The sequence below is a fragment of the Eschrichtius robustus genome, chromosome 16 (genome assembly GCF_028021215.1).
Source record: "Eschrichtius robustus isolate mEscRob2 chromosome 16, mEscRob2.pri, whole genome shotgun sequence".
Lineage (NCBI taxonomy): Eukaryota > Metazoa > Chordata > Mammalia > Artiodactyla > Eschrichtiidae > Eschrichtius > Eschrichtius robustus.
In genome coordinates, this window is record NC_090839.1 from 36,509,918 (window position 1) to 36,798,275 (window position 288,358).

The following is a 288,358-nucleotide window of genomic DNA, read 5'->3' on the forward strand; positions in this document are numbered from 1 at the left end:
GCATGAGTTGCCTGTATATTTTGGAGATTAATCCTTTGTCAGTTGTTTCATTTGCAAATATTTTCTCCCATTTTGAGGGTTGTCTTTTCATCTTGTTTATGTTTTCCTTTGCTGTGCAAAAGCTTTTAAGTTTCATTAGGTCCCATTTGTTTATTTTTGTTTTTATTTCCATTCTCTAGGAGGTGGATCAAAAAGGATCTTGCTATGATGTATGTCATAGAGTGTTCTGCCTATGTTTTCCTCTAAGAGTTTGATAGTGTCTGGCCTTACATTTATGTCTTTAATCCATTTTGAGCTTATTTTTGTGTATGGTGTTAGGGCATCTTCTAATTTCATTCTTTTATGTGTAGCTGTCCAGTTTTCCCAGCACCACTTATTGAAGAGGCTGTCTTTTCTCCATTGTATATTCTTGCCTCCTTTATTAAAGATAAGGTGACCGTATGTTTGTGGGTTTATTTCTCAGCTTTCTCTCTTGTTCCATTGATCTATATTTCTGTTTTTGTGCCAGTACCATACTCTCTTGATTACTGTCGCTTTGTAGTATAGTCTGAAGTCAGGGAGCCTGATTCCTCCAGCTCTGTTTTTCTTTCTCAAGACTGCTTTGGCTATTCGGGGTCTTTTGTGTTTTCATACAAATTGTGAAATTTTTTGTTCTAGTTCTGTGAAAAATGCCATTGGTATTTTGATAGGGATTGCATTGAATCTGTAGATTGCTTTGGGTAGTATAGTCATTTTCACAATGTTGATTCTTCTAATCCAAGAACATGGTATATCTCTCCATCTGTTTCTATCATCTTTAATTTCTTTCCTCAGTGTCTTATAGTTTTCTGCATACAGGTCTTTTTTCTCCTTAGTTAGGTTTATTCCTAGGTATTTTTTTCTTTTTGTTGCAATGGTAAATGGGAGGGTTTTCTTAATTTCTCTTTCAGATTTTTCGTCATTAGTGTATAGGAATGCAAGAGATTTCTGTGCATTAATTTTATATCCAGCTGCTTTACCAAATTCATTGATTACCTCTAGTAGTTTTCTGGTACCATATTTGGTATTCTCTATATATAGTATCATGTCATCTGCAAACAGTGACAGCTTTACTTCTTGTTTTCCTATTTGGCTTCCTTTTATTTCTTTTTCTTCTCTGATCACTGTGGCTAAAACTTCCCAAACTATGTTGAATAATAGTGGTGAGGGTGGGCAACCTTGTCTTGTTCCTGATCTTAGTGGAAATGTTTTCAGTTTTTCACCATTGAGAACGATGTTGGCTGTTAGATTGTCATATGTGGCCTTTATTATGTTGAGGTAAGTTCCCTCTATGCCTACTTTCTGGAGGCTTTTTATCTTAAATCAGTGTTGAATTTTGTAAAAAGCTTTTTCTGCATCTATTGAAATGATCATATGGCTTTTCTCCTTCAATTTGTTTATATGGTTTATCACATTGATTGATTTGCATATATTGAAGAATCCTTGCATTCCTGGGATAAACCTCACTTGATCATTGTGTATGATCCTTTTAATGTGCTGTTGTATTCTGTTTACTAGTATTTTGTTGAGGATTTTTGCATCTATGTTCATCAGTGATATTGGCCTGTAGATTTCTTTCTTTGTGACATCTTTGTCTGGTTTTGGTATCAGGTTAATGGCGACTTAGTAGAATGAGCTGGGGAGTGTTCCTCCCTCTGCTATATTTTGGAAGACTGTGAGAAGGCTAGGTGTTAGCTCTTCTCTAAATGTTTGATAGAATTTGCCTGTGAAGCCATCTGGTCCTGGGCTTTTTGTTGTTGGAAAATTTTTAATCACAGTTTCAATTTCAGTGCTTGTGATTGGTCTGTTTATATTTTCTATTTCTTCCAGTTCAGTCTCATGAGGTTGTGCTTGTCTAAGAATTTGTCCATTTCTTCCAGGTTGTCCATTTTATTTGCATAGAGTTGCTTGTAGTAATCTCTCATGATCCTTTGTATTTCTGCAGTGTCCATTGGTACTTCTCCTTTTTCATTTCCAATTCTATTGATCTGAGTGTTCTTTTTTTTCTTGATGAGTCTGGCTAATGGTTTATCAATTTTGTTTATCTTCTCAAGGAACCAGCTTTTTGTTTTATCGATCTTAGCTACTGTTTCCTTCATTTCTTTTTCATTTATTTCTGATCTGAGCTTTATGATTTCTGTCCTTCTCCTAACTTTGGGGTTTTTTTGTTCTTCTTTCTCTAATTGCTTTAGGTGAAAGGTTAGGTTGTTTATTTGAGATGTTTCCTGTTTCTTGAGGTAGGATTGTACTGCTATAAACTTCCCTCTTAGAACTGCTTTTGCTGCATCCCATAGGTTTTGGGTTGTCGTGTTTTCTTTGTCATTTGTTTCTGGGTATTTTTTGATTTCCTCTTTGCTTTCTTCAGTGATCTCTTGGTTATTAAGTAGTGTGTTGTTTAGTCTCCATGTGTTTGTGTTTCTTACAGATTATTTCCTGCAATTGATATCTAGTCTCATAGCGTTGTGGTCGGAAAAGATACTTGATACAATTTCAATTTTCTTAAATTTACCAAGGCTTGATTTGTGACCCAAGATATGATCTATCCCGGAGAACGTTCCATGAGCACTTGAGAAGAAAGTGTATTCTGTTGTTTTTGGATGGAATGTCCTATAAGTATCAATTAAGTTCATCTTGTTTAATGTATCATTTAAAGCTTGTGTTTCCTTATTTATTTTCATTTTGTATGATCTGTCCATTGGTGAAAGTAGGGTGTTAAAGTCCCCTACAATGATTGTGTTGCTGTCAATTTCCCCTTTTATGGCTGTTAGTATTTGCCTTATGTATTAAGGTGCTTCTATGTTGGGTGCATAAATATTTACAATTGTTATATCTTCTTCTTGGATTGATCTCTTGATCATTATGTAGTGTCCTTCTTTTTCTTTTGTAAAAGTCTTTATTTTAAAGTTTGTTTTGTCTGATATGAGAAATGTTACTCCAGCTTTATTTTGATTTCCATTTGCATACAATATCTTTTTCCATCCCCTCACTTTCAGTCTGTATGTGTCCCTAGGTCTGAAGTGGGTCTCTTAAAGACAGCATATATACGGGTCTTGTTTTCTTATCCATTCAACCAGTCTATGTCTTTTGGTTGGAACATTTAATCCATTTACATTTAAGGTAGTTATCAACATCTGTGTTCCTATTACCATTTTCTTAATTGTTTTGGGTTTGTTATTGTAGATCTTTTTCTTCTCTTGTGTTTCCTGCCTAAAGAATTTCCTTTAACATTTGTTGTAAAGCTGGTTTGCTGGTGTTGGATTCTCTTAGATTTTGCTTGTCTGTAAATGTTTTAATTTCTCTGTCGAATGTGAATTAGAACCTTCCTGGGTATAGTAATCATGGTTGTAGGTTTTTCTCTTCCATCACTTTAAATATGTCCTGCCACACCCTTCTGGCTTGCAGAGTTTCTGCTGAAAGATCAGCTGTTAACCTTATGGGGATTCCCTTGTATGTTATTTGTTTCGTTTCCCTTGCTGCTTTTAATATTTTTTCTTTATATTTAATTTTTGATAGTTTGATTAATATGTGTCTTGGCGTGTTTCTCCTTGGATTTCTCCTGTATGGGAGTCTCTGTGTTTCCTGGAATTGATTGACTATTTCTTTTCCCATATTAGGGAAATTTTCAACTATAATCTCTTCAAATATTTTCTCAGTCCCTTTCTTTTTCTCTTCTTCTTCTGGGACCCTTATATTTTGAAATTTGGGGCATTTTATTTTGTCCCAGAGGTCTCTGAGAGTGTCCTCAATTCTTTTCATTCTTTTTCCTTTATTCTGCTCTGCAGTAGTTATTTCCACTATTTTATCTTCCAGGTCACTTATCTGTTCTTCTGCCTCAGCTATTCTGCTATTGATTCCTTCCAGAGCATTTTCAGTTTCATTTATTGTGTTGTTCATCATTGTTTGTTTGCTCTTTAGTTCTTCTAGGTCCTTGTTAAACGTTTCTTGTATTTTCTCCGTTCTATAATCAAGATTTTGGATCTCTTTACTATCAGTACTCTGAAATCTTTTTCAGGTAGACTGCCTATTTCCTCTTCATTTTTTTGTTCTCGTGGGTTTTTACCTTGCTTGCTCTTTCATCTGCTGTGTATTTCTCTGTCTTCTCATTTTGCTTAACTTACTGTGTTTGGGGTCTCCTTTCTGCAGGCTGCAGGTTCATACTTCCCATTTTTTTTGATGTCTGCCCCCAGTGGGTAAGGTTGGTTCAGTGGGTTTTGTAGGTTTCCTGGTGGAGGGGACTGGTGCTTGTGTTCTGGTGGATGAGGCTGGATCTTGTCTTTCTGGTGAGCAGGACTGCATCCTGTGGTGTGTTTTGGGGTGTCTGTGACCGTATTATGATTTTAGGCAGCCTCTCTGCCAATGGATGGGGTTGTGTTTCTGTCTTGCTAGTTGTTTGGCATAGGGTCTAGCTTGCTGGTCGTTGAGCGGAGCTGGATGTTGTCGTTGAGATGGAGATCTCTGAGAGAGCCTTCACCGTTTGATATTATGTGGGTCCAGGAGGTCTCTGGTGGACCAATGTCCTGAACTCAGCTGTCCCACCTCAGAGACTCAGGCCTAATATCCAGCTGGAGCACCAAGACTCTGTCAGCAACCCGGCTTTTAGGAAGTCTATGGTCTTCTGCCAGCATTCAGTAGTTGTTCTGTAGGAGCTGTTCCACATGTAGATGTATTTTTGATGTATTTTTGTGGAGGAAGTTGATCTCCACGTCTTACTCCTCCACCATCTTGCAGCTATCTAATCAGATGCTTATTCTTAGTCATCAACCAGGTTTCTGTTCCCAGGAAAGAATCTATAAATGGTTGATTCTTGACCGTATTTTAAATCTTGATGGTAGAAAGAGGTAAGTGAAAGTTTCAGTGGTCATTAATCCAAAGCATTGTCAGTACATTTTCAGGTGGCTGATGCTCAAAGTACCAGCTTTCAAATCCCAGGTACTGTTAAGAGGTGGTGCCTTTCCTAGAGATTATGACTTCTGTTATTCATTTCTCTGAGAAGAATCTGCCTGAGGTTCAGGGGAGAATAAAAGACATTTTTCTAATGAGTAAACCACTATCTAAGAGACAAGAAGCACTCCAACTCCTGTATGGAATCACAGGACCCCTGCTTGTACTCACAGTGTGCCATATGACCCTAACAGAACCTCTGAAGGGGGCAGTTTTTCTTCTGATGTTCCCAACTTAGTGCAATCTCAAACTTTTACATGGAAAGTATTTTCCCCTAAAAACACAAGAAAAAAAAATCTTTGCTGATATTCGGCATTTCCATGGCAAATTCCTTCCAGAATTACCTGCTTTCCTCATTTTTTAGACCTCTACTGGTTTGATCTCTTAAATAATTTTTCTTCTACTGTCTTTATGACATGTATATTACAAAGATACATCACTTCACTGTGTTAAATGATGTTGTGATGTATATTTTTGGGAATGCATTTTTGAACTTGTGGAAATTTTTCTCTAGTTTGGGCAGCCAGGAGCGAAATCAACAGATCACAGAGCTTGCACATTGTTTTTCTTAATTTAATAATGCTAAAGATTTCATCAACTTATAGACACACCACCATTGTATAATGCTTCTGATTTCCCCAGGCAATTGTCAAAAATATGCAAAAAAATTATTATGCAGTTGAACAATTTTTCATATGCATATTAGCCATTTATAGTTCTTCTGTAAATTGCTTGAAGCCTAGGCCATTGGAGAATAGGAGTGTTATTACCAGCATTGGAGAGTAAACATGAGCATGAGGGTGACATTTGTGTTTCACTTTATATGCTGTAGTTATTGCTTCTGTATTTTATTTTTCAGAAGTGGAAAATGGGAATTGGAGAAGTCATCCCTTGCCCAAGGGTGCCCAGTAAAAATAGTCAGAGTCAGGACACAAGCCCATCGCTCTGATCCCATATTCTATGTCCTTTCCACTGCCCCATGCACCTTGGAAGAGGAAAAAAGTGGTACTGATTTGGAGACAAATCTAAGGATTTCAATTTAGAAATGATGAGTTTGAAGTGAGAAAACAATGAACATAAAAGCCACTAACATTTTCTCTAAAATACTTAAAGAATGTATCATTTAAAAAATAAATTTGGAGGAAACTCATGTAGGTTGATTCAATTACTAAAGAAAAACTATTTTAATACAAATAATCATCCTCCAATTTATCTGCTTGAGGATGATCATAGATTAGCCCTGAGGACATCTGCATTTTATTATGTTACAGTCCCACCGTTATACCTCTTAAAATAAAAAGTAATTAATATAATGCTATCTTATCTCATAGAGTTCCACCTCTTACACTACATTACTTTCCAAAAATATCCTGAAAATATTGTCATGTATATATTTTATGTCTTGAGTTCTACCAATAATATCTCAGTCTGGACAAGTCTAGGCAGATGGAAGAGACTTCATTTACTCTCTGAAAGGAGATCTAGTTTATCTTACTTAAGTATAATGAAAAGTGTCCAAATGAGTGACTCAGGTTTGAAGCTGGAGAGGTGCTCAGGTCAATGGAATATAGATCTAAGTAGCAAACAAAAAAAAAGACTTTTCTATCAACTTTAGAACTGTCCCAAGAGATTGGGTGGTATGCAGTGCATCTCACTGAAATTGGTGAAAGTTCAGACAGGAACATTTAATTATACTCAAGAAATATGGTGGTAGAACTCTTGGTTAGAGAAGGTGACTCTCAACACTGTTCTATAAAAATTAATAAGAATTATTTGTATAAATTATATTTAGTTAATCTTTATTGTCATTAACAATATATTTCAGAGCCAGATAATTCCACCAAAAACATGCAAAGTTAGAGAAGTTTGGGATGCTTGTGTATATTATAGTAGGAGACAAGGCAAAGTGAAACTTTTAAAGGGGGTCACACATATCCTTTTATTAAGGGAGGGCAAATTTGACCATAATTGGGATTTGTCATTTGTCTTGAACTATTTATCAACTGCCTTCAAGTTGGCAAACCCAAAACCTAGTTTGGTTGAGTGTTTTTCCCTCAATTTTTAAACCTAAGTTATTTCTAGGGAAATTTAATCCATATGATTTAGAATCGTTTACACTTAACTCATCAAAATGTTTGGTAAGGGCTATTTGATATGCAAGATGTCTTTTAAAGCCATTTTTACTAGAAACAGGAAATTGTTCTTTGTTTTGTTTCTTTTCTAAGAGTATACAATCTAAGAACACAGAAAGTTGGTTTTGAGACTGACTTCAGAATTTTTAACAATTGGAATTAAGCAGATCCTATACATACAGAATAGCACATTCTTAAAAATATAGTTTTAGTGTCACCTACTTATTTAGGGTGCTGGTACACAGGATTCCTATTAGCTGATTAACACCAAATAAGTGCTCAATGATTTTTTTCTGGGAAAATATAAAAGGCAAAGCTGTCTTTAGGAGACATAGAATGTATTGATACATTAATAACCATACAAAGAATTAAAATATAATCAATTATTATTTACTAATAAAGACATCATGCCTTATTAGTTTTGTAGAAGAGTTCTAGTAAACTCTAAATAATAAATGAGCAAAATACAGAAGGTTCAGAACAAATGAACAAGTGCATATGTCTTCAGGGCTAGTCTATGGTCATCCTCAAGCAGATAAATTGGAGGGTGATTATTTGTACTTAAATAGTTTTGCTTTAGTAATTGAATCAACCTACGTGAGTTTCCTCCAAATTTATTTTATAAATGATACATTTCTTAAGTGTTTTAGAGAAAATGCTGATGGCTTTTATGTTCATTGTTTTCTCACTTCAAACTCATCATTTCTAAAATGAAATCACTATATTTGCCTTCACATCAGTACTACTTCTTTCCTTCCAAATCATTTTCTTCTTCTAAGGTGCATGGGGTAGTGGAAAGGATATAGAATTTGGGGTCAGAGCAATGGGCTTTTGTCCTGACTGACCATTTTTACTGGGCACGCTTGGGCAAGGTATGACTTCTCTGACTCTCATTTTCCACTTCTGAAAAATAAAATACAGAAGCAATAACTACAGTCTAAAAAGTGAAACACAAATGTCATCCTCCTGCTGATTGATGTTTATTCTCCAATATTTCTATTGGCCAGTGACTTAGACTTCAATCATTAACTTCTTTTTTGAAGTTACATCCTCCCCTTCCTTCAGGCTATAGTGGGTTACCATGGTTACTTTTTCTTTATTCATCCTGCATACCACATCAAGATATATCTTTCTGAAGCACAGGCTTGAAGGAGGATGATATCTACTATAAACCTTTCTTTCTTGATTCCCTGTGATTTCAAATTTTATAGCCTGATAATATTAACCAGAGATGGGATGAAAGTTGTGAATTTCTGGGATACGGAAAAATACTAAAGCTTCTGAACTGCTAAAAATTGAACCAGAGATTTACTAAGTTCATATACATATACATATATATACATATATGTGTAAAAATGTGTATGTGAATGCGTGTGTATGTGTATATATATACATACACATGCATTCACATACAAGTGTGTATATATATATGTATACATGTATATATATGTATACACACACACACGCATATATATACTTATTCATAAAATAAGAATAAGGGTTTCTTAAATGCTCTCCAAAGAATAAAGTAATGGAAACTTAGAGTTATGGCAATTGCTTGAACTGCTTAGACATCTTTACCAATCATCAAAACAACCAATATTTATGAAGCAACTATATGTGCCAAGTATTATTTTAAATTCTGGGGATAAATTAGTAAGCATTGCTTCCATAGAGCTGACAGTGTAGAAGACTGAAAAACGTTAATCCCACAATCACACATCAATGCAAATTACAATTGAGATAAGTAACATCAATACATGAAAGACATTCATAGGGAAATTTGATGTAGTCAGGGAGATCAGATAAATCTCAGAACAAGTAATAACTAGGGTGAGTTATATAACAATAGCAAACTTAAACAATATTTTGGGTTTGGAATGGGAGGTGAGAATAAAAAAAGTATTACAGACAGAGGGAAGAGCAAGCACAAAGGCCTTATTGTAGTCAAAATGAGAAGTTTGAGGAACTATAAGAAGTCAAATACAGTTGGAACACAAAGAGTGAGGTAGACTGTGACATTAAAAAGCTAGAGAAGAAATTAAGGGCTTATATCAATGAAGATGCAGTTACTGCATCTAGCTAGTTTAAAGAAAAGACACTTATTAGTTGCCAGAATTTCCAGAAGTCAGGGAGTTGAGATTGAATGTCCCACAGGTAAGAGAAATCCAGGCAGGGGAAATTTCAGGAAAAAAAATCTCTTGGTTTCCATCGCCAGTTGCTTAACATTCACTCAGCCCGAGGCTGAATATCAGGATCTCCATTATAGCTGGTCCATCACCTTGTTTAACAAAAGAACTGCACAACCTTGCTCTATTCCCACACACCTCCCAATACTAGGAGAGAGGATCTGCTTGGAGGGAGCCAACCACACATCTATATAAACTAGCAGCATGGAGATATGGGAAATTTCGGTTTGGAATTCTACCTTAGGAAGGCAGGATTGACAAAAGGAAGAATAATTATAATGGAAAGGGGAAGAGGTGTCCACAGGTTTAGGACATTAAAAAATGACAGACACCACAGAGATAAAGTCTGACTGGAGATACATATTTGTGAATTTTTGAAGTTGTTACTGTAATTGAAGCTGAGGACCTGGATAAGGATATATGGCGAGATCATAAGTGTGAGATGGTAGAATATTCTCTCTATATTCATTTGACAAGCACTGTGTTAGCACTATGAGTAAATAGTTGATAGTCAAGTTGGAAAAATAGCTTCCAAGCAGGTAATTATGATATAATACAACAAAGCTACAGTAATATTGTAGAAGAATAGAGAGCATTGCTCAGGCAGAGAGCACTCACACAACAAAGGAAACTCAAGAAAATCTATCTTTGTATCCTTCTTATTCATTCTTCCAACTGCCAGCTAGAGAGCAACACTTGGGTATTTCATCCACACTTCACTCTCAACATTTCCAAAATTATACTTACTATTTTTCTCCCTCCATTGCATCTATTTGTTCCTTTTTATGCATTTACCATCACAACCAACTCCCAAGTCATTGTGCAAGTTGAAATCTGGAAATCACACTTAGCCTCCTTTCCTCACTCCCCACATTCAACCAATCAACAGGGATTTTATATTCCATTACACAACTACCTCCCAAATCTGGCACCTCCCCTCAATCCTTACACTAGAGCCTCATGTCAACAGCTATTGCAGAAGCTGAGATTTGGTATCTCAGCAACAAAATCACTCTAGTGCAGGAGTCAACAAACTTTTCTCTCTAAAGGGTCAAATAGTAAATATTTTTGCCTTTGTGAGCCAGAAGGTCTCTGTCATAAGAACTCAGCTCTGCTGCATATTGAGAGAGAGGAACAAAGCCTTAAATCGTAGAAAGAAATCTGTAGTGTTGCAAATTCTAACACAGCAGACAAGATAATTTTGCAGAGAGAGGTCCATCTCACACTTTCCTTGAAATCATGTTAAGCAGATAATTCTGAGTGAGCTACACTTGGTTATGTCTTTGTGAAGAATTATGTGAGGCATCGTTTTATGCCCACCTTCTGCAGTATACCACAAACCCTAACCTGGTTTTAGATGAAGGAGCACTGATAATTTAAGAGAACACATGCTATAAGCCAGAACAATTTAATGTTCTGTAGCAGTAAGTACATTTGTTTGTAATGTGGGTCATCTCCTTAAGTCTTGGGACAACTCCTTCTATGTGTCCTGGGTCTGACATCAGGTTAGGTCATTGCACAGTTGTCAGTGCTGGGGAAATACTCAGAAAGAAGACAGACTAGGAGAAACTGAATTTAACACTTACTATATGATCAAATGGTAACATCTGTACTATTCTAATCAAATGCCTCTGGGCTTGGGCAATGAGCGCAAAGTTTCTCTCAATGGATTTGTTTTTGGACTGCCATTTCTCTCCTTTGAAATACAGTGAGTCATTGAAGTCGGTGTGATTGGTGTCCTGCCCTGGTATCCCTATCCCACCCAGATACTCTTCTCTTTTTTTTTATTTTTAATTTTTTTGGAATATAGTTGATTTACAATGTTGTGTTAGTTTCAGGTGTACAGCATAGTGATTCAGTTATCCATGTACATATATTCATTCTTTTTCAGATTCTTTTTCCATATAAGTTATTACAGAATATTGAGTAGAGTTCCCAGTGTTATACAGTAGGTCCTTGTTTGTTATCTATTTTATATATAGTAGTGTGTGTATGTTAATCCCAAGCTCCTAACTTATCCCTCTTCCCCACATTTCCCCTTTGGTAACCTAAAGTTTGTTTTCAAAATCTGTGAGTCTGTTTCTCTTCTGTAAATAAGTCCATTTATATAATTTTTTAAAAAATTACTCTCCACATACGAGTGATATCATGTGATGTTTTTCTCTGTCTGACCACCCAGATACTCTTTAGAGGTCCTCCTGCACCCTTCCTCCAGAGGCTGTCTAATCAGCTGCTAAAGGCTCATAGCTCCCCTGTTCTCAGTAGAAGCACTCTCAACTGAGCAGGAGCCACTTTGCTGGGGATACTTGATCATGCCTGTTCCACTCCCTTGTCTTACAGTAGGACAAATGCAGTGGTACAGTTGACACTGAAGGGCTCCCTGTGGTACTGGGCTGAGGCTAGACTGCACATTAGACCTTCTCTTGTTCAGCTCCCTTTCCTGACCCATCCTGCTTCCCTCCTTCCCTTTCCTCTGAGGATGTCTTTTAATAAATCACAGGAATTTTAGTCTCAATCTCAGGTTCCTCCTCTTCTAAAACTCAGACTTAGGACAGTTGTGGACAAAGTGAAGAATCCTAAGAGAGAAGCTGGAAGAGCAGGAATCATAAAAAGAACTTAGTCAACTGGAAATTCATGAGAAAATAGGGGTATCATGGTAAGAAATGAAATCATTTATATTTATAAACTCATTCATCAATATTAAACGCTATTCAATGCTCATTAATCTTTGGACTTAAAACTGAATATTGTATTTCTAAAATTAAATTCAAATAATTATATAAAGATATACCACATATGCATAATAAAAAAAACATGAGGATTTTGAATATTTTGTAACTCTTTCTCCTTTTCTTTTTTTCTCTTTTATTTTGAAAACTTTTAATAGCTAGAACACTGGCTACTCCTATAAGGCTAACCCTGGTGTTGGCAGATGAAGCAGAATGTCCTCAACATAATTTTGCCTTCTAACAATTTTAAAACAGCCAATTACCTGGTTTCTTATTTCTTCTAAAATCTTGTAGTTATGAAATAATTTTCAAAGTTGGTTTATCTCTTTGCATTGAAAGAATCCCTTTAAGTAAAGAGAGGAAACAATCCTGTCAAAACTCTGGGTCCACTCAGGACTAATGGAGTTTCTTTGTTTCTCAGCAAAACCTTTCACTCTCAAACCAGCTGCTAAAGTTGAATACCATGGATGATACTTTCAAAGTGATTCTGAAAAGCGATTTTGATTCCATATGCTGGAATCCAAATTTCTTCAACTTTACACACAAGATCAGAGCTCCACTTCTTAATAGCCATATAACTCTATAAAGAATTACCCTTGATTTCTCTGATAGATCATCACTGCAGAAGGAACTAAAAAAGGTTTCATGAAAGCATTCCACCTGTATTGCTGGCAGATGACTTATAAATGTCGCACAGACACAGGCCTACTACTGGCTCACAGAAGAAGTTAAATAAATGGCTGAACATCTGCTGGTAAATACACAGCAAACAAAAAATGCAATCCAGTGCCAAACATGTGCATGGGGTGGGCCTCATCTCTGCTCATAAACCAAGCAATGTGCTCTGCTAATCGTTAGCGAAGTTATTGATTTTAGATGTGTATCACACAGCTATAATTTTGTCAGAGAGTAGACCACATAAGTTGTTCTTTTTCTGGTTGTTTCATTTTGTCTTCTTCCAAAAGTCCGTAAATTGACGACCAGGACAAAAATTATAATTGACATCGTCTGTGGGAAATATTTCATAAAACAACAGGCCCAGATGTAGGATTAAAGCCATGTGGTAGTAAAATACCCCACTGAAAAAGGGCCAGGTTCCATGATTTCTTACGAAAACAGATGTGCTCTCACTCCCCTCTCCTTGTTTTTCAATGCCTTTTTTTTTTTTTTACTCCAAATAATTCCTCCTCCCAACTTTTTTTTTCTCTCTCTCTTCACAATTGCACTAGAGCGAGGTCATAAATGGATTACAGATGCAGGCTTGTACTTCAAAATCCTAACTGTCACAGTCTCTGAAATAAAATAAGTGAAACATTTGGGGAAATTACATTGAACTATGGTAAAGGTAATGAGAATTATGCAAACATGTCTGCTTGTCATTTGTCTAGCATCTTGGGGCATGAACCGATGATCTCCCGGACAAGGCAAACTGTAGACCAGGGAGTAGGAAGTCTGTCCAAGGTGCAGCAAGAGGGCTGACTCTCTCTGAAAGCCTCTTGCTCTATCAGGAAAGTTTTTACCTTTGGGGTTTAGATGACTTTGTGCAAGGTCTCACATGTACTATCTTACTTGAGGTGAGATTTTTGGATAGAGACAGGGTGCAGAAAAATAATAGCCCTTTGTATCTCAGCCTCTATTAGTTCAAGTTCCTTTTAGGTGCATTATTGCTCTAAAATCCCCCCTTTGGAAATATTGGGAACCATGAGAGTGGGATTCTAGGGCACAGCACAAATAAGCTACGTTGTTTGATAATTAATCTAAAAGGGCTGTGAAAACCTTGCACACAACCAAGATTCTGCCAGCAATCTTGGTGTCATATGGAATCCATTGCAATATAACTGATTATAATTAATTAATTCAGCATTTATACTGCATCTCAGCCTCAACCTCCACTAATGTGCCAAGATGGCACATTAGTATTAGAAGGCTGTAGTACAGTGTAAAAAGTCTAAGTTCCCATCATGTGTCACTGCTAAGATTTCAACAGAATATCTACACTCTCCAACCATCCCCTTTCAGCCCCTCATATACTAAAGCAAACAGTACTTAATTTTGTTTAAAAACAAGAGGGACCTAACTCCACTTTCCTTGCATTATTTTTTAAAAATCTCTCTTCTTAGGGTTGAATGAAGACTAGAACTCAAGTACTAGCTGAACTCCAGGAGACCGGAGCTGAGTAATAACTCAAGAAGATCATTTTGACGCTCCCGCTTTAGCATCCTCCTTTCTGCCAGTTCCTCAGATGCCCAGCTCAGGGCCAAACATCTTTGTTTGTGTTCTGTGGGAATCCATTACAGGAGAAATGAAAAGGGCTAGGTGTACAGCATGAGGCGAGAGTGAGGAGCAAGGGGAAAGGCAGGTCTATGATTCTTCTCCCGGCACCAAAGACAAATCAGAACATTTTTCTCTGAACCTTTATGATTTTTTTCTCTTATTACTACAGAGATGAAATGAGAAGTAAGAACACTGTAGGAAAACTGCAAAAATAAATGATTGATCCATCTCAAAGAAAGTTTAGTGTATTGCCTAAGGGGTGATGAGTAGAGAGAAAATAAATGGAGAAGCCAAATCGAGTGCGTTATAAATGCAATTCATTGACCACTTATCACATAATTGACACCAGGGTTAATGGATTTACATTTCTAGCATACTGGCTCCTCAAAGCCCCATGGAGGAGATATTATTATGGACTTCACAAATGATGAAACTGAAGCTTAACTTCAGTTAAGCTTCTTGTCCAAAATCATGCAGCAAATAGATAAAAGAGTCAGTTCCATGGACGTTCCAACCCTATCCTGATCTGTTTGGCTCCACATCCACATTCTTACTATTCTGACTTTCTACACTACACTGCTTCTCAGTTTTGGCTTCAGATGTTTCTATTAGTGCAGTTTGTCATGAGTCTAAATTATCTAGAAACTTCAACCTTGCTCTCTCTATATAGTATATTTGTATATCGTAGTGCTTGGGTTCTAACTTTTTTGGTTGAAATGCTGCAGGACACATCTGAGTGTGTGCCAAGAATGCATTTTTTTAAATTTTTAAATTTTATTGTAATAAAATACGTGTAACATAAAAGCCAGTTTTATGCCATTTTAACTATTTTAAGTATGCAATTCAATGGCATTAATTACATTCACAATGTTATACAACTATCATTACTCTTTCTAAAATTTTTCCACCATCCCAAACAGAAACTCTGTACCCATTAAACAATAACTCCCCATTTCCCCCTCCTTCCAACACTTAGTAACTTCTAAACTACTTTCTGTCTCTGTGAATTTGGCTATTCTATATATTTCATATCAGTGAAATGATTTTTTTTTTTTTTTGGTCTTGTTTATTTCACTTAGCATAACTCACCCAAGTTGCACCATGGATCACAATTTCATTCCTTCTTATGTCTGAATAATATTCAATTGTATGGATATACCACATTTTGTTTATCCATTAATCTACTGATGGACAATTAGGCGTTTCACTTTTTGGCTACATTATTCAAATGCAGTAGTGAAAATTAGCCCAGATATTTCTTTCAGTCACTGTTTTCAATTCTCGTGGATATATACCTAGGAATAGAATTGCTGGGGTTTATGGCAATTCTACATTTAACTTTTTGAGAAACTGCCAAACTGTTTTCCACTGCAGCTGTACCATTTTACCTTCCCACCATCAATGTACAATGTATTTCCCTTTTAAAAAATTATCATAACCTTCCTAGTAAGTGTGAAGTGATATCTCACTGAGGTTTTGACTTGCATTTCTCTGATGACTAATGATGTTGAGTATCTTCTCATATGCTTGTTGGGCATTTGTTTACCCTCTTGGAGAAACGTCTATTCAAAGCCCTTTCTCCATTTAAAAAAATTGAGTTGCTTGTCTTTTGGATGAGTTGTAGGGTATATATATATATATATATATATATATATATATATATATATATATTCTGGGTATTAAACCTTTCTCAAATAAATGATTTGCAAATATTTTCTCCTTTTCTTTATATACTCTTTTTTCTTGATAATATCTTTTAATGCACAGTTCTTTAAAATTTTGATGAAGTCCAATCTATTTTTCTTTTTTGTGCTTTTAGGATCATATGTAAGAATCCATTGTCAAATTCAAGGTCATGAAGACTTATGCCTATGTTTTCTTCTAATAGTTTTATGATTTGGGCTCATATAGATAGTTGCTGATCCATTTTGAATTAATTTTTGTATATGACATGAGGTAAGAGTCCAATGTCATTATTTGCAAGTGGATATCCAGTTGTCCCAGCACTATTTGTTGATGAGAGTGCATTTTGATTCAGATACCAAATCAGGGTCTGAGGACTGAAATTAAGGGATCAAGAATTAAAGCTGTTATGTCTCTAAGGAGTACTTTATTCACCAAGGGGGTCATATTGACAGACATTTAATACAATAACTATATAATTCAATAACCATTCTAGTCAAACACCCAATTTTTTTCTGGTTTTCCCCCGAAAGATCACTGGAAAGCTTTGAAATTATAAACCACAAACACAAAGTGTTTCTGTGATCACAAATGCTTGATTAGGGTGTTAGAAAATGAGAAAAAAAATCTACAAGGAGGAGAGAAAATGACCTCAGTAGCAGAACAGGAGATATGAAAAAGAAATTCTAATGGGGACCTTTGGAAGGGGAAGCCCTCCCTGTTGTCAATGGGCTCTAATTCTTATGTTACAGGAAGAGCATATAAAATTGGTCTTGACTTGGACTGGTGAAAATTTGACCTGGTTAGTAGGGAAGGTTTTCTGAAGTGAGCAGATATCTGAACAGATAATCCACTGAATTCCTAATAATCAATCAACTTAGTAAGACAATTACAGCCTTGGGTGGAACAATGAAGAAAGGACTCTCACCCTACTCAAGAGGGAGATGAAGAGTAAGGACACATATCAGTGAATTTGCTCATACCATGTCTGTATTTCTAGTGTAGCATGGAAGCATCAAATTGAGAAATTGTGTCAAGAACCAACACACAGGTTGGAAAAATGGTATCCTGGGATCATTTCACACTGCGAGCTATCAGATCTGGAACAGCAAAACTCACCTAGACCATGTCTGGTGATAGGGATTGTGTCTTCCCTGCAATTGGCTCAGAGTCAGTAGTCTTGAGTCTGAACACAAAGGGAAGTAGATCAGACAGCCACGCTGGGCTGACATAGCAGAAGCAAACAGAAGAGGGTACAGCCCTGTTGGAAAGAAGGCCAGAAATACCTTGCTTCCTGCAGCCATAGCAACTCCTTAGCCTATCTCTCTGTGAAAATGGAAATCAGGTAAAACCTTTTATTTTTGAAGTCAGTCCTACATTACATTTTTAACTTCTGTTTTCCCAGAGCTAGGGATTTCAAAATCACATACAAGGAGTGTAAAAACAGGACTAAGAGTTGAATTACCACAAAATTTGGTGACGATTTATTTCAAGAAACAGTGGCAATAGAAAGGACAATTTCAAATTCTGTCAGTGGTTCATGGTCATCACACATGGTCATCTATTTATGTCACTTATAGCAAAAAAAAAACAGTATGAAGGAACAGAGAATCAAGAAATACCACGTTGTGACTCTCTTAGATATAGTTGATGAGTCTGAGGCCCTAGGGTTAATGTTCCTCCAATCCACTCTGTGTCTGAATCAAGGCAGCAGCTGTTATGGGGGGGGGGGGAAGCGTTAGAAATACAAAGAGTTGATAAAGTTGTCAGAAAGGGAAAGACTTTCAGGACACGAAGTGGCAAAACTAAAAAGTTTGCATCATACCTTAATGTTCCATTGCTGATATTTATATATTTATATGGCTGATTAGAGTTTCCTAGTCAGCTTCAGATTTTCACCAAGTCCTTGCAACACTTGGGGAGCTACACTTAGTGAGACAATCTGTTGAAATATACTGATGTTTAATTGAACATCCACAGAAACAAATTTTCTTAAATGTCAATACTTTTTTGTGTGTTAGTGGGGCTTCATTTCTCATTTAAAAAAAAATGGCCCTCATTTGAAAACCAAATATCAAGGAAAAATAAACTCATGAAAGAGGCAGGGATACTTTGGTATTGGCTATTTCAAAACGTGATGAGAAGTGACCTGAGAGGAAATATTTTTATTTTCTCTTCACCAATAGTTAAAACAGTAAGTAAGGCTGGAAGAACTGTTGAGCTCTGAGTCTTAGCTCTTTTGCACCAGGCTTTCCTTGTTCACACCCAGCCAAGTAAAACAAGATTAACTTTCTTGAAACACTGTTTTCATCTCATTACTTCCCAATTCAAAACTCTTAATTTCTTCTCTATTGGTCATTAGAGAATGTCATTAATAATACATTTTTAGTACCAAAAGAGATCTAAATATATATTTAATCCAATCATCTGTCCCTTTGACAAAAAGGAGAAACAAATTCCCAGAGAAACTAAGTGAATTATTCAGGTCACACAGTTAGTTATTGAGGGATCCAGCCCAGGAACTTGTTCTGACTTCCATTCATGGGCTTTCTTTGGAATTTCATCACCTCAGGGTATGCAGAACCCCACAGCAAGACTCAGTGTTCCTTTTCAGCTTTATAGTCAGTGCTTATCTCCTCTAAATTGCCCTCCTTACAGTTCTTCAAATACCCCCAGGCCTGAAATATCTTCCCTTATTTTCTTTCTCTATTCAAATGTCTTCCCATGTTAAAATAAGGCTGTAGCCTTATTTCCTAGGAATTCTTCCTGAGCAACTCCAGTCTCAGGAACAATTAATATTAGTTACACTCATTTGCCATGTTTCCCACTTACTTTTATGTATATTTAAAAGCTTATGACAAACAAGGCTGTAAACTTTCAGAAATAACGTTTTTTCTTATATAACTCTATATCCATAATCACTCTATCACATTATTTAAATATTTAGAATACATTTATATTTGCCAACTGACATAAATGAATGGATAATATTGTGGATTCCTTCTGTTGTATGTATATAAGAAGTCTCAAAATTCCCTAAAATGCAAAGTTGTAATATAAACAACATCACTCTATCTTTTGGGCTAAAATTAGGATGATTATACATTTGCTGTTGGAATTTTTCTTTATAGAAAGTTGAGATGGGTATAAGTAACGAGTGCTTTTAAGAGAAAGGATCTAAGATTAAAAGATTAAGAGACTTAACCAAAATCAAGTTTGTTTCTAACTAAAGTAGAAATCCAAGGCTCTTAGGTCTTTCTGTCTGTTCTCCCCAACCTTTCAAACTTACTTTCATAAGTTCTTCTTTTACAGAATTAGACTCACAGTATCCTTTTGAAACCCAGTGGTTATGTGGCAACCAGCTCATTCTCACTATGTGTCAGTTGGTACCTCACCAATGTCCTCTATTTGAACTGAGGTTATGCACACAGACAGATTCCAAATGAATGGAGATATCACTAGTTCTGCTGTTTTGGCCAAAGTTCTTAGCACCAGTCTTGTACTTTAATCTGCCACTATGGTTTAGTTCCCATAGTTACCAAAGATGAAAATCTCATTGTTACTTAAGATGAAAATCAGCTGGACACATAGTGCATATTTTCAGCAGACCATTTATATGAACAAAGGCCAAAAATCTGTTAAAAAACAAAATTCAACTGGGTAAAGTTAAAGACCTAATTGGCTTTATTCAGTGATTCATAAATTGGGCAGCATCCCATCTAGCAAATAGAAAGGCACTTGGAGGAGCTGTACAAAATGGAATACTTTTATAGGCAGAAATAGGAGAGGTATAAGGAAAGAGCAGATTGTTTCCGGCAAAGTCATCTTCTTTTAGGGGCAAAAGGGGTCTATCAGGTAGGTCACTAGTGCTGATCAGGAAGTGCCAAACTGACCAGTTAAGATTACATTCCTGGAGGAGGTTGAAACTGCAATTAAGTTAGGTATTGTCTCCATTTCATGATGTGGACTTAGCACAAGTGACTCTGTTTTGGGCCTGTTGTCTTCTTTTTAACAGTACATGTTAAAATCTCCTTATAAGTTGCCCATCACCTTATTCAGAAAAGCAGCTTCATTTCTGGTAATAAAAGGGAATAGACTTGACAGAAGAATTGGAAATGTTGATGATCAAATGAATTCTACAGAAGAGAGAACTAGGAAAATGACAAATCTATAAATGGTTTTGAAAGTCAATCTTATCAAGGGAAGAACCAATCTTATCAAGGGAAGGACCAATTTTCTTCATCAGGAAAATGGAAGAATGGATAGAGAAATTTTTTGAAATATGTGGAGAGTTTAGACAAAAGGAAAAATTCAGCTTTTTAATAGATAATAAATATGTTTATTTATATATATCTACATCATTCTGTATTGGTAACTCTGTATTTGTCTTTCTACTTATCAAAACTAAGGCAGTTTCAACAAGGTTAATTTAAGTAAGGCTTCTCCAAGGTTTAACTGGGAATGGTTTACTAATATTTCTCCCATGATCCATGTGATCTTCACATGATTGAGTTAGTCAATGATCACATGAGAACCAGCTGAACCTCGAAAAAGAGGCTGACACTTGTTATATAGTGACAGATTATTAGGTGATATTAAATAATATGCTTTTCCTCACTTCCTATTTGCATGTAATCAACACCAACTTGAGCTGTGGGACATTATGTCCTATTACCCCAAAGAGAGGCAGAGTTAAAAAAAAAAAAAAATTAACTTCAATCAGATTCCCGGCAGGAAACAAATATTTGAAGAAGAGAGTTTTATGAAGGAAGTACAGATGACCCTTGAACAACACTGGTTTGAACTGTGTGGTTTCACTTATCATGAATTTTTTCAGTAAATACATACTACAGTTTTACACAGTCTGTACTTAGTTGAATCTTTGAATGTGGTTACCACGCTATGGAGGGTCGACAGGAAAGTTATACACAGATTTTCAACTGCAGGGCTGGAGTGGTGGTGTTGTTGGGTGTCAGTGCTCCTAACCCCCACATTTTTTAAGGGTCAATTGTGAGTACACAGGTCAGTGTTGGGTTGAGGAAACCAACAAAAGATGTGAAAGCACCAGAAACAACATTGAGGAGATCTTGTGAGCCGTAGGCTCGTTACTCCCCCAGCAAGAGCAGTGCAAGGGGTTACTGTGACCATGCCTAGAGGAATGGAGTCACTGCTAGGACTATGGCCTGGCAGGGAGTGAGGAAAGAAAATAATTACCCTAACATCTTTCTCCTGGTTCTTTCTAAGGAACTTCCAGTCTTTTATAGATGTATTGCATGGCTAAACCCAGTAGGAAGCCAGAGGGCATGAAAACACAAATGTTGCAATTCGTAGAGGATAGCTTTCTGGGGTAAAGATTAGTACAGAAAAAAAATTTAAGAGGGGCAAAAAGAGAATAAACAGCACACCTGGATTTTAAGTTCTACAACTTTTTCCTAAAAATATAATTTGGACTGCAGATTCCGGGAAAATAGAGTAGACATACTTTTCCCCATTCCCCCAAGTATAATTTTAAAGTCTGGACACATTACTTTCTCTCTCTCTTTCACACACACACACACACACACACACACACACCTGAAAGCTGCAGAAAAGAAGGTAAATTAGGGAACTCAGGACACAAGAAACTACATGATGATGAGTTCCCTGTTTTCTTTTTACTTCATATATCCCAAATTTGGAGCTGATGAAGCTGCCCAGAAAGGTCAATCATTGCAGAAAAAAGAATCACAACAAAACTCTTCTCTTTCTAGCCAAAGAAAGGGGCAGCCTAGCAAGACCAAAAAAAAAAAAAAAAATCTTTAAGTTAATGACAGGTCTACTCTACCACATTAAAAAACAAAACCTGTTATGCCACCCCAACCCATACTGGCAAAGACTGAGTGGTGAGCTGAGATATCCAAACTCACTGTCTGTAACAAGGCATGTCAAAACTCTTCTTGGGTTTTAGTCAGAGGAGACTAAGTAGTAGGCAAAATATTCATCCTTCTCAATGATAACAAGCTTCCTCTTCCCCCAAAATGGCTGTGAAGGACAATTGGGGAGCCAGGACTTCCATCCCCACCAGCACTAACAAAGTGCCTCACCTGTCCCTGCTGGGGTGATGGGAGAAGGAGATCCAGTAGAGAGTCAGGACTTTCACTGCCATCAAAAATATACCTACCCCTCTACTATGGTGTCTGTGAGGCCACATGGAGAGCAGTAGTGATGCATTCACTACTCCCTCCAGCCAGGGACATATCAGTAGAGGCCAAATAGGAAGTCAAAATTCCTACCCCACCAAGCAGCAATGAGGGATGGAGTTATCAGTGGAGACCCAGACTTCATTACTTCCACCTGGCTGTAATGAAGTGGTGCCTCTTCTTCCTATATCAAAGTTGTGTCAGAAGAAGCCAACTAAAATGAAAAGTTTAAATAATATTCAGTCTCATAACATAAAGTCAAGATTTCAGTTGAAAATTATTCATCACACCAAGAACAAAGAAGATCTTCAAACTGGATGGAAAGACAATTGACACAAGATGACAGAGATATTATAATTATCTAAATAGATTTTAAAGTAGCCATGATAAAAAAAAATGCTTCAAAGAGCAATTATAAGACACTTGAGACAAATGAAAAAAAATTAGAAGTCTCAGATATGAAATAGAAGTATAAAGAAGAGCCAAATGGAAACTGAACAAAATAAAAAACAAAGAAAAGAAGCTCCGTGAGTAAGCTCAACAGTAAAATGGAGGGAACACTAAAACTAAAAGTCAGGCTGTCAGAATGGATTAAAAAAACATGACCTAATTATATGCTGTGTAAAAGAAACTCACTTTGAATATAATATTATATAGAGATTGAAAGTAAAAGGATAGAAACAGGTATATCAAGAAAGCACCAATTAAAAGAAAGCATGAGAGATTATATTAATATTGGATAAATTAGACTTTAGAGTGGAGAAAATTATCAGAGATAAGGAGGGATTTATATAATAATACAAAGGCCAATCTTCCAAGAAAACTTATCAATCCTAAATACGTATGCACCAACAACATAACATAATTATAAAATAGGTGAAGCAAAAGCCAATAGAACTGAAAAGATAAGTAGACAAATCCATATTTAGAGTTAGAATGTTCAATACCCCTTTCTCAAAAATTAATTTAAAAAACTACACAGAAAATCAGAAAGGATATAGAAAAACTCAACAACATCATCAATCAACAGTGTCTAATAGATATTATATTTATAGAACACCCCACTCAACAACAGTAGAATACACTTTCTTGTCAAGTGCTCACAGACATATACCAAGATAAACCATTTCTTTGATCATAAAACAAACTTCAAAAGTTTAATAAATCTGAAATAATATAGAGTGTGTTCTCTAACCACAGTGGAACCAAATGAGAAGTTGATATCAAAAAGATAACACAAAAATTTACAAACACTTGGAAACTAAATCAAAACTACAAATTATCCCATTAGTCAAATAGGACGTCTCAGGAGAATTTTTAAAAATACATCAAACTAAATGAAAATCAAAACACAACATGTCAAAATATAGAATATCAAAATCAAAAAGCTAAAGCAGTACTGAGAGGGAAATTTGTTGCACCATATTCATGCATTAGAAAAGAGAAAAAGACTCAAAATAGTAATTTAAGCTCCCATCTCAGGGAACAAAAAGGAACAAACTAAACCCAAAGCATAAAGAAGAAAAGAAATAAGAAAATCAAATTGAAAACAGAAAAACAATACAGAAAAATCAATGAAGCAAAGTTCTTTTCTTTGGAAAATTTGATGAAATTGACAAAAATATAGCAAGAATAACAGAGGAAAAGAGAGAAGACACAAATACCAATATCAGGAATGAAGCAGGAGATAGCACTACAGATCCTGTAGACATTAAAGGGATAATAAGAGAATACTAGGAACATCTATACACAAATAAATTTGACAATTTAGACAAGGTAGACTAATTCCTTGAAAGCTAAAACCCACCCAATATGAAATAGATACCTTGAATTCTCTATAGCTATTAAGAAAATTGAATTTGTAATTTAAACTCTCAAAAAAAGAAATCTCTAGGCCCATATGATCTCACTGGATAAATCTACCAAACATTTCAAGAACTAACACAGATTTTACACAATCTCTTCTGGAATATAGAAGAGGAAAAAACACTTTTAATTCATTTTGTGATGTTAGTATTTTCCTGATATCAAAACCAGACAAAGACAGTACAAAATAAAAAATAAACAAATAAAAATATAGACCAATGTCCTCCATGAATATAGATGGATATATATTCATTTGTCCTTAACAAAATAGAAGTCAAAAGAACTAAGCGATATATGAAAAAATTATACATCATGACAAAATTAAGTTCACTTCAGGGCTGAAAGGCTGGCTCAGTATTCAAAACTCAATCAGTGTAATCCATCATATTAATGAACTAATAAAGAAGGCCATATGATTATATCAATTGCTAAATAAAAATAATTTGAAAAAATTCAACAACCATTCATGATAAAAAGTATCAGAAAATATAAGAATAGAGGGGAATCCTCTATTTGGGAAAAAGTCAAGGGTATCTGCTGTCATGACTCTTACTCAACATAGTGCTGGAGGTCTTAGCCAGTGAAATAGAACAGAATCCATCAATATCTTGGGTTCACTGTTAGTCTTTACTCCTGATTTTTTTTTTTCAATTCTATGGATTTGTTCCATTTTGAATATTTCTAATCTGTAATTTCAATGGGATTTGGAGATATTAGCAAGCATTCTGAACTATCTTGAACCATCCTAACGTTTTCAGATTTCATGACAGAGAATTTATAAATTCTGCCCCAATGTCTTTATTCTGAACAACTCTAATCTCTGGACACTAAATCCAAAATTTTTTTAGTTACAGAAAAAATATGCAGAATTCAATACTCAAATTCCTGTTAGGTGTGGGAAGATTAACTTCTAAAAATTGTACCTAATTACAGCAAGTTATTTTCTTATGATTTCTGTTTTCCAGCTCATTTTAGATTGGTGCTCATCATCCTTTCCCCAATGCTCATTACCACTTGGTGCCACTGAAAAATGAGAAAAATAAAAATACATTGTCATCAATGTGGCATAGTCCTCATAATGGAGTAAATATTCATATAACATCACAAAATTTCAATTTCATATAATATCTTAAGATCATATTCCTATGTTAATTTTAATGCTTTTTCTGTGAAGTAGTAAATTGGAATTTGTCAAAGTCCTCATTTTGGTGAAGGAAGAGACATAATATATTCATACAAACAAGAGACCAAAACAAAGGTTTCATCTAGCAGAGAGGGTTGAAGTGGAATCCGGAGGGTCATGAATTTCCAATGGTATTGCGTTTTCAGTTCATGATTTAGATGTGAATCTCCTGGACTAGCCTAGGAGGGAAAACTTGATCAAGGGCTTTGCAATTTGTTGCTGAATTAATTTGGTCTTACAAAGGATCAGACCTTCAAACAAATATTTGAGTGCAAATCAATTAATTCTGAGGTCCAGTGACACATGGTTAGGAAAGTAGGGAAGTGATACAAGAAGACAGCTAGTAAAAGATGTATTAAGTCACCCATTAGAGTGGTGACTCAAGATTAAATCACAAGGAAACTGTCTCTCTTTTCAATAAGAAGTGAGGGAAATGGGGTGTTTATGTGTCAACTTTTAGTCATTGATTCTTTACTCACATGGATGTTAATTTTTTTGGCACTTTTATTCTGCCACTCACACAAGTGGAACAGCATTTACAGTTCCTGAAGAGGAAAACAATTACACACAGAGAGATGCAGATGCTGGCAGCTGGAAACCAGTGGAAGCTCACTGAAAGATCTAAGGGACACCAACTGGTCACTGACAACGATGAAAATGTCTCTAGAGTTACCAAGTTTTCTTACAAGGTTAAACCCTGTTTGAAAAATCAAAGACATACCCCAAATCCTGAACCCTAAGTACTGTTATAAATTATTTGACCTATTCCTAAACTCTTATGGACTCCTAGAATTAAAATTCTTGCTTAGGCCCTACCCTGCAAAAGCAATTACGTTTTGAAAAATATTCTAAAACTCTCATTGAAGATACATGGGGCCTAAAGACTGTTTGAGAGCTGTCTACACTCACAAAGCATAGACTTGAAATATACTGTGGGTTGATTTGATCTGCTCTTTTAGCAAATCAACTAAGTGCCTGTTAAATGTCAGACACTGGAGAATGCTGGGGTACAACAATTAGTAAGACAAATTGACAGACACAAGTATGAACACATTATGAAGGGAACGTTTGAGGAATCGTGGAAGAAGAGTCCACTTTAGTTTTATTTGCATGTAACTTTAATAAAAATATACAGGCTGAGTAAAGTTAGGAATGGTAGTTACTGGAATTTTCTAATTGAAAAATATAAAGTGTGAAATTACAGGACTCATTTTCATCACACCAAAATTCTACTAATTCAAGAATTTCTTCTAAATTCAGACAGTTTCTATAGACTTCAGAAGTCCAAACTTCTGAGTCTGACTCCCAATATCTTTGGCAATATAACCTCAGTTAAACTTTATGATGCATTTCTAGCCATTTCCTAAATTAACCATTTGTTTTTATCACGCTGGTGCACCATGGCTACCAAGCACCCATTTTACATCTGTCTCTAGAATATGCCTCCCATATTCTTTAAGTCTAGTGAATTGCTTCAATTTTCAGTGTTCACCTGTGACCTCTTTCAAGCAGGACTGTCTCTCTCTCCTTCAAATGTTTCTAAAAGCATTATTGTATCCCTCACATGGTATAGTAAGTATTATGTGTGTACATGTATTATGCATGCATTATTATACATGGCATGTATTCATACCATACACATGAACATACACCTACTTGGCAGAAATTAAATCCTACATTTCTTAAGAATCCTATTGTTCTTGGTACCAAATACGTGATAGATACTAAAGATTAATTATTGTTATTATTTTTATTATTTGCTAATTGACTGAAATAAAAAGAACCACTGAATAACAATCTAGAGTAGATGTCAAGGCTAGATGCTTTGTGGATGTGGATAACTCTTAAGCAACTATTAGACCGCACGTGTTTTCAAGTGAGTCTTTTGGAATATTTTTCAAAACATGCTGTTTGTTATAAACTATCTTGACAAAATTCCATTAAAATTGATTCAGGTTATTGGCAGAAGGAGAGTTCTTTTAAATTCTGTTTGCAGCTTAAGAAATAAGAATATTTTGGTATCTGAAGACACAAGGTTTTGCTCATTCCATTACCTAACTTTAAATATTCTGTTGAGATGCTACCCCAAAGTAAGACCTCTTCTCAGTTTGCTGCAATGTTCACTCTGGCTCCAGATCCCTCAGAAAGCCAAAACCTATGAAATTATCCACAACAATTTCTTTTTCCCCTAAGGGAAAAAAAGTCCCTCACTTTACATGGAATAATAAGTGGTCTTCATTTGCAATGAACCTTTGATTGGCATCTCTGGACCACGTTGAGATCTCTGAGGCAATTTCTTCAAAAGCAGCAGCTGCTTCAAAATTTCTCAGGGATTTCTGTTCCCCTCGGATTTGCTGCATAATGGCTGCTTTTTTTGGATTAGATCCCAGAGGCACTGTTTCAGTTATCAAAAGATGTGCCTCCATTAGGAAAAAAGAAATGCTCTAATTTAACTACGTATCTTGCATTGACAATAGCTGAAGCAGAGCTTCTTTCTGCATTCAAAATGAAGTCCTCTAGTTACTCATTTCAACTTGACTTGAGGCTTTTCAAATATGTATTTTAATTTGAAACACATTTCTGAATGTTACTGGTATCTCGTTCATGTTCTGAATTCTATGAGAGGTTTTGAAACCTTAAAACTGTTGTGAAGCATTGCTTCTTTTGAGGTACATATCTGAAATGCTGGCAGGGGTCAGAGGAATAGATTTTGTGGGTTCTCATCTGCAGGATTTCAAGGGAGATTCCTCTCTCAAATATCTGAAAAGTTAGAGGGTCTTTTAGCCAGAATGAAATGAACACACATGACATAAAATGGTAGTCAAAGTTTCTATAATATCCTGGTGGGCAAAATATGACATAGTCTTATTTTTTAATTCTTTATAGAAATCACATTACAGAAAGGTTTTGTTATATGTCTTATGTTATGCATAATAATGGAATTTTTGATAGAATTCTCAAAGTCCTGGGCAATAGTTCTCCTGAATATGCCACCGACTTTGCAAACTCAAGTTTGAAACAGAATTAAAAATCCCCACCTCTACTCAATATTCTGTAATGACCTATATGGGAAAATAATCTAAAAAAGAGAGGTTATATATATATGTATAACTGATTTGCTTTGCTGCATAGCAGAAACTAACACAACATTGTAAATCAACTATACTCCAATAAAATTTTTTTAAAAATCCTCACCACAAACATATTATTCATCACTTCTAAAAATAAATAAAATAGCATGTGTGTGTCTATATGTGTATTTAAGATGCCAACATCTTTCAATTACTCAGGCTAAGAATGCTAAAGTTATTTTTTACTTCTTTATTTTCTTGGTCCTCAGTCCAATCTTGGGACCTCATAATCCCAAAATTCTAGTCTGTATTAACATGCACAATATTTTTCTCTATTTTGTTTTCTCTGCCACTGCTATAATTTAGGCATTCATTATCTCCTAAAAATTAATATAATAATAATATTGATTATTGTAATCGGATTGGGAAAATAATGCATATGCTTTGCATATGCTTCCTAGAACATGTGGAAAACACAGAAAAGAGGCAAAAAAAAGAAAAAAAAGAAAAAAACCTTATTCATTCTCCAGAACCAAGAAACAAAACACAGACTATATTATATTTTCTTTTAGTCTTATGTATGTGCATTCATATTTTTAATGACTGCACAGTATTACATACTAAAGGTGTGTCAAAATTTATTTAATCATTCTCTTATTGCAAGATTTAAGCTGTTTCCAATTATCCCCAATTGCCTATGTTGCCCATAGACAATATTATACATAAAATTTTTTCCATATCCCTGTTTATGTCTTGTATCTAGATTCCTTGAAGTGGAATGATTTGGTAAGAGTACAAACTATTTTACTTTATTCTATTTTTATATTCTTCTCCTTTGTTTTTTTCAAAGAAAATATTCAGACATTTAGAATTTACTATGGTTTATATTTTGAGGGCTTTTTAAAAAAAATTTTTAACATCTTTACTGGAATATAATTGTTTTACAATGGTGTGTTAGTTTCTGCTGTATAACAAAGTGAATCAGATATACATATACATATATCCCCATATCTCCTCCCTCTTGCGTCTCCCTCCCACCCTCCCTATCCCACCCCTCTAGGTGGTCACAAAGCACCAAACTGATCTCCCTGTGCTATGCAGCTGCTTCCCACTAGTTATCTATTTTACATTTGGTAGTATATATAAGTCCATGTCACTCTCTCACTTCGTCCCAGCTTTCCCTTCCCCCTCCCTGTGTCCTCAAGTCCATTCTCTACGTCTGCGTCTTTATTCCTGTCCTGCCCCTCGGTTCTTCAGAACATTTTTTTTAGATTCCATATATATGTGTTAGCATACGGTATTTGTTTTTCTCTTTCTGACTTACTTCACCCTGTATGACAGACTCTAGGTCCATCCACCTCACTACAAATAACTCAATTTCATTTCTTTTTATGTCTGAGTAATATTCCATTGTATAAATGTACCACATCTTCCTTATCCATTCACCTGTCAATGGACACTTAGGTTGCCTCCATGCCCTGGCTATTGTAAATAGAGCTGCAATGAACATTGTGGTACATGACCCTTTTTGAATTATGGTTTTCTCATGGTGTATGCCCAGTAGTGGGATTGCTGGGTCGTATGGTAGTTCTATTTTTAGTTTTCTAAAGAACCTCCATACTGTTCTCCAAAGGAGGCAAGAATATACAGTGGAGAAAAGACAGCCTCTTCAATAAGTGGTGCTGAGGAAACTGGACAGCTACATGTAAAAGAATGAAATTAGAACACGCCCTAACACCATACACAAAAATAAACTCAAAATGGATTAAAGACATAAATGTAAGGCCAGACACTATAAAACTCTTAGAGGAAAACATAGGCAGAACACTCTATGACATACATCACAGCAAGATCCTTTTTGACCCACATCCTAGAGAAATGAAAATAAAAACAAAAATAAACAAATGGGACCTAATGAAACTTAAAAGCTTTTGCACAGCAAAGGAAAACATAAACAAGGTGAAAAGACAACCCTCAGAAAGGGAGAAAATATTTGCAAATGAAGCAAGTGACAAAGGATTAATCTCCAAGATTTACAAGCAGCTCATGCAGCTCAATATCAAAAAAAACAAACAACCCAATCCAAAAATGGGCAGAAGACCTAAATAGACATTTCTCCAAGGAAGATATACAGATGGCCAACAAACACATGAAAGGATGCTCAATATCACTAATCATTAGAGAAATGCAAATCAAAACTACAATGAAGTATCACCTCACACCAGTCAGAATGACCATCATCAAAAAATCTACAAAGAATAAATGCTGGAGAGGGTGTGGAGAAAAGAGAACCCTCTTGTACTGTTGGTGGGAATGTAAATTGAGGGCTTTTTAAAAGAGTGAAGTTTTTCTTTCATTATTTATTGATTAATATATTAATTTGTGACCTGTCCTTGGTGACATTTTATGTGCTATGCATGTGTGTATTACAGGTCTTTTTTTATGAGTGTGCATTTGACTTTGTTGATCTGACTGTCCATTATTACACAAGTACATCATCATTTTGTTAGCATTTACTAAGAGTGTGTTTTAGTGTTTGGTAGGGAAAGGTTTTTTTAAAAATTAATGAATATTAATTTTTTTTCTTATATTCTCACTTTTTTGCTCTTCCAGATTATTTTGGAATCATTACATCAAGTTTCTATATGTTAGGAACTGATTTTTTTTTTAATAGACAAAAAAAAAGAGCAGTTTGAGAGAGAAGTTTTAGGTTAACATCAAAACTGAGCAGAAAGTACAGAGAGTTTCCATATACTTTCTGCTGACCTCATATATGCATAATCTCCCCCGTTATCAGTACTCCCTGCTAGAGTAGTATATTTGTTATAATTGATAAACTTACATTGATACATCGTTATTGCCCATATTCCATAGTTTACATACGGTTCACTCTTGGTGTTGAACACTCTATGGTTTTTGAAAAATATGTAATGATGTTGAGCCACCATTATATTTTCATAAAGATTATTTTTACTGCCATAAAAACCTCATACTCTGTGTATTCATCTCTCCCTTCCCTCAATCCCTGGCAACCACTGATCTTTTTACTGTCTATAGTTTTGTCATTTTCAGAATGTCATACCGGAATCAATTGGAATCAATTGTCTTTTTTCACTTAGTAATATGCATTTAAGTTTCCTTCATGTCTTTTCATTGCTTGATAGCTCATTTCTTTTTAGTGCTAAATAATATTCCATTGTACAGACGTAGTAGAGTTTATTTATCTGTTCACCTACTGAAGGACATGGTTGCTTCCAATTTTTGGAGGCTTTATAAGTGAAGCTGCTATAAATTTCCATGTGCAAGTTTTATGGAGGTAAATTTACAACTCACTTGAATAAATAACAAAGAGCACCATTGCTAGATCATATGGTAAGACTTCCTAAAAACTTGTCAAATTGTCTTTCAAAATGGCTGTAGCATTTTGCATTCTCAGTAGAAATGAATGAGAGTTCCTGTTGTCCACATGCTTGCTGGTATTTGGTGTTATTAGTTTTTTTGGTTTTTAGGTGTATAGTAATATCTTATTGTTTTTTTAATTTGCAATGCTCTAATGACATATGATATTGATCATCTTTTCATATGTTATTTGCTATCTGTATATATTCTTTGGTGAGTTTTTCATTCATATCTTTTGTACCTTTTTAAAATTGGGTTGTTTGTTTTCTTAGAGTTGAGTTTTAAAAGTTCTTTGTATATTATGGATACAAGTCCTTTATCAGGTATATGTTTCACAAACATTGCCTCCCAGTCTGTGGTGTGTCTTTTCATTCTCACAATGGTATATTTTACAGAGCAAAAGGATCTTGTTGTTTTTTTTTAACTTTTCTGATGTCCAACGTATCGATTTTTTCTTTCATGTATCATGCTATTGGTGTTGTATCTAAAACACAACATCAAACCCAAGGTCACACAAATTTTATCTTATGCTATCTTTCAGATGTTTTACAGTTAAGCATTTTACACTTAGGTCTAAGATCCACTTTCAGTTAATGTAAAGGTGTAAAGCCTATGTCTAGTTTATTTTTTTCCAAGTGTGGATGATGTTCAGTTATTCCAGTACATGTGTTAAAAAGACTATTCTTTCTCCATTGAATCACCTTTTGTCAAATGTCAAATGTTAGTTGACTGTATTAGTGGAGTCTATTTCTGTAGTCTGTATTCTGTTCCGTTTATCTAATTGTGTCTTCTTTGACCAACACTACTGTCAGTATTATATCTTTATAGTAAGTCTTGAAGCTGGGTAGTGACAGTCCTCTGACTTTGATCTTTGCCATTATTTTGTTTGCTATTCTAGGCTTTTTACCTTCCAGTAAACCTTAGAATAAGTCTGTCATCTGAAATAGAATATATATATAACTGAATCACTTTACTGTATACCTGAAATAAACACAACATTGCAAATCAACTATACTTCAATTTAAAAATCACAAACAAACAAAAAAGCCAATACAGTGGACTGGGGGAAAAAGAAGAATAAGTTTGTCAATATTCATAAAGTAATTTCTGAGATTTTGATTGAGATATATTAAATCCTTAGATCAAGTTGGGAAGAACTGATAGATAGATAGATAGATAGATAGATAGATAGATAGATAGATAGACAAATACTTTCCTAATCTACTTTAATAAGTTAAACAGTTAATATGCTAGTCTCATCCAGAACACCTTCAGAAATAGTTTTTAATCTGGGCTCCCCAGGTCCAGTCCAGTTGACACATGAAATTAACCATCATAGATATAAAGGTACCAGTTTCTCCTCAGTAAGTATGATGTTAGCTGTAGGCTTTTTATCAAGGTACAGGGGTTCCTTCCTATTCCTAGTTTGTTAAGAGCTTTATTATGAATATGTGTTGGATTTTGTCAAATACTTTGTATATATCTATTGATGTGATTATAGATTTTCCTTCTTTGCCTTGCAGATGCAATGGATTACATTAATCTTCTAATGTTGAAGCAGTCTTGCATAACTGAGATAAATCTCACTTGGTTATGGCATATAATTATTTTTTATCCATTGTTGGATTCAATTTGCCAATATTTCTTGATAATTTTGATGTCTATGTTCATGATAGACATTAGTATATTTTTCTTTACTTATAATGTCTTTATCTGGTATTAGGTCAATGCTGGCCTCATAGTATGAGTTAGGAAGTATTCATTCTTCTTTTATTTTCTGGAAGAGACTGTAGAAAATTGGTGTAATTTCTTACTTGAATGTCTGGTAGAATTCACCAGTGAGCTCATCTGGGCCTGGCACTTTCTGTTCTAGAAGGTTATTAATTATTGATTGAAATTTTAAAATAGAAATAGATCTATTCAGATTATCATTTTGTGTGAGTTTGGCAGATTGTGTTTTTCAGAGAATTGGTGCATTTTGTCTAGGTTATCGAATTTGTGAGCATAAGGGTGTTCATAGTATTTCTTTATTATTCTTTTTATATCCATGGGATCAGTAGTGATGACCCTTCTTTCATTTCAGATATTAGAAAATTTTGTCTTTTCTATTTTTTTCTTGGTTAGCCTGGCTAACAGTTTATTACTTTTATTGATCTTTTCAAATAACAAGTCTTTGATTTTGTTAATTTTCTTATTTTCTCATTTTCAATTTAATTTACTTATGCTCCAAATTTTTTTTGTTATCTTTTTGCTTTATATTTATATTGCTTTTCTTTCTTTCTTTTAGTTTCTTAAACTGGAAACTTAGATTATTGATTTCAGATCTTTCTTTTCTAATAAATTTTCCCAATACTATAAAATTTCCTCTTAGCAATGCTTTCACTGTATTCCCAAATTTGATCTGTTGCATTTTCATTTTTACTTAGTTACAAATATTTTTTTGGATTTCTTGAGACTTTTTCTTTGACCTATGTGTTATTTGGAAGTGTGTTATGTAATCTCTAGGTACTTTAGGATTTTCTAGCTATCTTTCTCTTATTGATTTCTAGTTTAATTCTGCTGTGGTCTGAAAGCATATTTTATTTGATATCTATTCTTTTAAATTTCTTGAGGTGTGTCTTACGGACCAGAATGCGGTCTACCTTAGAGAATGTTCCATGTGAGCTTGAGAAGAATCTGATGTATATTATGCTGTTGGCAGATGAAATATTCTATAAATGCCTATTAGATATACACACAGACATATGTAGTAGAAAACAATAGAAGATATAATATGCCAATAAATAGTATGTTTATAATCTGTTACAATATACAGAAGCTGATAATGAAGACTATAATATACCATTAAAAGTAATTTAGGGCAAGAAGGAAGATTTATGGATCTCATCATCTATTTGAGGACAGTACTAAGAAATAAGGCAATTATATTTCTGTGTGAAAAATATTTTGCTAGATGTATTATGAAAACACAAAGAATATAAACTTTATAGACCTAAATGACAATCAAAATAAGACTTAAAATATAAATAGTCAATAGCCAAGAAAGGAGGGTGTGAAGGGTGTTTCAGTCTAAGAGAAGAGAATCTGGGAAAAGTCTAAAGCAATAGCAAACATCGTAAAGTTAAGAAGCTGAAAGGAGATCCCTGGTGTGGTAGTGGATAGAGACAAACCTGGAGAAAAGATCTGGAACTGAGTCATTCTAGGTGTAATGAGAAGATATTTATGGGCTTTAAGTGTGAGAGTGACATGTTCAGTGTTTAACGTCAACAGAATTCTGGCTGTTGATGAAAAAGTGGATTAAAGGTGAGGATAGACTGAAGTCAAGGAAACTAAACAATTGCTTCAATAGTTCAAGTAAAACATGGTGGAAATCTGGACAAGAATAATGACAGCAGTGAAAATAGACCTCTTAGTTGAGATCCTATTGCTCTGAAACATTTCTTTACGTCCTTTGTGGCAGTTTATCTTTTCCACAGATGGCTGTGGCCATATGTCCCATGCTTCGTGTTCTTCCACAATGGGGTCTTCTTCCCTCATCAAGAGGCAAAGTCTCTTTTCCCTCCAGCTGAATCAGGGCTGACTTTACTGACTTACTTGATCAACAGAATATGACAGAAGTGGCTTCATGGTCTTCAAGATTAGGTCATAAGAATGTTTGTGGCTTCTGCCTGAGCCTTTTGGAATGCTTGTTCTTAACACATTCCCTCTCAGAGCCCACACCTTACTGTCAGAATCCCAATCCCCATGGACATGTCTCCTTGGCACCCTTCGTGACAGTCTCAGCTGAAATCCTGAATGACAGTTGACAACAACTGCCAGCCATCCTAAATGCTTTGTCCAGTTGAGCCTTCAGATGAATGCAGTCCCTGCTGACACCTGATTACACTACATGAGAGACCCTGTGATAGAACTGCCCAGGTGAACTCAGGTAACCACAGAAATTTAAAAGATAAATATCAATTATTATTTTGTCACCAAGACCTTAGATGTTGTGTTCCACAGCAACAAAAAGTGCCTTCAACGCTTGCCATAAGCAAGTCCTACCCTTCCTACCCAAATGTATTTCCCACACCTCCTTGCTCTACCTCCTCAATCTGTTGCTGATCAACTAGAATTGCCTTCATTTGGTCAAATGATTCCTCTCCTTGAAGTTTCAGTAGCAAAGCACCAAAGTCTGTGGATCTTCCAAGGAAATATTTTTTTCTACCCACTAGAGAGTAGAAAAAAAAATTACTTCTGAGAAAACACTATTGAAAGGAGCAAATTTACTAATTATGTGTTCCTGTTGTAAATCTTTTATTCTCGGAGTAAGGTATTTGATTACTTTATCTTGAATTTCTTGCTCATTTTCAGGCAAGGGTCGGCTAAATTAGAGACACAAAGATAAGTAAAGGCACTCTCACCAGTGATAAACCAAATTAAAATAAAAACATCTTTGAAGCTTAATATTCTACACGTTTAGGTCAGTTTCTTTATTTACTTAATTTTCCATTTAATATTCCAATTTGAGAGAAATGTTGAACTGTGTCCAATATGGATTACATATTCTTCATCTAATTATAACTTGGTATCTAACATGATTGTCGAAATTCAATGCTAGGGGATTTTTTTTTTTTTTTTTGGTTAAATTAAAAACACAGAAACTGTGATATTCTGAAGATGACAGTATGTTACAAAATGAAAGCCAAATTTGCAAAATTAATCGTGTTCATGCACACAATAATTAGCCCACACTGTTTATTCTCATGCATTTCTACTGTCTAGGCAGAGCTTAAAACTTTCTTGACTTCTAAAAAATTGGAATTAGATGAGAAAGAAGATTAAAATACAGGCGTACCTGGCTTTATTGTGCTTTGCCTTATTGCACTTCACAAACGAACATGTTTTGTTTTTTACAAATTGAAGTTTTGTGGCTACTCTGCATGAAGCAGGTCGATCAGCACCACTTTTCCAATAGCATTTGCTCACTTCTGTCCTCTGTGTTACATTTTGGTAATTCTCACAATATTTCAAACTTTTTCATTATTATTATATTCTTTATGGTGATCTGTGATCAGTGATCTTCGATGTTACTATTGTAATGGTTTGGGGGAACTGCAAACTGTGACCACATAAGATGGAGAACATAATCAATAAATGTGTATGTTCTGACTGTTCCACTAACCTTTCTGCTGTCTCTCTACCTCTCCTCAGGGATCCTTATTTGCTGAAATAAAACAATATTTAAATTAAGCCAATTAATAACCCTACAATGGCCTCTAAGTATTCGAGTGAAAGAAAGAGTTGCACATCTTTCACTTAAAATCATAAATCAGGTGGAGAATAACAAATATTGTATGATTTTACTCATGTGAAGTATCAAAAACAAGCAAACAAACAAAAATAAAATAAATGAACAAACTAAACAAAAGCAAATATAAATCCAGAGAACAGAGTGGTGGTTACCATAGGGGAAGAGGCAGGGGGGAGGGCAAAATGGGCAAAGGGGATCAATTATATGGTGCCAGATGGAAACTAAATTTTTGGTGTGAACATGCTGTATGGTATACAGAAGTAGAAATATAATGGTGCACATATTAAACATATAATGTCATAAAACAATGTTATCTCAATAAAAAATAAATCTAAAATGTTTAAAATGCATTTGAAAAAAGCTAGAAATGATTAACCTTAGTGAGGAAGTCATGTTGAAAGCTGAGATAGGCCAAAAATTAGACCTCTTGTGCCAAACAGTTAGCCAACTTGTGAATGCAAAGGAAAAGTTCTTGAAGGAAATTAAATGTGATACTCCAGTGAACACACAAATGATAAGAAAGTGAAACGTCTTTATGGCTGACATAGAGAAAGCTTTAGTGGCCTGGATATAAGATCAAACAAGCCACAACATTTCCTTATGCCAAAACCTAATCCAGAGGGAAGCCCTAACTCTCTTCAATTCTATGAAGGCTGAAAGCAGTGAGGAAGCTTCAGAAGAAAAGTCTGAAGCTAGCAGAAATTGGTTCATGAGGTTAAAGAAAAGAAGCTGTCTCCATAACATAAAAGTGCAAGGTGAAGCTGCAAGGGCTTATGTAGAACCTGAAGCAAGTTATCTAGAAAATCTAGCTAAGATAATTAATGAAGGTGGCTACACAACAGATTGTCAATGTAGACAAAACAGCATTCTATTGGAAGAAGATGCCATCTAAGATATTCATAGCTAGAGAGAAGAAGTCAATGTCTGGCTTCAAATCTTCAGAAGACAGACTGTCTCTTGTTAGGGACTACTGCAACTGGTGACTTCAAGTTGAAGCTAATGCTCATTTACCATTCTGAAAATCATAGTGCCCTTAAGAATGATGATAAATCTAATCTGCTTTTGCTCTATACACGGGACAACAAATGATAGCACGGTTGTTTACAACATAGTTGACTGAATATTTTAAGTCCATTGTTGAGAACTACTGCTCAGAAAAAAAAAAGAAAAAGATTCTTTTCAAAATATTACTATTCATTGACAATGGAGATACACAATGGCATTCATGTTGTTTTCATGATGCTAACACAACATCCATTCTGGAGCCCATGGATCAGGAGTAATTTCAACCTTCAAGGCTTATCATTTAAGAAATACATTTTATAAGGCTATAGCTGTCATAGATAGTGATTCCTCTGATGGATCCAGGCAAAGTCAATTGTAAACCTTCTGGAAAGGATTCATCAATCTAGATGTCATTAAGAACATTCAGAATTCATGGGAAGAGGTCAAAATATCAACATTAGCAGGAATTTGGAAGAAGTTGATTCCAACCCTCACTGATGACTTTGGGGGGTTTGACACTTTAGTGGAGGAAGTCACTGCAGATGTGGATAAAGCAAAAGAAATAGAATTAGAAATGGAGCCTGAAGATGTGACTGAGTTGGTGTAATCTCATGATAAAACTTGAACGGATGAGAAGTTAATTCTTATAAGCTCATCTATAGATGGTCAAAGAACATGATTTTTTGATAAGAAACCTAATCCTGATGAAGATGCTGTGAAGACTGTTGAAATGACAACAAAGGTTTTGGAATATTCCACAAACTTAGTTGATAAAGCAGTGGCAGGGTTTGAGAGGACTGACTCCAATTTTGAAAGAAGTTCTACTGTGGGTAAAATGCTATCAAACAGCATTGCATACAGAGAGAAATTTTTCATGAAAGGAAGAGTCAATCAATGCAGCAAACTTCACTGTTGGCTTAATTTAAGAAGCTGCCACAGCCACTTCAACCTTCAGCAACCACTACCTTGATCAGTCAGCAGCCATTAACAGTGAGGGAAGACCATCCACCAGCAAAAAGATTAACAACTTGCTGAAAACTCAGGTGATGGTTAGCATTTTTTAGCAATAAAATATTTTAATGTATATGCATTGTTTTTTTAGACATAATGCTATTGCATACTTAGACTACAGTATAGTAAAAACATAACTTATGTGCACTGGGGAACCAAAAAAATTGTGTGACTTGCTTTATTGCAATTATTAGCATATTATCACTATGCTTGAAAAACGTCTGGTCTAGGATGGGAGAGAGACATACTAGCAATAATTTACTATAGCAAAGAGAAATACTAAGCTAAGCTCAAAGGTTAAGGGGAACATAGAGAAGAAAATAATCAGCTCTACGTTGGGAAGAGATGGGGGATGGGTGGAGCATAAGCTACATTTTATGAAGTGTAGCAAAGGAAGAAAAGGCATTCCAGGGAAGGGAGCTACCCAGGCAAAGGCAAGGTGTTGTGAATGTGAATATGGTGTTAGAACCAATCTGAGAAGTAAGGTTCACCTGGAACTTGAATTGTGTGGAGTCATGGGAACTGTCAGAGATGAGTTTTTAAGGTAGGTTTGAGGCAGATTATAGGACACTGTTTCACATGCAATGGAGTTTGAGTTTTATCCTGTCCTTAACTATAGATAATCAGGATCCAAAAAACACTTCCCTAGGATAAAAGTGGCATAATCTGATTGTTGTTTTACAATCACAATTCTAGCACTATTAAGGGAACAGAGATCAGTACCAGAAGTACATGTGAGTGAACAGTATACTGAGTTCTTTTCCAGCTCCAGTCATTCTCATTCCCTAGATGATGATTTCATACCTTCTTTTTTCTCCTTTAATTTCTAATACTGATCTACACTCTTAGGTGGTAATTTTGCTTGTTACTAAACAGAGAAAATAAGCATTTTGAATCAAACTTCCCCAAGACCTATTCCCTCCCTGCACGTGCACTCATACTCTCTGCCTTCTCTTCCATTTCCATGGACACACTATCCACACTCCTGACAAAGTCCAAGCCTTCTGCTCATGCACTAGATTCCATCTTCTCTGCCTCAATCTAATGCTTCTTTCTCTCTCCTTTAAGCATAAATTATTCTCTCTAATAGATTTTTTTTCCATCCATACAAAATGCTGTCATTTCTCCCATTTTAAGATACAAACATCCTTTGAGCTCACATCCTCATTTCCCTTCTCCTTACAACAAAGTTTCTCAAAAGAAATGTCTCCAATTTCTCTCCTTTCTTTTATGAATTCATTCAGTCAGATTTTCTACCATTTCACTTAAACAAAACTCTCTTAGCTACATCATTTCTTACCTTCAGCCTATCCTCATTTTAGTTTTCAGCATAATATCAGTTGATTGTTCACTGATACTTGAGTCACTCTTTTAACTTGAATTCCAAGACTCCACTCTCTCCTAAGTGTCACTCAGTGGCAGATCCTTCTTAGTCTCATTATTAGGTTTTCTTCATCTGCCTGGTCTTTGAAATTTGTAATCCTTTGTGAGTAAGTCCTTGAACATTTCTCTTTTTTATTTATAATCACTCTCTTGGTGTTATCACTCAGTCTCATGGCAATAAATATTATCTATATACCAATGACACCCAAGTTCCTATCTCTCCAGGACAACCAAACCATAAATCCAACAACCTACTCAATAACTCCATCTAGATATCTAACAAAAATCTCAAACTGAATGGTTTTGATCTTGATCTTTGCCTCAATACCCACTCTAATCATAGTCTTCCCCATTTCACTTAATGGTAACTCTATCCAGTTTCTCAGGCCCCAAACCAAACCAAAAACTATTAATAACCTAAACTTCTCATTTACTCTCATATGCCACATCCAATTCAACTTCAAATATTGACTTTATCTTCAAAATACACACATAACCTGACTACTGTCACCATCTCCACTGCTAACACATTGGTGGTATTCACCATCCATTGGTCCAATTCACTCTTATCTCATGCTGGAATTATTGCAGTTTTCTAACTGCCCTCCTTGCTTCAGGTCTTGACTCCCTAAGTGCTATTTTCAAAAGAGCATACCAGAGTTTTACAGCTGAAGTGTAGTCAGATCACATCTTCTGCTTAAAAATCTCCAAAGTCATCCTCATTTCATTCAGTTCTTAGAATGACCAACAATGCCCTACATATTGACGTCTCCCTGCAACCTATTACACCTCAGGCCTCATATTCTATTAGATTCTTCCTTATAAATCTGTTCATCCTCCACTGGATATTTACCTGTTCTTCCAGGTGTGTTTTTTCCTCACTTGCTGTTTCTTCTACCTTGAAGTCTGCTTCTGCAGGTACATACAAGGGTCAGTTCCCCACCTTGTTTAGAACTTTAATCTAAGATCACAGTCTCTAAGAAACCGTTTTGGGTAATTTATTATAAAATTGCAACTCCTACCTGCTGATGCTTTTTCAACCCTTTTCCTGCTGTCATGTTAATAAGACTAATAACCATCCAATATTCTACTTATATTACTTATTTTACAGCATTTATTATTAGTCTACACATCCTTCCCCATAACTGCAAAGTAAACTCCATGAAGGCAGTAATTTTTATCTGTTTTAATTATCGTTTTGTTTCCAATCTTTGAATGGGTTAGACAAATAGTGGGAATCAAATAAATATCTCCTTAATGAATGAATAAATGTGCAATTGCAAAAATTATATAAACAAATACAGACGACAGACAGAAAAATATATAAATGATGGGGAAGAGATTATTCTCACTATTATTGAAGAGATCCTGCAAATCTCTAAGGCAAAGACCAATATACAAATAGGAAATAAACACGTGTAGTCTGAAAATAGAAAAAAAATTAAATTATCAGTAATTAAACGTACAAAGTCAAACAATAATTACACACAATATTTACATTGTCAAGATTCGAAAGAAATGCATACATAAAATAGTCAAAACTAAGGATTGAGCAGTATCTTTAACTGAGAGGAGAAATATAAATAGTAGGTTAAAGTAGGTATACATGGAAATATGCATAAAAATCTTTAAAAGGAGTAGGCCATTCAATGCAGAAAACCTCTTCTTAAAATTAATTTTTTATTCATTCATTCAGATGCAATGTGGCAGAATGGAGAGGAAAAACAAGAAGTTCCCTTCCCCTACAAGTTTAATGTTTGAGTGGTCAAGAGTTAATCATTAGTCATAGAAAATAATGTAAAATTATGTCTGGAAAATAGAAAAGAGAAATACATTCATACATGGTACTATGAGTCTATAATCAGGGGTTTGATCTACCTTAGATGTCAGGAAAGACCTTCAAAAATAAATTATTTTTAACTTCAAATCATGTGATAGATAGCCTTAGAAGTCCAAGCAAGAGATGGCAGTGACTAGATCTACTTTTTTGACGACCTATTAAGTGTCAGGCACTATGTCAAGCACCAGGCCTAAGATGATAAATAAGGCAGTTATGGCCTTGACCCTAATGGTTTCCACATCTATTGCGGAGTGATTTTGGTTTGGGTAGGAGATGACTATTGAGATGAAAACCAGTGTGTAGATTTGAAATATATTTTGAAGCATAATACAATGAGCTTAACAATGGATTCAATGGTGTGAATAAAGAAAAAGTAGGAATCCTAGATAACTTTATGATTTCAACTTACAACTAGGTGAATGGTAGGCAATTTACTGAATAGAAAGACAGGTGTTAGTGGAAAAACGAATATCAAAGGTTCTTTTTTAGATATGTCAATTTTGTACTGTCTCTGAGACACTTAATACAAGTTGACAAATACTAATATATCTAAGAGTGTAAAGCTAAGAAGTAAAAACTAGGTTGGTTTTATAAATCTGATCTATGCTAACATAGATATAGTGTTTGAAATCATAACACTAAGAAAACCTAAGGAAAATATAAAGATAGAAAAGTGAAGGGAAATTTTGAGAAGCAAAAAGAAGCAAAACAAAGAGAAGAACAGTGAGCATGAGAGACAGTGAGAGAAGGAAAAGTGTAGAGAAGAAAAGGAGAACAGAAGAGAAAATTAGAGAGTAAGTGTTTAAGCCCCAGGAGGAACTAATACATTTGGAGTTTGGCCAGCAGAAATAGTCAGCAAAGGAAAGAGAGACAATTAGTAGCCAGAAGAGAGATGGAGTAATGAGATCCAAAGTCCTATTGCCAGAGTCGACCTTAAATGGAGAAATGGAAGAAATTGGGAGGAAGGGGGACAAAGGTAACTTATTTATTTTCAGAGAAGCAAAGGAAGATAGACCAGGTGTGCCTCTGTGAGTGTGTGTGTGTGAGAGTGTGTGTGTGTGTAATTTTTTGCTTGGCAGTGGAAATCACTTTGAGAGAATTACTTTCTAACAGTTACTATATTCTCTATAAATTCTAAGGATTAGTCATCTCCTGAGAGTCTGGGGAGAGATGGGAAAGATTTGGTGGCTCAAGGAGGTGAGGTTTTAAAATAATCAATGTGTAGAGTGGAGAAATGTTGCCAAACAGAAAAGCTTAATAGTCTATGTGATGTAGTTGATCATGAATATTTTGTGAGGCAATTTTCCTGTAGTGATTTTTTTCACTAGCACACTTCATCTACAATCAAGAAGGAGCAGAAATAAGATAATAGTTGGGTTAAGCATGATGGATTTCTGGCACTTGAGTGTGCTAAAGAATACAGAGGTCTATAAATGTAACAACGGACACTATATAACTCTTAGAGGAAAACATAGGAAGAACACTCTGACATAAATCACAGCAAGATCTTTTTTGATCCATCTCCTAAAGTAATGGAAATAAAAACAAAAATAAACAAATGGGACCTAATGAAACTTCAAAGCTTTTGCTCAGCAAAGGAAACCATAAACAAGACGAAAAGACAACCCTCAGAATGGGAGAGGATATTTGCAAACGAATCAACGGACAAAGGATTAATCTCCAAAATATATAAACAACTCATGCAGCTCAATATTAAAGAAACAAACACCCCAATCCAAAAATGGGCAGAAGACCTAAATAGACATTTCTCCAAAGAAGACATACAGATGGCCACGAAGCACATGAAAAGCTGCTCAACATCACTAATTATTAGAGACATGCAAATCAAAACTACGATGAGGTATCACCTGACACCAGTTAGAATGGACATCATCAGAAAATCTACAAACAGCAAATGCTGGAGAGGGTGTGGAGAAAAGGGAACCCTCTTGCACTGTTGGTGGGAATGTAAATTGATACAGCCACTATGGAGAACAGTATGGAGGTTCCTTAAAAAACAAAAAATAGAACTACCATATGACCTAGCAATCCCACTACTGGGCATACACCCTGAGAAAACCATAATTCAAAAAGACACATGCACCCCAATGTTCACTGTAGCACTATTTACAATAGCCAAGTCATGGAAGCAACCTAAATGCCCATCGACAGACAAATGGATAAAGAAGAAGTGGTACATATATACAATGGAATATTACTCAGCCGTAAAAAGGAACGAAATTGAATCATTTGTTGAGACGTGTATGGATCTAGAGACTGTCATACAGAGTGAAGTATGTCAGAAAGAGAAAAACAAATATCGTATATTAATGCATGTATGTGGAACCTAGAAAAATGGTACAGATGAACCGATTTGCAGGGCAGACATAGAGACACAGATGTAGAGAACAAACATATGGACACCAAGGGGGGAAAACCACAGGGGGGTGGGGATGGTGGTGTGCTGAATTGGGCGATTGGGACTGACATGTATACACTGATGTGTATAAAATTAATGACTAATAAGAACCTGCTGTATAAAAAAATAAATAAAATAAAATTCAAAAATTAAATTAATTAATTAATTAATTAATTAAAAAAAAGAATACAGCGGTCCAAACAAAATGATTTACTTTGTTGGCAAGAATTACATTGAATTATGGACTATGTACACAGAGGATTATTTAATCATTTTTGTAAATAAAATTAAAAATTAAAATCTGTAGAAATATTCATCAACAAGAATTGATTATTTAGATACACAGTACAAAAGATTATTACACAGCACTATGTAATGATGACAATCTCTTTATTTATTGATGTGAAAAGATGTCCAAGATATATGGTTAAGCAGGAAATGCAGGCTAGAAAGTATATATGGAGAACTATTTTATTTTATTTAAGAACAATTCTTTAATATCAAGTGTTGGCAAAGAGAGAGAGCAACTAGGACTCTCATATATTGCCAGTGAAAAAGTAAATTATTATAGTCATTTGAAAATCTTTGCCAGTGTTTGTTAAAAACAAAAAAACAAACAAAAACCTTAATAGATGCATACTGCTAGGAACTAATGAGAAATTTTGTTCCTAGGTATAGACTAAACAGAAACATGTCTATAAGTTCCCCCATAAGGCATGACCTAGAACTTCATAGTCCCAAACTTGAAACAATCCAATGGCAAAATGGTTAAATAAAATGTGCTCCATATATATTATGTTATATACATCAATGAGAATAAGCAAATTACAATGACAAGTTATAATATGAATATATCTTAGAAACAAATGTTGTACAAATTAAGCCACCATAAAAGAGTATATAAATAAATACAGAAACAGGAAAAACTTGTCAATGATATTAAGAGATGGGGAAGTTTACTCTTGGTAGAGATGGGTGTTGATGAGAGAATTTCTGGGGTTTCATAAATGTTCTGACTCTAGAATAGTTATTATTTGTTCACTTTCTGTATGATATTATGCTTAAATAATAATTACTCAAAGATAATAATTTTGTATGGAAAAAGCATCTGCAAAGAAATATATCAAGATGTTAATAGTTGATCTATAAATTTATTGGTAATTTCTATCCTTTTTATAATTTTGATTCATGTTGATTTTATATTAAAAGTATATTACTTTTATATACAGAAAAACAATGAAGCTCTTTGCTTTTTTTTTAAAAAGCGCTAAATGTGGTTTGAAGAATAACCACTCTAAAACTATATAATTTACTTTTCACCTTTGGAGAAAAACACTTTACCTCTTCAAACACTTCTGAAAAAATTAATTTCAATTCTTCTTATTAAGAATATTTTTAGGGAGGATTAACCAAGATGGCGGAGTAAAAGGACATGCTCTCACTCCCTCTTGCGAGAGCACCAGAATCACAACTGGCTGCTGGACAATCATTGACAGGAAGACCCTGGACTTCACCAAGGAGGATACCCCACGTCCAAGGACAGAGGAGAAGCCACAGTGAGACGGTAGGAGGGGCGCAATCAGAGTAAAATCAAATCCCATAACTGCTGGGTGGGTGGCTCACAGACTGGCGAACACTTATACCACGGAAGTCCACCCACTGGAGTGAAGGTTCTGAGCCCCACGTCAGGCTTCCCAACCTGGGGGTCCGGCTACGGGAGGAGGAATTCCTAGAGAATCAGACTTTGAAGCCTAGTGGGAATTGATTGCAGGACTTTGACAGGACTGGGGGAAACAGAGACCTCACTCTTGGAGGGCACACACAAAGTAATGTGTGCATCGGGACCCAGGGGAAGGAGCAGTGACCCTGGGAGAGACTGAACCAGACCTACCTGCTGGTGTTGGGGGGTCTCCTGCAGAGGCAAGTGGTGGCTCTGTTTCACCGTGGGGATAAGGACACTGGCAGCAGAGGTTCTGGGAAGTTCTCCTTGGCGTGAGCCCTCCCAGAGTCTGCCAATAACCCCACCAAAGAGCACGGGTAGTCTCCAGTGTTGGGTTGCCTCAGGCAAAACAACCAACAGGGAGGGAACCCAGCCCCACCCATCAACAGTCAAGTGGATTAAGGTTTTACTGAGCTCTGACCACCACAGCAACAGAGAGGGAACCCAGCCCCACCCATCAACAGTCAAGTGGATTAAGGTTTTACTGAGCTCTGACTGCCACAGCAACAGTCAGCTCTACCCACCACCAGAGCCTCCCATCAAGCCTCTTAGATAGCCTCAACCACCAGAGGGCAGACAACAGAAGCAAGAAAAACTACAATCCTGCAGCCTGTGGACCAAAAACCACAGTTACAGAAAGATAGAGAAGATGAAAAGGCAGAGGGCTATGTACCAGATGAAGGAACAAGAAAAAAACCCCAGAAAAACAACTAAATGAAGTGGAGATAGGCAACCTTCCAGAAAAAGAATTCAGAATAATGATAGTGAAGATGATCCAGGACCTCGGAATAAGAATGGAGGCAAAGATTGAGAAGATGCAAGAAATGATTAACAAAGACCTAGAAGAATTAAAGAACAAACAAACAGAGATGACCAATACAATAACTGAAATGAAAACTACACTAGAAGGAATCAATAGCAGAATAACTGAGGCAGAAGGACGGATAAGTGACCTGGAAGACAAAATGGTGGAATTCACTGCTGCGGAACAGACTAAAGAAAAAAGAATGAAAAGAAATGAAGACAGCCTAAGAGACCTCTGGGACAACATTAAATGCAACAACATTTGCATTATAGGGGTCCCAGAAGGAGAAGAGAGAGAGAAAGCACCAGAGAAAATATTTGAAGAGATTATAGTCGAAAACTTCCCTAACATGGGAAAGGAAATAGCCACCCAAGTCCAGGAAGCGCAGAGAGTCCCATACAGAAAAAACCCAAGGAGAAACACGCCGAGACACATAGTAATCAAAGTGGCAAAAATTAAAGACAAAGAAAAATTATTGAAAGCAGCAAGGGAAAAACGACAAATAACATACAAGGGAACTCCCATAAGGTTAACAGCTGATTTCTCAGCAGAAACTCTGCAAGCCAGAAGGGAGTGGCATGATATACTTAAAGTGATGAAAGGGAAGAACCTACAACCAAGATTACTCTACCCGGCAAGGATCTCATTTAGATTTGATGGAGAAATCAAAAGCTTTACAGACAAGCAAAAGCTAAGAGAATTCAGCACCACCAAACCAGCTCTACAACAAATGCTAAAGGAACTTCTCTAAGTAGGAAACACAAGAGAAGAAAAGGACCTACAAAAACAAACCCAAAACAATTAAGAAAATGGTCATAGGAACATACATAACGATAATTACCTTAAACGTGAATGGATTAAATGCCCTAACCAAAAGACATAGACTGGCTGAATGGATACAAAAACAAGACCCATATATATGCTGTCTACAAGAGACCCACTTTAGACCTAGGGACACATACAGACTGAAAGTGAGGGGATGGAAAAAGATATTCCATGCAAATGGAAATCAAAAGAAAGCTGGAGTAGCTATACTCATATCAGATAAAATAGACTTTAAAATAAAGAATGTTACAAGAGACAAGGAAGGACACTACATAATGATCCAGGGATCAATCCAAGAAGAAGATATAACAATTATAAATATATATGCACCCAACATAGGAGCACCTCAATACATAAGGCAACTGCTAACAGCTATAAAAGAGGAAATCGACAGTAACACAATAATACTGGGGGACTTTAACACTTCACTTACACCAATGGACAGATCATCCAAAATGAAAATAAATAAGGAAACAGAAGCTTTAAATGACACAATAGACCAGATAGATTTAATTGATATATATAGGACATTCCATCCAAAAACAGCAGATTACACGTTCTTCTCAAATGCGCTCGGAACATTCTCCAGGATAGATCACATCTTGGGTCACAAATCAAGCCTCAGTAAATTTAACAAAATTGAAATCATATCAAGCATCTTTTCTGACCACAACGCTATGAGATTAGAAATGAATTACAGGGAAAAAAACGTAAAAAAGACAAACACATGGAGGCTAAACAATACGTTACTAAATAACCAAGAGATCACTGAAGAAATCAAAGAGGAAATAAAAAAATACCTAGAGACAAATGACAATGAAAACACGACGACCCAAAACCTATGGGATGCAGCAAAAGCGGTTCTAAGAGGGAAGTTTATAGCTATACAAGCCTACCTAAAGAAACAAGAAAAATCTCAAGTAAACAATCTAACCTTACACCTAAAGAAACTAGAGAAAGAAGAACAAACAAAACCCAAAGTTAGCAGAAGGAAAGAAATCATAAAGATCAGAGCAGAAATAAATGAAATAGAAACAAAGAAAACAATAGCAAAGATCAATAAAACTAAAAGCTGGTTCTTTGAGAAGATAAACAAAATTGATAAGCCATTAGCCAGACTCATCAAGAAAAAGAGGGAGAGGACTCAAATCAATAAAATCAGAAATGAAAAAGGAGAAGTTACAACAGACACCGCAGAAATACAAAGCATCCTAAGAGACTACTACAAGCAACTTTATGCGAATAAAATGGACAACCTGGAAGAAATGGACAAATTCTTAGAAAGGTATAACCTTCCAAGACTGAATCAGGAAGAAACAGAAAATATGAACAGACCAATCACAAGTAATGAAATTGAAGCTGTGATTAAAAATCTTCCAACAAACAAAAGTCCAGGACCAGATGGCTTCACAGGTGAATTCTATCAAACATTTAGAGAAGAGCTAACACCCATCCTTCTCAAACTCTTCCAAAAAATTTCAGAGGAAGGAACACTCCCAAACTCATTCTATGAGGCCACCATCACCCTGATACCAAAACCAGACAAAGACACTACAAAAAAAGAAAATTACAGACCAATATCACTGATGAATATAGATGCAAAAATCCTCAACAAAATACTAGCAAACAGAATCCAACAACACATTAAAAGGATCATACACCACGATCAAGTGGGATTTATCCCAGGGATGCAAGGATTCTTCAATATACGCAAATCAATCAATGTGATACACCATATTAACAAATTGAAGAATAAAAACCATATTATCATCTCAATAGATGCAGAAAAAGCTTTTGACAAAATTCAACACCCATTTCTGATAAAAACTCTCCAGAAAGTGGGCATAGAGGGAACCTACCTCAACATAATAAAGGCCATATATGACAAATCCACAGCAAACATCATTCTCAATGGTGAAAAACTGAAAGCATTTCCTCTAAGATCAGGAACGAGACAAGGAGGTCCACTCTCACCACTATTATTCAACATAGTTCTGGAAGTCCTAGCCACGGCAATCAGAGAAGAAAAAGAAATAAAAGGAATACAAATTGGAAAAGAAGAAGTAAAACTGTCACTGTTTGCGGATGACATGATACTATACATAGAGAATCCTAAAACTGCCACCAGAAAACTGCTAGAGCTAATTAATGACTATGGTAAAATTGCAGGATACAAAATTAATGCACAGAAATCTCTTGCATTCCTATACACTAATGATGAAAAATCTGAAAGAGAAATTATGGAAACACTTCCATTTACCATTGCAACAAAAAGAATAAAATACCTAGGAATAAACCTACCTAGGGAGACAAAAGACCTGTATGCAGAAAACTATAAGACACTGATGAAAGAAATTAAAGATGATACCAACAGATGGAGAGATATACCATGTTCTTGGATTGGAAGAATCAACATTGTGAAAATGAGTATACTACCCAAAGCAATCTACAGATTCAATGCAATCCCTATCAAATTACCAATGGCATTTTTTACGGAGCTAGAACAAATCATCTTAAAATTTGTATGGAGACACAAAAGACCCCGAATAGCCAAAGCAGTCTTGAGGCAAAAAAATGGAGCTGGAGGAATCAGACTCCCTGACTTCAGACTCTACTACAAAGCTACAGTAATCAAGACAATATGGTACTGGCACAAAAACAGAAACATAGATCAATGGAACAAGATAGAAAGCCCAGAGATTAACCCACACACCTATGGTCAACTAATCTATGACAAAGGAGGCAAAGATATACAATGGAGAAAAGACAGTCTCTTCAATAAGTCGTGCTGGGAAAACTGGACAGCTACATGTAAAAGAATGAAATTAGAATACTCCCTAACACCATACACAAAAATAAACTCAAAATGAATTAGAGACCTAAATATAAGACTGGACACTATAAAACTCTTAGAGGAAATCATAGGAAGAACACTCTTTGACATAAATCACAGCAAGATCTTTTTTGATCCACCTCCTAGAGTAATGGAAATAAAAACAAAAATAAACAAGTGGGACCTAATGAAACTTCAAAGCTTTTGCACAGCAAAGGAAACCATAAACAAGACGAAAAGACAACCCTCAGAATGGGAGAAAATATTTGCAAATGAATCAACGGACAAAGGATTAATCTCCAAAATATATAAACAGCTCATTCAGCTCAATATCAAAGAAACAAACACCCCAATCCAAAAATGGGCAGAAGACCTAAATAGACATTTCTCCAAAGAAGACATACAGGCTGCCACGAAGCACATGAAAAGATGCTCAACATCACTAATTATTAGAGAAATGCAAATCAAAACTACAATGAGGTATCACCTCACTCCTGTTAGAATGGGCATCATCAGAAAATCTACAAACAACAAATGCTGGAGAGGGTGTGGAGAAAAGGGAACCCTCTTGCACTGTTGGTGGGAATGTAAATTGATACAGCCACTATGGAGAACAATATGGAGGTTCCTTAAAAAACTAAAAATAGAATTACCATATGACCTAGCAATCCCACTACTGGGCATATACCCAGAGAAAACCGTAATTCAAAAAGACACATGCACCCGAATGTTCATTGCAGCACTATTTACAATAGCCAGGTCATGGAAGCAACCTAAATGCCCTTCAGCAGACGAATGGATAAAGAAGTTGTGGTACATATATACAATGGAATATTACTCAGCCATAAAAAGGAACGAAACTGAGTCATTTGTTGAGACGTGGATGGATCTAGAGACAGTCATACAGAGTGAAGTAAGTCAGAAAGAGAAAAACAAATATCGTATATTAATGCATGTATGTGGAACCTAGAAAAATGGTACAGATGAGCCAGTTTGCAGGGCAGAAGTTGAGACACAGATGTAGAGAATGGACATATGGACACCAAGGGGGGAAAACTGCGGTGAGGTGGGGATGGTGGTGTGCTGAATTGGGCGATTGGGATTGACACGTATACACTGATGTGTATAAAATTGATGCCTAATAAGTACCTGCAGTATTAAAAAACAAACAAAACAACTAATACTAAACTTTTATTGGGTTATTTGTATGGAAATATGTTAATATAAATGTTTCAGACATTACATGAAATTTCTAAAAATCTTATATTTGTATTTGTATGGAAATATGTATGGAAATATGTTAATATAAATGTTTCAGACATTACATGAAATTTCTAAAAATCTTATATGTTCTGGTATAATGTTATATGTAATAATCCTAGTTATTACTTTAAAATGTATATCTCGGAAATAACTAATTTTCTTGTCAACTGCATTATTATGAACTTTCATCAAATCTTTAACTGTGGTCATTTTTAAGTCTTTTGTCATTTACAGACAGTTCTGGGTGTACTCTGATGATTTTGCAAATATGTTCCTATAAAAGCGTTTCATCTTCAAAAAATTCATGGAAAAGACTCTGACAAGTACAGGTTTCTGGTAACTGACTGTACTGCTGAACTGAATGAATAAGCATTTTCAGAACTCTAATGAAAAACTGATGAACTCATAAAAGTGCTAACAAAAGATCAAGATGAAAAAAAAAATTAATTACATGGGACTGAGTGAACTGATGAGGATGAGTATAATTTTTTTGACTTTCTGTCTGAATTTAAAAAAAAAAAAAAAAATCCCACAAGGACTCAGAGGCAAAGAATATACAAATCAATTTTCACTGCAAAGTAAAGGAGCTGTTACAGTGGAGGATTACTGGACTGAATGTCAATATTATGACATAGTATGAGTGTGTTTCATGTTTGGTAATTGCAATCATTGTTGCTTTTGTTGTGGTCATCCATCTACAATGCTTGGTGTCAGTCTATTTATCTCTTGTAAAAATAAAATACAGTGTGTGTGTGTGAAAAAAAAAAAGAATATTTTTAGTTAATGTCAATTCTTATTATTTCAGTCATCAGCATTTAACCTTAATAATTTAATTTCTAATATATTTAAAATTTAGCCTAATACTAACACAAATCGTTTGCCCATTTCTGGCATATTCTTAAATAGGGCAGGGATCATCTATTAAAACTGAGCTAATCTCCTTAATTTCTTTATTGTGAACTCATTTTTTAAAACACCTACTTATATTTCACCACTAATGGAATGGGAGAGGATCCTGTAGAAAATACTCAATTACTGTTAATCCCCTTCTTTCCCATGCAAGTCACATCAGTCTTGTTAAGTTTTTTCCCCCCTCTTCACAGTGCAAGAGTCTATTTAACAAAATGCATGTGGTTAAGTTTGTTGCTCTAATAAAGCTCAAGAGGATGGAATTAAATTAGTTTAGGGTAATTGCTTAGATATTCTTAATGGAAACTGAATAAGCCCTAAGTTATTCTAAAAACTTGCTTGCTTAAATATGCTACTTTACTGACAACTCTCCTCTTCCCCTCTCCACGTGGAAACAACTGCTTTCCAGTTCTCAGGGCAGAATTCCATTTGCTTAGAAAATACTCTAAGGCACATTCAGAGAAAGTTTGTAAACATTTATTTGTCATTAAACTAAAGGAGAGCTAACTAAAATCTGGAAATTTAGATTATGCAAAGATAACTATCCCTTAAGCTTTCAAAAGAAGGGTGGAAAAAAGTCAACATGACAGTAAATGTGACTTTAAAAGGGCAATGACGTGGGAGAGGAAAGTAGAGAACATACACTCTCTAAGGATCAAGTGTGATTATCTATTGTCTATTCAGTTAGACACCTGCTTTTGAGAGGCTCTTGAAAACTCATCAGATGTCTGTCCATATTTGTTGCTAGGCAGAAAAACTACCGGCCCCCCCGCAAACACCCCACACCCAACCCCCGCCGGCCACAGGTAATGGCCAGCTCCATGAAGGCACCTTGTGAACACCAGAGCTCTACAAGCAATGTTGTATTGAGAGGGCCATGCCAAGGGGACCACATCTGTTTTGAATCAGGGATGTCTTCACACCAAAGAGGTGGAAGGGATAGCCAAAGACACAAGCAGCCAGCACTCCTATAAAATCACCAGGACTTCAATTTTTATCTTTCTCTCATCAAAACAGCAGAGGAGTTAACTTATCCAAACGACAGATGTGTAAAATGCTAGTGCAAGAAGAAGCCTGGTATGTTTTATGAAACTCCGTGGTAAAAGAATGTTTTCATCTCTACCATGAGAAAAATTTAAGGCTAAATGATTTCCACATGGGGGATTTGGTGTTACTCCATGTGAGACCCTGGCTTTTGTCTTTTACATGCTGTTGCTCTCTAAATTAAATTTGTTCATTTGGTTAAACTCTGTGAATTCCAAATTATAGGTTCCTCTTTGCCCCAATACAATAATGAAACTTTTGATCAGATAACTCAAACTCAGAGAGGAAAAAGTAAGTTTCATAAGAATAGAACATCCAGGGATTCTGATTTGACCTGACAAATTCTGACCCTGCAATTGTTTATAGCTTAAAATATCTGTATGACGTTAGGGAAAAGGAATATGATAGAGAGACAAAAAAGAGATACTAGATAATTACCATGATGTAGCAATGTATATTCTTTGGGCCATGGTTAATTTTATTTTTGGCTTAATACATAGATTGAGTTTATGGTGTATCCACTGTCTCTTAAGGAAAAATCAAACTATAAATCAGATTCCAATGTCTTTAAATCACACATAAATAAATAATAAAAATTAGTGAGTGAATTGAAGGAAGTGTGAAACCATCATTCTAGCATTAATTGAACTCAAGGTATATGTACTTTCTTTAGCTACAAAATAGATATTAACTTCTCCCCTTTTCAGAGAAGATCACTAGCTAGGACTTTAAATATTTTTTCCAAGACTATACAGATAAGTGATAGAGGACATTTCAAATTATGATCTCATTTGAAGCCCATGTTCTTATCCTACACCATCACCAGAGACACCTGGATCCTGTGGTCACAATGCATCATGCTTTTAAAATATGCCCAAAATGAACAGAAGACCTGAAGACATCTTTCCAAAGAGGACATGCAGATGGTCAATAGGTGCATGAAAAGATGCTCAACATCATTAGTCATCAGAGAAATGCAGCTCAAAACCACAATGAGATATCACCTCACACCTGTCAAAATGGCTATCATCAAAAAGAACACAAATAACAAATGTTGGTGAGGATGTGGAGAAAAGGAAACACTTGTGCACTGTTGGTGGGAATGTAAATTGATGAAGCCATTGTGGAAAACAATATAGAGGTTTCTCAAAAAACTGAAGATACAACTACCATATGACCCAGCAATTCCACTCCTGGGTATATATCCAGAAAACCTTACTTATTCAAAAACATATATACACCTCAATGCTCACAGCATCGTTATTTAGAATAGCCAAGACATGGAAGCAACCTAAGTCTTCATCAACAGATGAATAAAGAAGATGTGATATACATATAAAATAGAATAATACTCAGCCATAAAAAAGAATGAAATCTTGCCATTTGCAACAACATGGGCAGACTTAGAGGTTACTGCGTTAAGTGAATAAGTCAGACCCTGATATTACCATGTTGGAAAGGTGCTCTGGTTGACAGTCTAGCTGAGCTTCAAGCCAATAGCCATAATCAACAGTCAGTCATGTCACTGAGCTACTTCGGGTGTCCAATCCATTTTAGTGATCAGATGACTGCAGCCTTAGGAGATAGCTAACCGCAACCACACGAGAGATCCCATGAAACAGTAGGCTAGTCAAGGCTTTTCTGAATTCCTGAACCATAAGATCATGAGCAAAATAAAGTAGTTGCTATGTTATGCTACTGAATTTTAAATTATTATTATACAGCAAAATAATTAAAACACAAGACAAGACTCAGAAACAATCAGGCAGTGAAACATCAGCAAGAGGTAAAGAGGAGTGGGATTTCTCTGAGTCTTTATTCATCTTCACTAGTCTGTAAGCACAACTCAAGTGTAACAAAGGAGATATGAGAATGGACATTAGTGTCAGGCAAACCTAGGTGCAAACACCAACAGGGCCACTTACTAGCTCTAGTGTGACTTAATGTACTTACATTTTCTGAGACTCATCTCTATAATGAAGGAATAATAATGTATTAGTCAGAGAATTAGTCTGGTTCTCTGTTCCAGAGAAACAGAACCAATAGGAAAGATAGATAAATAGATGATAGATAGATAGGGATATAGATATAATCTATTTATACAACTATATAACTATATATATTTATATTTACTGTATGTTTTATATTATATTTAGATTTTAAAAATCAGGAATAGATTTATTATAAGAAATTGGTTCATACAGTTATGTAACTGAGAAGTCCTAAGATTGCATTTGTCAATCTAGAGACCCAGGAGTTCTGATAGTATAGTTCCAGTCCAAGTCCAAAGGTCTGAGAACAAGAGAACCAATGGTATAAGTTCCAGTATAAAAACTGAGAGTCTCAATACCAAAGAAGAGCTGTTGTTTCAGTTCCAGTTTGAAAGCAGGAAAAAAATATCCTACCTCAAAAGTTAAACAGGAAGACTTTCATTGAATTCCTGGTTGTGCCAACCTTTTTTAAAAATTTTTCTATTCAGGCCTACAACTGATTGGATGAAGGCCATCCACATTAGGGAGAGCAACCTGCATTACTTAGTCTATAGGTCCAAATGTTAATCTCATCCAGTATACCCTCACAGGGATAGAAAAAGATATTCCATGGTAATGGAAACAAAAAGAAAGCTGGAGTATCAGTACTTATATCCAACGAAGACTGTAAAACAAAGGCTATAATAAAAGCCAAAGAAAGGAATTATATAATGATAAAGGTATCAACACAAGTAGCAGATATAACATTCATAAACATACATGTATGGGTGCACTTAAATATGTAAAGCAAATATTAACAGACATAAAGGGAGGAACTGATAGTAATACAATAGTAGTGGACTTCAACAACCCACTACATCAAAGGACAGATTATCCAGACTGAAAATCAACAAGGAAACCGTGTTGTTAGATGATACATTAGACCAGTTGCACTTAATAAATATTTATATACTGAATGTTCCATTCAAAAACAACAGAATACACATTGTTTTCAAGTGCACAAGGTATGTTCTACAGGATATAGCACACATTAGGCCACAAAACTGGTCTCAACAAATTTAAGAGGCTAGAAATTATATCAAGCATCTTTTCCTATCACAATGGTATGAAACTATAAATCAATTGCAGGAAGAAAAATGGGAAAAACACACACATGGAGACTGAACAACATGCTACTACAAGAAATGGGTCAATAAAGAAATCAAAGAGGAAATCAGAAAATACTTTGAGACAAATGAAAATAAAAACACAACTTTCCAAAATCTGAGACACAGCAAAAGTTTATAGCTATGTAGGCCTACCTCAAGTAGGTTGTACACACATATAATACAACAGCTGCAACTGTAGTCACTACCTGTTTAAGCATATGATAACTCATTGTCATTCTCCAAAATCTACCTCTCTTCTGCATAGATCAAAAGGTGAATTGAATAGGCATGTGGTGGAATCACCACCCCTGTATCATCATGCCCTTACAGTGACAATAATCTCTTCATTCCTTCTAGAAATGCAGTATTGTTTTTGGTTTCCTATTTTCCTCAATAGAGATAGTTCCAGGGGCTTTCACTTGGTCTTTCCCATCATAGTAGCTCTCACTCTACAGGTCAGGGAACCAATGTGTAGATTCTGCCAGCAACTAAGTGTGTCTATTCCAATTATGCATTACAGAAGTGGGGAAATAACCACAGGATGGATTCTGGGCCCATTGTGAGACAAACCTGAGTTGAAATTCCATTGATCACCTGACCTCTGTAAGCCCCTACTCTGACTGGTGTGTGGACCACAGTGATGTTTTGGGTGTCCTGAAATTAGTTCAGAGCCGGTGTTTAGCAGTCTCTGAAAATTCTGATATTTCCTTTTTCCAAATGCACAGTTACCCTGGTAAAAGACCATAGATACCTTTAGTGGAGTCTGGGAGAAAGACTAACAGTATAAATTTTGGCAGTGTACTGGGGTCCTTCCTCAAGGGGACATGGTCTCCCCTTCATTCAAGAAGTTCTGGGTCTGTAAACTGGCTCAACTCTGGTAATTGATTGAGGAGCCATGATTCTCAGTTTTTATTATTCAAGTTAGACTTTTGTTCACTTTACCTGAAAAAATTCTGCTTATACAGATTAAGTAAGAATTTGGTAGGCTTCCAAAATATTTGCACTTCTAGGAATACCATGATTAACTAGCCAGCACCACAGGTCTGCACAAGTCAGAGTATTCTGATTGCTGCTTTGACTCTGTTGTCCATTATGGTAAGCCCTTCCACCTTGTCTTTGGCGGTTGAGTGCTGCTATACGGTCCCTACTACCCTGGGATCCAATTATCTCCATTGCATTTAGGTTCCCAGATTTAGTGATTGTAGTTTCCTCTGTAAGATCTTTTCTACAAATAAAAGTTAGCACAGAGCTCTTCAAAGATGCCCAGGTATAGATTGAAATGAGAATCCATTCAAAATTTTAAACCTGAATCACATAACCTGATTTAGTTTTTCAATATGGTTAATGTAAACTTATTTGTGCATTCTCCTAGCGAAAATGACATCATGGATTTGGTAGTGAAATGCATGTACTAATTGATAGATTTCCAAGCATGGCTGGTAAACAGTGATAGAGGGAGGTCAAAATGGCAGAGTGAGGACATGGAGCTCCCCTCCCTTCATGAACACATCAACAATACATCTACATGTGGAACAAATCCCATGGAAAACTAACTGGAAACTAGCAGAAGGACTCCTATACAACCAAGGTTGTAAGAAAGATAGACATGTAATCAGGTAGGATGGGAAGAAAAGCATTGGGTCAGGACCTGTGCCTCTGGGAGGGGACTAAGAGGAAGAGGGAGATCACACAGGCAGACACTCACCCTGGAGAGTGAGAAGGCCAAGCCACAGACTTGGCATCCCAGTCCTGGGGTCCTACATGTAGGAGACAAGATCCCTTGGCTGCTTGGAGAACTGATGGGACAGATAGAAAGGCTGGAAAAGCCTAGACTTCACTCATGAAGACTGTGTGGGTGCTGGCTTGCCCCCACACAAAGCAAAGAGAGGTCTGCCCTAGTGGCTACCACCTTTCCATGCACCTGAGTCCAAGCTGAGCAAATATCCTGGCTAGCTCACTCCATGCCACAGCTTGGCAGTAGATCTAGGGTGACAAGTACCTGGGAAAGACTTGATATAAGGATGCAGATGTGACCTGGGGGCCTGGAGTATAGCCCAAATAGGACAGCAGCAGTTTCTGGTGTTTACTCAAGTGACACCCAGAATCAGCCCAGGCTTCTGACAGCACTGCAGCTGCTGGAATTCCCATAACTTCCTTACTGTGCACCCCAGCCCAAGCCTAGAAAACACTCCAACTCCACCCATTCCATGCAACAGCCTAGCACTAGATCTGGGGCAGCCAATATACGAGAAAAGATGCAACAATGAGCTGTATCTAAGTGGAGCCACTGATGCCTACACAGGCAGAACAACTGTAAGTGCACAAACCCCACTTGCTTCGGCACTCCCTCCTTTGGGGCAAAGGTCCCAGTGCCAGTACAGGGAGAAGAAAAAAGACACACTTAAAGGGAACAGAGCCTGAGCAAACCCGATCCTCAGGGCTTCTGTTTTAGCAACTTGGGAGCAGACCCTGCCCCTGACATGGCAGTGATGACCACTGAGCAGAGAAGAAGTCCTACTTCACATCCTGCACAGGTTCTAGCTCCTCCATCATCAGCCACACACCCTACCAAGGTGATAGCAGTCAGTACACCTTGAGGAAAGGCATGACTTCCATCCACATCAAATCCAGCCCTCCCACCAAAGGCATTGGGCACATGCAGTCTGCCTAGGGGTGCTCCCTCATGAGAACACTTCTTCAGGACCAGAATAGGTAATTGTTTTACTTAAATTCATAAAGACAGAGAAAGTTAAGTAAAATAAAAAAGCAGAAGAACTATTCTCAATTGAAAGAGCAAGTTAAAACCCCTAAAAAAATAAACAATGAAAGAGAAATAAACAACCAACCAGACAGAGAATTCAAAACTTTGGTAATAAAAATGCTAACTGAATTAGAAAAGAGAATTGATTTAAACACAGATCATTTTAACAAGGAACTAGAAAATATAAAGAAGACCCTATCAAAAATAGATAATTCAATATCTGAGATACAGTGTACTCTAGAAGAAATGACACAGAAGAATGAAAAAGTGATCTGAAAGACAGAATAATGGAAATCACCCAATCAGAACAGCAGACAGAAAGACCAGTTTAAAAATTGGTGCAACCTACAAAATCTCTGGGTTAACATCAAAAGTGCAAACATTTGCATTATAGGGGTTCCAGAAGGAGAAGAGAAAGAGAAGTGTATCAAAAATATATTAGAAGAAATTATAGCTGAAAACTTCTCAAACCTAAAGAAAGAAGTAGATATCCAGGTACAGGAAGCACAGTGGTCCCAAACAAGTTGAACCCAAAGAGACCCACACCAAAACTTATCATAATTAAAATGGCAAAAGTTAAAAATAAAGAGAGAATTCTAAAGGTAGAAGGTGAAAAACAAAGAGTCATACACAAGGGAATGTCCATAAGACTATCAGCTGATTTCTGTCCAGAATCTTTGCAGACCAGAAGGGAATGGCATGATATATTCAAAGTCCTGAAAGGGAAAAACCCTGCAACTTAGGATACTCTACCCAGGAAGATTATCATTTAGAATAGAAGGGTAGATAAAAAACTTCTCAGACAAGCAAAAAGTAAAAGAATTCAGCAATACTAAACCTACCCTAAAAGAAATGTTGAAGGGGTTTTTTTTCTAAATGGAAAAGAAGTAAGAATATATAAGAAAGGAAAAAGTCCCAATAGAAAAGGCAAATATATAATAAAGATTAAAGATCACTTAAATAATCCAGTACATAGATTAAAAGACAAAAAATTATAGAACTATAACTACAATAAACAGTAAAGGGATAAGCATGAAGATGTAAAATATGACATCAAAAACACAAAATGTGGGGGAGAGGAGTAAAAAATGTAGATATGTTAGATTGTGTTTGAACTTAAATGACTATAAGTTTAAATCAAATAGCTATAATTATGGGTCAACATACATGAACCCCTTGGTAAGCACAAATCAAAATCCTACAATAAATACATGAAAACCATAAAGAAAGGTACCCAAGGCCACTGTAAAAGAAAATCATCAAACTACAATGTGAGAAACCAAAAGAAGAAATGAACAGAGAAGGACTACAAAAAAAAAAAAAAAAAAAGAAAGAAAACAAGTAATGAAATGACAGTAAGTACATACCTATCAATAATCACTTTAAATGTCAATAGACTAAATGCTCTGAACAAAAAAACACAAGAAGGCTGATTGGATTAAAAAAACAAGGAGGACATTATATAATGATAAAGGAATTAATACAAGAAGAGGATATTATGCTCATTAATATATAAGCACCCAATACAGGAACATCTAAGTATATAAAGCAATACTAACAGACATAAAGTGAGGAGTTAACAATACAATGATAGTAGGGAAGTTTAACACCCCACTGACACCAATGGACAGATCATCCAGACAGAAAATCAATAAGGCAACAGTGGTCTTAAATGACACATTAGATCAGTTGGACTTAATTGATACCTACAGGGTATTATTTCCCAAAACAGCAGAATACAAATACTTTTCAAGTGCACTTGGAATGTTCGTCAGGATAGATCACATACTAGGTCACAAAACAAGCCTCAACAAATTTAGGAGGATGTAAGTTATCAAGTATTTTTTTCCAACCACAACTGTATGAAACTAGAAATCAATGACAGAAGGAAAAACAGGAAAAGAACAAACACATGGAGTCTGAACAACATGCTACTAAAAAACCAATGGGTCAATGATGAAATCAAAGAGGAAATAAGAAAATACCCCAAGACAAATAAAAATGGGACACAACTTTCCAAAATCTATAGGATACAGCAAAAGCAGTTCTTAGAGGAAAGTTCATAGCAATACAGGCCTTCCTCAAGAAATAAGAAAAGTCTCAAATAAACAACCTAACCTACAACCTAAAATAATTAGAAAAAGTCAGCAGAAGGAAGGAAATAATAAAGATCAGAGAGGATATAAAGTAGATATTAAAAAATAGAAAAGATCAATAAAACAAGACATGGTCTTTTGAGAGGATAAAAAAAATTGATAAACCTTTAGCCAGGGTAATCAAGAAGAAAAGAGAGAGGACCCAAATAAACAAAATAAGAAATGAAAGAGGAGAAATAACAACTGACACCACAGAGATACAAAAAAATCATAAGAGAATACTGCAAATAGGTATATGCCAACAAATTGGACAACCTAGAAGAAATGGACAAATTTCTTGAAACGTACAGCCTGCCAAGACTGAGTCAAGAAGAAACAGACATTTTGAACAGACTGGAAGTGAAATTGAAGTTGTAATTTAAAAAACTACCATCAAACAAAATTCCAGACTAGATGCCTTCACAGGGAAATTCTACAAAATATATAAAGAACACCTAATACTGATCCTTCTCAAACTATCTCAAAAAACTTGAAGAAGAGTGAACACTCCCAAATTCATTCTACAAAGTCACCATGACCCTGATATCAAAACCAAAGAAACTACAAAAAAAAAAAAAATACTGGTCAATATCTTTGATGACTATAGATACAAAGATCCTCAACAACATATTAGCAAACCAAATCCAACAATACATAAAAAGGACCAGACACCATGATTAAATAGGATTTATTCCAGGGTCACAGGGATGGTTCAACATTAGCAACTCAATCAATATGATATACCACTTTAACAAAATGAAGGATAAAATCACATAACCATTGCAATAGACGCAGAAAAAGAATTTGACAAAATTTAAAATTCATTCATGATTTAAAAAACTCTCATCAAAATGGGTATAGAGGGAATATAATAAATGCCTTTTATGACAAACCCACAGCCAACATCATACTCAATAGTGAAAAACTGAAAATGCTCCTGCTAAAATCATAAATAAGTTAAGAATGTCAACTCCTGCCACTTCTATTCAACATAGCTACAGCAATAGGAAAAGAAAGAGAAGTAAAAGATATGCAAATTGGAAGAGAAGAGGTAAAACTGTCACAAGATACTTCATATAGAGAAACCTAAAATCTCCACCCAAAAACTGTTAGAACTAATAAATTAATTCAGCAAGTTTGCATAATACCAGGTCAATATACAGAAATCTGTTGTTTCTATACACTAATAATGAAATGTCAGAAAAAGGAAGTAAAAAAAATCCCTAGGGTGTTTGGACAGGCACATGTCCTCTAATTTCCAATCAGGAAGAGGACTTCCCCTAAGGCTCAGGTTGCCCCAGTAACCAGATTGGGGCTTGAAGCAATCCTGCCGTCTTGTGGTTGGTTCCCAAAACAACACCTTGAAAACCTGTGCTCAAGGACACTGAAATTCACAAGGCCTGCAGGGTTGTAAATGACACCTGCCTTCAAAAAATGTTTTGGGGTAAGTAATCAAAAAGGACTTGAAAACAAGGCAGAATTGCAGGAACTGGATTTCAAGAGGTAGATTTGACTCATACTGCTTAAAAAAAAAAAAGCACATGAAAAGCTGCTCAACATTGCCAATGATTGGGTTGGCCAAAAATGTCATTTGGGTTTTTCCATAATATCCTGTTGGAAGAATTAATATTGTTAAAATGGTCATACTACCCAAAGTAATCTTCAGATTTAATGCAATCCCTATTAAAATGCCGACATTTTTCACAGAACTAGAACAAATAATCATAAAATTCATATGGAACCACAAAAGACTCTGAATTACCAAAGCAATCTTGAGAAAAAGAACAAAGCTGGAGACAGCACATTCCCTCACTTTAGACAGTGCTACAAAGCTACAATAATCAAAACAGTGTGGTATTGGCACAAAAACAGACACATAGATCAATGGAACAGAATAAATAGCCCAGAAATAAACGCACACATTTGTGGTCAACTAATCTACGACAAAGGAGGCAATGATATACAATGGAAAAAAGATCTTCTCTTCAACAAGTGGTGCTGGGAAAACTGGACAGCCACATGTAGAACAATGAGGTTATAACATCCCCTCATACCATGTACAAAAACAAACTCAAAACGGTTTAAATACCTAAGTGTAAGAATGGAAACCATAAAACTCCTAGAAGAGTACATAGGCAGAACATTCTTTGACATAAATTGTAACAATGTTTTCTTGGATCAGTCTCCTAAGGCAAAGGAAATAAAAGCAAAAATAAACAAATAGGACCTAATTAAACTTAAATGAGTTCACACATCAAAGAAGGCCATTGACAAAACCAAAAGGCAACATATGGAGTGGGAGAAAATATTTTCAAATAATGTGACCAATAAGGGTTTAATATCAAAAATATACAAACAGCTAATACAACTCAACATCAAAAAACCAAACAACCTAATCAAAATATGAGCAGAAGACCTGAATAGACATTTTTCTAAAGAAGACATACAGATGACTAATAGGCACATGAATTGATGTTCAGCATTACAAATTATTAGAGAAATGCAAATCATAGTGAGATATCACCTCATACCTGTCAGAATGGCTATTATCAAAAACTCTACAAATAACAAATGATGGAGAGGATTTGGAGAAAAGGGAACCCTAGTACATTGTTGGTGGGAATGTAAATTGGTACAGTCACTATGGAAAACAATATGAAGTTTCCTCAAAAAATTAAAAATATCAGGAGACCTCCCATATGATCCAGCAATTCCACTCCTGGGTATAAATCCAGAAAAAAAAAAGAAAACAGTCATTTGAAAAGATACATGCATCCCAATGTTCATAGCAGTACTATTTAAAATAGCCAAGACATGGAAGCAACCCAGGTGCCCATCAATAGACAATTAGATTAAGAAGATATGACATATATATACACAATGGATATTACTCATCAAAAAGAATGAAATTCTTCCATTTGCAGCAAAGTGAATGGACCTAGAGAATATTATGCTTAGTGAAATGTCAGACAGAGAAAGACAAATATTTCTATGTGGAAGCTAAAAAATAATGCAAATGAATGTATGTGCAAAATAGAAACAGATTCACAGATATAGGAAACAAACTTTTGGTTACCAAAGGGGTGAAGGGGGAGAGACAAATTAGGGGTATGAGATTAACAGATATAAGCTGTTACCTTGTAAAATAGGTAAGCAACAAGGATATACAATATAGCACAGCCATTATCTTGTAATAATCTATAATGGAATATAATATGCAAAAATACTGAATCACTATGCTGTATAGCTCAAACTAACACAGTTTTGTAAATCAACTATACTACAATAAAAAAAAATTAACACTGATTGCATTTACTGGAACATATCCATAGACATCCTTGATTACAACTTTTAGCACCTTCATCTTAAAGCTTTGTCCCCAGCATATATGAACACAGGTTGTTCTATGTTGTCATAGCTTTGCTCATGTGATTATTTTTTTTAGTTTTACATTGTGCACTGATTTAGTCATCTCAGGCTGCTACAAAAGTACCATTGACTATATGGCTTATAAACAACAAAAATTTATTTCTCACATTTCTGGAACCTGCAAGTTTGAGATAAGGGTGCCTGAATGGTCAGGTTCTGGTGAGGGCCCTCTTCCAGATTGCAGACTGCTCACTTCTCCTTGTATGTTCACATGATGGAAAAAGGAGGCGAGAGCTCTCTGGGTCCCTTTCATAAGGGCACTAATCTCATTCATGAGGGCTGCATCCTCATGAAGAAATATTTCCCCATAGTGCTACCCCTTAATATCAACATATTGTCAACATAAAATTTGAGGGAACACAAACATTTGGTCCATAACGTGCACTATATTTACAAGTGCACATATCATGAGTGTACAGGCCATTTAATCTTAGAAACAGAACACAATCCGGTAACCAGCAGCCAGATCTGGAAATGCTCTTAATAGAGGCGCTTAAACACTGGAATGAAAGCAAACAGCCATTATATGTTAAAGAGTGCAGGATCTAGGTGTGATTATTAGGGTTCAACTCCCAGCTTCACCACTGGCTAACTCTTCTGTGCCTGACTTTTCTCATCTCTAATATTAGCATAATAATATACCCACCTCATAGGTATATTAAACGAGTTAATACATGTAAAGAGCTTAGAAAGTGTCTGTCCCGTAATAAGCTCTCAATAAAGGTAAGCCATTTTTATTACTTGGTTCATTTCCCCTGTACTACCTGTTACCAGATGGTCCTGAAGTGAAGTGCTTACTGAATGAATAGTAAGGAAAAATAGGAGGCATTTACCTAACAGAATATAATGTTTCAGTGAAATTACACCATGCAGAGAAAGCAATTCGTCCTGTTTATATGGAAGACAAACAGGGAACCGGACTTTGACTCGGAGCTGTGTGATAGAAGATGGCATTGCTTCCATGACCCACATTCACATTCAATAGCAAGGCCAGAGAGAAACAGCTTTTAGGAGCCCAACAGGAATTGTCATCTAAGACTTGCTGTTTGACGAAACAGCCACTCCATTCTTTACTTCCACACAGCTGTTCTTTACACATTTCAACTGTTTGGCAACACGACTCTCCTGAGATTGAGAAACAGTGTGTCAGATTCCACTGATCCCTAACATAACAGAGGAGTGGTGGCCAAAGTATACCAGAAAGGATTCTTTCATTGATCTGGCACACTCTGTTTCCATCACAGGGAAGAATCTTTTCACAACAAAAGTGCTAGAGTACTCAATGGCCAAGTAAAACCTTGGGCTAGGTGGAGTCACCCACATACCCAGGAAGTCTTAATTTAGTGAAAGAATCAAGTTTACAAAAGACCATCACTAAAACTTAGCCAGAAAGAGTACCAACTTTTCTGTTGCATTTGTAAAGTGTTTACAAAACACTCCATGCTAATCCTCTCATTGATTTAAACAAATATGAACAACTTCTTCTCTTCCAAATAGAGAAATCTGTAATTTATTGACTTATTTATAAATAGAAATGTTCCCTTTTAAAATTGCTGGAGTTAGGACTCCTACAGGCAAGAGTTTTTAAGCAAGGATCATGTGAATCTTGAAGTATATGCCAAGGATAATTTGCTGATGTGTTGACATCTTGGGAGTACTGTACTCAGCCAGAAGTCTTTCTGCAGTCCTTTGTTATTATTTAAAGATTATTCAAGAATTACTCTTCTCATATATAAATTAGGTGGGTAGGCACTTAAGAAATACTGTAATTTCTTCATTTTCATGCTCCATTAAGTTACCAAGCTGTTTCAGAAAAACAAGCAAACAAAACATTCAATAGGCTAGTTTTCTAATTGTCTCACTAAACAGGTGTTCATTCTGTGAGATCATAAAATTGAAATCATAAGATATATTACATCATTATTTAGCATTGAATTCTGGCCAGAGGGCATTACAGAGATTCATAGTTACTGGTGGACATGTGATATAGATTACCTGTCATGCCGCTAGAGAATTGAAATGTAAAGAAAGAATAAGAAAAATCTTAGAATTGAGTGCAAATGCTCTTGAAATTTAACCATTGTTAGTTACCGCTTCTTTTATATTGGTCCTCAGCATCTCTTTGAGGCTTAGACACTGCTGTGTTTTTGTTTACTGAACTCAGTTCATTTGCCACATTTCAACGGTCCCCAATCCCCTCAATGGCAAAGTACCTCATTTTCTGGCCGAAAGCAGAGCACAAGAATTGAAGCAATAGACTTTACATAAAGTACACTCTGTACTTCCTCCCCAGAGTAAGAGTAGTTTCCATCCCAGACACATTCCAAAACCTTTCATGATTTTGATGACAGTAGCAGTAAAAAATTATTTCACATGTACCAAAATGGGTAACCATAAATCTCAAGTTTCTTTTCATAGCTTTGACAATCTTAATTTACCAATTGAGAAATTTACTTAGTGGGAATGTTTGGGAACTAGGAAGGTACACTTGGATATGCCTTCATTCTGCCAGACTGGATTCATTTCTAGAAATGCCACTGAATTATGTGGGATAGTAGGTGAAAAAGAGTACTGGCAACAGGACTTTCTTGAATTTAAAAGATGTCTGTGTGTGTGTATGTGTGTATGATGTAAGTTTATAGGAAATGGAGTTAGTTTGGATTTATACACTTTTTCACCCTCACTTGCATACATGACAACCTAAGAGTCTAGAAAGAAAAAAAAAAAAAGATTAAATAAGCAATTGATATGGAGATTTTCACAATAAAAGAGATGATAATATAGATGGGGAAAAAGCCAATTATGTGCCATACTCATTCATTTGCATTTATTTTATTTAATTTAGAACAAACTGCAATCTAAGAACCAGGAAACTGAGGTTGGCATCAGTTAAGTGACTAAGACGTACAGCTCACTTATATAGTGATTAAGTGGATGTGAAAGTGTGACATACACATTTATAGATTTGGGTTCCATAGTCTGAACTGGGAAAAGAACAGAAGAGGTGTAAACACTGACATGGCAGCCATGACAGAGTGACTCCAAGTTAACTACACCCTCACAGAGAGGTACACTCAGAGGAGCCAAGGCTTACCTATAGAGAACTCAGCTGGCTTTGTCCTAGCATGGGGAGATCTATGCTGGGATGTCAACCTGCAGGATTGGGGAGTAGGAAGTGGCCTGCTGATGTCTATATCCCTATTAACATAGAAGATACCATAGGTGAAGAGGAGGTTAAAAATGATCCTTCATTTTAATACCTCCCAGTTTCACACATTTACAAATTTCTGATTTCTCTTCAAACTTAAATTACCCCTCTTATATCAACCACACCAGTCATGAGGAAAAACCAGGGCAGATTCCCAGGATTCCCTGTATTTGTACTTCTCTTGATTTTGAAGTCTAGATTAAAGTGGGAGTGGGTCAACGCCTCATTCCCTCTCTGTTTTTGGAATCTCTAGTACAGGAGGGCTTCATATAGGTGAGCTTGAAAGCAGAAAGGGGAAGAAGAGCTTTCCTCTCTTTCTACCAGTATATTATCCAAAAAAGCTTAAGGAATTCTGTTATAGGTAAAGTTTAACTATAAGACAGATCTGCCATATATTAACATATTTCTCCTTGATGTTCTTTTTAGAATTCCTGTTTTATTCAGCTTGGTCTGTTAATTTGAAGATAATCTTGAATTTAGATTTTTCCCTTGAACATAAAAGCCCTCTGTAGTTGAGGTGAATATCTTAAGGCCTCTTTTTGACTACCATGTTGCCAGTAATCAAGTGTTAATTTTGTGTCCAATTACTTGAAATAAAAGAATGAATCTCTTAGCTTCACCCAGGCCATCCTATTGGTCACATCTTTGGAGAGAGACACTTGTCAAATGTCCTCTGAAACCTCTGCCTCATCTCAACCAACTCAGTAATATTGACAATTCAACCTTTTATTATAGAAACTTAACAAATGAAATGATCTCTTAACAGTGGTATGAAATATATATATATATAAATAAAAAATGTTTAATGATTCCATACATTTTACACACCAGGAACTATGGTAAATTCTAACGGTGCCAATTGAATCTAAAATTGTTCTGAAAAAAATATATATATAAACAGAAAAATTACAAAATAAGATTCTAAAAATATTTATCTATTTATTTAGTATTTATTGGGCCTATACTATATTCTATTGGGATATAGCAGAAAACAGTGGACAAAGTCCCTCCCTGCATGCAATTTACATTATAATGGGGAAAGAAAGACTGTAAACAAAGGAATAAAGCACAATATAATATAATGAGCTATAAGGAAATATTTAATAAATGAGGACAAGGGGATAGAGATGGACAGGAGGGTCTCTTTTAGAGCTTACATCGAAGTCCTCACTACAATGTTAACTTCAGTGAAAATTTTAAATTTAAATTAAATTTATTTTCATAGAGATCTGAATGAAGTACTATGAACAAAGATGTCTCAAACTTGTCCTGGGAGGGATCTAAGAGACTCCCTTGAAGAGAGATATTTAATCATAGTATCCAGAGAATAGAGAAGTTGAACCAACAGAGAATGAGTAAGCCAACACTTAGTACAGTAAAAAGATCTTTTTACTTTATTTTCCTTAAATCCAAAGATGCATCAAATACAGTTTTGATAAAACTTTAGAGAATGACAAATCAGCTTGTTAGGAAGAAATGAGAGATTGGTCAACACCGTAAGTTAGGCATCTTTCATTGAAGAAGTTGATGTCACAAAGGCACAATATGAAATAGGTGATTGGTGGGATTTTGCAGTGGGTTTTTTACTTCTTTCCAAGGAAAGCTGAGTCCTCAGGACAATGTCTCTCCAGGGCTTATTTCCATGGGAGAAAGTCTAGTGGGAGAAGTCTCCTCTATTGCTCTTAGGAATTGCAATTGCATCATTTAGAATTTGAAATTAGGGTTCTTCAGTGTGTATAGGTAAATGATCTGTATCAGCATTGCCTCAGTTTCTCATGAAAATGCACATTTCTGTGCTTCACCTCAGACTAATGAATCGAGAACATGGAAGTCTTAATTTTCAACAGACCTGAGGATGAGGAAAAACCAGTCTTAAGAAGAAGAAGAGAGATCTTTCCAGGTACAATGGACAAGAGATACAAAAGTTCCAAGACTGACAGCTTATGATGAACAGAAAGGTCATTTTGGCTAAAGTATAGTTACGAAAAAAGGAGAGTTGTGGAAGATAAAGTCAAGAAATAGGCTGAACAAATCAAACATCTTCTCCTAGATCATGGCATAGAATTTGGGTTTTTGTTTTTGTTTTTGTTTTTGAAAGGTAATGGAAAGTAATTGGTGGATTCTAAATACAAACGGGCCGTATTCAAAGACACCAACTGAGTTTTGAAAGGGCAAGATTTTAAGAGACCACCAAAGAAATCTTACGTCTTCGCTTATTACTTCTTCATGTTCCTGTTCGTGGAGGATAAAGATAAGCAACATTGAACTCATGGCCTCATTTTGGCTAAAACAAAACAAATTTATTTTTGATGACATCTCTTTATTATTGTACATCTCAACCAAAAATACAAAACTGTCATGTTTTTACAGCAAAATAGAAGAAATGTCTTAGATTCTATCAAGAGTATCAGTTGATCCTCCATCAGAGTCATGAAGTTTGATGTGCTACCAACTGTGGCTTTATGCATGCAAAAGTGTGCAGGCTCTAAAAGAGCCCTTGATATACCTTGTAAAGTAGGAGAGAGGTAATCTTTTAAGCAGGTCCTTACTGTGAATGTCATCTGGTCTTTTTCTTAACCACATCATTCGTTTTCCTGGATATCCTCTATATAAACAATTGAGTATAGACAATGCATAAAATAATTTCATAGATATCCTCATTGCCTGCTTTGAATACTCTTACTGCCGAGTAGGTTCAGTTCTCAGCTAGAACTAAAAGAGTTTCACAGGGAAAGTAGATGGAGAGGGTCTTGTTGGGATATAGAAAGTGAAATATTTTGTAGCTTGAAAAAAATAAAAAAAATAAAAACTATGTTCCCACAATATAGCAAGTGCTAGAAAAGAAAATTGTTTTGTTAATCTAAATAAATTAGCTGCTAGACCAGACATTCTTAACCAGGGAATATTTACAATGTCAGCAGACATTTTTATCATGACTAAGGCCATGCTACTGGCATTTAGTGAGTAGAGGCCAAGGGTGCTGCTAAATATCCTACCATGCCCAGAAGAGCCCCTGCCCTCCACCACACATACTACAAGGCATTACCCAGCTCCAAATTTCAAGAGTGCCCAGATAAAGAAACCCTAGGCTAGAAATTTAACTTTGATAGGGATCCTTACTTAACAAATGATAAACCTGAGTCCCTCAGAATGCTCATATGTTTGTCAAAGAAGGTATTGCAGGTGATGGTCAGAGAGAAGGATTTAGATATAACTTGCCATATAAAATTGTGTCCCATTAGATGAAGTCCCCAGAGGGTGTAGGAGTTTGGATCTAATTTGTCATAAAATATACTCTAGACCATTGTGTTTCCAAGAGGAATACCAGGAGGGAAGAATGGACTGGGAATCAGAAGTATTGATTCATTTTTCCACTCTGACTCTAGCTAATTATAATTCTTGAACAAGACACAACCTCCCTGAGTTACAATTTCCTCCTCTGTAGCTTGGGAAGATTAGGATAATTGGCTCTAGTATCTTTTCCAATTCTTATGACTCCATAAGTGTGGTATTTTGCACTGTGTCAACCTAACTAAGCAGGAACTTCATCTCCCAGAATGCCCTGTCGTAGATAGTTGCAAGTCAGGATTGGCCATAAGAGAAATTTACATGAGACTTGAAAGGTCAGCTTAGGCAATAGGGATAGCTGTAGCTAGTGTGAGACAGCAGTTCCTCCAGCTCTCACTCGATCTACTATTTCAGGTCTCAAGTTCTGAATCTAAAATTGTGCAGCTCTGTGACAAACGATACCAGCTTCTTCACTGTCAAGGTTGGATGCCTTGATGGACAGACATTGGCTCCCATTTGTCCTTTTGTTTGGACAAACTTCTGGTTTGAACCCTCTGGCTCAATTTGTCTTCACTCTTCCCTATTTCATGTCCAGGTTTCTTTCCCACTAGCCCTGACCTATAGCAACTTCAGACCAACACTATATTCAAAACTTGTGAGCGATCTAATGACTATAATAAATTCTTTATCCCATATCATTCAGAAGGGTTCTGCTACCCTTATCTAACTCTTCTGATATGAACGAATCAGTGCTAATGACTAAGTGAAGAACTGGAGATTAAATCCTATTAGAAATTATAAAGAAACTGAAAGAGGAAAATTTGAAAATGAAAAAAAAGAAAAAAGGGAAAAGAAAAGGAAAGAAAAAGTAGGCAGGTAAAGAATCAGCAAGTATTTTAAAAATACTCCTAATGCCTGTATAACAATGGTCATTCATCATTTTTTTAAGCGTTATGTAGATATGTAAACCCTCAAGAAATTTACCTTAGGTGAGAAGTTGAGATTACAATTCAGGAAATAATCAAATTAAGCAAGAGTAGCATGTTACAAAAAGTGTTCCACTAACCAATAGTTCTGGTTTCACTTTTTAAAATGTACTATCTAATAATAATCTTGGGAAATATTATATATTCTAGTCTTTCTTTGAAAATAAATTATACATTAAGAAAATTTTCCAAAGAGTATTAGAGTTGAGCAACATTTTAAACTATATTTAATACAGTACTTCTAAGCTTACTTAATCATCTGTATTTTTTCCCTCCTAGATAGGTATATTAAAATAAAAAAAGGAATTTAGAAAATTGTACTAGGTGGCATGATGAAGTACTGACAATAAACACTCCAAGAGTTTAGAAAAATCGGATGTCATTATGAGATCCAGTAACCTTGGAGGACTCCACAAAGGAAGTGCAATTTGTACTGGGATATAGGATGAGAAGTATTTAGATGGGTGGATGGAGAAGGAATAACATTTTGGAAGTTACGGATGGTATAATTAAGAGGAGGAAGCCAAATTTTGGTGAGGAATTATCTGGGGTCATATTTCAGAGGGTTCTGAGAGCCAGACTAAGGTATTTAGATGTTTATTGATAGACTTAGGAAGACTTAAAGATGTTTGAATCATTAAGTGTTATGAAAAATATTAAATATTTTTTCCAGCATCACTCTGCTAGTAAATGACAGAGTCAGGGTTCAAACCCAGGAACTCTGGCTCTAAAACTTGTCATTTTAGCCTCTAATATCAGATTTCCCAGAAAGTCCACTGAATTGTAAATCGATTTGGGCAGAAATAGATTAATAAATAATCTGAGGATATGAATGATAGGTTTCTCACAGTGGCTTACACCTGGGGGAACATGGAAGCTTGAACATGGATATTTTGGAAGCAATGCACCAAGCAAGTTAAAAACCTGTGTGCTGGTCATATTTGAGGGAGCTCCATGAGCTCACTGAGGTCATAGACCTGACATGGAAGGAATTCATCCAGTTGAAATAAAAAACAGAAGTTACAAAATTAGCACCAAAAGACAGAAACGTAACCAAGCCCGGAGATTTCCTGGCAACAATAAAAGGCTGTGGAAAACTCATCTCCTGCTTGTCTGGTTTAGTAAAACCTGACTGAATTATTAGAGAAAGGTAAAAAATTAAAATAAAAAGATCCATTTGCAGGAATCCTACCAGGGGAACGTTTTTGGATTGGACCAAAAAGCAGAGAATTGAGGTACAGCTGATTCCAAAACAGTAGACAAGTTATGAAACCACTTGAATAATTATGGCTTGCTACTGCAGTTCCATCTGGATCATAAACTGAAGTCTATCTCTGCTAACTGCACAGAGAGTTCTCTAGTTTGTCAGAGCATGCTCACATGTCTGCTGAAGTGATTGGAGACCAAACATGAACCAAGAGCCTCAGTAATAGTATAAAATTTGGTTAGTTTGCTAATTCTTTCTTTCTTTTTGGAAAAATAAACTTTTTTTTGCCCAAAGAAATAGGGCAGGGTGAGGTTTTAACAAAGGGTCCAGGCTGTCCACATTGGTCAATACCAATCTCAATGTACTTGTAAAACAAGTACATAGGAGAAAGGGAGAGAGACTGAGAACCACTATTCTGAGACTCATAGCTTATTTTGAACACATTTTATTTTTCTCTTTGTATTTCAGTAAACTGTATTTGTTAAAGGACAGATGAGTCAAAAATGTTTCCAATAACTTGGTGTCAAGAATTGTGGAGTGAGCACTTTTGTTTGCTTCTTCTATGTTTGAAATTCTCACTAAAAAAAAAGATTGGATTATTTAGAAATAATGTATGTGTTAAAATCCTTGGGGGAAAAAAAAAAAGGTACCATCAGCAGATCAGTAATTCTTAACAATTTCTGATTTCATTTCACTCCCTGCATATTCAGATTGACTGGCATCAATCTCTTACTCTTGATTAAACTCCCAACTACTATATCCTTTAAAAATGCAAGATCTACCTGGGAAGGTCTCCCAGCTTGAGTTTTGAGTCTTGGTAGAGAAGTCAATAAGAGCCTAAATGAATGTTATAAAAGAGAATAAATAAAATAAGAATATTGGAGGGAATTTAAAAATTGTTAGTGCCTTTAGTCAAAAGCCTGAATAATATAATGAACAACATCAGAAGGTAATTAGTAATTTAGAAAAATAAGTCAATTAAGTCCCAAAAAATGAAAGGCAACAAGATGAATCACTGGCAAATAGGAGAGATGACTTCTAGAATTGAAAGATATGTGTACCAAATACAGTATCCATCTAATAGGAATTTAAGAAGAAAACAAAATATCAGAAAAAAAAAATAGAGGGCAATGACAAAAACTGTGAACCTTGGATTTTACCCTACCTTCAAGCTAAGAAGTTAGCAGGCCATAGTTTTATTGAGATTGGCAGAAGACATAAGACTCTGGGTCAGAGATAAAACACTTTGATACTCATAGAACAGAAAGGACCATGAGTATCAGAATATTTGCATCAGTTCCACTTCCCCCAAATTTTGCAGGGTGACATGATGGCTCCAAATGGTTGCCTGTTCATGCAGTAGGTGGCATTATAGAAGAAAAACCTGAAGTTAAGTAACTCAAAACATTTATAATGGGAATAAGCATGCAGGTCTTTTATACTGGAGAAAGACACTATCCTTGCCTTTCCAAGATGTATGCAACCTTGCTCTTTGCTCCAAATGGAGACACTATCTTTATATTCCAAGGATGTTTGTTATATAATAATACTTGTCAAAGATATTATGGAACAAAGGACAGTCAGTGTTTCTGCTCACAAAATATGCAGAAAAGTGAGAGACTCATCAAAAATATTTTTACAACAGGAATGAAATCACCACAGGTACATTAGAAAAAGATTTCCATAAGATGTAAAACACATAAAAACTTCAACCAAGAAGGACCACAAAGAAACTAATGGGGTAATTAAAAGACATGCACTGATAACATTTCTGAATTCCCAGGATACAAAGATAATCCTGAACACCCCTCATTTGTGTTGGGACTTTGTGCTGGAATATTCTATTATAAACTTGGTTAAGGGGGAAACTTTATATTTTAGAATATTATTCCCTGTATGATACTTCTTGGAATTGGCCAAAAGAGGAATTTGCAGAAGATTAGGGAGATGGAAGTAAAGCATTTACCATTGCTCTGTGAACATTATCATGATTAGATGGGGTGAGATGCAGATATGTTTGAAAGTTTCAGCTTATCCTCAATCTCTGCTGCTCAATGTTCAGTTCTTCTTCATTACTACAATTCTTACTAATTAACAACTATTCTAAGCCTATGATTAAACTCTTGCCTTCAGATTACTAAAAGCAAGAGTTTCTTGTAGACATCATAACCAGCTTCCCTTTTATGATATCACTTGGTGTCTGGGTTACTTGGCTTAATCAGATGGAATGGCTGGTGATTCTGTGATCTTCCAACTATTCCTTTCAGCCTTTCAATTCTTCAGCTCCTCCTACAAGTACAAAATATTGAATTTCTTTTCTTTTTTTTTTTAATTAATTAATTAATTAATTTATTTATGGCTGTGTTGGGTCTTTGTTTCTATGCAAGGGCTTTCTCCAGTTGTGGCAAGCGGGGGCCACTCTTCATCGCGGTATGCAGGCCTCTCACTATCGCGGCCTCTCCCGTTGTGGAGCACAGGCTCCAGACGCACAGGCTCAGTATTTGTGGCTCACGGACCCAGTTGCTCTGCGGCATGTGGGATCCTCCCAGACCAGGGCTCGAACCTGTGTCCCCTGCATTGGCAGGCAGATTCTCAACCACTGAGCCACCAGGGAAGCCCTGAATTTCTTATCCCATGACTCACAGTAGTTTTCCTTTCCTGATTGAGCCCATACTGATACAAACTTCAAGGACTTGGAACTTGAGTCTAGAGTTAATAAGTCCTCATAATGGCAGCACCTCAGTTTCAAATAATATTAGTGTCTGAAATTTGATTAAGATAATCCTTGAGAGTAATGCCCTTAGAGACCTAATAGGAAATCAACAACAACAACAAAAAAACAAAACCCAACTTAAATTCTTTCTGAAGGGAACTAACATAGTCTATCATCTGAAGCTTTATTATCTTGCAAACAAAAGACCTCCCCCAAATAAAAAGTTAGTCACTTGAAGACATAAGCCCACATGGAAGAAAGATAATTAACAGACAAACAAAAAAGACCCACTGGGGCTTCAGATTTTGCAGTTATCAAGCATAGGCTTTAAAAGAGCTATGCTTATTATGCTGAATGATATAAAAAAAAGATTAAAATTTCAAGTATGAATTTGAACTTTAAGTAAAACTAAATAAAATGTCTAGAATTTAAAAACACAGTAACCATAAAGAAGAGCTAAATAAGTAAATAACAGTTAGATCAAACATGAAGACAGAAATAATGAAATGTATAATAGGTCAGAAAAAAATATCCAGAAAAAAATCACCGAGAGATAAAAAAGATATAAAATACAGAAGATTAAAAGATATAGAGAACACCATAAGAAAAGCTAACTACGTAGAATTGGAGTCCTATGATGGTGAAAAATAAAAGAGTAGAAACGTTGCATGGAGAGAAAATGGCTGAGAATTTTGTAGTACTGTTGAAGGATATTAAGTCACAGATCCAACAGTCACAATGAACTCCAAGCAGAATAAATAAGAAGGAATTTATGTAGGCCCAGCAAAGTAAAACTGACAATTAAAAGATAATTAGTAAATATCAAAATAAGCTAGAGAAAAAGTTACCTTCAAAAGAATAACAATTAGATGGAAAGCTGTCTTCTGAATAGAAAAATGGAAAGCAGGCAAAAATAGAATGACATATTAAATGTGTTGAAATAAGATAACTACCATCCTAAAATTCTGTTCCCAGAAAATATCCTTTAATAATGAAAGTCAAATAAAAACATTTTTTTTACTCAAACTAAATGAAAGAAACGTCACCAGCAGATTCCCCTAAAGGAAATAATAAATGATACTCTTCAGCCAGAAGAAAAATGATACCAGGTGAGAGTTTTACAAATATAAGTCATTATGATAGACAATGAAAAATATAAAAATTTGAATAAATATAATATTAATAATATTTAAAAATAATAAAAGTTTATAAAATATACAGAAAGTTAAAATATATGAAAACGTTGCATATATTTTCATATATATCAGAAGAGGGATAAATGGACTATAAGGATTTAAGGTCCTTGCATAACTCTGGAAAAGGGTATAATTAATAATTAATAACAGATTTGATAAGGAAAGAATGCCTCATAATCAGTGAAAGAATAATAAAAGAATATATAACTAGTAAGCTAATATCAGAAGTACAATAATAAAAATAATTAACAGTGCAAAAGGGGACAAAAAGTAAGTAAAATAGTGTAACGAGCATGAGTGATAAAGCAAAAGCACTTAATAAGATCATAGAGTTAAAACAAAATACAAAAATTAAAAGGTAACTGGTTTTACACTGGATAAAATGAAAATGGAACTATGTGTTGTTTATAAGCACATATAAAACATAGGAATACAGGCATACCTGGAAGATATAGCAGGTCCTGTTCCAGACCATTGCAATAAAGCAAACATCACAGTAAAGTGAGTCACACAATTTTTTTGGTTTCTCAGTGCATATAAAAGTTATGTTTGCACTATACTGTAGTCTATCAAGTGTGCAATAGCATTGTCTAAACAAAAGTACATATCTTAATTTTAAATATGTTATTGCTAGAAAATGCTAACCATCATCTGAGCCTTCAGTAAATTATAATCTTTTTTCTGGTGGAAGCTCTCTCTTTGATGTTGATGGCTGTTGAATGATCAGGGTGGTGTTTGCTGAAGGTTGGAGTGGCTGTAGCAATTTTTAAAAATAAGACAAAAGTGGAGTTTGCCACATTGATTGATTCTTCCTTTCACAATTTCTTTGTAGCATGCAATGAGGTTTGACTTTACCCACAGTAGAACTTCTTTCAAAATTGAAGTCAATCTACTCGAAGCCTGCCACTGCTTTACCAACCAAGTTTATGTAATATTATAAATCCTTTGTTGTCACTTCAACAATCTCCACAGCATCTTCACCAGGAGTAGTTTCCGTCCCAAGAAACCACTTTCTTTACTCATCCATAAGAAGCAACTCCTTGTCTATTCAAGATTTATCAGGAGATTGCAGCTATTCAGTCACATCTTCAGGCTCCACTTCTAATTATATTTCTCTTGCTATTTCTGCTGTGATTTCCTCCACTGAAGTCATCCATGAGGGTTGGAATCAACTTCTTCCAAACTCCTGTTAATGTTGACATTTGGACCGCTTCCCATGAATCACAAAAAGACATTCTTAAAATGGCATCTAGAATGGTGAATCCTCTCCAGAAGATTTACAATCAATTTTTCCTCAGATCCATCAGAGGAATCACTATCTATGGTAGTTATAGCTTTATGAAATGTGTTTCTTAAGTAATAAGGCTTGAAAGTAAAAATTACTCCTTGATCCAAGTGCTCCAGAATGGATGTTGTGTTAGCAGGCATGAAAACAACTGAACCTCATTGTACATCTTCATCAGAGCTCTTGGGTGACCAGGTGCATTGTCAATGAGCAGTAATATTTTGAAAGGAATTTTTTTTCTAAGCAGTAGTTCTCAGCAGTAGGTTTAAAATATTCTGTAACAACCATGTAACAACCATGTTAACAACCGTGTTGTTAACAGATGTGCTATCATCCAGGATTTGTTGTCCCATTTATAGAGCATAGGCAGAATAGATTTAGCATCATGGCCCTAGGACTTTCAGAATGTTAAATGAGCATTGGCTTCAACTTCAAGTCACCAGCTGCATTAACCCCTATCAAGAGTGTCAGCCAGTCTTTTGAAGGTTTGAAGGCAGGTATTGACTTCTTCTCTCTAGCTATGTAAGTCCTAAATGGCATCTTCTTCCACTAGCAGGCTGTTTTGTCTACATTGACAATCTGTTGTTTAGTGTAGCCAGCTTCATTAATTATCTTAGCTAGATCTTCTGGGTAACTTGCTGCAGCTTCTGCATCAGCCCTTGCTGCTTTGCCTTGAACTTTTGTGTTATGGAGAGAGCTTCTTTCCTTAAATCTTATGAACCAATCTCTGCTAGCTTCAGACTTTTCTTCTAAAGATTCCTCACTTCTCTTACCCTTCATAGAATTGAAGAGAGTTAGGGCTTTGCTCTTGATTAGGCTTTGGCATATGGGAATGTTGTGGCTGGTTTGATCTTCTATCCAGACTACTGAAACTTTCTTCATATAAGCAGTAAGGGTCTTCCACTTTCTTATCATTTTTGTGTTCATTGGAGCAGCAGTTTTAATTTCCTTCAAGAGCTTTTCCTTTGTATTCACAAGTTGGCTAACTGTTTGGTATAAGAGGCCTAGCTTTTGACCCATATAGGTCTTCAACATGTCTTCCTCACTAAGTTTAATAATTTCTAGCTTTTGATTTAAAGTGAGAGACATGTGACTCTTCCTTTCATTTGAATACTTAGAGGCCATTGCAGCATTGTTAATTGGCCTAATTTCAACATTGTTTTGTTTCAGTAATTAGGGAGGCCTGAGGAGAGGGGGAGTGATAGGGGAATGGCTGATTGGTGGAGCAGTCAGAACACACACAACATTTATCAATTAAGTTTGCCATCTTATATGGGCACTGTTCGTGGTACCCCCAAACAATTACAATAGTAACATCAAAGATCACTGGTCACAGATCATCATAACAAATATAATAATAATGAATTTGAAATATTGTGAGAATTACCAAAATGTGACGCAGAGACATGAAGTGACCATTTGGAAGAATGGCACTGACAGACTTGCTTGATGCAGGGTGCCACAAACCTTCAATTGGTAAAAAACACAGTATCTACAAATCTCAGTAAAGTAAAGGTAAATAAAACAGGTATGCCTGTATGGCAAAGGCTAAAAGTTAAAGGATAGAAAAAGCTGGTATAGCTATATTATCAGAAATGAAGAATGTCATTAATTGAAAAGCATTGCTATAGTTTTAGAGGATGCATCATGATGATAAAAGTTTGAAATCACAAGGAAAATATAAAAAATAAAATTTTGTACATCTAATAACATAGCTTCAAATATATAAAACAAAAAATCTAAAGGACTTCAAGGAGGAAAAATAAAGTCACAATTATAGCTCGATTGAAACATACTTTCTCCATAAATAATAGGAGACCAAAAATTTGTTTAAAAAACCTTCACCATTAGTCTTCCATTTCTCCTTATTCCCTAAACACCCACTCTAAGTTATGTGAGCCCTTGGATGTATATAAAAATATATGGTTTTCTTTGTGTGTGCAGCTATTATTATATTTATATTATTTAATAAAGAATTATGTGGATTTCCACTTCCAGAATTATAGTAGGCTAGGTTATTCAGACCACTCTTCCTACAAGTCAACTAAAATTTGGGATAAAATAGCACTGATAGTTTAGTAGACTTGCAGTCCAAGATCTAGTTAAATGTCAGAAATATAAGAGCATTCTGCGGGTTTTGCCCAAATGTATAAACCAAATCTGGGTAACTTGAGGTTTTTTTCCCAATACCTAATGGGGACCACAGAACAAGAGTGAAAACCCAAAGGAAAGGACTCTCATGGGAGCTTTGCTCTCATAAATATGGGAACTGAAAAAGCTATACCTTTAGGGTAAGAGGAGACGGAAATAAATCTACCTCAGGATCAGCTTCATCCCTACACATGTCAGAAATCCACAGTTACTCTGAGTGGAGCAGAAGGGGAAATACACCTGAGGAGTTCCTGTCTCTGTGCTCAGTGGCTTTGCAAACCTAAATTTACATCCTCTGGGTGATCCATAATACATCAGCCCATAACTAATTTAAATTGGCCCCAGACAGCAGACACCTGGCAGAAGTAAATGTTGGTTCTCTTGAAGAAATGCACTCTCATCCTAGGTCTCAAAGAATTCCCAGCAAGAATTTTCCAAGGAGAATAAGCAGCTCACAATAACACAATAACCAAGCTCATGAGGAAAAAGTCATCCATGGAATCCACAGGGAACAAATAACTACTAAAAATTGCATTTTTCTCTGAAATTATTTGCAAGAACACAAAAAAATTTCAGATGGCTGGATTTAGATTTGTGAAGAGTCAAAGAGGAGTAACAAATGTGGAAATGTTCACCTAGTATACTCCGTTTGCAATCAGCATTGTCCCTTCTGCACCGGTTGGGAGAGAATCTGCTATGAGAATCAGTGCAAATTACCTGAAATGACAGGCATCCTTCAATTTCCTTTAAGCAAGTTGTTGATTCTTAAAATTTTTGTCATCATATATAGGTCACTTTTCAGACATGAGTGAAATATTTATTTAATAAAGGCATGGAAATCTGTAGTGAGGATGTTAAGAATAATTATAAAATCAAAACTAATCATGATCGAGTGAAATAAAAAATAATAGGAATATATCACTTTCCTTTGCAAATCCATCTTATTAGCATTTCAAGGTTTCTAGCTCTTGTTCTATGCTGAAATGTCCCCTGGGTCATTATTGATAGAATGCTCTGATACTGACATAAATGGTTATTTTTACATTGTTTGTAAGAACATTGGCTATGTTAAATTCCACGTGTCAGAAAAGAAGACTCAGCCAAAAAGACATTTTCTTCCTCATTTTCTTCTTCCTTTTATCCTTCCTAGTTCAGTTTAGTCCAATAAACTCAAATTGAAAGCCTATCATATACCAATCAGTATAGCACAAGTTATATGTGAACTTTTCTTGTTCTTTGCCAGCTAACGGTCAGGTAGAAAATTTTTAAATTATTTATTATATTGTCAAATTAAATTTGTAATTTTTTCCTTCATATAAGTGGTGGCTTTGTGCCTGGTTGTCACAATTGCCTTGGAGAAAACTTGTCTCTCTGTACACATAAGTTATCATTGTCTTCTTATTTATATATCCATTGCTATCGGCCAATGTAAATATCTACATGAGAAAGGAAGCTTGGAATGATTCTGATTAATTGTCAGGTAATTTTCTGTGTCGATTGGTTTCTCTTTCTAGCCATTTTGAAAACACAGCTATGTCAAGGAGATCTGAAATAGAAGTGTATTTGAGGAATCAACACACAGTACTTCTTATGATTTGACTATGAGAATTTTAACCACTTGTTATAGTGTATGCCCACAGGTACACCCAACACCATCAAGAACAACTCAGGTTTGCTCTTTGAAGGACAATGGTTTGCAACTGGGAGCAGCACCCAGACATGGATGGGTCTTTGCATCAGAGTATGTATGCGTCATCCAGGTTCAGGACTGGGCAAAGAGGTGTACCACTTTTTTCTCTATGCCTTCCCCCACTCCTGTCTTAGAGAGGGTGTCCACCAATTCCTGAGCATGTATCCTTTTTATATCACTTTTCAAAGATCTTGCTTTCTTCAAGCTGTCAACTAGGGGTGATGAAGTACTAAATGTGCTAGTCCTCCCTGACTTGTTTATGCTTAAGTTAGTGGGTCAGAGATACTGAAAAGCATTTGGACCATTGAGAGAGATACTCTTCTGTAAGCAGCAATACCTAATGCTTCTTGTCCCTTTAGCAACTTCTGGCTATTCAGTCCAAGTTTGCTTCCATTTCACTATTCATCCAGAAAGAAGAAAAACAAAGATATAGAATTTAGGCAGAATATAGTTTTAAAAAAAAGAAAGAAAAAGAAAATAAAATAAATAAAAATTATGTAAATTTAAGGTGTACAACATGATGATATATAGTCAAGCTAATTAACACATTTTCTCCTCACTTAACCATGTTTTTGTGTACATGATGAGAGTACATGAAATCTTCTTAGCAAGTTTCCAGCTTTCAATACAGTATTATTAACTGGAGTCATCAGGCTGTGCATTTGATCTCTAGATGTATTCATCCTATATAATTACAACGTTGTACCTTTTGACCAACACTGCCCCATTTCTCCAACTGCCCCACCCCTGGTGAGTATTGTTCTACTCTCTGCTTCTATGTTTTTGACTTATTTAGATTTCATTTGTAAGTGAGACATACAGTGTTTTTTTCTTTCTGGATCTGGCTTATTTCAGGAAGCATAATGTCCTTCAGTCTCATCTAGGTTTGCCACAAATGGCAGAATCTCCTTTTTTAAGGCTGAATAATATTCTATCATATATATATACAGATGAATATATTGTGATATATATATATATCACAATTTATTCATTCTTTCATCCATCCTGCAGCAAACAAACAAACAAAAAAAACAAGCTGATTTTCAAAATGGGCAAAGGACATCAATAGACATTTTTCCTGGTCCTGTTCTTAGTGTTTTCACATATACCATTTCACATTAGCCTCTAAACCTTTGCCATTAGAGTGTAATCAGATTCATTGAATTTGAATTTATAAGAGCTCCAGGTGCTTCATGTGCAGTAAAGTTTAAGAACCACTGCTCCTAACAACCTTTTGAGGTGGGAATTTTCATGTGTTACTAATGCTAAAACAACAGACACAGATGCACTGCCTTGTCCAATAATAAGTCAAGATTTCAAACCCATGTCCTTTTTAGATAAAGGTCATATTTTTTCAACACCCTAATATTCTATTTCAATAATCCAACAGGAGGTACTTATTAACCACCAGCTTTGTGCAAAATACTGTGCCTGGGAATGTACCTACTATAACCATAATTTCATTTGCAAATACAATCCATATTCCTCTCTTCAGAAGAAAAGAATAAAAAGAAACAAACGTGTCAGATATTAGTGTCTCCATCTGATCAATTTAAAAGATGTCTTTATTTGGAAAGTACTGTGATGGCTCAGCCACTGAACATGAGATTATGATTTACCTTTGAGTTTGTTGTTGTTGTGTTTGTTTGTTTCAGAGTCAATGGCTACCAGAAGGGAAAATATTCAGCTAAATTTTTTGAGACAAAAAATGTTGGTATGAAAACAAGCTTAGTTATTTGGTATGAAAGCAAGCTTAGTTATTTTGTCTCATTTTCTTGGTCTGAAGAACATGAGGGTCCTTTGCTTCTGCTTGATCTTTAGCAGTGCTGAGGTCAAGGAATATACTGCCCTGGCCTTAAGAAAGGACTTACATCATCTATCTTGTCTGACAACTTCTAAATCATCTTTTTCTTCCAGCACCACCCCATGGGACCCTGGGAAACTGAGCAAAATAAAACATATTGATGTTCATTTGATGTCTTACTTTGCCACCTGCATTCTGGAGAAAATGAATGCTGTGTTAAAAGATATTAAATGCTGAGTTGGATAAGACCCATAGATGAAAAAATCATGTATTCTTGCCAGGTTTTGTCATCCTGGGGAACTCTGGGTGTGTTTTATAACCTTTCTATCTTGTTCTCTCATTATGGTACCTGATAAAGTAATCCTTCTCCAAAAGAAGGGCAAATTTAAGTATGGGCTGTTCTGAAAGTCATTGGCAAACAGAATGGACAAGGATTTCCAATACTAACTACACGATGCTGCTCATTTCTTGAAATATTCTAGAAAATTTCTGTCCACTGTCTCTATCATGGACAGAAGTGGGAGGAAGCTTTGTCTATTGAGCAGACAGAAAACATAAGCAGAGCATTTGAGATTATTCTAAGTTCAGAGACTGAACTGTTACATTTTCTTTTTCAGTCTTTAGAGTTTGTAAGACTTAGTTGCCTCATATTCAAAGGAAATAATATGAATATAATTGTCTTCTTTTGATTTATTGAATAAATAGGATATTTTTCAGATAAATCTTTTATTGTACATATTATACAAGAAATCACATATTTATCAGTATTCAGAGAATAGTAGATATCATTTTTTAAAACCCTACTCTATGCCACACAGTGTTTTAGGTGCTTAACATGTTATCTTTATCTAAATGGCAAAACTAATTAAATAGGTATTATTTTTCCCCATCTTCTAGATGAGAAAACTGAAACTCAGAGAGGCTAAGTTACTCTTTTGAGGTCATACAGCTAACAATATTGTGATCCTGACTCCAAAACATATATACTTGCTTTGATGGGACATTCTACCTTCCTCTCAATACAGAGGATAGTTGCCACTTTGAAAACATTTATACGATATAAAAATATCATAATTACTCTATTCATGTACACATTCTAATGTAGTTAATGAATAAATGGACTTACAAGTTTAGAAATATCTTTCGGCTTACATCTAGAGTAAATTGCAAACAACATATACCCCCATGTGCAGGGGTCCCTCATTATTAGGGGTACATTATATTTGTACCAATATGCACAAATTATAAATCCTAAATTTTTATACTGACACTTAAGAAAAGCCTAAGACAGCTGCTCTGTTCTCTTATGTCTGTAATAAGAATGCAACGGCAAAATGATTATACCATTATTACTATTCTTTATTACTAAATTGCATTCAAGTTAATAATTAACAAACTATGTCTAATCTAATACAAATAGTGCATGATAATAGTAAACACCATATGACTACACAACGACAAAACTATTTGGGAATTGTTGTGATCATAATTGTTGATCAAGAATTGATTGTACTAAATTGATGTGTTATTTAGTCCAAGCTCGTAATGCTCACTGCACGACAGGCCAGTGATTTGAGAGATGAGGTGTTGAGGCAAGGAATAGCGACTTTATTTGGAAAGCCAGCACAGCAAGGAGATGGCAGTCTAGTGTCCCAAAGAACCATCTTCCCCGAGTTAGAATTCAGGCTTCTTTTATACTAAAAAGGGGAGGGGGTGTGGCTGGTTGTTGCAAACTTTTTGGTGCTGGCCAGATTTTGGAGGGGATAATCCTTTATTCTTGCAGCTGTCACAATGTTCCTGTAAACCTCCAGTAAGACAAATGTTATTCTTGTTCTGTAACTTTTTAGCTCTGTATGAATGAAAGGTGTTATATCAAGATTTTATTTTTTGATGTGGACCATTTTTTAAAGTCTTTATTTAAGTTGTTACAATATTTTTTCTGTTTTGTGTTTTAGTTTTTTGGCCACAAGACATGTGGAATCTTAGCTCTCTGACCAGGGATCGAACCTGCACCCCCTGCATTAGAAGGGGAAGTCTTAACAATTGGACCACCAGGAAAGTCCCGAAAAGTGCTATATCTTTAAAGGTAAAGCCTGAAAGGCAGAGCCTTGAGAATGAGCTATCATGTACATTTCAGGCTATAGGTAAAATTCTTTTACCAAGTTTCAGAGCCAGCATGACTAACCACAGGCAACAGAGAACAAAGTTAAAGCTAAAAGAATAGAGCCAAAATGGAGTTAGGTTTGTTCTCCTCTGTTACAAAGGTACTAACTGTACTAATTGTTGTACTAAATTGATGGCACAATTTTCTGAAACTGGGCCAGTCTTTTGTGGCCAGAATCATACTGCCATGCAATCATGTGCAGAATTGTCTATCTGTCTCAACCCCTCTCTATAGTATTAAAGTATACTGAATATTGTAAGGCACTATGCTGATTTGTACCAAGTATTAATCCAAAGTAGGAAGGATTAGTTCCAATTCTGCTACAGTAAATAATTAGTTATGGGGATTTTGACAAATCTTTTCACTTCCCTAGTCCTCCTTTTCTGAATTTTAAAAACAGAGGAATGGGCTTCCCTGGTGGTGCAGTGGTTGAGAATCTGCCTGCCAATGCAGGGGACACGGGTTCGAGCCCTGGTCTGGGAAGATCCCATGTGCCGCGGAGCAGCTGGGCCCGTGAGCCACAATTACTGAGCCTGTGCGTCTGGAGCCTGTACTCCGCAACAAGACAGGCCGCGATAGTGAGAGGCCCGTGCACCACGATGAAGAGTGGTCCCCACTTGCCACAACTAGAGAAAGCCCTCGCACAGAAACGAAGACCCAACACAGCCATAAATAAATAAATAAACAAATACTTAAAAAAAACAAAAAACAAAAAACAGTGGAATGGATTTCTATCAGCTGAGAATCTTTCTATCAAAAGGGAGGGAAAACTCTCAAACTCAATCGCAACAGAAAATTTATTAGCCTAAATAACTAAAACATGTAGGAGTAAATTGGTTGCAATCAACTGGTTGATCAGAACTTCATTCAGCAAATCTGATCTCTCATGTCTTTTCCTTTTCTTCAATCCTCCCCTATGTAGTAGAAAAAACGGATGAAAAAACAGTAAGACATTATTCTTTGTACCCATAGTCTCTGAAGGAAAAAAAGAAAAAGTCCTTCCCCAAGAGATACATCAAAAGCCATGAATTCTATGTGGATTGACCCAACTTGCACCATATGTCTTTCTTTGCCTATCACTCTATGGCTCTCATTGATCAGGCCTGGGTCACATGCCCACTCCAGAAATGAGCAGTAAACGGAGTCCTATATGAATCACATAAACAGAAGGGGAAAGAGGAGTGATTCCCCTAAAGGAAGAGACTGGCCCTGCTTTCAGAAGAAGAGAGGTTGGCAGTGAAAGCTAATCAATATTTACACAAATTTTAATCTAGTTCATCTCTTATGGACTCTTCAGCTACCAAGATTTAATATTATGTGTAATACCTGGAAAAGATGTGTAATAGGGAACAACAAATCTGACTCCATATGAGACCTGTTCCTTTTATTTTAAACTTTGTGCTCTGTTGCCTGTGCTTAGACATGCTGGCTCTGCGCCTTTTGTAAAAAAAAAAAAAAAAAAGGAAAAAAAAATGTTGCCTCTAGCCTGAAATATACAGGGTAGCCTATTCTCGGGGCTCTGACCTTTATATAGAGATAAAAAGTTGCAGACAGAGAACAGTATTTGTCTTGTTGGAATTTTATAGGAACATCGTGACCTGACCTGTGTGGACAGCTTCAAGAACAAAAGAATCTGACACCAAGAAGTTTGCAACAACTAACCATGTCCCTCTCCCACCTTGTCTTTCAAAGTGCTTTGCTGAAAACCTTCGAGGAGTTCAGGGCTTTTTAGGCATGAGCCACCCATCTCCTTGCCTGGCCCTGCAATAAACCATTCTCTTCTCCAAACTCCAACATTTTGGTTTGCCCTCACTGTACACTGGGCACACCAACTTGTGTTTGGTAACAGATGCAGTAAAGAAATGAATGGTCCATTTGAGAAACATGCTTAACACTTGAATTATTAAATCAGCTCTTGTTTTATATCAACTAATTTATTCCTATCTTTATCACATTGACTTATCTAAACAGGAAAGATGACTTTCTCTAACTAGTCAGAAATTCTACTTTGAGAAATATGTGCTGGAGACAGCCATCAGTCAAAAAAGCAGAGTAACCTCTTAAACTTTCTGCAGAGCTATCCTAGGTGGGGAAAAAAGAAAAACAAGCAAACAACACCCTTACATTTTTTGCAAGTAAACAGTAAGAATAATTGTATATACAAGAAGAAACTGAAGGGAAACTTGCCAGACCACAATCTATTTAGGCATGGAGACCCTAATATCACACAATTACATTTGTATAACATGGTCACATTTTGCATTTCAGGAGGCTATCATTAAAAGAAGAAAATAAGACTTTGCTTCTAGACTCCTGTGTATAGTTTCCTCCAGTTTTTTTTTTTTTTCCTACTTTGTGCTCTGGCCATGGTGCTGAAGACTGAAGGGCCACACCTTGGTCAGCCCAGGGCTGACTTAAAACTTACAGGTTCAAACTGTGGATTCAAAGCCACTAAGTATACTTACTTTTTGAAGGAAAGGGGTATTATATTATCTGACTTTTTTGAGAAAGAGGAGGAGTTGTGACGTGAGATAAGGCAGAGACCTTGGTCAGAAGGAATGTTGTGTTATTGACTCTAAATCAGAAAAGAACACTTATCATCCCCTTCTTGTACTATTAAAACTATGGTTAATATTTCTGATTCAGTACCACCCAGATTCATTAATTAGTTTGGAGAACAGGTTAATTATAGAAGCGACTTACATTAGTAAGAAAAAAGACTCTCTCACTACCTCAATGAGTCAAAAAAAAAAACAAAACAATACACTTTCTTTACTAAGATGTAAACGCCATGCATGCAATGTTTTGTTTGTTTTGTATGCCACTTATGCATCCCTAGTCATCAAACTGCACCTCACACACAGAAAGCACTAAACAATTTTTTGTTTTTGTTTTTGTTTTGCTTAAAGAGATTTTTCTTCAACTTTCTGTCTCTGATATTGAACAACTCACTATCCTGTCTCATTTATTTTGTATATAAGATGTTCCTGGATCATAGGGTCATGTGATACTTAAGTCAGTGAAAACATATGAAATATGTTAAAGTCCCATGTAATGTCACTAAATTATTCAGTAAAACAGAAAAGAGAAGGTACTCAAATATGAAATACATTCTCATGATCAATGTTTTTCAAAATGAAAATGTCTTTCTTAATACTTAGAGTTTTGAATTCATATTAGAGACTCTAAAAATTCCAAAAAATGAAAACATCAATGCAGGGTATCTTGAATGTCATGAAATTGACTGCTAAGCCCATTTACTCAACCTTACTTTAAAGGTATTGAGAAAAAGAAAAACATCAAGTTTTATAGGTGCATTCACTATAACCTTCTATATGTGGCAGTGTGAATGTGAACAATAAACAATACCTTAGAGGAAATTTAAAAATAAACTTTGAGAGTTGCCAACTAAGATAAAAATACTGAAAATAATTCAACTAGACATTTAAAGGTGTAGAAATCATGGAAGGATAATAAAAAAAAAGGAAATGAGGAAATTGGTAGTATTGAAGCAAAATTAAATATGTTAATTAAAAATCATATTTAGGGGTAGGCAAGGCAGAGCCTGGCCGGCTGGGATGGGGTGCACCACAGACAGCACAGGGCTGTGGTGGCTGTGATGGAGGCACTGGAACTGGTGGATTTCTGTAAGTTCCAGGAGCTGGCCCGGTGACACACACACACACACACACACATCATTTTCTGGGAATAATGTTAGTAACAAAGATATTTGATATATTCAACACATATCTATCCGTTCCTGAGTGACCACATCCTAACATAATTTTGTCAACATGTTTTATATAATACAAAAATTACATATGTTTTATACTGTGACAGTTTTTTTTTAAAATTTAATTACTGCTTAAATGAAAATTCCATCTATAATGTTACCATATTATTCAGCAGTTCCAGATTTAGTGTATTTTAGTTCACTTTGAAATACTTTTTTTTGTTTGTTTTTTTTTGTTTTGTTTTCTTTTGTTTTGTTTTCTTTGTTTTTTGAAATACTTTTGTCAAATTTTTTCTATTGCAAGAAATATTTAATTTGTAAGCTCTTTGTTTTAATGTAATTATAGAGTAACAGGAAGTTTTATACACAAACATACACACACGGAGGCCCTGAGCACCCTAAAACACATAATTACACTCAAAAACTTGTACATTAATGTTGATATCAGCCTTAATCATATTAGCCAAAAAGTAGAAACAATCAAAATATCCATTGTTAACTGATGAATGGATAAACAAAAGCAGCATATTCATACAGTGGACTAGTATTCAGCAATAAAAAGAAATGTATTAATAACATGCTACAACATGGATGAACCTTGAAAACATTATGTATGTGAAAAAAGTCAGCTACAGAAGGCTGCACTCTGTAAAATTATTTTTATATCAAATATACAGAAGAGGCCAGTCTATAGAGACAGAAAGTAGATTAATGGTTACCTGTGACCAAGGGAGAAGATAGGGAGTGATTGCCAAAGGGTAGAGGATTTCTTTTTTGAGGTCATGAAAATCTTTTACAATTGATGGTGGTAATGGCTGCACAGCTCTGAAATATACTAAAAAACATTGAAGTTTAAATTGGTGAATTGTATGACATGTGAATTATATCTCAATAAAGATTCTTAAAAATTAAGTACTTTGGAAAAAATCTATTTTGTGTAGTTTATACACAAAATGTACACAGAAAATTACAAAACACTGACAAAATTGCTCAAAGAGGATCAAAATTAATGGCAACATGATTTGCAAGACCTGATGTTATTAAGATTTCAATTCTTCCTACCTTAATTTATAAAATTAATGCAAATCCCATTCAAAACCCAAGAACACTTTTTTGTGAATATTGACAAACTGATCTCAAAATTTACATGCAAAGTCAAATAGTCTGAACTATCCAACACAATAATGAAGAACAAAGTTGGAGGATTCACATTACCTGATATTAAGACAGTATAAAGCTACTCTAATCAAGGCAATGTGGTATTGGCAAAAGAATAGATATACTGATGAATGGAAAAGAATACAGAGACAAGAAACAGACCTGAACAAACACAGTCAACTAATTTTTGACAAATTTGCAAAGACAAACTAATGAATAAATAATACCCTTTCCAAAAAATTGTACTAGAGAAACTGGACAGCCATTTGTAAAAAGTAAAATAAAATAAAATAAAATAAAATAAAATAAAATAAAATAAAATAAAATAAAATAAAATAAAATAAAAATAAAAAATAAAATAAACCTAGACTCAGACCTCACCCTTTACCCAGAAACAAATTAAAAATGAGTTAAAGACCTAAACGTAAAATGCAAAATGATAAAACTTGTAGAAGAAAATATAGGAGAGAATCTGTGTGATCTTGGGTTTGGTGATAAGTTTTTATCTGCAACAACAAAACATGGTCCATGAAAGAATAAATTGATAAGCTAGTTTTTATTAAAGATAAACCTCTTGCTCAGTGAAAGACACTGTTAAAAGATTGAAAAGACAAGCCTCAGTTTGTGAGAAAATATTTGCAAAATACTTATCTGAAAAAGGAGTTGTTCCATATTATACAGAGAACACTAAAACTCAGCAATAAGAAAGTAAACAAATCCATTTAAAAATGGTCAAAAGGCCTGAACAGATACATCATCAAAAAAGAAATTCAGATAGCAAGTAACATATGAAAGATTCTTAACATCATGTCATTAGGGAAATGCAGATTAAAACAATGAGATACCATCACACACCTAGTTTAATCTTAGAATGGTTAATATTGAGGAGGAATGATTGACAAAACCAAACATTGGTAAGCAATTGAAGTAACAGGAATTCTCATTCTTTGGGGGACAGAATGCAAAATGGAACAAGCTCTTTGGAAGATAGTTTGGCAGCTCCCATAAAGCTAAACAAAATCTTACCACACAATCCAGCAATTGTACACTTAGGTATTATCCAACTTCTTTAGAATCTTATGTCCATGCAAAAACCTGCACACAAATGCTTATAGAAACATATAACCATTGTAATGTTAACAGTAGAGGAAACTGGGTGCAGGGTAGATGGGAGTTCTGTAATATCCTTGAACTTTTCTGTAAATCTACAACTATTCTAAAAGTTTAAATGTTTATTGAATGTAAAAGAAATAAAAACAAGGTAAAATTATTAAATTATAAGAAATATTCATCTTTATAGTTCTTAAATCTTGGCACCAGGAAGGCACTGTGGGGTTTGAGACGTGGAGAAAAAGTTCAGGGTTGAAACTGAACAGGACCCTGTGGGGCTCCTGGGCATGGAAGCCTTTCCATGTCCCCCATTCCTTGTTTGTAAGGAACAGACTCCAGCCTCCCTGATCTTTCCTGAGTTCCAAAGGGCAGATTTAAACAGTTGCTAATCAGGGAAGGGAGGGGATGCAGAGACAAGGGAGGAGCAGCCAAGAAACAATAATGCAGCCTTGGGGCAGGGTCCTGGTTCCTCCCCAAGTGATACACAGAGGAGAAACTAAAACCCAACAAATGGAAGATGTCAGTATTCTTCATTTCAGAGAAGACCAACTGAAGCCAGATTAAAGGAACCAGAGAAGCTCTTCAAGAAGACCACCTGAAGGCCAGATTAAAGAAACCACAAAAACTCATCAGATTATCTGAGTGAGCTCAGATTAAAGGAGTGCAAACCTTGCACACATCCTAAACTATCAGCAGCCCCACCCTTGAACTATTGCTATAAAACTCCTTACCCAATCCTCCCTGGTTGGGACACACAATTTTGAGGGGAATGAGCCTGCTGTGTCCCCTTTTGCCTGGCAAAGCTATAAAGCTATTCTTTTTTTACTTCACCCAATACTCTGTCTCCGAGATTCGATTCAGCACCTGTGCAGAGAGGCCGAGTTTTCAGCATCAGGGTCAGTTCACTAATAATAAGCCTATGTTTTTCGTTGATACAAGCATCTCTTCCAATGTGTCATTTGTGGTTGTTCAAGTCATCTGCCAGTGAAAGATTTGTTTTACTGTTGTTTGGTAATAATTACCACCACAAATCTGGTCATTGGGAGTGATTTGTTGTTTATAACTTATTTTTGCATAACATCTTAGGTCAACCTGGCATTGCACCAACAAGTCTGAGAGGTTCCAGACTCACAATTATGAATATGGTTCCAGTTCAAGAGAAATTAGGTGCTGTAAAATGTGAAAATTTATTTATGTAATAAGCACTTATAAAGTGATTACTATCTGCCAGAAATTCTTAAACACTTTACATATACTAAATTATTAAGATCATTATAAAATCTTTCTAGGGTAGGTGCTAGTATAATGTATATATTAATGTGAATATTAACTACATATTAGTATCTTGATATCTATTTAAGTACTATCTATGTTTTTATTAAAGATACATGGATACAAAAAGAATTCTTTTTACTTGTCCAAGCCCAGAAGGTCTGCTTTCAGAGTCCCTTCTCCTTATCAGGATGCTGTGATACTCGTTAACTTGAGGTGACTCTTTGGAAACTCTTAACCATATGCTTTGCTCTTTGAGTACTTTTTCTGGTGTTTTATGACTTTTAGTGCCAGTAAATTTAAACCCCTTAAAACTAAGTTAATAAGTATTGATATATTCATTAGAAACTGAACACACGTTGTCAAACACAAGTTTGTGTGTCTGACTCAGTGAGGCCAAACAAACCTAAATATCGGAGTTTGGAGCAGAGAAAAATTAATTACAAGGGCCATACAAGGAGATAGATTGGCTTGTGCTCAAAAGACCTGAACTCTCAGATGGGTTTCAGGGAAGAGTTTTTAAAGGCAAAATTTGGGATGAGGGCTGGAGGGTGTGTGACTGTCTTCTGATTGTTTGGTGGTGAGGTAACAGGGTGGTGTTCCAGGAATCTTGTGCTCTGCCCAAAGTTACTATCCTCCACCTGGGTGGTGGGTCTTAGTTCCTGAAGAAGACCTCAAAGGTATATTGTTTTACAGACAGTTCTGGGTGTACTCTGATGCTTTTGCAAAAATGTTCCTCTAAAAGTGTTTCATCTTCAAGGAATTCATAGAAAAGACTCTGACAAGTACGGGTTTCTGGTAACTGACTATACTGCTGAACTGAATGAATAAGCATTTTCAGAACTCTAATGGAAAACTGATGAATTCATAAAAGTGCTAACAAATGATCAAGATGAAAAAAAAATTAATTACATGAGACTGAGTGAATTGATGAGGATGATTATAATTTTTGTGACTTTCTGTTTGAATAAAAAAAAAATCCCACAAGGACTCAGAGGCAAAAAATATACAAATCAATTATCACTGCAAAGTAAAGGAGCTGTTACAGTGGAGGATTACTGGACTGAATGTCAATATTATGACATAGTATGAGTGTGTTTCATGTTTGGTAATTGCAATCATTGTTGCTTTTATTGTGGTCATCCATTTACAATGCTTGGTGTCAGTTTATTTATCTCTTGTAAAAATAAAATACAGTGTGTATGTGTGAAAAAAAAAAACCAAAACACCAACACTAAAAAAAAAAAAAGATATATTGTTATGTATATTCCTTGAGCAGGAATCAGGACCCTGCTTTATCACTGCACTATTGGTTCTTGTCTGCTCCTCCTTTGTTTCTGCATTTCCTTACTTCCCTAATTAGAAATGGAATCTGCCCTTTGGAACTTAGGGAAGGTCCAGGAAGCTGAAGCCTTTTTCCTACAAACAAGAGACAGGGGATACTGAAAGGCTTTTGTACCCACCTGAGAGGGTACCATAGGGTCCTGTTTGATTTCAAAACCACATTATTAGAATTCAAAATCTCAAAGAAACATAAATGGATCTGAATAAGTTTTCAAGAGACAGAGTAGCTGAAACAACCTAAAAATTAAGAATTATGTTATTATGGAGCATTCACTCACCAAGTCAGAGTTACATGGGATTCTGAGAACAGCAGACCTCTAAACAATATTCAGTTTGTAAATAGCTAGATGACCCCACTGAGATACTGAAAATGATATTATAAATAGTATACCATTAAAGGATTAAGATTAAGGTGTGACTGTCTCATTACCACTTTGTGACTACATAAGCTATTTTTTATTATTTTATGTATCTAACTTTTGTGTATTGGGGAAGTTAGGAGAGCAAGAGAGCAATAAATCAATTAAAAGATCTGCTGTGACACTGTTACTGAACTCAGGTTTTGGTTGCTCACCATTCAAAAGCCAATACTTGAGAGACAAGTGTTGGTTGGAAAGAAAAGCTTGCTTTATTCAGGAGGCCAGCAACCTGAGGAGAAGGCAGACTCATATCCAAGAACCACCTCTGAAGATTCTGCTTGGCTATAAAAGTTTTTAAAGGGAGAAAGAGGAGGTCAATCACAGTTAATCATTTGGGAAGGGAGTCAGAGTCTTCGTTTTCTTCCACGGTGTGAAGATTTTCTTCTAACTGGTTGGTGGTGAGGTAACAGGACTGCTGTGTTCCTGTCCTGTTACCTGGAACTATGTTGTTCCAGGACTCTTGTGCTCAGCCTGAAGTTATCATTCTCCACCTGGGAGGGGATCTTAGTTCCTGCAGAATAACTCAAAAATATATTGTTATGTATATTCCTTGAGGAGGACCCTGCACTATTGTTTCTTGACTGCTCCTCCTTTGTTTTTGCATTCCCAACCTTCCTTGCTAAGCAACTGTTTGAAACTGCCCTTTGGTACTCAAGGAAGGTCAAGGAGACTGAATGAAGCCTTTTTCCCACAAACAAGAAATGGAGGACACGGAAAGGATTTGTACCTCTAGGGCCCCAAAATGTTCTGCTCGGTTTCAATACTGGGATTTATAATAAGAAATGGTTTTTTGTTTGGTTTTTGTCCCTGTTTCTGGCACAGAGCTTCTAATACCCTTGGAATTTCCTAAGTGATGAGAGCAATAAAGTTCTCTTATTATGTTAATGTGGTGACTTTTGGACTCTATCTAAGAGATGGGGGATAGTTGCCAGGTGACCCAACCAGGTGACTGGAGGGTTGGAACTTTCAGTCTCACATCCACCTCCAGGGAGAGGAGAGGCACTAGAGGTTGAGTTCAGTCACTGATGGCCAATGATTTAATCAATCCTGTCTATTGTAATGAAGCCTCCATAAAAACCCAAAAGATCTGCCTTTATCAAAACATTGTAATTAATATGTTTTAATGATTTTTAGATAATGTTTTCCCATTTCATTTGCTCAAAGATCTTCCTTTTAAAATTATACTAAAATCTAATTGTTTTATATAATTTATCTACTGCAATATGTGGAAATATGTGAAGTCTTAAAATAATTTGAAAATTATGACAGAATAGTTAGTGCTGAAACATATTTTACATATTTTTCACTTTATTTTTAGAATAACCTTATTAATATGCATTTGAAATATACACTGGGAGCATATAACAGATACCTTTGTACACAAAATCTAGATTTAAAACATGGTAATATTTTGCCAGATACGCTTCAGATTTTTTTTCCTTTTTTAAGAATTCAAATCACCTTTCTTGTCATTTCATCCTCAGAGCTTACCACTATCTTGAAAATAGTGTATATTATTCCCTGCATGCTTTTATGCTATTGTTATATACATGTACTCATGAACAGTGGAAATTGCTGTTTTGTAAAATTTAAAATTGTGCACATATGGTTTTGCACATTTTTATCATTTAATACTTTATATTAATGTAATTCACGTTTTCAAATGTATCTACACTGATAACATTTAATTTTAAGATTTATTTTAACTACACTATAATGTTCCATTGTATAAATAAACCACTGTTCACATTTCCATTCCTCAACAAAGAGAAAATTATGTTGTTTTCTATTTATCAAAATTATAAAAATTATTGAAAGGAATATTTTTAAAAAAATCTTTGTAAGTGATCCTCTGAACATGTGTATAAGATTTTCCTAGGTTATTTATTTAAGTTGAATTGTGGCTTATAAAGGTATGTGTAATGAAAATTTTACTAAAATGCACAAGTATTTTGTGGCAAGAGATTATGCATATCTATCAAGTCCCATTTTCTTTTCCTCCTGAGCATAAAGCTTGATTCCATTTCCTGGCTTTTCTCGTAGTTAGATGTTTCTGAAGACCTGAATGCTGGTGACATGTGACTAGAAGAGGTGAGTGGTCCTTTAAAGCTTCCATGACCAAGAAGTGAGACTTCCCCATGGTCTCCTTCCTCATCATCCAGCTGCAAGGAGAGTTCTCTAAGGACTTTGAACAGAGTTGAGTTACAAGATGAGAGGGACTGGGCTTTCTGAATGACTTCATCAGAGGCTGTATGACCAGGAACATGTCCCCTGGACTGGGACATGAACAATGAATGAACTTCCTTTGTATTAAGCCACTGAGATTATGAGTTTCTGTTTCAAATGAGATTGCTACATGTTACCTTCAACTGATGTGTTGCATGTACATTTCTTTCCATCTTCACCTCCTTTTGAAGTTGTCAGACTTAAAATATTTTTATCTATTTTAATTTTATGAGACAAATGGCTAAAAGAATCTCAGTATGGGGCCAATTTGTATTTATCTATACTAGTGAGGTTAAGTAATATTTTCTGTGTTTATTGGCACTTGGTTTTCTCCTTCTTAAAACTTGCCTATTCATCTCTTGCCCATTTTCAACCCATTTTTTAATCAGGTTGTTTATTTTTTTCCCATTGTTTTGGAGGAGTGCCTTATGTATTTTGGCTACTAAGCCTTCCATGACTATGTTCATTGTTAATATCTTCTGACTGTCTGTGGTGTAGATCTCAACTTTGTTCATGGTGTTATTTTGTTTCCATGGATTGTATTCATTTTAATGTGGCCAGTTTGTCATTCATTTCCTTTGCGGTTTGTGCATTTTTGTCTTGTTTATGAAATTCTAATTTACTTTGTGGCCATCAAGGGATTCTTTTATAGGCTCCCTTAAAAGTTTTAAATTTTGTGCTAGTCACATTTAGAATTTTACTCTGTAGGGAATTTATTTTTATGTATTATGTGGGGTAGTAATATAATTTTATTTTTTACACATACATAGCTCATTCTGTTCACAATGACTTGTAATGCCACTTCTGTCATAAAGCAAATATTCATATATGTACATGTGGGTCTGTTTCTAAGGTCCATTCTGTCATTGTATTCCTGGTGAATTTGAGGTTTTTTATGTCTCATCACAGAAAGAATTCAGTGAGAGACAAAGATATAGGTAAGAAATGGATTTATTTAGAGAGAAACACACTCCACCGACAGAATGTGGGCCGTCTCAGAAGGTGAGAGAGAGCCCTGCAATATGGCGTGGTTAGTTTTTATGGGCTGGGTAATTTCATAGGCTAATGAGTGGGAGGATTATTCTAATTATTTTGGGGAAGGGGTGGGGATTTCCAGGAATTGGGTCACTGCCCACTTTTTGACCTTTTATGGTTGGCCTCAGAACTGTCATGGTGTTGGTGGGTGTGTCATTTAGTGTGTTGATGTATTACACTGAGCATATAATGAGGCTCAAGGTCTACTGGAAGACAAATCTTCTGCCATCTTGGACACAATTGGTTCTAACCAGTCATTGTCATGTCCTATGGCTATATCATTCTCTTAAAGGTTGTGCCCTGCTCCCTTCCCTCCTGTTTCAAACAGCCTAGTGTGTACATCAGCACTACATTTATCTATTGTCTATACTAATAGCTCACTGCCTTAATAACTATAACATTATCACTAGTGTTCATATCTGGTAAAAAAAGAATGCCTTTTTGTTATTCTTTTTCAAATTGATTTTATGCATCTTATTATATAAGAGTTTAACAATCTATTTGGCAAGGTCCATGAAAAAGAATTCCAAATTTCTAAAAGGTTTTAATAATGAATAATTTTAAAATTAATAATTTTGTGGTTTTAATTAGAAATATATCTATAGATTATTTTACAGAAATTAACATTGTCTTTCTATCCATGAACATATCTCCTTCAAAACGATGAGGTTTTCTTTTATGACTTAAAATAAATTTTAATACTTTTCATCATAAATGTGTTTTTATTCCTTTTGCTCTGAGATACCTTCTGGTTTTTCCTTCTATGGTGAATGCAATCATTGTAAAATATATTAAAATTTATAGTTGGTTTCAGCTGGTATATAGAAATGCTATTGATTTTTGTATGTTAATTTTTATCCTCAAAAGAAACCCCTCTTAATATTTGATTTTTCTGCAGGCTTCAATAATGTCTTTTTTAAAAAATTGATTTCTTCCTTTATGACAGTTATTTCCAAATACCTATTGAACATATTTTTTCACTGTTTCCTGGTCTATAGTATACCTTGCTATTGATATAAATGTCATTCCTTCATAGAAAATCTGCTCTTTCTTTCTGATTCTTATGAGATTCTTTTCTTTGTCCTCCATGTTCTGCAGTTTCACTATGTGTCTAATCATCGTATAGTTAACTGTTCACATAACCATCCCTCATGGTGGGTGGTTTCTTTGCATCATTTGTAAATTTTTACTAACAGCTCATCTTTATCTCAGATTGGTTATTTAATGTTTTCTGTGGGACTCTTGTGTACTCTTTGCTCTGGAATGGTTGCTACAAAGCACCTCGTGTGTCTTCATGTCTTTCATTTACAGACCCTAATTTGGGGATTCTCCCACCAAATTCATATTATAAATTAGACTCCAAACCCCCAGAAGGGATAGTCCTTGGACTTGCATTTCTCATGTGCGATTTTTGTTCCATATAGAGATCGAGGCAAAGAGAAGCTCTTATTTTTCCCTTCTGTGGACTAGTGTATAAAGTTAATTTCTTCTTCTTTTTACCAAAGGAAAAGCTCTTCCAGGATGCTAGTTTAATGTAAAGTTATCTGTTCCAAGGATATGTCTTATTACTAGCACAAGGACAGATTACCTCTCCTTACATTGAATGCGAGGATTCTGGTTCTTTGTTAAAAACCTATGTGTGACTTTTCAGGCCCAAACATAGACAATGACAAAGGCTTTACCTGTCAAGCTTCACAGGGAAACAGTGCACCAGCCTGGGTGGAAGCTTCAAGGGGAGTTGCCGTCAAGGTCTCAGACCCCTTCTGCTGCCCACACTCTTTCACATATTTGCATTCCTAGCTCAGACCCTTCATTCCTAGGTCTCTTTATCTGAGGCCCTGGGCAGAGAGAGGTCTTCTTCAGGCACCTCTGCTGAGCTTTCTTATGGGGGCTGGAGGGGAAGACTTTGAAGACACTTCCCCCAACTCAGTTCTGGACACTTTCCCACTGTTAGCCACACACCCTCCCAGCATCCCCCTCCCCACCAGGTGTTCAGAGCTCCTGCAACAATTAAGAAACTCCCACCCATGTCTGTGCTGACCCACCCAACAGGAGACAACCAGCCCGTTCTCTGATTTTAGACTTTTGCTTATACCATCACAGAGATAAAGGCTTAAATTTTTCATTTTTGGCTTGTTGCTTTAATTGCCTATTTGACACCTAGCAGCTCATTCTGTCTTCCAGCTCAGTGGAGCTCCTGACAGCTTTAAAATGCTACCCTGAAATCTTAACATATATTGGACCCATAACCATCCCAGGCTACCAGATTATTTGCCATCCTAACTTTAGTTTCCCTCTTTATTTCTAGAACTTTTTTTTTTTTTAACCATTCCTGTGCAGATATTAGCATATCTTATCCAGAATATCTAGCTGTTTGTAACCAGAGGTTGGTCCAACAGAGCTTTGTCCCTAAGTTAGAGGAATGGGAATCCTCATTTCATTTCCGCCCCCAAAAAAGAAAGTAAGAAAATGAATTCTGATAAAGTAAAGGAACATTATAACTCATTAATTTCTCAGCTCTACACAGGGTGGGAGAGGAAGGAAATTTACACTGGATAGCAAGCATTTGCATTAGGTAAAAATGAATAGTTTTCTAGTTGTTAGGATCATTGGCCACTAAATGAGTTACTGATTAAAGTTATAAATGTTTTCTCAGAATGTGTAAAAAAGGAAAGACACCTAATTCTTAGATATATATTGAGACTTGGGTGTAAGGAATCTCTGGGTTTCCTTCCTAACTTGCATATTTATGATGCCTACTTTTGAAAGGCTTCCAATCTTATAGATTATTTTGTAGCTCAGAAATTTTAAAACATCTATTTCCACATACAACATATTACTATAGGAATTTAATTTCTCTTTGCAGGAAATTAAATAGATTTGTTTAAATATCCAGAGTATACTGGCTTCAGAGCACTGTGTAAGAAGTAACTTCATTTATACCTTTGTATGTCATATACAATCTCTTCCTCTTTGCTGAACTCTCTCCCTCTACATGGAATTTTGTCAGCCTCCTATGAATCCCTGATGGCTCTCAATGGGTGTTTGTGGGTTATGTTCCCTAGAAGCAGAGCCTGATATATTTGTGTGTGAGTGTGTATGCATGAAAATGATTTACTGAAGGAATGCACTCAGGAGAAAACTATAAGGGGATGAGGAAAACAGAAGAAAGAGGAAGAAAATATACAGACAGGTGGTTCAGCTGAAGTCCAGCCTCAGTTTGATCCCATAGGGAGCTCTGGAATGTGAATAGTACCGCTAGCTTGGTTATACCTTGAGGCGAGATGGAAGGGCTTTTGTACCCTTTCATCATTTGGTCATTGACTACCAGCCATCTTCTCCAGTGGATGTAATTTCCCCTGCACCTCTGGGTGGGATGGCTGCCATTTGCCAAGGGGAAGTTTTGAGGAGAGATGGCGGCTCTGAACGATGAGCAACAAACTCTCAGAGCAGCTGGGAGATGGGTGTACTAAGAAGGTAAATGGAATCTTGATATGGCACTAACAGTATCTACTACAGTACAATAATCCTTGTGTTACTGTAAGACAGTAAGAATCAAGATAAAATGGAGCTGTTTGATTCCTTTCTTCGGGCTTTTCACCAAGTCGAATATTCAGTATTACCATTACTTAGATTCATTATTTTAAATGTATTTTAAAGATACATGTTTATTTAATCTTGCATCTCCATTTCTTTGGCTTTTACTGTATTTGATGTCCTGGATATATCTGAGACTATAGCTGTGAAGGTAGGAAGGGCTCATGTAGCAACTATAGAAGCAGCTACTACCTGGCCTCCTGCTAAGTCAAGGCAGGCCATATTGCAAGACCCAGCCTCAACTCAGGACTTTCCAGACTGATCTCAGAATCACTCTCAGAAAAAAGTCTGAGTCTTAGTTTTTGAGCTTTCACAAGTGACAAAATTTCTCTTCTGCATAAAGAAGAGACACACTGATGTACAGAAGTCTGGAGTCAGAGTTCCATACGAATTTGTTTCCATTAGATCTCAGCTGTGTGGCTTGAGGCATTAGAAGTTACCAGCTGAGTGAACTGCAAGAAAGGGTTCTAACTGCTATTCTTTTCTCCAAACTTTTTGAAGCTGGATTCCAAAATAAGTGTTCATCAGATAAGCCTTTTGAGAACTATCTTCTCTTTAAGAGATCACTAAATACAGCTTTATTTTCTTCTTTTCAGCAAGATAATCAACTCTGAGCATTCTCCCATCTGCCTCTGACTACAAAGTAAAGAGTTTTTAATGATAAAAAAGGCTATGAGAATAATAAAATGCTGAGTCTATACCTTCACACTCAGAGAGAAAAACAAAAACTATAAAGAAGGGCCACATGGTCACTCATTTCCTTACTGAAAATATATTATTCATAGCCTCCTGAAATTCCATCATGGTAGGTTTTCTTTGCAAAGCAATAATTTCTAAGAGTTTCCACATTCCAAAGACAATGAGGGCAAGAAGCCAATATTCCAACGCACAAGTTTTGTGACATGAAATAATGTACGGAAATTACTACCATTGCTAATTAACACTAATGAAGTGCCAAAAGCATTTTAATTTTCAGATACTTCTATTTCTGGGTTACATTTTGTTCACTCCACATTGTGAAGCAAAGTGCAAAGGTATCCACTTTGGATTCATAATTTACACATTGCTGAAAATTCTTCCATGTACTTAAGTATGATACACACAATTTAGAGGAAAAAGTAAATAATAAAGGCAAAAACTATAATTTTTATTCAGTCTGTTTCATCTTAACTCTTTTGGCTTGTCATTTCATATCAAGATTCTTAAATATCAGTTTAATGTACTCATGGCCAGATGAACTGGATAAAAGTGTTTTCAGGCTACCACCAGGGATCAGACTTACGAGCTTCTATTTTAAGGAAACTTTACATGGAGTAGGAGAAATGAGTGAGGCACAATTTATTGAGGATACAAAGCTATAGCATCACATTTATGAGCAAGAATCCAGATACAAACTTCCTAGATTCAAATTCCCACTCCGCCACCTTAGGAACATATGCAGTCTTAGTACTTAGTACTTAGTACTTAGTCTCTCTGTGCCTAATCTCTGGTTTGAAAATAGGATTAATCATAGCATCTAACTCATTAAGCTATCATGAGGATTAATAAATGTGAAGCACTTAGAATGGTGCCTGAAAAAATTAATACTGAGTAAATGTTCTTTCCACATTATTACCTTTGTTGGATACATCTCAGGCTCATCTAAATTTGTTTTGTGACATCTTCCTTATGAGAAATCATCAAAACCACTTTGAGATGAAGGGAGATCAGGTTAATATAATTTTGCCATTTCCTCATTCCTCTACTCAGCTCATGGGCCAAAGTATGCTCCCTTCTTTTTGTACTTCCATTAGTAGCTGCATTCCTCTAAGGATCACTAATCTGTTCTCCATTTCTATAATTCTGTCATTTCAATATTGTTATATAAATGGAATCATATAGTACATGTAACCTTTTGAGATTAGCTTTCCCATTCAGCATAATTCACTGAGCATCTATCCAAGCTGTTGTGTGGATAAAGGGTTTGTTCCTTTTTATTTCTGAGTAGTATTCCATGCTATGTATGCATAACAGTTTGTTCAACTATTCAGCAATTGAAGAACATGTGTGCTGTCTCCACTTTGTGCTGTTATGAATAAAGCTACTATGAATATTTGTATATAGGTCTTTGTGTCAATGGTGTCTTAATTTCTCTGAGATAAAAGCCCAAGTGTGTAATTTCTGGATCATATAATAAGTACCTGTGTAGCTTTGTAAGCAATAGCCATACTCTTTTCAAGAGTAGCCATACAATTTTATATTTCTACCAGCAATATATGAGTGATCCAGTTTCTCTGCATCCTTACTAGCATTTGGGGTTATCATTATTTTTTATTCTAACCTTTCTAGTAGGTATGTAGTAATATCTCATTGTGGTTTCAATTTGCAAGTCTCAAATTGCTAATGATGTTGAACATGTTTTCATGTGCTTATTTGCCATCTATATATGCTCTTTGCATAAATGTCTGTTCAGGATTTTTTTTTAAAGTTGCTATTTGAGGGTCCTTTATATATTCTAGATACTAGTACTTTGTTAAATATGTGGTTTGCAAATACATTAAGTCCGCTACATATGAACCTTCAAGTTGAGAACTTTCAAAGATGTGCAAGTGCATTCACATGTCCAATCACATAAGTTAGTTCACGTGTCTGGCGTACATTGTCATGTGCACGCATCTTCTACAAGTGGTTGCCCTTTTGTGTACTTTACTGTACAGTACTGTATAGAGTACAGTGGAACAGGATCTTTATTTCAAGCCCAGGATGTCTGGAAGCAAGCATAAAGACAGCAGTGATGTAACTGGTACTACTGTACTTTTCAAGGTACTGTACTGTAAGATTAAAAATGTTTCTATATTTTTGTTTGTTTTTTATGTATTATTTGTGTGAAAAGTATTATAAACCTATTACAGTACAGTACTATATAGCCGATTGTGTTAGTTGGGTACCTAGGCTAACTTTGTTAGACTTACAAACAAATTGGATGTGCTCTCAGAATGGAACTCATTCATATGTAGGGGACTTACTGTATTTTCACCCAGTTTCTAGTTTGTTTCTCAGTTCTCTTAAGAGGATCTTTCACAGAGGGAAATTTTAAATATGATGAGATCCAATTTATCTATTTCTAATATATCAGAAAAGTCAAGGCAACAATAAATAAAAATTGGGAGAAATAAAGTCCAATCATACATATTTTATCAAAAAATACACAAAAATATGGAGGTCAAATAAATTCAATTTATGTAAACACAGTTTAAGAAGCAGAAATTGAGTTCAGTTTTGTTCATCTACTTTTAATTAAATTGTGCTTAATACTTCCTACTGTTATAACAACAGTTAGGATCCTTGATAACTCTTTATAGAAGAGAGGCTGGTGAGTTGATTGAGGAACACCCAACTTTATCAGACAGCTAACTGCATATGTAGCAGCCATGTCATAACACTTAGGTTTGAAAGGGAAACTATTTTCCATGCATCTCAAACTCAGAACAAGCAGGCGATGAGGGCAGCAAACTGGAGGTAAGACTAGGAAAGGAGTCACTCTAAGATGTCTTAGCAACATGTAAAACAAAAAACTCAGAGACTCACTGAAGTTGGAGAGTCCCCCACTTACCTCGGTCAGAAATCTTCAAGCTTGCTCTGTGCTCAACCATGAAATAGAACCTCCAGGAATAATTACCTTGCATCTTCCGTACCACATTTCTACACTGTGCTGGCTTTTCCATTTACTTTTGGACATAAACTATTTCTTCTTGCCCCTCATCAGATGAGAGGCAGAAGCATAGTATCCAGATTATGGGAGCAAAATATAGTTTTGTAACCAAGCAGGACCTTATGGGGCCTTCCTGGAACAGACCCCTTTCCATATACCCTCTGCTTAACTCCTCTCTGAAGTACCTATGTAATAGTATCTGATGCACATTTCCTGAGTTGTTTTATAGATGCTAAAAGTCTCACCAAATGGAAGAAATTAACTACTTGATGACCATAAGCACATAGTCCCCAGACCTATTGGTGCCTTAGGATTGATAATGTTAACCCTTGTGACACCACCCTGTTACTTTACCATCACCCAATCTGAGAATTGTGCACAAGCTGATCATATACCCTGCAACTCCCTTCCTTCACTTGGCCTTTAAAAATACTTTCCTGAAACCCATTGGGAAGTTTGGGTGTTTTGAGACTAGTTGCCCTGGACTCCTTGTTTTGTGCCCTGGAATAAAGACTGCACTTTCCTTCATCACAACCCAGTGTCAGTAGATTGGTGAGTGGACCCAAGTTTGGTTCAAGCAAAGGATTTGTTAAGAGCAAAGGATTAATGTCAAGAAGATCCATTTCTGAAGCCTAGTTCTGCCAGTCACTTGTTCTGTGATTATACAGAAAATATTAACATATCTAAGATTTTCATCTGTGAAATGGAGATAATTGTATTTGCACAATAATGATGTTTTGACCCTTAAATGTTTTGACCCTTAAATGAGATAATGCATGTATAGGGCCTGGCATATTTTAAGAATTTGTGAAAAGCCAGTTATTTTATTATAGCCAAGTACGTATGCCCCATCAACAGGTGATAAGCAGTACATCACCTGTTGGCTTACCTAAAGAATGAGCCAAGTTTTGAGGGTGCCAAGATTCTTTGCCTGCCTTCGAAATTTGGGTACTCTTCTAGAAACAGGCTAGTCCTACAAACTTGCAAGCTGAACTTTCATGAGAACTTAGCTTGAAATACTTGCATAAATGGAAAATGGAAGAGAGATGCTCAAGTAGTAAATATGATAGAAAGTAGATAGATTATAATTCCATTTCTGGCTAACTTGAAAAGGTCAAATATATTATTTTTATTTAGAGTTGTTCATAACAGCAGTTGCCACCGACAGTTTATGAAAAATAGTCCTACATAAGTCCAAAGTGTTATTTCTATTTCTAAATAAATAGCCCAAGAAAATATTCAAGAATAAAGTTTTTACTTAGAACTAATTTGAGGTTAGTGATCCCATACAATGGCCCCCATTAGACTAGTATCTCCATGAAACAATCAGCTACATTAAATTAGCTTCAGGGTTTAAGAGCATGGGCATTGTTTTAGGTTGGGTTCTACAAAAGCAGGGCCTAAGGCAGAGATTCAGATGCTCTCAGAAAAAGGGGAATGAGGGAAGCAGAATGGGGCAGAAGAATGAACTGAACAAGGATGTGGTCTCAGCTGGAGTTGAGCTTTAGCCTGATCCCACAGAGATCTCTGAAGTGTGAATGCACCATAAACTTGGTGTTTTCTTTAAGCAGGAGGGCAGGCCTTTGGTACTCTGGGTCAGTGGTCATTAGACGTGGGCTGTTCTCATCCTGTGAGCAAAACTTCAGTTAGATGCACAATAATTCTCGGCAGAAGGGGCAGTCCTAAATTGATAGCTGACAATACTCATGGCAGCTAGGAATTGGTTGCACCTGCCTCTAAAGAGGATCTGGATGAATGAGGGAAGTGAGTATTCCTATTTGTAATAAAAAAAAATCCTATCCCTTATTAAGAATCTATTGGCTTCATAGGAAGGCAAATTAAAAGGCAATATAATAAAAGTGTCCAAATCATGCCAAAGAGAATCTATACTTGTAGTCCTTAAATTTGGGTGAATGGAGGTTACAAAAATCTGAAAGGTTGTGATATATGTTAGACACCTGCTTTTAAGAAACTGCACAAGTGTGTATATACATAATATTTGCATAGAATTTCAGGGGTTCTCAGATCCCTTGATGAAGCTCATTTACAGATTGTTTGAATTAGAAATTTCTGTTTTGGACCATGTGAACTTGTACTGGCCTTGACAGCAGTATTGGAATGGTAACCAGAGTCTAGAGAAATGATGAAAATCAGTGGAGAAGCAAGATATAGATCTGGGCTACCAGTACAATGGAGAAACAACAGTTAAAATAAATCAGTCATAATCCATAATGAGAAATCCACCAGGTTAGTTATCTCAAGGGACACTCGAGCAGGGGGTAAAGGCTTCTAGGAGCAATGAAAAAAAAGAGTTTCTAGATTTTATCTCCTATAATGTGTTTTTGTACATCTGTCCACATCTTGCCCACACATAATGGAGGCATTCCTGCCCTTCTAGCATAAGTTATAATAGCGGTTGTTAACAGTGCCACAAGCAGCCACAGCCAGCAATCACAATATGTAATTACTTTCATATTCATTACACTTGGAGTTGTCTCTTTCATCATCCTCTGACTCTTCAATAAATGAGAACAATGAAGTCTAACAAGTCCCGTGACCCATGTTTCTTCCTTGACCCATTTTTCCCAACAGATCTTGCCAGAATTCTATGAATGGACACTATCCAGAGGACACCCCAAAACCAAATTTGGGGGAAAAATGTTGAGGGTCACAAGTGGGGAGTAGTTGTTGAGTTGAGTGGGATATGAAATGGACCATTTCTTTGAATTTTTAGGGACAACTTTCTGTAGTTGTTCCAAATAAATAGGTAACAGATTTTTGTTTATTCTTACAGATATATAACATGTATATACATAAAGATGTACATATTATAATCCTAATGAATTTTCTCTAACTGAGAATACTTGTGTAACAGCTCCCAGGTCAAGAAATATAATTTCACTTGCATCTAAAAGCTACCCTGAAGCCCGTTTTGTGGTCACAGTTATATCTGATAACTTTTTTGAAGCAGGGCACAACTGACCTGGAATTAATTCTACAGAAGGTATTCCTTTTTTGTAGCTAATTCATTCTAACTATATTCGTTCTAACTCCAGCCCATTATCTCTGAATGCTTTTCCTGATAGTAATCCTTCAATTTAAGTGATGCTTGAGTCTTGCAATGATATCTCATGATAAGAAGTTTCTCACCTTCTCTTCCAAAGAATTCCCTTTGTTATTTTAGTTTCTCAGGATCTGGAACTCTAGTCATTAAAATGTCCTTCATGAGAAATAACAACAGCACCTTTTCATCCTGACCTATATTTTAAGGATCAGTTAAGAGGATAGGAAGCAATATACCTACAAACAGGATGGGAAGTGCTGATCACAGATATTCACACACTTGGATAGGTGAAGTGCAAATCTGGGAAATATTACAGTGACTTGGGTAAGAAGACAAGCTGAGATATTCATTGGATCTTCTCCACTGATTTAGAACCTAAGAGGGAACATTCTTTCATTGCTGTGAAATGTAATGACAGGCAGGGCTTCAGATAACCATCCCCAAATCCGGATGCTTATCTAAACCAAACCTGCCTGCCTGGAATCCCTTTGACTTTCAAAAATAGAGCCTGGACTCATGGGGAACCCTGCTTCCCAGACAATTTGGGACAGTTCCTGTGTTTAGTAAGGAATATTTTAAAAGAAAAGACATCATTTCCTCCCCCCGCTTTCCCCCAGGTTAAACTGAGACCGTGAAGACAAATGTAGGGCAAAGTTTAACAAACAATAAATATTATATAAGCAATAGTGTTGCAAAAGGGAAAAATTATAAAATCTAGGATTTCATTTGTCATTGCTCTATTTTTTTTTTGTAACTGCCCTATTTTTATCTTAACTTATTTACCAATATCCACAAACTTCCTCTAATTTCTTTTTTCTTTCTGTCTTTCTTTTTTAAAATGATCTGAGATATTTCCATTAGCTGCTGAATAGAAAGTATTTTTATACAGCAGGACTGGTCTCAGCATATCTGTAAAAAGATAGAAATTTAGGCTCAGAACCTTCTCACTTCCTCTCTCAGAGACCCTCTCCTCTTCCCCCCAATACTCATATGTCTCTTTTAATTCATTCCTTCATTACCTTCATTTGTTTCTTCATTTGTTCATTTAAAGATTAATCAAACACTTAATTTGCATCATATCCTGATTTTCTTTATTTCCTTTAGCACATCCATTAAGGAATTTGGGAAATCTTTGAAAAACTCATTCTCCCAAGACAAAAGATCCCAGTGTCACAAAGGGTTTCACCAGAAGCCAATCCTTAAGTTCAAAAATGCTCTTTGACAGAAGATGATTAGAGCCCAGCATTGTTAGTATTGGGAGCTGAATTGTATGTCCCAGTTTCTCAGAATCCCTTAAATTTAACCCACTAAGGAGTAGATTCCCTATCGCTCTACTTATAAGCTTAATCCTGCTTAAGAAAGAATTTGAACACACAAATTGAGACTGGAAATTTGCTTTCATCTAATTGACTTTCTATACTGCAGCCAAAATGCCATCAATGTGGGTTTTGCCATAAAAATCTAATCATGACAGTCACTACTTAAAACCTTCCCTTGAGAGTGTTAAAAGAGAAACTGAGGTATATTAACATTTTGAAGAATTTATTTGAGCAAAAATCAATTCCAATAGAGCAGCGCCAGACCAGAAGTGTTGGGGTCCTGGACTGACAGGAACTGGGGAGAGACTGACATTGGAAGCAAGGAAAAAACATGATTTGATTGGCTATAGTCTAGTTGGCTGTTGGTGATTGGTTGTCCCTAGTGTCTCAATTTCTTAACCTTGAGGCATTTACAGGCTTAGACTTTATTTTGCCCCAGCATTAGAGTACCCTCAGTGTAATAGTCTCCTTGCTTAATTAATTTAACAAAAGAAAGCTCAAAATTTTCAGAGGACCTTAAGAGCCTACAGGATTCAGCTACTACCCACTTCTTGATTCTTCTTACTCCGAATCTCTTTGCTCCAGGATTCTGATTTGATTGATGTGGAAACCAGGAGGCTTCAGTGAGAGGTCACAGATATTAAAAGGTGTCAGAACTAGGATAAAGATAAAGGGGGTTAAAGGTCCAGTTTCTCCTTCAAATCAGAATTTTGAAGAAATAAAAATATTAACTCCTAATGAATTCAGTTTGAGGAGGCCATGTAATTGTTTACTATTGATTGATTGATTGATTGATTTAGGCTGTGCTGGGTCTTAGTTGCATCATGTTAGCTCTTAGTTGTGACATGCATGTGGCATCTAGTTCCCTGACCAGGGATAGAACCCGGGCCCCCTGCATTGGGAGTGTGGAGTCCTAGCCACTGGATCACCAGGGAAGTCCCATAATTGTTTACTATTTATCCAGAAGTAATACTCAAACTTTTGTTTAGTTATTTCTCAATAAAAAGGTAATCAATATATTTGTTAAAAACTTCAAGGACTAACAAAAATATACAACAACACTGATTTTCATTAATCCTAAGATTGTTCATATTTTGATATTTCTGAAGTAAAATAAATGAATCATTATTAATAATTATAATAATATCAAAATCCATGGTGTGTCATAATTTAATTGGCAAGGTTATTTCCTTTTAGTATTACAGCGTACTGATATATCTTATAATAGATGGTGATTAGATTTGATGTAATCTGATAGCTAGGTCTTTCTGCCACCCCAGGTCTTTAGTCCCCACTCCAATGATAACCATTTCTTGTGTGCACTTCTCAAAATTTTTATGTATATACAGTTAAATAAACAAAATGAGACCATATATGATGTATAGTTCAATACCTCATATTACATTTATTATTATGCTTGCAGAAAATTTCTGACTAATGGTGTAGTTAGTGGACATTTTTACCTTTATTAGGCAATCCTGTTTAGAGTTTTACTATTCTTTTAAAGTGCTTCTAGATTTTATTTGCTAATAGTGTAGTAATATGTCAGCATTCATATCTGTCCATAGTTCCCATAATTTCTTTATTGTGATGTTGTTAGCTTTTTCTATGTTATATTGATGTCATAATAGTAATTTGGAAGTTTTCTTTCTCTAAGGTCTAAAGCAGTTTAACTGATTTTGAAGTTCTCTGTTTCTCAATGGTTTGAGAGAATTTTTATGTCCACAGTGCTAAATTAATTAAGCAAGGAGGCCATCAGACTTACTGCGTTAGTATCATATGCAAACAAACCAAAACCTAAGCCTGTAAATGCCTCAAGGTTAAGAAATCGAAACCTAAAGACAACCCATCACAAACAGCCAACTAGACTCTTCAAACTAAGGCAACCCCTTATGCTACAGCCAATCAAATAATTTCCTTGCTTTGCTTTACTCTTTTCTCTATAAGTGTCTCACCTGAGCTCCTGTCAGTGGAATTCTCAGAACCACATCCAGTTTGGCGATGTCCCATTCTAATCCATTTTTGCTCAAATAAACTTAAACATTTTAATATACTTCAGTTTATCTTTCAACAATAAGTAAAATCACATAATCTAGTACTTTTGAGGGAGAGATAGGGGGAGGTGGGGAGTAACTTGTTGTCAACTGCAGTGATTTATTCCATAGAAACTGATCTGTCTCTTCTGGAGTCATTCTTCTCTTTTCCCTAGCAAATCATGCATTTCATTCAGGTATTCAAATGTATTTGCATAAAATTGAAAAAAGCAGTCTCCAGAGTAATTGAGGTTTTTCTCTTTATCCATGATTATTTCTCAATTCTTTTTTTTATAATTTCAGATACCTTTTTTTCCTGATATTTTTAGTTAATTGATTTTATATTTTATTAGCAGTTTCAAAGAATCGTTCTGAGATTTTTTTCATGTTTGTAAATTTGTATTAATTGTTTTCATTTGGGTTAATTGTTATTTTTTCATGTTTGTAAATTTGTATTAATTGCTTTCAAATGGTTTTCTTGGGTTGGATACTGAGGGGTTTTTTTGCTTTTTTTTTTTTTTTTCATTGTTTTTGGTTTAGTGTGCTAGGTAATTAAGGCTAAGGATTTTCCTCTGAGGACTGCTTTAACAATACTCTTAGTTTTGATGCATGGATTTTTTTAACTATTCCTATTTTTCTAGGTGTATTGTAATTTTTAATTTCTGATATTATATTTGAACTAAAAGTCAACAAGAAAGTTACTTTAACATATTGGTGGTAAAGTTGATTTCTCTTTTGTTATAAATTTCTAGGCTTATTATGTAATTATGAATGCAGAATGACCTTGAGATTTTTTGTGGCCTAATATAAGGTATAATTTTGTAAATAACTCATGGGCACATGAAAGAAGAGATGTTTGACTTCCTGATTATATAATTTGATATACTTTACTTATCATGTTACTTATATACTTAGACTGTAAATATCTACTATTTTTGCACAGTAAGTATGTTTTGCTCTGAATGAAGCAGATTAAAGTCCCCAGCCACTACTTTATTATTTATTTTTTTCTTTCCCTTATACTTTGGTTTGTTTTGCCTTCGGCTTTGAGACTATGCTACTTTGTTAAAACTTTGTAATGCACCGTCATTGTGATTGATGCAACCTTCATTTTTGAATGACCATTCTTATCACTTGAATTCAACATTGTTGGATATTACAATCCCTGCTTTTACTTTTTCTTTGCCTTTTTCTCCTGTGTCTTTGTCCATTATTTACTTTTGATCTATTTGTGTCATTTTAAATGCACTTCATTTAAAGAGTTTAATAAGGTTCTTTTTAAAAATCTAATTTAAGAATTGTTTTTCTTTTAACAAGTATCTTTATTTTATTTGTATTTATTGCAGAGGAGAATGTATTTTCTTAGTTTCATCATCAGATTTTATGCTCTACTTTCTGTTTTTAATGCTTCATTTGTGTTTTAATCTTTCTCTATGATTTGTAGATTTCTTTGTTTTGTAGCCTGAATATTTTCTTTCTAATAGTTTGAAGTGTTCATGATCTTCAATTTTCTGGTTCTTCTCCTTATTTGCAGATGTTTTCAGAGAACAGAACAACACAGAGAGGTTTTCATTCTGCCATATATACTTAAAGTACCCATTGATTTAAAGTATTGATATTGTCTCACATGTCTCTCTATTTTTTCTTCCTTTTTCTTCCAGTTTTATCAGGATATAATTGACAAAAAAAAATGTATACATTACATCGTACAACTTGATGTTTTGATATGCACATACATTGTGAAGTAACCACAATCAAGTTATTTAACACATACATTATTTACCACATACAGTTTTCTTTTGCTTTTGTGTGTGTGAGTATGTGTGTATGACAAGAACACTTAAGATCTACCCTTTCAGCAAATTTCAAGTGTACAATATAGTTTTATTAAGTATAGTAACATTACATTAGATTTCCAGAACTTATTCATCTTCCATAACTGAAACTTTGAACTCTTTAATCGATTTTTTCACATCTCTTTCTTATAAGCTACTGCAGGGTCTTCATCCTAAATGTTACGAAGGTTGGGTTTCTTTGGATTCCACAGAATGTGACCGAAAGTACTGATTGTCACCCAATACCCCTAAACAACTCAACCCCACATCTCTGTATTCATTGGTTTTGTATATTTGTCTATGAAAGATTCTACTTAACAGAGTGTATAACTAAAATAAGTCTGAAAATCTATGATATGAGTAACCTCAACTGCTATTTTCTGTTCAAAAATGGACACATGTAATATCATTTTTAAAAAGTAAATGTAACTCTGTTTCTTTCATTATCTGAAACGAGCAATAACATTCTGATTCCTAGTCCTTATTTCTAGGAAATAATAAAATAAATCACTCCTGATTTCTCAAGTTCAACAATTTCAATTCCCTCTGAGTGTCTCAAATTATATTTGCCATTGAAGTCCACTCCAGGTCAGTTACTTAGAAGGAAGAAGAGAAAAACATCAACTATTCTATGCTGAGTCTATCTTTTGCCCAGGTATTTTCCATCCTTCACACAGGGCTGAAGATCCTGGTAAATCATCCTTTTCTCAAGAAAAACAGTTCTATTTTCTCTATGATTAATACAATAACCTCAGTGCTTACCCATTCATTCATTCATTCAAAGTTACTGAATACTTACTATGTGCCAGTCACAGAGAAATGGAAAGAAACGGTGAACAAAAGGAAGATGTTGTCAAGGAGATTGTTTGCTAGTGTTCTAGTGGGAGAAATAAGGACTGATGATGAGAACTGAAAAGTGCCTGCTAGATGTAGACACAAGCAGATCATTGTTGGGAGACAAAAATTGGAAGCTTTATAAATCCCTACCACCTAGCCCAGTATCCAACATACAGTAAGCACTAAATAAGTGTATGTTGAAGGAAGAGAGTCTGGGAGAGATGGAGGGAGGGAAGCTTTGAGTTAAGAATCACAAATAATTTCCTTAAAGGGGAGGTAAGATCTTATGACAGTTTAAGGAATCCATGTAAAAGGGCAACTACAAAATGCTTAAAAAAAAACACATTTAATAGTAGGTCCAAGTAGAGACATGTTAGGAAACATGACAAGGCTAGAAATGAGTCAGATAGGAGAAGTCCTTGAGTACCAGTTCAGGGTTACATTGTAGATAGCTGTGATTTGTTGATCAGGTATACAGTATGATTGAAGCCATGGTATTGTGCCAGTGGCATTTCCTGATCAGACATCAAAGTCCCCAAAACCACTTGGGGAAGTCATAGCTGTATTATGAGCTCTGTTCTGCAACTCTGAAATGGACTCAGTGCTGCAAGGTACCTTACCTATCCCATAAAGATTCAGTATGAGAATCATTCATGGAAAAAAGCATCACCCATATTGTTTTAAATCTCTGTAAATGGCAGGATAATAAAACAAAAATATTGACATTAAAAGAGGGACAATAAAGACAATATATATTTATGAAGGAGTTAATCAAGTCAATTTAATAAATTTAAATAAATTATATAAGAAGCAAACATGAAACTAAACTGTATTTATTTCTAGTGCCATTTTTTGAGAAATTAACTTCCTAGTGACATTCCGCTTCTACTTTGACGTTTTCTCCAATACCCTCCCCTAAACTTCCCCACCTCACCCACTACTACAGCAGACAAAGCTGCCTGGGTTCCAACCTCATTTGTCCGTACTATGCTTTTAGAATTTATCTAATTACATATTTATTTCTCCCCTGGTTTATGAACTCCTCAAGAGCAGTAACCTTGTCATTTTATTTTTGTCTCCATATTGACATGTACAGTTTGTGGTAGAGGGTAAAGATGGAAAAATTGTAGACCATCCTTCATGTAAAAAGCTTATACACCAATCCAATTTCATTAGAGTGTAAGCTTCAGCACTAGGAATCTTCTTTCTGATTAAGCTTTCTTTGTCTAGTGGTTTGTTACTGGAACTTTCACCCAGCAAATTCACAATCTTCACCTCTCTGGTTTTATAGAACTGACCACATCATGGCATGTCTCTATTTGCTTCCTAAGACTGCTATAACAAATTACCACAAACTTGGTGGCCTAAAAGTCAACAGAGATTTATTCACTTGCAATTCTAGAGGCCAAAAATCCAAAATCAAGGTGTCGGCATAGTTGCACTCCCTTTGGAGGTTCTAGGGAAAATTCTGCTTCTTGTCTCTTCCAGCTTCTGGTGGCTGCTGACTTTCCTTATAGTTGCATCACTCCAGTCTCTGCTTTCGCAGTCACATTACCTCCTCCCCTTCTATCTTTTCATTTCTGTTTCTTATGAGGACAATTGTCATTGGACTTAGGATGATCTCATCTTGAGATCTTTAACTTATTTACATTTTTTAAAAAATAAGGTAACACATTCACAAGTTCCAGATTTAGACATATCTTTTTGGGGGGAGGCACAATTCAAAACATTACAATGGCCATCTTATATTTCTGATCATTTTTTCATTAATCATTTCAACAGCAATAGGGATTGCTGAGTCGAACTTCATATCACGCAACTTAGTTATATACAGAATTTACCAAATTTTGTATGTCGTACATGGCATTATGCTAGTTGTTGTAGAGTGTATATATATGGAAATTTATTTATATAGCATGGTACCTTTCCTCAAAGAATTTTCCTTTTCTAATTGGTCAAACAAATCCATCTGAAGCTACAGTGATCATCTTAGACTCCTAAAGATGAAAAACAATGATTTTTGTTTGTTTATCAGAAGTCCAAAAGGCCTACTGGGGAAACTTATGAACATATATTCATGAGAAAAGTTTCCTCCACTTGTGTTTCTCTCTTTTTGAAAGTTAGGCATTAACTGATAAAAGAATGATGGTTATTTTTCAAATATTTCTGGTACTGAAGTTAGGTTTATGGCTAGAGTTAGGGGTAGGATTAGGATTAAGATTAGGACTGTGGTTAGGGACTAGGACTATGATTACTTTAGAAGTAAGATTAAGATTGTTGTTAGAGTTAAGAGGACTAGGATAGGAGCTAGAGTTAGGGTTAGGGTTAGAGTTAGGTTAAGGCTAGATTAGAGCTAAGCCTAGAGCTAAGGCTAGGTTTAGGGTTAGGTTTAGGGTTAAGGCTAAAACTTGGGCTAAGTGTGGGCTAGACCTAGAGTTAAGACAGAATTAGATTTAAGCCTATTGTCATAATTCAAGCTTGGGTTTAGGATCAGTGTTAAGACTAGGGTAAGGATTCGATTTAGAGTGTGAACTTGATAGATAGCTTCCTCTTGTGTGAAATGATAACAGCATTTACCTGATAATGCTTCCATGTGGAAACAGTATTCTACTCCGTAGGAAAGTTCTTAGCAAAATATAGTGGAAAATGACATGATATTTTCAGTATTATTGCATCCAAAGATCAAAACTCTATTTGTCCAGAATAAAGCTAAATTTGATAAGTTTGATTAATGTGATGTTCTTTTTTTAAAATAAATATTCTATTTATAGTCAATTCTAATTCATTCCAAAATAAGAATTTACCAAACTCTGTATGCTGTATATGGCATTAGGCTGGTTGTTTTAGGGTATATATAGGGGCATTTATTTCTATAGTATGGTCCCTTTCCTCAAATAATTTTCCTTCTCTAATTAGTCAAACAAATTCATCTGAAACTACAGTGACCATCTAAAGGCAATGTGTGGTGTGCATGTGCACCTGTGAGTGTGTATAATGTGTTTGACTGAGATTATCACTGATGAAATAATTAGCACAGAAGCACATAACTGAGGACTAGCATTGCCACAGCTGAATTCTTAGAGCACTGAGTTTTATCTGGACCTTAGAAAGTGGCATGGATTTAGAAAAGCAATGAGAGATGACATTTTGTTGCAAGAAAAGCAGGTTATAGGCTGTTGAACAGAAATGACCATGTTGTGTCCAGTTGTTAAACAAACAGACTGCAGTAATGGTGTGTGTGGTGTGTATTAGAAGATAATGGAAATAAAGTTCACAGTATTGTGGTGGAAGCAAACAACAAAGAGCTTTGAAAGCCAGGCCGAGAATGTTGAACTAGGTGTTGTACAAAATATGAGGTGACAGTTTCTCAGTAGAGCGTTATCATGTTCAAAATCAGTGGTTTAAACGCCATTATTATGATCTGAGAACCGAGTAAAAGATTTGGAGGTTGGAAAATAAGGAAGGAATCCCCAGCAGAATGCTGTGGAAGAGGGTTGAGGTTATGTGTCTGAATGAATCATTTGGTGGTGACTGAAATGGAATGAGGACTGGCCACTGAAACATTTGGAAGAAAAAGGTACAAAAAACCCCTAAATGAATGGGAGAGATGTTAGTAGGAAAGAATCAAAGATTGCCTTTTGATTTAAGCTGGGTGTGAGGGGCATGATAAGACCATTGACAGAGATAGAGGAGACAGCTTGGATTTCTCAGACATATTCACCAGGATTAATCAATTTTCAGCTTCCAGAACATGATAAATTAGTCCTAGAACTCAAATTATAGTAAAAGTAAACCCAGATCTTCTTTAGTGTTTCAGAAAACTCTCCAAAGCCATGGATACACAATCTTTTCACTCACAGTTCACAGTACAATTACACAACCTTTTGGAGGAAGGACAGTTTTTTCAATTATCATATATATTCCTCCTTTACCTTGCATGTGTGATGCCGAATAATATTATATGTACCTGTGTAATTGTCACACAGTCTTACATGTACTTCTTAGTGTTCATCCATGGCTTGTATGTATGTGCATGGTGCATGTGTGTGTGTAAAGAGGGATTGAACAAATAGTGCACCCACTGATGAAAAGAAGATTATACTCTTATACCTTTGTGTATTAAAATGAATAGCAGTTACGGAAAATGAACTTTTCTTTATTCTGAGTCCAAATTAAAAGTTATTTGGGCCTTTCTCATCAAGCTACAACTTAAGAACCTCACCCTGTCCTGGATTTTGAGGTGTGGCATAGCCAACATGAGTTTAAACCTCCTCCCCTCACTCTTAAGATTCTCAATACAAGGAAAACGCTTGAGGTTGGAACAATATTGCACAGTCAACACCCTCTCAAACCCTGGTGATGATGAAAGGGTCCACAGCTCCTTTTCATTCTTTGTGACAGTTAAGCCCTGTTTTGCTTTTATTTAATACAGATTTATCCTAGGGCCTGTTCTTTTTCAGTGTGATCCACTTGGCCGCACCCACTTGGAAGAGCCTGTTACTATGGTCAGTGTTGGTTTGGCTTGCTGTGAGCTCATTGCTACATTCTTTTTTTGGAGCCTGCCAAATGTGGGCCAATGGGTGTGTCTTGTTGACATCCTGTGGTTCATCAGATATGTAGGATCACTCTTCAGAGCAACCTCTTTAGAAGCCTGCAGCTGTGCTGGGAGGCCCAGGTCAGCATGTCTAAGAGGAAGCCCAAACTCTGATTCACATTTAACCAAAATGCTTATGGGGAATGGGAACACAGGCATGCCTTGCTTTATGAAATACATGGGCCCCTCCCCAAACCTAGATTAGTGATTTATGGTTGCAAATATTTACCTATGTCTCCAAAACCATAATTTATCCCAAAGAAATGACTATGTCACTTACACATTTAGATATAAGAACCACACACAAAATGGATTTCCTGGGTCAGTTCTGATTTTCAAAGTCCATGCCCCAGTTTTTATTTGCCACATGCAGACCACAGAGCCACTTTCAAGGATAAGTTAGGGATACAGGAAACATTAGTGTGTAGTTAAAATGCATATGGCAGGGAAAGACCAGAGGACATAATTTTGGACTGGCAAGGATCAGCAGAAATTTGCTACTCAAATATATTGTCAAACATACCCAATCTATATCCCCAGTTACAGGTTTAAGTGGATTAACCACCTCATTTTATTAAGTGCAAATGCTCCCTCAGGTGGTTAGACTTCATTCACACTTTACTATGAAATACTTCAATAAGGTTTTTCAGTCCTTTCTCTCTGAGTGCCTGGAACTCCTGGGAGATGGGAGATGGGGGAGGTAGGATGGTGTGTTTCACTTCATTACCAAATCTATTGCTGGCACTATCATTAACTTAAATGAATAAAAATATAACCAAAGTTTATGTATGACTAGCATTCACTGAATATTTTTAACAGGAAAAATGGGCTCAGGGAGAGTTAAATCAAATGTGGTGAAAGTTTAAAAATTGGTAAATCTCAGTGCAAAGTATAGGGATGCATTTTACCACTTTTGTGACTTTTCTGTAGGTTAATTTTTTTAAAAATAAATATTTGGTTCTAAATAACGAACTATACCTGAAGAGTTTAGTTTGAAATCATTGATGCAGTCAAATAATAGTTGATACACATCAATGCTTATATTTTTTAAGAGCAAAAAGAATGGGAGCAGTACTTACAGACAAGTCTTAAAAAGAACCAGAGGTAAAATAAGAAGTTGTATCTGAGAGCTGGAAATGAGGTGAGTGGTGGGAGAGGAGATTTAAAATATGAGATATGAGATATGAGATAGAGGAAAAGAAAGCATGTCCATACTGTTGCAATTTTGCCGAGATTCCTGTCTGTGAAATTTTCTGCCATGGGTTAAGGTTGTCTGAAGCCCAAGTTAATAAATTAGCTCTTGATTTTGAAGTTGGATTTCTCAACTTTCTTTGTTTATATTATCTCCCAAGTCCAGTTCCTCCAGGACAGGTGGTTTTTTCCTCTGTTCAGCACTTTTTCCCTCAATTATTCCAATATGCATTTCTGAGGCTGCCATATTTTAATACTATTGTTGATGATGATGAGGAGGAGGAGGAGGAGGAGAAGGAGAGACACTACCTTTTCTAAGCACTTATTATGGGCAGGTTTCTAGGCCAGGCATTTTTCACACAATTAATTTAAATTTCACAAATGAGACAACTGAGGGTCAGAGAAGTCAGGTAATTGATCCAAGGTCGTATATATTAAACTTTGGAGCTGCAATCACAATCCATAGCTGCACTTTTCCACAGCTCTTTGCCTTGTAAACACTGCTTGTGGAGGAACATTTTAAAATGAAAGAAAGGGCTGTAAACATGTATAATCTGCTTCATTGTAAAGAAAATTTAAAATTTCTATTACCTTCCATGATAAATTTAATGGCAATAACTTGACAGAAATGAAAAAAGTAATCTTAGGAGTTCAGTAAAGCAAAGGTTTAAAATGATTTCCATAGCTTTCTCCATGTTTATTTTTGTTGAAATGATGGAGTAACTGATCAGTAACTGATGGTGGCAAAAGGGAGAGGAGTCACACACACTTATGACCCAACCCTGAGCTCTAAACCTGCTCTGACCTGGGGAAAATCTCTTTTAACTCTCTCAACCTAGATTTTCCCCTTTGTAAAGTGGGTTTAACAACCCCTACTCTCCCCTCCTCTGGAGCTGCAGTGAGCATTCAGACAATGACTCTAAGACCTCTTCAGAATCTTTTTTAAACAGAGTATCATACAGTTATTGTTGCTATTATTATTACCTGTGAAAAGAATAGAAGTGGGAAGCATTTGGCACCATTTTCATGATACTCAAATATGTTGTTACTTTTATAGCATAAAAATCTCAAAATCATTAGAATTTCTCCTATGATTGTGGTTTCTTAATTCCATAATTTTAAAATCTGAATTTAACTCTAGTGCTTCTTGTTCAGTACAAGTATTTCCAAAACACAGGTGAAAACAGGAATTATTTATATATTAATCAATTTCCTAAGTGCCAATCTTTTTTTTCTTACTACAGAACATAAAAATTAAAGAGAAAAATTGTACCTGATTTTTTAACAGACCTTATCATTAGTCAACATTGGGCAGAATATCCTAGAATTTGAGATTTCATGGACTACTACTATTTTAAAAATAAATTGTGTGTGTGTGTGTGTGTGTGTGTATGTTTTGCCAACTAAGGATATTACACACACACACACACACGAACACACACACAAGCTCTCCATTAACTATCAAAGCCATTTTCTAAAAAGGAAAGAGCAATTTAACCTATAAAATATCAGAATAAAGAAACGAACTTAAATTGGAATAAACGTTTTATGAAAGACCACTTAATCTTTTTTTTCTTTTTCCCAATTTCACTATGATCCATTGGAAACCTTCCTTCTATAGACACAGGGACCATAGATGGCCTTTTGGAAGTCATTGAACTTGTGGATACATTAAGAGTGAACCTCCCCTCCTATGGGAGGTATTTGACTGACACTCTACCCAAGGTTCCAGGCCCTTCAATAAACTGCCTCCTTAAAACAAACAAACAAACAAACAAACAAACAAACAAAAACTGCCTTCTTTGAGCCTCCCTTGCTTTTTTTTCTTTTTTTTAACATCTTTATTGGAGTATAATTGCTTTACAATGTTGTGTTAGTTTCTGCTGTATAACAAAGTAAATCAGCTATATGTGTGCATACATCCCCATATCCCCTCCCTCTTGCGCATCCCTCCCACCCTCCCTATCCCACCCCTCTAGGTGGTCACAAAACACTGAGCTGATCTCCCTGTGCTATGCAGCTGCTTCCCACTATCTATTTTACATTTGGTAGTGTTCTTAAAGAGGTTCATTTGTATCTCAATGCCACTGTTTCCTGTCACAGAAAATTTTGCTTAACCAGTTTAGGTTCTGTCATGGGCTGTACAACCAGTTAGTAAGTAAATTCATGTCTTTGTTTGGCTGCTGTTGTCCAGAAAAAGGAAGGAAACACAGGACTTTCAGGGCTTTCTTTTGTGTTTGCTTTTGTGATGTCTTCCTTTTTCTTTAATAAAACTGAGAGAAGGTAATACTGATTCCTTTACAGCAAAGACAATTCATGGAAGAAGAATCTTTAAAGTACTGTGTCTTTTATTTCTCCTATTTGAAAAGAGAAGATGAAAATACCTCTCCTTATTTTGTCTTTCCCCTTAATACTTACTCATATATTTGGGGAACATGGTCTCTGAGAACTATTATGTAAAACATCCTTGATATAAAAATTGTCCACCTAGCTGTGCGAGTCAAAACTTGAAAATTCAAAAGAAAAAGAAAAGAATAGTTTAATCTGGGGGGAGAATTCAGCCTTCACTTAGGGAAACAATTTAAAGAGGAAATTAAGTGTCTTTGGAAACTGAATGAAATCATGGACCGAAAACGTCCTTCAGTAAATGTAAGGTGTTAAAAATGCAAGAAAATGCGAGAATAGTTCTAAAAATAGAATCACTCTCCCCTTCCACCCATCACCTCAATCCCACTAAGTAGCTTCTTTCTGTTTTTCTGAGCATGTTCAGAGGGATTCCACACTCGGCATTTCTTATCACACACATACAGTTCCCAAGGTCACGCCCTGTAGTCATTCTTCTCTGCCTCTAAAGTAATTTGCAGAACTGGGTGTAGTCCATGTCTGGTGGTTCTTCATTATTCTCTATCCCAAAAGGTCAAAGCATAACATGGAACGTCTTGAACTTAAAAGAGATACTCAACCTAGATAACCAGCTGTGCTCAAATTAAAACATCCCAAAATAGCATTTCTTCTCCCAACAGCAAGGACTGTAGGTACATCCCCCAAAAGGGCTTTCAAATTGCACTAAGTCAGTCACTCAAATTTCATAAGTTTCAACAAGATTCCTTAATTCCAACAAGAATTAAAAGAGAAATGACTGCTCTTTTCTACAACTTCAGCATCTGGAAAGAGAGAAGTTCTTCCGCCCAAGTATAAATCTTCAGAGAATTCCTGACAATTTAACTAAACAGACTGGCCAGTCAGAGAACTGAATGTTTTTCCTTGGAAAATTTACCATAAGCCATTTTCACCACATTTTACTTCTTATGAACAAGAATTTCCTCGGTTCCTGTGAAGGTGAGATAAAACAAGGGCGTACTGGGCAATTGAGAAATGTTAGAAGGTATCATTGATATTTTGTTCAATATGAGGAAACTGGTCCATTTTTTACAGAGGCCTGCAAATTGTTGAGTGGTAGCCTGGGCTCTACTCCAGGGCACAATGTTAATTACAGTTCCTCCACGCCCATAGCTTAAGGACTCTCACTTCAGATAAACAAACAATACGAATGGAGTGTTTCTGAAGTAGGATCTACTTCTTCTATGAATTTTCTTATATAAAAAAATAATAATAACAATGTAAAAGTCCGCCAGTCTTCACAGTGCTTCTGAGTGAAATATATGATGGCTTTTTTGGCTTGATTACCAAAGTTATCTTGCATTTCTATCACCTAATAGACCAAAGTCGATGGACCTGGACATTGGTTTTAAATGTATCTTATCATTTTCCTTATTTGAACAGGACTTGTTCGTATGAATACAAAGATATCCTCATCAACATAATAAACCTCAATATGTAAACAGCAGCAGGTTAACAAAATCCACAAATAACAGACCACAATATGCAATGCCAACAAATCACTTGAACCCACTATTTCCATCTTGAACACACCTCACAAGAATCCCATCTAAGGTCAGATATTATATTTCATTTATCTTGCACATCTAGCTGCATGCCCAATATACAGCAGAACCTCCATAAGTGCCGAACTATAAGCTTTATGAAGATGAGTCTAACATATGGACCATCATAGCAGACAGCCTAGAACACAATGGGATTAATTAAATATGTATGACATAAATGGATTATTGGGTGCATGAATGAATGACTGGATGGTTTGAATTGACTAATTAGTGAACAAAAGCAAAGTTGTTCCAGGTAGAGATGATGTCATGGAGGCAGTGGTTAGTGGGTTGAGTATAAAACATGGTAGGTATGTGGACAGTTACTGTCCATAGGAAGCCATTAAATATTCTTGAGGGAAAAGCTGGTTGTTGAAACTGTTATTTGAGAAATATTGTAGTGTTTTTACGTGATGGATTGGAGCAAGGAGTCAAGGTAGAAAGAGTCAAATATATCTACAAGCTTTAATACAAAAGAAGTAGGTGGAGAATATTAACTTCCAAGTGGTTCTCATTTTTCTACTTCTCACTCTCCTTAAGACTGTTTAAATATCTTCTTAGTTAGGTTCTTTCTCCTTCAGTTTATTTTATACTTTCCCACTAGATTTATCTTCCTAAATTCCAATTATTTTTCTCCCACTCATCTAATCAGAAACCTTCAACTCTTCTTCACTTCCTAATACACCACGTTAAAACCTTGAGTCCTGTGTTGAAGGCTGTCAATATGGTGCAGTGAAAAAAGTTCTACACTGATGTCAGGAAACAGAAGTTCAAGTCCATTAGGATCAACCACTTTCTAACTAGTTTCCTCAACCAAATGTCAAGGTAGACAGCTCCTAAGGACCTTCCTGACTTGGCATTTTATATTTTTTTGATCTTATCTTTGAGGACACTCTATATGCATCCTAAACCAGTGTTTCTCAAACTTCACTTTAATGTATGAATGACCTGGAATCTTGTTAAAATGCATATTCTTATTTGGTGAGACTGTAGTAAGGCTGGAAGTTCTGCATTTCTCAAAAGCTCCCAGATTACTGTGATGCTTCTGGTCCACAGACCACACACTCTGAGTAGCAACGCACTAACATACAGCTATGTTGTATAACTTCATGTTGGCAAAGGACATCTATTCTTTCCTTCCAAACTTTGCCAAATCTATTGGTCTACTTGGAATGTCCTCTCATCCACATTCACCTGTCAGAAACTGTCTCATTTTTCATAATCAATCTCATTCCAGCTAAAACAGTCATCTCAATAAAGCTCTTCTTAATCCAATCCCTTACCCTTACCTTCACGAAAAGCCATCTTGTTTTATATGATTTCCTCTAGCTTTTTGTGTATCTATTATAGCAACATGAAAACCTTATATTTGTAGTTATTTGTGTCTGTTTTGCCTCTCCCCTCTAGGTTGTAAGCCTCCTTACAATTCAAATGATAACTGCCACTTCTGACTAAGGAGTAGGAGGAAGAGAATTTTGAATGGGGGAACATGGTCACTCTAGTAGGTGTCAGGGAAATTCAAACCTAATACATCTGACCCCAACACATTCCCTTCTATTACACCTGGCAGGCACTGTAATATGTACCCGAATACAACACCTGACACATTGTTGGATTTCAATCACTGTTTGCGTTTGACAATGAAGACAGAGCGAAATGACATACTCCTGTTTTTTGCATGCTTAACTTTCAGGTGTTGGCAAACAGCCCAGTAAAGAAGTTCTTCTTGCATCTGGAAGTTGAGAGGTTAGGAGGCTGATTCAGATCAGTAGAGCTGATAGTGGTCCATCTGGGGAATAAGCTGCCTTATTCTATCTACAGAGTAAAATTAATGTATTCACCCTCATTGGCTCAGAACTTTTTTATCTCTTGAGACAAAAGTACAGTAATGCAATACATAAAAATGCCCTTTTAAATCACTGGGTCCTAGACTCTTTAGATTTGGAGTATTATACAAAGACAAGAGTCCATTTAATGTATTTTTTAGCCTGAGGCCAGTTACATTTAAAACACTAAAACATTAGGGCAACACGATGTTATACAAATCATGAAACAAAAATGTATTGCATTTGTAACTTGTCTTTATTCCAGTATCTATTTCTCTTGCAATACATTTTATTGCTTGGGATTTATAGGTTCATTTCTCTGTGTGGCTTATGCAACAACACACATCAATGTATCTGCCTTCAATCATCAAAGGACAAACATTCAGGTCAGACATCAGTCGTTTGTTCAATTCATCTGGATTAATGAAGGCCTAGAGCTTGCATTCAGCATATGTGAAGCATGTCTATAAGTCATGTCAACTGACTCTTGAACTTGTAATGCCCAGATTTATGTCTGCCATGTTCTTAAATCAAAACATTATTGACTACTGCAATAAAAAGATATTTCCCCACTTGCAGCTGTTGTTCCAGATATAGCCCTGTTATTTTTCACAGAATAATTAAGCAATAAACTTCTTCATATATCTTACTCATTATTTTCAGGTTTGGGTCTGAGGTGGGGCTTTTGGGGGCAACTTTGAATAGTGTAAACATACTTTTAAGTAGAAGTGAATCTTACTGTCTCTGTTGGTTCCATCCTGAGCACATGGCCTTAGAATATGAAAGCTGTCGAAAGCCTGCAGAGGGAACTGTCCAGTGAAGTAAAATCACTGTCTGGAAAGATTTTCTCCCAAAGAACATAGTTTAGAACATTTAATTCTCACAATTACCTTGTGAAATCAGCAGAGTGGGTGACGCTATGTTCAACCAACATGTGTGCAAACTGAGTCCCTGCGATTTGCCCAACGTTCAAAAAGATTAGAAACAACAAAGCAAAGGTCATGCAGGTTTCCCTTATGATAGATTGGTGCTTTCTCCATACTATGATTTCTTTAAGATAATAATAGACCAAGAAGAAGTCAATGAAAGGGTAACAAAATTTCAGAATAAGGTAAAAAATTTCAGAACAGATTAAATTCTTGGGAAGGAATAGAATTTTCTTAGTTGTAAAATGATTGTGGTAATGAGTTAGTGAATGAGCATTTACTGAATCCTTAGTGAAGACAAAAAAGAAGAAATGATCAGCATCATCAAGTCCTATGGTGGGTACCTAAAAATGCAAATCAACTGTTCAGCTTTATTCATCATCTCAGAAGCTTCTAATAAGGGGCTTGAGATGACAAAATACCCCAAATTGGTAGTTACTGAAAATATATTCAGATCAGGCTGCTCCCCAAGTAAATCATCCAATAAATGTTTCCTCAAGCGATGACTACATTGGTACCTTAAAAACAAAAGTGACATACAAGAAGTGATATATCAATGAGCAAAGGAGTGTAAATTTGTAGAACTGCTTCTTGGAAAGGTATGTCAACTCTCTAGGCATAAAATTTCTGATCTGTAAAATGGGTTGATATGACTTTAAAAAAAATTCATGTACAACATAACTCTTGTGTTTTGTCTGGCAGATCGTCAGTGCTCAATGTGTGTTAACCTGCAGCTTTACTTAGACCTCTGACTTTCTTCTACATGCCCCAAGAACTGAATCAATGCTATCTATCCTAGGATACAATACCAAAAGAAGAGAATCAGAGTTCAGTGAGTACTTTCCCTTCTGCATTGTTAGAGAACTGTCAGATAAGCAGCAATAAAGATTGAACAAAAGCACCTTTGTATGGCTTTTCTCCAGAAGAAATCAGAAACTGTCCTAGGGTAATTAGCAATGTAAACAAAGCCTTGAATTGTCCCCAAGGAAGGAAGGGCATCTGTCATAACTATTAATTATAAATAGTAGTGTCTTTAAAAAAGGAAGAAGGGGAGAGAGAGAGACTGAGAAAGAGTAAATTTTAAAGTTGTGTAGATTTTTATTGCCTCTTCCTGGACAAGAGCAATGACTTTTCCAAGAGGAGTTAAGAAAAAGCCAGAAATCAAAAACAAAACAAAGCAAACCACGGATTTCAAAGGGAAAATGTATTTATAACATATTAGTCTTTCAAACTTATTTTGTCATTTCTTTTCCACTGACTCTAATAAAGTAAGTGGCAAGAAAAGGAGGCAACACTCTAGGGACAACTATTCTCTCCTATGATGTGATCAAGGCTTTTGGCCACCAAAAGACCCTGTGACCACAAGAGAAGTTAGCAATAATGTTGGCAGATAAGGTTCATCTCATCTTGGGGTGCAGTATGGGAAATGCTTGAGCTCCTTGCTCACAATATGGAATTTCATTCTTGAATGACTGGTTTGGGGATTCAGCTGTAGGCTTTTTGAATGATGTGTGCACAGTTTGCTCTTCCTTTAGAGACTTGACTCTTTGACATGTTTTTGAAAACATCTCATGCCATTACAGAGTAAAAAGAGGAAAATGGAAATTAGAGCTAGATCCAGGAAAAATTCACCTTAGAAAACCAGGAGATTTTGATTATTTGAGATGTGCTCCTTGAGCAAAGAGTGATTTTATTTAAGAAGTTTGAAAAACTTGGGATCCTCTTCTTAATGTCCTTTTGTTTCGGTTTTCATGGGAAGGATGCTCTAGCAGGTGCTTAGGTTTTCTTAGCCAAGATATGGGCACTACAGCAGAATCTTTTCTAGGGTTTGGAAAGTTAAAATAATTCCTCTATGCTCTATAAATCAGGGTTCTTCAGTAGTAATAATAATGATGAGGATAGTGATGATGAAATAGCATTTACTAACTCCTTATTTTGAATGAAGTATCATTTTTAGAGCTTTGCATGCAGTATCTCATTTACCCACCATGAAAACCCAATGACATGGTGTTACTGACTTCATTGGATAGATGGGGAAAGTGAGCAAGGAATCATGATGCAAAACATGCTGCAGGTACTAACAGAAGGATACAGAAAAAATAGTCCATCATGTAATACTCCATAGCTAAACACTCAAAGGTGTTTTGGGAGTGATATGAAGACTGAGAATACATCAGCAAAAATTGTGGTTATACTGGATTCAAACATAAAAAAAAAAAAAAAATTGTAGTTATCAATGACTCTGGTTAGCATACTTGAAGATACACCACCCATGACCATAGCAGCTTCTTTGCTAGCTGCCAAACAATCACTATAATGACAATAACAAAAATGGTAAAGCAAGACTTACTATAACCTAACTGCTTACAATACTTTCCCTCTCTCTTATCTCTCTTATGATCCTTTTATTTTCCCTTTTTACATTGATGACCATCTATTAGCTATTTTCCCTTATGAGTATATTTGCATGTAGACAGTTAATTATTTCTATTTTTTTAGTTAATGACTATATTCCCCACACTGTACATTTCATACTCATGACTCATTTATTTTGCAGCTGGAAGTTTGTACCTCTTAATCTCCCTTACCTATTTCTTTACTTCTCCATCCCTCACAGCTATGGCAACAATTTGTTCTCTGTATCTATGAATCTGTTTCTGTTTTATGTTTTCTTTATCTGTTTTGTTTTTTAGATTCCACATATAAATGAAATCATACAGTATTAGTCTTTCTCTGTTTGACTTTTTTCACTTAGCATAATACCAAGTCCATCGATGTTGGTGCAAATGGCAAATTTTCATTTTTTTTTACAGAATACACATCTTTGTTATCTATTCATCTATTGATGGGCACTTGGGTTGTTTCCATATCTTGACTATTGTAAATAATGCTTCAATGAACATAGGGATGCATATATCTTTTCTAATTAGTGTTTTGGTTTTCTTGAGATAAATACCCCAGAGTGGAATTGCTGGATCATATGGTAGTTCTAGTTTTAATTTTTCAGGAATCTCCATACTGTTTTCCATAACGACTTTATCAACCTACATTCCCATCAACAGTGCATGATTCTTCCCTTTTCTCCACATCCTCCCCAATACTTGTTATTTGTTGTCTTTTTGAAAATAGAGTTTCTGACGGGTGTGAGGTGATATCACATTGTGATTTTGTTTTGCATTTCCCTGATTATTAGTGATGTTGAGCATCTTTACTGTGCCTATTGGCCTATCTGTATGTCTTTGGAAAAAATGTCTATTCAGATCCTCTGACCATTTTTTAATCAGGTTGTTTGATTTTTTAATTTGAGTTGTTTGAGTTCCTTGTATATTTTGGATAGTAACTCTTTGTCAGATATATCATTTGCAAATACCTTATCCGACCCACTAGGTAGCCTTTTCATTTTGTTGATAGTATCCTTCACTGTGAAAAACATTTTTAGTTTGATATAGTTCCATTTATTTATTTTTGCTTTTGTTTCCCTTGCCTGAGAAGACAGATCATAAAAAAAATATTAATAAGATCAGTGTTAAAGAGCATACGCCTATGTTTTCTTCCAGAATTTTTATGATTTCAGGTCTTACATTTAAGTTTTTAACCCATTTTGAATATATTTTTGTGCATGGTGTGCAAGAGTAGCCCAGTTTGATTCTTTTGCATATAGCTGTCCAGTTTTTCCAACACCCTTTATTGAAGAGTCTTTTTTCCCCATTGTATGTTAGTGGTGACTTTGTCATAGATTAATTGCTCATGTAAGTGTGGGTTCTCTTCTGGGCTCTCTAGTCTGTTCCATTGATCTATGTATCTGTTTTTGTGCCAATACCATAATGTTTTGATTACTGTAGCTTTGTAATATAGTTTAAAATCAGGAGCATAATACCTCCAGATATGTTCTTCTTTCTCAAGATTGCTTTGGCTATTCAGGGTATCCTGTGTCTCCATACAAATTTTAGAACTATTTCTTCTAGTTCTGTGAAAAATGCCCTTAATATTTTGATAAGGATTATTTTGAATCTGTAGATTGCTTTGGGTAATATGGTCATTTCAACAAGATTAATTCTTCCAGTACATGAACACAGTATAATTTCCATCTGTTTGTAACTTCTTCAATTTCTTTCATTAGTGTCTTACAGTTTTCTGAGTACAGGTCTTTTACCTCCTTAGTTAGATTTATTTGTAGGTATTTTATTCTTTTTGATGCAATTATAAATGGGATTGTTTCCTAAATTTCTCTTTCTGATTTTTTCATTGTTAGTGTATACCAATGCAACAGATTTCTGTATTTTAATTTTGTATCCTGCAACTTAACAGAATTTGTTGATGAGCTCCAGTAGCTTTCTGGTGATGTCTTGAGGATTTTTTATGTCATGCATGTTTATCATGTCATCTGCAAACAGTGACAGTTTTACTTCTTCCTTTTCCAGTTTGGATTCCTTTTATTTCTTTTTCTTCTTGGATTGCTGTGGCTAGGACTTCAATACTATGTTGAGTAACAGTGGTGAGAGTGGGCATCATTGTCATGTTCCTGATCTTAGAGGAAATGCTTTCAGTTTTCACTGTTGATATGATGTTAGCTGTGGGCTTATCATATATGACCTTTATTATGTTGAGGTATGTTTCCTCTATACCCACTTTGCTGACTTTTTTATCATAAATGGATATTGAATTTTGTCAAAAGCTTTTTCTGCATCTATTGTGATGATCATATGATTTTTATTTTTCTATTTCTTAATGTGGTGTATCACATAGATTGATTTGTAGATATTGAACCGTCCTTGCATCCCAGACAATTAATTAAAAATTTCTGTGTTTTTCTTTGACATCAGTCTTAGAGAAGTATGTTTCCCAAGGCCACCACCTAATAAGTAAGGGAACATGTATTTGAATGCTGGTTGTCTTATTTGCACTAGATAATCTCCTTCAGAAAAGAGCTAAAATTTAGACTGTAAAAAGAGTTCCAAGTGGGAAAAATGGTGGCAAGCATTGGCTCCAAAACTGCAAAATTATTCCCTCTCTCTCTCTCTCTCACACACACACACACCTCTCTTACACACAAACATCTTAGGCGTCATGATGTGACACCCCTTTTGTGATTCTTACTCCATTTCAAGAATTTCTTTGATACACATTATAGCAAGATTCTAGAAAGACAAAGATTTTCATGAAAATGAGAGTGCACTTATAGTAGTACAGGATTGCAATGATTATAGTGCATAGGAGTGACCCCAGGGGAGGAGAAAGAGCATCAGTGAGAGAAGCTGAGGCAATATAGGTCATGTAGATGTCCAACAGAGAGGAACTGCCAGGCTGCTTTGCAGTCTAAGATACCTTGCTCATTATATCCACCCTTCCCCAATGGTTCACCACACTCTTCTCCCCAGTCATCTCCAAAGGCTTTTATATCCATCATGCAGCCCCTCTAGCCTCTTGTAAAATCTCTAACTTTACAATCACCAAAGTACTTGCAGCCATCTTGACTGAACTTGGGACATGCTGCTTCCGCTTCCCCTTCTGGTTTCAGAACTTCAAGGGCAACGCCAGTGTCTCATACTATAGCTACATTCTTCACTCAGCCTTACGTATGGCATGTGCTTGATAAATATTTATAGATAATAGAAATCTGAAGCCTATGCCCAATGGTCTTCTAGCTAATTTAGTAACTCTTCCCATATTTCCTTAAACATAAACAAAGACAAGTCAGCAGGAACCAACCAGAAGTATGTGACTGAATCTATTTGATGGCAGAAGCTGATCCTTCCAAATGGAAAATAGTCTTGAATTTCTGCTAGTTATCTTTTCCATTCTCCATATGTGCCAATTATTCTTTCCACTCGCATACATATTCTTTGTGACCTCTAAATGGATGTCAGGAAACAATCCACAAAATAAAGAACTGCCAAGATACTCAGGTGCTTCAGTAGTGAGAAGGAGCATTGTCTTAAAACATAGAAGTTAGCATAAGTGTTGCCTTGATCTTTATTCACAAGGCGGGACAAAAAGAGTAAAATACTTATCCAGGTAATGATTAATGACTGGCACAAGACAGAACAAATTTTTTGCACTGATCCTAGATTTTGCAATTAAACATTCTTCTAGAGAAACCTAGTCTCACTCCTTATATAACTCATCCTTAGAGATATTCTTTGATCAAAAGAACATCCCCTTTAAATGTAATTTGATAAGGGTCTAAGCAGATGTGGCAGCGTACTCAAGATCTTCTAAAAAGTGTGATTCAGAACTTTCCTTTATTTAAAATTAAGGATCAATAATCCAATTAATTAATGGCAGCACTAGAAATGGAATTTAGGTCCTCAGAATCTACTACTCAGGACAGCTCTCTAGACTTCCCTGGTGGTCCAGTGGTTAAGACTCTGAACTTCCACTGCATGGGGTGCCAGTTCGATCCCTGGAGGGGGAACTAAGTTCCCACAATCAGTGTGGTGCGGCCAAAAAATAAAAAATAAAAAAAAGACAGCTCTCTTTTTGACTCCATTACGGTATCTCAGCCTCCTGAACACAGCGCTGATGTTTGATCGGCCCAGGTTCTGGGAAACTCCACCTGGTGGATCCTTCCAGTGCTCAGTTCTGTTCATAAGTTTATTTGTGTCTTCTTCTGAACTGAGATGTCTTTTGGCTCTGGGAAGCCTAGATGGTCCTCACCAAGTAAATCTTTGGTAGTTTGTGTGACCATATCCTTTTGCGTATCAAACATATTTATTTTCATCTTCTAGATTAACACAAGTAATTATAAATTTACTTGTTGGTAAACAGCACCCTGAATTACCACACTAAGGTCTTTAGAATTTTATTGTACCTACAGAAACAGAAAAATTCTGAAGTCTAGGATATCAAGGTTTCAAGAAAAATAGTTTTTAAAAACTCTGTTTTTTTTAAAAAAAAAGTACTACTAATTGTAAATACTAATATAAACATGAGTTCCATTAAAATAAATATTTCTTTTCTTTAAAAAGATAACTAACTGGAGTCTTACTGAGAAACAACTCAGTCTATTATGCACTAAATGTGCTGCAACTATTGGCCTCCCCAATCAACTCTTAATCAATCAGGGGCTTGTGAGTGAGACATAAAGACCATGAAGAGCTTTTAAAATACACTCATATAATCTCAATCTGGATGCCTGAAAGTCAAATTAAGCAACAAAAATTACGGAAAATTACACACACACCACACAGAATCAGATATCAGGTTTCTTCTTTAAAAAACCTGGCAACACTGGGTTCACAGTCCCACAAAATCTACCAATTTTGTAGAACTGACATATTTTGGTAATATCTGCCTTTTGAATATGTCCAGGCTATGCCATTCCCAACTGTCTTAAACGCACTGGTTTGTGTAAACTGCCTAAGCCCCAAAAGCACTTTAGCATGGGACCCTATCACTGTTTATATATGTGTAAAATGCACATATGTATATATATTTATATATACGTATTTTCTTTTGAACATGAAACTGATCTTCACCATTTTTTATTTTCATGCCTAGACAGTATAACTAACCCTCCTTTGTAGTCAAAATACTGCACTTTTTTTGCTTTGTGCTAAACCTGGAAAACAGAAAAATAAATATGTGAAGGAGTAAGCATGAAAGGGTCAGTTGCATTTGAAGCAGCCCACGACTGTTTACCCTGGCATGATCCCGCCCTGAAGATTTTTCCTACTACTTTCTGGAAGCATTCTAACGCAAGGCATTTTTCTGGTTTTCAGATTCAAACACATTATAGTGTAACCACCTGTGTATGTAATTGATTTGGTTTTAACTTTGAGCTTCATCCCTGACCAGACCTGGCACCTGCAGAAGAAAATACTGGGGGCTAAAATAGAGCAAGTGGGGCCACAAAATAGTGTAATATCCTCCCACTGTGGTTCAAGGGGATGCTGTTTCGGGGTGTGCATTTCATCTCATGAAACTCCAGACAACAGAAGAGCTAGACAAAAGGAAAACATGTGATGGTGCAGTATTTATATTGCAATCTTTCCAACATTTCAGAAGGGAATGGTTTACAGATGTATACCCCCCAATGACATTTACACATCTATTGTTTTCTTAACCTCCTTCCCCATCCTATTACAAGATTCTTTTCTTGAAAAAGATTACAAACTTCCCTGTGTTTTTCTGTGATAAAAAACACATTTCCTCCTGATTACAAGGGAAGGACATAATGAACTATATGATAGGCCAAGTGTTAATGTAAAATTAGCTTCAGAAAACGGAATACTTTTATGATTACTTAAGCATTTGTATTTCATGCCATAAATTCTTCCCTGTCTGAAACAGACCACTTAACCCAGTCTTAGAACATCAAGCTGCTAATTTGCACAGTATTCTGACAGGAAACCCTCTACAGCAATGAATGCACGGTAGGGGATTTTAACAGAAGCCCATCTGGACTTTTAGCTATTGAAGGCAATTTCTTCTTAATAATCTATTAAAGAGAGATGCCATAAAGAGGAGTTGCCAATGCTTGCTCATAAATTTCAGAAGAGGTTTTATACCAGGCCTCTTATTTTTTCAACCTTTTTCAGCCATTTTCAGTGACTTAATTCATCAACATTTAACTTAGTGTGTTGCTGCCTTAATACGACTCTCAAGGAGTTTAAAGTGTTCTTAAGGTCGAAGTTGTTGCCTTTGGGAAAGGGTATCTATCTTGAACACGTGCTTTCTATTAATTTAAACCTCTGGATTCCTTTATGATGAAGTATGCCTTCTTCGAAAAATCGGATTTAAGAGGCTTTTCTTTCAAGATTTTTTCCAAAATAATCTTTTTCTGACTGGCCAATACTCAAATAATAAAAATGAAAGTTTGATTATTTGGCAAATTTGAAAGTTTTGATATTGACCGGAATTATTTTAAATAACTCAAAAATATGAGCATCTGAAGACTTCTTTCTGTCCCCTAGCTCTTCCCTACTTCACGTCCTTCAAGTGTTTCTTCAAATCACCTTCTCAGAGAGGCCTTCTTGATATATCCTGTTTTATATTATAAACTTGCCCCACCCCAGCTCTATTGAGTCCCCTTCCCCACCTCAATTCATTCTGACATACAGTGTAATTGTTCATTTCTCTTACTTTCTTTCTCTACCTATTAGAATGTGAGCTCCTTGAGAACAGGGGTTTTTCATTGGTTCTCCCACTTCTGTGTCCCTAGAGCCTAGAATGGTTCATGGCACATGGTGGGTGTTGAAAACATTTGTTGAATAAGTGGATAGACAAGAGGAGATGATTAATTTTGTGAATAAAGAAAAAATAAAATCATCATGACAGATTTAGAACCAATAATGGTGCAAGCCACATAGTAGGTGCTCAAATATATTTTTGTTAAGATTGACAGATTGATACAAGAATAATAAAAATTTAGAAAAAAAAACTCACAACAATTAAAGTAAAGGTGAATGAGGTGTATTATTATATTTCCAATATTTGAAAATAATTTATTTGAGACAAGATGGGGTTATGAACACTGGGTTTTCTTTTCGGAACCAATTTGCTAAGGAAGAAAAGAAGAAAACAAATTCAAATGGAAGATGCATTTTCATGTTAAAACAGTGTTTCAAATCTGCTTAAAAATATTTTACAGTATGATTGTCAAAAAAGTCTACTCATTAAAAATTATTAAGGCTAGACATAAAGGTTCCCTAAAAGACTGAAAATAGTGCTACCCTATGATCTAGCAATTTGACTCCTAGGTATATATCTGGAAAAAAATGAAAACACTAATTTGAAAAGATACATTCACACCAATGTTCCTAGCAGCACTACTTACAATTGCCAAGACATGGAAACAACCTGAATATCCATCAGCAGATGAATGGATAAAGAAGATGTGGTATGTATATATATACACAAAGGAATATTACTCAGCCATAAAAAAGAGTAAAATTCTGCCATTTGCAGCAATGTGGATGGACTAGAGAATATTATGCTTAGTGAAATGTCAAAGACAAATACTATATCATATCACTTACATGTGGAATCCAAAAATAATTCAAACAAGTGTATAGAGCAAAAGAGAAACAGACTCACAGGTATAGAAAAAAAATACTAGCAGTTGCCAGAGAGGAGAGGAAAGAGGGAGGAGCAAGTAGAGATATGGGATTAAGAGATACAAACTGCTATGTATAAAATACATAAGCAACAAGGATATAGTAAATCACAGGGAATTATAGCCATTATCGTGTAATAACTTTTAATGGAGTGTAATCTGTAAAAACACTGAATCACTTGCTGTACACCTGAAACTAATATAATATTGTAAATCAACTATACTTCAATAAAAAGAAACTATATATAAAGGGCAAAGAAGGAAATAAAATCACCTATAGTCACATCCTTTAAATTCCAGTTCTATAAATATTTGCATATACTAAATATACTTCTAATATTTTTCTATGAAGTTTACATAAAATTACAAATTTTAATAAATAGGCAGCAAAATTTCATATGCTGTAATGGGTAACTTTATGTGTTGACTGGACTGGGCATGCCCAGATAGCTGGTAAAATATTATTTTGGGGTGTGTCTGTGAAGGTGTTCCGGAAGACATTAGCTTTTGAATCAGTAGACTGAATAATGAAAATCACTCTCATCAATGAGAGTGGGTATCATGCAACACATTGAGGTACTGGCAAGAACAAAAAGGCGGATGAAAGGCAAAACCTCTGTCTCTCTCTGGGAGAGATGAGACATCAATTTTCTCTTGCTCTCAGACATTAGTGTTCCTGATTCTCAGTCTTTAGGAGTCAGACTGAGACTTACACAATTGGCCCTCCAATTCTTAGACCTTCAGACTCTGACTGAATTACTCCCTGGCTTTCCTGGTTCTCCAGCCTGTAGATAGCAGATAGTGGGACTTCTTGGACTCCATAACCATGTGAGCTAATCCCTGTAATGTCTCCTCTTCAATATTTATACCTGAATCTGTATCTATATCTACATCTATTTCTATACCTATATCTATCTATAGCTATCTTATTAGTTCCAGTTCTCTGAAGAACCCTAATACATATGCTTACTGATGTGCATTTTTTCTTACAAGACAATATATTATGGTCATTAAATAGTCTTCTGTGCATCCTGCCAACTAACTTCTTAGTTTTCCTTTTTTCATAGATGCATCATAATTTTTCTAAGTTCCTTGTTGTTAAATACTTAGATTATTGCAAATGTTTGACTCTTCTAAATTAGGTTTTGACAATTCTTCTAGATAATTCTTTGCCTATATCTGTGATAATTTTCTTAAAGTAAAAAGAATATGTAAATTTTTGAAACAGATTGCTATACTTCAACCCAAAATATCAGACTGATTTGAACTTCCATTAACAATGCTTGAGAATGCCTATTTCCTTGAGATTTCTTAACTATGATTTAAAAAAATTAACACTTGCCATTTTAATAGATGAAAAATAAAATGGAAATTTGGTTATAGCAAGGCAGTAGAGAAATGGCTATTCAGCGAGACCAAACAACATAATTTGGGTTGAAATTCCATAACAGTACATTTAATTTACATTTCTATTTGGTTATTTTACATCTTAAATAGACCATCAATATTAGCAGCCCCTCTAGACTGATTTGTAATCATAAACCATGTTTGCTCTACTATCAGTGCCTTATATATAGATTTTATGTAATAAACATTCCTCTACTTTTCTACAAATCATCTGGGCAATTTATAAACATTAACTGAGTCTCATGCTACCCTGTTTTTATAACCTCTCTGCAGAAGAGCAGAGGGTATGCAAGAGTATAAGCATGCTAGGCAGGAAGACAGTAAAAATGTAATAGATCTATATTCTGAATTTAACCTAATCTCCAATCTCTAACAGCAAACTGAAGCTGAAAACAAGGTAGATATATTTTTTAGTATGACATGATAAGCCTTGATATTTAAGGAATGTGCCAAGTTCAATGAGCATATTAACTTGCAATGCTATAATGATTACTGGTAATGACCAATTCAGTGTGGTAAAATCTGACTCATGATAATCATTTATTTATCTGCTGGTGAGTTATTTTTTCTCCAAGAGTAAAAGGTATCTCTCTTTGAATTAAATATACCCTTTTCTTCAAGTTTAGAATCCTCTAAGCCCACACTTTTCAATGTGGACCAGTAGCATCAGTAACAATTGGAAATATTAGAAGTATAGACTATCAGAAACTATCCCAGGCCCACAAATCAGAATCTGCCTTTTCAGCAGATCCCCAGGTGATGAATTTACATGTTGAATTTTGAGAAACATGGAGCATTAGTTTGTATTGAGAATGAAGTGCAAACATGGTCAAACTACCATAAGCTCTAGACTATCTATTCCTTGCTCTATAAGGCGTTTTATGCTTAGATGCCAATGGAGTCCACCTTCAGTCCAAGGTAAAGAACAGGAAAAGATAGAAATTTGCATAAAGATCTCATAAGCATGTACATTTAAAAAAATTACCAGGCAAAAAATTATCCGAAAATTAAAATAGCTCTGGTTTAGAGGGTCCATAAAAAAACTTACTATTAATTTTTTTTTCTAAACTTTGGATAAAAATATTAATTAGAAATTAAACCCAGAAGTTATACCTCCAAGTCAGTAATAGGAGAAGTGATCATCGATTATTTTTCCCAGGCTTTCCAGAAATTATGAGGCTATTGCCTTGAAGTTTTTTTTTTTTTTTTTCCACTTATATGTTGCTGGGTAACAAATCACCCCAAAACAGAATGACTTAAAACTACAATTCACTATTTCATAGCTCTCTGTGTTGATAGGGCTCAGCCAGGAAATTGTTATTTGAGGCGTCCCAGGGAGATGTGTTCAGATGGCAGGTGTGGCTCAAGTCACCTGAAGGAGCTCCTGGTTAGCTATCTAAGATGACTGACCCTCATGGCTGAGAGTTGGTGTGGGCTGGGGTTGACAGCTGGGTAGTCTGATTAGAGCACCTATTCATGGGTTGCCTGTGTGGTTCTGTCTTCTCAAAGCATGGCCACTGTGTTTGGAGAGGGAGGATCTCAAGAGCAAATATTCCAAGAGACTCAGGTGAAAGCTCCAAGCTTTCTTACTTCTGAGCCTCAGAAGTCCCAAACATAATTCTGCAATGTTCTATTGGTCCAGTAAGTCACTAAGTCCAGCACAAATTCAAGAGGGAGGGGGAATCAACACCACCTCACAATAGGAGAAAAGTAAGTTTTTAAAATCGTCTTTAATATACCACATGATTTTTAAAATTTAAAATAACTTTCCCCACCGGTCCCATTTTCTGCCTGCCATACCATACCCAGATCCACCACACATGTATTCTACACTGACATGTGTACAGTATGAAATGGAATCATAGCCTACATGGTGCATTTACAGAAATATCAAAAGCTCCTCTATCCTATGTTAGGTGAAGTAAGACGCTGTGTATATATTGACATTTGAGAACTCAGAAGTATTCTTTAATTTAAAAGAGTTTTTCTAATATGGTGGCTATCCTCGATGTCACTCTTCCCCAACATCTCTTCGCTACGCTCCTCTCATCAAGTTCTTTTTTGGCCTGACAGCTACAGATTTTAGCATCTGAGCTTCTTTTCTCTTGGTCTCCCCACTGGGTTTGACCAATGGCAGGCACTCACCTTCTTCCTCTACCTTCAATAATGCCCTGCTAGCAGTGGCTGCGTCTCCACTTCTGCCTCTCAGCACTTTCTATACAGTTCCACTTCCCACTTGAAGTGTTAACTCTTTCATTTCCCTTCCCCTCAGCTCTGGGGGCAATAATGACTTTCTAATGTTACTATATTCTGAATGTTCCACCACCCAGATTTCAGAACATATTTAAAAATTTTTTTTTCTCAAAAAAATACTTTTCTGGTCAGCTAATAGTCAAATATTAAAAAATAACATGTGATTAATCTGGAAATTTTGTGCTGGGAGAAAAATAATAATTTTGTGTTTTATTTGAAACATAGAAAATACCAACATATAGAAAAATACCACCCATCAAGAGAGGAGACCAGAAAAATCATTGGAGACTTCCTTTACTTATGTGCCTGACAGGCTCTTAGTTTTACTATAAGACATCTAAACAGAAGCATTTCCTTTCTGAAAACTGTAACAGGCTGGTTAACAGCTCTCAAAGGCCAAACACTGCTGTGAGTAGCAAATTGGTACATACGTCTTGAGTCAGAATTATGTTGCTAGATGATTTAGCTAGAAGGGAATGTTTAATACTCTATTTTCCAGACTACCTCACAGATAGATGGTCATGTAATAAAATGAATACTGCGGAGTGACATTAGCAAGACGGTGGAAGAAGAGGTCCCCCATTCTTTTCCATCTCAACGATGGTAATCTGGCAGCCATCCATGGACAAAAGTGCCTTTGTGGTGGCTTTGGGATCCAGGTAAGAGGTTGTGAAACCCTGGTGGAGCCCATGACCAAGGAGGGCCATTTGAGAAGGCAGGCCCATGCCAAGGTGGAGGACTCACTGACTGTGATCTCACCTACAGGCCCGGAAACAGTTCTATCCCTCTGTGGACTTGGCTATATCTTCAATTCATTCTTTGTATCTTCAGATCCAGTATTTCTGTTTGGTTCTTTTTTATGATTTCTATCTCTTTGTTAAGCTTCTCATTTTGATTATGGATTTTGTTGTCTGATTTTGCTGAACTGTCTTTCTGTGTTTTCTTGTAGTTCATTGAACTTCCTTCAAATAGCTATTTTGAATTCTTTATCAAGTAAATCCCAGATCTCCATGTCTTTGGGGTCCATTGCTAGGAGATTATTGTTATCCCTTTGTTGTGTCATATTTCCTTTATTTTCCATGTTCCTTAACATCTTGCATCACTGTCTTTGTATTTGAAGTGCAGTTACCTCCTCTAGTCTTTCCTGACTGACTTTGGGAGAAGAATCCATTCGGATGGCCCTGATCAAGGTTCTGAGGCTTTCTCAGACCTTCAGTGGATATATCTGCTCCATGTTACTTGCTCCCTTTGTGGCAGAAATCTTCAGCTTGTGTGCCTTCTCTTGATCCTTCAAGACACTAGATTGGGTGCTCACAGCCTCCTTTTTCTTTCCCAAGAACTGCACTAAAGCTGAAGCTTGTGGTCTCTCCTTGACCTGCTCATGTAGGCAGGCTTTCTACATATGCTCAACAGCCGTCTGCTGAGGTTCACTCTTGCTGCCATTGGGATCACACAAAGGGCACCACCACAGGCCAGCGAGGGGAGGGGGGGCAGGGGGGATGTATATCAGTGAGGCATACAGAATGCTGAAGGAGCCTGTGGCCAGCTGGGGGGATCCATGGGCAAGGTGACCCCAGAGGGCTTCTTGATGGAGTCCTTGACCTGGCTAGTAGGATCCATGTCCTGTTAATACCCTCTAAGAGCACTATTTGCTTCTCTCCCAGCCTTTTTCCACCCTTCAGTCAGGCAGTTCACTACTCCATGCTCTGGATGAGGCTAGAGAGAAATAAGTCTCTTTGGCAGCATCCTCCACAGCTGGGGAAGCAGGGTACTCACTCACATGCTCAGTATCCCCCATGCGGCAAATCCTGAGCCAAGAAGGTCTCTCTTGGCCCTGAGTTGTGCCACTTTGGCGTACCTTTTTTTTTTTTTTTTCCCCCTCAAACACTGTCATGGAACCTCTCGCTAGAAACCTGGACTTCCACAAAGGCTCTCTCATCCATGGGTAACTATCTGAGACATTGTTCTCCAGCTGGTTCAAGGTCACTGAAGTGTCCACAGACAGGACTCAGGTCTGTATGCAATGCACTGGCTTCTGCCAGGTCCTGTGGCATATGGCCCTGTATCCCACAGTTCACAGAAAGACACTTTTGACTGTGGATTGATGCTAAATTGTTGTTGTTATTGAGGGAGGAGTTGTGAGTGGATGACATTTTATTTGGCTTCTTGTTGATGACAATCCCAATAAGAAGTTGGATGTTAGTAGGTCTATTCCTCTGTGAATTGGTAATGGCAACATCCTATCTGTAGGGTTGTTATAAAGATCTCTGCACAGGATTCTTAAGGAAGCCTAGGAAAGAACAGAGACCCAAGATCAAAGCCTGGAGTTCTGAGTTGATACTTGGAGAAAGGCCACGCAGAAGAACTACTTGTCCTACATTAGACTAAGACGTGACAAAGAAATACTACTTTTATGATAACCCTTGTAATGTGAGAATTTTTTGTTATAGCAAGTATCATTAATAACTAGAGAAAGAATATTTTTAATTTTATATAAGTTGAATTGCCTATATTTTAATCTAGTGAAATAATTATATATTAGTGAAATACTGTGCATCAACCAAACTCTTTTAATTTAGACCCTTGTCAAAATTTAACCCCTTGTCAAAATCCACCAGGAGATACTTTATTTTCTAAATGACAGTTCATTTACATTTCTCCACTGCAAGGAGTTAGACAGGCAGTATAACATACTTAATGAGGTGCATTACTGCACAATTTTAAAATGTCTTATCACCATCTTGCTTGTTTATTTGAACTTAAGATATATTTAAACTTTAAGTAATATGTAAAATATCTGAAGCTAAAGAGCTCAAGAATTTTCAAGCTCCTAACTATGTCCCTCTAGTCAGATTTGAATAGCTAAGGTGAAATATCTAAATAAAAATTATTCTTCCCACAATCCTCCCTCTCCTTGCCCCAGATTATTTCAAGTACTTCTTGACTAAATTCAACCAATATGTAATTCTCCAAGCCATCATTCTTAAACAGTCTATTAATTTTTGAAATTTATATTTAATACTAATACTGTTAAGTCCCTAATATTCCTCACAATTAAATAAGATTATATATGAGGGACATACACAGTAAATGATCATCATACTCTTAACTATTATTACTACTATTCTTTGCTCAGAAGATATTTTAAGAATCTGTTTTAGTGATTGCATAGAAAATGAAACCATAGAAGTGTTTATGCTATAAGCACAGAAGAAAACAGTATATGGAAATCCAGCATAACTATAATTAACACTATTTTTTAAAATATATTTTGTGGTTAAATAACCTCAACATTGACCCCATTTTAATATGGACATTCAAAAGGAAAACCATAGATTTCCTACTTATTTTTCTTTGGCAAATTTTGTATTCACAGATGGTACAGATATTTTGGCATTCTAAACTAAAGCATCTCTATTTATGATTTTGTCTTGGAAGACTCTTTTGTGGTTAGACCACATTTTGTATACTTCCGATGATGGACATGTGATCTGAGCTTAGCCAAGGGAAGGGGTAGGCCACATGAAACATCACCAAGGCTGCAAGCTGCTGCTGCCAAGAAGTTGGAAAAGACAATTTTACAGGTCATGAAGAAAATTGGGACCCAGATTAGCCAACAAAGTATTCAATGAATAGAAAAATAAGTATGTGACGCTCATACAGAGCCAAAATGTGCCTCAAAGGAAACTTATTTATATGGAACAGTGGGATAAGAATGTCAGGTTTAAACTATTTTTTATCAAGAGGGAAGGAGGACGGTTAGGGAAGAATTAACTTGTCTTTGTGACAAAAAATCACATTAAAAATAATAAATTTACCGTATTACTAAGTGGCCACTTATTTGCATAACATTACCAAAATACTTATCTTCCCCCTCCTTTAAAGATATTCCCCTTGCACCAAGGACAAACCCCTGTTGAAACAGTATAAAAGATGACATATTTTTATTTTTTATTTTCAAACTTTTGAGTTGCAAATTTGAGTTGCAAATTTACAAAACAAATGGGTTTTGTGAAAATCCTTGAGCCACAAATTGAAATTATTCACAAGACAAAAAAAAATCACATCTTATTATACAGATGTAGACATTCTTATAAAATTCACATTGACATGGAAAATAGAAGCACTAAGAAATCAACTAATTATGATACAATTTGCAAATCAATCCTGGTTAATCCAAACCTTCTGGGAAGAACCTAATATAAAAAAACACTGGTTAGAATAGAGATTTCCACCTTGCCATGTTAAAATAACTGGAACTGAACTTTGTCTTCAAAGAAGAAACAACTAGAATATTAGACAAAATATAGGAAAGAGTGGTTTTGGACAATGAACAACTAGCAGTGCAAGACTATGATGTAAGATGGAAAGTAAAACAAATGAGATGAGCCTTAGAATCCATTAGTTTTTTGCCTGGAGGCATGTCACAGACTGTGGCACAATAAGGGAGAGCCTAAGCAGAACTAGAAGGTTCAGTGAGATGAGAAGATAGAAATGAGATGTGGAGAGATGCAGGAAGCTTGATTTTGTGGGGCAGGATGCTACAGATGATGGAGCTGCCTTGAGAAAGAGTCCCAGAAATCATTAGCTAAGGTCTTTTGAACCTGTTTCTAAATACTAAGACCCACATGAACACAATGGAATTTCTGATAATTCTCAGGAACATTTAACTTGAACAATTCCAAGCCTGTAGACAGTACTGGAAGATATTTAAGGTCTATCCAGCTGGAGTGTAGTGACCTGGATGCACACACAGGACATTCAGTAGACAGCCTAGAGGAGTTAACCTTAATAGTAAAATTACTGCAGCAACGAAAGTGTAGACATGCCCTAACAAATCTTAAAAAAAAAGCATGCAAAGGATTGAACTAACTTGCAAGTTACTTAAATGCCTGCCAAAACAAAGTTCAACATTTTTTAAGGTGAACAACAAAATCCAGACTCTCAAAAACATTATATTCACCATGTCTGTCATCTAATCAAAAATGATGAGACATATAAAGAAGCAGGAAACTGTAGCACATAGCCAGAAGAAAAATCTGTCAATAGAAATATTAGAAATAAAGGTGATAGTACTCAGAGAAAAGGGTTTTATTTTTAATTTTTTAAATTTTATTTTTTTATTTTTATTGGAGTATAATTGCTTTACAATGTTGTGTTAGTTTCTGCTGTACAATGAAGTGAATCAGCTATATGTATACATATATCCCCTCTCTCTTGGACCTCACTCCCACCCCACCCCCCATCCCACCCATCTAGGTCATCACAGAGCACTGAGCTGAGCTTCATCTGCTTTATAGCAGGTTCCCACTAACTGTCTATTTTACACATGGTAGTGTATATATTTCAATCATAATCTCCCAATTTGTTCCACCCTCCCCTTCCCCCCAAGTGTAGTAGATATTATAAATATGCTCAAAGATTTAAAGGAAAATATGAATATCAGATTGAAAGAAACACAAGCTACAAAAACAAACTGTATGGAACTTCTAAAGAGAAAAGTTACCATAATCTCTTTTTTTAATCAGAAGATGAGTTTACCAAAGATTAGACATTGCAAAACAAAAGATAAGTGAACTTCAAGGCATAACCATAGAAGCCATGGAACATAAAACACAGAAAAAAAGTTTGAAGAAAAATGAACAGAGCCTTAGTGACCTATGGACAATATCAAGCAGTTGAATATATGTATAATTGGAGCCTGTGTTAGTTTGCTATTGTTGTTGTATAAAATTAAACTTAGTGGCTTTAACAATTATTATCTTCAAGTTCTAGAAGTCAGAAGTCAGAAATGGATCTTATGAGCTAAAATCAAGCTATTGGCAGAGCTAAATCCTTTTTGGAGACTCTGGTTAAGAATCCATTTCCTTGCCTTTTCCAGCTTCTGGAGGCCACCTCTATTCCTTGGCTTGTGTCCAATCTTCCATTTTCAAAGCATATCACTCCAACTTCTGCTTCTGTTAGCACAGCCCCTTCCCACACTGACCCTCCTTTCTCCCTCTTACAGGAATCCTTATTATTACACCAGACTTATCCAGATAATCCAGAGTTATTTTCCTATTTTAAAATCCTTAACCTAATCACATCTGCAAATGTGAGGTAAAATGTTATTTTTTACCATGCAAGGTAACATGTTATGTTCCAGGAATTAGGGCATGGACATCTTTAATGGAGCCATTATTCAGCCTACTATAGATAGAAGAAGAGAAGGGACAGGCAGAAAAAAAATGTAGCTGATGATTTTCTGTATTTGATAAAAGGTATAAACTCACAAATCCAAGAAGCATAATAAACCGAACAGGATAAACTACATCAGTGCACATCATAATCAAATTTCTGAAAACCAGTGAAGAGGAAATCCTAAAAGCAGACAGAGAGCAGGGGGGAGTGCGTGAGGATGGAAGGCACATTATAGGGAAACAAAGATTAGAATTTCCTCAGTCTTTTTGTCAGAAACAATTCAACCCAGAAAATAAAGGAATCTTTGAAATATTGAAGGAAAAAAAATTTACTAGGCAAAAATATCTTGACCTGTGAAAGTATTTTTTTAAAATGAAAATAAAATAAAGTCCTTTTTTACATATAAATGCTGAGAAGTTTATCTTTGTATTTGGGGTTTTTTGTTTGTTTTGCAGCACAATTGCATGGTAAGAAATAGTCAGGGAAATTCTTTAGCCAGAAGGAAAATTATACCAGATAGAAACTCAAATCTATTCAAAGAAATGAAGAGAACCAAAAATGGTGAATATGGTTTTGTTTGTTTGTTTGTTTATTTAAATGTCAATGAGAGATGATTGTTTAAAGCAGGGGTCAGCAAACCATGGCCCATAGGCTAACTAGAGCTCCTGGCTTTTTTTGTAAATAAATCTTTATTGGCACACAGCCACACCTATTTGTTTATGTGTTGTCTAGGGCTGTTTTCATACTAAAATGGTAGACTTCAGTAGTTTTGACAGGGACGTTATGTCTGCACAGCCTTAACTATTTACTATCTGGCCCTTTAGGAATAAGAAAATGCTCACCTCTGCTTTAAAGAAAAATATTAACATGCATTGTGAAGTTTATAACATATGTAGAAATAAAATGTATGGTAAGTCACCAACAACAGGAGAAGAGAAATGGAAGTATACTATTTGTAAGGTTCTTACAATACACTTGAAGTGGTGTGATATTATTTGCCAGTAGACTGTAATCAGGGATACATATTGTATACCCTAGAAAACCATTAGTCAAAAATAGAGCAAAAATGTATAGCAAATAAGCAAATAAGTGGAGATAAAATAGGATATGAAACTTATTCTTTAAGCTAAAATAAGGCAGGACAAAAAGTTCATCCACCCAATTACAAAGCTTCAAATGCATGAAGCAAAAGTTGACAGAAACTAAAAGGAAAATAAAACTAACCCACGAATGTTAGTGATTGTCAGAAAAAGTATACAGAAAACAGGAAGAATATTGCAGATATGAACAACATTTGCAACTAGTGTAATTGAACTGATATTTAAAGAACACTCTACCCAACAACAAGAGAACATACATTTTTTTCAGATGCAAATGGGACATTAATAAATTTAGACCATATGCTGGGTTAGAGACAAGTCTCAAATTTGAAAGAATTGAAATCACAGACTATATTCTTCTGCTACCCATTAAAAGGACACTTTGAAAACAAATCTAATAAAATATTCAACTGTTGAAATAAGTTCTAGATAACAAATGCCTTGTTCAATTTGGAAGGTGTAAGGGAAAAAAACCCTGAATATTAGCCCTTAAAACTAACCTTAACTAACAATCTCCAGTCATTTAATTAATAAATGTTTATAATATTGGGTGGAAATATTTAATGATTTTTAGAAGCTCAGGGTTATGTAAGTTATTTAAGTTTTCCTTTTATTTTGTCAACTAGCAGAGATATGTCTTTGGCGAATTCCTCCTGATACAGCAAAAGAGACTCAGTCACTAGCTGGCAGCTTGCATTTTAGCCAGATGTGATACAGCCCCAAAGTATTATTACAAAGGCAGACAGAACTACTGCTACCAATTGCAATTCAATTATTTCACTGTGTACAGACATTGCCACAAATACAGTTGGATCTTGAGAACTGTATTATTCTGTCAGAAACTATGTCATATGGAGAAAGGAAGCCCATCATCAAATTATTCACATGTGTTCTTTCTCTCTGTCTCTCTCTCTATATACACACATATGTATTATATACATGTAATGTTTATAATACATATGTATGTTATATATGTATAATTTCACAAGAATAAAGATATTTAGTAGAAATAGAAAAAAATTTAATTCAAAGCAGTAAGTCTTAGGCAGTTTCAGGGAGTTTAGTTCAGGGAATGCAAAGTATAGTGGAAGAAAATAAAACCAAGTTCAGTTCTTTTAAAAAGAAAGCTAAACATTTTGTAGAATGAAAACATCTATGTGAAATATTTAGAGTAATATTTCTGGTTCAAAAGTCTAAGTAGACCCAAAATATTAGGGAAAGCATGTAGGATCCAGGCCCAAACAAGAACACACATCACTTAGAAAAACCAAAGGTCAGAATCAACACTAATGAAGAAGCTCACCCACTTCCTGCTTCTGGGAATTGTCACTCCTAAACCTAATAGAGACAAGTTGTACCAGCCTTAATGATGACCCTAACTTCTAGAAAATGCCAACTTGGATTCAAACAAAATCATTCTTAAGGAAATTTAAACATTCCCTCTTGTTCTGCATTTTCTTATTTACAGATATTACGTGCAAGAGAAGTTGTCCAATTTTCTCTTCAGATCTAGGACATCTCCACCAGTGTGCTATCTGGGTTGCTCAACTTTCATAAGAATTATGATCCTCACAGCTGTTCAGGTATGTTATTAACCAGCATAGTCCAACAATGGAGAATGTGGGCTGCTTAGTTCAAGTCTTAGCTCTGTCACTCCCTAGCCGTGTGATCCTAAACAAGTTATTTTACCTCTTTGTGCCTCTGCTTGCTTATGGTTTAAATGAGGATGCCATAAAGGTATTATAAGGATTTAATGACATTATGTTTGAAACATGCTTAAAACAGTGTCTGGCATGTAATGAGTCCTAAATAATGTTTGTTAAAAAACAAAACCAAAAACCAAACCCAAATCAAACATTCAGGTAGATTCTCATTTTAAGAATTTACAGAATGGATTGCAGCTAACCACTGACCAATCATCGAGAGGAAGACACTGGAGCTCACCAAAAAAGATATCTCACATCCAAAGACAAAGGAGAAACCACAATGAGACAGTAGGAGGGGCGCAATCACAATAAAATCAAATCCCATAACTGCTGGGTGAATGACTCACAAACGGGAGAACAGATACCACAGAAGTCCCCCCACTGGAGTGAAGGTTCTGAGCCCCACATCAGGCTTCCCAACCTAGGGGGTCTGGCAATGGGAGGAGGAATTCCTAGAGAATCAGACTTTGAAGGCTAGTGGGATTTGATTACAGGACTTAGACAGGATTGGGGGAAACAGAGACTCCACTCTTGGAGGGCACACACAAAGTAGTGTGCTCATCAGGATCCAGGGGAAGGAACAGTGACCCCATAGGAGACTGAACCTGCTAGCGTTGGAGGGTCTCCTGCAGAGGCGGCGGATGGCTGTGGCTCACTGAGAGGACAAGGACACTGGCAGCAGAAGTACTGGGAAGTACTCCTTGGCGTGAGCCCCCCCAGAGTCCGCTATTAGCCCCACCAAAGAGCCGGATAGGCTCCAGTGTTGGATCGCCTCAGGCCAAACAACCAACAGAAAGGGAATCGAGGCCCACCCATCAGGAGACAAGCAGATTAATGTTTTACTGAGCTCTGCCCACCAGAGCAACACCCAGCTCTACCCACCACCAGTCCCTCCCATCAGGAAACTTGCACAATCCATTTAGATAGCCTCATCCACCAGAGGCAGACAGCAGAAGCAAGAAGAACTACAATCCTGCAGGCTGTGGAACAAAAACCACATTCAGAGAAAGATAGACAAGATGAAAGGGCAGAGCGCTATGTACCAGAGGAAGGAACAAGATAAAACCCCAGAAAAACAACTAAATTAAGAGGAGACAGGAAACCTTCTGGAAAAAGAATTCAGAATAATGATAGTGAAGATGATCCAAGACCTCATAAAAAGAATGAAGGCAAAGATCGAGAACATGCAAGAAATGTTTAACAAAACCTAGAAGAATTAAAGAACAAACAAACAGAGATGAACAATACAATAACTGAAATGAAAAATACGCTAGAAGGAATCAATAGCAGAATAACTGAGGCAGAAGACGGATAAGTGACCTGGAAGACAGAATGGTGGAATTCACTGCTGTGGAACAGAATAAAGAGAAAAGAATGAAAATAAATGAAGACAGCCTAAGATACCTCTGGGACAACATTAAACACAGCAATATTCGCATTATAGGCATCCCAGAAAGTGAAGAGAGAGAGAAAGGAGCGGAGAAAATATTTGAAGAGATTATAGTCGAAAACTTCCCTAACATGGGAAAGGAAATAGCCACCCAAGTCCAGGAAGCGCAGAGAGTCCCATACAGAAAAAACCCAAGGAGAAACACGCCGAGACACATAGTAATCAAAGTGGCAAAAATTAAAGACAAAGAAAAATTATTGAAAGCAGCAAGGGAAAAATGACGAATAACATACAAGGGAACTCCCATAAGGTTATGAGCTGATTTCTCAGCAGAAACTCTACAAGCCAGAAGGGAGTGGCATGATATACTTAAAGTGATGAAAGGGAAGAACCTACAACAAAGATTACTTTACCCAGCAAGGATCTCATTCAGATTTGAGGGAGAAATCAAAAGCTTTAAAGACAAGTAAAAGCTAAGAGAATTCAGCACCACCAAACCAGCTCTACAACAAATGCTAAAGGAACTTCTCAAACTGGGAAACACAAGAGAAGAAAAGGACCTATGAAAACTAACCTAAAAAAATTAAGAAAATGGTAATAGGAATATACATATCAATAATTACCTTAAACGTGAATGGATTAAATGCTCTAACCAAAAGACACAGGCTCTGTGAATGGATACAAAAACAAGACCCATACATATGCTGTCTACAAGAGACCCACTTCAGACCTAGGGACACAAACAGACTGAAAGTGATGGGATGGAAAAAGATATCCCATGCAAATGGAAATCGAAAGAAAGGTGAAGTAGCAATACTCATATCAGATAAAATAGGCTTTAAAATAAAGAATGTTGCAAGAGACAAGGAAGGACACTACATAATGATCAAGGGATCAATCCAAGAAGAAGATATAACAACTATAAATATATATGCACCCAACATAGGAGCACCTCAATACATAAGGCAACTGCTAACAGCTATAAAGAAGGAAATTGACAGTAACACAATAATAGTGGGGGATTTTAACATCTCACCTACACCAATGGACAGATCATCCAAACAGAAAATTTAAAAAGAAACACAGCTTTAAATGACACAATAGACCAGATAGATTTAATTTATATTTATAGGACATTCCATCCAAAAAAAAGCAGATTACACTTTCTTCTCAAGTGCGCATGGAACATTCTCCAGGATAGATCACATCTTGGGTCACAAATCAGGCCTCAGTAAATTTAAGAAAATTGAAATCATATCAAGCATCTTCTCAGACCACAATGCTGTGAGATTAGAAATCAATTACAGGGAAAAAAACATAAAAAACAAAAACACATGGAGGCTAAACAATACATTACTAAATAACCAAGAGATCACTGAAGATATGCAAGAGGAAATCAAAATATACCAAGAGACAAATGACATTGAAAACATGATGATCCAAAACTTATGGGATGCAGCAAAAGCAGTTCTAAGTGGGAAGTTTATAGCAATACAAGCCTACCTCAAGAAACAAGAAAAATCTCAAGTAAACAATCTAACCTTACACCTAAAGGAACTAGAGAAAGAAGAACAAACAAAACCCAAAGTTAGCAGAAGGAAAGAAATCATAAAGATCAGAGCAGAAATAAATGAAATAGAAACAAAGAAAATAATAACAAAGATCAATAAAAGTAGAAGCTGGTTCTTTGAGAATATAAATAAAATTGATAAACGATTAGCCAGACTCATCAAGAAAAAGAGGGAGAGGACTCAAATCAATAAAATTAGAAATGAAAAAGGAGAAGTAACAACAGACACTGCAGAAATACGAAGTATCCTAAGAGACTACTACAAACAAATCTATGTCAATAAAATGGACAACCTGGAAGAAATGGACAAATTCTTAGAAAGGTATAACCTTCCAAGACTGAACCAGGAAGAAATAGAAAATATGAACAGACCAATCACAAGTAATGAAATTGAAACTGTGATTAAAAAATCTTCCAAGAAACAAAAGTCCAGGACCAGATGGCCTCACAGGTGAATTTTGTCAAACACTTAGAGAAGAGCTAACACCCATCCTTCACAAACTCTTCCAAAAAATTTCAGAGGAAAGAACACTCACCAACTCATTCTATGAGGCCACCATCACCCTGATACCAAAACCAGACAAAGATACTACAAAAAAAGAAAATTACAGACCAATATCACTGATGAATATAGTTGCAAAAATCCTCAACAAAATACTAGCAAACAGAATCCAACAAGATATTAAAAGGATCATAAACCATGATCAAGTGAGATTTATCCCAAGGATGCAAGGATTCTTTAATATATGCAAATCAATCAATGTGATACCACATATTAACAAATTGAAGAATAAAAACCATATGATCATCTCAATAGGTGCAGAAAAAGCTTTTGACAAAATTCAACACCCATTTCTGATAAAAGCTCTCCAGAAAGTGGGCATAGAGGGAACCTACCTCAACATAATAAAGGCCATATATGACAAACCAACAGCCAAACATCATTCTCAATGGTGAAAAACTGAAAGCATTTCCTCTAAGATCACGAAAAAGACAAGGATGTCCACTCTCACCACTGTTATTCAACATAGTTTTGGAAGTCCTAGCCATGGCAGTCAGAGAAGAAAAAGAAATAAAATATATACAAATTAGAAAAGAAGAAGTAAATCTGTTACTGTTTGCAGATGACATGATACTATACATAGAGAATCCTAAAGATGCCACCAATAAACTACTAGAGCTAATCAGTGAATTTGGTAAAGTTGCAGAATACAAAATTAATGCACAGAAATCTGTTGCATTCCTATACCCTAATGATGAAAAATCTGAAAGTGAAATTAAGGAAACACTCTCATTTACCATTGCAACAAAAAAAATAAAATACCTAGGAATAAACCTACATAAGGAGACAAAAGACCTGTATGCAGAAAACTATAAGACACTGATGAAAGAAATTAAAGATGATACAAACAGATGGAGAGATATACCATGTTCTTGGATTGGAATAATCAATACTGTGAAAATGACTATAATACCCAAAGCAATCTACAGATTCAATGCAATCCCTATCAAACTACTAATGGCATTTTTTACAGAGCTAGAACAAAAAATCTTAAAATGTGTATGGAAACACAAAAAACCCCGAATAGTCAAAGCAGTCTTGAGGGAAAAAAGCGGAGCTGGAGGAATGAGACTCCCTGACTTCAGACTATACTACAAAACTACAGTAATCAAGACAATATGGTACTGGCACAAAAACAGATAATAGATCAATGGAACAGGATAGAAAGCCCAGAGATAAACCCATGCACATATGGTCACCTTATTTTTGATAAAGGGGGCAAGAATATACAATGGAGAAAAGACAGCCTTTTCAATAAGTGGTGCTGGGAAGACTGGACAGCTACATGTAAAAGAATGAAATTAGAACACTCCCTAACACCGTACACAAAAATAAACTCAGAATGGATTGGAGACCGAAATGTAAGACCGGACACTATAAAACTCTTAGAGGAAAACATAGGAAGAACACTCTTTGACATAAACCACAGCAAGAACTTTTTTGATCCAGCTCCTAGAGTAATGGAAATAAAAGCAAAAATAAACAAGTGGGACCTAATGAAACTTATAAGCTTTTTCAAAGCAAAGGAAACTACAAACAAGACGAAAAGACAACCCTCAGAATGGGAGAAAATATTTGCAAATGAATCAACGGACAAAGGATTAAACTCCAAAATATATAAACAGCTCATGCAGCTCATTATACAGCTCAAACAAACAACCCAATCCAAAAATGGGCAGAAGACCTAAATAGACTTTTCTCCAAAAAAGACATACAGATGGCCAAGAAACATATGAAAAGCTGCTCAACATCACTAATTATTACAGAAATGCAAGTCAAAACTACAATGTGGTATGACCTCACACCAGTTAGAATGGGCATCATCAGAAAATCTACAAACAACAAATTCTGGAGAGGGTGTGGAGAAAAGGGAACCCTCATGCACTGTTGGTGGGAATGTAAATTGATACAGCCACTATGGAGAACAGTATGGGGATTCCTTAAAAACTAAAAATAGAATTACCATGTGACCCAGCAATCCCACTACTGGGTATATACCCAGAGAAAACCATAATTCAAAAAGACACATGCACCCCAATGTTCATTACAGCACTATTTACAATAGCCAGGTCATGGAAGGAACCTAAATGCCCATTGACAGATGAATGGATAAAGAAGATGTGGTACATATTTACAATTGAATATTACTCAGCCATAAAAAAGAATGAAATTTGGTCATTTGTAGAGACGTATATGAATCTAGAGACTGTCATACAGAGTGAAGTAAGTCAGAAAGAGAAAAACAAATATCCTCTATTAACACATATATGAGGAACCTAGAAAAATTGTACAGATGAACTGGTTTGCAGGGCAGAAATAGAGACACAGATGTAGAGAACAAATGTATGGACACCAAGAGGGGAAGGCGGTGGGGCGGTGGTGTTGGTGGTGTGATTAATTTGGAGATTGGGATTGACATATATACTTTAACATGTATAAAATGGATAACTAATAAGAACTTGCTGTATAAAAAGATAAATTAAATGAAATTCAAAAATTTTAAAAAGAAGAAGAATTTACTGAATGATCTTTTCTTCCTTGAAAAAATGTTTTATTTTAAGATTGCCCCTAAAATAGAAATACTCCAATAATGATAATGGAGACTTATTCTTACAGAAATCATGGCAAAGTCAGTTCTGAAGACTAGAAGAAAAAAAACATGCATTTTTTTCCTCATCAAAAACATTTATAAAGGGAAGTGTTTCTCTGCCACCTGAGCCAAGAAGGCAGTTATTGCAATTTTAACAAAAAGACTTAGTTGTTGTGGGCTCTAAGACTGCATAATTGCCAACTTATGGTAGTTACTGTCCTAGTTCACAGACAAAATTAAAAGTCATCTACTCACACATTTAAAATATCACCTCATTACATGATGCTTTAATTCTATATTTTCTTGTATGTTTTATGTAACTTTTTACACTTTAAATTAATGAAAAGATAGGGAGGGTGGGAGGGAGATGCAAGAGGGTGGGGATATGGGGATATATGTATATGTATAGCTGATATGCTTTGTTATAGAGCAGCAACTAACACACCATTGTAAAGCAATTATACTCCAATAAAGATGTTTAAAATAATAATAATAATAAAAAATTAATGAAACGATATGTCCAGATAATAGATATTTTCAGTTTCCTTTAGGTAATTAACTTGCAATAGAGTAATGTGAAACCAGATGTTTAAGACAAGTTGAAGAAAAAGGACAGAAGAAAAAAAGTTTAACCCAAACATCCCCTTTGGAGTGAGCCATTATACTGGTGGTCATTTCAAGACGTTTAAACTAAGGGTTATGCAACAAAGAGAGAGGTACTTAATAAATATCATTTTAGGAATATCCTCACTTTGAAGAAATTTTGGAAGTGTTTTCTTCCTGTACCTAGTGAAACACTTACTTTTTAAAGTAGAATTGTTAGGAAAACATTTACTTTTGAGGTCAGTTATATCGAGTTGGTGTGAAATAACTAAAGTGCTTCCATGAGAACATCCTTTACCACCATCCATGTCTCACCCACAGATGTATAGCATGGTAGATTCAGAACAACATTCACCTCTGGGGAGGGAAGTAGATGAATTAACTCTAGAAAGACCATTAAAAAGAAAAAAAATTACAGAACTACATTGTGGAATGTGCTCACCAATCTTCCTTCCTTCCAGTGCTCATGTCCTTTCATCTTCCCAGCTGGTTCATTCAGAGACATCATTTTCCTACTTTGTACTGTATTGTGGTTTTGTGTCTGAAAGAGGTGAAACTTGAACTCAAAGAAAGAAAGAGTAGGTTGCTGGTGGTTGACAGAGGCTGGGGAGAGGGTGAGGGAAACAGGGAGACATTGGTCAAAGTGTACAAACTTCCAATTATAAGATGAATAAGTTCTGGGGATCCCATGTAGATCATGGTACTATAGTTAATGATACTGTATTTATACTTGAAAACTGCTAAGAGAGCAGATCTTAAATGTTGTCACCACACACACGAGACAATCAGGTGAGGTGATGGATGTGTTAATCAACCTTATGTGGTAATCATTTCTCAGTATATACTCACATCAAATCAAAATATTATACACCTTAAATTTACACAATGTTACATGTCAATTAAATCTCAATAAAGCCAGAAAAAAATGAAATTAGAAAGGTGAGATACTTTGCAGTATAACTATAACAAAGAAAAATTAATCACATTTCACAGAATTTCAAAAATCATAAAAACAGGCATCATGCTTTAGCTTAGGACAGTATAACAAGGATGTTCATTGTGACTCTCTATGTAGCAGTAAACAATTGAAAACAAATGCCCATTAAAAAGGGGATAAGGATATTGCATTAAAATTAAATAATATAATATTATGCAACACATAAATGAAATACATGTATTTATATATGTATATGCATATGTATGATTTACATGCATCAACATGAAGAGATCTCAAAAATATAATGCTCATTGAAAAATATAGTTGCAAATGACACATACAGTATGGTAGTGTGTATGTAAAACTAAAAAGAAAAATTAAACTCATGTATTATTTATTAATAAATTATGAATTTATCTAGAAAAAATATAAAAGCATGGACTAGAAAGATACACAACAATCTCATTATAATGGTTACCCCTGCATAGGGAAAAGAGAAAACTTTATCTTTAATGCCCTAATTCTTTTATTTAAACATGAAAGTGACTAAATATTAACATTTGTTAAACCTGGGTAGTTCATGTGTATTTATTTCACTATTTGCTGTCATTTTCTACCTTTTCTAAACTTCTAGAGTTAAAAACAAAAGCAATCATCCATTTAATGATTTTTTTTCAGTTTTATTGTGGTATAATTGACAAAAATTGTGTAGATTTAAGGCACACAACTTGATGTTTTGATGTATACATACATCATGAAATGATCACTACAATCAAGCTAATTAACATATCCATCACTTTACATAGGTACCTTTCATTTCATTTTGTTTTGTTTTTACCGCATAAATGTCACTTCAGAATTGTCACTGCTTAGATTTAACAATTTTAATTTGAAGAGCACATATTCGGTCAGCCTTGGGAGTTGCAGCTCACACTTGTTAGGGGAGTTGTAATCAGTGATTCTTTTATTTCACAAAAAAAATCACTGAACACTAGAGAAAGTGTTTGGTAAGTGGGGAGGATTTGCCTCAAAATGATTTTCTTACTGCCAAAAATGTGCAACAGCACTATTTTCAAAGAGAATGATATTTTTTGCATATTAAGACCAAGCTTAAAGTTATACCAACCTTTATCTTTAACTGATGAAAATACTGTATCTTAGATTTGGCTATGCCTTTTTATCACCCCTTTTGGTGAACTCTCAGTCAGATATGGTAGTATCTAATATTTAGCCTCCATTCAGAAGTGACCATCCAGCTCACATTCCATTGATCACAGAAAGTCATGTGACCCCAAGACAATGGAATGAGGAAGTGCCCATCACACACAGGGCACAGGATAAGAAAACATTGTGAACAAATACTGTGATGACTACACCAGTATTCATTACATTGGGATGCATCTGCATCAGTTTGTGTAGCAAGAAGTGTAGGGTACAAGGTAGGAGAAATTTCACAATCTCATTCTCTGCATTGCAAAACAGAGATAATAAGTACACCATTGAGTCTGGACAATTACCTTAATTTTTGATTGAAAATTGTGTTTCAGAGAGGTTCAGTAACTTTCTTAAGTTTCTCAGCTAATAAGTGGCAAATGGTAGATCTGAACACAAGTTGGCCATCATTAAAACACTAAGTTATTGGGCTTCCCTGGTGGCTCAGTGGTTGAGAATCTGCCTGCCGATGCAGGGGACATGGGTTCGAGCCCTGGTCTGGGAAGATCCCACATGCCACAGAGCAACTGGGCCCGTGAGCCACAACTACTGAACCTGCGCGTCTGGAGCCTGTGCTTCGCAACAAGAGAGGCCACGATAGTGAGAGGCCCGCGCCCCGCGTTGAAGAGTGGCCCCGCTTGCCGCAACTGGAGAAAGCCCTCACACAGAAATGAAGACCCAACATAGTCAAAAATAAATAAATAAATAAATAAATAATTTTAAAAAAATAGAATGAGTATCTGCTTATAAAAAAAAAAAAACTAAGTTATTATTACATAATAGGTATCCAAGTTCTTATTTGTAAAACATAGTTTTACAACATGATCTCTTGTAGACAATCCATTAATTTTTGTACTTAGGAGAGTTGCTACATAGCTATTTTCAGACATGGAGACTTGCTTTAGAATCTTGCAAAGTTTTGACTCAGAGCCCTAAATTCAGCTGGGACGAAGGCCCTTCCCATTGATATATTTACCACCAAGAGGCTTTTAGCAAGATCTGAAGATGTCATTTGATAAAAATCTTTAGTTAGGTCAGATGTTTAGCCCCTGCCAGTGTTGGCTGAACAGTATTACAGTATTTTAGGTAGCAGAGAAAAAAAAGGATTACAAACAATCTAAACAAAAGATGTTTAAGAGAAATGTGCTTAGGTAGTAAAAAGAAAGAAGAAAACATTAGAGTGACATGTCACTGCTCCTATATAATATCTTTGACACATATCATCATCAAAGATATAAAGATACAATACCTAATACAACTCTTATTTAAGAACAAAATTAAAAACATAAGAATTATTTTAGATAGGAAAAGAAATCAGCCTTCAAAATGCCAACGTGTTTCTTTTCTGGGAATCGCAAATTCAAGTCTGATCGTGTACCTGGCCTTCTTCCTGGAAAAATATAATTACAATTGGTTTATTTAAATAAGTTTAAAAAAATAAACAAAATAAAATGAGCTTCCAAAATTCTACTGCCAAAATAAACAGCACCCAATGGTAACTTTTCAGTCATCACATTCAATTGCCCTCTCTTCCTCCCTATATTACTCTAATTTTTGGAGGGAATATTTCTTACTGTATATTTTAACCCAGATAAAATATATACTAGAGGTTTTTTAGTATCCTGGTGATAGAAGGATGAAGAAAGCAATAATAAATATCAAATGCCTTCCATGAGCTAACAATGTGCTAGATGCATTATTTATCTTTCCTTCTTTAATGCTTACCAAAAACTCTAGAATAAAAAGCAAAAAGATGATCAGAGAGTTTAAACAATTTATCCCATGCCTGGGTGGAGAAATAGGATTTAAGTCAATTTGTTTCAACAACAGAGTTGGTCCTCTTTGTTCAATGAAGACACATCCCAAAACCTGAAAAAGCCCCCAAACCCTCATTTATGATCCCTGAAATCTGAAAATTATTACTGCAGAGGACTCACTATCAGAATCAAATAATGACAAATATGCTGACAAACCCACCAGTATTAACTTGAGTCTTCAAATGCTCTACAAAACCCAGGGCCTTCAGGCCTCTGAGAAGGCTATTTGTTTAGAGAAAGGTGAGATAATTGCCAAAGGTCACTTGATTCTTTTTTTTTTTTAATATGCCTCTGGGCAAATTAGTGTTAACTTCTTAGTCTTAGGAATCAGATGGGAGAAATCAATTCATTTCATACTTTAACCTACACAAATGAACTGGTCTTACAGCTTTCATTCATACTGCCCTTTTCCTGTCTTCTAAAATTATCAATGAATTTCAAAGGAAAAGTCCTTAAGAACGTTATGTACTTTAAAGCCAGTGTTGCACATGTTTGTTAATGCATGATAAAGACAGGCTGCGGTCTATGCCTTAGGTGAGGCTCCAGTCCCAAACTGAACTGATGCAGATAGAGAAGGGTCCCATCCTGGGGTTGTTCTACTCCATCATTCATTACAGAATCAAGTTTAAGTGCATATGATAGCAGGATGCAGAGGCTGTAAAGCTGTATGTAATTCAGCATCTTGTATCATCAGGCCTCACACTTTCATTGCATTTGTAGCAATGATTTAATGATGGTTTAAAAAAAAAAAAAAAAAGGAGAGGGAGAAATAGCCTAGTAAGAATCATGAAATCATGACATAGAATGTTCAAGCTGGAGTTATCTGAGGGGTGAGTCCAACCCCTTTAATTTTATACTTATGGACTCCATGGACCAAAAGTATTAAGTGATTCAGGCATGATTATATAGCAGCTCTTATAGAGCCATGGCTACAGCCCACTACAACAAACTCAATAATATAGGATAAAAAATGAAATTTGCTCCTGAATCTGTGCTACTAGAATGAATCATTCGAGCTACCATCATGTGTGAGGCTAACATGCTGAGGTCAGAAGGAATACAGCTCTGTATGGGTGTGTCATATCTGTCTTAAGCCAATGATATAGATACAGATATAGGGATACATTTTCTTTTTACAAGTTCAAAGCTTTTCAAAAAAAATACCAATGAAACAAATTCTAAAGCTCAAGCACAGCAGTTATAGACCTGCTTTGCATTAGCTTCTAATACACTTTCCATTTTATTTCTCTCAAAAAATCAAAGGTTAAGTTGAAAACATCCTTTAGATGACAGTGGCTCAACTAACCTTCTTCCAAATGAAAGAGACTCATTAAAACTTTTGGCAATCTGCTCTTATTATGTGTAAAGGAATGATCAATTGCAAGATGAGTTCCTGTAAAATCATACCCAAGCTCAAGTTCTAGCTAATATTATGAGATGCTACACTTCCGGAAAGATTATAAAGGGTCAACTGATGCTCCAACCCTACTTCTTCAAACAAGAAGACTTTTCTACGGACTGACCTGTGTTTAATCAATTAACTAGTATTTATTGCATATTTCCTGTGTTCAGTTGAGCATATAAAGGAATATGAACTGCAGCCTGTATCAGTGAGGGCCCAGTCAAGAAAATAGGTAGTTTAAAAGAAGAATTTTAATATTGAGAACTAGTCCAGAGGAGGAACTGAAAGGCAAATCAGGGGAAAGTAGGGCAACCCAGAGATTAACAATAGCAGAAAACCACTACCACCACTAGAATCAGAGGGTCAAATGGAGGAGGATGTTATCACAGACCAGGAGTTGGCACCTCCAGGTACTTTCTAAAACTATTTCAAGGGCTGCCTGGCAGAAGCTGGGATCATAAAAGAGACACAATCACACAAGACACTGCCTGATGCACAGAGAGAGGGAGAGAGACAGATATCTTGGTGGTACCCCTACTCTCACCCTCCAGTCTACCACTAGTGTTTTAAACTACATTCAAGCCAATGGTAATGTAGCCTTTAAGAATTCTTCCCTTGCATTCCAGTTATTTATTACTGTACAGCAAACTACACAAATACATAGTGCTGTAAAGACACTACCATTGCATTATGTTCACAGACAGGTGTAGCAGCTCTGGCTGGTCTCTGTGATGTATGGAGCCTTAGCTAGGATGCTTTAAAGGCTGGGGTTGGAAGATACACTTCCAGGATAGCATCTTCATGTACATATCTGTGTCTACATTGAAACAGCTAAATAGTGAACTCAGCATGAACTGTTAACTGGAGTATCTACACGTGGTTTCTGCAGCATTGTTGTCTGAGGATAGTCACACTTCTTATATGGTATCTCATGGACCCAAGAGTGAATCTGACCAGCAAACAAGGCTGAGTCTTTCATGAGTCACCATTGGAAGTGAGTTGAGGTTTTACAGTACTGTGTTTTTTTGTAGTACAGCGTCACTTCTGCTATACTCTGTAGATTGAAGCAGTCAGAGCCGACCCAGATTCACTGGAAGGAGACATGTAGCCCACCTCTGAATGAGAAGAATGTAAAATAATGTGTGTCCATGTTTTAAAACAAACTCTCCTAGTAACAGAGAAAACCAAAATAAATAAAATAGAGCAAAATTCAAATAAGAATTCAAGGACTAAGAAACAATACCAGAAAACAGTACAAATGATGTACATCATCATGCACTCTGAATTACTGCCAAGTGAGTGGCACAGACAGGTGATAAAAGTTTCACAAGGTCTAGAGGGATAAATCATTGAGGGGAGGTAAGCGTGGCTTCCAAAAAACGTTTCCCAGTTTTCCTAAAGCCAAAGTACAGAATTCTAGAGGAATCCTTTATTTCCCTCGAACTTTAAAGAAGCTTGTCATGTACAAGTTACGTACAAACCTAGGTGAATTCTGAACTTTTAGAGTCCAGTCCTTCCATTTATCTAACACACATGCCATTTTATCCTCGGGAGCAGCTATCTGCACTGATAGCTTGACTTCCATCCTTAATATGAAGGTACCACCATATCTCCAGGTGTGCAGGAGAAGAACACAGGGGCCTCTGTTGTTCCATCATAAAGCCCTGTTGCTTCCTCCTGGCTCATCCTCTATGCTCTTAATATTGGTTCTTTCTTGTTCTTCCCTCCTGTCCTTCCTCCTCCCCTGCAATCAATTCATGCCTTGCCTGCAGACCTTTGAGTTTTGGGCTTATTTTATGCTCTTAGCCTCAAATTCCAGTGGAAGCTCTCAGCCTAAAACAGCTATTATGTTTTCTGTAGGATGTGGTGAGTCCAGCAATCTTCAGTTACCACTTGTAGACCTCCAGACCTCTCTGTGGTGAGCGGGGGAGGAGCTTGGCCCTTCTCTGCCTGGGACAGATGACTAAAGCCAAGCACATGACCCAAATTAGCAAAGGAAGGAGCAGGGACACATGGAAAGAATTTCCTTCTAACAAATAAAAGTTTTTTGGGGCTTTTCTTTTATGATTCAACTCTTTTGTTGTTCAGCTAGAAGTTGGAGTCATGGAAAAGGGAGAAATGGCTGGTGAGTGGATGACAAACACTTAAAAGCTGAAAACGATCACCTTTGTGTGAAGACAGAAAATCAATGCATATTCAGAGGCATTCACATAGGTTTGTCATGTAACTAATATATACGATTAAACCATCCTTGTGGTCCCTGTTCCATCTGGGTTTCTATTTTGGTTAACACAAAAGCTCTCACGACTTCAAGGCTTTTATTTTATGTGCAAACAGAAGGCTCTGGTGAGTGTCCATTTGTTCTCTGTTTAACAGTCGCACAGAAGTGTAGCAATAAGCTTTACTAGGAAGCAGCCTTCCAATCAATTACACACTGAGGAAAAACGTTCAGGCCTTAAAGCCTCACTGACCACGACAGTGAATTAGGGGACAATCACATTAAGAGATTCCTTTTGACTTAATACTTGATAGGTCTCAATTGTGGGGAATGACTCTGAACTAAATTCTTGAAAAGTGAGAAATGATTTCCAAAATAATAGTGTTTTCAAAGAAACTGGACAAAGTTCAGTCTCCATTCAGTTTTTCAGAAACACACCTTCTTCACACAGTATAAAGTGAGATTCATGTGTGTAAATTCTAATTCTTTACAACTGAAGTCCTCTGCTTCTGATCCAGCAGCATTCTTACAACTCAATTCCTATGCCTTAAGACTCTGTCTGGTATCAAGGGTCTAATTCCCTGCGGCCCTCTATTCACGAGGCCAGGTGAAATAAAAGAAAAACAGTGTCATCGTCTTTAACTCCTTAGCCTTGTCTTTGGATATACTTTTTCCACTTTTTCACATTTTTATTTTTATCTCACTTGCTCTTCACAATGACAACTACACTTATTTAAATGTTCACTCCTTTTGAATAAGAGTTTCCTTGAATAAGAGCCATCTGTTTCACTGAATCTGAGGATGCATGATGTTTTGCACCTACCCACCACCTCTAGGTAGAGTATCAGAAAGCACATGCGTTGCACATTGGCAGGAATCACCAATCCCTCAGTGGTGGTAAGCAAGGACAGTAAACACAGCTGAAGAAATCAAATGTGCAACACTGCCCAATTAAATTCAGTAACAGAGAAGAGATGCAACCAAACTTGGATAGAGAATTGTTAAATGCCATGAAAAAAATTATCTCAGGAGAGCTTTACATAATACATCACTTCAGGCAAGTTTATTGCAGGTAAAGAAGTTTACTCTATTTGACATTGCCATACTGGTGCCCAAGGACAAATTAGACTCATAAACTCTGAGTGTCCTGAAAGCACATGGTCCTCTCCTGCTGCCATGGACACACTTGACTTTTCTCTAAGATCTTGCTGTGCAGATTATGGTTTGTGGACTAGTAGTAGCATCATCACCTGGTTGGAAATGCCTCACCCCAAACTTAATTATTCAACAACTTTTCCAGAAGATTCCATGATTGGTGTGCACATTACTGTTGGAGAAGCTCTAGTCTAAGAGAGTCCCTCCAAAATCTGCGGTCCAGAGGTAGAGTGTAAAAAATTCCCCTCACCTGCTGATTAAAGAAAGCGTCTGCTCACCTGTGAACTGGAACAGAAAGCATTACATAAACGAAGGCCCCTGTTAATAGTCACTTTGGAAATTCCCAAACTGTGAGTCAGATTAGTCCAGAAGCTGTGGTTACCAGGCAAGTTGAGGGCCCAAACCACCACAGAAAGATTCCAAAAACATACTCTGTGTCACAGTTTCAAAACAAAGCTGGTAATATTTTAATCCCTTCACCACAAGGGCCTGTCTAATATAGCTTGCCATGAGGCCGGTAACTCAGAGAAAATAATCTGGATTTTCCCTGTCCTATCAGCTTTTTAATATTGAAAAGGATAAAATAAAACAAAACTGTATCAGAACTGGTCACAAATGAGAACAGTTCAAACTGTTCAAACTGCAGGCCTGCCTCCAGCACTAATGATAATTCAAGACCATTCTATGGGTTTTAATGTTAGGCTTTCCTGGTTGTTCATTTGATGACTTCACCACATACTTTGAAAACCCTTTTAAAAATTACCATAATATTTATGGAAAAAATAAACAGGCTGAAAATGATCCCATTCCAATGGTTTGGAAGATTTTAAACCCTGACTTCAGGTTCATAAGACACCACTGTTTCCCTGTGCCTTGGGATAGAGAAGATCAAAACTTTTCTCTGGAGACAGTTCCCATTATATCCATAGTAGTTTTGTATTAAGAAGATGGTGGGAGAGGGAGGAGAGAAGATGGCGGAAGAGTAAGACGCGGAGATCACCTTCCTTCCCACAGATACAGTAGAAATACATCTACACGTGGAACTGCTCCTACAGAACACCCACTGAACGCTGGCAGAAAACGTCCGACCTCCAAAAAGGCAAGAAACTCCCCCCGTACTTGGGTAGGGCAAAAGAGAAAAAAGAAATAACAGAGACAAAAGAATAGGGATGGCACCTGCGCCAGTGGGAGGGAGCTGTGAAGGAGGAAAGATTTCCACGCACTAGGAAGCCCCTTCGCGGGCAGAGACTGCGGGTGGCAGAAGGGGGAAGCTTCGGAGCCACGGAGGAGAGCGCAGCCACAGGGGTGCGGAGGGCAAAGCGGAGAGGCTCCCGCACGGAGGAGCGGTGCCGACCAGCACTCACCAGCCCGAGAGGCTTGTCTGCTCCCCCGCCGGGGCGGGCGGGGGCTGGGAGCTGAGGCTCGGGCTTCGGTCGGATCGCAGGGAGAGGACTGGGATTGGCGGCGTGAACACAGCCTGAAGGGGTTGGCGCACCACAGCTAGCCGGGAGGGAGTCCGAGAAAAAGTCTGCAGCTGCCGAAGAGGCAAGAGACTTTTTCTTCCCTCTTTGTTTCCTGGTGCGCGAGGAGAGGGGATTCAGAGCGCCGCCTAAACGAACTTCAGAGACGGGCGCGAGACGCAGCTAACAGCGCGGATCCCACAGAAACAGGGGCGCAGAGGAAAAAGCGGAGAGACTCCCGCACAGAGGCTCGGCGCCGATCAGCACTCACCAGCCCGAGAGGCTTGTCTGCTCACCCGCCGGGGCGGGCGGGGCTGGGAGCTGAGGCTCGGGCTTCGGTCGGATCGCAGGGAGAGGACTGGAGTTGGCGGCGTGAACACAGCCTGAAGGGTTTAGCGCACCACAGCTGGCTGGGAGGGAGACCGGGAAAAAGTCTGCAGCTGCCGAAGAGGCAAGAGGCTTTGTCTTGCCTCTTTGTTTCGCTGCGCGCAAGGAGAGGGGATTCAGAGTGCCGCCTAAACGAACTCCAGAGAAAGGCGCGGGCCGCGGCGATCAGCGCGGACCCCAGAGACAGGCATGAGACGCTGGGGCTGCTGCTGCCGCCTCCAAAAAGCCTGTGTGTGAGCACAGGTCACTCTCCACACCGCCCCTCCCGGGAGCCGGTGCAGCCCGCCACTGCCAGGGTCCCGTGCTCCCCGGACAAATTCCCCGGGAGAACGCACTGCGCGCCTCAGGCTGGTGCAACGTCACGCCGGCCTCTGACGCCGCAGGCTCGCCCCGCCTCCTCCGTACCCCTCCCTCCCCGCGGCCTGAGTGAGCCAGCGCCCCCGAAGCAGCTGCTCCTTTAACCCCGTTCTGTCTGGGCGGGGAATAGACGCCCTCAGGTGACCTACACGCAGAGGCGGGTCCAAATCCAAAGCTGAACCCCAGGAGCTGTGTGAACAGGGAAGAGAAGGGGAAATCTCTCCCAGCAGCCTCAGAAGTAGCGGATTAAAACTCCACAAACAACTTGATGTGCCTGCATCTGCTGAATACCTGAATAGACAACGAATCATCCCAAATTCAGGAGGTGGACTTTGGGAGCAGGATATATTAATTTTTCCCCTGTTCCTTTTTTTTTGTGTGTGAGTGTATATGTATATGCTTCTGTGTGAGATTTTGTCTGTATAGCTTTGCTTTACAATAGCTTTATTTTGCTTCACTATATTATAGCCTCTTTCTTTCTTTCTTTCTTTCTTTCTTTCTTTCTTTCTTTCTTTCTTTCTTTCTTTCTTTCTTTTTCTTTCTTTCCTTCCTCCCTCCCTCCCTCCCTCCTTTCTTTCTTTCTTTCTTTCTTTCTTTCTTTCTTTCTTTCTTTCTTTCTTTCTTTCTTTCTTTCTTTCTTTCTTTCTTTCTATTTTTTCTCCCTTTTACTCTGAGCCGTGTGGACGAAAGGCTCTTGGTGCTCCAGCCAGGCATCAGGGCCGTGCCTCTGAGGTGGGAGAGCCAACTTCAGGACACTGGTCCACAAGAGACCTCCCAGCTCCACGTAATACCAAACGGTAAAAATCTCTCAGAGATCTCCATCTCAACATCAAGACCCAGCATCACTCAATGACCAGCAAGCTACAGTGCTGAACACCCTATGCCAAACAACTAGCAAGACAGGAACACAGCCCCATCCATTAGCAGAGAGGCTGCCTAAAATCATAATAAGGCCACAGACACCCCCAAAATACACCACCAGACGTGGATGTGCCCACCAGAAAGACAAGATCCAGCCTCATCCACCAGAGCTCAGGCACTAGTTCCCTACGCCAGGAAGCCTACACAACCCACTGAACCAAACTTAGCCACTGGGGACAGATACCAAAAACAACGGGAACTACAAACCTGCAGTCTGTGAAAAGGAGACCCCAAACACAGTAAGATAAGCAAAATGAGACGACAGAAAAACACACAGCAGATGAAGGAGCAGGGTCAAAGCACACTAGACTTAACAAATGAAGAGGAAATAGGTAGTCTACCTGAAAAAGAATTCAGAATAATGATAGTAAGGATGATCCAAAATCTTGGCAATAGAATAGACAAAATGCAAGAAACATTTAACAAGGACGTAGAAGAACTAAAGAGGAACCAAGCAATGATGAAAAACACAAAAAATGAAATAAAAAATACTCTAGATGGGATCAATAGCAGAATAACTGAGGCAGAAGAAAGGATAAGTGACCTGGAAGATAAAATGGTGGAAATAACTACTACAGAGCAGGATAAAGAAAAAAGAATGAAAAGAACTGAGGACAGTCTCAGAGACCTCTGGGACAACATTAAACGCACCAACATTCGAATTATAGGGGTCCCAGAAGAAGAAGAGAAAAAGAAAGGGACTGAGAAAATATTTGAAGAGATTATAGTTGAAAACTTCCCTAATATGGGAAAGGAAATAGTTAATCAAGTCCTGGAAGCACAGAGAGTCCCATACAGGATAAACCCAAGGAGAAACACGCCAAGACACATATTAATCAAACTGTCAAAAATTAAATATAAGGAAAACATATTAAAGGCAGCAAGGGAAAAAAAACAAATAACACACAAGGGAATCCCCATAAGGTTAACATCTGATCTTTCAGCAGAAACTCTGCAAGCCAGAAGGGAGTGGCAGGATATACTTAAAGTGATGAAGGAGAAAAACCTACAACCAAGATGACTCTACCCAGCAAGGATCTCATTCAGATTCGATGGAGAAATTAAAACCTTTACAGACAAGCAAAAGCTGAGAGAGTTCAGCACCACCAAACCAGCTTTACAACAAATGCTAAAGGAACTTCTCTAGGCAAGAAACACAAGAGAAGGAAAACACCTACAATAACAAACCAAAAACATTTAAGAAAATGGGAATAGGAACATACATATCGATAATTACCTTGAATGTAAATGGATTAAATGCTCCCACCAAAAGACACAGGCTGGCTGAATGGATACAAAAACAAGACCCATATATATGCTGTCTACAAGAGACCCACTTCAGACCTAGAGACACATACAGACTGAAAGTGAGGGGATGGAAAAAGATATTCCATGCAAATGGAAATCAAAAGAAAGCTGGAGTAGCAATTCTCATATCAGACAAAATAGACTTTAAAATAAAGACTATTACAAGAGACAAAGAAGGACACTATATAATGATCAAGGGATTGATCCAAGAGGAAGCTATAACAATTGTAAATATTTATGCACCCAACATAGGAGCACCTCAATACATAAGGCAAATACTAACAGCCATAAAAGGGGAAATCGACAGCAACACAATCATAGTAGGGGACTTTAACACCCCACTTTCACCAATGGACAGATCATCCAAAATGAAAATAAATAAGGAAACACAAGCTTTAAATGATACATTAAACAAGATGGACTTAATTGATATTTATAGGACATTCTACCCAAAAACAACAGAATACACATTTTTCTCAAGTGCTCATGGAACATTCTCCAGGATACATCATATCTTGGGTCATAAATCAAGCCTTGGTAAATTTAAGAAAATTGAAATCGTATCAAGTATCTTTTCCGACCACAACGCTATGAGACTAGATATCAATTACAGGAAAAGATCTGTAAAAAATACAAACACATGGAGGCTACACAATACACTACTTAATAACGAAGTGATTACTGAAGTAATCAAAGGGGAAATCAAAAAATACCTAGAAACAAATGACAATGGAGATACGACGACCCAAAACCTATGGGACGCAGCAAAAGCAGTGCTAAGAGGGAAGTTTATAGCAATACAAGCCTACCTCAAGAAACAGGAAACATCTCGAATAAACAACCTAACCTTGCACCTGAAGCAATTAGAGAAAGAAGAACAAAAAAACCCCAAAGCCAGCAGAAGGAAAGAAATTATAAAGATCAGGTCAGAAATAAATGAAAAAGAAATGAAGGAAACAATAGCAAAAATCAATGAAACTAAAAGCTGGTTCTTTGAGAAGATAAACAAAATTGATAAACCATTAGCCAGACTCATCAAGAGAAAAAGGGAGAAGACTCAAATCAATAGAATTAGAAATGAAAAAGGAGAAGTAACCACTGACACTGCAGAAATACAAAAGATCATGAGAGATTACTACAAGCAACTCTATGCCAATAAAATGGACAACCTGGAAGAAATGGACAGATTCTTAGAAATGCACAAACTGCCGAGACTGAACCAGGATGAAATAGAAAATATGAACAGACCAATCACAAGCACTGAAATTGAAACTGTGATTAAAAACCTTCCAGCAAACAAAAGCCCAGGACCAGATGGCTTCACAGGTGAATTCTATCAAACATTTAGAGACGAGATAACACCTATCCTTCTCAAACTCTTCCAAAATATTGCAGAGGGAGGAACACTCCCAAACTCATTCTACGAGGCCACCATCACCCTGATACCAAAACCAGACAAAGATGTCACAAAGAAAGAAAACTACAGGCCAATATCACTGATGAACATAGATGCAAAAATCCTCAACAAAATACTAGCAAACAGAATCCAACAGCACATTAAAAGGATCATACACCATGATCAAGTGGGGTTTATTCCAGGAATGCAAGGATTCTTCAATATACGCAAATCAATCAATGTGATACACCATATTAACAAATTGAAGGAGAAAAACCATATGATCATCTCAATAGATGCAGAGAAAGCTTTCGACAAAATTCAACATCCATTTATGATAAAAGCCCTGCAGAAAGTAGGCATAGAGGGAACTTTCCTCAACATAATAAAGGCCATATATGACAAACCCACAGCCAACATTGTCCTCAATGGTGAAAAACTGAAACCATTTCCACTAAGATCAGGAACAAGACAAGGTTGCCCACTCTCACCACTATTATTCAACATAGTTTTGGAAGTGCTAGCCACAGCAATCAGAGAAGACAAAGAAATAAAAGGAATCCAAATCGGAAAAGAAGAAGTAAAGCTGTCACTATTTGCAGATGACATGATACTATACATAGAGAATCCTAAAGATGCTACCAGAAAACTCCTAGAGCTAATCAATGAATTTGGTAAAGTAGCAGGATACAAAATAAATGCACAGAAATCTCTTGCATTTCTATACACTAATGACGAAAAATCTGAAAGTGAAATTAAGAAAACACTCCCATTTACCATTGCAACAAAAAGAATAAAATATCTAGGAATAAACCTACCTAAGGAGACAAAAGACCTGTATGCAGAAAATTATAAGACACTGATGAAAGAAATTAAAGATGATACAAATAGATGGAGAGATATACCATGTTCCTGGATTGGAAGAATCAACATTGTGAAAATGACTCTACTACCCAAAGCAATCTACAGATTCAATGCAATCCCTATCAAACTACCACTGGCATTTTTCACAGAACTAGAACAAAAAATTTCACAATTTGTATGGAAACACAAAAGACCCCGAATAGCCAAAGCAATCTTGAGAACGAAAAATGGAGCTGGGGGAATCAGGCTCCCTGACTTCAGACTATATTACAAAGCTTCAGTAATCAAGACAGTTTGGTACTGGCACAAAAACAGAAATATAGATCAATGGAACAGGATAGAAAGCCCAGAGATAAACCCACACACATATGGTCACCTTATCTTTGATAAAGGTGGCAAGAATATACAGTGGAGAAAAGACAGCCTCTTCAATAAGTGGTGCTGGGAAAATTGGACAGGTACATGTAAAAGTATGAAATTAGAACACTCCCTGACACCATGCACAAAAATAAACTCAAAATGGATTAAAGACCTAAGTGTAAGGGCAGACACTATCAAACTCTTAGAGGAAAACATAGGCAGAACACTCTATGACATACATCACAGCAAGATTCTTTTTGACCCAGCTCCCAGAGAAATGGAAATAAGAACACAAATAAACAAATGGGACCTAATGAAACTTAAAAGCTTTTGCACAGCAAAGGAAACCATAAACAAGACCAAAAGACAACCATCAGAATGGGAGAAAATATTTGCAAATGAAGCAACTGACAAAGGATTAATCTCCAAGATTTACAAGCAGCTCATGCAGCTCAATAACAAAAAAACCAACAACCCAATCCAAAAATGGGCAGAAGACCTAAATAGACATTTCTCCAAAGAAGATATACAGATGGGCTACAGACACATGAAAGAATGCTCAACATCATTAATCATTAGAGAAATGCAAATCAAAACTACAATGAGATATCATCTCACACCGGTCAGAATGGCCATCATCAAAAAATCTAGAAACAATAAATGCTGGAGAGGGTGTGGAGGAAAGGGAACACTCTTGCACTGTTGGTGGGAATGTAAATTGATACAGCCACTATGGAGAACAGTATGGAGGTTCCTGAAAAAACTACAAATAGAACTACCATACGACCCAGCAATCCCAATACTGGGCATATACCCTGAGAAAACCATAGGTCAAAAAGAGTCATGTACCAAAATGTTCATTGCAGCTCTATTTACAATAGCCAGGACATGGAAGCAACCTAAATGTCCATCGACAGATGAATGGATAAAGAAGATGTGGCACATATATACAATGGAATATTACTCAGCCATAAAAAGAAATGAAATGGAGGTATTTGTAATGAGGTGGATGGAGTTAGAGTCTGTCATACAGAGTGAAGTAAGTCAGAAAGAGAAAAACAAATACAGTATGCTAACACATATATACGGAATCTAAGGAAAAAAAAAAAAAAAAAAAAAAAGGCCATGAAGAACCTAGTGGCAAGACGGGAATAAAGACACAGACCTACTAGAGAATGGACTTGAGGATATGGGGAGGGGGTGGGGTGAGATGTGACAGGGTAAGAGAGTGTCATGGACATATATACACTACCAAATGTAAAATAGATAACTAGTGGGAAGCAGCCGCATAGCACAGGGAGATCAGCTCGGTGCTTTTTGACCACCTAGAGGGGTGGGATGGGGAGGGTGGGAGGGAGGGAGATGCAAGAGGGAAGAGAAATGGGAACATATTGTATATGTATAACTGATTCACTTTGTTATAAAGCAGAAGCTAACACACCATTGTAAGGCAATTATACTTCAATAAAGATGTTTTAAAAAAAAAAAAAAAAAAAAAAAGAAGATGGTGGGCTTCCCTGGTGGCGCAGTGGTTGAAAATTTGCCTGCCAATGCAGGGAACACAGGTTCGAGCCCTGGTCTGGGAAGATCCCACATGCCACGGAGCAACTAGGCCCGTGAGCCACAACTACTGAGCCTGCGCGTCTGGAGCCTGTGCTCTGCAACGAGAGGCCGCGATAATGAGAGGCCCGCGCACCGCGATGAAGAGTGGCCCCCACTTGCCGCAACTGGAGAAAGCCCTCGCACAGAAACGAAGACCCAACACAGCCATAAATAAATAAATTAAAAAAAAAAAAAAAGTGCATGAAAATCTGAGAAATTAAAAAAAAAAAAAAAAAAAAAGAAGATGGTGATTGTGGCGAGGCCTGACCTAGTGATGATGCCCAAGGTAAAGAAAGAAGTTTCAATCGATAGTGGGGGGAGGGAGACATTTGCTAATTTGGTTGCTTCCCATAAGCAGCACCAGAAATCAGGAGGAACAGCACCCACGGCCCCATCAGACAAGGCTGCCCCATTTGTAGTTCATCCTTGGAATTGACTCACAGGGAGTACAGGTTTCCCCGCTATCCAAGTAGAGCAGTCCTAAGAAAACTGTGTGAGCCCAAATGGCATAAAATGAAGAATCAATTACCTTAGGATGCATCTTGCTAACAGATGCACAAAATAAATTGAGATAAAGCACAGATGCTCACAGACTCAGTTCAAAGTTCTGGCAGCTTGATGCTGGGGTGCTGATTACAGCTCCAGGGACAGAGCTTGGCGGTGCCCTTCTTGCTGCTGGGGTGTCCACTGCTTTTCTAAAGGCTTGCTGCAAAACACTATTTTCACTTTTTACCTTTTTTCGTAAAAGTGAAAATCCTCTTTGGGTTTCTTTTAGTTAGCAAAAGCAAACACTAATATAGGCCTTTCATAAAAGTGAGTGGTGTAAAGAGAACTTTCGAAAAGCAGGGAGTACCCTAACAATGTGGGCTTGAACTGGGGTCCTCACTGTGTTTTGCTTGAGAGGTTATTCTGGCTGCTCCTCACACTCAGGTGAGAATGATTCTTAGGCCACAAGTCAAACCAGTGGTTTAACAACCAGTGGTTTGAGTTTCTGAATCCACTTTCCAAAACAACCAGCACATTTGCCTTCTGATTGAGCTTCTTGTTTCTGAATTTGGCCCACTGCACTTCCACTCCACCTATGATGACCAACTTGTTGCACTTAACACTGAATGTCTCCTGTCCCAAGAAACCCCTCAGTCTCAGGCAAACTGAGTCTGTTGGTCACCTTAATTACACCTTTCCCTCCCATCACTGTCTACTCCCACCCAGCTCTAACTCCTACTAACAAACCCATCCGCCCTCTCTACTTGCCAGGATGTCCATGCTGTGTGAGCTCTCACTCTCTTTCTCGCCTTTCCCCGCTCTCTCTCTCCACATCTCATTTTTTTTATATTTCAGTTTTGTTTGCTAAACCTTTCTCTACCCCTAAGGACAGAAGGTGAGCCAAGTACAGAGAGAGAAATTCATAAGAACATTTAAGGATTTTATGCAAACTGTATCAGTTAGCCAGGAATAGGGTAAATACCTGGAGTAAGATAAAGGTTTTAAAGGAAGAGCTTATATGTGTTCTCTCCAGTCACAGTGGTATATTTTGCACTGGATGAGATTTGAATAATTTCAGTAGGGAGAGGGTTAAGGGGTTAGGGGAGAATATGTAAGTACGATTTGTAAATACCTGAGCTAAGAGATCTTTATGTGTGTTCTCATTTCATCTCTAGATAAGAGAAGTGAGGTAGGTATTTACACAAAATTTAGAGAAAAGGACTTGGAGTTATAGGAAAATTAAGTGATTTGTAAGCTAAGCTAATGTGACAGAATTAGGATTTTAGAATTACTAGTTTTATTTAGAAGATAAAGGACAGAGTGTACATCAACTATGCTTCAATAAAAAAATTTTTTTTAAAGATCTGTAAAATGAAAAAAAAAAAGAAGATAGAGATAGAGGACAGAGGACATGAACAGCTATGCATGTGGAAAGTATTTGGTAAACTGCCAACAGGTGAATCAGTTCCTTTAGACTAAATGCTACAAGAGAGACTAGTTTGAAGATCAGCTGACTGAATGAAGGGCTTGGTGTTGTGAGACCCACATCTGCGTGGGTAGCTTGGGGTGTAGTGGCTTGGAAATACTGTGCTCAGAAGTGTGGACACTTTCTGGACAAAGGACTGTTGAGATATGAGAGAGGCATCCTGGGTAGTAAGTCTCTGGAAGAGTCACTGATGTGAATTGACAGGATTCCCCCATGTAGGTAAAGGGAAAGAGTATTGACCACAGCATCTTTCAGTTTCTAGATTTCTTGAGAAAATATAAGGAAGGGGAGACTATTGATGTGAATCTGAGTTTGGCAAGTTAAATACATCTGTGGAGAAGTATTAAAGATGACACTATTTTTTTATTGAAGTATAGTTGATTTAAAAGGCTGTGTTAATTTTTGCTATACAACAAAGTTATTCAGTTATACACATATACATTCTTTTTTTATATTTTTTTCCATTATGGTTTATCACAGGATATTGACTATAGTTCCCTGTGTTTTACAGTAGGACCTCGTTGTTTGTCCGTTCTATATATAATAGTTTGCATCTGCTAATCCCAAACTTCCAATCCATCCCTTCCCCATCCCCCCTCCCTTTTGGCAACCACAAGTTTGTTCTCTATGTCTGTGAGTCTGTTTCTGTTTCATAGATAAGTTCATTTGTGTCATATTTTAGATTCCACATATAAGTGATATCATATGGTATTTGCATGACACTCTATTTATATTTAACTTTAATAAGAAAGATATTTGTGAAAATGTTACAAACTAGGTGTGGTCATATGAGCTAAAACCCAAATGAGATATAAAACATACATATCTCAAAACCAAATGAGATATAACAAAGAAGTATAGCAGAATATCTCATTGGCTTTGCTTCAAGGAATCTATTTTAAAGGATTTATAACTATCTTAATTATTAATACATATTTGTTGAGCTTCTTTGCTCTCTAGTCTAGACCAAGGTATGGCAGCAAGACCATGGGACACATGAGAATTATGATATGACTTTTGCAATTTAGTTAACAGATCAGAACATACATAGGAAACTGATAAGGAACAGGATAATACAGATAGAGCCCAAATATATTACTCAGGAAGTTGGTCCCTGAGATGGAAAAGAGAAGGTCAATATAGTGTAGTTGGTGCTTGAAGAAAATATTATTTTATTAAATATTGTAAGAAACTCCTCAATAATTTTGTATGATTTATCATAGAAAAATAATAAAGATGATAAAATAATTCTTATTATCTGCCAAGAACTGTGCCAGTGGTGTTAAAAATATTATTTGATTTACTCTTCCCAACATTTATAGAAAAAGGTGCCATTTTTAAAAAGAGGAAATTTAGGACCTAATAAGGTAATAATTGAGAGATAAGGGTTAACTTGTCCAAGACTGACCCCTGCAGTCTGGTCTCTCATAAAAGTAGTTTTCCTTCTGCAGTGCTCTGTGGGAGACCTGCTATGGTCAGGGTTTTAGCCAATCAATGCTGGGTAACAGCAAGGCTTGGACCCCAAGCTTCTTCCTTTCATCCTCAGTCCTGCCAGGGGAGGGGTCTACGCTTTCCCAATGAAGAACACCCACGTGGCTAACCATGCTGCTAGCTCAGCATGTAATCCAGCTACAGTGACAGGTCTTGGAACCCAGCTTCCTGATTGTGCCAGAGCAGGGGCTTGTGGCTCCCTCCACCCCCAGTCACAAGACCTGAGCTGGCAGGAGAAAGTTGGCACTAAGTTCCTGTCGTTCATTTTACCATCATATCCTGGTCCTTGATCATGTCGGGGCCTAATCATGTAATATGCAAATCTCCATGGCCCAAGGGTCAAAACCTCTCTTGCAAAGTCAGAAGTCAGTCCCTGCCAAATCATAGGTCACAGCCCCAGACTCAATGAGGGCACCAGGAGACATGTAAGCCTGCTGCTGATGCTGGGGCGGTGAGTTTCCCCTCTCTCTTCCCTTCCCTCTCCCCTCTCAGCCCTCCAGCTGGCCTCCTAGTGCTTGTCTGCACAGAAAACTCAGTCCCAGAAAACAGGACTCAGGGAGCCTTCAACTAGAGCACATTACACATGGTAATACAAAAAATTGTTCAAACAATTATGCTCTTTAAAATATGACTCCTATTCACTGCTTTGGTTTCCCTGCCTTTGTGCTTCAGGCTAAATATTACTCAGATTCCTGCCAGGCTGGGTGCTTTCTCACCAATTATCTGAAAGGCCCAGAGAACGGTACTTACATCAAAGCCAGGCCTCCTGACAAAGGCCACCTGGCCACTGCACACACAGGCATCTCTCAGCTCCTTGCTCCACTTGGCAAAAAGCTATTTCCATCTCAGTCACAACGTAACAAAGGACTAATTGATGGAAGCATTTTTTTCCATCTTTCAAAAAATAAATTGAGCCAACCCCACAAGCTCATCTAGAGGAATTAATTAGGGAATAGGAAATCTCCAAAGCCATCCTTAAATTGAGATTGAACAAAGCCCAGAGAACAGATGGCTTTTCATCTGAATTCTTTAAAACCTTTAGCACTCTGCTAATTCCCCTACAGGAATGAAAAAAGATATTGCTAAATGAATTTGAGCAAACATTTCACCAGGTGTTCCATTCCCCTAAGGTTCATTTTGCTCTAGGAAAAAAAGAGAAAAACAAAACCAACAGGTATCCTTCCCACTGATATTACACCAATTTCTCTGTACATTTGAGTCCTTCCCCTAGGGCTCATCGTAAACCTCCCCAGCATTTCTGACTACCAAGCTGGCGGAGTGATTCCCTTACTTGACGCATCTGACCAGAGACAACTGCTTAGAACACAAGGATGATGTCAACACACGCAAGACAAAATCAATAACCAAGTCATTGTGCAAGCAAAACAGAAAAATAGGAATAGGAAACAATTTTGTATTCTGTTCCAGATATCTGGAGATTCCTGGGACAAGGGTTGCTGTAGCTTGATTGTGTTATTCTCATAGTTGAGTGGATTTTTTTTCCAGGACAAATTTGGCATATAGAAATACAATGAGGGGAGTTCCCTGGTGGTCTAGTGGTTAGGATTCCGGGCTTTCACTGCCGTGGTCCAGGTTCAATCCCTGGTTGGGGAACTGAGATTCCGCAAGCTGCACAGCCAAAAGAAAAAAGAAAAAAAAGGAAAGAAATACAATGAGGGAGATGCGTGCTGCCTCTCCTTTGCATTACAGTTTCACAAGAAGCTGTCTTCCTCCATGGGACCTGGAAGGGTGAACTGATGGAATTTACACATTTTCCATTCCAAGAGTTTCTAAATACACCTCCCATGAGAATTTGGTATAAATTTTAAAATTTCATTTATTTATCATCTATTTTGATTCACATTTTAGACGGAATAAATTTATTTAGAATTTCGATATTCCACTAGAATATTAGAACATTCTGATATCCATTCTTTTTTTTTTTAAATAACAATTTACATTAATCATAATCTATACCCATAGACTGAACCATGCCAGGGGAGAGTCCACTGGACCAAGGAAACTCTAAGATACATTTCTGATACAAGTAAATGCTGATACATGGGTTAAAATGTGCAATGAGCAATTCTGGGATGGGGGTCATAAAGGGAAACCGAACCCCTAGGAGAAAACACCTGAAGCCAGTCAGCAAAATGGAGGATTTGGGTTTCCAGTGTTCAGCCCCAGCCCCAGGACACTTCACACGCTGACCCACAGACTCAAGCCTTCACTGGCAACAGCTATCTGGGTTGCTTCTTTCCCACCTTACTGCCACCTGCCCATCACAGCTGCCATAACAGCCCTTATGTCCACTGTTCTCAACTGGCCTAGTCTCCTCTACCCTAGAAAAAGTTCTGACCACACAGAGGTCCACTTCTTTCATGGTGGGTGTAAGAGAATTTTAGCCCCAGGAATCTTTTGTTCTAAAGGTAAGGGCCGCTAAAGTGAAACTTCTAGAAGCAGAAGTTGTGCTAAAAATAAATAAATACAGTTATTCACATAGAATGTGTTTATATTGGTTATAACACTCATTCATCCAATAAACAGTCAGCAAGCACTCTGCCAGGAGTTAAGGAAAAATTAGTGAGTAAAGTAGATACATTCTTTGTCCTCTTAGAGTTCTACATTCCTTATGGGGAGACAGTCAAATATCCCCACATGTATATAATTACAAACTAAATCAACACTATGAAGATTAAAGGATAAGAAGTGTATAAAAGTGGAAACCAGTCTAGGTAGGAATGTCAATCTTCCATGAAAAATAAATTTTTGAACTGATAGAAAAATGAGTAGGCAATAAAGTGTAGAGGGTAGCCTGGTGAGGGGAAACAGCATGGGCAAAGGCCCAGGCTGAGTGTGTTTCAGGAATTGAAAGAGATCCACAAGGGCTGGAAGGAAGCTGGCAAAGGCTCAGAGGCAGAGGAGGGGTTTCAGCCTGTAGGGCTCAGAGGGACAATGGAAGCCTCTTGTCATTTTTGGGGGGCCTGGAGCTTCATCCAGCTGCCAGGAAACCAAGAGACAACGTAGAACATGCACCTCAGAAGTATCCCACACAAGGGGTCAAGGAGCTAGTGCCTTTATTCACCAATTATCGTGAATCTTTCATTGAGGGGTGCAGGGAGGCATACTAATTTCCAGCACCTCAGGACCACAGGGTCTGGGTTGGGCACACAGTGCTCAGACCCCAGCAGAGAAAGCCTTGGCGGTGGGAGGCTGGGCCACACTGGTGAGGCTAAAGATACCTGGACCAGCCACTCTTATTATCAGCTTCAACACCACAGATCAACACCTGTGCATTCCTTCCTGCCCACAGAGCAGCATTAGTAACACCAGAAACCAGCAAAATTCCTGTCTCCATTTTTATTCTTCACAACCTTCTACACTTACATAAGGATACTGCCTGTGTGACTAGTTAAAGCTCAAGTACTTCTGTCTGAAGTACTTGATGCTCTCAAAAGGACTCGGCAGTAGTTGGGGGTTATTACTCCCATTTTACACACTAGAAAATTGGGAATTCCTGAGACAAAGCAAAATGTTCAAGGCCCTGTATCTAAAAGAGAAGCACCTTCAATTCAATTCAAGGCATCATTTTTCATAACCATTTTTATTCCTGCCATGCTATGATTGACACAACAGACATATGACAAGATAGTCTGCAAATTTGCTTAATACTTAATCATACAACTGCATTCAGGATCCCTAGGGAAAAAGAGCTTCCCATTATTTAAGTTAGTCTATCTAATTCTAAAATGTAACAGAATTCCATTTAGAATAATAATAAAAAGCACCAATAGGATGAAAATAAAAGTATGAGTTTCCTCTCCAATATACCAACTTTTAATGTATTTTAAGTGATGAGCAAGAATTATGGAAAACAATAGAAGTTAAAAAGAGGAGTCCAGTAGGGTTGACTTCACTGCCATCTGAAAATGGAGGACAATTACATAAGCCAACTCTCTTAGAATGAAGATAAATGTCACAGGGAATATAACTCCTTTTTGGACCTAACATCCTAGTTCTTAAGCTTTACTCGTGAGAGCAAATGAAACTAAACTCAGAGAGAAGCATGGTTTTCTGAAATTCTATCCCTGTATGAAAAAGTTCACCAATTCTCCTCAGATCAATTTTTGAAATGTGCATTTAGGCTGCAGAAAATAATTTTTCATACACAAGTATTACAGGTCAAATGTCAGCTTTGGGAGCAGAGGTTGTGTTTTATAGACGTGAGCTTTAATGTGCTTTTCATATTCTGGTTTATGATATCCCTTTTCAAAGTGAATATTTCCACTCTGTTGTACAGGGCGCCAGTCTTGCTGTTGATTATGTGTCGAGTCTTGAACATCATCCCACATTGTCTGAAAAATGAACCCCGCCATGGCTTTGCATGATGCCGTGAGATGAGAACATAAAGAATAACCAGGTCAGAGACTGTCCACGATAAAAAAAAAAAAAAAAGAAAAGAAAAGGAGAAAATCTGTAAGTAAGAAAGCAGAATTTTCTGAGTGCCTAATTTCTGGGGGAATTTCTGCTGCCCGTGCAGCCCAGCTCTGTACTTCCCAACATGCCTGACTCCATTTCCTGCTTTGCACCATTCCTGGGTAATTGCTGTCCCATAAGGATGGGAAAGTATTTTTATTTTCTCAAGATGACAAAATATTGCTTTCAAAGGAGACATTGCAGGAATAAGAATTGTTGCAGGTTCTTACAAGGGAAGTGTTTGGGGTTGGGGGACATTGTTTGTTTATATTCACTCTAAATTTTGGAGCACAATCTACTTTCAGTATCCTCTCCATCTGGCAGTTAAAGCTAATGTCAATGTGATGGGAGATATCTTCAACTACTGGTAAATGTCCAAAGCCTGTCTCATGGCCTCAGGGACAGCGTACACAAGTGCTAGAAATTCTAATTCCTTTTTATATAGTTTTACTCTAATTTCACAGAAAGCTCATGCATGTAATAAAATGCCCACCAATAATAGAATCTAAATTTCTCAATCAAACCCAGATTGAGAATATTAGAACCTATGAGAAACTCAGATAGAAGTATGCCACCTTGGAATCTGTAGACAACTTATCCCAAATCCATCAACAATTTATTGTCTTGTCAAATATAAAATATTTCCTTTCAGTGATTCTCTTTTCCACTATGCCTTTGACACTTTTGAAAACATTTGGTGAAAGGGCATTTACTTTAAACTGTTCCATGCCAACAATGGTTTGTGACTCCACATCTGATTCCTTCCAAAGTTTATAGTAGACCGTGTTTGAGGGTGAGTTTATTTGATTTTAACTGGACACAAATGGAATTTAGTAAAATGGAATTACAGAAGTAAGTGATACTTGGGGGTGATACCAACAATGTATCAAATAAATTATCCCCAGGGGTGCTGTGTTGGTCTTACGTTCTTGCCCTACAAAAGATTAAAAGATTCTTTAAAGATGTTACGTCCTAAGCCTTGACATCACCCACAACAGAGGGTCCCCTAGGTGGTCCTAGCTGGTATGTCTTCTCTGCTCCACACTCTTGTCTATGTCATGTGTCATAAAAGTGGACATAACACATAGAAATTCTTAATTCTAAGAAAACAATGATAATGGATGCCCCTGTTTTGAAAAGAAATAACAGTGCCTGCCAATTTTCAAATGTCTTTTTACCTGTTTTATGGGTAAATCTTAAAAAAAAAAAACAATTACAGTTCTAGACATGTGTGGATATTGTGGGGTTTTGCCACTAACCACAAACCACATTTAAAAAAAAAAAATTGAGACTTTTTACTTTCACTGATTTGGCGAGACTTTTAGCAAACAAATTGTTTCAGAACATTGACGTCAATACAGTGTAGTGTGCTGGGTGATGAGGTATTTCTCTTATAAAGAATGACCAATATATTGCTCACTCTTCATTCAGACATGATAAACAATTTTAGTGTTCTTAGTAACAGACGGACATGTGAGAATTTTTTTTTTTAAATCAGGGTTTTTAATGTAATTTTTGACACTAGTGTTTCTCATACATTGAAGATTTTAAGAAAAATATATAATATCTTGATTTTAGAATATAAAACACTCAGGCCTCTCTAAATGAATTCAAATCATTTAAAGCATCCATTGGAAGACAATTAAGTTTGTAGAATTAAACTATCTTTTATTGAGACCATAGTTATATGATATTTAGAAATTTGTTTACATATCTCATTTAATTTTAAAATCTACCTTTTTATAGAGGTGTTATTCAGTTCTTCAAATAGGGATACTAAATGCCAGATAAGGTTATCATATGTTAGATTAGTGGTTTCTATACTTATAGGAGCACTGGAATCATCTGGAGGCCTTCAAAAAAATACTGACACCTCTGTCCCAACTCCAGAGATTATAGATTATTTGGTCTAGGGTATGACCTAGGCTTCAAAATTTTTAAGAGATCCCTAGGTAATTCAAATATAAAGAAAAGTTTGGAAACTCCTTGACGACAAGATAGAACCACATACTCTTTTATATTGAGGCTCTTAGAAGTCATTAATTTTCTGAGTTGCATTGAATATAGCCTGGGATACTAATCAGAGAATTCTAAAAATTGATAACGTCGTAATGTTACACTTTAATGAGAGAGATATCATTTTCTTTCTGGCTTGGTGATGAACTCAATGTCTTATACACAGTGTTATTATTCTATATGATGATAATAATATCTAGATTAAATGAGACCTCCTCTGTACCAGGTTTGTTTTTTATAAGTATTTTTGCATGTGTTTTCCATAATGCTGTAAGAGAGCCTTTTACCCCTTTTAGAGGTGAGGAATCTGACGCACAGAGCAGTGATGTAGCTTGCTGAATGCTGTATAGCCAGTAAGTGGCAAAGACAAGATTCAGACCCAAATCTGGCAGAGCCTATGGCCCATGCTCTTGACCACCACCGTATCTAATATGACTTCAATATTCGTGGATGATAACAGCAAAACCGTTCCAACTAGGGGCTAGCTGCACTGTTAAATAGTCAAATATTCTTATCAAATTCATCCTTGAAGATTTTTTGTTTTAAGTGTCTTTTGTTGAGGCCTCTGTCTTCCTTTATTTGATCTCAAAAAATACAACTGGGTACCAGATCCTACTTCTTCCTTTCTCAAAATACTGTATGTCTCTATTGACTATTTATTCATTCAACAATGAAAGAGAAATAGAAGGTTATTCACTGCTATTTTTATTTGGGATTTGCCACATGCAGTTGAAGTAATTTTTCAGTTATGCACAGGAGACAGAGTGAAATGTAGACAAGGGTCAGTCTATACAAGGCACAAAAACTTCAAGAACAACTTTGGGAACTATACCACAGGTACACAAAGTAGCTGAGAAGGAAGCAGTAGACACCCCATGAACTTTCCTACTGCACACTGGATTCCTAGAGCTTTTCCATTATTTCTCCTGGCCTATTAAATCCCCAAATAGTTATTGAAGACACTTTAGAAAATATAAACATTTTCCCTCTTTGGGGATTGTGTGTCTGATTTAATGACCCAAATAATCTCTAAAAGAATGCATTTAAAATCACATATTGTGTTATCACAGAGTATACTCTATAATCTATACTCAGAAAAGTCAATGATATGTGAAAAACACAGCAGCTCAATATAAAAAACTCTTCAAAAGCAGAGAACATGCATTGTTTATGAAATATTTTTTCCCTAAGAAATCGCTAACTCTTATTCCTTTTTTTTTTTTTAATTTATTTATTTTTGGCTGCGTGTGGGCTTTCTCTAGTTGCGGCGAGCGGGTATGGCGCACAGGCTTAGTGCTCCGCGGCACGCGGGATCTTCGCGGACCAGGGATCAAACCCGTGTCCCCTGCATTGGCAGGCGGACTCCAAACCACTGCATCACCAGGGAAGCCCGCTAACTCTTATTCCTAATCCAACCTGAAAGAATATAACATTTATGAAAAGGAAAGCTTGCTATTAACAATGATTTTTGCAAGTGAAAATAATCACCACCAAATTTTAAAGATCAATCAAATAAATAATTGATTATATTCTAGAAAGCTGAAGGAGGTATTTGAGAAAGACTCAGGAAATTCACCCAAAACTCAGAAGTAAAGGATTTGAGGAGAAAGCAAATGATCAAAAATATAAGAAGCAAGGCATTTAGAACCAGGAGATTGAATAAGTATGAAACAGAATTCTAAAAAGCAAAGAGATGCAATAATCAAATTAATTTTAAAATTTCTGAACTGAAGAAAGGTTTGAACAAGTAGTTCAAGAGTCTAAGAATACTAGATATTAATAAAATTGACATATAATATATTAACTTCAGGTGTACAACATAATGATTTATTTGAATATATTGTGAAATGATCACTACAATGTCTAAACATCTTAACATCTTAACATCTGTCACCATACGTAATCACAAAATTTTTTTTCCTGTGATGAGAACGTTTTAAGATCTACTCTTTTCACAACTTTCAAATATTCTATACAGTATTATCAACTATAGTCACCATGCTGCACATTACATCCCCATGACTTATTTTATAACTGGAGTTTATACCTTTTGACCCCCTTCACCCATTTTGTGTGTTTTGTAAGAATATAAATTAATCTCAAGTTTAAAAAAATAAAAATTGACCCACAATTAAGCAAACTTAATAACTTATTTTGTATTTCTTTGAGTATAAAAAAAAAATGTTCTAAAAGCTTCTAGGCAGAAAAGAGTAAAATAAGACCTATGAAGATACCATCATACTTTTCTTCCACAGCAATGTATCGAATAAGGCAATGGGGAAGTATTTTCCAGGTTTTAGGGGCAATGTTTGTGACCCAAGAATTCTAACCTCAGCCAAGTCAACATTCATTAGTAAGGATAGAAGGACCTTCTCAGACATACAGTGACTCAGAAAGTGTGCTACTCAGTTATCTGTCTTGAAAAAAATTACTCAAGGAAGTGCTTCACTTAACCAAGAAATGAATTAAAACCAGTAATTAACTCAATTTGAGGGTATGTGTGGTTCAAAAGAAAAAACAGTGAGTAGTGAACTTAACACAGGCATGGTATCTGAGTAACTGTTATAAACATAGTTATGAAACTTGACAAATGTCAAAAAGTAATTCTGGGATAAGAAAGAACATATCACTTAAAAATAAATCAATGAAAATATCTTTGTTTTATTTCAATTAAAACAAGGTAGTGGCAGGACTGAGGAAGAGGAAAGAAATGAAGATATTCTAAACTTCTCTTTATTTAGTATAGCAAATCAATTTGTTTTATTAATAACACCTATTGATTTATTTATTCATTTAGCAAATAGTTGTTTAGCATCATCCCTGGTCAAGGACCTGCTCAATGCTGGTATGGCAGAGATAAATGATCAGATCTTGGTCCCTCCTTCATGGTGTGTACATTCTAATTAACAAATGATTATTTTTAATGTGAAAATAACCAAAGGGAATAAAGACAGCATATATAAGTTAAAATCACTATAAAGAGAAAATTGTTAAGAAAATTTAAGCAATATTTCTAAAGATAGAAATAAAGAGAAGATGTAAATCAAGAAATCAATGAATGCAAAAATCACCAAAATAATTCTTAGGAAAGCTCAGTAAACTTATATAGATTTAACACCTATTAAAAGAAATTCATAGATTACATTAAAATATATTTTAAATATGAACAAAAGACACTGGTAAAATTTAATGATGTTTTTTTTAAAAATAGAGGGATAGGCAAACTATGACAAGAAACTATAGATAAATAAACAGCAAGGATATTGATGTGAATATAAGGAGAAGTAGAATTCTAGCTAAAACTATTAAATATTAAAAGATAAGTGTATCTTATCTTGATAAAGGTGTAGCTCACAGTGAAGAATAATCTAGTCTTAAACTTTTAGGTATCAAAAAATGTTAGAAACATGTAAAACACAAAAGGTTAGACTTAAGTAATATTAAAATTATAATGATACAGATATAATTACAATGACTTAAAGATCTATTTTCATCAATGCTAGATAAGGAAGACAAATTATATGGTAAAGTCAGATAAATATAATGATTTGAAAGATGAGCTGATGTTAATAGCTACATAACACAAACTATATACATGTTCATAAAACAAAAATAAAAACAAATTCAACTGTAGTTAAAAAATCATTCCCATTATATTGATTTGAAAGGGTAGAACTTAGTCCACATATTTTGATCATACTGAAATAAAACTAGAATTTCATAACAAAAGAATGACATTTTCAAGTCAAAAATTTAGAAAGTGAAAAAAAAGAAAAAGAAACCATTTGGAGTGATAATGGTAACTGTTAAGGTGTACATGTAAAAATTTATGGAAAATTTTCTAAACCTAAACTTAGAGGAAAACAATATATTTCATAATATCTCATCTTAAACTATATAATCTAAGCATTCAATTCAAGAAGCTAGAAAAAAATCAATATTTCATATGGTTCTTTTATAATCTGGTACAATAATAAATGATATATATTTTTAAATAGCATAACTTTAGCCTTTATAGATCATCAATCAAAGAAGAAATGCGCATTTCAACAGCGTCTTCTATAACACCAAAAAGAAAATGTGGCTCTTTCTCAGCACAACTGCAAGGAAATATTTTTTCTTTTCCTAGGATTTATAGATTTATGATTTTTAAATCAAACAAATTATTCTTTAAATTTGGGGTGCAACTGACAGTTACTTTAGTAAACTCCCCATTATCCTCAGGTTTGTCATCTATTTTGCACTGTGCTTAAATTTTTAAACCAACCCCAAGTGGAGATACTGACATAACTGTGCTATGCTGGTAAATGTTTAACACCGGATCACTGCAGCGGGGGTTGTGGTGATGACTTATAGCATTCAATACTCTCTATAGTGTAAAAAGTCTCACCGTGTCCAATTTCAAGCTATCGCCTTGGTGTCATTAAATATGGAATTGGAAAAAGACGCACAGAATCAGCTTTCATCATCCAGTGCAAACTCACTCCAAGTGCACCACGATATATGTGCCATTAATGAGTTTATGAATACCGAATTATGGATGCATGGATGGCTGAATGAATGGGTGAATGGATGAATAGATAGATAGGGCAGATAAAATGATTACTTGATAGGGATATCAAATTAATTAGTCAGTATATTTTTGTTGTTTGCTTTATTTAATCATTCAGCTCTATTATTAAAAATTGATAGGAAGAAAAAATAAGGTGGTGATATCTGTCTTTCACTGCCATTTCTGAGCTAGTATGAGAACTTGTTGGAAACTTCTTGGAAAACTTTAAACAAGCAATGAAAATCATGAAAGGATTTGTATCAGAAATACAGAGAATAAAAATTTTGTTAAGACCAGCTATGGATTTAAAATGGATTTGGAAATTTCTCTTAAGAGAAATTTGTTCAGCAACCTTGATTCAATGCACTCTCACATTTTTTAATTGACATTTATGTGCTTGTGTAAACTTAACTATTAAATTAGATGGTTATAGTTGACAAATCACCCAAAGTTGTAAAATGTTATGGTTCTATGACTGAGGTGAAGCTACTTCTCTCATCATCTCACTGTCTCCTTTCACTCATTAAAGGTAGGAAAGTAATGATTTTATTCATGATACAGCTTTTTAAGGACAAGTCCTTAAAATTAAAAATTTTAGTTAAGTACTACATGTTTTGCATTTTGTCCTCATTATATTCAGAGGAAAACTGAGGGTTTAGAAGGGACATCTTGCCTACTGAATGACTGTGTTCCTTGACTCAAAATCATAAGATGTCTAGACCAGAATACATGCTTTGTAAATGTCTTTGAACTGAGCTTATTAGTAAAGAAAATTAATTAGTCTATATTCTAGATGTCAAAATTGAGTTCAGATATATATAGGAATATATATATATATATAAATCTTATCACCACTCATGCATTATAGGCTACAATATTTATTTCATTTGTCACATCCTAGTCCCAGGTTGAAATTTTAATACAGTAAAATATATTGAGATGTTCATACTGCTAAAATCTTTTGGATCAACAAGATAACAAAAGTATACTTTGACTGTAATATTACTCTTGATAAAGAACAGGACTAATCATTTCACCTAATTCCTATTACCTGTATTTGCTCCTCTTAGATTTTTTTTCTTACAGATTTTCTCTTATCACTCTTAAGATGATACCACCAAAATATGAAGAGAAGACAGTCTACAATCCAAAAGATAAATCTCCAAAGTAGCAAAGTTCACTACATCTTATTTTCAATTACATCTAAATAATAAATAAATAGTTACTATTTTGCCTGTTTCATAGGCCACATGCAAACCTTCCAATCACGGAGGATTCAGAGCAGCTGCACTGGATTTATAAATTCTATTTGCAAAGAAACGGAGGAGGTGGTAAAACAGTTGCTCTGTTATCAAAAGGCACACATACATGTATCATGCCAAATTTTTGTGGTGTCCTGTGCTACAACCCTTCACCCAAACCGATGTCATCAGTTGTGTTGGACAGTTCCACTCCCTTTCCATTAGCTGTACCTGTCTGATTTGCTACCTTGGAACTTTCTCCAAAGCCATGGTAGGCTGCTCAATCTTTTTAGCCTGGACACATGAGGAAGTCAAAACCATGGGAACAACCCTCTATCACTGGCCCATGACTTCAGTAGATTAACACTCCATCTCCCTTCCCTTTGGCAAGATAATTTTGTGGTGTGTTTTACGTGATTCCTCAGGGGGTCCTCAGCTGGATTGATCCTCAGTTTCCCGCAATGATAACATGCTCATCAGTGCCTCCTTTTTCCCTGCCCCTCTTCTGCATCTTACTCTTCTCACTCCCTCCCTTCTCCTTTCACTGACCGTCTCTCAAGCTACCTGCACCCAAGGTCTCCCATTAGGTTCTACCTTCAAGAGAACTCAAACAAAGACACATCCTGGATATATAATATCTTTTCTAATGTTTTATTGTTACAATTTTCAAAGAAACAGAATTACATGGAATTATAAAATAAATGCCTATGTAGTCATCACCAAGATTCAACAAGTATCAAGATTTTGCATTGCTTGTTTCATCGATCCATTTTCTGAGCAAATTCTCAGTAAGAGTTTTTCAGAAAGGTTAATGTATCAGAGTACCTCAAACCTAATCTTGTTCCTATTATAAAAAGGAGGGACTTCTTATCACATAGATAGAAGTTAATTACTAAATGAATATGATATCTTTTCAGAAGCATTTAATGACTGTTAACAATTTTTTTATTAAAATTTGCTAGGCAGAGGCAAATAATATGGTAAATAGATCATTTGACAAAAATGATCTACTGAAGTAATCATAATCTATAATTCAATGAATGCTTATGAGCCCTTATTTGGTATAGGCACTGTGCTAGGTGCTGGAGATACAGCCAAATAAAACCTGGGTGCTGCCCTGTGAAGCCTACAAGACATGACTATATAAACAGTAACCAATTCAGTAAATTAATTAACAGGATTATTACAAATTCTAATTAGTGCTGATAAACAGAAAGTCTGTAAAGGGTCATTGGGGAAAAGGGAGCAGTGAGGGGCCACTGAGGAGATTAAGTTTGGTCTGAGGCTTGAAAGATGAGAGTGAGGCAACTGTAGAAAAAGGAGGCCAATGTGGCCTTAGTATGGACTCATATATGAGATGAAGTTGGAGAGTTTGGCAGGGCTCAGAACATGCAGAGCCTTGTAGACAAAGACAATGAATTAGGTTGTTATTCTTAAAGCAATGTGAAATTCTTAAAAGATTTAAAATAGCAAAGATATGTGATGAGGTTTCATTTTTAAAAGATTGACTTGTCTGTTAAGTGCAGAATAAGTTGTAGTTTTATTATTGACTCACAGCTAGGCTTTGAGGAGCACAAGTAGTTCCTTAGGCTTCCCATTTGCAAAACGTGGCTTTAAAAATCCACTACCACTATCTGAACCCAGGCCCCCATTTTTCAGATAATTTCCGGAATCTCTTATCTGGATCCCTTTGTCCTGCTTACTTCCTTGCCAATCTGGAACTTTCAAATTAATCTTCCTGCAGCTTTCTTAACACAGCATTGCTTTGCTAAAGGTGACAATGATTCTCCTCTATACAAAATGATGTACAAATTCCTTAACATCTTCCTCAAATGTGGCTTCCTAGGCTTTGTCTGCAACTCTTCCCTTTCATATTTCTTTCCTATATGCTACTCAAGTTGGATCCCTTCCTAATACTTAACTGTATACTTGCTATATATCTATATCTATCTATGTATATATATAGAGAGAAGAAGATTGAGAATAGAAACCATATTGTGAATAATTAAAAACCAAATAGTTTAAAATGGGAACAAAATGGGAAGTAGGAGGTAGCCTGAATTATTATTATTAATATAGTATTGGGGTTATCTTTGCCTCTTCCCTATCAACTCCATATCCCAAGCATCAGCATATCTTGATGACTCATATAAAATATAGTCCAAATGTGATCACTTCCACCACTGCAAGTGGAACATGCCACTGGAACATGCCACTTTGGTCCATGTCTTCCTTATCTCATGCCTGGACTATTGCAATAGGATCTTACCTGGTTTCTCTCCTTCCAAACTTGTAATTTTCCATTATATTCTTAGTATAGTACTTAGAATAATCCTCAACGTAACTAAAATCACATAGAGTTATTCCTGTGGTTGAAACAGATCATATTCAGAATTAAATACTTAATATGGTCTAAAATGTCCTAGATGACCTGATTTTTCACTTTATTTTCTGACCTCATCTCCAACCATTATCCCATTTTCTTTCTGCAATTCAGTCATATGGGCTTCCTCATTCCTGGAATGTACCAAGAATGCTCTTACCCTTCCATCTTTGTAAACATTATTTCCTCTGCTTGATATGCTCTTCTCTCAAATATCTGTGGAGATCACTACTTCATTGTAATCCAGCTCTGCTTAGATGTCACCTTATAAGAAAATCCTTTCTGGACTCCACCATCTAAAAGAGCCCACTAGAACACTCCCTATTCCCTTATCCAGCTTTAGTTTCTTTAAAGGACATACTAGCTGACATATAATACGTCAATTGGTTTATTACCTGCTTGCTCCTTCTCCCATTAAGAATGTAAGCTACATGATAGATGGACCTTCATCATTTGGTTCACTCTTATATCCCCAGAACCTGGTACCTTAACTAAAGTAGGTGCTTAATGCACATTTGCTGAATGAATGCCATAATAAAGAAGTGATATATTCACATAATGGAAAACTATAAAGAAATTAACATTAATGAACTAAGTAAATATCAGCATGGAAAAAAAATCTCAAAAAAAAATAGTGACCTTAAAAAGCAAGTTGAAGAATGTTCTGTTGAAGCATTATTATAATAATAACTATTACTATTAATAATAATATTATTATTATTATGCAGGGTGTTTGCCCAAATAGGGTATTTTCCTTAGTTCATAACAAGGGTTCAAACTTTTCAGTTAGAAAAGTTAAGCATAGAAAGTACTGAAAATATTAGAAAGGGCAACCATTACAGGAAGCAGAGAGAGAGGACCAAAGCCATGGATGGGAGACTCCAGGTTTCACCTGGCACAGAGGTAGGCAAAGGTCAGCATTCATGAACTTCCAGATCAGAGGCAAAAAATGTGTTGTCCCTAGGAAGGCTAAGTTTGTGAAGGAACATGGGAGAAAGAGGGGCCCACACAGCAAGCTGCATTTTCACACACTTAGGATACAACCACCACCCTGCCCCACCTCTTGGACCTTCCTGAGTTCATTGGAAGGAAACAGCCATGTTTCCTCAATTCCTTAAGTGGGAGTTAAATCAAACAAATACTATCTTATTTTTCTTTAAATGAGTGTAGAAGTTTTGACTGACCAGTCTCTGCTCAGTGACAGACAAAGCTGAGGTATTTTAATTTGCTCTAATAAATGCTGTCAAGGCGTGTGTCTATTTTTTTTTTTCCTCTTATTCCCCAACCACCCCTACTTTCCCACATGGGAAAATAGAAAAGTTAAAATCACCAATTAATAAGGCCTCAATCCATTCAAGCAGAAAAAAGCTTTAATTTGTAGCATAATCTGGTTATTGTAAGTTTTATCTCCTTCAAATAGACATTTGGTTGTATTCAGGTACCTATTTCCTCTTCTGCTTGAAATTTACCAGAGAATGGGGCAAGATTTCTCCATTTCCTTCTTTCTCACTCCCCTACACTTGCTTTCCCACATAGCAGCACCACATGCAACAAAGGGAGAGAGGTTTTTAAAGGTAGAGAGAGACCCTATCATGGTGACTTGACTCCTGCTTTCTGACTAGATCCCTTTAAATCTGTGCTTAATATAATCGAAGAATGCACATTCTGAAACTTCTCAATTGATGTAGGTGGCAATTTAAACATGTAAGGACTTAGAAATCGCAGTCATTATTTTGAACTGTGTTCCTTCTGTTTCTGGATTCACATTGAATTTTATCATTTTTGCTGTAAGAACACATCTTGCCTGTCAGTGGCCTCCAGACATCCTAAATGCTGCCCCCAAATTACACCAGACCCTCAGCCCCAGGAAAAGATCAGCATTTTTATAGGACACAGCATGGTGTTACGTTTGCTCAGGATTTTTGTCTTCTTAATTAAATATTTTTCAGTCCCTGTCTCAGAAATTGGAAAACACAATTGAAATGACTCAAGGTACATAGTATTCCAAGCCTGTCTGTGAAATGGTAGCTAAAAGCCATAAAATTATGCTGCAAGTATTACTAGGTAATTTTCAAGGATATTCTTTGAGAACAGAAACAATGGCCTAAAAGCCATAGACCTTATTAATTTTATTAAACAAAAACAATTGTGTCACATTTCTGAAAAGTGATATTATCATCACATAACCCTCATTGATAATAGCAGACGGGTGGATTTTTTTTTTTTTTTTCAGTAAAAGGGCGGTCAGTCCTGATTTAATATGGGATATATTCAATATCAGACTGAATCATCCTTGTCCTTTGTCATGCCACCTGTATCTGCCCCAAGAATGCTGTCAACAGAAGGAATACTGGTTACTCCCAGTCTCCTGGAATCCCTCCAAAATATTTTACAGAGCCATACTTCCAAGAGCTGAAGTTTTTGGAAAGTGATTGTCATGTTACTTACTGAATGACAATAGAGTCTGTCTATAATTAAACTTGAAATAAAAGCCTTTATAAGATTTGAGCAATATCTGGAAGTTGGGCCAAAGGCACAGAAATATGTGATACCATCACCTAAAAGATTTTTTTAAATAAGTAATTCAGACATGTGATTCTACCAAGTGATAAATACTAATTATAGATTCACTCATTTAAATTCTAAACTAAATCTAAGACAAGAGGGATTTTGTTTTTAAATATTAATAATTATTTTATTTATTGACATTAATTTATAACTTATTTACTTCCTAAATTATGTTTGAATGATTTGCAATGATTAAAATACATACAACAAAACTTTTTCTTCCTAAAGTACCAACAGGATCCCTTTGAGAAATACTGTACTACCTGAGAAAAATCAGGGTTACATTAATAAGGGCAGAGAGGAGCATAATTTTCAGAGTGTAGAGGAACAGTGATGTCTATTGAGTGGGCTATAAGCAGGGACTGGCAGAGGAGGCTTATGGAGATCTTCCAGAACTGAAAGAAAAGTAGAACACAGTCTTGGCCCAGCTGAAGTCATATATATTCTGTTGATTTCTTGTTAGGACATGCTTGCTATTTGCTTCCCCAAGGTGAATAAAAAGTGAGCACTCTCATCTGGTGGATGGGATCCACTTTTGCACCTGAATACTACATATTGCATCAACTACACTTTTTATACATAGAATTTAAGTTATGACTTTTACGTAAGCCTAGCATTCGTACACCTTTGTTTACTTTGTATTATATGATTATGACTTTCCAGGAGTGGGTTAAAATTCTTCCACTACTAGAATCCATATAATGTAACATTTTAAAAAATTGTCTTGGGAAATCCCTACCGGTGTAACTTTGGCCAAATTCCTTAACACTAGAAGCTCAGTATCTTCATGTATAAAATTGGAAGTAATAAAAAGTGATTAAATGTATGGACTCTGGAGAAAAATGCCTGGTTTTAATGCTAGTGTTTCTGGCTTATATTCTGTGTGATTTAAGGTAAAGTACTTAATTTTACTGTGCCTGAATTTTCTCATCTATGAAATGGCAATTATAACAGTACTTATCTTAAACAATTCCTGAGTACAGTCTAAATTACATACTATGCTCAATTGTGTTCCCAAAAGATTATATAAATTTTCCACTAGCCAACTGAGTTGATTGGTTTTTAAGTTCACTGTAAGCACTAAGACCAGGACATAGTTTTATTGCTCCCACATTGACTTTGAAGCAAGATCCTTCACTATTAGATATAGCCTAGTGCTCAGCAAAGGCATTATATAATTATATGCTTTGTTATGGGTAGTATGGAGGAGCAATGGTAAAGTGAATACTTCACGTTTGTGACTGCACAGCATCCTTTAAACAACTTTCCACACTGCCAGTCAATAATTTGCCTTCCCAGCTGCTCTTACAACTAGGGTACAAGTGGAACCAGGCTTCAGCAAACAGATGCACCAGTATGGGACTTCAATTTACAAGAAAGCAATGTGAGAAAGGAAGCCCCAGAAAGAATCCATTTTTTATGAAGAGTATGAAGGATAGTGAAGTTGGTTCTCTTGGGGAAGCCTCTGGCATCACCCTGAAGCATCATGGGCGTGTGTTGCTGGTTTCTGGGTCCCTGCAGTGGGTTCTTTGCTTCAGCAACTCCAACAGCTTTTGCACATTTTTCTTGGACATGTAGCTTCTATCCCTGACCATCTGGCCCTCTTGGAAATTCTCTAAGCTATCAAATATCCTTCAATAAATCCCATTTCTGTTTAAACCAATCAGAATGGGTTCTGTTGTTTGCCACTAGAAACTCTGATACAAGTGAAGCAAAGCAGACAGGCCACCTCTTCAGTATGAGGATCTGTATTTCAGACCATGAGCAAAGGTAGATATCCTAGTCAGCTGTGAATTCAGATCATCTTTACTTGTACTTTTTAAACTAAAAACAATTACCTCTTCCAAAACTATTACAGAAGCTCCTCCTTATCTTCAGGGGACGTGTTAAGACCCCCAGCAAATGCCTGAAACTGAGCATAGTACCAAACCCTATATATACTGTTTTTCCTATACATACATACCTATGGTAAAGTTTAATTTATAAATCAGGCACAGTAAGATATTTAAAATGACTAATAATAAAATAGAACAATTATAACAGTAATAAAAGTGATGTGAATGTGGTCTCTCTTTCAAAATTTAATGTTTTTTCCATCTTAACTAGGTACTTTTCATGCTCTATGGCCAGAAAGTGTGAGATGCAGAAGCAAAACTAGCTTGAATTTCTTTTCCCTTCTTCACAATTTCATGTACAGAAGATTTGTTCTTACCGTAGATCTTAGCAACATCAGAATACGTTTTTTTCCCCCCATTAGATCTAGAACTTTCACCTTTTCACTTAAAAGAAGCACTTTATGGCTTCTCTTTGGCGAATCCGAATTACCCCATCACTCCTCTTGTGCCTTGGGGCCATGATTAAGTAAAAGATTTACTTGAACACAAGCACTGCGATAAACATGACAGCTACTCAGTGATTAACAGGCAGATGATTCACATCCTGGGCGGGACAGAGCAGGACAGCGTGAGATTTCATCAAGCTACACAGAATGGCGCACAATTTAAAACTTAAGATTTGTTTATTTCTGGAATTTTTCATTTAATATTTTCAGACCAAGTTTGACCATGGGTAACTAAAACCAAGGAGAATGAAACAGCAGATGGGGGGGGGGGACTATGGCACTTCTGCTTTCACTTAAAATGTTAAGCCATTAAAAATGTGGGTGAGGGAAGAAAAAAAATAAGCAGTGTAATTATGTGTGGCAGTAAGATTTGCTGAGTTTAATCAGGGATATTTAAAGATTATCCAGTAAAAGTTTCTTCAGCCTTAGCATTATTGACATTTTGGACCAGATAATTATTTATTGTGGTTAGCTGTCCTGTAGACGTGACTGGTCTCTATCCACTAAATGCCAGTGGAATCCTTACCCTAGTTGTTACAACTAAAAATGTCTCCACACATAACCAAATATCTTCAGGATAGTGAGAGAGCAAAAGGTTGAGAACCACTTTTGGAACAAAGAAATTTTTTAGTCAAGTTGAGAAAAGAGTATTTAGGATTTATTGATTCTCCTGTGGTTTGCCCATGACTTGTCTGCTTCCCTTATATATTCAGGCAATGACTTGGTCAGAGAAAACGTATAAGATAGTGGGAAAGGCAAGGACAACTTAATTGAAGCTCTTTAACAATAGATTCAATGTAACTGAATGTTGTGTGCTAGGCAGCATTTGAAAAGTTTGGTAGTAGAGGATAACCAAAAAATAATAACCAAGAGAGAATAATTAAGAAACGCTTGAAGGAACAGTGATGGTAATCTTTTGGAAAGAGTGCCACCTCTTATCACAACCTTGCATTTTGAACTTTTAATCCATTAGTCAATTCTATAATAGAAACCAGTTAAAAATGTGTATCTTCGTTTCACAAAACTTCAAGATGTCCATATCTAAAATATATATATATACATGCACATTACATATTATATACATATATGTAATATGTATGTAAATATATACATATAGACACACATTTATATATCATCCATATGATCCATATATATATGGACCTCTTGCAGTTTTGTGAAACAAATGTCTTTTTTAAGTGCGTCATCTTCAAATACTTCCTCTAGTATGCTTTTGAATATCCAAATTGGTATTTTTGAAAGCTGGAAAAAGAAAAAAAATTCTGTAAGTTGGATTCTTTAAACCTTTAAGTCTCATTGCAAATTTGCCATTGATATGAACTATGAAAGCAGAGGCATTTGGGCCAGATCTATAGTCTTTGTTAGACTCTGGATCAAATTTCATTATCAACTAAAACATCATATATAATACTTCCGTGGTTTGAGCATCAAAAATTATTATACCCATTGCAAATCTATTTTATACAGGAATATTAATCTCTTGACTTAGTATAGCAGTTATATAATATTTCTTGAAAAATGTTTATAAAACAAAAAGTAAGGTTTCGCAATTCCTTTTCTCTTACTACTTGATTGTACACATAATTCTTCACTTTATTGTCATTGTGAATAATGACCTTCTATAAAGTCCTACATTTTAGAGAAGGTCCTCACCAATCCATTCCACTATCCATTCCATGCAAATGTACCAAGTTCTAGTTATATGCCAAACTTGGCACTAGATTTCATATACATAGTGCTAAAAGCGAGACAATCATCCCTGCCTTTATGGAAGTGAAACTCTTGTTAATGACATGTTACCACATGTTATTATGTAAGGTTATGAGAGGAAAGATCATTTTTATATCATTTATATCATTTTTTGTATTAAAATTTTCAGGAAAAAATATGCAGGTCTGGGATTCATTGTCAGTAACCAGAAAAAATAAGTTTCAACCCTAATGCAGCAGTGTTCTCCAGTGTGTGTACCACATGTCTCTTCAGTTATGTCTACTCGTCTGAGATGGTTTGAGCTGGGGGAACAATGTTAAGGTCTTTGTCTTATTAGGAATGAAGATTACTAGAATAATGAAATAAGCAAACAACAAAACAAAATAAAACATGTAGAATCAAAATAGAGTGCTGAAGATGGTGAGTAGAAGAATGTGAGAATGTGATAAGGAAAAAGAGGAAAGTTCGAATAATCAATGCATTAGACATGGAACTCTACACACAATGATTATACTTGAATCTTCTGAGAAATAAAAGGAAGAATTTCCCAACAATTAACTTTTCAGCAGTGGAACAGTAGACTTTCTAAAATAGTACATTTCATTCAAGTAGAGTCTATTTACAAAGCATTGGGAAAAAGTTGATTGTTGACCTCTAAAATCCCCAATATCAAAATTATATTATTAAAATAAAATTAAATAGACAGATAAGGGGGAACTAGAGTAGTCATAATTTGTGGGAAAATTCACTATTGCCCTTGGGTATGCAAAATTTTTCTAGGTTTTCTGTTAATGTGGAAGAGAAAATTGACTTTTAAATCACTTTTACTCAATGATACAAATCCATGAAGATGGATGATTGGTATCAGAGTGTTCCCTGAGGTCAATTTTTTAAGCAACTAATCTAAGTTAAGTTTATTCTCCTATGTAGAAAATGTCAGTCTACTGAAAAACATACAAATTTATATGGTAATTAATGTATGAAAAAAGAGAGGGGCCATGATTAAGGCAATCAACGTGACTAGAATATGAGCCATCTCATTAATCATAGTCCAGCCAGATTTCAACATTAACAAAATGCATCATCTTTAATTTCATGGTTACCGTCCAATCCAAATAGAACAAAACACACAATTAAGCCATTTAAAATAGTTGGATTAGGTCACTGCATTTTTTGGTCAAACCCTTTCCTTTAAAAGACAATGGATTTCTTCATAGGAAACTACTGTTGGCAGGCCTACTTTTGAATACTGCCCATTGATTTTTGGATCTTCCATAAAGGGAAAGTGCACAACTGCCCTAAAATAGACATTTCTTCTTGAAGTAGCACTATTAGAGTATAAAGTGTAAGATTTTCCACTGTTTTTGATCTCAGAGGGAAAGATTTCAACATTTCATCATGGCATGTTTACTATTGCTTTTTGGGAAATACACCTCATCAGATTAAGGAAGTTCCCTTTCATTCTTGGTTTACTGAGTTTCTCTTTTATATGGATTTGTATTTAATCATACACGTTTTCTCATCATATGATCATATGACTTTCCCTTGTATCTGTTAATATGGTGAATTATACTGATTTTAAAATCTTAAATCACTCTTTTATTATTGACATAAACCCAATTTGGTCATAATAGGTTTCATTTCCATAAATCACTGGATATCAATTTTTTTAGTATTTTCTTTATGATTTTTTTAATCAGAGAGATTGTCCTGTGGGTTCTCCTATGTGCATTTTCTTTATCAGATATTAGTATCAAGATCATGCTGGCTTCATCAACAAAGTTGGTGATGACCCTTTTCTATTCTCTGGAAGTTTATGTAAGATTTCTGTTATTTTTTTCCCTGTTTGGTAAAAATCCACTGATGAAATGTCACCATTTGTAGAAAACTAGGTGAATGATACACAGGATTCTAATATTTCTGTAAACTCCTGCATATCTATAATTATTCCAAAACAAATTTTTTAAACAGTTCAGTGGTGACACTTTCAGTTTCCAGTTCCACATGTAAGGAGCTTGGAAGTTGCTGTTCAATCTTAACCACAAGTACAAAGCTGAACAAATTTTAAAATCAATAACTCTTGGATAAACAACAAGGTTCTACTGTATAGCACAGGGAACTATATTCAATATCCTGTGATAAAACATAATGGAAAAAATATAAAAAAAGAATGTCTATATGTGTATAACTGAGTCACTTTGCTGTACAGCAGAGATTAGCACAACATTGTAAATCAACTATACTTCAATAAAAATAAATAAAATAAAATCAATAACTCTTCTTTGATCCATAAGAGAGGGGAGGACATAGGGCAAAACTCTGCCCCCAGAATTGGAGAGACAGACAGGCAAATGCAGTGAATCACAGCTTACCAGAACACAGACTCACAAGCAGAAACTACCTCAGGATTCAGGGTAGGACTAGGAAAACCTGAACTACAGTTGACAAATTGCCAGAGCCTCAGTATAGAAAAGCATGAGAATTAAAAACTCCAGAGAAACCAGCCATCGGGGGGTCCTCCACAATATTGTGTGTAACCTCCAGGAGTCTGACCAGGTTCCTACTGTAAATATCAGTGAAAAATTCTCTCCTGTTACCAGGAGGAGGAGGGGCAACCACTTTGATATATACCAGAACACTGTGTTCTTCCTAACAAAGGCTGCCTTCAGGAGAAATTAGTTAGGAAATATATATTGCAGACTCTAGGGTAACCACTAAAAAAGTAAAATAAAAAACAAAACAAACAAACAAAAAAGAATTATAACCAATATACTAAGAAAGGAGAGAAAATGGAACATAGAAAATGCTCAATTAAACCACAAAAGGCAGGAAAAGAGTAGAAGACAAAAATAGGAACAAAGAACAAAGGCAATATATTGAAAACAGTAATGAATATAATAGATATTAATCCAGCTAAATCAATAAACACTCTGAATGTCAATGGTCTAAATGCATCCAGAGATTGTCAGAGTGGATCAAAAAACAAGATTCAGCTTTATGTTTTCTAAACCTACTTTAAATGTAAAGACACATGTAGATTAAAAGTAAATAGATGAAGAAAAACATATCATGCTAACACTAGCGAAAGAAAGCAGGAGTAACTATATTAATTTCAGAAGAAAGCTGAAAAAGCTGGCTTCAGAACAAGGAAAGTTATCAGGGATAAATATAGAAGGGCATTAAATAATGATAAAGAGGTCAATTCTCCAAGCTTAATATGTATGCACCTAACAACAGAGCATCAAATTATGTGAGGCAAAAACTAATATCTCTCTGCAAAGAGATATAGATGAATCCATTATCATAGTTGGAGATTTCAACAAACATCTATCAAAAATGAACAGATCCATCCTCCTATATTTAAAATGGATAACCAATACGGACCTACTGTATAGCACAGGGAATTCTACTCAATATTCTGTAACAACCTAAATGGGAAAAGAATTTGAAAAAGAATAGATACATGTCTATGTATAACTGAATCACTTTACTGTACACCTGAAACTAACACAACATTGTTAATAAACTATACTCCAATATAAAATAAAAAGTGAAAACAAAAGACAGAAACAGAACAGATCTGGCCAGCAGAAAGTTGGTAAGGACATAGTTGTACTCAAAAACACCTTCAATCAATTGGATATAATTGACTTCTATGGGCAACTTAATCCAACTACAGAAGAACACACCCCTTTTTCAAGCCCACATGCAATATTAACTGAGGTAGACCACATTCTAGGCCATAAAAACACACCTTAACTATTTTAAAATAACTTAAATCAGACAATGTCTGTTCTCAGACCACAATGAAATCAAACTACAAATCAATAACAGAAAGATAATGAGAAAATACCAAAGTAGATGGAAATTAAACAACACACTTCTAACACATGGTTCATATGAGACATATCAAGTAAAACTAAAAAATATTTTGAACTAAATGAAAATCAAAACAAAATTTATCAAAATTTGTGAGATGCAGTGATAGCAGTACTTAGAGGAAGATTTACAGCATTGAATGCATATATAAGAACAGAAGAAAAATCTAAAATAAATAATCTTATAAGTTTCCACTTTAGAAAACTAGAAAAAGAATAACAAATTAAATTCAAAGTAAGTAGAAGAAAAGAAATAATAAAGATTAGAGCAGAACTCAATGAAGTTGAAAACAGGGAATTAGTAAGAAAATCAATGAAACCAAAAGCTGGTTCTTTGAAAAGATCAATAAAATTGATAAGCCTCTATCCAGACTAACAAAGAAAAAAAGAGTGAGGACACAAATTACTAATATCACAGAGGAAGGTGGGATATCACTATAGATTCCATTGACATTAAAATGATAATAAAAGAATATATGAAAAACTCTATGCTCACAAATTTGATAGCTTAGATGAAACAAACCAATTTCTTAAAAGACACAATATGCCAAAAGGCATATGAGAAATAGACAATCTGAAAAGGCTTATGTCTACTAAAGACATTGAATCAGTATTTAACAACCTTCCAAAAGAGAAAGCACCAGACCCAGATGGATTCACTGGTGAATTCTACCAAACATTTAAGGAAGAAATTATAACAACCCTCTACAATCTCTTTCTGAGTATAGAAGCAGAGGGAATACTTTCTAATTCATACCTTAAGGCCAGTATTGTCCTAATACCAACAACAAGCAAAGACATTACAAGAAAAGAAATCTACAGACCAATATCTCTCATGAACAAGAATGCAAAATTCTCAACAAATTATTAGCAAATGGAGTTCAACAATGCATAAAAAGGATTATACATCACAACCAAGTGGGATTTATCCTGGTATACAAGGCTGGTTCAGTATTTGAAAATCAATCAGGAGAAATACAAAATTCTGATTAATTAAATCATCAAAATATGTGAAGAGATAGTTCATGTTCACAGATAGAAAGATTCAGAATTGACAAGATGTCAGTTTGTCTCAACTTGACCTAAGATTCAATGCAATCCCAATTGAAATTCCAGCAAATTAGTTTTCTGGATATAGACAAACTGATTCTAAAGTTTCTACAGAGAGGCAAATGACCCAGCATAGCCAACACAATATTGATGGAGAAAAACAAAGTTGGAGGACGGACACTACCAGACTTCAAGATTTACTAAAAAGATTACTTCAAGACTTACTTCAAGATTACTTCAGTAATCAAGATAGTGTGGTTTTAGTGAAAGAATAGACAAATAGATCAATGGAACTGAGTAGAGATACAGAAATAGATGCATACAAATATAGGCAACTGTCCTTGAAAAAGGAGCAAGAGCAATATAATGGTGCAAAGATAGTCTTCGATAAGTGGTGCTAGAACAACTAGACATCCATGTGAAAAAAATAAAAATAAAAACACAAAACTTACACCCTTCACACAAATTAACTCAAAATGGATCACAGACTGCAATATAAAATGCAAAACTAAAAAAGTTATAGGAGATAACAAAAGAGAAACCTTTGGTATGGCAATACCTTTCTACAAAACCACAGACACAGTTCATGAAAGAAAGAATTAATAAGCTGGGGCTTCCCTGGTGGCGCAGTGGTTGAGAGTCTGCCTGCCAATGCAGGGGACACGGGTTCGAGACCTGGTCTGGGAGGATCCCACATGCCGCGGAGCGGCTGGGCCCGTGAGCCACAATTGCTGAGCCTGCGCGTCTGGAGCCTGTGCTCCGCAGCGGGAGAGGCCACGATAGTGAGAAGCCTGCACACCACGATGAAGAGTGGCCCCCACTTGCTGCAACTGGAGAAAGCCCTCGCACAGAAACGAAGACCCAACACAGCCATAAATAAATGAATAAATAAATAAAGAATCCTGGTCAAAAAAGGTGATGATTTACTTTAAAAGAAAAAAAGAATTGATAAGCTGGACCTTATTAAAAAATGTTCTAATTTGTGGAAGACACTGTCAAGAGAATGACAAGTCACAGACTGTGAGAAAATATTTACAAAAGACCTATCTGATAAAAGACTGTTATCCAGAATGTACAAATAATTCTTAAAACTCAACAATAAGAAAATGAACCTTATTTTAAAAATGGGCAAAAGACCTATTAGAATGGCTAAAATTCAAAACCGTGGCAACACCAAATGCTGGCAGGGATTGAGGCAACAGGAACTCTTATTCATTGTTGGTGAAAATGTAAAATGTTATAGCCATTTTGGAAGACAGGTTGGCAGTTTCTTAGAAAGCTAAACATGCTCTTATGATACTATCCAGCAATTGTGATCCTTTGCATTTACCTAAAGGAGTTGAAAACTTATGTCCACACAAAAATCTGTTAATTAATGTTCATAGTAGCTTTATTCGTACTTGTAACGACTTGGAGGCAACCAGGATGTCCTTCAGTAGCTTAATAGATAAACTGTGGTACAACCAGACAATAGAATATTATTCAGCACTAAAAAGAAATGAGCTAGTAAGCTATCAAAAGACATGGAAGAATCTTTATTGAGCGTTACTAAGTAAGAGTGGCCAATCTGAAATGTCTACATACCACATGATTCCAACTGTATGTGTATCCTTGTGTCTCTGTGTCTGTTGCAATTGATTTTTCAACTCACCATCCAACTTCTGGGTTGCCAAAAGGGTATCTAACCTTCTTTTAACCTTCTTTTCCTGAATGTTGATCTCCAAGGAAAAACCCAATGAAGGGGGTTAATAAGTTATCCTACCTGATTAAATGGTCTCCAGCCAATAAAGGGCTTGGGTTGTACATCAGCCCACCCTAAATTTATTGCAGTGAGGCAGAATTGCTTACAAACAGGATAGATTTGAATGTGACTGTTAATAAATCAGGGGCTGCCAGTATACTTTTGATATTTAAAGAATTTTCTTTGAACTCTATGCTTTTGGTGTGCTTTAGTGTAGAGCCTCTATTCAGATTTTTTGCACTTCAAATTGTGAAAGTTTTATGTATTTCAATAAAGAGGAGGTAAACTAGTCATTCATTTAAGAAAGGCCTAAGTTCAGTCTCTCTCTGTACACCAACAAATAAATGCCATTAGAAACTATAACAATGAAATCATAGTAGGGTTAGAATATACCATGTAGAGTTAGAGTAATCCCAAAGGACTGAGATGTCAACATGGGAAATGCAAGACTACAATGTGAAATAATCAATCATTAAAAAAGTTAGACTAACTGCATCACCTATATTTAATATGTCTAAATGTGTCTAATAATATGTCTTTGAAAAAATAATTCATTGAACGTCAAGAAATCTCATCTTTTCTAGCTTTTTCCTCTTTGAAAAGACAGTTTACTTTTCTTTGATCTCAATTCCTCATCTCCAAAATGAGCTATGGTATACATGAGGTTCTGTGTAGTCCTTGAGCATAATTTTTATGTATGGAAAGATTCATTTTTGTGTTTAACCAAATAATGTTGAAATTAATAATGTTAAACTTCAAGAACCTAATTTTTCTATAATTTATTTTGTGTTTACCTTGAAAAGCCCATACTCTAGTAACGTTTAGTAATTGCTTTCGAGGAACTTTTGAATAATATTGTTTACATTAACAAATTCATTAAAACATCTTAAACATTTTAACTGAATTTAAATATTTCATTTTCTATTTCACTTTTAAGTATTTCAATTGTTTAAGCATCTAACCTCTTCAATTCATATAGATCTAATATTTTAAAATTAAATTTTGCTGACATGTATACTCAAATAATCCAATTCTACACATAAACTTAGAAAAAACTTAAATGGTTATTCAACTATAAATTTTAAAACTGAATTTATTCTGCATTCTAATAGGTTAATTTTCTTAAATATTACAAAATTATACTAAACTAGTACACATTTCTTAATGAAATCCTATTAATACTACTGTTTTTACTTTTCTAAAGTTTTATACTTTAAAACATTTTATACTTTATGCATACTTATACTCTAAATCTTATGGAAATTAAAAGATACCTACTCAGAGAAGAAAAGAGTCCCCAGCCCAGTTAATTGAAGCCATTTTCCACTAAAGACTTTGGCCAAGCACAGTGTCTGGAGCTATATACAATGTTATGTCATGATATAAAATTTTGGTCGTTGTCTCTCCAGGGTCCTTGAGGGTAATAAGCATGGGAGTTTTGGTCAAGGGTTTGACTAGATTCTTATTGTAAACATGAATGGATGCTCTAAACTAGTTTAGACTAACCCACAACTGACCCACCATTACAAGAGGGAGTGGCCTTAGTCAAAGACATCGCTGGTTTCATAATATATGAAGTCTGCATTTCCAAACTGCAAGTCTTCATCTCGGGTTTAGATTTTGCTATTTCTTTGGCTCTTAAGGGTTATAAATATCTTCTGCCTGGGCATAAAAGACTTTAAACTTGGTGGAATCCAGCATTCCTAGCATTTTATCTTGGGACTGTTCAACCATTATAGATTTAAAATTATATCTTGTTAAACTCTGTCTTTCATTGCTTTACCTGAAAACTCAGTGACAATTTCCACAGTCATTCTAATGATAGTCTATCATCAGTAGCCTGAAGATACCTGGAGTTGTACCTTACAGAGACCTGGATCATCTAGGATGGACATAGGATTTTCCACTCTGGTTCTGGCCAACTGAATTTATTTGAGTGTAGATATTCATTAGTATTATGACGTTTCCAGCTATCTCTCTAAGTAATCTTTGAAACTCTCACTGAAATAACAAGATAAGATCCAAATTCTTAACTTCCCTGCCTTTCTCAAGAGTTGTACACCTGGCACAAACCCAAATACAGGAAACTAAATGCCACTATTACTCCAAAGGCTTCCATTAACTTCTTTTTAGGGTTCATATTTGAAACCTTAGGATATCTTCATGCATTTTTTTTTTTTTTTTTGGCCACACCATGCAGCATGTGGGATCTTAGGTTCCCCAACCAGGGATCAAACCCGTGCCCCCTGCATTGGAAGTGCAGAGTCTTAACCACTGCACCTCCAGGGAAGTCCCTACCTTCATGTATCCTAACCATGGTCTCCACACCTTAGAGAGAGAGGTTTATCCATATTTTGATTATACAATAACATATTTTTATAATTATTTTAAAAGGAAATGAATACGTTTATGTAAGCAATACTATTTTTTATTGTGGTTTAAAAAAAAACCATGAAATCTACCCTCTTAACATTTTAATTTTAAAATATAGTATTGTTAGCTATATGCACACTGTTATACAGCAGATATCTAGAACTTTTTATTTTGCACAACTGAAACTCTATACTCATTGAACAGCAACTTCCCTTTTCTTCCTGCTCCTAGGCCCTACCAAGCACCATTCTACTTTCCCCTTCTAAGAGTTTAACTACCTTAGATAATTCATATAGTTGGAATCATGCACCTACTTTTATTTCACTTAGCATAATGTGACTGATTTATTTCACTTAGCATAATGTCTTCAATGTTCATCCATGCTGTAGCAAATGATAAGATTCCTTTCTTTTTTAAGGCTGAATACTATTTCATTCTATGTATATATCACATTTTCTTTATCCACTCATCTGTCATGGACATTTAGGTGGTTTCAACCTCTTCATTATTTCTTATAATACGTTATAAGAACATAGAGTGAAACGTAAAATGAAGAGTGAAGACAATGGTACCACCGGTGATAATAGCTGATGCTTGGAGCATCAAACTTAGTTGGAAGAAAGAGAATAGTTCTTAGTAATTTTTGATCTTTCAAATTCTAGAAAAGCCAATGTTGGCCCAGAAGAGTGGAAGTGGTAATTCCATTTTTGTGGAAGAGCAGGTTTCTTATTCTTTCTAAGGGGAGAAAGTGTATTTTTGAAGCATGATGCAGATTTAGGAGAAGTGGGGGTTCAGTCTTTCTTACAGAACTTGGCAGGCTTTTTGCCTCCCAAGCAAATGGACTTTGAGAGTGAATTCAGTGTTTCTCTGGGCAGAATTTGTGGTTCATCCCCATGGCTGTTCCTGAGAAGGGAGGTGATGAGTGTTTGAGGAGCTGAAAACACAGGTCACTCTGGACCCAAACTAAATACAAACCTCAAAACAATGAGCCTCTGTCTGAATGCAGGTTTTCTGGCTCCCAGAGTGGCTCTTTAGCCAGCCTGATTTTCTGTGGCTATCCCGAACTGCTAGGTCTGAGGCAAAAAAATAACATCCACGCTCTCAGCTTTCAGCATTAGATACTCAGGCCAGGTACCCAAGGCAGAGATACAGAAAACCTGTTCATTCACTTTCTCCCACTTTTCTCAGTCTCTCTCCATCTCTCTCTCTCTCTGTGTCTCTCAATCTCTCTGTCTGTGTGTGTCTCTCTCTCCCTCTGCCTGTGTGGGTCTAGACATTAGAAGTATACACAAAGAAACTGCTATGCTTAAAACTGGACCATGACTGAGAGTCATGAGAAAACCCCTGACTTTTCCAACTAGCACACAAGGTAATGTGGGCTCTGCTGTTCCCATTCTCACACTACAAGATTTTCATTGTCAATTTCCATTGCCTACTTCTGTTGAGAGAAATTATCCAAAACATAAAATAGGCAAAAGGATAATTGCATGTTCATGTCCATTGTTTAGCAGCCCAACCAAGGATTAGTTCATTCTCTGGGCCAGAAGTCAGCAAACTTTCCCTCCTAAGGGTAAGAGAGAACATATTTTAGGCTTTAAGGGCCACATGTGGCTCTGTCACAATTCTTCAGTTCTGCCGTCGTCACACAAAACAGCCATAGACAACACAAAAGCAAGAGCATAGATTTGTACCAAAGAAACTTTATTTAAAAAATTTTTTTTTTAATTTATAAAAAAAGGTGGCCAGCGGATTTCAGTCCCCTGTAATTGGCTAACCTTTGTTCTAATAAAGAAAAAGGAACCTTGTCTGATTTGCTATTTGCATTTGATAAGGGCTAGGTTACAAGTTAATTTGGTAGATGTTGATCCTACAGAGTTGTAAGTTACTGTTTTCTGGTAGAATAGACAACCCAAACGGTTAGGATATTATTACCCAGTAGGGTTTGAAAGTTTTGATTCTAACTTAAAAAGTAAAATCTCATTTTAGTGTGCTTTTCCTGATGGATTGTATGTATCAATACTTTGATAATCAACGTTTCTTTGACCCAGCTTTGTCATCCGTCCTAATTAGTGAGTTATATATGTGAACTAGTGTTAATTCTACATTTATTTTAGAATCATGTTTTTAACTTTCTGAAGATTAAACATTGACCATCTAGATTTGAGGCAGCCCTACCAGCATTCCATACTCAGCACCAAGAACAAGCCCTACAAACACCAAGGAAAAAAGGCAAGGGGGAGGGGGGTGTTGTACAAGGCTCTCCTCTTCATCCCACAGACAAGCTCACTGGGCTCCTGTGAGATTACGTTGACCTCACCTAGATTCCTGATGCCACCTCCAGCACTCCCTATGTCTTCAGAGTCAATGGACAGAAAAACATTCTTTTCACATCATTCAAACGAGGCAGTTCACCAATATTAAAGTTTTGAGGTATTTCTCAGTTCTGCCATTCTACACTAGCTATCAATGCCAAGAGGATTGCTTGGCATCCTCCACTCTCATCCACCCCATCCACACATGAAACAATAATGGTTCAATTAAGGGACGTATACAAATTGTCTGAAATCTTCCTAAAAAAAAGTTATTTTGGCGATTATTTTAAAAAAATAGAATTTTTATATAAAAAGTAGCTCTCCTTTAGCTCTGACTTGTACACAAGATCAGGATTGGATCAGGTTAATTTTAGGGACCATTTCAAAGCTGCAATCGTACAGGTCTATCATTTTCAACCCTAAGTTCAACAGCTCACTTCCTCTGATTCTTGTCATGTCTTCAAACATCATTTCTATACAGATAATTTCCAGGTCACACTATTCTGAATATCAGTCCACCATTTGCAAAGGTCTTTAAACATGTCCATCCTCCCCCAGGCTTGTTCCTCTCCCTTATTGCACATGCTATGGCACTACCAGTGACTTGACTTCTTTCCTCAAAACTTTAAAAATATTGACATTTCCCTCACTCTTACCACCGCTACTCCACGTTCACTGATAGCTTCCCAGCCCAGCCTTCATTAGCTTCATTAGCTTTCACCTGCTCAGTCATATGGTCACTTATTTCTCTCCCAGATCCCCTACCTACTCCACTGATATTGCACACAGCCACAGACTAACTTTCTTAAACACAGATTTCCTTATGCCTCTCTTGCTTAGCCCTGATCAAAAAGTGCTGGCTGTTTCCTATTATTGAGCAAAGAAAATTCAAACCCAAGACCCCACCTAACCTACATACCAACATTCCCATCATAGATCCATTTGAACTGCCTTTAAGCTCTTGTTCATTCTTTTGTCTCTCCCTGATATACATTTTACCACAGGCTTCTATTGGATTACTGCGTTTCTACATGTCCCAATCCTGCCTCAAGGTCTTTCCAATTCCCCCAAAGAAAGCAATTTTCCCTCCTTTGACTCCTATCATCCTTAGCTGTTTTCTCCCATATTAACATTCTTAGACTTCTTAAGTGTTAGTAGTCAGGAAAGTATGCATGACAGAGTCTGAAAGTTTTCAGTTTGCACCCTGGTGTTGACATTTGTCACCTCTGTGACCTTTGTAACCCACTAAATGGCTCCATGCCTTAATTTTTACATTATCTGTAAAAACTTAAGACAATAGCATCTACTTCTCCAGGCTTCTGTAGGAGTAAATGAGTGAAATTGGCCCATAGTAAGTATCATTCACATTACTCTTAAACATTCTGTCTTGTATATCTCAGTCTGCCTTCTAGTTAAAACTATTTAATGAGGTTTTTGAAAAGGATTGTTTTTGGGTGCCCAGCATCCTTTCCACCTTCTTTTGGTAACTACTTTCTGGGGGATTATTTTCTCTCATTAGGTCCAGTCCTGGAAAGGATATAAATCAAAAGGCCTGGCTTTCCCTGCCAAACATGTGGGCACATTACTTAAGCAAGACAAATTGGACTTTCTATCTTGGGACTTTGTACCTTCACCTGAGTAATAAAAAGTTGAAAAAAGAATAGAGTAGTTTTACTTCAACCTTAGGTCCCCAACAAAACTGTTGTATGGTTACTCTTATTGAGATTGCTGGTTTTGTCCATTCCGATTCTGATTTTTGTCCACTTCGTCTTTTGTTTTTGCCTTCAGTCCTGCACCCCCTCCAAATCCCTCTAGTACATTTCATTTCTGCTTGAGTTAGCAGAAATGAATTCTGTTGCATGCAACCAAAGAATCCTAGCACAGAATTATACATCTATCTTTTAACCTCCAATAGCCAAAACCCAATGTATAGCACTTAAAGTCTTCAGTAAATTTTTCTGAGAGAGAATTCTTCAGCCTATGTTGGCCTTGTCTGTATACACTTTAGCTTATGTTCATTTTCTTAATTCCATGATAAATCAGAATTCTTGCAAGCTTCATTTTACTTCCGTTCTAAAAATCAAATATTTGTGCCCCTGCTTTTCCAAAAATAATTTAAGATAATTTCATGTACATTTACATAGAAAACTAATAGAAAACTAAGACAATGGGGGAAAAGTTAAAGTAAAGGAGGTGGGACTTTTCTCACAAAGAAAGTTACAAAAAGAATAAACTAAAAAGTCCACTATCTTGATAATCAGATTAATTTCAAACATGTCATTTCTGGTCCAATACTGTGTACCTTCACAATCCCATAAACTCACCTGAGAAGTTTTGTGGGTTTTCTGGGGGGTGCTTTTTATTTGTTTGTTTTAAAATATGGTGATTAGCTCTCACCAAAGATCAATTTGACCTGAAGTGCTGGGTGTGGGACCTGGAGTGCAGTATTTTTTTAAATGCTCCCAGTTGATTGTGTTGCACAATAAGGATGGAGAGTTTGAGAATAATAGAGCCAATCAATTATGCAATATGCTTAAAATGGAATATTGATCTTCAAATGATACTTGTCAAGTGTAGAAAACTCTGTGTAGATTTCAGAGCAAAAATGTAAGCATGAAAGATTCGGGAAAATAAACTCTTTTGAAAAACACTAATACTCTACAATTATTTTTCCATCAAAATAAAATAGTGCCAAGTACAAGGTCTCTTCCAAGTAACAAATCTTTAAAACCCAAGAGAAATTTTAAAACCACTCCTTCCAATAGTATCCATCCGGTAGGCAGATGGCCTGTTTTAGTTCATTTCCCGTTTCTGCTTGGTGGAGTTCATGGGATATTTCTAGAATCAGTGGGTAATTAGAAATTGGGTGCCAATTTAGATATTTGATTTGGAAATTGAATTTTTGAAACCATCAGTTCTAAATACAGGGCAAGCCCTCCTTATTATACTACCCCAGAAACTGGCAATAAGAAAACTCTAAAAACATTTATAAATGTAGGAGCCGTATTCTCTGGGCTGCAGGTGGAGCACACACAGCTGCCAGGAAAAGTAAGACACCTGCTCTGTCCTTGAGTGCCCTCGGAAGGGGAGGGAAAGGAGAACAATGGGGTCTGCTGTGGTATAAATCTGGGGAGTAGTTATAAATCAGTGGATTAAAGAGCACTGTTGGGAGACTTTTCTGAAAGGACATGCACAGTGGTCCCTGGTAGTAAGAAATCAAGGCTGGTAGCCCTAGGCAGATTTGTTAAATGTAAAAGACCACTGGACAAGTTACACACCTGACATAATCAGTCATTAACACCTTAGAAGACACATTACTTCATCAGAGACATAATCAGCTACTTGTTCTAGTCAGTTCAGCAGATGTTTATGGACATCTACTGCCTATGTGACATTGTGCTAGCCTGAGATGCCTCAATCTCAAAGGTAATTGTGAAAAAGGATGACGTGAAAAGCTTACTAAAAGACAGATCTTTGAGCCACAACCTCCAATATTCTGATGTACGAGGATTGTGGAGGGGTCAGGAATCTCATTTTAACAGCCACCCAGGGATAATTATGATGCTGATGGTCTAAGAACAACACTGAGATACCCACGAAGATTTATACTATGCCTCCCTTAAGAATAACTTAATTTGAGGGGAGAAGAGAATTTAAGAAAAACCTGAGTCAGGTAGGACTCCAGCAGGGGTTTCTGTCTGCAGTAAGGGAGCCTCAAAGAACAAGGAGTGATGGGAAAGTCCTGAATGCCCTCTACCCCAGAAGTCAGGGAGGACCACAAGGAGGAGCAGATGAGCAGTAGCTAAGAACAAATCTCAGAATTTTAAAACTTTACCTCATACCCACGTGGGGAGAACAGCAGTTGGGAAGTACAAGACTAAAAGAAAATTCCAGATTAGCAAACAGTCAACAAGTATAACTACCTGCCAGGCATTGTAAAGATGGTTTAGACACATTATCTTCACTGGGAGGCAGCCGCATCTTCTTGGTTAGGAGCATGGACTCTAGGGCAGTGTTATCAACCCTGAGTACACCTGATACTAAGATCTTTGAAAAATGCTGATACAAGGCCTCAAGCAGAGTTTCTGATATAGTTGGTTAAGGGTATAGTCTAAGCCTTTGCATTTTCTTTAATGGTTCCCAGTGAGGGATGAGAACTAACAATCTAAAATGGTGTTTTGCAAAATTTGGAGTGTATCAGAATCACCCAGAGACCTAATAGGGAAATAGAAGCCCAGGTTTCTTGGATTAGGCCAGGGCCTAGCTTCTTGTGTTTACTGAGTCCTGGTGGGTGATTCTGATACCCACCAAGTTTGAGAACCACAGATTGTGAGACTACATGGGTTTGAAGCTTCACCACCCCTCAACTGGGTGCCTTGGACTAGTTATGGATGCCATCTGTGTTTCATTTTCCACACCTGTAAAGCAAGAAGAGTAGGACACATCTGATGAGGGATGAACGTGGATAGCAGGGGAGACTCTTTCCTTCTCCCTTTTGGCTCATTTAGCAGAGAGCTGGCTGGGCAGCTCTGAGTTTTCTCAATAGAAGAATGGGCTGATACTGGCCCCCAGTCCCATCATACCCACTTCTAATGAGACCACTTCTCTGAGGAGGGAGCTTCTATCATTTCATAATCTCATAGATATTCTCTGCATATTCTCCCCCAACCCTCATTCTCACCACAATTATGTAGAATTATGGTTTTTAAAGTTCATTGTATATTGAACCACTTGGAGGACTTGATAGAACACAGATTTCTGGGCCCTCCTCCTAGAGCTTCCAACTCTGTAGGCCTGACTATGGTCTTATAATTTGAATTTATTAAGGTTTCAAGTGATATTGACATCAGTCTGAGATATACTTTGAGGACCACTGAAGTAGAACCCTTTGGGGACAGGGTTCTTCTCTACAGAACCACTGGTCTGGCCTTAGCTCTGGTCTTACAGAGTCAGAGGAGTATGTCTGCTTTACTACACTGACTAAAACATTTCCCCCAATAATACCTCTGTTATATCTGTACTAGCTAGGGCTAATGGTGTGTGCCTGTGACTACAATGGGCATCTCATATGTTGTCACATGTAAAATTGTTTTAAAAAGTGCTTAACAAAGAGTTTGGGCCTTTAAACAGAAGCCAACATTGTTTTTCATTCGTCAAACCCCTCCTGAGCACAAATTTTGTGCCAGACATTTGGTAGATGCTGGAATTACTATGATGTATAAGACACATTCCTTAAACTGTAGGAATTGACAGTCAAGAGGAAAATAAAATCATGCCCACAAGTAATGATAATACTATAATAAACACAACAATATAGGTGTTGTCTAATATAGGCAGGATCCTATTAAGTAAGTTTTCAACTGAGGAAGGGCAAAGGCCATGACTGGTTTCTTTGCAACCACACAACTCTTACAGGAGGAATAAAAAGCTGCCCCCTGACCCACCACTCACCCTCCTCCTTCTAGCCACCAGCCCTGACTTTCAGAGTTTACTGCAGAGATGTGCTGCATGTATGCAGTATTAGGCTGGATTAGATTCATCAAAGATAAGCATCGTGCAGGGAACAGCATTTAACAAACACCTATTAGATGTGGTTTCAACCTAAATTACTTTTGCCCACACTCAGATGCTCAAAGTTTTTATCATTCTTCTTGTCTGCTATTTACACAGAACCTTTCTTCAAAGAGCCACCACCACCTCTTCAAGTGCTACCTTCACTTCCACTACCTTCCTGAGAGATCACAAAGAGTCACTGATGCCTTCATTTCATGGAGGAGACGTGAGATTCAGAGACATTAATGGTTTGGCTCAGAGCAGAGACTAGAAACCAGAACTCCTACTGAGGAACCCAGGGTTCCATGTTCTGTTGTGTCATAAGGAGTCAAAGATGTATACAACCCACGGGCATGTGTCTCACTTGTCTCAGAGGACAAAAATTAGGGGCAAAAATAATAAGAAATGAAGCAAGAGGAGAGGAATTATTTTTCAGAAATCATGCCTCATCTTCCAAGAGCAGAACCTTGTCCTCTTCAAGGGATCATCACAAACAGGTCACTTTAAATGAAGATATAAACTTACGTTTTCACACACAGGAGACAGTAGCTCCTTCTACCTGATTCCTGTTCTTGCCAAGAAGTGTTTATTCTTACCCAAAAGCCTCCAACAATGTTTAACCAGTGGTCTGAGCTGGACCACCCAGCTGCTGGTAAGAAGAAAGAAACAAGCATTCCCTGGATCCATGTTTTTCTATATTGGCAAGGTCGGGAAAGAATGAGACCTGCATGTTAAAATATCAGGACTTTCCTCATTTAAAGTAAATGGCATCCAGAGTCTTATAACATTAATGTTAGTAGGTCAGGGGAGAAGTTGGACAGAAAAATGGTTGGGTTTTCCCACTCAGATACTTTCATGTAGCAGCAAAGCCATCCACTGATCCACTACCCAATCAGAATTAAAAATAAGGCCTGAGCTAACTGTCCTTTGCTGGAACTCATGTGACAGAAATCCAGGTCTCCTTCTCAGCTCCCAGTTTATCATAAAAGCAGCTTCAAATTCAGCATTTCAGCCCTGCCACCTAGAATACTGTCTTCCAAATTTGCTCATTTCCAGGAAATCCTACAAATGTTTACAGTTTGAGGTCACTTTGGAATAACATCTTCTAGATGCCAATGGAAAAAAAGTCTAGCTTGATTTGAACCACAACAACTTCTATACTAAGTCAGAACATCTTTACTGTGAGAGACATAAAACCAAAAAGTCAGAATCATTGGAAAGTTTGCACAGGGATTGTAATGAAAGCCCAGTTCCTGCGGAAGTCCAGGAGGAGTTCTGTATGAATTTAGTTGTATTTAGCTAAGATTATGGTAAAATTTTTCTGGCTTGTGGTCATCCCACATTTGAAGGAATCCTAGTAAACGACTGACCCTTGATCAACACAGGTTTGAACTGCAAAGGTCCGCTTATACAAAGATTTTTTTCACTAAATACCTACCACAGTACTACACGATCTGTCGTTGGTTAAATCCCTGGTTGGATGAATCCATAGATGCAGAACTGTGGATATGGAGGAGCTGTAGATACAGAAGAACCGCATATACGGAAAGCCAACTATAAATTATACGCACATTTTCAACTGGGAGGAGGGTCAATGCCCCTTACCCCTGTGTTGTTCAAAGGTCAACTGTATTAGCATAATTTCTAGATTTCTATACTGTCTGCACTAAACAACTCAATAATAAGTAATTATACCTCTGAAACCTGGCATAATCATAGGCAGCAGATACCTGCTTATATAAATAATCTCATCACCACCATTTTCATGTTTATATAACCTATAATCATTCACCAAATGCCTATGAGGATCTCTGGCTAAAGAAAACCCCTTACCCAGATAATGCATGGATGAAGTTCTAATAGGGAGAACTGAGGAAGACAGCTGTCTTGTCTCCTTAGATCTTCACATTAATGTTAGCCAATACCCAGCCTAGAAGAGAGAAGTCATCAAAGACATTTGTCATTGTTTCATTTTGATCAAGAGCTAGACTAGTTCTCCAATAGCCACAGAAGACTAGGGGTGCCTTGCAAAGAGTAGGGCAATGGCATTTTATTTCCCCAATAAGCCCACGTCATTCAAAGCCTTAGCAGAGACTTCACCAAAGTTAGTCATGACCACTGGGTGTGGGGGAAATGAGGGAGAAAGGAGAACCAGTTGGATCTTTAAAGTCTTGGGAAGTTGTATTGCTATTTTAATAGAAATGTCAGACTGCTTTGGCTTGAAAAATCTTAGTAGTTTGCGGCTTCCTGGGAATAATAAGGATGTCCCAAGATTATCTCATCAGAATACATTTCTGAATAAAGCTCATGTAAATTACAGAAACATTTCTTCCATTACACCTGATCACAATCTTTTCTTTGTTTCAGCCTCTCCTCGTCACCTTAATAGCAGAGATGTTATCAGGGTAAGAATTAATATAGCTTTAGTTTAGCAAATTTCCCCCTTAATTCAGATAGCTTGTAGTTGGAGATCTTCACCAATTTGTAAACTCTCAGAATTTTGTGACTTTAATATCAACCTATTAACAGAGGAAGGGCCTTCCTCCACATCTTGATTTTCAGGGTATCTATGGCTCCCCACCCCAACATGCACCACAAATAAATAGCGTCTCTTGTAGCCAAGGTGTTATGAGAAAGCAAAACATTCTAACTCAAAGGAAACATGAGTTATTTGGAGTTGTTTTGGTTTAAATGAGCAATTTGAGGATAATAGGGGCCTACAACATTGTTTTGATTTGAAGAACAAGATGTAAAAATACAGAATAGTACCCGATCCTGGACTCTATACCTCGAAAGGATCAAGAATTGATTCCCCTTTCTAACTAAAGTTCTCCATTTAGCCAAGAAGCTCATTCTACAGTATTATCCTCATAATACCACTGAACAAGCTACATGTATTTTCTTAACCGAAGGGTTTTCTACTAAACTAGAACAGGGCAGCCAACTCTAACACTCAACTTTATTTCCAGAGACATTTAATTTTCTTAATTGGATTCAGATGAAGACAGGAAGACTATTAAAGACTTACCTCAAAATGCAAGTGATGGCTTCCAACTCTTACTCCATCCAGTGACCAACAATGAGCAAACACAGGATGCTATTTCTTTTGATCCTGCTAAACAAAAGTTTCTTACCTTTGGGCACACATTAGAATCACCTTGGGGAATTTAAAAAATCTTAATGCTCACACCACCTTGGACCATTTGAATAGGAATTCTGGGGATGGGACTCAGGCCTTCACATTTTTTGAAGTCCCATTGGTGACTCCAATGCACAGCCAGGGTTACAAATCAAAGTCTTAAACTCATAGCTTTCAAACCTTAGTGTACATCAGAATCACTGGGAGGGCATGTTAAAACACAGAGTGCTGGGCCTCAAACCTAAGAGTTTCTGATTCAGTAGGTCTGGGATGGAGCCCAAGAATTTGCATTTCCAATAAGTTCCCAGGTGATGCTGAAGCTGATACTTTAAGTACAAGGACCACACCTTGAGAACCAATGTCTTACATGAATATACTAATCTGAAAGTTTTAGGCAGAAGAAAGTTCATCTGTTTACATTTTAGAGAAATTGGTTTAATAAAAAAAAACATTTTAATAGTATCATTTAATCTTTAATTTGACAAAGTAATGGAAATACTGGTGACAGTGCCAAAGAGCAAGTCTTAATGGCTTCATTTCCCTCCCAATTATAGAAGAAATCCAGCTCATAAAATATAACTGAAATGTTTAAACAAACCACCTATGTGGTACTTAGGTGAAACTGTAACCCTTGTAAAACAGCACAGATTATAATCAATTTCATGAATATCTGGTTTGTTTCACCCAGTTCACTTGAAAATTTGAGCAGCTGGGCATCATAGAAAGAGAATTGTGTAATCACACCTTGATTAGTAAGAAGACAATAATTCAAAATATTTATCTAGTTTGTAATGTTTTTCTCATTCCTTAGGAAAGAGCTTTCTCCCAATTTTTGCAAAACCCCCAACGTGTCCAGTCTCCCTACCAGCTGAAGGACATCACACTAACTCCCTCAAGTGACAATCATGTCTTGGTATCATTGTGACAATTCCATTTCTGCCTCTTTGGGGTTTTGATTTTTGGTAACTGGCTATGTATATACCAATTATTTATAAAATAATTTTTTAAAGATTTGTAGGTAGATGTCGATATCAGCTTTATTCATAATAGGAAAAAAAACTAAAAACAACATAAATGTTCATAAACATTAGGATGATAAATAAATGATGGCATATTTATACAGTGAAGTACTATATAACAATAAAACATTGGTGCACCCACAACAACATGCTGAATCTCATAGATGCAATGTTGAATCAAAGAAGTCAGACACAAAAGAGTTCATACTCTATGGTTATATTTACACAAAGTTCAAGAACAAACAAAACTAACTTATAGCCACAAAACTCAGAAGAAGAGTTGCCTTTAAGGAGAGTATTTACTAAAATGGGGCATTAAAAAGACTTCTGCAATGCTTGAAATATTCTAACTCTTATTCTAGGTGGTAAAGTGACTGCATGCATATGTAAATATTAATTGAACTTATGATTTGTGCACTTTATATGGTATAACTTAATTAACAATTTAATTTCAAAACTTCGTTAATATAACAAATTACTTTGTGAAATATTCCTCATACTCAAATTCAAAAGTTGCTTATATGCTGAAATTAATAATTGCTAATGATGAGTCTAATATGAAAAAAGGTCCAAAAGATTTGTTTATAAATTCAATCGTAGAAGACTTCCATGTAAAGATTCTTTATTTCCTCTTTTTCAAATATTTTTTACAGATTATTTATTTCCTCTTCTTTTTAGTGGGACTTCTTTTAAAGTCCCACCAAAATAAGAATAAGGTATAAAATTCTATAAATCAAAGACAAAGAGAATGGGGAGGAGAGAGTCTGCATTAGCATATGAAAGTTTTCAACAAGTTTGGCAAGCGAGAAAGCAGATGAAAGATGGAAACTGAGTTAACAAATACAGAAAAATGCAGCCTAAGGTCACTGTGAAGGAGATGGGGAAAATAGTAGGGATCTTTTACCCTGAAGAAACCTAGAAAGGCATGGCATTCAGATGCACCAAATATGATGGTTAAAGCAGAAGAGGCAAGATGCGGGGTTGAAAAATAAAGTTTATTAACTGATAGTCTATATAAGACTTGCCAGAGAATAGACTTCCAGATCCTGTGCAAGCAGTGAAAAGGTACTTCTCTGAAGAAACTGAGTGGCCCCAATTTTAAAGAAATGCTGCTTGCATACTAGCATATATGAGTCTTCAATTAAATAATTAAATGTTCTGCTCACAAGCCAAATAACCATCCTAATATAAATCCCACCCAAAAGTCCCACCAAAGCCAGTAAGTTTTAGTGCCTCACTCTTAACATGAAATAGACAACCAAGGACCACCAGACAGTGTAATATGCTTCCAACATAAAAACAGACAAAAACAAACAGAAAAAAAAAAGGAATCTCTAGAAAATACTAAACAAAACTTCATAAGAAATGTTAATTAGTGTGCAACAGTGAAAAATAATTATTATATTTGCAAAACAAGAAATAATGGAGAAGAAACAATTGTTAGAAATTAAGAATATAACCACCAAAATAAAAAAATTCAAAATAGATTGAGAAAGATAATATCAAGGAAACAGATAAAATAGAACAAAGAATCGAACAGAACAGAAAATAGAAAAAAAAGAACAGAAAAAATATGAGAAAAATAATGAGGCTTGGATAATTAATATGGGAAGTAGGCATTTCAGATGGAAAAAATGGGACTAGATAGGGCAAGAAATTATTTAACAAATCATATGTGAAGGATTACCAGAGTTAAAAGACATGCATTTCTTAATTGGAAAAGCCCAGGACAATAAAGGGTAATTAAATAAAAAGACTACACCACACACATCATCATGAAGTTTAAGAACCTAGGAATAGGTTTATGGAATGTGTAGTAAGGATGTCGAAGAACCTGCTCTCACACAAAAACAATGAAAATACTGCAAAACAATTAAAACCAATGATTTCAGAACTCTTGAAACTAACCAAAACCAATGAACAAACGGAAAATTGCTTGTCCAAGAGAAATGACTTCCATATCTCGGTAAGACAGTGGATTTTTTTCTTTTCCTCACACCATGTGCCTTGTGGGATTTTAGTTCCCCGACCAGGGATCGAATCTGGGCCCTTGGAAGTGAGAGCACAGAGCCCTAAGCACTGGACAGCCAGGGAATGCTCAAGACAGTGGATTTTATGGCATTTAACTTGAGGCTATTCCATCTACACTCTACTTGACCAGCTCAGTGGCACTGTAGTCATGAAAAGCCAGCAGCCTCAGAGCTGGAGAAGACTGGCATCATTTAGAGCTCTGTTAGAAGCCTCGTATTCAGGTCAATATTTTGTCCAATCTGGTAGCTCCCTAGAAGAATCTCCATTTCCAAGTTTTGTGGTTATTTGATTTGACTGGGAGTTCAGCTCAGCCAAAAAAGCCTTATCTTCAGGGGTTTGGTATAAATAATAGCAATTTCCCAGCAACATTGCAGATGCCTAAGGCTGTGATTTGAGTTAGAGAAAGCTAGATCCCAGACAAAAATGTAAAAGGAAGTCCTGGAAGGAACCTTGAAAAATTCCAACATTTTCCTGGGGCTCCAAAAGGCCTCTCTCATGCACAGGGCTCTGTGCAAGCCAAGGAAAACCTCGAGAAAGTATAAGACCTCAGCCATTCACCTCTGGGTGACCTTGAGGCCTGGCACAAGCAGGAAGTGAAACCTAAAGCTGTCTTGTAAATTTCCTGAACTGTGAAGGTGACCTTTCACACAGAGATGCCCTTGAGAAAGTGTAGAAGACAGAAAAGCAAGGTATTTAATGATTGACTAATCATTAGCCTACTATTAAATTGTACTGACCAAGTGTCAACCCCTAGGAAGCAAAGAATAATAATCACACTTGGGTGGATTAGTCACAAATGATTTTGTAAGCTCCTTCAGGACAGGGACTTTGTTTTGTTCACCAAAGTGCTCCCAATCCCTTGTGTATTTACTGAATTCAGTGAGTACATGAACACTCAATATGAAGTAATAAGGTTGAATCACTGTCATTTTGTAAAAAGAAAAAGAAAAGCAAACATTATGAATCTAGCACCTTCTATCAGTGTTTGATGCTTTGAGATAGGAGGTGACAAAAATAAACCTTATGGATTAGAAAATAAAGTAGTATGAAAAAAAATTAAGTGCTGAGGTGGTGTGGTGGACCCTGTGATAGCCAAATCCGCCTTGAGGAATGAAGGACTTATACTTCCATTGGCAGGGAGTGATTCAAGAAGACAGCCTCCACTGTTAACTGTCCTCTTTGGGGACTGCCTCAGTTGAAGAAACTACCTTATCCAAGACTGTGCCTCCTTCCAGGGTAGCCTACATCCAATGACTGATCAAAAAGGGAGTATAGAGATGCAGCCCCTTCATCCTAACTTGGTCAACTCTAAAAGGTCAAACTAACCCTAACATGCCCATGTTCCACAGATATTGCACTCTCCCTCTGCCCCATCCTGCTTCTTTTCCCTCACTTCCACAACTGTCCATCATGAGAGCATCATTAATGAATGGGATGCCGGGTGATCTCTATCTCAGAGAACTAGGAGTCAAGCCTCATAACAATTTCTTCCACTTTATCAATCAGCCTCATGCATGAACCCATGCAAGAAGGTGCTCCATGTTATTTTTATTCTAGAATAAAGTAAGAGTTCTCCTAGAATAATAAGTACTTGTTTCCTGGTCTTCCATTATTTGGTACGGTTTAATTAAGTTAGTATGTCTTTGCTTCTGTCAAACCTTGGATAGAGGTTTAACATGTTCTCATAAAAATATACAGAATCGGTTTATTATAGACTTACCATGTCTTTCTATTTTTGTTATTTGTTTTAGAGATTGGTGAGCCCTGTCATGATTACACATATTAACAAATCAGTTCCCAACTCCTCTGGCAGAATTCTGAGCAACCTTACTTGGAAAACACCTGGTGAAACATGTTTGTATTCAACTTCAGGCAATACAAATGCAGCTGAAAGTCACTTAAGTGGAAACTCAACTATGATGCTGCTTTTAAAATCAAAAGCAAGATCTCAGCTCCACGGGATGCGACAGGTTGCCAGGTGTTTAATATTCAAGGGGCAAGCACACTGTTGGTAGCTTCTTTACATAATTGACAAACCCAAACTCAAAGTACTAAGGTTAACAATTCACTACTCTTTGACCACAGAACTGGTATTGTGATATTCCTCTACTGCCTATAAATCACTTTCAAAGAGCCATTAGAGGGTTGTTTTGAACCTCTAGAAGAGTAGCAGCAAACCTCTGAGTAGGTGAGCAATGTCAGAACAATCTACAGGGTGGATTTAGGGTCACTTTGGAGCCACCATCATTCTTTCTTGCTCCTGAATCTGCCAGATTATTTTGGCCTGAGTGCTGTGTATTTAAATTCTATGCAGATGATAGTACAGACAAGTGGTTTTCTCCACAAGGTCTTTGATGAATAGACTCAGGACATCAAACATCAGCATATTTCCAGATGTCACAAAAACTTTGCAGAGGGTTTGCAGGTTATGTTTTGCCAACCACCTGGGCAGTGAGACAGACACATCAGACAAAGGATGTCACATAAGCTGACCAACATTTTCACTGGTGTCCAGAGGTCAAGGAGCCTTGCTTTTCCTTGTGTGTGTGCCACAAGGCACACCAGTGATCTGTTATTAGAGGAATGTTAGAATAGGCAAGTAATTCAAAAAAGAATGGTATTGAATGATACTAATTCAAAAATGAATGAAAATTTCTTAAGGAAAGATTAAATTATGTTGTTTTATACTATTTTGCTTCTTTTCCTTTGAAGGTAGAAAACGAATTGTAAATTGACATTTCTGAATGCCTAAATGTGCCAGTTGCCTCGCATAATTTGTATGCCTCATTTAAATTTCACAATACATTATGAAAGGATGAGGATAATGAATCCTTAGAAAGTCCATAATCTGCCTAAGTTTGCACAAAGAATAAAATGAAAATATGAGGATTTGAACACAGGTCACAGTGACTTCAAAATAGCTGATTTTCCCACTTTTATACCTAATTCCAAATGGGTTATAATCCAAGTCCTAACTAAAGATTCAAATTTGTTCTCTTTGGATGATTTGCTGATTTTCTTTTTTTTTTTTTAATCGTAAAACAAGTGAAAAATATTTCCCATCCAGTTCACATTTCTATTACCTTTCTTTTCAACGGTGAACCTCTTGGCAGAGATTTTTATTCATAAAATTAGCCACGCTCTTTTCAAGATTCTATTGGTCCAAATCAGAGTGGGTTATACTGAGATGAAACAGACACTGACCCTACCTCTTATTTGTTGTTTAGCAGAGGGCATTGCACAGAAATGCCTACCATTCGCAGGGAAAGCTTCATGCACATTTCAGCTAGACTTTAAAGGATTAATGGAGAGAGGGAAAAGGACATCTTAAGCATAGGGACCATTATGGACAATCATAGTGTGTGTAAATGAAGGGGAAATAATTCAAGGTTACTAGGACAGAGGATATCATTCTGTTTCATAAAGGTTAAAACAGGAAGTCTGGAAAAGAGAAGTATAGAAGATTGCAAAAATTATCTCAATTCTTCACCCCTTTTTGCATCCACATCTTTTGCCATATACTTTTGCTGGCCCCCCATGTGGGGATGGGGTAACTTGTTCTGTCCCTTGACTTTGGCTTAGCCATATGACTTGCTTAGGCCAATAGGATGTTAACAGGTGTGACACAACAAAAGCTGAAATGCGCTTGCTTGTTGAGGCTTGCTTTATTATGCCTCTGCTATTGCCACGAGAAAGTGCCTTGCGATAGCTTGTTGGGGGGTGAAGGCACGTGAAACACAGCCAAGTGGTTCCAGCAGCCACTGTAGCCCCAGCCAAAGCAGCCTAAATCAGCTGACAACAAGGCAACCCCAGACATGCAAGTCCATCACAGTTCAGCAAGGTCACCCAACCAACCCCCTGATGGTTGCAGATATGTAAGCAATAAACTCAAATTTTTGAATGACACTGAAGTTCTGTTCTCTGTTATGCAACAACATGTAATAAACACAGCTAACATAAGGACTAATAAAGAAAACAGGTAAGTGATACAGGGAGTAATGAGATTTTGTGAGAAAATCTATCATCATCCATAGAGGTGATAGAAGATTTTTAAATGAACCATCTCAACAGCCTGCTCCTCAAATCTATGTAGGTCACTCAAAACACTGAGATCCTAAAAAAGGGATTTGTCAGCAGTCCCTTTACACCGTGACAGCCCTCCAAATCAAACCCTGATGCCTCATAGACTTTTATTCAGTCTGTGCTATGACAACCTCGTCCCTTCATACCCTTCTTTCATTTGGTCCCGTATGATATTTCTCTTCATGTCTAATTTTTCCTAAGAGAAACAAGCATCTCTGAAGGCAGACATTTTGTTTTTCTCTTCTTTGCATCTCCTGGAGTGCTCAGCATAGTGGTTTTGCAAATGGAAGACAATTCAGTATATAACACATTTTTAAAACAGAAAGAGGAATTGGAGGCGAGAGGTAAGTTTATTTATGAAACTATCTCTTTCTTGAAATTCCAAAATCCCAAAGGTTTTGGCAACTCATTGATGGCAAAACTGACCTAAACTGACAAGAAGCTTTTTATAATGCCCCCACTCAGTTTCACTGTAGAAGTATTAATGTGTTTGAATATGGAGTATTGACTCAAGCCCCACTAATATATAGCATATGGATCATGTTTAAAAAATACCAAAAATCTCTGAAATACATCTGGGTCCAAGGGCTTCAGATACAGGTTTATGGGCCATATTCTAATAATCCAGATGGAAAATGGGAAGTAACTGGAGACTGAACTGAAAGCACATCAGTGGGAATGGAGAAGAGAGAGCAGATTAGAGAAAGACTGCTGAAGTGGAATAGAGAAGTCTTGGTCAATCAATGTACACCCAGTCAAGAGAAAAGGAGAATTAAAAAAGAGAAAACATAGTTAGATCCACTTTTGTAAAAATACTGCAACTGAGGTACCAGAAAGTATGGAAGCGCAGCTGCATGCCCCATCTGTGAAGATCGAGGGAGTTGTTTCATTCTGGCTTCATCACCACTTAGCTGAACTTCTCTTGTATAAATTGTTTCCTTTTAATCTCACAAACACTTTTGTGAAAACTGATGGTTTCCAAACGTAATAGAGCTTCATAATTATCGGAAGAATTAATTTAATATGAAGATTCCTGGGCCAGGGCCCAGGTTGTCCTGGGGCTGGAACCTGCCAACTGGTGGATGGAGTCAGGCCCCAGGGTCTCTGGCTGCAGGGCCCTGGAGTCCTAGGTCTAATGACTACACCCTGGTGTGTGGGACTGTGTCCCTGCCTGGCTAGTTGCCTGGTCTGAGGCATCCCAGTACAGGTTCCTACTTGCTGGTGGGTGGGGATGGGTCTGGGTCCCGAGCTAATAAGCTAGAGGGAAAGTTCCAAAATCACGCTTGCCAGCACCAGCGTCCAGGTGTTAGAATGAGCTCCCCAAAATGGCTGCCACCAGCGTCTATGTTCCCAGGGTGAGCTCCACTTGCCTCCTGCCCGTTCAGGAGACTCTCTAAGATCAGCAGGTGGGTCTGACCCAAGATCCTTTCAATTTACTGCTTCTTCTCTGGGTCCTAGATATTTCATGTGTGCCTTTTAAGATTAGAGTCTCTATTTCCCACAGCCTCTGGGGCTCCTGAAAGTAAACCCCATTTTCCTCCAAAGCTAAATGTTTGGATGCTTCTTGTCCCAGCGCAAGACCCCCGGGCTACCCAATGTGGGGCTCAGACCTCTTGCTCCTTGGGGAGAACCTCTGCAATTGTAGTTATTCTCTCCCTTGTGGGTCACTCACACAGGGATATGAGTCTTGACTCTAATGCAACTCCACGCTCCTACCCATCTCGTTGTAGTTTCTTCTTTATATCTTTAGTTGTAGAAGGTCTTTTCTTGTAGGTTCCAGTCTTTCTCATCAATAATTTATCTGTAAATTGTTGTAATTTTGGTGTGAGCATAGGAGTAGTTGAACCCAGAGTCTTCCTACTCTGTCATCTTGGGAACTCCCAATAGTTGGCTATTCTTATAACTTTCTTTGTGAATAGACTATTACCTTTAGACAAAATCAAGTGAATTTTTAATCCTACTTTCATAACAAATTGTAACTCTACCCTGATTTCAAATCAATTGGAGACACAAGTTTTATTTATAAAATTGACTCACACAGAGTTATATGCCTTTAGATATAGTTCTAATTTTAGGAAGGAATGAGAGATGGACAAGGTTGCCCTAGGCACCTAATTATTACCAAGCTTCGTGTGGAAAGTCTACATCCCACTTAGAATTTGCAACTTTAAGGGAGTAAACATAAAGTTTACAATTAACATTCTGACAAATATGCTCAAACAAACATATCCTAATCTCAGTTTTAGAAGTTAATAATCCTTTAAACTATTGTATTATAAAAAATCTCAATATTAACAAAATTGTTTTTGCCCTTTTTAGTAAATAAATTCAGAAACACAACTTTGTGTTGACTAGATACATACTTAGTGAAGATCTATCTAACTTTAATGTTATGGTACCAAGAAAATGACTAGTTGCTAAACTTTCCTTAATTCTCCAACACAATGAAATAGAGAGTTTCTACTTCTGGGTGAATTGTTTCCAGCTGTTTTAGGTCTTTTTGCCATTCTGCTCGAGAGTCCAAGGAGAGGCTGTCATTGGCCCTTCTCCCCCTTGGCCAGGGCAGGTGGGGTTCCTTGATTGACAGGCCCACCAGATTACTCAAAGTTCAAGTTTTGACATCCATTATTTCAGATTTTCTTATTAAAATATTGAATGAGGTTGATGGATTTCTTGCAGTTACATTTGACATTCTAGTCAAGGCTGAATTAAAGAAATTTATTTATATTTTTCACACCCCTTCACTGATAAACCAGTAGTTACAACAATGCTGTCATCCTTTTGGTAACTATAGCATCTTTTTAAATATTGATTCTTTGGACAACAAGCTCAAAGGGATTAAAAGACCAAAGACTGTACAAATAAGCAAGCAATAAGCATAATTTAATCACAATTGCAGGACAGTCATACCAATCTTAGTCTACAAAAGCACCCATTAACACAAGACAACATTCCAGTATATTTCAACAAAAAGTCATTCATAACTTGACTCTATTTTATTCCTCTTACCTCTTACTTACAGAGATTGACATTCCTCTTTTCATCGTATCACACAATCTACTCATCTAAAAATTTCATCTAACAAGCATTGTCCTAACTGTATATCTAATAACTTGTAGCAAAAATAATTTTTATTAATTGCCTGAGAATTGGAACCCAATTGTGAATAATTCTCTACACTAGGGCACATGAATATACAGAATATCAGTCATGAGCACAGTACATTGCCTATATACAGTGCTCAACCAAACTCTCCTAGGCTTGGTTGAGAGATCCATACTTGCATTCAGCAAATTAGGATATACTAAAACCCATTCTCTTTGTAATTGTGATAACCTCTTCTTGGACACAAGATTTAATTCTACAAGCATATGTTGACAACATATTATCTAATAATAATGGGATACTATGGCATATATGGGGAAGTTCCTGACATCATGGTCATTGCAGCCTACTTGGAGAAGAAGGCCCCACATTCATAAAATAAGAGAAGACAGCATATGATCAAACATCACATTTTCTCAGTTAAGGACAATATAATATACAATGTATAGAGAACTTTGTTGGAAACTCCAGCCTTGGGCACCAGTCAGTCTTCAGTTCCATGAGTTAACACCACTGGGCTTCAGTTTCTCAATGTGAAAAATGAGGAGGTTCAGAGAAGTGCTCGCATAAATCCCTTCAAGTTCTCAGGTCTGCAGAAGGTCAGAGAGCAGGAATATAATCATGGTTGAGAGAAAATAAAGAATTCCCCAGAGGAAAAAAAGACAGGCATTAGAAGATGAATTGGCATGAATGTTTAAAGAGGAGGGAGACTGTTTCAAATGAGCAAAACTACAAGACTAAAAGTGTAAAGGGGGGAATTCCTTGGTAGTCCAGTCGTTAGGACTCCATGCTTTCACTGCTGAGGGCCCGGATTCAATCCCTGGTGGTGGAACTAAGATCCCACAAGCCATAAAAGTGCAAAGGGGCATTGTTTCTTTCAACAGCCCCTCAAGATGCTGTGTAACAACCTGCAGGAATGTCTCCACTCAACCAAAGTGATCATGCATGCCCTTAAGGGGCATATACAGAGGATTTAGACCATTGTACATAACCTTTGGCTGGAGACTTAGCTCAGGATGTTAATGCTGCCTAAATTTGGACAAGTTATTTAATCTCTCAATGCCTTAATTTTCTTATCTTTAAAATGGAGGTATAGGCTTCCCTGGTGATGCAGTGGTTGAGAATCTGCCTGCCAGTGCAGGGGACATGGGTTCAAGCCCTGGTCCAGGAAGATTCCACGTGCCACAGAGCAATTAAGCCTGTGCTCCACAACTACTGAGCCTGTGCTCTAGAGCCTGTGAGCCACAACTACTGAGCCCGTGTGCCACAACTACTGAAGCCTGCACACCTAGAGCCCATGCTCTGCAACAAGAGAAGCCACCACAAGGAGAAGACTGCACACTGCAACAAAGAGTAACCCCTGCTCACCGCAACTAGAGAAACCCTGCGCGCAGCAATAAAGACCCAACGCAGCCAAAAATAAATAAATAAAAATAAATAAATTTATTTTTAAAAATGGAGGTAGTAATAATAATACCTGTTCAATATGGTTGCTGTGAGGATATAATGGGTCGTTGCATTTAAAACTCGTAGCATGGCACTAGGACGTAATAGGTTTTCAATGAGATTTTTCTAGTAATTGTAGTTTTAGTAGCAGTAATGGTTGTAGTTACAATACTTGGGCTGCTCATAAGTATGAAATTTGGCTCCCTCTATCTCTCTCACATTTAATATCTCCTAGAAACACAAATTTGAGGCAGTGTAAGAAACTAATTACTGCCTTCTCAATACACAATAACAGACATAACCACATTTCTTCTTAGATATAAAAGCAGAGTAGTAGAAAGGAAGAATAAAGAAAGTTCCTTTTTTCCACCCTTTTCTCACACATCAATAAAATAAAAAATTTAGAGTTAAAACTTGTGGAGATCGCAGTCACCAACCTCCAGACTTGTAGGTCTAAACAAAGAGTAATCTTTACAGAATTTTTTAGGATTTCAAAATTGAGACTGAGGAAGGCTAAACATATAATCAAAATCACACAACATCATGAAGAACCCTGAACACATTCAATTCCACCTATCATTTACCTAGACTTAAATATTCTAATTATCAAAAACTGGTGACATTAAAAATGGAAAGAAAACCTGTGTTCATAGATTGCAAGAATTAATGTCGTTAACATGGTGTCTTAATTCAGGCATTTATAATAGAATACCATGGGCTGGGTGGCTTATAAACAAATAAATTTATTTCTCACAGTTCTGGGAAATCCAAGATCAAGGCACTGACAGTTAACAGTGAAAATCTCCTAACCCGTTCCAAAAGAATGACCCTGAACAGATTGCTAATAGATCTGGACCCTTGTTCTTTCTCCTATTAGAAAGTACTGCGGCATAGAAGTCATTCAGATGTATATTCAAATATGATCCCGGCCATTTACAGACTATGTAGTCTTGTGAACATTTCTAAACTTCTCTGAACCTCCTTCCTCACCTTTAAGTCTTTCATGAGTAAGAATCCAAGGGCCTAATTCATGTAGAGCACCTTGAACAATACCAGACACCCAGTAAATATTAGCTTTCCTCTCATCTCATGGGTAAGCTACTTGTGATCTCAGCCTTTCCCATCAAAATTATGGCAGTGATCTACCATGTGAAATAATGTCGAGTAAGCAGATTATATAATAATTTTTGCAATTGTACTCTGGAAAATTGAGCATATGTATGCCAGGCATCATTCTACATTGTAGAAATAAAAACTGTTCAAAACTTTGCTCTCATTGATCTTGAAGTATTGGAATTGCAAGATCTGCTACTTATTCACAGACAATGAGAATGAATCAGAAAAGAGAGAGTGATCCACTGGATCAAGTGCTGCTGAGAGATGAAGGAGATGAAAGAAAAATGGCCATGGGATTTGACAAGATGAAGGTTACAGTGACCTAGACAAGAACAGTATCAAGGGAGTGGGAAAAAGAGGATCAAAGAAGAGATGATAGTGGCCATGACAGTGATTTCAAGAAATATTCCTGAAAAGGAAAACAGAAATTAGGTAGTATCAAGAAAGACATTTTAGGGGCTTCCCTGGTGGTGCAGTGGTTGAGAATCTGCCTTGCCAATGCAGGGGACATAGGTTCAAGCCCTGGTCCGGGAAGATCCCACATGCCACGGAGCAACTAAGCCTGTGAGCCACAACTACTGAGCCCGCGTGCTGCAACTACTGAAGCCCGCGTGCCTAGAGCCTGTGCTCCGCAACAAGAGAAGCCACCACAATGAGAAGCCCGCGCACAACAATGAAGAGTAGCCCCCCCTTGCCTCAACTAGAGAAAGCCCACGTGCAGCAACAAAGACTCAACACAGCCAAAAATAAATAAATTAAATAAATAAATTTTTTAAAAAAGACATTTTAAAAAAATTACTTCTTAATATGAAAATTTCTTTATTAATTGCAAGCCTTTTCAAAAATGGGCAATAGTAAAGAAAACACAAGTTTGAGATATCAACTGGCTTTAACCACTCCTTTTCAATATCTCACTGGAAGTTAAGAAAAAGAAATAAAAGGTATACTGATTAAGAAAGAAGAAATGAAACTGTTGTTGTTCATAGATAATATGATTGTCTATGAAAGAAATCAGACAGAATTGACAAAAAAAAAAAAAAAAATTACTCCTGGAAGCAATTATAGTAAGATTGCAGGATATAAGGTTAATATATATGTCAATTACTTTCCTATATATTTGCAATGAACAACTATAATTTGAAATTAAAAATATAATATTTATATTATCAATGAAATACTTAGGTGTAAATCTAAAATTATGTAAATTATTTATATAAGGAAAACTACAAAACTCTGATGAAAGAAATCTTACTAAAAAGAACTAAATAAATAGATATTCCATGTTCATGGATAGAAAGACTCAATTTGTCAAAATGTCAGTTCTTCCAAACTTGATCTATAGATTCAATGAATTCCATCAAAATCCCACCTAGTAATTTTGTGAATATCAACAAACTGAATCTAAAGTTTATATGGCGAGGCAAAGGCCTAGAATAACTAATATAATATTGAAGGAGCAGAACAAAGTCAGAGGACTGAAACTACTCAACTTCAAGAATTACTGTAAAGCTACAGTAATCAGGACAGTGTGGTGAAAGACTATACAAATAGATCAAAAGAAAAGAATGGAGAGCGCAGGAATAGATCCACATAAATATAGTCAACTAGATCTTTGGCAAAGGAGTAAAGGCAACTCCATGCAGAAATCATAACCTTTTCAACAAATGGTAATGGAACAACTGGACACCTACATAAAGAAAAAAATAATAATGAATCCAGACACAGACCTAAACCCTTCACACACACACACACACACACACACACACACACACACACTCACCTCACATGTATCACAGATTTTAATGCAAAATGCAAAACTACAAATCTCCTAGAAGATAACATAGGGGAAATTCTAGATGTCCTTGTGTATGGTGATAACTTTTAGATACAACACCAAAGCCATGATTCATGAAAAAAAAGAATGGATAAGCTGAACTTCAGTAAAATTTAAAAGTTTTACTTTTCAAAATACACTGCCAAGAGAATGAGAAGACAAGCCACATACTGGGAAAATATATTTACAAAAAGCACATCTGATAAAGGACTGTTATCTAAAGTGTCCAAAGAACTCTTAATATTCAGCAGTAATAAACCTAGTAACATTATTTTTAAACTGGTAAAAGACCTATTAGAATAGCTAAAATCCAAAACAGTGGCAAAACCAAATGCTGAGGAGGATGTGGGAGGAAGATGTAGAGTAACAGAAACTCCTTCATTGTTGGTGGGAATGCAGAATGGCACAGCCACTTTGTGTTTTGGTTTTTTGGTTTTTTTTTTTTTTTTTTTGGTTTATTTATTGGTACAGCCACTTTGGAAGACAATTTTGCAGTTTCTTACGAAACTAAAATACTCTTAATCTACAGTTCAGCAAATGCACTCCTTGGTATTTATTTGCCCAAATGAGTAGAAACTTATGTCCACACAAAGGCTTGGCCACGGACATTTATAGCAGTGTTATTCATAATTTTCAAAACATGGAAGCAAACAAGATGTCCTTCAGTAAGTGAATAGATAAATAAACTGTAGTACACCCAGATAATGAATTATTATTCAGTGCTAAAAAAAGAAAAAAGAGCTATCAAACCATGAAAAAACAGGGAGGAACCCTAAAAAATATACTACTATGTTCAAGAAGTCAATTTGAAAAGACTAAATACTGTACAATTCTGTAAAAGTTAAAACTATAGAGACAATAAAAGCATCCGTGGTTGACAGGTGTTGGTGGGAGAGAGAGATGAATAGACAGAGCACAGAGAATTTTTAGGGCAGTGAAACTACTCTGTATGATACCATAATGGTAGACACATGTCATCACACATTTCTCAAAATCCATAGAATGCGAAACACAAGGAGTGAACCCTAATGTGAACTATTGATGAACTATTGATGTTGGGTGATAATGAGGTGAATGTAGATTCACCAATTGAAGCAAACTACCACTCATGTGGAGGATTTTGATATTGGAGGAAGCTGTGCATATATAGGGGCAGGGCTTATATGGGAAATCCCTATACCTTCTGCTCAATTCTCCTGTCAATCTAAAACTGCACTAAAAAATAATGTACTATAATTAAAAGAAGAAAAAAAAAAAAAAAAGAAAACTCACAAAGCTTAGACCAAGATGACTTCTTCTTAGTTCAGATGACAATTCATCACTTAAAAAAATGAAAAGTTCCATTGCATGAGACAAATGTGGTTGGACAGGTATCTCTTGTCTTTCAGCTGGTCCCTCAAATAATTATACCCCCAAATCCTCCCACTTTCCTTTCATCCAAGATAGGCATACCCAGGCTGGGTGGCAAGTGAATTTTACATTAATTTTATCATTGGATTATGACTTGAAGCACAAGTTTCCATGAGTTGTCATGGACAGGGTTAGTATGCAGAACTGAATGATTCAGTTAATCTGAAACCTCTCATGAAACAGTAACTGCAGCCACCCCTTCCTTCTGCTAAGTATTTTGCAAAAGATAATAACAAATCACAAGGGTTCTGCTGCTTTCTTGATGAGGTATTAGGAAACCTGGATATCAACCATGATTTCTGAAGGCTTACTTATGTCCATCTTCTAAGATAGATGCAATGACTACTAACATTTGTTGAAGTGTTATATATGCCAGACATTACTTTAACTAATTTACCATACTATATAATTTCCTAGCAACATGGTGAGGTTCATATTAATATTCCTATTTTACAAATGAAGAAACTGAAGTTCAGGGAAGTTATATAATTTTCCCCAGGTCACATTGCCTGATACTTGCAGTTTCTAATTTCAAAACCCATTCTTCAGATATGAGAGAGACTCAGAATTGCTTCTGTGGATTTCTGGTAGGAATGCACAGCCCTCAATGTGCTTGAATTGAGGGCACATTGCAAGATGACTGTCCTGTACTCTCTAGGGATGTTGGGGTCATGGCAGAACAGGCAGGACCTGGAATAATTCCAGATGAGCTATCACTAGAGAAACATGACAGCATAGGATCATGTGTTGGATCCTGGGCCAGAAAAATAACATGGGGGAGTGAGAGCATTAGATAATATTATTATGCATATGTTGATTTCTCAGATTTTGTTAATTGCATGCACTGTGCTTATATCTGAGAATGTCCTTGTCTTTAAGAAACACAGTGTGTTTACAAGTAAGAGAAAATCATGTCTACAACATACTCTCAACATACACACACACTAGGACCTTGCATGAATTGTCCCTGTCTATGAAAGATCCTAGAGCAAAGAGCAAAAGCAATTTGGTCTCTATGTTATGGTTCTTAAATGTGGCTAATGAAGAAACAGAGTCTGGAAGTCATTCTAAAAGCAAGGGAGAGCCTCATCAATCAAAGAGCAGACAGCAGAAGCAAGAAGAACTACAGTCCTGCAGCCTGTGGAACAAAAGCCACATTCACAGAAAGACAGACAAAATGAAAAGACAGAGGTCTATATACCAGATGAAGGAAAAAAATAACACCTCAGAAAAACAATTAAATGAAGTGGAGATAGGCAACCTTCCAGAAGAAGAATTTAAAATAATGATAGTGAAGATGATCCAGGACCTTGGGAAAAAAATGGAGGCAAAGATCAAGAAGATGCAAGAAATGTTTATAAACACCTAGAAGAATGAAAGAACAAACCCCTAGAAGAATTAAAGAAAAAACAAACAGAAATGAACAGTACATTAACTGAAATGAAAACCACACTAGAAGGAATCAATAGCAGAATAACTAATGTAGGAGAACGGATAAGTGACATGGAAGACAGAATGGTGGAATTCACTGCCTCAGAACAGAATAAAGAAAAAAGAATGAAAAGAAATGAAGACAGCCTAAGAGACCTCCAGGACAGCATTCAATGCACCAACATTCTCATTATAGGGGTCCCAGAAAGAGAAGAGAGAGAGAAAGGACCCAAAAAAATATTTGAAGAGATTATAGTTGAAAACTTCCCTAACATGGGAAAGGAAATAGTCAGCCAAGTCCAGGAAGTGCAGTGAGTCCCAGGCAGGATAAACCCAAGGAAAAACACGCCAAGACACATAGTAATCAAATTGACAAAAACTAAAGACAAAGAAAACTTATTAAAAGCAACAAGGGAAAAACGACAAATAAAATACAACGAACTCCCATAAGGTTAACAGCTGATTTCTCAGCAGAAGCTCTACAAGCCAGAAGGGAGTGGCACGATGATATATTTAAAGTGATGGAAGGGAATAAACTACAGCAAAGATTACTCTACCCGGCAAGGATCTCATTCAGATTTGATGGAGAAATTAAAACCTTTACAGACAAGCAAAAGCTGAGAGAGTTCAGCACCACCAAACCAGCTTTACAACAAATGCGAAAGGAACTCCTCTAGACAAGAAACACAAGAGAAGGAAAACACCTACAATAACAAACCCAAAACATTTAAGAACATGGGAATAGGAACATACATATCGATAATTACCTTAAATGTAAATGGATTAAATGCTCCCAGCAAAAGACACAGGCTGGCTGAATGAATACAAAAACAAGACCCATATATATGCTGTCTACAAGAGACCCACTTCAGACCTAGGGACACATATAGACTGAAAGTGAGGGGATGGAAAAAGATATTTCATGCAAATGGAAATCAAAAGAAAGCTGGAGTAGCAATTCTCATATCAGACAAAATAGACTTTAAAATAAATACTATTACAAGAGACAAAGAAGGAAACTATATAATGATCAAGGGATTGATCCAAGAAGAAGGTATAACAATTGTAAATATTTATGCACCCAACATAGGAGCACCTCAATACATAAGGCAAATACTAACAGCCATAAAAGGGGAAATCGACAGTAACACAATCATAGTAGGGGACTTTAACACCCCACTTTCACCAATGGACAGATCATCCAAAATGAAAATAAATAAAGAAACACAAGCTTTAAATGATACATTAAACAAGATGGACTTAATTGATATTTATAGGACATTCCACCCAAAAACAACAGAATACACATTTTTCTCAAGTGCTCATGGAACATTCTCCAGGATAGATCATATCTTGGGTCACAAATCAAGCCTTGGTAAATTTAAGAAAATTGAAATCATATCAAGTATCTTTTCCGACCACAACGCTATGAGACTAGATATCAATTACAGGAAAAGATCTGTAAAAAATACAAACACATGGAGGCTACACAATACATTACTTAATAACGAAGTGATTACTGAAGAAATCAAAGGGGAAATCAAAAAATACCTAGAAACAAATGACAATGGAGATACGACGACCCAAAACCTATGGGACGCAGCAAAAGCAGTGCTAAGAGGGAAGTTTATAGCAATACAAGCCTACCTCAAGAAACAGGAAACATCTCGAATAAACAACCTAACCTTGCACCAAAAGCAATTAGAGAAAGAAGAACAAAAATACCCCAAAGTTAGCAGAAGGAAAGAAATCATAAAGATCAGATCAGAAATAAATGAAAAAGAAATGAAGGAGACAATAGCAAAGATCAATAAAACTAAAAGCTGGTTCTTTGAGAAGATAAACAAAATTGATAAACCATTAGCCAGACTCATCGAGAGAAAAAGGGAGAAGACTCAAATCAATAGAATTAGAAATGAAAAAGGAGAAGTAACCACTGACACTGCAGAAATACAAACGATCATGAGAGATTACTACAAGCAACTCTATGCCAATAAAATGGACAACCTGGAAGAAATGGACAGATTCTTAGAAATGCACAACCTGCCGAGACTGAACCAGGAAGAAATAGAAAATATGAACAGACCAATCACAAGCACTGAAATTGAAACTGTGATTAAAAATCTTCCAACAAACAAAAGCCCAGGACCAGATGGCTTCACAGGCGAATTCTATCAAACATTTAGAGAAGAGCTAACACCTATCCTTCTCAAACTCTTCCAAAATATTGCAGAGGGAGGAACACTCCCAAACTCATTCTACGAGGCCACCATCACCCTGATACCAAAACCAGACCAAGATCTCACAAAGAAAGAAAACTACAGGCCAATATCACTGATGAACATAGATGCAAAAATCCTCAACAAAATACTAGCAAACAGAATCCAACAGCACATTAAAAGCATCATACACCATGATCACGTGGGGTTTATTACAGGAATGCAAGGATTCTTCAATATATGCAAATCAATCAACGTGATACACCATATTAACAAACTGAAGGAGAAAAACTATGTGATCATCTCAATAGATGCAGAGAAAGCTTGCGACAAATTTCAACACCCATTTATGATAAAAGCCCTGCAGAAAGTAGGTATAGAGGGAATTTTCCTCAACATAATAAAGGCCATATATGACAAACCCACAGCCAACATTGTCCTCAATGGTGAAAAACTGAAACCATTTCCCCTAAGATCAGGAACAAGACAAGGTTGCCCACTCGCACCACTATTATTCAACATAGTTTTGGAAGTGTTAGCCACAGCAATCAGAGAAAAAAAAGAAATAAAAGGAGTCCAAATCGGAAAAGAAGAAGTAAAGCTGTCACTGTTTGCAGATGACATGATACTATACATAGAGAATCCTAAAGATGCTACCAGAAAACTACTAGAGCTAATCAATGAATTTGGTAAAGTAGCAGGGTACAAAATTAATGCACAGAAGTCTCTTGCATTCCTATACACTAATGATGAAAAATCTGAAAGTGAAATTAAGTAAACACTCCCGTTTACCATTGCACCAAAAAGAATAAAATATCTAGGAATAAACCTACCTAAGGAGACAAAAGAACTGTATGCAGAAAATTATAAGACACTGATGAAAGAAATTAAAGATGATACAAATAGATGGAGAGATATACCATGTTCTTGGATTGGAAGTATCAACATTGTGAAAATGACTCTACTACCCAAAGCAATCTACAGATTCAATGCAATCCCTATCAAACTACCACTGGCATTTTTCACAGAACTAGAACAAAAAATTTCACAATTTGTATGGAAACACAAAAGACCCCGAATAGCCAAAGCAATCTTGAGAACGAAAAATGGAGCTGGAGAAATCAGGCTCCCTGACTTCAGACTATATTACAAAACTACAGTAATCAAGACAGTTTGGTACTGGCACAAAAACAGAAATATAGATCAATGGAACAGGATAGAAAGCCCAGAGATAAACCCACGCACATATGGCCACCTTATCTTTGATAAAGGAGGCAAGCATATACAGTGGAGAAAAGACAGCCTCTTCAAGAAGTGGTGCTGGGAAAATTGGACAGGTACATGTAAAAGTATGAAATTAGAACACTCCCTGACACCATGCACAAAAATATACTCAAAATGGATTAAAGACCTAAGTGTAAGGGCAGACACAATCAAACTCTTAGAGGAAAACATAGGCAGAACACTCTATGACATAAATCACAGCAAGATCCTTTTTGACCCAGCTCCTAGAGAAATGGAAATAAAAACACAAATAAACAAATGGGACCTAATGAAACTTAAAAGCTTTTGCACAGCAAAGGAAACCAGAAACAAGACCAAAAGACAACCCTCAGAATGAGAGAAAATATTTGCAAATGAAGCAGCTGACAAAGGATTTATCTCCAAGATTTACAAGCAGCTCATGCAGCTCAGTAACAAAAAAACAAACAACCCAATCCAAAAATGGGCAGAAGACCTAAATAGACATTTCTCCAAAGAAGATATACAGATTTCCAACAAACACATGAAAGAATGCTCAACATCATTAATCATTAGAGAAATGCAAATCAAAACTACAATGAGGTATCATCTCACACCGGTCAGAATGGCCATCATCAAAAAATCTAGAAACAATAAATGCTGGAGAGGGTGTGGAGAAAAGGGAACACTTGCACTGTTGGTGGGAATGTAAATTGATACAGCCACTATGGAGAACAGTATGGAGGTTCCTTAAAAAACTGAAAATAGAACTACCATACGACCCAGCAATCCCACTACCGGGTATATACCCTGAGAAAACCATAATTCAAAAAGAGTCACGTACCAAAATGTTCATTGCAGCTCTATTTACAATAGCCAGGACATGGAAGCCACCTAAATGTCCAGCATCGGATGAATGGATAAAGAAGATGTGGAACATATATACAATGGAATATTAGTCAGCCATAAAAAAAATGAAATGGAGGTATTTGTAGTGAGGTGGATGGAGTTAGAGTCTGTCATACAGAGTGAAGTAAGTCAGAATGAGAAAAACAAATACAGTATGCTAACACATATATATGGAATCTAAGGGAAAAAAAAAAAAAAAAAAAGGTCATGAAGAACCTAGTGGCAAGACGGGAATAAAGACACAAACCTACTAGAGAATGGACTTGAGGATATGGGGAGGGGGAGGGGTAAGATGTGACAGGGTGAGAGAGTGGCATGGACATATATACACTACCAAATGTAAAATAGATAGCTAGTGGGAAGCAGCCGCATAGCACAGGGAGATCAGCTCGGTGCTTTGTGACCACCTAGAGGGTTGGGATAGGGAGGGTGGGAGGGAGGGAGACGCAAGAGGGAAGAGATATGGGAACATATGTATATGTATAACTGATTCACTTTGTGATAAAGCAGAAACTAACACACCATTGTAAAGCAATTATACTCCAATAAAGATGTTTAAAAAAAGTAAAAATAAAAATAAAGTTTCTTTTTGGAGTGAAAAAAAAAAAAAAAAGAATTACCATATGACCCAACAATCCCACTACTGGGCATAAACCCAGAGAAAACCATAATTTAAAAACACACTTGCACCCCAATGTTCATTTCAGCACCATTTACAATAGTCAGGTCATGGAAGCAACCTAAATACCCATCAACAGACGAATGGATAAAGAAGATGTGACACATACATACAATGGAATATTACTCAGCCATAAAAATGAATGAAATTGGGTCATTTGTAGAGACATGGATGGACCTAGAGACTGTTATACAGAGTGAAGTAAGTCAGAAAGAGAAAAATATCATATATTAACGCATATATGTGGAATCTAAAAAAATGGTACAGGTGAATCGGTTTGCAAGGCAGAAATAGAAACACAGATGTAGAGAACAAACTTATGGACACCAAGGTGGAAAAGCGAGGAGGGGGGTGGTGGTGGTGGTATGAATTGGGACATTGGGATTGACATATATACACTAATATGTATAAAATAGATACCTAATAAGAACTTCTTTTATTAAAAAAAAATTAAATTAATAAAAAATAAAATAAAATAAAAGCAAGGGAAATGATTCATTTTTAAAAATTTTGTTTACTACTTATTCAGGGCCTTCACAGTATTATACTAAAAACCAAAAATATTCAAATTCAGAACCCTTTCCCTTGAGGAATATATATTGTATTTCAACTTTAATTGAATATAGACTAATAAACAGAGGATTTGTCTAAGGCTAAATGATTCTATAAACCTCAAATCGAATCACATTGTTGTAAAAGATTAAAATAAGAAAAGAAAAAAGAATTCTAGTTTGGCCAGTTTATTCATAAGTAGGTATTTCCAAACTAACATTTAGACTGAGTTCAAATCCATAGCATGTTACTAACTAACGCTGCAGTGTTATTTGTCATTAAGGTAAATTATTTGGAAAAACTAACTTAGAGAAATCATTCCCATATTCAAGCTGGGATCATCCAATGTGTTCACTGCTGTATCTCCAATACTTAGATTAGAACCCAGGATACATAATGTTTGATAGAAACGTGTTGAATAAACGGAGGTTGGGACAGTGAGATGTTGTCAAGGCATCAAAACAGACACAGGTTTAATGCTTCAGATCATGGAAAGCCAATTTGCATTCATTATATTCCAGGGACAGACAATTCTTACTTCCAGCCTCCTGAAGTCATTCTTAGGTAAGTGATATGGGACAATGCATTTCCCAATGTGATTTCATAGGCCAAGGTTAATTAGGCAGAAATAACTTTCTCAAATAGCGTCAGTCTCCCCAACACCTGGCTTCACAGCTGTCTGCTGACATGACACTCACATGGCACCTTGATTTAATTTGTTACCTGAGACAAGGTTGCATTTGTTTTCATACTGAATGAATGGTTTCCATTCCGGGTATGAAGTTTGCCTCCACTATCTTAGAGGATGGACTATAAAGTATTTCTATTTCTGCTGTTTCTTAAATCCCTTTTCTCAACTATGTGGGCATGGCTGGAGAGAGGTTTCATCAATCATGGGTCATCAGGACTCTGCCTGCATGTGGCTGGACTGCTTGCAAAATAATTCCATGTTAAGGCTTACTCCAGCAGGTCTAGCTGCTCTATCTCCATGTAAGTAATATTTGCCATCACCTGGCTTTTCAGATTATAAGTGTTATGTGACTCCCTTGGTGCTGGAAGGAAGTTTGGAAGCAACTATGTAGATCCTGTTAGTCATGTGTTTCTATGGTTATTTATAAATATTATGACCAATCTTAGTCAATATATGATGATTACAAATTATTCGCTTTTAATTGCCAGGAGCTGTTTTCTTCCAGAGGTCATTTAGAAGGGTTTTCAAATTCAGTTCACTCAGATGAATGTAATTTACCAGACAGAAATATTAATGGAGCCAAGATTTTGGCAATTAGGTTGAAATTCAGAATGCAGCTTAATGCGAAGGGTGAGAAAAGAATGAATAAGTGCAAAAAAGGAATCTTTGGTTGACTATGTCTTTGAGAAGGTATTTATTTACAAGCATGGGAAAATAACTCTAATGAGAAACTCATCTTTGCCTTGTGGATCCAGGAAAAGTATATTGTACCATTACTCCTTTCTAGATTTCAGTTTACCCAAGATAGAATTAGAAAGTTTCTTGTCTCCTCACAGACTATATCATTGTCAAAGACCACTATGTACGTTTGATAGAGAGTAATACTAGGTAATATGCAAACATTGGAACAGGAAGGGAATTCAGCAATGTGTGCTGAGAAAGCCAGATGATGCTTTATGTAGAATGTACAAAGGTAGCTTTGAACCACTGGCCAGGTTTAAGTTAGCTCAAGCCTCAGAATATATCTTGGAGTTGTAGGGATACTAACTGAAAAAGTAGGAGAGTAAAAGCCTTAGGAGCCAAGCTTGTTTGCAACACAAACATAAGGCAGAGAAAAATAATTCAGTCCAAAGTGAACCAGAGCAGTGAAAAGACTCTCATGTCTATTCTGTAAGTATCTATTTTTGTAAATATCCTTCCTGTTGCTAAATATAACAGGTGCAACCACACTAACTATTAACAACTTTAATAAGCTACTCTTGTAAAGAGCCACAGTGACAATGCAACTTTTAAAGGTCATAGCTGTTGCTTTTGCACACCAAGAGCTTTTGACGCGTCTCTTGGTTGTTTGGTGTATGTGTTAACATGTTTTCCAGTAGGCATGGCAGGATTACTTTTCCTCTTTCTCTCTCTCTTTTCCTTTTTTCTTTCTTCCTTCCTTTCTTTCTTTCTTTCTTTCTTTCTTTCTTTCTTTCTTTCTTTCTTTCTTTCTTTCTTTCTTTCTTTCTTTCTTTCTTTCTTTCTTTTTCTCTTTCTTTCTTTCTTTCTCTTTCTTTCTTTCTTTTTCTCTTTCTTCTTTTCTTTGCTTTTCTTTCTCCCTTATTCCCTTTCCTTCTTCCTCCCCTTCTATCTGTCTCTCTTTCTCACTCCCTCCTTCCATTCTTTCTGCTTTCTTTCTTTTTTCTATTAGGTTCTCTGTCCCAGGCAAGAAGAAGGACTCAAAACCCAAGAAAGAAGCATTAACTCTGAATTCTCCTCTTTTACCAGCTAGCCCTTCTTCTGAGTCTGCCTGTCTGTCTGTCTACCTATCTACCTACCTACCTACCTGCCTACCTACCTGTTTGTGTCTGTCTGCATATGTGTGTGTGTGTGTGTGTGTGTGTCTATATATATATATTTCTGTTTTGCTGCTAAAGAAACTAAGGCTAAAAAAAATGTGTTCCAATTCCTCCAACTTGGATTTGAAAGACCTACAATTTTAACCCATGTTTTAACATGAGATTTAACCATGTTTTTCTAAGGGTAAAATTATTATTGGAGGTAGACAAATAATTATAATGCTTAATTTTTAATATATTTTTTCAATTTTTAAATTTAAATTCTTATGACCATTAATTTTGTTTTTTCCTATATGTCAGTGTAACCAAAACAAAAGTGAATCGATTTAAAGAAAGATGTCAATTGGTAATTTTATATGTAGCATGTATCTATGGCAAAAGAATTAGAGGAAGTGCACAAGTGCAGTAAGGTTGGAAACACCACACTAAACATTAGTGCCTCCTACTTGTGGGTTAAGAGGAAATAAATCTCTCTTCTAGAATCAGAAAATATTTTTTGAATGGAATCTAAGGAAAAATTATTTCCAAATCCTTCGTCCATCTGTATTATTTTATAGGTGAGAAAATTGGAGGTTGTAGGGTCACTGGCTGCTGAAGTTACACAAATACTTTTGGGAAAAGCTGGAGTTAGCACTGTACTCTGTATTCCACATGTTCCTGTGCCCAACGCACATTGAGGCCAAACAAATGAAAACATTGAAGTTTGGAGCAGAGAAAGATTTATTGCAAGGCCAAGCAAGGAGATGGGTGGCTCATGCCCAGAAAGTCCCAAACTCCCCAAAGTGTTTCAGCAAGCCCTTTTAAAGTCAAGATGAGGGAGGTATGTGGCTAGTTGTTGTGAACTTCTTGGTGTCAGATTCCTTTATTCTTGCAACTGTCCACATAGGTCAGGTCATGTCCACATTGGTCTTGTAAACCTCCAAAAAGACAAATGCTGTTCTCTGTTCTGTGACTTTTTATCTCTATATGAATGGACTCTTAAATGTCAGAGCCCCAAGAATAGGTTATCCTGTATATTTCAGGCTATAGGCAACATTATTTTCCAAAGGTGCAAAGTCAGCATGACTAAGCACAGACAGCAGAGCACAAAGATTAAAGTAAAAGGAAGAGATCTAATATGGATTCAGATTTCTTTTTCCTTATTACACATGCAGGGGCTTAGTAGGAGGGTGCATATTTTACACATAGGTTTCAGACGCAGAATGTGGATCAAGAATTCGTCTGAGAAAATGCCAGCAAAATATTAGTTGTCACTACTGATCTGGAACCCATTTCAATAAGCAAATCCTATACAGATAAAGGTATGATAATAGACTAATGAGATTTTTTCTTCAGTTAAAGTCTTTAAAGGTTATGCATTCAACAGAAAGTGGTTTTCAAAGTAGTCACTTCTGAAACTATTACTCTCCATACTGTGATCCTGACATGGTCAAAAATATGTTTGGCTCTCCCACTGGTTGAGGCCTAAGCCCACGAATCTATCCATGCATTCAACAAAGATGTATCAAGTGCCTATTATGTGCCAGCACTGTGTAGGGGCTGTGGATCCCGCAAAGAAGGCAAAGTCCATCTTCTGAGATCTCAGACTCAAGTGGGCAAGACTGGCTGTTCACAGTTAAATAAATCAATAAGTAGATAATAACTGACTAATATTAAGCTGCAAGGAATATTAAAGTCTGTCATGATACAGAATGAAAGAAAGGCCTAATTTTCAACAGGGTGGTCATGATAAGGTCATTTTGATGAAGTGAAATTTAAGCTGAGGACTGACAATAGAGGCAAACCATAATGACATCTGAGATCTGATAGGAAAAAAACATTCCTGGTAGAAAAAATGTAGAGAAATCTTGTGGTCTAAATAAGTGGCTGTGTTTTGAGACTAGAAGAGATGTTAGACCTTTGGGATATTTCAAAGGAGAAAACAGTAGCTGCAGATGTGGAGAAGAATGAGCCTGATCATGCAGGCATTTATAGCCCATGGCTAGGAGCGTAGTTTTTATTCTAAGAACAGTGGATGTATACAGAAAACTGCCTTTTTTTTTTTTTTTTTTTAATCCTTCTGGCTGTGATGGACAATAAATTGTAGGAGCAAGAATAAAAATGAAGAAACCAATCTGTAGGCTATTGCAGAAATTTGGGTAAAATGTGATGGTGATTGTAATAGAGTAGGGGTTATCAAAATTGAGAAAAATAGATGGAGATGAGGTATATTTTGGAGAAAGAATTTACAGGACTTGATAATGAATTAGATGTGGAGGATGAGAGCAAAGGAGGAGTCAAGAAAGACTTGTAGGCTTCTGGCTTCAATAAATCTTGGTACCATTTACAGAGATGGAAAAAACTGAGGAGAGCCAGGTTAGAGGAGGAAATTAAGGGCTCTGTTTGGGCCATAGTAAACTTAAAATGCCTATGAGATGTCCCAGTAGAAATGCCAAATGGATAATTGGATGTTGGAGTCTCAGGCTTATAAGAAACACGTGGACTGAAGATAGAAAATTGAACACTCTCAGCCTATAGATGGGTTTAAGCTCAGGAAGAGAATGCACATATATCTTTCCCAAACTATGCCACACACAGTGCTTTCCATCTGAAGTGCTTTGCCTTCAGATTCTAGGAATTTGGATCATTGACCTCTCAACTCTAGCTGCTCCCCCATCCACTTTACCTTCTGGATTTCTTTCCTCTACAAAACTGTATCATCTAAAAATTTCCACTTGTCTCTTCAAGCTGACCAGAAAAGAATCATGCAGGCCCTTCTTATTTTAGGTGTTTTTAACTTCAGTGGAAAAAACCCACTTCAAACAACAACAAAACCACTAAGAGTGGTTTTCAGTGGAAACTGAAAAGGGTTTTTTGTTTGTTTGTTTTTTGTTTGTTTTGTTTTGTTTTCTTACTGTAAGTGGAGCTACTCTTGGGGCCCTTTGCTCCTGATTTCTTTCTTCGTGCTTAGAGAGAAGGTTCCATTTATCCTTCATCTATAGTTCTGTAATAGGGAAGAATAAACCTGACTCCATGTTGGATCTGTTTCTTTTACTTTAACCTTTGTGCTCTGTTGCCTGTGCTTAATCATGCTGACTCTGCACCATCTGTAAAAGAATGTTGCCTATAGCCTGAAATATACAGGATAGCCTGTTCTCAAGGCTCTGACCTTTAAATATATAACACTCTTCCATTTATATAGAGATAAAAAGTTGCAGAACAGAGAATAGCATTTGTCTTGTTGAAGGTTTACAGGAACATCTTGACCTGACCTACATAGACAGATGCAAGAACAAAGAATTCTGACACCAAGAAGTTTGCAACAACCAACAATACCCCCTCTCTTATTAATATAAAAGAAGCCTGAATTCTAACTTGGGTAAGATGGTTCTCCCGGACATGAGTCTGCCATCTTCTTGGTCTGCTGGCTTTCATAATAAAGTCATTATTCCTTGCCCCAACAACTCGTACCCCTATTTATTGGCCTGTCGTATGGCGAGCAGAACGAGTTTGGACTCGGTAACAGTTCTATCATTCCTGTGAGTGTTCTAAGAGTCTTTTCATGGTGAAATTCATGTTGACTCAGAATTCCAGACACTGAAATCTGGAGAAGTTCACAAAGACTAGTCCAACCTGCTCATGCTCATGTGAGAAAACAAACAACTAAAAAGTTTAAGTGACTGACCAACGCTATGTCTCTAATATATACTTTATATTATTTATATTATCTAATTTATAGAGAATAAATTGATCATTGCTGAGCAGATTGTTCTTGCTCTACCCTGGGCTACACAAATACAGCTGACTCACTTCACCTTGTAAGTTTCTGGACAATGAAAGGCTTCAATTTCACTTCTAATTACGCATTTTTAAAGCTACAGAGAGCTGCCTGCAAGATCACTTACTGCTGCCTGCAAGATAACTTACTACAGCCTGCAGAATTGTCTCTCATTGAAGCTGGCTTCTTCCATAAGTCAAAAACATATTCACAGAGATTTCACAGGAAGAGGGCCTCTAAACCACAGCTTTATCTCACTATCTTTCTAGGGGGTCTCATGACTCCAGTAGGACAATGCATAAAATAATGTATATAATAGGTTTTAAAATCTTATAATGTTTTGCATTCTTGGGAACTACAATATGTTCTCCCACATTTATCTTGTGCTTTTTAATGATTGACTCCAAACATACTCACCTAAGAAGTTTTGAAAATGCAAAAAAGTACAAAGCAAACTGAAATGTCTATAACCCTATAAGCCTTTGGTAATCAGTTCATATTTTATACTTCCTTCCATACCCTATTCTATGCATATAGGTTTGTATGTGTTTTTGCGTGCGTATCTATGTAGATAATATTTACTTATATGTGTATATTTTTCTGTTTGTATATATAAACATTATATACATATAATATTTTATTTGTGTTGTAGAGGATGCATATATATATGCATCCCTTAGCAAAATGCATGGCACATTATAAGCTCCCAATACAGGCTGGTTCTTTTATTACTATAATTAAAGACACAGAGTGTTGAAAAAAAGTTGAGGGGTGTTCTTGGGCCAGGGCCATAGGATGCACAAACAGCACAAGTCAAGGCCAAAAGACTTAATGACTCACAATTTTGTTCTGGAACCGGCAGTGGATGGTCATAATAACTAGTGTTTGTATCACCGAAAACCCTGAACCAAGATCAGGAATGACAACAAACTCAGCTATGGTCACACCCCTGCTTTGAGAATGAGCTGTAATTCAGAGCACACTTGCCTCAAGAGTGATGGGAAACTCATCCCAGTTTTAACTCTCATTCTCAAGGCTTTAAAATAATAAAACAATTGACTTTTCTCCTGACAACTACCATCTTCTTCCAAATACCCATACTACTGTGAACGCTTAGTTTTGCACTCTAGAAATATAGATGTTATTCTAGAGACATAAGGGGGGAGTTTAATTAATGTGGGTAAGAAAGAACTTCAGCCTGGGAGTGATGGGCATTCTGAGTATGAGCTCTGGGATACTCAAACTCCTAAAAACACTTTCACTACTTTAATACTTCATCACATAAAAGCTTTGGATATGAGTCTTTATTTCCCTTTCCCTGTCTTTAATGTATTATATAAGCATTCATTTACACAAAATACTACAATCAGACTATTTTTGGTATCCAACAGCTGTAAGTCACTTCAAGTGAGGGAGATTTATTCCTTGATACCTGAAGACACTTTTCATCTCATCTGCTCGCATTACTGTGATTTAAAAAACAAAACAAAACAAAACCTCTACATCTTCTTTTCCTATTTTTATTTCATGGCCTCCCTCATCTGTTCATTAATTCATGGAAGTAAAGGCCTGCCTTTGACATTAAGACCACATCTGACTTAGTTGTGCAGCAGATGCTTTTGGCACTTTGACATATTTGCCGTCATTTTATTGCTTATTCTTCCATGTGTATGTTACTTCTCTTGAGCAAAAAGTAAGTAAGTGGGCTTAATATGTATTTAGTGTGCAGTATCCAGTGATATCTGTTAAAGAAAAAGTAGAATGTAACAGGATTAAAGGTTAAATATTATCTCAAAAACAAAATGTTATGAAAAAAATAGGCAGTGATGTTTAAAATCTCCTATATAGTGTCAAATATTAATTGTAAGTACATAAATGCCCTAACACGCATTTCTTTGATCAAGACTCTGGGGACTTAACTGACCTCAAGCAAAATAGTGATGAAGTGGTCAAAAATGGCAACATACACTCAAATTACATTAATGGAAATACACTCTCCCAAGGCAAAGAGGGAGAAAATGCCCCATTGTTCTTTGCACTCGTCAGAGTGCTGCAGAGGAACTACCAGCCTCAAAACCTTCTGGAAAGTCACAAGAAGCTCTGCTACACTTTGGGGGCGTCATACTCCTGACTGGGATATGTTTCCTCCTACTCCTTGCTAATTCAACTCCTTATTCATCCTACAAGTCTTTGCTTAAATATCACTTTCTCAGAGAAAGTGTCCCAGACCCACATCAAAATCAGTCCCCTTCATTTCCATATCATAATTCTTAACTTGCCTTTCACAATGCCTATCCCAAATTAGCATTTAATTACTTTGTGATTATTTTACATCTTCCTCTCTCCCCACAAGATTAGGACTTCCATGAAGACAGGAATCAGCTCCAATGTTGTCAGTACTAAATTCTACCAAACACCTAGCACACTTCATTAGAATGACAGTAAATAATCAGTATGATGAAAGCATCTATTAATGTATAACTTTCTACTTCAGAGAGACATGAACCTCAAAAGCAGATTTTTAATTTTAATTACCAGTGAATTGATGAACAGGTGAGGAGAGCCTTGAAATAAAAGTTGCATGGGTAGACACCAGCACACTGATGGAGAAGAGTTCTGGGAGATCAATTGTTGTTATTTGAGCAAATTAGGAAACTAACACTTGGAGTACTTGATAACTCACCAAGTTCATACAAACAGCAAGTGCTGGGGCATACACTGGGTACTCACTCACTATTTTTTTTTTAAAACATCTTTATTGGAGTATAATTGCTTTACTATGGTGTGTTAGTTTCTGCTTTATAACAAAGTGAATCAGCTATACGTATACATATATCCCCATATCTCCTCCCTCTTGCATCTCCCTCCCAACTCCCCATCACACCCCTCTAGGTGGTCACAAAGCACCAAGCTGATCTCCCTGTGCTATGTGGCTGCTTCCCACTAGCTCTTTTACATTTGGCAGTGTATATATGTCCATGCCATTCTCTCACTTCATCCCAGCTTACCCTCCCCCATCCCCATGTCCTCAAGTCCATTCTCTACATCTGCGTCTTTATTCCTGTCCTGCTCCTAGGTTCTTCAGAACCATTTTCTTTCTTTTTTTCTAGACTCCAGATATATGTGTTAGCATACCATATTTGTTTTTCCCTTTTTGACTTACTTCACTCTGTATGACAGACTCTAGGTCCATCCACCTCACTACAAATAACTCAATTTCATTTATTTTTATGGCTGAGTAATATTCCATTGTATATATGTGCCAAATCTTCTTTATCCATTCATCTGTTGATGGACACTTAGGTCACTTCCATGTCCTGGTTATTGTAAATAGAGCTGGAATGAACACTGTGGTACATGAGTCTTTTTGAATTATGGTTTTCTCAGGGTATATGCCCAGTAGTGGGATTGCTGGCTCATATGGTAGTTCTAGTTTTAGTTTTTTAAGGAAACTCAATACTGTTCTCCATAGTGGCTATATCAATTTACATTCCCACGAACAGTGCAAGAGGGTTCCCCTTTCTCCACACACTCTCCAGAATTTATTTTCTGTAGATTTTTTGGCGATGGCCATTCTGACTGGTGAGGTGATACCTCATTGTAGTTTTGATTTGCATTTCCCTAATGATTAGGGATGTTGAGCGTCCTTTCATGTGTTTGTTGGCAATCTATATATCTTCTTTGGAGAAATGTCTGTTTAGGTCTTCTGCCTATTTTTGGATTGTGTTGTTTGTTTTATGATATTGAGCTGCATGGGCTGCTTGTAAAATTTGGAGATTAATCCTTTGTCAGTTGCTTCATTGGCAAATATTTTCTCCCAATCTGAGGGTTGTCTTTTTGTCTTGTCTCTGGTTTCCTTTGCTGTGCAAAAGCTTTTAAGTTTCATTAGGTCCCATTTGTTTATTTTTTTCCCTATTTCCATTTCTCTAGGAGGTGGGTCAAAAGAATCCTGCTGTGATTTACCTCATAGTGTTCTGCCTATGTTTTCTTCTAAGAGTTTTAGAGTGTCTGGCCTTACATTTAAGTCTTTAATCCCTTTTGAGTTTATTTTTATGTATGGTTTTAGGGAGTGTTCTAATTGCATTCTTTTACATGTAGCTCTCCAGTTTTCCCAGCGCCACTTATTGAAGAGGCTGTCTTTTCTCCATTGTATACTCTTGCCTCCTTTATCAAAGATAAGGTGACCATATGCACGTGGGTTTAACTCTAGGCTTTCTATCTTGTCCCATTGATCTATATTTCTGATTTTGTGCCAGTACCATATTGTCTTGATGACTGTAGCTTTGTAGTATAGTCTGAAGTCAAGGAGCCTGATTCTTCCAGCTCTGTTTTTCTTTCTCAAGATTGTTTTGGCTGAGATTGGTTCAAGATGGCGGAGTAGAAGGACATGCTCTCACTCCCTCTTGCAAGAGCACCAGAATCACAACTAACTCCTGAACAGTCATCAACAGGAAGAAACTGGAACTCAACAAAAAAATACCCCACATCCAAAGACAAAAGAGAAGCCACAATGAGATCGTAAGAGGGGGCCAATCACAATAAAATCAAATCCCATAACTGCTGAGTGGGTGACTCACAAACTGGAGAACACTTATACCACAGAAGTCCACCCACTGGAGTGAAGGTTCTGAACCCCACGTCAGGCTTCCCAACCTGGGGGTCTGGCCATGGGAGGAAGAATTCCTAGAGAAACAGATTTTGAAGGCTGGTGGCATATAATTACAGGACTTCAACAGGAGTGGAGGAAACAGAGACTGCACTCTTGGAGGGCACACACAAAGTTGTGTGCACATCATGAGGCAGGGGAAGCAGCAGTGACCCCATAGGAGACCAAACCAGACCTATCTGCTAGTGTTGGAGGGTGTCCTGCAGAGTTGGGGGGTGGCTGTGGCTCACAAAGAGAACAAGGACACTGACAGCAGAAGTTCTGGGAAGTACTCCTTGGTGTGCGCCCTCCCAGAGTCTTCCATTAGCCCCACCAAAGAGCCAGATAGGCTCCAGTGTTGGATTACCTCAGGCCAAAAAACCAACAGGAAGGGAACCCAGCCCCACCCATCAGGAGACAAGCAGGTTAACGTTTTACTGAGCTCTGCCCACCAGAGCAACAGCCAGCTCTACCCACCACCAGTACCTCCCATCAGGAATCTTGCACAATCCACTTAGATAGCGTCATCCACCAGAGGGCAGGCAGCAGAGGCAAGAAGAACTACAATCCTGCAGCCTGTGGAACAAAAACCACATTCAGAGAAAGATAGACAAGATGAAAGGGCAGAGCGCTATGTACCAGATGAAGGAACAAGATAAAACCCAAGAAAAACAACTAAATGAAGTGGAGATAGGAAACCTTCCAGAAAAATAATTCAGAATAATAATAATGAAAATGATCCAAGACCTCGGAAAAAGAATGGAGGCAAAGATCGAGAAGATGCAAGAAACATTTAACAAACACCTAGAAGATTCAAAGAAAAAACACCTAGAAGAATTAAAGAACAAACAAACAGAGATGAACAATACAATAACTGAAATGAAAAATACACTATATTCACTATATCAATAGCAGAATAACTGAGGCAGAAGAATAGATAAGTGACCTGGAACACAGAATGGTGGAATTCCCTGCCATGGAACAGAATAGAGAATAAAGAATGAAAAGAAATGAAGACAGCTTAAGAGACCTCTTGGACAACATTAAACACACCAACATTCACATTATAGGGGTCCCAGAAGGAGAAGAGAGAGAGAAAGGACCTGAGTAAATATTTGAGGAGATTACAGTCAAAAACTTCCCTAACATGGGAAAGTAAATAGCCACCCAAGTCCAGGAAGTGCAGAGAGTCCCAGGCAGGATAAACCTAAGGAGAAACATGCCAAGACACATAGTAATCAAATTGACAAAAATTAAAGACAAAGAAAAATTATTGAAAGCAATAAGGGAAAAACGGCAAATAACATACAAGGGAACTCCCATAAGGTTAACAGCTGATTTCTCAGCAGAAACTCTACAAGCCAGAAGGGAGTGGAATGACATATTTAAAGTGATGAAAGGGAAGAACCTACAACCAAGATTACACTACCCAGCAAGGATTTCATTCAGATTTGACTGAGAAATCAAAAACATTACAGACAAGCAAAAGCTAAGAGGACTCAGCACCACCAAGGAGCTCTACAACAAATGCTAAAGGAACTTCTCTAAGTGGGAAACACAAGAGAAGAAAAGGACCAAGAAAAACAAACCCATAACAATTTAAAAAATGGTAATAGGAACATACATATAAATAATTACCTTAAACGTGAATGAAATAAATGCTCCAACCAAAAGACACAGGCTTGCTGAATGGATAAAAAACAAGACCCAAATATATGCTGTCTACAAGAGACCCACTTCAGACGAAGGGACACATATAGACTGAAAGTGAGGGGACGGAAAAAGATATTCCATGCAAATGGAAATCAAAAGAAAGCTGGAGTAGCAATACTCATATCAGATAAAATAGACTTTAAAATAATGTTACAAGAGACAGGGAATGACACTACATAATGATCAAGGGATCAATCCAAGAAGAAGATATAACAATTATAAATATATATGCACCCAACATAGGAGCACCACAATACATAAGGCAACTGCTAACAGCTATAAAAGAGGATATCGACAGTAACACAATAATAGTGGGGAACTTTAAGACATCACTTACAACAATGGACAGATCATCCAGACAGAAAATTAATAAGGAAACACAAGCTTTAAATGACAAAATAGACCAGATAGATTTAATTGATATTTATAGGACATTCCATCCAATTCCATCCAAAAACAGCAGATTACAGTTTCTACTAAAGCACACATGGAACATTCTCCAGGATAAGTCACATCTTGGGTCACAAATCAACCCTCAGTAAATTTAAAAAATTGAAATCATATCAACCATCTTTTCTGACCACAATGCTATGAGATTAGAAATCATTTACAGGGACAAAAACGTAAAAAACAAAAACACATGGAAGCTAAACAATACAACACTAAAGAGATCACTGAAGAAATCAAAAAGGATATTAAAAAATACCTAGATACAAATTACAAGGAAAACACAATGATCCAAAACCTGTGGGATGCAGCAAAGGTAGTTCTAAGAGGGAAGTTTATAGCAATACAATCTTAACTCAGGAAACAAGAAAAATCTCAAATAAACCATCTAACCTTACACCTAAAGGAACTAGAGAAAGAAGAACAAACAAAGCCCAAGGTTAGTAGAACGAAAGAAATCATAAAGATCAGAGCAGAAATAAACGAAATAGAAACACAGAAAACAATTGCAAACATCAATAAAACTAAAAGCTGGTTCTTTGAGAAGATAAACAAACTTGATAAACCATTAGCCAGACTCATCAAGAAAAAGAGGGAGAGGACTCAAATGAATAAAATTAGAAATGGAAAAGGAGAAGTTACAAAAGACACTGCAGAAATACAAAGCATCCTAAGAGACTACTACAAGCAACCTTATGCCAATAAAATGGACAACCTGGAAGAAACGGACAAATTCTTAGAAAGATATAACCTTCCAAGACTGAACCAGGAAGAAATAGAAAATATGAACAGACCAATCACAAGTAATGAAATTGAAACTGTGATTAAAAATCTTCCAACAAACAAAAGTCAAGCACCAGATGGCTTCACAGGTGAATTCTATCAAACATTTAGAGAAGAAATAACACCCATCATTCTCAAACTCTTCCAAAAAATTGTAGAGGAAGGAACTCTCCCAAACTCATTCTATGAGGCCAACATCACCCTGACAACAAAACCAGACAAAAGTACTATGAAAAAGAAAATTACAGACCGATATCACTGATGAATATAGATGCAAAATCCTCAACAAAATAATAGCAAACAGAATCCAACACCACATTAAAAGGATCATACAGCATGATCAAGTGGGATTTATCCCAAGGATGCAAGGATTCTTCAATATATGCAAATGAATCAATGTGATAAACCATATCAACAAATTGAAGGATAAAAACCATGCGATCATCTCAATAGATGCAAAACAGCTTTTGACAAAATTCAACACCCATTTATGATACAGACTCTCCAGAAAGTGGGCATAGAACGAACCTACCTCAACATAATAAAGGCCATATAAGACAAACGCACAGCAAACATCATTCTCAATGGTGAAAAACTGAAAGCATTTCCTCTAAGATCAAGAACAAGACATGGATGTCCACTCTCACCACTTTTATTCAACATAGTTTTGGAAGTCCTAGCCAGAACAATCAGAGAAGAAAAAGAAATAAAAGGTATACAACTTGGAAAAGAAAAAGTATAACTGTCACTGTTTCCAGGTGACATGATACTATACATAGAGAATCCTAAAGACGCCACCGGAAAACTACTAGAACTAATCAATGAACTTGGTAAAGATGCAGGATACAAAATTAATGCACAGAAATGTCTTGCATTCCTATACACTAATGATGAAAAATCTGAAAGAGCAATTAAGGAAACACTCCCATTTACCACTGCAACAAAAAGAATAAAATACCTAGGAATAAACCTAACTAAGGAGAAAAAAGACCTGTATGCAGAAAACTATAAGGCACCGAGGAAAGAAATTAAAGATGATACAAACAGATGGAGAGATATACCATGTTCTTGGATTAGAAGAATCAACATTGTGAAAATGACTATACTATCCAAAGCAATCTACAGATTCAATGCAATCCCTATGAAAATACCACTGGCATTTTTCACAGAACTAGAACAAAAAATTTCACAATTTGCATGGAAACACAAAAGACCCCGAATAGCCAAATCAGTCTTTTTTTTTTTTTTTTTTTTTTTTTTTTTGCTTATAAACAACAGGAATTTATTTCTCAGTTCTGGAGGCTGAGAAGTCCAAGATAAAGGCACTGGCAGATTCAGCCTCTGGTGAGGGCCTGCTTCTGGTTCATAGATGACCATCTTCTTATGGTGTCCCCACATGGTGGAAGGAGCTAAGGGTCCCTCTGGATCTTTTTTTTAACATGGATTATATCACTAATTTTAGCCTTTATTCATCTCAGTTTTTTTTTTTTTTTTAAAGAAAATTTATTTAATTTACTAAGCATATACTGAAATATTGGGCTGGCCAAAAAGTTCATTCGAGTTTTTTTCACACCATCTTAGGGTTTGGTAATAATAAAATTCCAAGAGTGCTTTTGGAACCCCTAGACCTCTCCAGAGTTGCTTTTAGTCTGTTTTTTTGTTTGTTTGTTTGTTTGTTTCACACACACACACACACACACACTGTATTTTATTTTTACAAGAGATAAATAGACTGACACCAAGCATTGTAAATGGATGACCACAACAAAAGCAACAATGATTGCAATTACCAAACACGAAACACACTCATACTATGTCATAATATTGACATTCAGTCCAGTAATCCTCCACTGTAACAGCTCCTTTACTTTGCAGTGAAAATTGATTTGTATATTCTTTGCCTCTGAGTCCTTGTGGGATTTTTTTTTTAATTCAAACAAAGTCACAAAAATTACAATCATCCTCATCAGTTCACTCAGTCCCATGTAATTAATTATTTTTTTCACCTTGATCTTTTGTTAGCACTTTTATGAGTTCATCAGTTTTTCATTAGAGTTCTGAAAATGCTTATTCATTCAGTTCAGCAGTGCAGTCAGTCGCCAGAAACCAGTACTTGTCAGAGTCTTTTCCATGAATTCCTTGAAGATGAAACCCTTTTATAGGAACATATTTGCAAAAGCATCGGAGTACACCCAGAACTGTCTGTAAATGACAAAAGACTTAAAAATGACCACGGTTAAAGATTTGATGAAAGTTCATAATAATGCAATTGACAGGGAAATTTAGTTACTTCTGAGATATACATTTTAAAGTAATAACTAGAATTATGACTTATAACATTATACCAGAACATATAAGATTTTTAGAAATTTCACGTAATGTCTGAAACATTTATATTAACATATTTCCATACAAATAACCCAATGAAAGTTTAGTATTAGTTGTTTTGTTTGTTTTTTTATACTGCAGGTTCTTATTAGTGATCAATTTTATACACATTAGTGTATACATGTCAATCCCAATCGCCCAATTGAGCACACCACCATCCCCACCCCACTGCAGTTTTCCCCCCTTGGTGTCCATACGTTTGTTCTCTACATCTGTGTCTCAACTTCTGCCCTGCAAACCAGCTCATCTGTACCATTTTTCTAGGTTCCACATACATGCGTTAATATACGATATTTGTTTTTCTCTTTCTGACTTACCTCACTCTGTATGCCAGTCTCTAGATCCATCCACATCTCAACAAATGACTCAATTTCGTTCCTTTTTATGGCTGAGTAATATTCCATTGTATATATGTACCACATCTTCTTTATCCATTCGTCTATCGATGGGCATTTAGGTTGCTTCCATGACCTCGCTATTGTCAATAGTGTTGCAATGAACATTGGGGTGCATGTGTCTTTTTGAATTATGGTTTTCTCTGGATATATGCCTAGTAGTGGGATTGCTGGATCATATGGTAATTCTATTTTTAGCTTTTTAAGGAACCGCCATACTGTTCTCCATAGTGGCTGTATCCATTTACATTCCCACCAACAGTGCAAGAGGGTTCCCTTTTCTCCACACCCTCTCCAGCATTTGTTGTTTGTAGATTTTCTGATGATGCCCATTCTAACCGGTGTCAGGTGATACCTCATTGTAGTTTTGATTTGCATTTCTCTAATGCAAATCATTTTCATCATTTTCTCTAATAATTAGTGATGTTGAGCATCTTTTCATGTGCTTCCTGGCCATCTGTATGTCTTCTTTGGAGAAATGTCTATTTAGGTCTTCTGCCCATTTTTGGATTGGGTTGTGTATTTCTTTAATATTGAGCTGCATGAGCTGTGTATATATTTTGGAGATTAATCCTTTGTCCGTTGATTTGTTTGTAAATATTTTCTCCTGTTCTGAGGGTTGTCTTTTCCTCTTGTTTATGGTTTCCTTTGCTGTGCAAAAGCTTTGAAGTTTCATTAGGTCCCATTTGTTTATTTTTGTTTTTATTTCCATTACTCTAGGAGGTGTATCAAAAAAGATCTTGCTGTGATTTATGTCATAGAGTGTTCTTCCTATGTTTTCCTCTAAGAGTTTTATAGTGTCTGGTCTTACATTTAGGTCTCGAATCCATTTTGAGTTTATTTTTGTGTATGGTGTTAGGGAGTGTTCTAATTTCATTCTTTTACATGTAGCTGTCCAGTTTTCCCAGCACCACTTACTGAAGAGACTGTATTTTCTCCATTGTGTATCTTTGCCTCCTTGGTCATAGATTAGTTGACAATAGGTGCGTGGGTTTATCTCTGGGCTTTCTATCTTGTTCCATTGATCTATGTTTCTGTTTTTGTGCCAGTACCATATTGTCTTGATTACTGTAGCTTTGTAGTATAATCTGAAGTCAGGGAGTCTGATTCCTCCAGCTCCGTTTTTTTCCCTCAAGACTGCTTCCGAATAGCCAAAGCAGTCTTGAGAGAGAAAAACGGAGCTGGAGGAATCAGGCTCTCTGACTTCAGACTAAACTACAAAGCGACAGTAATCAAGAGAGTATTGTACTGGCACAAAAACAGAAATATAGATCAAAGGAACAGGGGAGAAAGCCCAGAGATAAACCCACAAACATACGGTCACCTTATCTTTGATAAAGGAGGCAAGGATATACAATGGAGGAAAGACAGCCTCTTCAATAAGTGGTGCTGGGAAAACTGGACAGCTACATGTAAAAGAATGAAATTAGATCACTCCCTAACACCATACATAAAAATAAACTCAAAATGGATTAGACACCTAAATGTAAGACAGGACACTATAAAACTCTTAGAGGAAAACATAGGAAGAACACTCTCTGACATAAATCACAGCAAGATATTTTTTGATCCACCTCCTAGAGTAATGGAAATAAAAACAAAAATAAACAAATGGGACCTAATGAAACTTCAAAGTTTTTGCAAAGCAAGGATACTACAAACAAGAGGAAAAGACAACCCTCAGAATGGGAGAAAGTATTTGCAAATGAATCAACTGACAAAGGATTAATCTCCAAAATATATAAACAACTCATGCAGCTCAATATTAAAAAAACAAACAAACCAATCCAAAAATGGGCAGAAGACCTAAATAGACATTTCCTCAAAGAAGCATACAAATGGCTAAGAAGCACATGAAAAGATGCTCAACATCACTAATTATTAGAGAAATGCAAATCAAAACTACAATGAGGTATCACCTGACACTGGTTAGAATGGGCATCATCAGAAAATCTACAAACAACAAATGCTGGAGAGGGTGTGGAGAAAGGGAAACCCTCTTGCACTGTTGGTGGGAATGTAAATTGATACAGCCACTAAGGAGAACAGTATGGCGGTTCCTTAAAAAACTAAAAATAGAATTACCATATGACCCAGCAATCCCACTACTGGGCATATACCCAGAGAAAACCATAATTCAAAAAGACACAGGCACCCCAATGTTCATTGCAGCACTATTTACAATAGACAGGACATGGAAGCAACCTAAATGCCCATCGACAGATGAATGGATAAAGGAGAAGTATTACATATATACAATGGAATATTACTCAGCCATAAATAGGAACAAAATTGGCTTATTTGTAGAGACGTGGATGAATCCAGAGACTGTCATACAGAGTGAAGTAAGTCAGAAAGAGAAAAACAAATATATATTAACACATATATGTGGACCATAGAAAAATGGTACACATGAACTGGTTTGCAGGGCAGAAATAGAGACACAGATGTAGAGAACATACGTATGGACACCAATAGGGGAAAGTGGCATGGGTGGGTGGTGGTGTGATGAATTGGGAGATTGGGATTGACATATATACACTACTATGTATAAAATGGATAACTAATAACAATCTGCTGTATAAAAAAATAAAGTAAAATTCAAAAATTCCAAAAAAAAAAAAAAGATTGCTTTGGTTATTCAGGGTCTTTTGTGTTTTCATACAAATTGTGAATTTTTTTGTTCTAGTTCCGTGAAAAATGCCATTGGTAGTTTGATAGGGATTGCACTGAATCTGTTGATTGCTTTGGGTAGTGTAGTCATTTTCACAATGTTGATTCTTCCAATCCAAGAACATGGTATATCTTTCCATCTGTTTATATCATCTTTAATTTCTTTCATCAGTGTCTTATAATTTTCTGCATACAGGTCTTTTGACACCTTAGGTAGGTTTATTCCTAGGTATTTATTCTTTTTGTTGCAATGGTAAATGGGAGTGTTTCCTTAATTTGTCTTTCAGATTTTTCATTATTGGTGTATAGGAATGCAAGTGATTTCTGTTCATTAATTTTGTATCCTGCAACTTTACCAAATTTATTGATTAGCTCTAGTAGTTTTCTGGTAACATTTTTAGGATTCTCTCTATATAGTTTCATGTCACCTGCAAACAGTGACAGGTTTACTTCTTTTCCAATTTGGATTCCTCTTATTTTTTTTTACTTTTCTAATTGTTGTGGCTAAAACTTCCAAAACTATGTTGAATAATAGTGTTGAGAGTGGACAACCTTGTCTTGTTCCTGATCTTAGTGGAAATGCTTTCAATTTTTCACCATTGAGAATGATGTTGGCTGTGGGTTTGTCATATATGGCCTTTAATATGTTGAGGTAAGTTCCCTCTATGCCTACTTTCCAGAGGGTTTTTATCATAAATTGGTGTTGAATTTTGACAAAAGCTTTTTCTGCTTTTATTGAGACGATCATATGATTTTTATCCTTCACTTTGTTAATATGGTTTATCACATTGATTGATTTGCATATATTGAAGAATCCTTCAATCCTGGGATAAATCCCACTTGATCATGGTGTATAATCCTTTTAATGTGCTGTTGGTTTCTGTTTGCTAGCATTTTGTTGAGGATTTTTGCATCGATGTTCATCAGTGATATTGCCCTATAGTTTTCTTTCTTTGTGACATCAATGTCTGGATTTGTTATCAGGGTGATGGTGGCCTCGTAGAATGAGTTTGGGAGTGTTCCTCCCTCTGCTATATTTTGGAAGAGTTTAAGAAGGATGGGTGTTAGCTCTTCTCTAAATGTTTGATAGAATTCACCTGTGAAGCCATCTGGTCCTAGGCTTTAGTTTGTTGTAAGATTTTTATTCACAGTGTCAATTTCAGTGCTTGTGATTTGTCTGTTTATATTTTCTATTTCTTCCTGGTTCAGTTTTGGAGGGTTGTGCTTTTCTAAGAATTTGTCCATTGCTTCCAGGTTTTCCATTTTATTGGCATAGAGTTGCTTGTAGTAATCTCTCATGATCCTTTGTATTTCTGCAGTGTCAGTTGTTACTTCTCCTCTTTCATTTCTAATTCTATTGATTTGAGTCCTCTCTCTTTTTTTCTTGATGAGTCTGGCTAATGGTTTATCAATTTTGTTTATCTTCTCAAAGAACCAGCTTTTAGTTTTATTGTTCTTTGCCATTGTTTCCTTCATTTCTTTTTCCTATATTTCTGATCTGATCTTTATGATTTCTTTCCTTCTGCTAACTTTGCGGTTTTTTTGTTCTTCTTTCTCTAATTGCTTTAGGTGTAAGGTTAGGTTGTTTATTTGAGATGTTTCTTTTTCTTGAGGAAGGATTGTATTGCTCTGAACTTCCCTCTTAGAACTGCTTTTGCTGCATCACATAAGTTTTGGGTCATCGTCTTTTCATTGCCATTTGTTTCTAGGTATTTTTTTATTTCATCTTTGATTTCTTCAGTGATCTCTTGGTTAGTTAGTAGTGCATTGTTTATCCTCCATGTGTTTGTATTTTTTATAGATTTTTTCCTGTAATTGATATCTAGTCTCATAGTGTTGTGGTCGAAAAGATACTTGATATGATTTCAATTTTCTTAAATTTACCAAGGCTTGATTTGTGACCCAAGATATGATCTCTCCTGGAGAATGTTCCATGAGCACTTGAGAAGAAAGTGCATTCTGTTGTTTTTGGATGGAATGTCCTATAAATATCAGTTAAGTCCATCTTGTTTAATGTATTATTTAAAGCTTGTGTTTCCTTATTTATTTTCATTTTGGATGATCTGTCCATTGGTGAAAGTGGGCTGTTAAAATCCCCTACTATGATTGTGTTACTGTCGATTTCCCCTTTTATGGCTGTTTGCATTTGTCTTATGTATTGAAGTGCTCCTATGTTGGGTGAATAAATATTTACAATTGTTATATCTTCTTCTTGGATTGATCCCTTTAACATTATGTAGTGTCCTTCTTTGTCTCTTGTAATTGTCTTTATTTTAAAGTCCATTTTGTCTGATATGAGAATTGTTACTCCAGCTTTCTTTTGATTTCCATTTGCATGGAATATCTTTTTCCACCCCCTCACACTCAGTTTGTATGTGTCCCTAGGTCTGAAGTGGGTCTCTTGTAGACGGCATATATATGGGTTTTGTTTTTTTTATCCATTCAGCCAGTCTATGTCTTTTGGCTGGAACATTTAATCCATTTACATTTAAGGTAGTTATCAATATGTATGTTCCTATTACCATTTTTTAAATTGTTTTGTGTTTGTTATTGTTGGTCTTTTCTTCTCTTGTGTTTCTTGCCTAGAGAAGTTCCTTTAGCATTTGTTGTAAAGCTGGTTTGGTGGTGCTGAACTCTCTCAGATTTTGCTTGTCTGTACAGATTTTAATATCTCCATCAAATCTGAATGAGATCCTTGCTGGGTAGAGTCATCTTGGTTGTAGGTTTTTCCCTTTCATCACTTTAAATATGTCCTGCCACTCCCTTCTGGCTTGCAGAGTTTCTGCTGAAGGATCAGGTGTTAACCTTATGGGGATTCCCTTGTATGTTATTTGTTGTTTTTCCCTTGTTGCTTTTAATATTTTTTCTTTGTATTTAATTTTTGATAGTTTGATTAATACGTGTCTTGGTGTGTTTCTCCTTGGTTTTATCCTGTATGGGACTCTCTGAGCTTCCAGGACTTGCTTGACTACTTCCTTTCCCATATTAGGGAAGTTTTCAACTATAATCTCTTCAAATATTTTCTCAGTCCTTTTCTTTTTCTCTTCTTCTTCTGGGACCTCTATAATGCGAATGTTGGTGCATTTAATGTTGTCCCCTTCTATGTCCTTGTTAAACATTTCTTGTATTTTCTCCATTCTATTTCCAAGATTTTGGATCATCTTTACTATCATTACTCTGAATTCTTATTCAGGTAGACTGCCTATTTCCTCTTCATTTGTTTGGTCTGGTGGGGTTTTACTTTGCTCCTTCATCTGCTATGTATTTCTCTGTCTTCTTATTTTGCTTAACTTACTGTGTTTGGGGGTCTCCTTTCTGCAGGCTGCTGGTTCATAGTTCCCATTATTTTTGGTGTCTGCCCTAAGTGGCTAACGTTGGTTCAGTGGGTTGTGTAGGCTTCCTGGTGGAGGGGAGTCAGTCACTATTTGATAAATGAATGAGATCATATATTCACTAGACAAATTGTTGGGCGATTTGACATATAATAATGTTCTTTTCTTTTCAGCAATGCAGGTTTCCAAATATTCAATATATCAGTCCTAATTGTACATTTTTGAAGCTCAAATAATTGATTTACCCATCCCCATGATATCTTTTCAATTATTGTTTCATTCATTCATTCATTCAACCAGTTTTTTATTGAGTGTACCAAATGCCAAATGCTATTCTAAGAACACAATGATGAGCAAATAAAGACATCATGTCTGTCCTCATGGAGATTTTTTGGGGAACAGAATAACAGCAAATCATCATATAAATGATAATTACTGCAGTGCTACATATTTCACAGGAGAGAGCTATGCGAACTTATAATAGGAGAATTTGACCTCATAAGGGAGACCAGAAGAATAAAAGGTACTATTTTAACTAATCAAAGAGGGGGGAAACATGTATTCCAATAGAGACAATGGTATTCGCCTGTAACAGGAAGCACAGTAAGTGTGAGGGACTGAAAAATGTCCATGTGGCAGAATCAGAAAAAGTGAAGAGAGCATGGTGTGAGCTAAGGCTAGAGATATAGGTAGAGGCCAATCCATGCAAGGCCACCTAGGTAATTCCAAGTCTACTAAGGGCAAAGAAAACTTTAGATGAATTTCAAGCTAGGAAGCAATGTTATCAGATTTACATTTTGCAAAACGTTATTCTGACAAGATGTTTGAAGAATATAGGAGCAAAGAGTAGCAACAGAGAGAACTGGATGCCACTCTTGGAAAAATATGATGATGGCTTGCATAAAAAGACATTGGAGATAGAAAGTAAACCAATTCACTATATTATTGGGATGTAAACTGAATAAGACATTATAGTTTGAGTGAGAAGGGAAAGAAAAGGAAAATGACATTTACAGGACGATTCTCTGCTAACATTGTATTCCAACATCCATCTTCCCTCTTCCTTCTTAACTACAGAACCCTAAATTTATTTGATGTGCCAAGAAGCAAATAAGATTTGTATTTTTCTGTCTTACCTTCAGGAATATATGGCTATTACATTATATTGCTAAACACTGGCCGATAAAATATATGTGGAAGTGTTTGAGATGTTTTCTTAAAAGGGAGATGTCATGGTCTTACTCTCCCCTTCCAAAACCCTTCTGTTTGGAACTCAAATGTGAAATTGTAACGTTACCAGTCAATTTGAATCATGAAGACAAGGGATAAACATTGGAGAAGGCAGGTACTCACATGGCTGCCCCAGCCCAGGCTGCATAACGCCAGACTTCTTTTTCATGAGAAAATGAAAGTTTTTATGTCGAAATCACCTATAACCTAAAGAATCTGACTTGATTCACAGCACAATCCACTAGATAAATAAGAGTGCCATTAGGCGGGAGGAGGAGAGCTAGAGGAAGTTCAGGTGATGGGCAGAAACACCAAGAGTTACTTTGAATGCAATAAGTTTGAGATGTCACACAGATGACCAAGTGGTCAGTTAGATGTACGAATCTAGAATTTCTAACATGTCTGGATTAAGTATAGATATTTGAGGTTCCTTGGCATATTGAAGGCATTTACAATCATATCAGACAATTAAGTGGACCTAAGGATTCAACGCAAACCTATCAAAATCTCAGCTGGTTTTTCTGCAGAAATTGAATAGCAGATCCTAAAATTCATATGGAAATACAAGGAACCCAGCATAGCCAAAACAATCTTGAAAAAGAAGAACAAAGTGGGAGGACTCAGACTTCTCAATTTTAAAACTAACTACAAATTTACAGTAACCAAGGCATCATGGTACTGGCATAAAATGACATATTAATCAGTAGAATAGTATTGAGAGTCCAAAAATAAACCCTTACATTTGTGGGATCATCCAAAATAATGAAATTGGGTGACACCTCACACCATGCACAGTGTCCTGTGTCCCGCAGCAGTACCAGCCTGTGGCCCAGAGTATGCCTACAGGAACTGAACACAGGGACCAATCCTGGGAGCCTGGATGCTGAGTCACCTGACTGAGCACATGAGCAGTTTGCTCCTGCGCACCTGCCCACTAGCATCAGGCCCTCCTGGCCTATTTTATAGGAATTAACCTCACCCACTGAGCCATCATTCTGGGGCCCCCAACTGAGTCATTAATGAGGAGGTTTACATGCAAGATGAAGTGTAAATTGTACTTCACAGATGAAAATTATATAGCTGATAATGGACTTGTACCCATATTATAGAAAAACTGTTAGAACTCAATAATAAAAATACAAAAGATGTGAGTGGGCATTTCTCTAAAGAAGACATATAAATGACCATAAAGCATACAAAAACATTATTAGTCATTAGGAAAATGCAAATCAAAACCACAATAAGATATCACTTAACACCAGAAGGATGGCTATAATCAAAATGACACAAAATAATAAATGTTGGCAGGAATGTGGAAAAATCAGAACCCTCATACATTGGTGGTAAGAATGTAAAATGATGCATTCAATGTTATTTAAATACAGTCTGGCAGTTTCTCAAAAGATTAAATGTAGAGTTACCATATGACTTAGCAATCCCACTCCAAGGTATATACCCAAAAGAAATGAAAACATATGTCCAGAAAAAAATTGTTCATAAATATTTATAGCAAACTTTATTCATAATAGCCCAAAAGTAGAAACAACCCAAATGTCCTTCAACTGATGAATGAATTAATAAAATATGTTATATCCATACAATGGTATATTATTTTGTAATAAAAAGTAATGAAATACTGATACATTCTATATCACGGATGAATATTGAAAACATGCAAAGTGAAAGAAGCCAAATACAAAACAATGCAAAGGACTTATGCCATGTGATTCCACTTATATGAAGAGTCCAGAACGGGCAAATCTCTAGGAATAGAAAACAGATTAGTATTTGCTTAGGGTTGGGGTGGTGGGCTTGGGAAGGAATGAGTAATGGCTGTTAATGGGTACAGGAGTTTCTTTGTGGGATGATGAAAATGTTCTAAAACTAGATAATGGTGATAGTTGCACAACTCTGTGAATATACTGAAAAACACTGAATTGTACACTTGAAATGGGTGAATATTATGGTATGTGAATTAAACCTTAATAAAGTGGCTAAACAATCAAAAGAGAAGAAGCTGACTTTCTTTGCCCATCAGAGTACAAAACCCCACAATCTTATCAAGAGACTTGTAGCCCAAATGTGCAATTCTTTGCTGCCTCGCCCTGGAAGCTCCCTATGTATTCACATTCTCACCAGGGGTTTCCTCTTCGTATGTGACAGCACCCTTTGTCTGATACTTAGGGGGCCCCGCATCTTAACTGTTTCTTTTCTTGCCTTTCCCTTCCACCAAACTGTGAGGAACTGCACAGAAGTGATGGATTTTTAATCTCAGTATTTCCAAAAAATTAGATCCAGATTTCTGTTTGAAATATACTTAGCTCTTTGTAAAACAATAATTTCAAAAATTCACAATTAATTACATACTATAAATGGATATATGGGAACAATTATTTACATTCTAGTCAATTTCTTCTTTGATGTAGAAATTGAAATGTGTCTCCTTCTACCCTCTCTCTGATATATTTGCAATGTTCACAAATGAGTTATTAATAAGACTTACACTACACTAGGGCTTCTAGACTGATCTTTTATGTCACTGGACTACACATGTTTGTATAGGTACCATCCTAGAATGTGGCCATCTGGTCCAGCACCTCTCAAACCTGAACTGCATCAGAATCACACAAGCGGCTTGTTACAACACTGACTGCAGGGACCCACCCCCAGGGTTACTGATTCAGTGGTGTCCAGGTAGGGACTGAAACCCTGTGTTTCCGATCATTTCCCAGGCAATGCTGATGTTGCCATCCACAGACCACACGTTGAAGATCTAGGGCCTAGAGCACTGGCATCTGTGTATTATACTCAAACACCAGGCAAGGCTTAGGTCTGTCACACAGAGGCAGGGGCATTTGTTCAATAGTAAGTTCTCGTATAGTGATCTATCACTTTTTAATATTTGCATTGTACCACCTATATGATAAATTTGGACTCCTTATTATCTAACTTTAATAATTACAATAAAGAATGGCATAATAATAATTATTATTATTAATAATAATAATTACATAATAATAATTACAATAAAGAATTGACAAGTGTGAGATGTTGTTTGTAATTTTTAACAACCCAACGTCCTATTAATTCACTTTAGGGCTTCAAGTTTACCTAAGGTAATCTTAACACTGTAAAACAAGGTTTAAAAAAAGAAGTCAACACTTGTAATTATTATTCTAAATGACTTTCCTTGATAATTTCCTTTCCAATGAAATTTCCTTGATACTATTCAACCAAAAGAAAAAATATAAATAGTAAATTCAATGCTATAACTGCCAACCATAAGAGCCAAAACCAATTTTGTGCTTATCATTACAATCCTATTATTCTTACTTAAAAAGTAATTGTTTTTTATTTGAATTTATATGGGAAATTTTAGTAATAAAATGTTACTTTTCAAAGTATACACCAGTCAACTGAAACACATGATAAAACTAAGCTGAACATCAACAAAGTGGGGAACTAACACAGTTAGGGTATAGGAAGGAGAAAATATTTCCTGAATAATAATCTACCATAGTTCTTAATTTATGTTTAACTTGTACTCATAAATGACGGTAGGCTGAAGTCAAGAGCGAATTATCATCAATTATAATAGGGAGGTCACACAAATTACAGTAATCATGTAAACTTTTCTCAGCATGATCAACATCAAATCAGCACATTAAATGTTTTTGACTAAAATTCCTGCATACTAAATCAGAATATCTTTCCATCTCTGAAAATCAGGAATTAAAAAGAGAAAATAGAACAGGGATTACATGCAATTTGTCTTTTCATTTAAGATGAATGCAGAAGTTCCAGAGATGCCTTCTTTTTGAAGATAGAATACCAAGCCAACTCTCTTATAACTTAGAAATAAACACACCTTTTAGAAAAATAGACCAGCTGATTGTTAATCCAAAATGGTAATATTCTAAACATTAGATAATAAAAGCAGTCTTTATTTTTGATGATATAAAACATAAAACTAAATTTCAAAATAAATCTAATGAACATCTATCTTCTAACAAAACATGATATAATTGCCATTTTTATTTGTCAACAAATCATACTTTTATCTTCTATAATTTTATAATCATATTTTATGCCATAATTTTATAAGTGAAGAGCCTCTGTTCCCAATTTAAATGGTAACACATTTAGACATTGTGTACAAAGAGTATTAAAGATTCAATTTAAATAGCTTTATAAAACATGATTAGTAACGCAAGTAACTTTTTAAAAAGTGTGTTACCATTTTCATGCAAATATTCCACAACGATTTTTTGAATACATGAAGGTGACTACAAGTTTATATGTAGATTGCTCTATTCAGTTCTAGGGCTGCTATAAAAAATTGGTGGTTTAAAACAACAGAAATATATTCCCTCACAGTTCTGGAGGCCAGAAGTCCAAATCAAGCTGTCAGCAGGCTTTGTTCTCTCTGGAGGCTCTGAGGTAGAACCCATTCTCACATCTTCTCTCTGGCAATCCTTGGCAATCCTTGGCTTGTAGATGCATCACTGTGATCTCTACCTCTGTCTTCACATGGCTTTCCCCCTGTGTCTCTGTATATCCTCTCCTTTTTTGTCTGATATCAAGGATGATCCTATCTCAAGAGTCTTACCTTAATTACCTGAGCTAACACCCTTATTCCAAATAAAGTCATATTCTGAGATCCTAGGTAGACATATCTTTGGGGGGGCCACAATTCAATGGACAACGATTGTGAAAGAAGTTTGAGAATTAAAAATAATTGGTAAAACAGCAGCAATCCATTGCTTACCATTCCATCCACACATTGCTTCATTCACCTGTACATTTATTTTGTCCAGTGACTGAGTACCTACTGTGCACCAGGCACTGAGTTAGGCCCTTGCGAGACAGGAGTGACCAAAACAATGATCACCTCTAAGAAGGCAGTCCTGTGCTGGTTTCCATATAGAGCTGAGTCATAGCCAAGTTTTCACCACCCTAAGACAAAATAAAATAAAGTTCTTAAGAATTTAAATTTATTTCATTTAAATATATATATTTTTTATTCCTAGAGTATGCTCTGTGCAGGTACTTCAGTAGGAAAGAATGAATGAATGGAAGATAATAGCTATACTTTGTAATGTTCTTTCTCGAACTTCATAATAAAATATGGAAATTCTACTAGATTCTCCTAAACTTATTTAAATTAGCTAATTTTTTTAAGCAAAAAGTCTGGGAACCACTACTTCAATGTGCCCTGGTCACGCTGAAAACCTCCACTGAACTTGGCCAACTTTTCTATCGTGCAAGAGGAGAATGAGATTCCCAAGATTTTTCATAAATTGACACTAATCTGGTGTCTCAGCCTTGCAATTCCACTGTAACCTGTGCCCACATATCTGTTGATCAGAAATATAAAGAGCTGTCAGGCATCTAGCTGTGGGAGGCGAAGAAATCTGCAGGGAGAAAAGGTTGCTGGGAAGAGTAAGAGACTGGACAGAGCTGCTCTTGTCACAGTCCCGCCCTGCGGATGCTAATCTGAGCCTTGTGGGGGAGGGGCTACAGGCAGAACACGAAAACCCCGCTATGCCAAGGACTGTGGGAGATTAGGTGTCAAGTAGAGATGCTTTGGTGCTCAGCTGGATCAGTTGTGACATAAATTATAGAGTGAATGTCCTCCCCATCTCTGCGTGGAACCAAAGATAACCTGTACTCACTGAGTTCTTGCCAGGGCATATTCCCACGCCATTTCAAAGGTTAGTTATCCTCCCAGACTCAGCGGGGGATTGAGGTGGGGTTGGGGGTGGGATGGAGGTAGAGCCTAAATTGACGGGGTCAAGAACACTAAAATGTGCTTTTATTAGCAGAAATAATCATTTCAATATTTCTATCCATAGGCTGGTAGCAATCACGTTACTGAAATGTGTAAAACAAGCAGGTGAAAGAGAAGATTCACTCTAGAGCCGGAGATTCTTAGCAAAAAAAGCTGAAAAGCAGCATTTTCCCTTCCAAGCATATTTTAAAGAGGGTTGGATTTTGGAAGTATATTAACTAACAATTCTGGAATAAAGTATTATTTTAATACTCACAAGGCAGAACATAGTGAAAATTCTGGCTAAACTTTTATTTGTTTTTCACAGCCTGAGTGCAAGAAAGGGTTACCTCAGCAGACCCAGGCTGCTCAAATTTGCACATTCCATAAAAAGGCCTGTCTTCAGGACTGGCCTTTGACAGGATCCTGGGAGATAATCTCTGAGCCTTTAGAATATCTTGCTTGATAACAGTGTTTTTGTATGCCCAAGGCCTTGGGCCTTACTGTGTCAGTTTGACCTCTTGGGAAGCTGGAGTCCAATAGCTGAGGTCACTCACGTGGGCACTATGCCTACATGACTAACCCACAATAAAACCCTGGACTCATGGGTTGAGTAAGCTTCCAGAAAAAAAAAAAAAATCAATTCAAAAAAGGCACAAAAGAAGGAGGAGCAAAACATTTTTAAACTGGCAAAGTAAAAAACATAAAACGTGATAACTGATTTGAATGCTCAAGTAACTTGCATTTTATTTTGTGTAAAAAGATCAAACATTTAAAGAGGCTCATATTAGCCAAATGTGAGATAATTTGAGCATCAAGAATAGTCCAACCTATAATTCAAACATTTTGAATACGTAAAACTTCATGAGTGCATAATGATACTTACAAGGATATAAAATGAAACAGAACACCACATACACTACTTTGACAACTATCTCATACATGAATTCCTTACTCAAAATGGTACCTAAAGGAAAAGATATACACATTAATCCTTTCTTTTACGTTTAGAATTATTTTATCTTTCTTGTGAGTTGACCCTCTTTATATTAAAATCTATTATATTTGATACTTCTATAACTATCTCATTTTCTTTTGGTTTGTATTTGCATGAGTAATCTTTTTATCCTCCTATCCTTTTATTTCAAGCATTCCACATATTTGTGTTAGGTGGGTCTTTTATAAACATCAGATAGATTTTTTTTTCCAAACTGTCAATCTTTGTCTTTTAATAGAACAACTAATCCATTTATACATTTTTAAATTTTATTGTGAAAATTTCAAACATAAATGGGAGAAAAAAGTAGTACAAAAAACATTCCAATACCCACCAATAAAATCACCACTTGTTGACATTTTGCCATATTTGTTTCATCTAGATCTATTGTTACTTCCCTAATTATTGAAAAATAAACACATCAAAATTGGTTATTCTTCCATTATAACCATTAAATTCAGAGGTGAAACAAAAATGTTTTGTGCATCCTTAAACTTTTTCAGTTTTTAGGGCCCTCTGTAAGTGAATATATATATATATATATATATATATATATATATATATATGAATACAAAATTACTAAGCTCCTTCTCAAGTTCTCAAAATTGCTGGTTCTTCTTCTTAAGTTCTAAAAAGAAAGAAAGAGAAGGATGGAGAGAGAAAGGGAGGGAGGAAGGAAGAAAGGAGGAAAGGAAAGAAAAGAAAGAAACTAGAACTGGAAAAGGAAAAAGTGCTATTATTAACAGACGATATGATTATATGTAGAAAATCCAAAGACACTACAAATGAACTGTTCAAATAAATGATCGAATTTCAGAATGTTGCTGAATGCAAATTAATACATAACATGAAATTATATTCTGTTTGTAAGCAACAAGGGGAAAAAGAAATTAAAAGATACTACTTTCAATTAAAAATACTAAAACATAAATCTAACATAAGATATGCAAGATTTCTAGAAGAAAAAAATGATAAAATTTGCATTCAGAGACTTTAGAGAAGATACATGTAATAACGGAGGGCTATATTTATGCCCCTGGATTGGAAGATTCAATATTGCAAAGGTGCAAACCATTCCCAAGCTGATCTATAGATTCAATACAATCACAATAAAAATCCCAACAGAGTCGTGTATGTTACACATCTAAGTATGGTGTGTGGGTGTGTGTATGTGTGTGGGTTGACGAGCTTATTCTAAAATTTATCAGAAAGCTCAAAATAGCCAAGAAAACTTTAAAGAAGTAGACTAATGTAAGGGAAATTGTACCACCAGATAGCAAGCCTTCTTATAAAGATACTGACACTAAAATTGTGTGGTATTTCTGCAAAAATAAACAAACAGGTCAATGGAGTTGAACAGAGAGTCAATGAATCTACACATCTGTTTGAAGGACAATAGAAAGGATCCATGCATGAGTAAGCAGCTAAATATTCAAGGGAGAAAGGGTTAAAAAGCTACCATTACTGAAATGGCTGGAAAAGATGGGATACAAAAGCTGGGTGGAGGGATGGCATCTAAACAGGAGGTGATGTCTTCTGAGACAGAAGGAGAGGAGTTGGACAGTGGAGAAGAGTGGAGGAAGTTCAGAGTGGTCATGATGGAGAGTCAGAGAGTGAGCTGACCACAAACTGTAACAACCAGGCTGAGCCTGTGGAAGTGCTATTGAGACTCGTAGCCAGGAATGTGCAACACATGACCTAGCAGAACTTGTCTGTTCAAGTACAGGCACAGAGAAGGTAAATACATGAGGTCAATAAGGTCACCTATTAGTCAATGTCTACTTACCTAGATATTACTACATCATTATGGTAACAGAAGAGTAAGTAGGTGGGCTATTGGCAAGGTTGTTATTACAAGGTTATAACAATGATAAAGTTTGGAACATAAGCTGCAAATGGGTAGAAAGAAAGGAGAAAATGGATGGATTGCAAGACAGGATGGATGGGAGTCTCTGTGATAGCTTTGTCCAACTTTATTTAATATTTTCTTATCACTTCTCCACCTGAGAGTCTTCTTTCTTGGCCTGAGTACAGAAATCAGACTTTCCGCCAAGCCTCTCACACCATGCCCATCAACACAGTGATTCCACTGGAATTCCTGCTGATGATTTGACTGCCTTCCACTGAATTCAATAAAACATAAAATAAATAAGTAAAATCAATGCAGCGTCCAAACAGAGGGCAAAAAAGAAAGCCAGGATGCACTTCGACTCATACAACTAGTAGAAAGTCTCCTTGAAAGGGTCTGTTTTAACCAAATACCAAAACCTTGAGTTCTTTTGCACAGCTTGTAAGCAAATGTTAGCATGTGGATTAGATTTATGTCTTACAAAGAAAGAGAAAAGGTTGTGAGGCTGAGGAGAAAGTATGACAAAGGTTTATTTTGTAGCAATGGAATCACAACTGCCTGGTTAGAGATGAACTTGAATGATGGGTTTTTCATAGTAGCCTCCCAGCACTTAATCTTAACCAAATATTAATGTGCTGAATTTATTACATTTGAGCTCTGAAATTAAAAGCGGCCATCTGTGGCACACGTGTGTGGTACATAGAAAAGTAATATATTGTGGACTAGTCCAACATGAAGCAAAGGATATTGTGATTGTGACATGGCAGGCAGACTCACTCACACACCAAGAGCCCTGAATGAATACAATGGACGCTGGTATCGCTCCTCTCCACGGGTATCTGCTTTCTGCAGCAATGCACAACATATAGGAGGTATTTATTAATAATTCCTTCAACATATCTCTATAACAGACAGTACAGCCTAAATCTGGAAATGCAGTTTACTTCACTGAAACAGATCAATCATTTGAACCAAACAAAATTCTAGGGGAAAATGATTATAAGGGTTAGACAAAAGAAATACGAAGGAAAAGTTTCCTTTTCTCTGGAGAGCAAAATAAAGGTCAGCATTGCAAAGGTTGTTCCACTGGGATTTTCAGGCAGATGTTAGGATCAAATTTGGGAAGTGTATATATGTATACATTTTGTGACCAAAAACAATTAGCGTTTTCCCTAGGAAGTAGAAAACATATGAAAGTAACTTTTGCTACAAACCTAGGAGAATAGAATTTATATCACAAGGCTGAAGATGTAAACGCTTAATAGATAACTAATCCTTTTGTAAATTATATAGAATTAACCCTTATAGAAAGAAAGGATACAATTTGCTAAGGGGTGGGAAACACAGAGCATAGATAAGTTTGTTTATTTTGAATGAATTTTTTTGCACACTTTGAATTGTCTGCTTCCAGAGACAAGAAAACAAAATTAGGCTAAAATTAATTCTTGGAATGCTATGCCATCTGTATTATGCTATACCAGGATTGGGCTATAATTTCTATGACTTTAGATGTTCATACATGACTGTTTAGTTTCACAGGTAAAATAAATAGCTAGATAAAATGTGTTGCATCAGGATTCTAAAGAACTGGTGACTGGATGGTTTCATAGCCATAGACTCTAGAATGTCCAAATCTTGTCCTTTCAGTCATGTAGACCTCCTTGAAGAATTCCTGAGGACACTTTGCAGAAGGAAAATTAGTGGAGTAGGAATCAAAATGTTAGCCTTACTAGCTGCTTAAGAGCTTTAATATTCTCAAGTTCAGTCAACTTGGCACTCCTAGAACATTTCAGAGAAAGGAGAGAAGGACAGAGATCTAGAGCAAAAGAGAGCATTCAAGGTCTACAGAGCAGAACAAAGCTGAATTTACACATTATCTTACATTATTCAATGCCCTTTCAATTATAAGTGATAGAAACCCAACTCAAATTAAGCAAAGGAAATGCATAGGCCACTAGAAATAAAAATGGCCAATGAACCAATGAAAGTATTTTATCCTTTCAGAATAAATTAAAATTAAAACAATGAGTAATGAGAGCTTTTTGCCTCTAAAATCGGGAAGCTGTTTATATAGGTTAGAGAGAATGGTCACTTTTGTGCAGTGTGGTCTGAGATCTTTTGGGAGATTGATTTGGCTAAGACCGTGATAGAGTTTAGAAATTGTCTTGGCATTTCTTCATTCATTACACAAATAATTTATCAAGTACCTAATGTTATGTGCCAAGCACATTGTAAAATGTCTACCCCTCATAGTGGTTATGATCTACAAGACAAGATAGACATTACGAAAATAGTTATACTAATAAGAGAACAATGTAAATTGTAATTTTGACAAACACTGAAAAATATTTATATGAATTTAAAAGTGCCTATACTAAGGGTAAGTAAGTTGAGCAGTCCCAGATTTCTGGCAAAATTTCCTAGAGTGCACTGAGTAAGTAAATGTTTACTAGGTAAGGAAATGAAGTACCTGGCAAATGTGATAATGTGTACAAATAACAAGGAGGGGAAGGGAATGCAAAATGTAAAGGCCAGTGTTTCAGTCAGTGTAAGCTCTGCTATGTGGCTGTAACATATAACCCTAAAGTCTCAGTGGTTTAAACCAACAAAGATTTATTTCTCACTCACATTTCATAACCACTGTGAATTGACTTTGCTCCAATTAGCTCTGCTCCTTGTTCTTCTCACTTGGGAACACAGTCTGATAAAGCAGCCACTAGCTGGAATGTTATCAAACACCATGGTAAAGGGAAAAGGCTAAAAGGCCATAATTAGTCACGTGGCCTCACCTAACCACAAAGAGAACCAGGGAATGCCCTCCCACCAGGTGCCAAGATGGCCAAAAGCTGAAATACTCCAACAAGACATTAATCATATGTCCAACGTGGCTGAAGTTGAGAGAGTAGGGAAATACGAGCCAGAGTAAGAAAACCTGGCTTTATCCTATTAGCAATGGAGAGTCACTGAAGGCTTTATACTTTGAGGAATTTTTCCTAAGGAGAAAAATCATGTGGTTACATAAAGCTTAATCTACAAGCTTGCTTACCACAGGAGTGTTTATTGAAAATTTTTTTAAGTAGTAGAAAAACCTAAATACTCAACCATAAGCTCTTGTTAAAAAAAATAGTAGGTTCTTTGCATCTTTGTGATGAAACACCATATAACCAATGGAAACTTAGAAAAATGTGACATGAAAAATACTTTATTAAGTGAAGAAACATGCATAAGGTATAGTACAAAATTAGATCCACCTATTTTTCAAGTACCCTCTATCTAGTATATGTGTATAAAAACTCTGACAGATCTATATAATCAATTCTTATTTGATGTAGGATCATGGTTTCCTTGTTTTTACTTTTATTATTGTTTTCTTTCTTATTGTATGTGCTGTATTCATGTGCTAATTTTCTACAAAGAAGATTTATTCTTTTTCAGCAGAATTTAAAAAATTCATCAGGACCTTATTTGTCACTGTTCAAAAATAAATATCTTTTTCTTTTCTTTTTCCATGGCTAAACATGACTAGACTTCTTGTTAATCTCTTGTAAAGTAGGTAAAAATTAACATGTTGCTTTTGTTGTTGTTTCAGTTCATCTGAATGCTCTGAAAACATTCTGTTTACATTACCACTAGTTCAAACACTGTTTCTAGTTAGGGAAGGTTTAACATTTGTTCTCATCTTTGCAATTACCTCTTGCCATGAGCTCCACAACTCAGGTTGTGGGTTCATAACCAGCTGCCCTGGGGCAATGAAATGGCAACTGTTAACCTGTCCAAAGTAACCAAACATTCTTCTGGTAGCAATTCTGGAGTCCAGTCCAGCACCCCAACTTACTGAGCAAGAATGACTTCATGAGAACATGCTCTGCATCCACTTTTTTGACGTTCTTTTGGCTATGGTGATAGAATGGCCCTAACTGCCAGTAATGGATCAAGAATAATATAGCATAGGTACCACCGATGCCATAATAATGGCACATATATTGTTGAAGAACAGGCTGCCTTCTTTTATGTTCTTATCCCATCACTGGACATATTACAGCAGTAAACTCTGATTTTTCAAGGAAAAATTTGGTGTAAAAACTCAAACCATATTTCATCTCTCCTTCAGTTTCCAAAAAAATAAATAATCTATTTGACCAGACTTTGCAAACATTGGCCAAATGTTGGCCTGAGCACTGAGCTTATACCTGGATGAGTTGATCCATCTGACACAATTGGGTTACCACAAACTGGGCCTTACATGAAAGGCCTGAAAAAGTTTAAAGTCAGCTTGGAGCACAAACACTTCACTGGGAAGTGTGTTGGTGAAACAGTAGGTTTGTTCTTTTGCAAGGATTGTTTTGCAGTTTTGTTGTAAATAAGTTTGTTTTCATTTTTTAAAGGAAAAAAAATGGTAAAGAATGAAGTAAGAGTCTCATTAAAAACCCTGAAACCCAACATTGTATTTATCCAAAGTACCATTTATGAATTCCCACCCATGGGGGCCCTTGATGTCGGCCATTTTGGCCCTCACAACTCTTCACATTTTGGATACCAAGAGGCAGTTCTGTTTGAGTTAATATTTCATGATATAAAGGAATCTGGTTTTGTTTTTGTTTTTTAATGGAAGCTGTAGTAAGTGCTTCTTTTTGCACAGAGGTCTCTTATTTTGGTCTGGTAAATGGAATTTGGATTTCAAGTAAAATTAAAGTCGATATACACACAGAGTATTTGCTAGAAAGAGTGGCAGATTGCATTTGTTAAATGAAATCTACTTTGAAAAAACTGTCTGAATCTTCTTTGGGAGATAAAAAATAACTCTTTACTTAGACCTGTAACAATAAAGCCACAGATTTATATGTGCAAATATTTCCAACAAGTGCTAATCAATTATGAAAGAAGATAATGAAACTTTGAGTCAATGGGGAAACAGTAGCTGGAGAAAGCAAGTCTTCAATTTCTATTTCTATTTTCTTTCATTGTAAGAAAAGAGAAAAAGAATGGGGGGAAACATCAAGAAAAGATTAAAGTATGATTAGTTCTATCAAAATTTTATAGTTGCTTAGAGGTTACTCTGTGAAAACATAGATATCCTTCCTCAAGTATAAACAACAAAAGCCAAAACAAGTATAAGAAGCAAAATCCCTTTGCTAAAACCTCGGAAGTGTAATTTATAATGATGAGAGTAGGTAGATTTTCAGCATCTACTAAGGACACCAAGACAAAGCCATGTTTGGGTCCGATGTCAGATGCCAATAGGAAGTGGACAGAATGCTAAAATCTGGTTACTTTAGCAGAAGTACAGTATGAGTGTGTCCAGGTCAGATTTCAGGAGTACCCAAAGGGCACACAAAACTCTAGAGGGCAAATGCAAGCAACAGTTAGCTCTGAGCCTTAGGAGTTAACAAGGCGAGTGACGGGAATCAGTACATATGCACTGTCTTCAGTGGTTATTTGAATTGAGATTCTGCTAAGGATTAGGTCTCCATCTTGATGAGCATAACTCTATATGCCTATAAAATACAACACTCCAAGTTTATCTGTCACCAAACACAGTGGTTACATTCAAATTTTTTTATTCATAGTACCTGTTTCTATTCAATAACACAAGTAGAGAAGCCCCAAATTGTCTGAGCTTGTCAATTACATGCCTGTCTAATCATGGCCCTTCCACCGGCCTAAAATAGCCAAGCTCTCTTGTTTTATAAAATGCTTTACAGCATTATTTACCTATTTGTATTCATAATTTCAAATAAATTATTTGGGAGAACCTATCATTTTAGTTGTATATTTCTCATAATATCCACTGTGTGTGTATAAAAATCAAACTAAAAATCCTTTATGTGATAACACCAATGAATAATTTCAAGAGAGCCCAACTATCAACTCTGAATTTTTAAAAGAAGATATAAAAATTCTCTATTTTTCTTAAAATCTTACCATATAGCCAATGGATTTATAAAATCGGAGACTTCAAGTTGGAAGTTACTTAAGAGGTCATCTGTGGCAACTTTATGTTCACAAATTTTGGACACTCCTTCCATCAAAAGCAGGATCTATAACCTCCTCTCATGAATCGACATAGGCTTCTGACTCACTTGCAAGTAGTACAGTGCAGAAAAGGTGCTGCTGCATGACTTCTGAGGCTACATCATAAGGGGCAATGCAGCTTCTCTTGCACAATGGGACACATGCTTTGATATCCCTGAGTCACCAAGTATGAAGTCCAACTACCCTGAAGCAACCATGGGGTGAGGAAGTTGAGGCCATGTGTTCATGCTCCAGTTGGCAGCCCCAACTGAGCTCTCAGCCAATTGCCAGCAAAACCTGCCAACCAGGTTAGCGAGCCACCTTGGACATCCAACCCCAGTGTGCAGTCAGTACATACCTTCATATGGTTGCAGTTGATATATAATGTAACTGCATGACAAACCCCAAGTGAAAACTGCCTGGGCAAGCTCTTCTGAGTTCCTGACCCACCAAAGGATTACCGAAATAAAAATTGTTTTTACTCTCTAAGTTAAGGGGTAATTTTTTATACAATGATAAATAACTGCTATGCCATCTGACCCCAAATTCCACTCTAGCATAAAGATTTTGGATTAAATGACCCTAGTAAAAGGGGTCTTCCCTCACATGTTAGCCTTGTTTTGGATAACTCTATTTTTTCCTCCTATTGGACCAAAGTCTTCATCTCTCTAACTTCAAACTAATATTTTAGATTAACTGTCTAGTTCAACATCAAACAAATTTTCTCTGGCTTCTTCAACATGAAAGCTTGCCACGTAGACAAAAGTACTCTGAAAATATCTCTTTAGACTTTTCTCCTTCAGAAAAACAATACCCTGTTCTTTCAGACTTGTCTCAAAAGATATGATTTTCAGAATTCTGTGTCTCTTCCTCTGAACATACTCTGATTGGGGAAGTCTGCCTTAAAGTATAATGCAAGGAGTTTGACACTTTACTCCATAAGTCATCTCACCAGAACAGTATTTGGTAAAATTTTGGTTTTCTTCTATTCCTTTTATTGTCCTAGACACAATGTTTCATTAATGCAACTTAACTATTGTGCTGGTCTATTTTTCTAATGGCTACCTAACACTATTGGCTTATTTTACGGTTGTCATCAAAGGGAAGTCCCAGAGCTTTGTCATCTGTACTGTAGCCAAGCCAGCTCACTCTCATGCAGCTGACATTCTGAATCTAAACAGAACTTGAAATTTGTTTCTGCTTCATTTCATTTCATTTCATTGCTTTTGGACCAGTGTGTCTCTGTCAGTTGACATCACCTTTATTATTGGCTTTGTAATTTATTTTTAGTTATGCACCCCACCTATGTATCCTTACTTCAAAAATGCTATCAGAATTATCAGTGGAAATGTTGAGCCAACAGGGCTAAGAGTATAGCCTAGCTAGTCACATTCTATTAGAAAATTACAGAATTTCTAAAAAAAGAAAGAAAATTACAGAATTATTTACAACACATAGCAGGCATACATTTAAAAGGCACTAAATATCAACAGCTCTATCATTCAATGCACTTCCTAACCACCATGTTTTTGCAAAAGATATTGTCAGATGTGTTGATGTAATAGAAATAATTGAAATGCATTTTATCCATGGAATTTTCTGTTCTCTAGAGATTCTAACAAAATGGGACATCATGAGAATTTAGCATGATTTATCTTGAGTGAATATATGCTAACTTCTAGAGATTATCTGTAGTAACTTCCGAAGGTTCATAAACTACATGCATGGTTATCCATTCAAGAATAGTATATTAAGCTTAAAAAGGAAAGGCAATAATTCACATGATAAGTATTTTTACCACCATTTTAAAAATGCAAATATAATGTTCCTAGTTCAGATTGCTGTCAGAAATCTTGTTCTTTGATATTTCTTAAAAATTAGAATGTAGCTATCTTACATAGCAGATAATATTTACTATATGAGTGAACTAATTAATAATGACTGAAAATATAAATGAATTATTTAATTATTTGGGGGTTTTCTTCATAAAACATCAATTATGAAGTTAACTTGTTCACTTATTATTTATTTTATCTACAGCTCTATGTCTACCCCATGCTCATGGGTACAGATCGATCTACCCTTCTCAGTATTCACAATGTTTAAAATAGTGCCCAAGAAGATAGCTTCAAGATGGTGGAGGAGTAAGACATGGAGATCACCTTCCTCCCCACAAATGCATCAAAAATGCATCTACATGTGGAACACCTCCTACAGAACACCTATTGAACGCTGGCTGAAGACCTCAGACTTCCCAAAAGGCAAGAAACTCTCCAAGTACCTGGGTAGGGCAAAAGAAAAAAGAAAAAACAGAGGCAAAAAATAGGGATGGGACCTGCCCCTCTGGGAGGGAGCTGTGAAGGAGGAAAAGCTTCCACACACTGAGAAGCCCCTTCACTAGCAGAGATGGCAGGTGGGCGGGCGGGAAGCATTGGAGCCATGGAGGAGAGCACAACAACAGTGGCACAGAGGGCAAAGTGGAGATTCCCACACAGATGATCAGTGCTGACCAACTCTCACCAGCCTGAGAGGCTTGTCTGCTCACCCACTGGGGTGGGTGGGGGCTGGGAGCTGAGGCTCCAGCTTAGGAGGTCAGATCCCAGGGAGAGGACTGGGGTTGGCTGCATGAACACAGACTGAAGGGGACTAGTGTGCCACAGCTAGCTGGGAGGGAGTCTGGGAAAATGTCTGGAACTGCATAAGAGGCAAGAAACCATTGTTTTGGGGTGCGCAAGGAGAGGGCATTCAGAGTACCACCTAAACAAGCTCCAGAGATGGATGCAAGCCATGGCTATCAGCGTGGATACCAGAGACGGGCATGAGATGCTAAGCCTGCTGCTGCAGCCACCAAGAAGCCTGTGTGCAAGCACAGGTCACTATCTGCACCTCCCCTCCCAGTAGCCTGTGCAGCCTGCCACTGCCAGGGTCCCATGAACCAGGGACAACTTCCCCGGGAGAACGCACGGTGTGCCTCAGGCTGTTGCAACATCACGCTGGCCTCTGCCACCACAGACTAGCCCCGCATTCTGTATCCCTCCCTCCCCCTCTGGCCTGAGTGACCCAGAGCCCCGTAATCAGCTGCTACTTTATCTCCATCCTGTCTGGGCAGGTAACAGATGCCCTCAGGTGACCTACATGCAGAGGAGGAGCCAAATCCAAAGCTGAACCCCAGGAGCTGTGCGAACAAAGAAGAGAAAGGGAAATCTCTCCATGCAGCCTCAGGAGCAGTGGATTAAATCTCCACAATGAAATTGATGTACCCTGCATCTGTGGAATACCTGAATAGACAATGAACCATCCCAAAATTGAGGCGGTAGACTTTGGGGTCAACTATAGACTTGGGATTTGCTTTCTGCATCTAATTTGTTTCTTGTTTTATGTTTATCATAGTTTAGTATTTAGAGCTTATTATCATTGGTAGATTTGTTTATTGATTTGCTTGCTCTCTTCCTTTTTTTAAAAAATATTTTTTTTCCTTTTTCTCCTTTTATGGGTGGGTATGTATATGCTTCTTTGTGTAATTTTGTCTGTATACCTTTGCTTTTACCATTTGTCCTACTGTTCTGTCTGTCTGTTTTTCTTTTTTAGTATAGTTTTTACTGCTTGTTATCATTGGTGGACTTGTTTTTTGGTTTGACTGCTCTCTCTTTCTTTCCCTTTCTTTTATTACTATTTTATTTTTCTATTTTTAATAATTAAAAAAAATTATTTTAATAACTTTATTTTATTTTATTTATTTATTTCTCTTTTTTTCTCCCTTTTCTTCTGAGCCAGGTGGCTGACAGAGTCTTGGTGCTCCAGCCAGGTGTCAGGCCTGAGCCTCTGAAGTAGGAGAGGCGAGTTCAGGACATTGGCCCACCAGAGACCTCCCAACCCCATGTGATATCAAACAGCAAAAGCTCTTTCAGAGATCTCCATCTCAACGCTAAGACCCAGCTCCACTTAAAGACCAGCAAGCTACAGTGCTGGACACCCTATGCCAAAAAACTAGCCAGACAGGAACACAACCCGACCCATTAGCAGAGAGGATGTCTAAAATCATAAGTTCACAGACACCCCAAAACACACGACCAGACATGGTCCTGCCCACCAGAAAGACAAGATCCAGCCTCATCCACCAGAACACAAGCACCAGTCCCATCCACCAGGAAGGCTACACAACCCACTGAACCAACCTTACCCACTGGAGGCAGAAACCAAAAACAACAGGAACTATGAATGTGCAACCTGCAGAAAGGAGACCCAAACACACAGTAAGTTAAGCAAAATAAGAAGAGAGAGACATACACAGCAGATGAAGGAACAAAGTAAAAACCCACCAGATCAAACAAATGAAGAGGAAATAGGCAGTCTACCTGAAAAAGAATTCAGAGTAGTGATAGTAAAGATGATCCAAAATCTTGGAAATAGAATGAAGAAAATACAAAAAATGTTTAACAAGGACCTAGAAGAACTAAGGAGCAAACAAACAATGATGAAAAGCAAAATAAATGAATTTAAAATGCTCAAGAAGGAATCAATTGCAGAATAACTTAGGCAGAAGAGCAGATAAGTGACCTGGAAGATAAAATAGTGGAAATAACTACTGCAGAGCAGAATAAAGGAAAAAGAAGGAAAAGAATTGAGGACAGTCTCAGAGACCTCTGGGACAACATTAAATGCACCAACATTCAAACTATAGGGGTCCCAGAAGAAGAGAAAAAGAAAGGGTATGAGAAAATATTTGAAGAGTTTATAATTGAAAACTTCACTAATATGGGAAAGGAAATAGTCAATCAAGTCCAGGAAGCACAGAGAGTCCCACACAGGGGAAATCCAAGGAGAAACATGCCAAGACACATATTAATGAAAATATCAAAAATTAAACACAAAGAAAAAATATTAAAAACAGCAAGGGAAAAGCAACAAATAACATACAAGGGAATCCCCATAAGGTTAACAGCTGATCTTTCAGCAGAAACTTTGCAAGCCGGAAGTGAGTGGCAGGACATATTTAAAGGGGTGAAAGGGAAAAACCACAACCAAGATTACTCTACCCAGCAAGGATCTCATTCAGATTTGATGGAGAAATTAAAACCTTTACACACAAGCAAAAGCTAACAGAATTCAGCACCACCAAACCAACTTTACAACAAATCCTAAAGGAACTTCCCTAGGCAGGAAACACAAGAGAAAGAAAAGACCTACAAAACAAACCCAATTCAAATAGGAAAATGGTAATAGGAACACACACATCGATAACTACCTAAAAGATGAATGGATTAAATGCTCCAAGCAAAAGACATAGACTGGCTGAATGGATACAAAAACAAGACCTGTATATATGCTGTCTACAAGAGACCCACCCACTTCAGACATAGGGACACGTACAGACTGAAAGTGAGGGGATGGAAAAAGATATTCCATGCAAATGGAAATCAAAAGAAAGCTGGCGTAGCAATTCTCATATCAGACAAAATAGACTTTAAAATAAAGACTATTACAAGAGACAAAGAAGGACACTACATAATGACCAAAGGATCAATCCAAGAAGAATATATAACAATTATAAATATGTATGCACCCAACATAGGAGTACCTCAATACTTAAGGCAAATGCTAACAGCCATAAAAGGGGAAATCAATAGTAACACAATCATAGGAGGGGACTTTAACAGTCCACTTTCACCAATGGGCAGATCATCCAAAATGAAAATAAATAAAGAAATACAAGCTTTATATGATACATTAAATGAGATAGAATTAATTGATATTTATAAGACATTCCACCCAAAAACAACAGAATACACTTTCTTCTCAAGTGCTCATGGAACATTCTCCAGGATAGATTGTATCTTGGGTCACCAATCAAGCCTTGGTAAATTTAAGAAAATTGAAATCATATCAAGTATCTTTTCTGACCACAATGCTACAAGACTAGATATCAATTACAGGAAATATCTGTAAAAAATACAAACACATGGAGGCTAAACAATACACTATTAAATAACCAAGAGATCACTGAAGAAATCAAAGAGGAAATTAAAAAATACTTAGAAACAAATGACAATGAAAACACGACCTAAAACCTATGGGATGCAGCAAAAGCAGTTCTAAGAGGGAATTTACAGCAATACAATCCTATCTCAAGAAACAAGAAACATCTCAAATAAACAACCTAACATTATACCTAAAGCAATTAGAGAAATAAGAACAAAAAAGCCCCAAAGTTAGCAGAAGGAAAGAAATCATAAAGATCAGGTCAGAAATAAATGAAAAAGAAATGAAGGAAACAATAGCTAAGATCAATAAAACTAAAAGCTGGTTCTTTGAGAAGATAAACAAAATTGATAAACCACTAGCCAGACTCATCAAGAAAAAAAGGGAGAAGATTCAAATCAATAGAATTAGAAATGAAAAAGAAGTAACAACTGACACTACAGAAATAAAAAGGATCATGAGAGATTATTAGAAGCAACTATAAGCCAATAAAATGGACAACCTGGAAGAAATGGACAAATTCTTAGAAAAGCACAACCTCCGAGACTGAAAAAGGAAGAAATAGAAATTATAAACAGACCAATCACAAGCACTGAAATTGAAGCTGTGATTTAAAAATCTTCCAAAAAACAGAAGCCCAGGACCAGATGGATCACAGGTGAATTCCATCAAACACTTAGAGAAGAGGTAACACTTATCCATCTCAAACTCTTCCAAAATATAGCAGAGGGAGGAACACTTCCAAACTCATTCTACAAGGCCATCATCACCCTGATACCAAAACCAGACAAAGATGTCACAAAAAAAGAAAACTACAGACCAATATCACTG

The 288,358-nt window shown here is 36.4% G+C and overlaps 1 protein-coding gene across 1 annotated transcript; it reads right to left on the reverse strand.

Annotated features, from left to right (window-relative positions):
* Positions 1–79,910: 79,910 nt before the first annotated feature.
* On the reverse strand, positions 79,911–80,486 carry LOC137750381 (tigger transposable element-derived protein 1-like). The gene has a single exon (XM_068524755.1). It carries the CDS (start codon positions 80,484–80,486, stop codon positions 79,911–79,913), a length of 576 nt encoding a protein of 191 aa, XP_068380856.1.
* Between the last annotated feature and the right edge of the window lie 207,872 nt (positions 80,487–288,358).

Coding starts and splice junctions, on each gene's coding strand:
- LOC137750381 (XM_068524755.1), bottom strand. CDS start 80,486: ATGGCCTCTAAGTATTCAAATGAAAGGAAGAGTCACATGTCTCTCACT.